The sequence below is a fragment of the Copadichromis virginalis genome, linkage group LG19 (genome assembly GCF_057382275.1).
Source record: "Copadichromis virginalis isolate Kocher_CV1m ecotype Utaka linkage group LG19, C_Virginalis_male_GT1.1, whole genome shotgun sequence".
NCBI classification, from domain to species: Eukaryota; Metazoa; Chordata; class Actinopteri; order Cichliformes; family Cichlidae; genus Copadichromis; species Copadichromis virginalis.
Window position 1 is genome coordinate 18,206,305 of NC_140636.1, and position 288,358 is coordinate 18,494,662.

General features: G+C 40.7%; 4 protein-coding genes and 1 pseudogene across 6 annotated transcripts; 3 read left to right on the forward strand and 2 right to left on the reverse strand.

Annotated features, from left to right (window-relative positions):
- Nucleotides 1-12,773: 12,773 nt before the first annotated feature.
- LOC146685914 (zinc finger BED domain-containing protein 5-like) lies at nt 12,774-14,165 on the forward strand. The gene has a single exon (XM_085442452.1). The coding sequence runs from the start codon at nt 12,774-12,776 to the stop codon at nt 14,163-14,165; it is 1,392 nt and encodes a 463-aa protein (XP_085298578.1).
- Nucleotides 14,166-19,435: 5,270 nt separating this feature from the next.
- LOC146685915 (uncharacterized) lies at nt 19,436-22,275 on the reverse strand. Its single transcript, XM_085442453.1, has 3 exons — nt 22,104-22,275; nt 19,847-21,494; nt 19,436-19,772 (listed from the first exon to the last, which is right to left on the reverse strand). The coding sequence occupies exons 1-3, from the start codon at nt 22,171-22,173 to the stop codon at nt 19,436-19,438; spliced, it is 2,055 nt and encodes a 684-aa protein (XP_085298579.1). The 5' UTR covers nt 22,174-22,275.
- Nucleotides 22,276-52,256: 29,981 nt separating this feature from the next.
- LOC146685916 (general transcription factor II-I repeat domain-containing protein 2A-like) lies at nt 52,257-53,285 on the forward strand (annotated as a pseudogene).
- Nucleotides 53,286-67,849: 14,564 nt separating this feature from the next.
- LOC146685917 (leucine-rich repeat and fibronectin type-III domain-containing protein 5-like) lies at nt 67,850-205,580 on the reverse strand. The gene is made up of 10 exons (XM_085441055.1): nt 204,589-205,580; nt 128,052-128,168; nt 95,943-96,167; nt 95,581-95,709; nt 95,315-95,495; nt 93,540-93,695; nt 92,419-92,675; nt 90,325-90,792; nt 70,428-70,701; nt 67,850-69,847 (listed from the first exon to the last, which is right to left on the reverse strand). The coding sequence occupies exons 3-10, from the start codon at nt 96,137-96,139 to the stop codon at nt 68,897-68,899; spliced, it is 2,613 nt and encodes an 870-aa protein (XP_085297181.1). The 5' UTR covers nt 96,140-96,167; nt 128,052-128,168; nt 204,589-205,580; the 3' UTR covers nt 67,850-68,896.
- A 24,343-nt stretch (nt 205,581-229,923) lies between these two features.
- On the forward strand, nt 229,924-235,295 carry LOC146685918 (uncharacterized). Of its 3 annotated transcripts, none has more exons than XM_085442020.1 (3): nt 229,924-230,557; nt 231,140-231,334; nt 235,104-235,295. In XM_085442020.1, the coding sequence occupies exons 1-3, from the start codon at nt 230,428-230,430 to the stop codon at nt 235,208-235,210; spliced, it is 432 nt and encodes a 143-aa protein (XP_085298146.1). In that variant the 5' UTR covers nt 229,924-230,427; the 3' UTR covers nt 235,211-235,295. The 3 variants fall into 3 exon arrangements, with proteins under 3 accessions (XP_085298146.1, XP_085298145.1, XP_085298144.1); XM_085442019.1 differs by having other exon boundaries at nt 229,924-230,136; nt 230,214-231,334; XM_085442018.1 differs by having other exon boundaries at nt 229,924-231,334.
- The last annotated feature ends 53,063 nt before the right edge of the window (nt 235,296-288,358 follow it).

The window sequence follows — 288,358 nt, forward strand, 5'->3', positions numbered from 1 at the left end:
GCAGCTCCAGGTCCGGACGGCATACCGAAACTTTAACGGAGACGTGTCCAGGGTTACAGTATCTGTTGTTAACGTAGACAATGAGTCCCCCACCTCTGCTTTTTCCGCTGGCCTGCGTGTCCCTATCGGCTCTCACACCAGTGTGTGAATGTGAGAGTGAATGAATAGTGGCATTGTAAAGCGCTTTGGGTGCCTTGAAAAGCGCTATATAAATCCAATCCATTATTATTATTATTATTATTAAATATTCGATATACAAAATTGCTTTATCTTTGAGACACATGAAACAAACAGATTGTCCTGGCATTTCCTATGTCTAGTTATTGATGAGTCCATGCTAAGATATAACTAAGATTTTAAAGTGCAGTTTAAAATAATCTCGTTTTGTCACAACAGGTCTAGGATTTCTCGTTTGTGTTTTGCTCGACCAGATTAGCTGATTGTTGTGTGAGTGGTGTTCCAAACATTTGTCAACACCTGAGAAGTTGAAGAGTGCCCTCTGTTGGACAGTCTATGTAACATCAACACTCGTAACTCGATTGAAAGGTGATTCTCCTGGTTTTTTGTTATAAAATTTTCATTTATCACTCATTATAAACGCTGATAGTATTATATTGGCATATAGGAGCACAACAACAAGTTTGAGGTGTTGATTGGCAACCAAATTTCTCCAAATTCTCATCATCTGTGGGATGTGCTGGACAAAGCAAGTCTGACCAATGGAGGCCCCACCTCACAACTTGCATAACTAACGGATCAAACGGACTAGCGGAACAATGTTGTCACACTTTACAACATAAATTTGTTTAAGCTTTTTTACTGTTTCTTCTCCTACTGCAGTCACATGATTTTCCAGATGCTCTGCAACAGAGCAGTCTGTCACTCCACAACAGCTGAATTGGATAAGCAGGAAAAAAATGTATAATAATAAATACAGTAATAATAAAAACGGCAATTTCAAAAAAATGGGAGATGCACGTTTTTCCAGATATACCAACAAAAAAAATCACAAATCTTATGTCTAAATGTCAGAACATGTTTAGTGTGTATATATACACATATATACATATATATATATACATATATATATATACATATATATATACATATATATATATATACACATATATATATATACACATATATATATATATATACATATATACATATACACATATATATATATATATATACATATATATATATATATATATATACATATATACATATATATATATATACATATACATATATATACACACACACATATATATATATATATATATATATATATATATATATATATACATATTTCTTCTCCGCCATGGCGTCGTACACCTGCACCCTCAGCTCGTCTCTGGTCTTTTCGTCTACATTGTCTGTGCTCTCAACATTGGAGCTGGATAGCGTAGTGGTTAAACTACACGCCTTTGGAACAGAGGATCGCAAGTTCGATTCCTGCCTGGGGCGTCTGTATCCAGTAAGGGTCCTAAGGCTAGACCCCCTATGCTAAGCAAGCCTACCGCAGACATGAGCGAGACAGATAAATATGAAGGCATGCCGGCTCGGACGTCGCCCGGATCAACAAGGTCCGCGTCAGGTGTTGAGGAACCAGGGCACCCTGATGAAAAGTGGGCTACTGGAACAAGAAGGCATCGGTGGGCAAGGGACGAAAACAGGGCGTTGTTGGAATGCTACTACGCAAGTAACCCTGGCGGAAGGGGCTACATGAATAGGATGAGGGACCTATGGATTCTTCGATACCCAACATCCACAATGACGGCGAAACAACTAGTAGCTCAGTGTTCCAACATTCGAAAGAAGGGACTGCTCTCACAGCTAGAGATTGACGAGGTACAACACAAATGCTACGGCAAGGAGGAGTCAGGACGCCAGGTCAGGGGGGAGATATCATCACCCCCACCCGAGATTGGGTACATAGCCCCAAGTGCGATAGGAGAAGGATCGTTGAGTGCGAGAGGAACTGACCTGAAAAATAGGATCATGGCCAAGCTTGAAACCTGGATCCCGCGTAGCCGGTTACCAAGATTACGTGAAGTACCCTCAGAAGGTCTGCTAGATGATGTTAATGCAGCACTACGGGCAATACCTACAACCACGATTACCGACACTAACAAGCTGATCTACAATACGGCAGCAGTGATCAGTGAGATGCTTGGCTACAAGTTGAACAGCCACAAGGGGCAGTACCCTCCATGGAGAAGGAGGCTAGAGGGCAAGATCAAAGTAGCACGGAGGGAGGTTAGCCAACTAACAGAGTTGCAGAAAGGTGCGACAAATAAGGTGCCTAAGAAATACAGCAAGCTGTCCATACCTGAGGCCTTGGAAACTGCCAAGCAAAGACTCACAGCCTTGGCCAGCCGCTTGAGGAGGTACACCAGAGAGATAGAAGGCAGGAGAATAAACCAGCTGTTCTCCACAGAACCAGCAAAGGTGTACTCTCAGTGGCAAGGGAACAATAAGAGAACAGCACCACCAAGGCTGGAGACGGAGCAATACTGGAAGAGCATATGGGAGAAGGATGCAACCCATAACGGCAATGCTCAGTGGCTAGTGGATCTGAGGGCAGACCACAGCGACCTCCCTAAACAGGGTCCAGTAACCATCACAGTGGCAGATATCCAAGAAAGGGTCTCCAGTATGAAGAGTTGGACAGCACCAGGGCCCGACATGGTTCACGCCTACTGGCTGAAGAAGCTGACTGCACTCCACGAGCGTCTGGCAGCACAAATGAACCAGCTGCTAGTTAACGAGAGACACCCGGAATGGCTAACTGAAGGCCGGACGATCCTGATCCCCAAGGACCCCAAGAAGGGACCGGTCCCCTCCAACTACCGACCAATAACCTGCCTCAGTACTACATGGAAGCTCCTGTCAGGCATCATATCGGCTAAGATGAACAGGCACATGGGTCAATACATGAGCGGGACACAGAAAGGAATTGGCAAGAATACCAGAGGCGCAAAACACCAGCTACTGGTAGACAGAACAATCAGCCGAGACTGCAAGACCAGACTGACCAACCTGTGCACTGCCTGGATTGATTACAAGAAGGCCTATGACTCAATGCCCCACAGCTGGATACTGGAATGCCTAGAATTGTACAAGATCAATGGGACCCTAAGAGCCTTCATCAGGAACTCAATGGGGATGTGGCGTACAACACTAGAGGCCAACTCCAAGCCCATAGCACAAGTTACCATCAAGTGCGGGATCTACCAAGGAGATGCTCTGTCCCCACTGCTGTTCTGCATAGGCCTGAACCCCCTCAGTGAGATCATTAACAAGACTGGCTACGGATACCGACTACGGAACGGAGCAGTTGTCAGCCACCTCCTGTACATGGATGACATCAAGCTGTATGCCAAGAGTGAACGAGACATCGATTCACTGATCCACACTACCAGGCTATACAGCAATGACATTGGAATGTCGTTCGGACTGGAGAAGTGTAGTCGGATGGTAACAAAGAGAGGGAAGGTAGTCAGAACTGAGGGGATTGAACTACCAGAAGGCAACATTGCAGACATAGAGGACAGTTACAAGTACCTGGGGATCCCGCAGGCAAATGGGAACCATGAAGAGGCCGCTAGAAAGGCTGCAACCACCAAGTACCTGCAGAGGGTCAGGCAAGTCCTGAGGAGTCAGCTGAATGGTAAGAACAAGATCCGGGCCATCAACACATACGCCCTGCCCGTGATCAGGTACCCTGCTGGGGTAATAGGCTGGCCAAAGGAGGAGATAGAAGCCACTGACATAAAGACAAGAAAGCTCCTGACCATGCATGGAGGGTTTCACCCCAAGTCCAGCACCCTGAGGCTGTACGCTAAGCGGAAGGAAGGGGGCCGGGGACTGGTGAGTGTCAGCACCACAGTCCAGGATGAGACAAGGAACATCCAAGAATACATTGGGAAGATGGCCCCAACTGACCGAGTGCTCAGTGAATACCTCAGGCAGCAGAAACCCAAGAAAGAGGAGGGAGACGAGGAACCATCATGGAAGGACAGGCCCCTGCACGGTATGTACCACCGGCAGATAGAGGAGGTGGCTGATATCCAGAAATCCTACCAGTGGCTGGACAAAGCTGGACTGAAAGACAGCACAGAGGCACTAATCATGGCAGCACAAGAACAAGCTCTGAGTACAAGATCCATAGAGGCTGGGGTCTATCACACCAGGCAAGACCCCAGGTGCAGGCTGTGTAAAGATGCCCCAGAGACAATCCAGCACATAACAGCAGGGTGCAAGATGCTAGCAGGCAAGGCATACATGGAACGCCATAACCAAGTGGCCGGCATAGTGTACAGGAACATCTGTGCCGAGTATAACCTAGAAGTCCCGAGGTCAAAATGGGAGATGCCCCCAAGGGTGGTGGAGAATGACCGAGCTAAGATCCTGTGGGACTTCCAGATACAGACGGACAAAATGGTGGTGGCTAACCAACCGGACATAGTGGTGGTAGACAAACAGAAGAAGACGGCCGTAGTGATCGATGTAGCGGTTCCGAATGACAGCAATATCAGGAAGAAGGAACACGAGAAGCTGGAGAAATACCAAGGGCTCAGAGAAGAGCTCGAGAGGATGTGGAGGGTGAAGGTAACGGTGGTCCCCGTGGTAATCGGAGCACTAGGTGCGGTGACTCCCAAGCTAGGCGAGTGGCTCCAGCAGATCCCGGGAATAACATCGGAGATCTCTGTCCAGAAGAGCGCAGTCCTGGGAACAGCTAAGATACTGCGCAGGACCCTCAAGCTCCCAGGCCTCTGGTAGAGGACCCGAGCTTGAAGGATAAACCGCCCGCAGGGGCGTGCTGGGTGTTATATATATATATATATATATATATATATATATATATATGAGACACACACACACACGTTTAGCAAAAGCAGGCAGCATGCCACAGAACTTTCCATAAGTCATCTATTTCTGCCTAGAATTGTAAGCTTTTTTTTTTTTTTAATCAGTTTTTATCATTTTTATCAGTATTTTACAGGTTAGTAATTACATTTATTTTGTTTGATCTGTCAGGCTGTTTATGCAAATGAGCCCAACAGGCAAATGGTTTTATTAGACGAAGCATTTGGCCTGGTAGCCTGTCTGCCCCTGGGTGGGTCCGGGATGGGAGTGAGGTTCTGGGGGAGCTCCGTCTCTGGGCTGGGGCCCTGGCCGGGCCTCGGGGCCTTGGGACCTGGTTTGTGTGTTGCCGGGGTTGTGGGCGGGTGGGTGCATGGGGGCCCATCCCTGGTGCAGGGTGCCGCCGGTGCATCGAGCCACCTGGGGGGCTCTTCAACTGGTGGGGGAGATTGTCACACCTTGCAGGAGCTTTCCTCTCCTCAGGAACTCTCTGCAGGAGGGAGAGATACAGGAGAGGTGGAGGAAGATCTCAGCCTGGGCGTCTATTGTCTCATGTAGTCTGGAAGATGAGTGGATGGTGGGGTGGGTGCAATTTTCTCTGTGGTGGGGTTGGGTGGACTGTCCCGGGCTCTGTGGGGCCGGGGGGCGCTGCTGCGCTGGGCCCCGGTCTGGATGGGCCTGGGCCCCCTTTCCCTGGCAGGTCGTGGAGTATGGGAGTGCCTACTGGGGTCAGCGGGGGAGCTGGCCCCAGGGAGGGGTCACCTGCCCCTCCCTTCCTTCCCTCCCCATCTCCAGCTGCCTCCCTCTTCCCGCTCCACCACAACCACCCACACATGCAGGGCCTTGGAGTAGGGGTATGTCTGGCTGCCTCTGCCTCAATTTTATCCCACAACTTAGACATTCACATTACTCACACTCTCATTACACATACATATAGGATCTTGGGGGTGGGCACGATACACGGAGTCCAAATTACCATCAGGGTGTACACCTCACCCCTGGCGTCGTTGCCCACCTCTCAATTTTGAATACACGTAGACATTGAGGGCTAGCAGGAGGGACCATGCGCTTACCTGCTGCTCCTTGGCAGGTAGCTCCATGCCCTCCTGGGTTTTAAATGCACCTTAGAACACACATGCATCAACACTACAATGAGCGGGTGGAGGGAGGTTTGGAGTCTTCTCTCACCTCCGTTCTCTGCGGCCTGCTGGAGCGGGGGGGCTAGGAGGAGGAGTTGGCCGTCCGACTGCGGTCTGGAGTGTGGGGCCTCCCTGCTGCTGCGGGGTCGGGGCGGTCTGCCTCTCCCCACCGCAGGGAAAAGGGTAACACCACCTGGGTCTGGGTGCAGTTCCCCCCTCCAGGGGCAAGGGTACCTAGACCCGGTTCGTAGAGTACGCTTGGGGAGTGTGATCGTGTGTACAGCGTCTCTTTATGTCTGTCTCCATGTTGGTTGAGTGTGGAGTAAGTGCATATGAGAGCATGAGGGTGGGAATGGATGTTTGTGTCTGTGTGTGCCTGTATGTCTGTGTCTATATGTCAGGTTGGGTATCAGACGCCACCTTCTCTGGGGACATCTCAGGCCCTCCAAGGTTTGGAGGCCTATCTCCACCCACCACCACTTCCCCTGCCAGTGGCGGACTCCCTCAGGCGTCAGTGCGTTGGTGGTTCTTTGTGTCTGGGGGTGGGCGTCCGGGTACACACCGGCTCACTCCTTGGCGGCCGCTTATCGGGGCCTGGAGCCTGGGGCTCGCTCGGGCCACTTCGGAGGTGGGGTGCCCCTGGCCTCTCGGCCTGGGGCTCGGTCACTCAGGCACAGCTGGCTGCCGGCGGAGCTCACGGGCGCGTCACTGCAACTCCCCCTGGCTTCTGCTCCGCGGCTGCTGAGTGAGCCCTCATCTGGGACTCTCCTCAGCTCTCACTGGAACAGTGGCGCGGCTGCCCCTCTGTTAGTCTTCCTTGGTCTCTTGTGTTCTGGGGGCCTCTGGATGTCTGGAGTTTTGATCTCCTCCATACCTGCTTCATACCCTGGAGGACGGGGCTGTGGCTCCCCACACCCTCTAGCAGATCGTTACATGGAGAAACCTTTGGAATGCAAGCATGCTGATCCACACAGGTATGCACACAGGTGTACACACGAGTATTCACAGACGCGGACTACAGCTTTCTTGGCTGCTGCCTCAAAGCACATTGTGCGCTGTCTATCTTGCGTGCTGCACAATATCGTTTATTATTTAGTATCTACTGATATCTACTGCTAGCTAGTTTATTGTGATGGTGCTGTTTTTTTTATTATGTTTCTCTTTGTTGTTTGCTTTCTCTTCTGTTTTTTTTCTCCATACAGGTGACCCAGGTGTTTGTTTGTTTTTTCTTTCTTCCCCCCCTTCTCACCATCTCTTCTCCCCTTTGGTTTTCTTTCTCTCCCTCTCTTTCTTTCTCCCTGTCCTATCCCCCAGTCATGTCTGTCCCGTTTGTAGCAACTGAAAATACAGTGGGGCAAAAAAGTATTTAGTCAGCCACCGATTGTGCAAGTTCCCCCACTTAAAATGATGACAGAGGTCAGTAATTTGCACCAGAGGTACACTTCAACTGTGAGAGACAGAATGTGAAAAAAAAATCCATGAATTCACATGGTAGGATTTGTAAAGAATTTATTCGTAAATTAGGGTGGAAAATAAGTATTTGGTCACCTCAAACAAGGAAAATCTCTGACTCTCACAGACCTGTAACGTCTTCTGTAAGAAGCTTTTCTGTCCCCCACTCATTACCTGTATGAATGGCACCTGTTTGAACTCATCATCTGTATAAAAGACACCTGTCCACAGCCTCAAACAGTCAGGCTCCAAACTCCGCCATGGCCAAGACCAAAGAGCTTTCGAAGGACACCAGGAAAAGTATTGTAGACCTGCACCAGACTGGGACGAGTGAATCTACAATAGGCAAGCAGCTTGGTGTGAAAAAAACAACTGTGGGAGCAATCATCAGAAAATGGAAGACATACAAGACTACTGATAATCTCCTTCGATCTGGGGGCTCCACGCAAGATCTCATCCCGTGGGGTCAAAATGATCATGAGAACGGTGAGCAAAGATCCCAGAACCACACGGGGGGACCTGGTGAATGACCTGCAGAGAGCTGGGACCAAAGTAACAAAGGTCACCATCAGTAACACACTACAACGGCAGGGAATCAAATCCCGCAGTGCCAGACGTGTTCCGCTGCTGAAGCCAGTGCATGTCCAGGCCCGTCTGAAGTGTGCCAGAGAGCACATGGATGATACAGCAGAGGATTGGGAGAATGTCATGTGGTCAGATGAAACCAAAGTAGAACTTTTTGGTATAAACTCAACTGGTCGTGTTTGGAGGAAGAAGAATACTGAGTTGCATCCCAAGAACACCATACCTACTGTGAAGCATGGGGGTGGAAACATCATGCTATGGGGCTGTTTTTCTGCCAAGGGGACAGGACGACTGATCCGTGTTAAGGACAGAATGAATGGGGCCATGTATCGTGAGATTTTGAGCCAAAACCTCCTTCCATCAGTGAGAACTTTGAAGATGAAACGAGGCTGGGTCTTCCAACATGACAATGATCCAAAACACACCGCCCGGGCAACAAAGGAGTGGCTCCGTAAGAAGCATTTGAAAGTCCTGGAGTGGCCTAGCCAGTCTCCAGACCTCAACCCCATAGAAAATCTGTGGCGGGAGTTGAAAGTCCGTGTTGCTCGGCGACAGCCCCAAAACATCACTGCTCTCGAGAAGATCTGCATGGAGGAATGGGCCAGAATACCAGCTACTGTGTGTGCAAACCTGGTAAAGACCTATAGTAAACGTTTGACCTCTGTTATTGCCAACAAAGGTTATGTTACAAAGTATTGAGTTGTATTTTTGTAATTGACCAAATACTTATTTTCCACCCTGATTTACGAATAAATTCTTTACAAATCCTACCATGTGAATTCATGGATTTTTTTTTTCACATTCTGTCTCTCACAGTTGAAGTGTACCTCTGGTGCAAATTACTGACCTCTGTCATCATTTTAGGTGGGGGAACTTGCACAATCGGTGGCTGACTAAATACTTTTTTGCCCCACTGTAAAATAAATTCATAATTATAATAAAGGTCAATCAAATGGACCAATATGGCAAGGCCATGATGATCCACTTGGTAAAATAAATCCGCTTGGCATCTTTCTTGGCCTTAAGACAACAATTCTGATGGCTAAAGATCCAAACGGGACACAAAAAAAGAAAAAAAAAAAGACGAAGCATTTGGCAAATTGTGGAACATTCAGTCTGCCCTCTGACTGTGACTCGTTGAGTAAAAAAATATTTACCTACTTTCAGTACTTGGCAGTTATTCATTTAGATTCCACCATGTCCGTGATGTCTGCATAATTGTGTAACTCACAAATGAATAATTTCGGTAAGCAGCTGGAAGATCACAGCCTACAAGCCTTCAGCCTGACAAGATGGAGAGTTTGTCTTCAGGCCAGAAAGGTATTTGACAGATAAGAGTTCAGCTCATCAGCCAGCAAAACTCAACAAGACACTCTTTACATTCTGCTAGATGAAACAATAATTTCTCACTTATATACAAATATACAAACAGATATTTAATACTTGACAATACATCTATTAAAGCTGCTACTACTACCACTGTTACAGTTAATACAATAACTGCTAATGCACAGAAGTGGAAACATTTGAGCCCTGTACAAAACAAAGTACCAGATCAGCAGTAGTAGTTTTCCTGCTGCAGGAATTTTATGTGGAAAGCTTCATAGACATAGACAGGAATCCAGACCAGTATGAAGACGAATGTATTGCCTTCAGTATGTAAACTATAACTGTGTCATCGCTGGACTTTCTAAAAGGACGATAATCTCAAACATATATCAAAAATCAATATCTTGATTTTGAATCCAATTTGATTAAAAAGTAGTGACACCATGGAAACCAGAGAATATTAATAGGCTAAATGCTTTTTATTCATAAGAGATGGACAAGAATTTCAAATAAATTAAAGTTTGGGAGAAAATACCAAAAAGATTTATTTTAGGTCATAAAGACAGAACTATGCTCCACAAAACATTGATTTTCGGGTTGAATTCTTTTTACTGCCTTTCTTTTGGGAGAAAACTGGGTTTATTTTTATTGCTTTTAAAAAGCCCAATATTATGGTCTCAAAGTTCTCTCTATAGAGCTATACACAACCTTATCTTTTATCTCTTTAGCTGAAGTGATTTCTCACAATATTTTGCCTTTTGAGGGGTTTAAATATTTTTGAATGCAGTTCATTGTTGGTGTATAGTATAAGCTGTGTATTTATGAAATTACTCAAAGTTATTGAAGCAAATATAAAGAACTGCAGAATATCCACACGCAGTATATACCTTTGCACGTTTGCACTATGTTTTGTGCAAGTTTGTTATTGATTATGCTGCAGGATGGACATGAGACATTTTATTAAATGTTTCATTGTGATCTGTGAACCTTGGTGACCTTTGCAATGCAGCTGAATCTTTTTGTAACATATTGCAAAGCTTACAACCTGCATTATGATCTAATATAAAGTGCTTTAGAGTTTTCCCTCTGAAATACATCCAAAACATAAAAGATGTGCTACTATAATTATGTTTGTAATAACATTTTAACCTTAATCCACAGTAATGCATGTCTCAGCCTGTCTTTCATTTTCCCAAATGCTTTTTGTTTATGAGTCATTAAAATCTTAATAAAACTGAGTTTTACAGACAATAGATAAGAAGCCTAAAAGCTATAAAATACAAGTTTATATTAGAATTCAGACAGTAAGTAAAAGCATCATAAAAACTTGTGTTACAATTCTTAAAACAAGAACTGTCTTTTGTTTAGTTTAAGTTGCTAAATTTGGTGTATTTTTGATTTCCTTGTGGAGCTGATTACAGCAGATTACCAGAAGACTGCTGAAAGGCATTTCCACATGCCTGGTTTGATCTCTGGGCAACACTGACTGAGCAGTCTCTGCAGATCTGAGGTATCTAGCACGCTTGCACTATACAAAGAAATCGCTGGCATGTTTTGGACCCAGATCTTTGAGACAATAAGAAGGGCCTTAAATTCACTTCTTTATTTGACTGGAAGCTACTGCAAGGATCTAATAAATGGGCTGCTTGTTTGTTTCACACACACAGCTGTCAAACCATTTACATGGGAATAACTGATTACTGAAAGGAATGCTCAAACTGAGCCTTAAGCTCAGCATATAAAATGCTAATATCCACACAAGGCTCCCAAAAATTCCAGACCTGAAATATTACCCATACCCTTAGTTACCTGGATGAGCACTGTGGGTCTATAACTGCAGAATCTGTTAAAAGCACTACAGAGAGCAAAACAGAATCTCAGATGGTGAAGAAAGGAGCAAGTGGGAACAAAGGTGGGTAGGAAAAGATAATGGAGAAAGATGTATGGACTTGAAACAGAGGAAAAGCAAAGGTAGGAAGTGTGAAGGGCAACACGGGTTGCTTCAGGTAAATGTGAATATTGATTTAATTAACACTTAACTGTGTTGACTCTTGCTCACACACACATACACACCCTCTCCATCTCCCGAAACCCTCTCTCTGGTAGAAATTTATCATCAGTGTCTTGTTTTGGGAAGGTGGTTATTTTGCTCGGAGGAGAAATTACAATGGATTCCCAAATCCATTTTCTCCTATCAATTATTCAGATGTGACCCAGGCTCATTATGCATGGAAATGTACTCAGTGCATTGAGGGGGAGACTGTGTAAGAGTTTAACACCACGTGATCACAGTCGACCGTGTGGGAGTGTATATGTGCACATGCAGATTTTATGTCAAAGATTGTATGTCTTCCAGCAACTGTGCACCTGTGAAGAGTATTAAGTCTCACGTGCATTCATTGAGGAACAGCTGTTGTTGCATGTTTATGTATTTGTATTCAGCTGCCTCTTACAATACCTTCTAGAGCAGTAGTTCCCAAACTACCGTACGCGTACCCTCGGGGGTACGCAAGTGGCTGTAGGGGGTACGCGTGGGTTGGGGTTGGAGTGGGGATCAAAAGTTTTAAAAGCCGAAATTTGCGCTAATGCAGTTTTTTTTGCCTGTCAAATACATGACTATATACCACCCTCTGGTGTTCAGCAAAAAAATAGCTCTGACAAAATACATGGGCGTGATTTGCCCAAATGACTGACACCTAACAGTTGAAGTTGCCTCCAAGCATTCAGTGCAGCGCGAAAATGGACAAGTGGTTAACAAGAAAAAAAGGCCCTACCACAGAGACACCGGCCACAACAACCAATAAGCTCATATCTGAAGATGCATTTTCCAGTGACCGCACAGGTGATTGTTCAACAACAATGTGTTCGTCAGATTTGGATGCTAGCAGTGCTAGCAGGGATGTATCTGTGGTTACTAGCCAAGTGGCTAGCATAGCTGGAGCCAGCCATGTGGAAAGTGATGAAGTGTCTGATGCGGAGCGTCAAAGTGGGAGAAAGCATGACAGCACGGACTGTAACACAACCTCATCAAAGAAGCGCAAATATGATGACAATTATATTTCGCTGGGGTTTACGTGTATAAATATTGGTGGATTTCCCCGGCCACAGTGTGTTATTTGTGCAAAAGTATTGTCTCAGAACTCAATGAAACCTTCACTTTTGCGCAGACATTTAGAGACAAATCATCCCCATTTGAAAAATAAACCAAGGGAATATTTTGAGCGACAGCTAAAATCACTTTCAACAAGTAAAACCTGCATTCAGGTGCCAGATCTTATGAATAAAAACAGACTACAAGCATCTTACATGGTCAGTTACAGAGTGGCTAAAAGCAACAAACCCCACACTATTGTGGAGGACCTCATTCTCCCTGCTGCTTTAGATATGGTAGGGACAATGTTGGGGGAAAAGGCAAAAAAGACGATACAGTCCATTCCATCATCAAACAATACTGTCTTACGGCGCATCAATGCAATGTCAGAAAATGTTTTACAGCAGCTACTTCTGCGCATACGCCACAGTGAATGTTATGCAATACAGCTAGATGAGTCCACGGATGTGGCTGGCCTGGTGCATCTTCTCGTATATGTGCGCTACATTCATGAAGGAACCATCAAGGAGGACATGCTGTTCTGTAAACCGCTGGAACAAAGGACAACTGCCGCAGATATTTTTCAAAAGCTGGACACATTCATGAACACACATGGACTCGTGTGGGACAGATGTGTTGGCATCTGTACTGATGGCGCACGGGCCATGACTGGGAGACACGGAGGTGTGGTTTCGCGTGTGCAAGCAGTCGCGCCAGATGCCTCCTGGGTACACTGCAGCATCCACCGAGAGGCTCTTGCTGCAAAGGGAATACCTGTCCGTTTGAAACATGTTTTGGACACGAGTGTAAAAATGGTTAACTTTGTGAAAGCCAGGCCGCTGAACTCCCGCTTATTTGCTGCGTTGTGCAATGAGATGGGCAGCGAGCATGAGACATTATTACTCCACACAGAGGTTCGCTGGCTATCTAGAGGGAAAGTGCTGACCCGTTTCTTTGAGTTGAGGGATGAACTTAAAGTTTTCTTCAGTAACCATCCCTTTGAGCTGTCTGAACATTTGCATGATGAAGAGTACCTTACCTGCCTGGCTTATCTGTGTGATATATTTTCTCGTCTGAACGAGCTCAATCTCGGATTACAAGGCGTTTCTGCAACTATATTCAATGTTCAAGATAAAGTTGAGGCCATGATAAAGAAGTTAAACCTTTGGAAGAACTGCTTGGATACAAACAACACTGAAGTCTTTCCTGTGCTGCATGATTTTCTGTGCTCTAATGATCTCACACTATCTAAAAGTGTAAAGCGCGAATGTAACGTGCACCTTGAGGAGCTGGCGGTGCAGTTACGCCGATACTTCCCAGAGACGGACGGCTCAAATGATTGGATACGTCACCCGTTCACCGCCGTGCCTACTTCGTTATCACCGTCTGACCAGGAGAGCCTAATTGAAATCGCCACAGATGGATCTCTAAAAGTTGAACACGCTCAAAAGAACCTGGCGGATTTCTGGATAGGGCTGCGCACTGAACAGCCCGCGCTGGCTAAGCGCGCTGTCAAGACTCTGATGCCTTTCGCCACCACATACTTATGCGAAAAGGGATTTTCTGCTTTAACAAACATGAAAACAAAATACAGAGCAAGACTTTGTGTGGAAAACGATTTAAGACTCAGCCTTTCCCAAATTGAGCCAAACATTGAAGAGCTGTGTGCCTCTGCTCAAGCACATCCATCACATTAAATAAAGTTCTGTTTAATGAAAGTTCATGGCCTTTATGCTCTCGACAAAAAAGTGAATTCTAATAAATCCTTTGATACACTGCTAGTATTAAGTAGTAAAGTTTGTTATTAAAACTCTGTCATTACTAAAAAATATTGATAAATTCATTTGGTGGTGAGAAATAATCGACTGTGCAGTATTTATCTTTATGCATGCGATATTGCAATGTATTTATAGACACTAATTAAGAGTCGTTCGTAGTAGGGGGTATGCGGCTGAGGGTGACATGTCTCAAGGGGTACGTGGCTGGAAAAAGTTTGGGAAGCACTGTTCTAGAGCAACATGTCCTGTTTAATAAGATGCCAGTGACTGATAACGGGAGCAGGTTAAATAATCGGTCAATTACTAATTAATGATTGCCACTTTTTCATAAATTATTACTCTTACAGTGTTCCTTATTGGCATCATATTTTATAACTTCAACGCTTAAAGATGCTAACACAAACCTTTTAAAGCAAATGTTTCTAAACTCAAACTGCTATTTAAAGCACACAAAAAAAAATCCTGTTGTTATGTCCCCTTCCACTTGGAATCCAGCATTCATCTAAAATGCATGCTGGATCCCACCCAGTGTCTCAAAACAGCAGTTAGTTTAATTGGGTTTTCATTTTTGGTAAGTGGACAAAAATCACAGGAGCCAGGTGGTGAGCAAAGATTATGCTGGTGTGGCCAAAACCTCACGGTAGACAATTTACTGCATTCTCGTGGTCTCACTGTGGATTCTTTGACAGAATACTGCTCAGCTGTAGAAATAAGGTTTCATTAACATGTTGATGTTCTAGGTCCAAACTGAAACTGCAAAGCACAGCACGCAAGTAAGACTTTATCAGTCTAAACTGCAAATTTAATAAATTCCCAAAATAAAATTTTAGGCTAGCATACAACAACTGATTTTCTTTTTCTTTTTCTATGAATTACTTACTTATATTTTAATCTATTTCCATCATTACTAAGTTAATAGTTTATCCTCAGTTGTAGCAAGTTTGTAAATTCATATATTTCTGTGAATAACACCACAAGGTTTACAAGACACCATACACCCTACAGTAGGCATGTGAGGCTATATTAAGCTGCCTTCCCCTAATAACCACAAGGTTTGTTGAAAAGCACCCAGAGCCAGATATTGTTTCCATTTGCAGTTCACTTCTTATAACTTTGAGTATGTAGCTAATAAACATATACTGTGTAGCTTGTAGAATGTTCCTCATCAAACGAGAAGCACAATGTTGTTAGTCTGTAAATTAGCACTGATTAGCCACTATGTGTGTCTGTAGTTTGTGTCTGTACTAGAGATGGACCGATCTGATATTACGTATCGGTATCGGTCCGATACTGACCTAAATTACTGGATCGGATATCGGAGAAAAATAAAAAATGTAATCCGATCCATTAAATATCACGAAAGCACCTCACAAAACTTGCAACACGCCGTAACTCACCTCAGAACGTTAGCACGTCGGAGCAGTATGCATCACGTCGGCTGTGGCATGCGGGACCTGCATGCGTCTGGAGAGCATTTGGAGCTTAGCTAACAACCCAGCATTTCATCTCCGACAAAGTTATCCCGAGAGAAGTAAAGCAAGTGTGTAAGTCCATCTCTGAATTTTTGTAAAGCATTCCTGTGTTAAGCTTAACAAGCGACTGCCTCTTCTTGCTGCTACTTCAATCATGAAACTGCTTAATGATCAGCTGATCGGCTTTTCTGTCTCGAGTCGTCTCTCTTCTTTGCTTTTGGCCCACTTTGCACCAGAAAGAGGAAACCAGCGGCTGAACAACAGCAGCACGTTTAAGCTTGATCAGCTGTTGTTAGAATTTATTTATTATTACTTTCTACTCGAGGATCTTTTTCTATGTAGCTGACAGCTGGTAACTGTGCAGGGGCGGATCTAGCAAAGTTTAGCCAGGGGGGCCGATAGGGCATTAACAGGGAAAAGGGGGCACAAAGACATACTTTTCTTTCTTATTCTCATTTAAAATGTCTAGCTTTTAATAAATAATTATCTGACACCCAAAGTTTTAATTTGATGTAAAATGAATAGAAGTCAATTACTGTATATAGTAACTATTAAGTCTAATATACCCTAGTAAGCTATAGTACTTTTTCCTTTGGGAAGGTACCATCTGTGCAGTCTGCAATTTTGTTGAAGAAAGATGTTGAATCTATTTAATATTTCTTGAAAAATAATTGATTTCTGTGCATTTTTTTTTTCACACTGCATCAAATTGAGGTTGATTACGTCGATTAAGCATCATGAGGTGGAGCGTGAGGGGTGGTTCCCTATTTTTTATTTATTTATTTTTGTTGTTGCTGGGAGTTGGAACCCTATTAGTTAGGTTGCTTAATATTTACGCTACTCTTTAAAATACCAGAATAGGGAGGATGGTGTAGGTTTAAGTTTATTAGATTGATCAGTATTGCTGAACTATGAAATTTTTTTTTGCATATAGGTATAACAGAATAGCTTTAGTGTAGTTGTTGTTTTAAACTTGAGTATGAACTTATACAAAATGCAGCAAGATATTTAACCCTTTAAGACCTACCATAGAACCAAGTCCGCCAGAGCTTATATTATATTTTTACATGCTGTGGAGCCATTTTTGGGAGCATTTCAAGTTGCTATACATCAATACAACCATTATAGCCCAAACTTTAATAATATGTCTGCATTAGGTGCATAGTAATTACATAAATTGCAAAAAAGTGCAATAAACTACAAAAAAATTGAAAATCATTTTTGTTTTTTTAACATATATTTCTAGTTAGAGAAATTTAAGAGGCTCATTCCTCAAAACTGTAAATACAAAAAAGTTGCACAAACTAGTTTCCCACCACAGGAAATTTATTTTGAGTGTCTTCATAGTTTTATTTTTGAAATACACCAATTTTTATACACTGCAGGAAAAACGAAAATAAATATTATAGTGCAAATTTGCAAAATAACAGCATATGCATCAAAATAAACTATTTCCAGCAGTGCAATATGAGTCCTAAGCATCCCAGAAACGACACAGAAAGTCATAAACTCAAACATAACTTTTTAAAACACAAGTATAGGCTCATAAGGCCCCGATCGTAAAAAAACTACATTTCCGCAAAATGACGTCACTTCCGGTTTCGGGCAGGTCATGCGGTCATGTGATAGTTCGCGCTGATGGACGTAGGAAGTGTTACAAACAGCTGATCGGATCGGCGAAGCGTGTTTCTGGAATATCATGTTTTTGTTGCTGCAAGTGATTTTTATGCAGTTTTTGCAAAGCTATATGTGGAAGGAAACTGTGACCTAGGACAAGCTGATGGCATAAGATGTAAGTACAACTCCTCTGGTTTCATATGCAAAAAAAATTATTGCGCTAGCTTACGTGGTTGCAGAGCTACCGGGATTTAAAAATAGTTACGCAAAATGGAGCGTGCCCGCTCCGATCGGCTGTAAAGGGTTAAAAAACAGTTTTGTTGATTAAAAAATACACTATATCGGATTCATATCGGTATCGGCAGATATCCAAATTTATGATATCGGTATCGGACATAAAAAAGTGGTATCGTGCCATCTCTAGTCTGTACAGTTTATGAATGCAACTTGCATTAACTAGCACTAGCTAATTACGTCACTCCAAACATCCAACTATAGAAACCATTAGGTGGCATCTAATTGGCCATATCCATCCTTAATATACATTGTTTACACATAATTCTACTTATGTTTGAATTTGTGCACTTACATTTTATGTGCTGCTTTTTTAGTAATGCAGTGAGCTCAAAGGAAAGACACCACACAAATCCATGGATTACAGTATGCATGGCGCTCACAGTTAATTTTGTCCTTGCTTTCTGTATATAATTTAGTTATGATAGATTTTGCAGAAAAGCTTTCAGAGCTGTTATTTCCTTCTTGCTGTGATTTGAAAAAAGAAAAAAAGAAAAACAAAATAATATTATGAGGGTCATCTCAAATGTTCTTCTTGTATTTCCATTTAAGACTTCCCAGATTAATTCAGCCCGTCAGGGGTTTTCATTAATATGCTTGAGCCTAGCTGATATGAAAGAAGAAATATTCTTTAGCAGAAAAGCTTGCCCAAAGACATTCAGTCAAAACCCCTAATGCTTTTGAACAGTATCCAAAAGAAGGTCTTAGGTAGCTTAACTTCACAAGTTCAGACATTTTCTCAACCATTACAAGTGTGGATGTAAGTTAAAAACATTTCTGAGGTCAAATGTGCAAAGCGAGACATTTATAAAAATGAATGAAAATGCTTGAAGCTTGATGTTTAAATCCACATGCTCACACAACCAAGGTGTCCATTTACATGATGGCATGTTGGAACATGAGAATCTTTCAATACTTAGTAAGAGGAACAAAGGTCAGTAAAAAGCATGGATTGCATAGTCAAGATGTAATTTGTTCTGCCACAAGAATTTCCCTGTTGTCTTTTCCTTACACTTGTTCAGTTATTCTGTATCTAAACCTTCTATATGCATGAGTACAGAACTTGTTCTTCTAATAGATGGAAACTGATTTAATTGCCATAAAATGGATATGCCTAGTGGAAATTAGAAAAGAAAATACTATAGGAAAAGTCTCATACTGTGATTTTTATTTGGTAGCTTGATGCAAACTTAGACATTTTCATAAATCGTTAGCTTGATAGCATAATTACCTAAGTCATTTTTTTGTGTTTTCGGAAAACAAGAAAAAACTAATTTTCTAAATATCACATGCATATTTTTAATTGATATTTTCACAGAACATTTAAGTATATGTGAGGAAAAGTATGGAAAAAGAACAAAACCCAACATCATTTCTTTTGTCTAATAAAAGTGACTTAGGCAGATTATGCCTATGACTTAGGCAGTTTTTCTTCAAACTATAAGATGAACATGACATACTATAATGTAACCATAACACACTGTAACTTTTCAATTTTAATCACAAAATGGCAGCTAGAGTAAGGAGACTTACTCACTTCACCTCACCCACCCATTAATTTGCAGAGGAGGCCTGTAGGCTCATAAAAGAGGTGTGCGTGTGTCTATGTGTGTTTGTATCTGTCTGTGTGTGTTTGTCTCTCTCTTCTCTCTCTTTCTCTTCGTGTGCGGGTGTGTGTGTGTGTGCGTGTGTGTGTGTGTGTGTGTGTGTGTGTGTGTGTGTGTGTGTGTGTGTGTGTGTGTGTGCGCGTGCGTGCGTGCGTGCGTGCGTGTGTGTGTGTGTGTACTATTTGGTAGGCTATGTATACTACTGATGAGGAAGATCATCATAGTACTTGTGGGCCACTCTTGGTAGTACATTTTTCATTGACTGTAAGTCACTGTATTTCCTCAGGGTGATGGGCAACTGAGCAGGAAAGAGTGGGATCCACTTGAATGGCTTGTTGTCGGGTATGCTGATGCGCCGAGGCAGGTCTTCCCAGTCAGATTCAAAATCCAGCTTGTACCTGATCCGTCCATCAGTCAAGTACTGCAAAGCCCGGAGGTCATGGACTGTGGGGTCCCCAACTTTTTTGCCGGGTCGAATATTGGTGACATAGGTGCCAGATAACTTCATGAAGTCATTGTGGTATAGTTGAGTCACCCTGTATGGGGATGGATTAATGCGTGCAGCCTCAAAGATGACAACGTAATCTCGTGGAGTGTAAACGTCTTGCACAATGCGCCGTTCATGGAGTCACACTCCATCTGTGTGTGGCCTGCAACTAGAAATTTCTGCTCAATGCTGACACCATGCTTCATGGCCAGGTAAAGGTAGGCGTTGCTGATGGTAGCACACCGGTTCTGATACCCGCAGCCATCACTCCAGACAATGACTTTCTCAATGTTTCTGTTGGCCTGTAGGACAGACTCAAAGTGGTTGGACTGCAGATGTGCAAAAACCTCACTGCTGAGGGAGCCTTCATGTTCTTCCCAAGCATAACAGTACCTATCTCTGTTGTTCATGTTGAAGCAGGTAAAGTTGTGCATCTGTAATTTAGTTTTGTAGTACATTGTACTTGCTTTTGTCTGGGGGCAAAGAAGAACGCGTTGAAGGTCCATTGTCCACACTGAAAGTGTGTCACTGGATTCATTTTTGTCTGCAGCCTTTTCAGCTTGAGCCTGACTCTTCAATCTCAAGTGTGTAGCAAGAGCATCCTCATCTGTATTTCCTACCTTGGCGCTTACACAGATGTCACATTGGTCTTTTTTTGGAATGAACACAGAGTAATCCTGCTCTCCAAAAACCTTCCGAAAGTATGTCTCACTCACAGCACGCTTTCCATTCTCATTGGCAGCATTCTGGTATTCCTTGTGAAGCTCTCTCAAAACTGTTCCTGGCTCCAGGAACTTCTTGTTCTGATAAGAGGGAACCTGGCGGCAGTAATGGGATGGGACTGTAGGTATTCCAGAGAGCCACTCTTTCAGGAAGGCCTGGTCTCCATCTGATATTGGCATATGAGGACCAGTCTTGTTGATCTTGGGGTTGGGCTGGGTATGAGTGTTGGGTTTCATGCCTGCAGTTAACCATGATCCAATGGTTCTCAGGGCAATACCAAGTGTGGAACAGAAAAGATTTTTGCACACAGGTATTTTGCATCTATCTGAGAGTTGCAGGTGGTATAGCAGAGATGTTGTTCTCCTTGAATCAACACCACCTTTCTTCTGTTTTATGGGCACATTTTCAACAACAGTCTGGATATACACCTTGCGTGTCTCCCAGGAAGGCATGGACCAGAAATTGTTGAAGATTCCTCTTCTCTCAACTTCAGTCAGTAGCTCACAACTTCTTTTCGTTGACTTGAAGCAGTGCTGTGATGTGCATGGTGGGCCCATGGCCTTTGGTGGTCTCTCCTGTCCCATTGTATTCTTGTAATTCTCTCCCTTCAGACGCTTTTCTTTGATGACATTTTTCTTCCACGTATGGGGCAGTGGACGCTTGTGACGAACAGCAGAAGTGCTGGGGGTTGGACTGGCTTCCTCTTCCTCTGCTTCCACCTCCCCTCCTTCCTCTTCCTCCCCTTCATCTTCGTCTCCTTCCCCTTTCTTTTCCTCTCCTTCATCTTCCTCTCCTTCTCCTTCCTTTTCCTCTCCTTCCCCTTCCTTTTCTTCTCCTTCATCTTTGTCTCCTTCCCCTTCCTTTCCCTCTCCTTCCCCTTCCTTTTCTTCTCCTTCATCTTCCTCTCCTTCCCCTTTCTTTTCCTCTCCTTCATCTTCCTCTCCTTCCTCTGGCTGCTTATCAGTCTGTTGCCCCATATCAACATAATTTCCTCCTTCTCCCTCATCTATATCCACCAACTCCTCTAAGTTCACATCAACTTCCTTTCCTGATGATACAACAGAAAATAAAATGCTGTTGGAGTATCTTAAAATGGTAAATCAAGATGACATCTAAATCTACTTGTGTAGTCAAAATGTCTGCTATGTAAAAAAAAAAAAAAAAAAAATCAATTTGTACTATTAATATCAAATCAAATCAATTTATTTTTGTATAGCCCAAAAATCACAACAACAGTCGCCTCAAAGGGCTACATGAATATTACTGGCAATAGAGTTCAACCAGTATCAGTCATTTGAACACAGTCAATATAAAGTCCAATTTAACAATTAACAATGAACCCAGGGCGTCCCCCGTCCTTAGACTCTCCTCCTAATAAAAAGCAAATGTTTGAAACATAATATAATTTGCAAACTTGCTGAAAATGCTCAAATTGCCTTTGAAATTGCCAAAGATTTACTCTGGTAGCATGCTGCTGTTAGCTAGCTGCTAGCTTGTACTACATTACTATGCTAATGCTACACTACTAACGCTAATGTTAGCTAGCCATCATACTTTGTTTGCAACAAAAAAGTAATCTTTTAACATGGTCATAACCTCTTTGATTGAATGAAAATACATTTAGTGACCAAAAAACTAAAAAAATATGAACTTTTACCAGATGTAAATGAATCAAAAAGAAGAGCAAGGGCTTCACTTGCGGTCAACCTCTTCTTCTTATCAGCCATTTTGCATACATCAAAACTGCCTAAGTCAAATTGATTGTAGCAAAACTGCCTAAGTCCAATGGTAAAACTGCCTAAGTCAAATGAATGACTTAGGCAAGTATGTTTTTTGACTCTTATGCGTGTTGTGATTGGCCAATGACATAGGCAGACGGACAGGATGATGCAGCAGTGGTAGGGGAGTAAAGTTAGGCAAAAATCTCAATTTGACCAAAAAATGACTTAGGCACTTATGCTATGAAGCTAACGAAATGCTTAATTAAATTTTTACATATTTGCATACATCAACAAAAGGAGTGTTGAGAGAACCTAGTGTTGCCGGTGCAGAATAATAAAGATAGAGCAAGTCACAAATACACTTGCCAGACCTGATAGGTTGCTCTGAGTGTGTGCCTGTCTCCATGCTCCAATTATTTCTGTGATGCTAATCAGGCAGCAGCAGCCTGATTAGTATGGTTGTCATGGTAGCACTCCTGGGATCTGACAAGAGTTTCTGGGATGGATTGACAGCATGGCCCTTACTCTGAATGACAATAGCACCAACAACCTCAATGGTGTATTTAAAAGGAGTATGTAGTATAAACATGCTCAAAGTGTAATAAATATGGATAATAAGTTACAGTCATAAAAAAATATAATATTGCATGTAAGTCCTGAAACTGATGTTTTTTGCAACATCATGATTTTTTTTTTTTTTAAAAGCTCTTTCTTAGTAATTTTTGAATATCTATTTCTGAAAAAATGACCAAGACATGCATGAATCATATGCCCTTTTTGATTTTTTCATGGCAAATAACGTGCGTTTTATCAACATGGCATGCCTAACAGTCACAGCTGTAGGAGAGTTCACAGCTCAGACGCAGAATGAATATGTATAATATGCGTGAAGCTATGATAGGTTGCTGTTTAAGAAAAAAAGCTTCAGTAGAGGATAAAAAACCCCACTTATCTGCAATCAGATAAGTGCAGATACCCTATATTCATATTCATATAGTCACAAAATACAGTGAGAGATGAATCACGTTGTCAGGCACGAGCTGTTTATTGACTAACAGTACTGAACACTAAAGTCAACCATTGCCAGCCTTCAGTTAAATTCTTATCAACTGTCAAAAGCTATAGTGAGTAAAATAAGAAGCTTTTCACCTAGAGAGGATGTATATGTTACTGCTTCCTTCCACTGATAGAAGTAGTCAAATTAAGTAGTCTGACATGTAGTGAGACTGCACGCTGTAGACATGTTGTGTCAGGCAACATATTATCTTACCTTGTGCATTTTCCCTCTGAAGACTGAATTGTTTGACTGCTTATGGGAAAAAGACTTTCCTAGAAAATTGCACGCATGCTTGTTGCCTAAAACAAGGTCAGGAGCATATAAAATAGTAAATGAAAGCCATGTCACAAACGTGCAATAAAATACAATGAACCTAAAAATGTGACTTTGTTTCACGGGTACTGAGCCTAAAAATGGTCTTTGTAAGTATTTCAGTGCTCTTTGTAATCAAAGGATGTTAGGCCACAAACATGGTGATGGAAATATAACTGCTACATTTATTATCTTCAATGGCAACATTATGTTGAGTGAAGAAGAAAATGATGTGTGCTGAATGCATTTGTAATTCGGTGAAGATATTGGGGTGGATTTTAGGCTTTTCAGAATATTAAACCCACTGAGACTTTGGTCCTGAATTAGGTGGTGTTTAGGGGCCACGAGGATCCTGTTCTTCACATATCAATAAAAAGACGCAATTATGGTTTGGTTTTATGGCACAGTTGGATAACACAGATACTACTTTTTCATTTGAAAGATGATCTGTCAGGAAGCAGCTGTGTGTAGGCAGGCGAGGACCCAAACGTGCGACTCACAACACATAGGGATAAACTCAAAAGGCACGGCTTTATATAACAGGAACACACGGAGCGATACAAAACTACACTGGGAGACATTAAAGCTGAGGCACAGGGAAGACACGAGGAAATGCACACAAACATAAGGGACCACACAACACCGACACAGAGAAACACAGGGCTTAAATGCACTGGGGCATAACGAGGGGAATGAGACACAGGAGGAGAAGCTGGTTGTAGCTGGGAGTAATTAGACTGGACGAGACAAGGGAAGCAAAACTAGAAGCAATGACACGAGACACAGACCTTCAAAGTAAAACAGGAAATGCACTGACTGAACCCAAGACATGTAAACTTAACAGACTGGGAAGAAAGAACATAGGGACCTGAAACATGGGACAGAAAGGCACAGTAGACACAACACGGAAAATAGGGAAGCCATCACACAAAACATAGAACTAAACCCTTGACAACCATAACTGAAACCTAGAGAAATGACAATAATCAAAACAGTACAACCAAGGACTTAGAACATAAACCATAATATAAAATACAAGACCTCAAAATGCTGGGTCACAAAGACCCAGAACCGTGACATGATCTTTTATGATTTATGCTGATTTATATTTATATGCGGAGATAAAATGAGTCAACTTTCTATGAGGCGCTTTGGTTGGCTGTTGCATCTTACACTAAATAGGTCATTTAAATGTGGAGACATGCAGAAACATGTCTGATATTGTGTAGAAAAAGTCTGTGTGTATAATTTGGTTTAAAAATAACAGTAAGTTCCACTGTATGCATTCATTCACTCTTAGATTTCTTTTCTTTAGATTTTAATACATTGCACTACTGCATTAAATATAATGAAATTTAATTTCTGAGTCTCCCAGTGCTTGAAAATCACACCTTGCTGGGATCTTCTTTAATTGGTTCCAATGATTGAGTTTAATGTGTTATTTTGAAATTAACTACAAAACTAACTAACTTAGTTGGACTCAACTACCAGGTTGGTGTTCCAGCTCCCCACTTCATCAAAGTGCCAGTGTGTTTAAACTGATCTGTGTATTGTCACAGTCAATGAATCTGGTCAGCCGGTCTGCAGCTCTTCGGTTAGCTGATTAGTGTGGTTCAGGATAAATCACTGTCATTGTTGGGAGTCTGCTGGCATTGTAGATGACACATTAATAGAATTAAAGAGTCACACATGCAGAGGCAATAATTCACAGCTTCACTGGATCACTGTTGTATCGATACAGAAGGGTATGGTCCTGGTGTTTTCTAATTTGTGTCTGTGCTTATTAACTGAACATACTCTGGGTGGACATTTCAGTGTTGTTTTACTTAATCATGGGGAAAGAATGCACGCAGCATTGAGCTGTGGAAGAATTATACTTCAATAAGATTGATTTAGGTTTTGAAAATGTGTGCAACAATCTGGAAAAAGTGCAAATATTCCTACTGGCAAAACTACTGTTGATTTGGAGGCTCAGTTTTTCATGCCAGTTTTTGCAAAATTTAACAGAAAAATGGTGGAACAAGTAGGAGAACCAGAGAGGATGCCACAGTCCTTCTGTCCATTTACATTTAGGCTGCCTCAGTGTTAGTATTTAAGACTGACTCCATGATGTCATCATCAGGTCTGTGTGGGAGGACTGGTTAACGCCCAAGTAAAAAAGCAGTACATCAAAATATCAAGAGTACATTAGTATATAGATTTCTAGGTTGGTGCAACCAAAATCAAAAATACCTTTAAGTCCACTGTATGTGAGTATCTCACTACCATGCACACACATAAATATTCAAAATCAATCAGGATTTTGGTATTTCATATAATCCCAGATCGACATGGTAGACCGTATTATTACATCTACTTTCTATGAAAAAGTGAGCAGAATTGTGTTAATGTATTCATTTTAAAATCTATCCTGGAAGAAAGAAATGGGCTTATAGTAACTGGCTGGAAAGCCGGAACGTCTTCTTTCCTCATTTATCAAAGCTGATAAAACTTACAGCACTGCTGCTGGACACTATGAACTGCCAGAAATCTTCAGTATATCTGTGATGGTGCTTATAAGTCCAAAGGATCATGAAAACATATTAAATCTAAAGTTAAGAAAGTGCTCTTGCATAATGAAATCATTTTTTTCTCACCAGAGTGCACTGCCTCCTACCAACTCTGATATCACATCCAATTTATCCCAAGATAATTGGTATAAAGTCAAAAAGCATCTTAGGATTAAGTATAAAGAGCTCTTCAGGCCAGTTTTGCTATTCATGCTAACCCATTTTGGCCATTTACAGCATTGAATGTGATGCAGATTGGTTAGGGTTAAGGTACAATATCATTCAAGAAATGACACTAAAACCAAATATGCGTAGTGATAAGATGCAACATGCCTGTTAATCATGTGCAATTTCGTAACGCGAGGCTTGAAGCAGTGAAGAAAAGGCCTTGCTTTTTCTAATTTTCTAACTATTACAGCCTTTTAGCTGTGTACTGAAGACATAGTTAGCAAATAGCTATTCAAACTTCCTGTTCTTGAGCAACAGAAGTGGCACCCTGTGTGGTCTTCTGCAGCTGTAGCCCATCTGCTGCCTTCCTAACAGCAGTCTGGCTATTCTTCTCTGGCCTATGGCTTCTCACAGGCATTTTCACCAACATAACTGGTGCTCAGAAGATATTTTATCTTTTTCAGATCATTTTCTGCAAATCAAAGTGGTGATTTTGTTTCTGAAATGCCCAGACTAGTCATTGAAGTCATTTAAATCACCTTTACTCCCAATCCTGATTATATTTTTGAACTTTAACAGGTTGTTTTAACCATGTTCAGATCCTAATTGCACTGAGTTGCAACCATGTGATTGGCTGATTAGATATTTGAGACAAATAGCAGTTGTGACCAGTCAATATATACTAATGCTAGTTACCAGAATAATAATCAGAGTCAGAAGAATATAAATAAGGAAACATCTCACTGCATAAATATTTAGGAGCAGGCTGCATATATTGTTTTCTAAGCTCATATTCATTACCTTAAATAAATGATAAGTTTTTTTTTATGGGTTTCCGTGTGTTATTATTTGTAATTTTTTAATAATATTAAGGGGTTTTGTTCTTACAGTTTAATTGTATGCTTTTATTATTATATTTTTGTTTGACTTGGAAGACACATCACACCTTATCACTATTTTATACACCCGTGAGAGTTCATGTCATGTAAGAACTCCGCCATTGACCAATCAGAGTTAATCTTGCTTGCACCTAAAGACCAATAAGAGGCCCTGGCGGGAAGGATGAGGGGGCAAGTCATGGGGTGGTGAAATGTGACATGGCTGCCAGAGCAACATGTAACAGACAAAAGGACTCTATGATGATGATGATGATGATGATCACCAAAGAGCACTATGGCTGGAAGAGATTACAGTGGTCCTATCTATTCGGACGGTGAGATGCAAACCACAGTTGTCAAGCAGAGAACAGCAATGAGCAGAGTTAATAGCTCTGCCCATCTGAGTTGGCGCAGGAGTGAAGGAGTGGAGAGGAGGACGTGTGAGGATGCTGCCCTGCCTGAGAATTTTAATGGACTTTTATTGGACATTTAGTGGTTTTAATTGATTGGCTGTCATTGCTGGAATTTTTTTATAGGTTTTTTTTTTTTAAATTTAAATTCTTCTTGTCCCTGCCTTGGCTCTTCTTCTCTACTGCCTTGGCTCCCCCACTGCTCTTCCTATTTTAGAAAGCTTTTCCCTTCTGATCAAACCACGTTGCATAAAGACCCAAGAATTTCTTAAGGTAACGAAAAGGAAGACAAAATCGAAGGCAAGCATACTCACAAATATGTAACCCTACTGCAAAGCATCACGAGGGAGGAAGCTGCATTTGATAAAAATTGATGGGTTCTAGACTTCAGTCATTTATTGCAAAGGGTTCAAGTATTACAGTTCATTGTTACATTGTATAAGCCATTTAAAAAGTATCGAAAATGACTAATACTTTCATTTAAACTTTGAATAAGAGCTCAAAATCAGCATTTCAGTCAGACCTTTTATTCCTTGGATTAATTGTATATAGCAGTGTAGTCAAGAATATCTCCATCGTTCTATTCACACATATAAGACAGATTAAATATCAAAATAAAAGATCTAGCCACACTGTTACTGCATTGACATGTTGAGTACAAAAAAGCTAACTATTATAATTGGATTTCTGTTGAATTCAAAAAATAAAATAACCAATTGCCTCTTGTTTTAATGTGCACTTGTGAGAGAAAAATTTAATGACTACTTCGGTTTTGAGTCTTTTAAAAGAAATCTTTTTGGAATAAAATGCAGCGAACCCATCAATATGTCACATCGTCTACTATTGCTGGAACTGTCCAGCAGGTTTAAAGCAAAAGCTAAAAAACATTCATGAATTTAAGCTCATTTTAGGCACTTGAGACAGCAAGGGTAGACTTTTCTCTCGCTCACAGCTTCTTCAAATATGCTTTTTCATACATGAAGTAGAGCTGCATAATGTATTTCATGGGTTCAGTAGAAAAGGAAAAGAATGTCACATTGCTTTTAACTGTGATTCACACAGACTAAAAGTGAGTTTTCTGCTGGGGACAAAAAAGTTATACTTAACTTTATTAGATTGATGTTATTTGGTGCAGTCTAAATGTTAATACATTTCCTTGACTGGTGAGTCATATGTCTGCTTTGAAAAGGAATCTATTTATATGTAATGAATCATTTCTTACACTTAAAAAGAAATTCTCATACATGTAAAGTGAACAGTCAAGTAGATTGTTTTTCTAAACTTCAGTAGTTTACCACCTGTAAAGGTATCTGCATCTCAGAAAAGGAGCCCACCTCTCACATGAAATAAGTGCAGCATATATGTCAGTTTCATCCCGTTTTTCTTTGTCACCTTCCATCTGTGTCTGTGCTGCCATGTCTTGTCCTTGTTAAGATTCCTAACAGGCACCCGGGAGGCGTCAGGAAACAACGAGTCACTAAACGAACAGACAGATTGTTAATTTCCCTCCTCTAGGCACAGACTGCACAGGGTTGAAGTCCAATCCTGTTTGCAGACTGAGCAAAATACTGTCACTTTTATTAGCTTCCTGACCACATCAATCTGTCTCTGTGTTTGTGCCCTGTCTTTCCACCCTCGACTTCCTTCTTACCACTGACATATTTTTCACTCCCTCTATCCCTCTTCTCCTTCACTGATCTTCTGTCTCTGTCTCCCTACTGGGCAAAGTAAGCTAAAAATAAAAAGTGACACATTGTATATTAATAATATATTGAATATGAATTAGACAGGAGGGTTGAGTCACGCTGAGGGATTTTTGAGACTGAAGAAATAGCCAACTAAGAGTTCGTTAAAACACACCCAACCTTTGACCAGAAAACCCAGACCGTGTTGGTAATAGATCAATCATTCCAGCTCTTTGGGAGAACAAACCAATAAACAGTAGATGAAGGAATTGCCTTCATCCACCTTTATCATGATGCAAGACAGCAACTCTAAACAAACTGCTCAGAGACCTGAGGTCTTGCATTGATCTCAAATTCCAAATGGAAGCACAAAAACATGATTTTTTTCCCCTCGACTATTTACATACTTTTTGAGGGCAGTGTACATCTGCTGCAGTGAGGCTTGTATTAACAAGAGCCACTAGCTCCATCAGCAACAGATGGTATGGGGGCTTTGTGTTTAGCCTCTCTTGTTTACATTCTGAAACAGTGGAGAAAAAAAAACCTGTGGTTTACTTGAAAAAAAGCTCACTGGACAATAGATGACTGTAGTTGTATATATGAGCAAAACTCAAGTAGTTCTTGCATTTTGAACATTTGAAGTGGAATATAAGTTGAGTACACATTCTACTACCTTTGTATCTTCTACATTATGTCTTTGAAGATGATGCAGACTTATAGCAGCAGTCAAAGGTGACTTGTTTTTGAAGTATGCAACTATTATTTCATAATGTTTTTAATTGCTCAGCAGACAGTAGGAATATTCTAACTTTATACATCAGAGGAGAGAGTCTTTTCCCCCCTCACACTGTCGGTTTTCGTTCCTGTTTGACAAACACTGGGCAGGCTGCCTTTTTATTTCTGGTGGATGGACACTCTACTTAAAGGTCAGACTGATGAAGTGCTGCTGAATTCCCATCTCTGCTGAGGACTTCTGAAAACCCCTTAGAGTACTGTTGGATTCTTGGTCAGATCCTCCACAGAGGCTTTTTGTTCTCAGTTACTCAGTGCAGCTAACTCTGGGAAGAGCGCTAGTGTTTCCAAACTTTTTCCACTTTACTGAGGCCACTATGTCCTTAGAAAATTCCTAAAATTTAGGCTACAGTTGTACTGCAGACTTCTACAAAGAATATTTTGCTATGAAAGTGAGACCTTAAACAAAGGTGTGTTTCCAACACATTAATTATTCACAACACTTAATTTAGGAGAATAACCCGAAAAGTTTAGCAGTCTGCATATCTCATATCTGCATCTGTGGTCATTTTAGGTAAAGCAGATGCATTACAACTAAATATACAACAGGTCAGGTAAATGTTATTCATCTTCAATTCCTATAACAGACATATCTATGAAGGCTTTATGAATATTTAGAAAATGTCATCTACTGTGTGCAACAGGCAGGAATGGTGCACCAGAAGTGCAGACTCAAGGAGGGGAAAGTGCATTCAAAACAGCTTTATTGCTGTACAAAAAAATAAAAAAATAAAATAACTAAACTGAAAATACAAAATAACTTGATAGGCAGGGCAGGCGAACAGAACACACAGCATGGGATGAGAGAGATCGCCACACAGACCAACAGAAATACAGGGCTTGAATACACAGAGGGAGCAATCAGGGAATGGGAGACAGAAGGGAAGCACAGCTGGGAAAAATCAGACCTAACTAGGCAAGGAAAGCAAAACTAGAAACACTGACATGAGACACTGACTTTCAAAGTAAAACAGGAAACAAAACAGAGACGCTGACTTTACAAGAGGATACAGCTGACAGGGGAGACAGAAAAAACATGCAACACACAGAGATAAACCAGAAGATTAAGAACTCTAACATAGAAACCAAAAGACTAGAATTTATAAATAATAACAACAAAGTTCAATAATATAGCAAAACTCCAAACACTAGGTCAATGACCCAGGTACTCTAACAGAAAACTTGTTTGGCCTGATGAACATCATTAAAACTTTCCAGTTGCTGTTCCTCTTTTATAGTTGTTCTTGCTGCTGCTCTGTAGCTTATCGACAGAAAAGGCAATATAAAGCACTCTTACTTCTGCATGTAGATGTCAGTTATTGTGATGTCAACCACCACATGGCAACGGTGATGCTACCTCATTTGGGTTGAGAAGAGACAGTGATTGATGGCCAGGTGTCACGCAGCAAATTGTCCATTTCCACTCACACAGAGATATGCATAAATGCTTGCATGCACCAGTACACACAGAGTAAATGCCCACCCGCATACTTACTCAGCCACGCAAACACTTATTTATCACACACACACACACACACACACACACACACACACACACCCTAAACTAAATGAAAAGTACTGTGGCAGTCGTTCTCTGTATATTGCTTCCCATCAGTCACAATGTTACAAGTGGTACAGCTACCTGTAAGACCACACTAGGATATACACATACATTACCTTGCATCAGGTAAACTATAATAAAATGAGCTTGGGAGAAGCAGTGAGAAGATGCTTCAATGTGAGTTTATTCTGATAAGGTATAATTGCTGGTTACATTCTGTAAATTGGGCCAGGAGATGAGCATGGTAATCAATATATATTTAGATCTTAAAGAGGTAGCTCCACCACTGCCTTTTTAAGAAAGAATTTAAAACATGTAAGCAAAGCCTAGATTCTGAATTAAATAAAAACAAAACACACTGCTCAGGGGGCTGGACAACATAGGTGTTCCTTAACAGCTCAGTACTCGGACCACAAACTAAGCCCAAAATGACACTGATGCTCACCTCAGTACTAAGGCTGGCCCACTGAGAGAAAGAAGCGCTTCTCCCCAGTTTTTATACTGCAAGGGTGAGTGATTGCTGAGTGGAGCCAGCTGTGCACTGGTTCTACAGGAGAAAGTGGTTGGCACTGGAGTACAGAGAGAGGAAAACAGGACACACCCAGACAGCAGCAATGCTACTGTAGCTTCGTAACACTGTTGTTATAGAGATTTCCAACCTGGTTGGTCTTTATTCGCTTTAATATTTGTTAACTAGTTAGACTAGCAATATGAATTCTAGTGGTTCCTGTAGTCACATGTTTTTGTAACACTTAGTTCTCAGTTGCCAGTCACCCCTGCATGCCTCCCCTATCGCTCTTAACATTTGCCAAATGGTTTTATTCCTGTAGATGATTTTAGCATTTCATTGTGTTTTCTAGTTTTATCTTGCATGAAAATAATTAGCCCCATTTTTTCCAAAAAATTATTTTGAGTAAGTCTTTTTTTTCTGTGGCATTTTATCTATTTTTTCCTTAAATGTTTATTTTCATATTGTTCCTTTAGCTGATTTGACTCATTCATTTGCTCAAACTGTAACATGCAAAGCAGTGGTCTTGCACAAGAAGGTAAACCATGAAACAAAGCACAGAGTGATTTCAAAACATTCAATCTTGACATGTGTATATAGATAGGATGTAGATATAGGCATGGTCATCTGTTTTAGCTTGTGGTAGACAGTAGCAGGGTTATAGCAGGGTACTTTACTGAAAGGTGTGAAGAGCCCACAGCATTTTTGCCAGTTATGTGTGGTCATGTATCTGATTAATCACATCATCTATTCTAAATAAATTTCTCCAGTGCTCTTTGCTGTACGTAACCACATCATATTAAACAGAAATGGTCTACAGGAAGGATGTGACTTCTTTCAGTCTTCAAGGACTTTGAATAAAATGTATTATTTTCTAGATCTTACCTTTTATCAATCAGTAGTTAATAAGGGACTTTTTCATTTCTCTTGGATTGAAATCCCGCTTTACTGACAGTGTACTGTTCAGGTTTCTTTGAATATACGTCAGTTGTGATGTTTACCTTTGTAGATCAAAGCACCTTTGATTCAAATCTCTTTTGAAATCACACCAGTCAGCAAGAGTTAGAGGAACTGGCCTTTCTCATCTCCTTATCTCATCTGCTGTTTTGTGTTTGATTTGCCCATATGCCTTTCTAGCTCTGTTCTTTTTTCCTATCACCTTTAAATAATCCAGTGACCTGTTAATATCACCTGGCAGAGTGAAAATATCATGGCTAATGCGGAGAGCAATAGCAGCTTTAGATTGAGGAGTCCACTTCAGCGCTAATCCAGTCACAAGGGATGGAAAGGGAGAATAGAGAGGGAGACTTAATTTACACCTAGTATGGAAATGTGATTTCAGTCTAGATATGCACTTAGTCTACACTGTAGGTGCAACTCAGTTTTTTCAGACTTGCTTGACAGATTGCCTTTTCACTTTCAAAAATAACTTTTTCTTTTGTATATGAAGGGTACACTTGTGTATGCATACATACTTACAGCAGCTGTTAAGGCGCTGTCCCGTAATCAAGCATTAAAGCATCATGAGATTTTATTTAAATGTTTGTTATAAGTGTGATTTCATTGCAGTTCTTAGACAGTACAAATATGTGGGAAAGAACAAAACAGTTTTGGAAAGTCTTGTGTACCTAGGATCAGATATGCTTAAATTTGTTCCTTAAACTTGACTTAGATTCCTCTCAATTAGGACTCAGAGCTACAAAAATCTGTACTCTTCCGGATGTGAACATACCCATTTCAACATTATGCACTCCACACTGTATATAAATGCCACTTGTTTTGCACATATTCAACTCTGTATATTTTATATATTTTATTATTATTATTATTATTATTATTATTATTATTATTATTATTATTATTTTATTTTTTTACTATTTAATTTGTAAAAATGTGTACACACACACACACACACACACACACACACACACACACACACACACACACACACACACACACACACACACACACACACACACACGTAGGAAAATATTTAGTATACACATCCAGAAATGCATACACTATTATATATTGTACATATATTTATTAGTTTCAGGTTGGCCATTCTTGTATTTTGCTCGTTTGTGTTGTTGTGTTTGCACATCTCTGTTGCTTGTGGGGCTCGCACACAAGAATTTCACTCGCATGTGCTGTGCCAGTGTGCCTGCACATGTGATGTGACAATAAAAAGTGATTTGATTTGATTTGATTTGACCCCCCAGTTGTCTCTAAATCTTAAGTTGCATTTTTGGCAAAGGCAGATGCAATTTTTCACTAGGAACTACTAAATTAAAAACATATTGTTGTTTATGATGCACACGATTTTCATTTTAAAGGGATATATGGTTTGTTGTTAATATAAAATATGCAGACTATTAAGTGTTTTTATAAAACTTGTTATTGATTAGTACCTTAAAATGGTTACTAAGGACCCCAAAGCGCTTTACACACTCAGTCATCCACCCATTCACACACTGGCTACATTGTAGCCACAGCCACCCTGGGGCGCACTGACAGAGGCGAGGCTGCCGAACACTGGCGCCACCGGGCCCTCTGACCACCACCTGTAGGGAATGGGTGAAGTGTCTTGCCCAAGGACACAACGAGCGAGACTGTCCAAGCCGGGGCTCGAACCGGCAACCTTCTGATTACAAGGCGAACTCCCAACTCTTGAGCCACGATCGCCCCTTAAAATCAATGAATAGATTCAGATAGTAACAAAGATTAGTTAATGACAAGTAGATAGGTGAAAGCGTATAGGCTGGTAAGTATGAGAAGCTATGTGCCAACGACGAAAACTATACCAGCATTAATGCTGTTTTTAGACTATGTGGATTATATTTGTGCCTGCCATAAAATCGCTGCCTCTGATAGTATATCGCCTCAGGAGATGGCATTTTTCTAATGCAAACACATCATACTCGACTGACTCACTCAGCTTCAGGCTTCCAGCATTGCATCCGCAGACTGTGTATCTGAAACCTGTATTTTTTTTTTTTAATGGTGAGCATTGGGCAATGACTCTGGTTAAAAGATGTCTGAATTTAGATGTCTGGTACTCACTTGATCTCATGAACTCAGTAAGCATCTTGTGGTCAGATTATAATTTCATGTCTAACTGGACACGTATTATTTTGACTTCTTAGTAACAGTGTGGGTCTACTGTGACTGAGAAGTGGGTTTCGCTTTTCCAGTTAGTTCCACCCCTCGCTCGCCACAACACCAAGATGACGATGGAAGGAAATGCTCATTTTGAGAACATTGAGACATGACTCATATCATGGTGGTTACATCTGTCTTCTTTATGCAGTCGATCATCACCGATCATCTGATATCTAATATTTACCCATATGCAGGTAAGGAGAAGGAAAATGAAAACAACAGGTGTGGAAGAGAAGTGATTTCTCTTTAACATAAATGTTCTTTTATTATTATCTTTTTGCCTATTTCCATTCTTCACAGTCTTAAGATTTTTTTGGTTTTGTTTTCTCAAATTTCAGCACAGCACAGTGAGTGGGATCAGCACACTGCCAGACTGATAGAGGACCTTGTCAGTTGTGGTCAGTGGACTGGAATACTGGAACAGTCTTTTTTTCTTTTTATTTGTCCCTCTTGTATCTTACCTTGTGCTTGGAAGCATGATACTGTATATGCAATAACACTGCTTTCACAGAAAAACATTACTTTTCTTCTTTTTTTTCTCTGCTTCAAGGAACATCATGGGCTTTATTTATAAACTGAGAACACATTAGTCTCTCAAGTCTTTTGTTATCTCTTCTCTCCTGTTTTCATGATTCACAGCGTTGAATTCCAGTTTGTTAGTTTCACGTCTCTCAGTCCAGCTCTTTTGTTGGTGAAGCACACAGTGATCTCAACTGGTACTTTTCAGATTTACTTTCAGCTTTTTTCCTTTTCTGCATTTGTCAAAATGGATTTTTATTTCAGAGGTTTTTAAAAATTATTTCTGTTTTTTTCTCACTTCTCAAATTAATTTTACTAAGTACAGTTCTGAGGTACTCTTGTGCACATATTTCCATTTCTAACTGCTTTGTGACACATAAAGAACAAGGCTTCCTGTAAGGTAATCCTATCTCACAGATGGTCTGCAGACCAGGCAAGCTTTCCATAGCGGCACATAAACAGTTTTCTGCTTGCTGTAGGTTCTGATTAGAAGGTTTCTAGAGTAGCTCAAGAACTGTCTTTGCTAACAGCAGTCCAAGATGTTGTAGTGAGAATTATTTAACAGAGGTATGATAGACACACTGGACAGCAGCCAATTCATACCCAGAAGCACTACAACACAAACCTGACCAGCATGCTAGCTAGCTTGCTAGAAACCAAGAGCACTGAAAAGCTGAGGCTGGTAAACTAGCACACTGATTGAGTATGACGTCATTCTGTCATCGTGTGGTTGTGGATCCATTACTTTGGTGAAATTTCAGAGAGAGATAGCTTTACCTCAAATGTAATCTAATCTAATGTCTCAATGGGAAGGAATATTCATATAGTGCTTTTGCAGTGGCAAATGGAATAGAAGCCAGAAGCTAGAAGCAGAAAAGATTACCTTTGTAGGCAATTTTAAAACATTTACTTGAAAGAGACATTTGCTCTTGGCATGGTAAGTTCTTTTTAGTTTTGTTTTAGTTTACTGGGCTGAGATTTCAAAATCTCACACAGTCTGTTTTGCTAAATATAAAATCTGTTGTTTTGTGTGCAATCCTTTTTTCTGTAGACGTTTGGACTGAATGAGGTACTTGAATTTGCAGTAGTTTGCATCTATCAGACCTGGTCAAACAAAAATTTTATTCATGAAAAAAAATGTTCATTGCAGATTTAAAACTACAACAATGACAAATAACAAGGACATAATGAATTTGTACCTTTCATTCCAGGAAACTGAGATAGTAATTTTCTTCAGTTATAAATGTACCAGTATGTGAAAATATGTCTTCCATGTATCTTCCAGTTTCCACTAGTATAAAAATGTACAAATATTGATTTCAGACTAGTAATTGTATCTTAGAGGCACTTTTTCTAAACCAATTTAAGGGTAACTTATAATCAGTTTAAAGAAGCCATTTAAATAATATCAAGGTGTGAACTGTAGGAATTTAATGTATTTACTAGTCAAGGAAAAATGCTTTAGTGCTAAAAATCTAACCTAGAGATTAATTAATATTTGAACAGAAATGTAAAAATGAAGTAAATGCACAGTTACGTTAACAGATATTCTTTGGGGGAGAAAATGGCAGGTGATATTTTGTCTCTGTGTCACACACTTCATCATAATCTTTCCTAAAAATAGAAACTCTACAATGATGGTGCGGCTTTAAGTTCTGCAGTACACAGCTTCATCTGGTGTATTGATTTTTGTTTTGCTGAGTTTTCAAACTCAGTTTAGGGCTTTGGTGTAGAGCTAGTGAGTCATCACACAGCAGAAAGACACAGGAAAATTACCAATTACATACACTGTTATTGTTCTTTGGTTTATAAGAGAAACACAATTGTCTTCAAAGGCAACGAGATCCAGTAAATATAGCCCAAACACTGGCAGTAAGGATTAGAAATCAACATGAGTTTAAGAGTTGATGAGTTGCAACACCAGCTTAATACAGTCTAGAGTCTGCAGGTTCTGCTGTGGCACAGCCATGAGTCACTTATCAAGTGTGCTTCAGTCTGCAGAGAGAAAACATTTGAGGTTCGGGCGGCTGCATCCTGTACCTCAAAGGACCAAGTGACAGGATGATGAAGGGTTTTATCCTGTGTGTGTTTACCCTACACAGCCCAGTTCACAGGAGCCTTCATTGGTACAAAGTCATGAACTGTGAGCATGAAAAGGCAGTAGCAAAGCATCACTTTTGAATGCCAGATATATAACCTCTTACCTACCACCAGGTGCCTGTTGACTCACTGGGGTTGAATTTTGCTTTGTCCACATGTTACATTTACAGAAGACACATTTTCAGAAAACTAGAAGATGTAATGTTTCAGATAAAGTCGAGGTGTTTCAAGCAGAGGTGGAAGATAACTCAACCCTAACCCTAAATATGTTTCCAGTAACTGTTAAATGGGGTGTAATGGGAGCTTAGGTTAAAATGTGAAATCAAACTAACAAACCAAGCATAAACAATGACTTGTGTGTGCTGTATGCATTGTATAAACAGAAAGGATGCTGCCACTTGCCTGCACCAAGTTACCTATTACATTATGCAACACATTAGGAGGAAATAAAGAAAAATACATGTCATTTTAACAAAACAGCACCATATTATCATGCCCTTTAATTATTTTAATAAAGTATTCCACTAACCTGGGCCTATTCACATAATTAAAATCACATTGATTTGAATGAGGTGACAAAATGTCTCATGCACCTCTTCATATATAAGTTATATTATATCTACATTTATGTCAGCTTTACAGTTTTCCAGTCTATGACTCTGCACTTTCAAAAGACTCTGCAAGGGAAAAAATGCTTAGCTTTTCTTGCAGATTACAACCTAACATGACATAATGATGCAGGCTGTTACACATTGCACTGCAATAATAATGGATTCATCTTGGTGTATTATAGGACCAACAATAGCTCTAGTCATTTACCAGCGGGTTATTTTGGCCCAGTCCACGTCTTATTTCTAAATTACTTATGGTCTGGATACAAAAGGATCTCAGAAATATATTTTGTTGTTTGCTGAATGCTGATTTTGACATGACTGCATGATATTTCTTTCAGATTTGGCAGACTTGTCATCATATTTTTATTTACCATTCTGACCACTGAAAAAACAGACTTTTGGGAAACGGGGGGATTTCTTTAAAATCCTTGATCCAACCTTCTTTATTCCATGTAACAAAAGTAGTTACTGTACAAGCTGAGGAATAACTTTAATAACTGGGTTATTTAATGTCATGTTAGATAGTCATGTCTTTGTGTAGCTTTGGCTTGTAAGCAAAAAAATTAAACAGAATAACGGTGTTCATCGTTTGTGATCAAATCTTAATCAAGTAATCATGTCTGCCGTGAAAAAGACACTACACCGTAGATTCATTACACACTTAAATCTTATCAATGTCATAAACACTGACATTGATAAGATTGGAAGAAAAGAGAGAGATATTATCAAGGAAAACTGACATGAATAAGAGGTAAGACAGAAAGAAAGTAAAGGACACTCAAACATAAAAAAGCTGAAAAAAAACATTTGCTATCTAATCAACGTTTCCTCCAATAAAAGCAGAACTACCACTTCCATCCTCAAATGCTTATTTATGCAGCACACTCTAATTGCTATGTTTTTGGATTCATGCTACATTTCATAGATCTGGCATTTCAGGCTTCCACTTCAGATTACAGCTGTGAACAGTACCCTGTATTTATGTCAGACAAAATATGCAGAGAGAAAGTGAAAACTTTCAACTCTCAGCAGGTTAGTTGTTTAGCTGTGGAGCTGATTTGATAAAACGAAAGAAAAATCACTAAAATAAGACAAACTGGGAATAAAAGGAGAGCTCTGACAAAACAGTAATTAGAGAAAGCTAGTCTAGACAGAAAGTTATAGCAGACAGAAAATTACACTATTATTGTTATTGAAGGATAGTCGCTGGTTTAAAAACCTCAGAAAGGTCATTCTATCAAATGACAGAAGGCCAGACTGTATTCAACTGTGTGTTCAAGTTTTGTTCACTTTAGGCTTAAAAGCATTGTTGGAAACGTCTTTGTATATATAGTAGTGGGCATTAAAATGACAACTTTTCGATGTCTTTAACCAGCCAGTATTGCAGTAAACACATGTTTTATATATTTGCAACATGGTAATGGGTCTGGCTGAATTTCTATAGAACTTAAGTAAATGTCAGACAGTTCAGATTCAGTGACAGTAAGTGATAGGCTATTCAGGTGTTTCTGCATTATCCTTTTTCATTTATAATATCCTGCACTTTTCCAAAAAGGACTGTTCTCTGTGACCATCTTCAACAAGTAGCATCAAATAGTTTACATGCTACAAAAATGTTGTATGTAATCCAAAATCATGCCCCTAGTTTTTCCTAGTGCAAATGTCACATGGTGCTCTGAATCTTTCCAGTCCTTTAGGCCCTACCATGGCTACACCAACCAATATCACTCATCTCAGAAAATAATCCTAGTCCTACACAGGAGGCACGACTTTAACATCTGCATAGCTGTTGATAATTTAGGCTTGAGTTTACATTGTGCTGACCCACTTATTAAGTAAAGTAAAATTTTATTTATATAGCACCTTTCAAGATAAAATCACAAAGTGCTTTACAGAGGCAGAAAACAGACATTAAAATCTAAAACAAAACAAAATCAACCAAAAGCGAGTTTAAACAGAGGTTTTTAACTGCTTTTTAAAAGACATGACTGAGTCCACAGATCTCAAACTCAAATGGAGTGAGTTCCAGAGTCTGGGAGCCACTGATACAAACGCTCTGTCACCTTTTGTTTTTAATCTTGTATGTGGGACAACCAGCAACCCCTGGTCACAAGACCTCAGGGACCTGCTGGGGTGATAAGAAAGAAGAAGATCACTTAAGTAAGTTGGAGCTACACCGTGCAGGGCCCTATAAGTCATGATTATGATCTTAAATTGGACCCTGAACTTGACAGGGAGCCAATGCAGTTGAATCAGCAGGGGAGTGGCATGGGAGTATTTGTGAGGCTTTGTCAGAAGCCTAGCAGCAGCATTCTGAACACCTTGCAGTCGTTCCAGGGAGGCATTACGTAAGCAAGTAAACAAGGAATTACAATAGTCTAAGCGAGATGAAACAAAAGCATGAATAATCATTGCCAATTCGGAATGTGACACAATGGGACTCAGCTTAGCGATATTTCTTAAATGGTAAAAACAAGAGCGAACCAAAGATTTGACGTGTGTGTGCAGCGTCAGAGCTGGTTCAAATGTAACACCAAAGTTCCTAATGGAGGGTTTAATATAAGAAGCAAGAGGGCCTAGATTTTTAACCACAAGGGGAACAAATTTCTCAGGAGCAAAGACAATGACTTCCGTTTTATCAGCATTTAGTTGAAGGTAATTACCAGCCAGCCAATCTCTAACGGAATCTAAGCAGGACTGCAGGATTTGGAGCTTAGAAACATCAGGTGGCCTAAAAGAGATATATAGCTGAATATCATCTGCATAACAATGATATGAAATATCAGAGTAAGAGCTAAGAAGTTGCAGAAGAGGGAGTAAATACAACAAAAACAATACTGGTCCCAAGACAGAGCCCTGAGGCACCCCATAGGCAAGAGAGGATCTGAACTTAGAGGTAGCCACAGAGAAAGATTGATTTGACAAATAGGATTTAAACCATTCCAATGCGATACCCGATACACCCACCCAGTGGTTTAATCTATCTAACAAAATAAGATGATCAACAGTATTGTGCCTTTCTCCCATGCTGTGACTATAGGTTCTTCATTTTGGCCTCAACTACTAAGCTAATTTACAAAACATCAATACACAGGCGTAGACATTAAAGAAGTCTTAAGGGCCTGGTCATCTACTCACTTTGCCCATACAGTAATCCATCTATTGTGATACCACAGGCTACTGAGGAATAAACCTTGGTGGCCCTAAATAGTCAAATGTAGTTCTGTGGTTCTTGCATTATAATGGCTACTACAGCAGTCCAACAGTGCTATTTGCTCTGCAGGAACACAAAGATATCTCAACAATTCACTTTTGACAAGGCTTACTGGTGCTTTTTCTTATTTCTACAGTTCCTGCATGTGTTCTGGATAATCTGTTATTGTTGTATATTACACTTTCCTTGACAAACCATCAGTTTGCTTCTTTATCAGCTATCAAACACAAAGTTTACACTATGTTATGGATAGTCATTAAACCGCCAGTGTAAGTGTGCACCCGGATCAAACTATAAATGTACAGCTGAATCTGGACTCCACAGGCGGGTGACATTTGTAACATGCAGAAGTTTATCAGTCTTATGTTTATTTTTTCAAATGTTGCATAAAAATAAAGTAGGCCTTGAGGTATTTCGCTGTGATAGATTGTAAAATCTGCATCTTCTCTTTGATTCTGTAGAAGGGGAAAGATTGTGATCCCAATAATAGTTACCATAGAAAATCTTGGCAGGTGGTACAAAGGTGACAAGGACAAGTACAGGTGAAGAACAGCGAAAGGAAGCAAAGGAGGCCATCAAAAGTATGAAAAATTGTTCAGACAGCCTCGAGTCAAAGGTCCCTTCTTAACATAAGATGAAGATGTGAATTTTCTCATCTGGCAATAGGACATATATACGCACATACTTCTTCCTGGAAGCTGATTTGCTATTGCTGCCTCTCCAGGGTCACTGCTAGTGTCTGTTTCGGTGCTACACCATAATTTAAAGGAAGTGCAATGTTGCTATGCCAACACCAGTCAAGGCCAGAGATAGAGAGGAGGGAGAAGAGACTGATGTGTGATGAATATTGATTCTTTCAGTGTACCATTTGGCCAGTCACTGTTTTCTGATTAAGGGTGATGAAGCACTAAGAACTGAGCAACATGCAGAAACACATTCATCAGTCAGTGTGCACTAGCCTTTTTCATGAAAACCATTTAAATCATTCCAGAATTTTCCAGAAATTTTTAGTATTCTTTATTTAATTTAATCTTACCTAGCATTGCCTCATATCGCTACCTTGTTAAGTTACCATCATCAGTGGGATTTATCTGAGAGGTATACTATATGTAAGATTAATGTGTTAGCAGGTTATATTGAGCCTGTAGCAAGGTTTATGTAACTTATTCTGAACACATAACTTGATCTGGAGATCTGTTCGGTTCACTTGTTCTTTTCTCTCTGGACTGGTCCAGATATGCTGCCAAATCTGTTTTACACAGCTTTATTTATTTATGAATTCACAAGACTGACAGCTTTCTGTAGCACAGATCTCTTGTTTTAGCTGCAGTACCTGCCTTCTGTTTTGCAGTTTTGTTATGTTCTTCATAACTATCAATGACATTTTCCTCCTGACTGAAGTGTTCCACTCATGTGCAATAGACAAGTTAAACCATAAACTGAGCCTGAAACAGAAAGTCTGTGAGTACAAAGAAACTTGATTGTCACTGCCATGATATCCCCAGTCACTGACTGGGTTTTTAAGTTTTCTAGAGCCAGCTAATTCAAATAGAATCTAACTATATGGAATTTGCTTTGTGGTGCACTCCACAAGTTAAACAAAGTTTGAATACAGATTGCAACAAAACTAAATAAGGTTGTTTTAAGCTTTATATAACCTGCTACATGTTACTGCACATTGCAATAAAATGGGTTTTGCTACTGATGACTTACTGACTAATTCAGTGCCTACTGCTACTGCAACAATAAGCAGCAAGCACACAGGTAAGACACACAGGTAAGGCAGCAGCTAATCAGAAAGGTATCAGCAGCCGTAAAACCACTAAGTTCTTGATCCACACCCGTCAGAGCTATATTTTCTTTTTACATTTTTATGCTGTAGATCACACTATTTAACAGACAAGTCTACATTTTTGGCTGTCTAATCTTGAGAGGTGTTTATCTGATATTCTTCACACTGAAAACTATATTGTAGGGGAATCTAGGAAGTACAGACACATTTGAGGGTTTCTGGAGGGTTGCTGGCCGTTTTTAGCATCTTTACAGCATTTTCCTTGATTTATTACCTCACAATTATGTCTTGGCCCTCTGGGACCTGATAATAATTTTCACAGTTCATATAACCTGGTTTATAATTAACCCTCTAAAAGCAAATATCGTCATCTTTTGTCCCAGATTTAAGAGATCAGAACTTAAAGATTGATTTGGTGACCACACGTAGGTGGCAGTCAGGCAATAGGGTACATTAGCCCCTGTGTCCTGTTATCAGTGGTAAACCCGTCTGCCCCAGGTGAATACAAATACATCAAGGCTGCAAAAACATGATTTCCTTTGGGAAATTCCTGACGGACCCCTCATATCGTTGCAGAGAGTGAGGTGTGAGGGAGGTTTCATGCACTTGCTCTGGTTTGATCTGACCTTGTGTCTGTGAGGAAAATGAGGTCTTCATTTAATAAAGGGACTCTCACTGTCTTGGGTTCTAACACCTACCACTTTAAGCTTCACCGCAGTATCTAAGTGGGTGTACTTTATTGTAGTGCAAGTCAAAGCCTGAGTCATTTCCCCCCTAGAAGCATGGAGTTAAGAGATACAAGATTGTCAGTGTTGATTGAAAAGACCGATCTAACAAAAAGCCTTGGCTGTGGACACAACAATAGACACTACAAGCATTTACAGTCTGCAAAATACTAATGTTTTTGCTATTTATAAGCCTACCTTAGATTTTATACAGAATGTGCATTTTATTTAAGATAGCTGAGCACTCATAAAAAAAAATTAACCCCAGATTAAACTGGTGCAATATGGCCAAGTTTACCCGAGAATACAAACATTAATTGGATGGAAAGGCAAGAAGGACACAATTTTTCAAACCTCAGTTATATAGCAGTTCAGTAGACATAACCCTGCCTTCTGTCCAAATTCTGTTTTATGGAATCATTACAAGTACATTTGTAGCCAAATATTTTATTTATATATATATTTTTTATTTTGTTTATATCATTTGATATTGGATACAGGTGTTGTTGTTTTTTTTTGATAATCCAGGTAATAATCAGAATTACTGTCGTCCTTTATTTTTAATCCTATAATCCTGAAGCCTGCTCACTCAGTCATCCCTGAGGCTGCCTGAAAAGCAAAATTGTGTGACTGAGGACACGCTCCACACACAAACACGCAGGACAAGAATTATGTTTACAGCACTCAAAGCAAATTGAGGGAAACAGGAGGGTAAAAAGAAAATGTCACACACACTTACATGTGCTGGCAAGCATGTCCCTCTAACTGTGTGGGGAGAGTTTGCAAATGGCTTGACACCTACATAAAACACATCAGGACACAAGCATGGGTAACCATGAGCATGTACCACACCCACACATAAAGATGCCTGCACTTAACTTTCTATTCCATAGCTTCAAATAAGAAAATGTGCAAATGTGCACATGACATTTACTCTTTCAGCCAACAAACTCTTTCAACAAATTCAAAATTCCTCTAACACTATTTTTTTATGGATGTTGTAGTTCTACTTCTCCCCCTCTGCTGACTGACAGGACCTTTAAAGCAATGACAGTACTGCCAAGTGTTGCTCTACAGTTACGTTTCCCTTAGTTAAGAAAGGGGTTTGGCGGTCGAAAGCATGACATGACAGGAGAGTACAAAGGTGCTATATATGCTTCTTCATCTGGGTACAGCAGGTTTCTGTTAGCCGTCTCCCTCCCCCAACTCCATCTTATTAATCAGTGGTCCTCATAATCTCAAAAGCTCAAATATTACTATTTAAGCCAGAAACCATATATTTATTTCTAAAGCAAATCACAAGATTAACAGGTTGTGTTTTTGTGTGTATTTGTCTTCTCTTTACAAATTTATAATACTATGGATTTTACAAATTCAGCCAGTGCCTGTGCTATGGGGCATCCAGTCATCCTAAATGCTAACAGCATTTCACTTGACAGCATTTGACCTATGCTAGGAAAAATGCTGATAGGTTAAAACATTGGCCTAAAATGTAGTGACAGTGGAGTTTACACCAAAAAGAGAATGCAAAAAAAAAAAAAAAGGAAAAGGCAAACATCAAAACTATAAATCAACTCAGAAATTTCATTAGGTGAATTTATTATGAAATACTGAGATAACAGACCTCCCCTACGAATGAAACTGATAGTTTCAATTGCTTTTGAAACTGTCAAAATGTCATGGCTGTTTGAAGGCATGCAGGAATGGTGGACCCAACAGCAGGACTCACAGAGGCAAACGTAAACTCAAAAACACTCAGCTTTATTGCTGGGTTGCAGAAAAAAAAACCCCAGAAAAATAACTAAAACTGATCATACAAATAAACTAAACAGGCAGGCAAGCTGGCAGACGGAGCACGCAGTGTAGAATAAGGCAGCGGTCCCCAACCTTTTTTGCGCCATGGACCGGTTCATGCCCGACAATATTTTCACGGACCGTCCTTTAAGGTGTCGCGGATAAATACAACAAAATAAAACTAGTACCGGTACCAAAAAAAAGAAGATTTATTCATAAGTCACATGAAAAGACCCAGGAAAACAGAGTAAACGATAAAAACTATAACAAAATAACGCTGAAAACCGATAAAAACCCTGAAAACCATACATTTCACACCTGAGCCTCTACTCTCGTGGCCCGGAACCAAACGACTCACGGACCAGTACCGGTCCGAGGCCCGGGGTTGGGGACCGCTGGAATAAGGGACGACAAAACGATAGCAGGGTAAGGTACAGACACTAAATACAAGAGGTGAACAATACCATAAGAAAACAGCTGGGAGACACGGCTGACACTGATTAAACAAACGAGACGGGAGAGCATGCAAAACTGACACTGACATAAGACAAAGACCTTCAAAGTAAAACAGGAAACTCAACACACATGTAGAGACACAGGCTTTACACAGAGACCTGACTGAACTGGAACAGTGGGAGTACTGAATCAAAACCTACCTACTAGCAAATCTTAACAGAATACATAACCAGAATAAAACAAGAACATAAGATAATATTAATAAACACAAAAAACTGAGTCATCAGACCATGTCTCCAGGACCATGACACGAAATGTGGCACTATGTATAAAACAGCATTTCTTTCTTAAACCAGAAAATATGCATTTTACTTTGCTTCTATTTTGATTGTTTCATTTAAAATCTACTGTGCTGGTGCGCAAAAAGGAATTTACAAGAATTCTATCTCTAACTACAGAAATGTTAGTTTCTACAGTTTCCAAAAGGGGAGGGGGTGGGGTCAGACAACAAAAAGACTTGCAAAGTAAACAATCTGTTCTAATCATTCTATTTTCAGAAGTCTAGATTAAGTGGGAGTGAAGAGTTGGGCTGCACATGGACAAGGGGGGCATCGCATCAGCAGCAGGTTCAGTATTGGGTCAGTCACTTTAGAATAGGAAGTCCAGAGTGTTTGCTGAGTGTTGGTGATGGTGTCTCTGCCAAGATGGGATTTTTCTGTCTTGTGCCTTCTTCTCTTTGCTATGTTCTGTCTCCCTCTGTTCATTTGCCAATAGTAGTAATTACATTACTATCACTACACTCATGCACACAAAATCACACAGACAAGTACACAAAGCCACTGAAAAGATAGCCTGGTTTAAAGCATCATGCTGGTGTACCTTTCTTTTTTATACAGCTAATAAAGCCTGTAAGGAGTCTAAAGTTGCATTTACCACAAAGCATCAGCTGTCTGCTGGCGGAGGATTAACTTACCTCAGAGGCGTCACAGGCGCCTATTATTTTCAGAAATGCCTAAAAACATCTCAGACACAGTGCTGCACTGAGCTATTACAGCAAAACATGCTGGACAGCATGTGAAATGCAACTTTTACTTACTTTCCCTCACTTATAGTTTTTGCTTTGAGGAAAACTCTTTTTAGGTTTGCCTCATTAGGCGTGCAAAACGGTGACAATGCAAACAGAGCCGAGAATAATGACTGATAGAGATTTAGTGAGTTTCTCTTTCATTTTGGGTAAAAACATAATTCTGGTAGTGTGATCATGGCATTCAGAAGTGATATCAGAAGAACTGCATTTGTTAGAGGAGCAGCGCAGCATGCCTCTGGGTTGCTTTAAATGGATGCATGCATGTTAATGGCAGCAAAAAAACAAAACAAAAAAAAAACGTAACTCTGGTGATAGCCTTTAAAGATGTAAACACATTCTGTCATAAAACCATTTAGCAAGTAAGTTTGGCAGTTAGCAAAGACCAACACATTTTCCTTTTTCCAAACAAACACATTAATTTCTGATCTCCCCCCCCCCCCCCACACACACACACACACACACATACACTAACTGCCCTGCTTTGATCCCATAAATCGCCTCTTTCTCTTCTCTCCCCCCTGTGCTCCAATGCTCACTTCTCCATGTACCAGGAAATATTGGATTGATAAAATATACAGCCAACTCAACTTACTTTGATCTTTGCAGCTACTCTACTCCTTTTGCCTTCCTACTTTCTTTCTCTGATGCAAATCTTGCTCTTGTTCACCTCCACATGTCAGATTTGCTCTCCCAGCATGCTCTCCCATGCCTTTTTCTTATCCTTCCTTGACCTCAAGTGTATTTTCCAGATGTATCTCTCTCATGTCTACATTGCTGCCTACCACAGCTCCTCAAGAAGTCATTTACTTCTTTCCATGCCTTATCATCTCTTCAGAGAGAAAAGATGACAAACTAACACCTACAGCTAGTGATGGGGTTTTTTTTTTCTGTATTGTACTGTAAAAGACCACGGCGCAAATTCATGCTTTGCAGCATACTTTGACTCACACGGTTGCTGTTCACAGAGCTGCAGCTCTCCCGCTGCCCGCTCAACATTATCACAACAACAACAACGCCAACCACAGGACCCAGTACAATATTTAATTCGGCGGGGCATGATTGCGGATGCCGCGCCGGTGCGTCCGCTTCCTCTGCATGGCCACGCCCCGCCACATGTACATAATGGACAACTTAGCTTTGAGGGTTGTCTGTGAAGGTTCTCAGTCATCCAGGTCATCGTAGTCAAAGGAGCTTGCAAAGAAAAGCATCTAGACTCCTTTAAGTTACTTGAAGATGTTTCACCTCTCATCAGAGAAGCTTCTTCAGTTCTAAGGTCAAATGGTGGAGAGTCCCAGATATAAACCTAGTGGGAGTAACCCCCCACAGAGGGACAAAAGGAGGGTTGAGGTTTACTTTTGCTCCATCTTGCACAACTTGGTAGTGAGGCTGATAAATGCTTGCCATTGAAGCCAAAGCATGTAACATTATGATTTACTAACTGAAAAATTGCATATTGTAGAGCATCAATTCTGCATCAATGCCTCAATTGTTTTAACAAAATCCAAACCAAACCAGTCTGAAAGAAATTTGTAGATCCAACAACAATTCTGTCCCCTTTTCATTTTTGAAATCTGGTATTATTTTGCGTGCTAGGTGTTCTGTGTTATGCTCAGTCAGTGAACCACAGGGTGGTCATTGAATTCAGCATCCAATGTCAAAGCTAATCAAATGCAAAGTGTCCTTTGGCTTTGATGCCTTGACACACTTGGCACAGCAATTTTGGTTGCCAGGAGATAAATATTAAGAGGTTTACATAAAAATCACCATGAATGTCAAGGTAATTTGGGGCTTTTTGCACTATTCCTTTTTCAGGTTTGCACAGAATACATTATACAGCAAACAAGAAGTGTTTGAATTTATTTTGGCTTTTCTCTAATCCACTGTGGATCAAAATCTCAGAAGTTGTACCTCAAGCATACCACTTTTGGTTACCATCAACAAGCTTTTGGCACATTTGTGGCTGGATATCTGACTGTTTTTCTTGGGAGAAATAGAGTTCATTTCAACTGGTTGGTTTCCTGGCACCGACCCAGCTTTTAAACACAGTCCACACATTTCCACAGGGTTGAGTGTGGGGCTTTGGAAAGGCTATTTGAGAAGCTTAATGTTATCTTGTTGTATCCATTCAATACCAGTTTTGATTTGTTTGGGATCACTGTCCTGTAAGAAACCCAAGTTTCAGCTATCTAGCTGTTGAGGTGAAAGTGAAGAATATGGAGGTAGTCCTCCTCCATTATTCCATCCACCTTTTGCAATGTATCAGCACTACTGCAAAACAGCCCGAGAGCATGATTCTACCACCACTGTGCTACACAGCTAGTACAGTGATCTGAAGTTTGACTCCACCCAGCCTTTTCTCCAAAAAGGTATTCGGCACACCCATGTAGGCACCTCCACATGTCAATTACACTTAAAGGGGTTAACTTTGAAGCACGGGTTTCTCTCTTAGCCAGAAACCTCTGAGTCCAATGCCAATGTAAAATGGCTCCACAGTGGACTAAAAACTCAGAGAACTGAAAAATAATAGCAACAAACAACCAAATAGAAAACAACTTGCTTGCTTAGAAATCAAAATTTGCTTCACAGGCCATAGCACAACCAATATTACTTGAGAGAATCTCACAGTTTAGACAAGGTTTTGCAAACAAGGCTCATAGACAGAAGCATGCAGTGCAGACTGCACACTCAACACAAAGCAGCAGCCCCTGGATGAATGTTCTTCAGCCTTTTAAAGACGCAGGTGTGCCCAATCAGTTGCTGATTGGTCTGGCATCCCTCAGCTGGTCCCATAGACTTTCCCTGGAGGTGCAAACCACAGGTTCCCAGGCAGCCAATTGTCTGTGTGGGTTGCCACACTCGAATTTGCATGCAGGAAGGCTGGCTCGCTTCTTCCAAGGCCAGGGGCTGTAACATGTATGTTGAATAATCATTTTATTTGGGAAACAGAAACATTCAAAGAAATCATTAAAAGCATCAAATTGACATGATATCCATGCCCATAATGAGTGAATGAAAACTCCTGATTACAACTGTAAGTTAACTGTTTTGAAAAGCAATAAAGCCCACATTAGGATGCTAGCGTGGTGGCGGTGGAAAAAGCCAGGAAATAGCAGTTTATATCTCATTTGGGACATTTGTGTTTTGAAGTTTTTGGGGTTTTTTTGTTTTTTACTCACTGGTTAGTGATCAGGTTTATCCACTAAAATTTACTTTTAAGATAAGCATATTTATTATAGAACACCAGTCTGTCATTAATAAGTGTCTGAATGTGAGAAGCTAAGTGTGAGAGATCTTGCAATATTGCTAACAACATTTTGTGTCATGGCACTTGTGCCAGATTCACATCCTGTGTACTCTAAAATCTAAGTCTTAACTTCACTTGCCTGAATTCAGAAGCTAAAGTTGGCTTCAAATGCAATGTTGGATGAATATCTTCATGGGCCATGGGGTTGCTGGAGCCTATCCAAGCTATCATAGAGAAAGATGCAGGGTATATGTCTGCAAGAAGCAATTTCTAAAGTAAAAGCATAGACATAATTCTGCTTTCTTGGTCGAAATCTTGCCATGGACTATAAGATACACGAATTAAGCCTTGTAGTGTTTGAGTAGTCGTACTCCATTTTTGTATGTGTACAAAAAGATTTTTAAAAGCTGCATAGATTCTGATGTTTTTATGTGACACATTATCTAATGCCCCTGAGCAACTTCTCTTTGTCAACACATTTCAAAAAAAAAAAAAAAATGTGTATTCCTTCTTTCATCCTCTCTACTCAAGATCTCACTTAAAAACAAAAAAAAACAACATGCATTCATGGATCTTTTCCTCCTTCTCTGTCAGTCTACAACAGGCATGGGCAAACTACGGCCCGGGGGCCACATGCGGCCCGTTAAACATTTTGATCCGGCCCGCCAAACTTGAAAAAAAATTAATAAATTAACCTTGTTAATGTTTTATTTCCCCTGCAATTCTGATGTTTCCTCACTAGATGGCGCACTCTAGATATATTGCCTTTTTTGAGGTGAAGCGTAGGCCTATTACTCCACGTTTGCACTTTACCCTGTGACCCACCGCCCCTCTATGAAGATGAGCGGACCCAAGAAAATGAAAGTGGACAGAGAATGTCGAGTGTTCAAAAAGGAGTGGACAGCTAAATATTTTTTCACTGAATATCGATCATCTGCTGTTTGCTTGATATGCCAAGAAACTGTGGCGGTTTTTAAAGAGTATAATATTAGCTGTCACTTTGCCACAAAGCACGCTAATTATGCTAGCAAGCTCTCAACAAAAGAACGGGAAGCTGCTGCTGAGAAGTTGGCAGCTAATTTGAAGGCTCAGCAAAGTTTTTTTCACCGTCAAACTGCCATTCAAGAGTCAAGTACCAAGGCCAGTTTTATGCTTTCATTCAAAATAGCAAAGGCCAGCAAACCACTGTCAGAGGGCGAGTTTTTAAAAGAATGTATGGTAGAGACAGGAGGTATTTTGTGCCCGGAGACCAAAGACAAATTTGAGAAAATCAGTTTATCACGGTGGACAGTGACTTGCCAAACTAATAGATGAAGATATCACCAGCATATTAAACAAAAAGTCATTCACTTTTTATTCTTTAGCACTGGATGAAAGCAACGATGTCAAAGACACTACTCAGCTCCTTATTTTTATCCGAGGAATCAACGAAACCTTTGAAATAACGGAGGAGTTTTTGACAATGGAGTCTCTGAAAGGACAAACACGGGGAGAGGACTTGTTTGAACGAGTGTCTGCTGCCATCGAAAATATGAAGCTTCCCTGGAGTAAGCTTGTTAACGTCACCATAGATGGATCTCCGAATTTAACGGGAAAAAACGTTGGCCTGCTGAGGAGAATCCAGAATAAAGTCAAAGATGAAAACCCTGACCAGGATGTCATTTTCCTCCACTGCATCCTCCACCAGGAATCTCTATGTAAATCGGTGTTACAGCTGAATCATGTTGTGAATCCTGTGGTGAAACTTGTCAACTTCATACGCGCAGGGGGACTTCAGCACCGTCAGTTCATTGCATTCCTGGAGGAAACTGATGCGGATCACCAGGACCTGCTTTATCACTCCCGTGTCCGCTGGTTGAGTTTGGGCAAAGTGTTTCAACGAATGTGGGAGCTCAAAGAGGAGATTGGCGTGGTTTTTGGAGCAGCAGGGGAAGACTGAGGAATTTCCTGAGCTGAGCAACAAGAGCTGGATGTGTGACTTTGCGTTTGCTACGGACGTATTTTCACACTTGAATGAGCTCAACGTGAAACTGCAGGGGAAGGAGCGGTTTGTGCATGACATGCACACAAACGTGAAAGCCTTCAAATCCAAGCTGGCTTTATTCTCCAGGCAGATTTTGAACAAGTCATTCACTCATTTTCCTACACTAGCCATGCTGAAAGAGGCCGGAGCAAAAGTAAAGAAATACAGTGAGTCACTGGATGCACTGCACGGAGAATTCTGCCGTCGGTTTTTGGATTTCGATAAAATTGACAAGTCACTGGCCTTTCCTCTGTTACAAGACCCCGAAACAGCTCCAGAGGAGCTTCAGCTCGAACTCATCGACCCTGCCTTAAAAGAGAAGTTCAGCTCTCTGAAACTAAATGACTTCTATGCTTCACTCAATGATGCCGCGTTTCCAAATCTAAGGCGAAAAGCGCAGATGATGTTGGCTTTACATTCAGCGTCATGAACATCAACAAAGCCAGCCACAGATCCAAGTTAACAGACCTACACCTCAGATCCATCCTTAGAATCGCCACAACAAAACTAACTCCAGACTTTGATGCGCTGGCTAAAAAAGGAGACCAACAACACTGCTCCCATTAAAATGTGTGTCTCCGTGATACGCACGTTGTTAAAATGAACAGTGAGCGCAGATCAAATATAACGCTTCACAGACTGACTTGCTGCAACTGTTTTGTTCTTGCACTGGTCGTTGTTGACTTTTGGCACCGGGTAAACAAATTGAATAAAAGGAACAGGACAAGTACATCTGCATCTCCTACCGTTTTTGGGGAAAAAAAAAAAAAAAGAGTCAGGAGGAGAGTGATGTGATATCCTGAAGGATAACAGAACTTTCAGTGCTTTAAAATAAAATGTTCATTTATTTGATTTTCAGTCTTTAAAGACTCATTTCGAAGTCAGAGATTTTATTGTAATGCTTTTCTTCATTTTCATTGGAAATTAAAGCACATGTTTTCTCCATATCCCAAGATGTGTATTTTTCCCCCAATGAGGTGATGTTTTCAAAGCATGCCATCTATCTGCTCCGGTTCCGGCCCCTTTGTCAAATGTTAGAACTCAATGTGGCCCACGAATCAAAAAGTTTGCCCACCCCTGGTCTACAAGAACATTCAACATATTCATCCAAAACATATTTCCAGTTAGCAGTTATTCATCCATCTGCAGAGAGAGATAGAAACATGTGCTCACAGTGCAGAGTGGAGTAAATTGGTAAACCATGTCTGCCCTTTTGGGATGGAGGGAACGGGTGAGGAGGAGGACTGAGAGAGGACAAAAAGGAAAATGAAAGCAGAATGGTGAGCTTTGGATTGGACTGGAAGTGGTTTCTTATCTACCCAATGATTTTTGTTCACAACATATTTATCCCACAGTAAAGTATGTTTAACCATGTTTGCTCTCATTTCATCACACAATCATTTTCATCTGTCAAACGCACCCTTCTATTAATTCAGTGTGAAGTTTGAATATAAATTTTGTACCTCAGTTTCTGCTGAGTGCTCACTGAGGGCTGCATGGTTTCAGTCAGCAAGTAGAGGCTAGTTGCTTTTCCTTTCTCATTTTACTTCCAGAGCTAAATGTAATTGCATTGTGTACCTAAATTAGTACCACATATTCCCAGCAAGAAAGCACTTTAGCTTACTCCCCAAGTTCTTGAATTGTCTGACTTTGAATTTCCCGTTGTGTCTTTTTCTGAAATGAAAAGAGAATTTGTGTCTCCATATGGGGCCTACTGTGGATTGAAGTCTTTAGGAGGTATTTAGATTTCTGCACTTACACTGTGCTGTAGCTTCTCAACTCAAGATGTAGAGTGGCATGCTGTGCTTTGTTTGTATGCAGTTGTTATGCTGCAGCTTTAACACATGCTGCTTTGACAACACTATGCTTACATGTCAGAAATTATACCTTTTCAGCAGTGCAGCCTGTCTTCTCAACAATTCATCCTCACAGTTAATAAACATGGATTCAAACCTCCTTACATTCTCCCTTCTTCCTCTCACACCTCACTTATCCTTGTACCCTGATGCCATTTCTCCTTTTCAGCGCAGCCCGCCACCCCATACTCCAACCTCTTGGCTTTTTCATCTATGCCTCTTAAAAAAAAAAAAAAAAGGAGAGGGGCATCACATGAAAAGGCAGACAGCATGGGATATTCAAATTAGTCTGCCCCCCTTAGGAGAGTGCTGCAGGAGAGTGCACACTTAAGGTGCTTTAGGATGGAAGGGTGGCAAAAATGGATGAAAAAGTAGTGTGAAGGTTGTACAATCACTGCCCTCATCCCTTCATCTGTCTTTCCAGTCCCTTACCACACAAAGCCTTTCATGTGTACTTGGCGCTCAGCTCTGTGTTTGTTGGTGTTTGTTCTCTTACTTCAGCTATTCCTGTTCAGTTTAAAGCTCAGCTGTGTGACTAATTGGTTGGCAAGTCAAATTCATGAAGTAAAAGCAACACAGCGCAAAATGATTGTTTTTGCTTGTTTGTTTTCCCGGACAGGAGAACTTCCACAGCGCACAATCTGGAACTAAAACAGCCTTTTGACTGCAGTGTCATCACTCTCGCAGAGCTTTTTAGGAAGACGTTTTAAGAGTCAGAGGAAAAAAGTTAGGAAGAGCCACTCATGCTACCACTAGAGTGAAATCACCACCAGCATTCAAAAGTAACCAAAACTTTAGCCAGAAAGCATAGGTACTGAGAAGCAGAACCACTCCTTTATTGGGCATGTCGCGCTAATTGCCTATAATTTCCACCTGTTGTCTATTCCATTTGCCCAACAGCATGTGAAATTGATTGTCAATCAGTGTTGCTTCCTAAGTGGACAGTTTGATTTCACAGAAGTGTGACTTACTTGGAGTTACATTGTGTTGTTTAAGTGTTCCCTTTATTTTTTGAGCTGTGTATAATAAAAAAAGTAATTTAGATTCAGGATCACTTACAGCCAACTTGGCTGTAGTTTGTAATTTTTATTGTTTATGCTTGCCGGCTAGTATTGTGCCACTATGATGGTTAAGAGGTGCCTATATTCTGAGGAATTTATGACTGAATTATATCAAGTTTCATTTGAGAGAAGGATACACATTTGTGGATATATATGTGAGTTTATTCCATACAATCCAGAGAAAGTATGCTATCGACGAAACCATACTGTTTCTATTTGAGGGATAACAAAAAAGAAAATCCATAAATGCAGTTGGTACTCAAAAATACAGCCTTGTCTTCTTCAACCACCCCACCTATTCATGTACGTGTGGGCTCAGATACAAGTGAGAAAATGAGCTCAAACAAACATAATCACACGAAAAAACAAACCCAGCGCCCCAGGGGCTGAACTTAAAATTATGTGCCTCTTTCTCCCATGCTGCATGAAATTGGATCTGATTCATAGCACTAACTCTTCCCTTTTTCAGAATATCAGCAACTTTCAAACGTGACAACTTCCACAACACTAACAGTCTTGCTCTTTCCTATCTCTGTTGGCGTGCTTTTACTTTTCTTGGCAAACAACCACCCACATCCAGAGGAACCGCATAAAAGACAGAGGAAGAACTTCAGCGAAGCAATTACTGAAGTGAAGTGCCGCATGGCCAGCTTTTGGTCAGTGTAATTAATTAAATGTTTCTTTTTTTCTTGGTTCATGTTGGTTCAGTTCAGAATGATGTCGTTATATTTGTTCAGTAAATGTAATAAATGAATGAGCATAGACAATAAACTACAGTGCAGCAATGCATTGTTTTTATCTTTGTTTACAAGTAATCCAAAATAGAGGTGTGAATAAAACCTACAATCACACAGTAGTAGCTCAATTGGATGCCAAGATGTATTTTAAGGAAGTGGCAAAATTAGACTGTGACTAGTCATGAGAAAGAAAACACTTCTAATTTGTATGCAACATGTATCTGTGGTTGAAGTAGCATCATTTGTGACACTAAATGAATTCAGACAGGAACCTAAATTGATCTGATATTTAACTGAATTCCTTGAAGACGTGACAGAAATTGTAATTAATGCATGTACCCATACCTGGCTTTTAATGTTATGAAGGAGATAGCAGCGCTCAACCTCCAGCAGTGTAACGTTCAACAACCACAGAAAAAGAGGGGACATTTAAGATCGTGCATGTAAGAGTAGCAGCCAATCTTGAGACAGATGAAAACAATGGAAATATTAATATTAATGTTGAGTGTATGTTTTGGATTGTTGCTTTTTGCTTATTGGTCCATGCATGGCTGTCGATGTCACTTTTTCACCTGATTCATTGAGATGAAACTTGCATGCTTGTTATATTTCTACTCATTTATGTTGCAATTTATTTCTTGAGAGTGAATGAGATAAATGGGAGGACAGATTGATGGATGGATTGATTAATTATTTAATTATTGTGATTGATAGCAAATAACGTAAAGTCGCCATGGTGATGTGTTGTAGAAAATATCAAGTGTTAAAAAAATGCTCTGGGAAAAAATGCCTGGTTAATGTTAGCGGTCAGACAACAGGTCAGGCAGCACTAACTTAAACAACCATTCATTACAACCAAGGTTTGCAGAGGAGAGTCTCTTGATACACATCATGGTTAACCTTAATGCAGATAGGCAAGAGTAGCAAAGGACCACTCCTGTTAACTAAAAAGTGAGGTTGCACTTTGCACAGGTTCGCCAAAACTGGAAAGCAGAAGACTGGATAAACTTTGCCTGGTCTGATGAGTCTCGATTTTTCCTTTGATATTCAGAGGACAGAATTTGATTTAAACAACATGCAAGCATGGCTCCATCCTGCCTTGTATAAATGGTTCAGACTGCTTCTCGTGGTGTCAAGGTACGGGGGATATTTTCTTGGCAAACTGTCGGGCCCCTTGGTACAAACTGAGCATTTTAAATACCACAGCCTACCTGAGTATCATTGCTGACCATATCTATCTCTTAATGACCACGGTTTAACCATCTTCTGAAGGTTCGGTGATTGCAGATGGGTCATCTGATGCCATTCACCTTGGCTGTCTCCCAATTCAGGGTCTGCAGCCTTAAAGTACGCAGCCTCAACGATCCTCAAGGGCCGCGTACTCAAAGACCGCTAAGGCCGGAAGTGCGAGGCTTGTGAAATGGGACGGTCTAGCCTCCGTTGCGCTGCCCAGGTTGCCTAGCAACCATGATACTAACAGCTGGAAACGTGTCATACAGCTTTGTTTGACAGAAATGAAGGAGAAAATCTTTTGTTCATTTGTTTGTTTGTTTCTACATGAGCTTTGATCATTCTCTGTAAGATTAAGCTCAGCTATTGAACGGCGTATATATTAAAGTAAAGGCTTTAAAACCAAGTTCGTACAAACGTCACTAATGTCACATAACTTTGCAGACATGTAGCCAACAGTAATGTTTTAATGTTCTTCGTTATTAAACATTTGCACATAAATAAGTGACATAATATTCAGTACTTAAAGTGTACTCTTCGGCCGCCCCTCATCCGCCGTTTTTTTCTGCAAATTTATCCACACCCATCGCCGCGCTATGCATTCTGGGATATGTTGGGCCACGAAGTCTACACTGCCACAGCCTTAAAATTCAGGGAAATGAAGGACGCATTTCAGGGCCGCATTTCGAGCAACCTTTGAATTGGGACAGCATTTGGCGCGCCGCTGTGACGTAATTGGCCTTGAAGTCCGTACTTTAAGGCTGCAGACCCTGAATTGGAAGACAGCCCTTGATTCTACATCACATCTGTTGTACAGAGCTTAGATATGTTTTTGGCATGCTGTGCTCTTGAAAAAATATATAATGACAGTCCCACAAACTCAAATATTGGGACAGACAGGTTGGTTAAGTGATGTGTTGAATTTTCAACAACAGGCCACAATTTTATAAGGAAATCTACACCCTAAAGTTGCCCTGAGTTTTTCACATGAGAAAAATATAAATGACAATTCAGTGTCTTGCATTGTTTGAATATTCAAGGTCACCTTGTCTTGAGTCAGATGGGATATTGCTTAACCTTTTGATTATTGTCTTCTTTCCTTGAAAAGATTTTTTTCACCCGCTTCATTTTCTTCTTCACATCAATCTTCTTTTCACCTGTGTCCACGTTGTTAAACAAAATATTTGATGGCTTTGCTTATATTATGCAGAAATACCTCAGAACTGCACATGGCCACACAGTCTCTGCAGTAAATGATGTCGTATCCACTTGCACAACCATTTACGTAAGCTGCGTCATCTCAAGGACCCTTTGTCTATTCTGAAGTGTATCTTTTTCTTGTGTCTTCAAATGTATTCAAGAACAAGTGAATATAAAAGCACTGAAACTATGTCATTAAAAATAAATAAATAAATAAATAAATAATGTAAAAAAATGGACGTAATGTCTTGGCAGATGTCTAAAATATTTTTGAAACTGCAACATGTTATAACTAGTGTTCATTTAGAGAACTCATCTTTCTGAAGAATTTGAACATCATGCCCTTAATAACTCTCATGTCTCTGTTCAAAGCAGTACTTAGAGGAGACATCTGTTCTCAGCACAGTGTTAATAGTTTGAAGGAGACAAAAAAATTCAATATTTTTGGAATAAGTTTCTACTAAATATAAAAAAATAAATGAATATCAAGTCAGGGTTAAACTAAGCCCTTATTTTTTTAGATTTTACATCATGGGCCACACTTTGACCTTAAATGGGCTGGACTAACGTGCATGACAAATCTGTTGGAGAAAAAGTCTCTGGCTTGAAAACTTTAGATCACATATGAGAAATGCCAAAACTACATGACCTATATAATTACACTGTGCTAAACAATATTTTTATTGCTTTTTGCAACAGCATACAAAGGTTTGTTTTCCCAGTAATATGTTTCAGTAATAGGAACCCCACCCCACCTCCCACCCCATCAAATAAAAAACACATAAAATATGTACCGTATACGTTCGTACAATATGTGACATTTAAACATATTAAAGGAAACAAAAAAGAAAGAGAAAAAAATACACAACAGAAATAGCTACTAAACAATTTTCCCCTCATCCACACTCCTGCAGTTGTCCAATGTTTACTTCTTTAATAAAGTTTTTAAATGGCTTCCAAATCTCATCAAAATATGTTAACTTGTCTTTGAGAAAATACATTATCCTTTCCATTGCCATACACTGTGCCAAAGAATTTATCCAAGCACAAATAGCAGGAGGATCTGATTTTTTCCAATTTAATGCAATCATACGTTTTGCCTGTAATGTACAATAATCCATAAACTCAATTTGATGGGCTCCTAGTTTAAGATTTTTAGAATACACATGTAATAGCAACATTTATACATCTAAAGCAATCTTTGTATTCAAAATTTGGTTTATTTTGTTCATCACTTCCTGCCAAAATGCACGGACAATTCTGCATTCCCATATACAGTGGAAAAATGTTCCACGGGCTTCTCCACATTTAAAACATGTATCTGGAATTCTGCTATTATATTTGTTCAATTTCACCGGTGTTGCATATGTTTGGATGATCCAATTGTATTGTAATAACTTTAGGTTACTATTAATTGATTGTTTTTGTGATTTTAAGCAAATTGACTTCCATGTCTCCTCAGAAATATTAATATTTAGGTCTTTTCTCCAAGCTTCTAACTTAGAAACAGGCAGAGACAATCCAGTTATAGAATGTTAAAATTAAGCCTTTGTTACCACATTTTTTCACCATTAACTCCTCTAACTTACTTAACTGGGTAATGTTGAGAGACTGATTTTGCATGGAAGAAATGAAGCTTCTAATCTGTAAATACTTAAAGAAGTGTTTTTGGGGGATTTTAAATTTTGGAACTAAATCCTCAAATGAAACCATTATTGTCACGGACTGCCGGGGCAGACCGTGTGGAGTGAGTAGAGGACCCAAGAGCAGACAGAGGCCAGGACACAAAACTGGACTTAACAAAAAGCGAGCCTTTATTTAGGGCCGAAAGCTCACGGAAAAAACAACAACAAAGTAACTGAGGGAAAACCTGAACATAGACTGGGATTTAGACTATGACTAAACAACATACAAACTGTGACAAGGGATAGGGGAGATAACACAGACAACGCAACACTGAACACAGCAAGACTGAGGACTAAATACACACATGAGGTGATCAGAGGAAGTGGAGACACATGAGGACACAGCTGACACACATAACCTAATGACAGGACAGGGGAAGTGAAACTAAATGCAATGAACAAAGAACAGAGGACTGTTTCAAAATAAAACAGGAAACATGAGACAGACCAAACAACATGGGCTTGACAACATGAGACGTGGAACACAAAGGGCAAATGAGACTAAGATCCAGGGGAAATGAGGAGATCCAATAAACAGAACTAAGGCTGAACAACTTAGGGGTTTAATTAAGAGAGATGGATGAGCTTAACCCAAACAATAAATGACAAAACACAAAGACTCAAGTTCTAACTAATGCAAAAACAACAACTTAACATATCCCCATACTAAAAACAGAAATACACAATATATAATGAACACAAAATGCTGGGTCACAGACCCAGCCATGACAATTATTCCATCACAGAAAAGATCACCCACTTTCCTAACACATTTTTCTGCCCAACCCTGGAACCCTGCGTCCAAATTTCCTGGTACAAATAAGGCATTTCCCCAAATAGGACTAAACTGAGAGAGATTATTCTTAATATTCATCATTTCTTTTATTGTAAACCAAACTTTAATCATATTTCGGACAATGGGATTATTTGTTTCTTTCTTTAATTGTTTTGGCTGCGCAGAGTATAAGTACAAGTTTAATGGCATTTTAAGAGAATTTGCTTCCATCCCCACCCAAGATGGGGTATTTTGGGATGGAAAATAAAACATTATTGTCCTTAGTTGAACAGCCAGATAGTACCAGTAAAAATTGGGGCATTTCAACCCCCCTGCATCAAAGGGAAGATACAACAAAGACAAGCGAATGTGGGGATGCTTCTTGTTCCAAATAAACTCTCTGACTAATGACGCTAGTTTTGTAAACAATCCAGTAGGAGGAGCCAGTGGGACATTCTGAAACATATGCAAGAGTTTAGGTAATACATTAATTTTAAGAACATTAATCCTTCCAATAATAGATAGTGGTAAACTTGTCCAACGCTCCAAATCTTTGGAAATTTTCTGTAGAATTGTATTATAGTTAAGTACCACCACATCTTTTAGTGAAGGAACTATTTTAATGCCTAGATAAGTGTGTTCAGAATTAACAGTAAAGCCAGATATATTCTGACTTACGTTTTGATTATACCCTTGTTTAAGTAACATTAATGATGATTTTGTTACATTTACTTTATACCCTGAGAAGGCCCCAAACTGATCTATTAAATCCTTTATAGCAGGCACAGAAGTTTTTAGTTGCTTTAAAAATAGCATGATATCATCAGCAAATAAAGCAATTCTATGCTCCTTTCTACCAATCCTAACACCTTGTATTTGTCCACTGGTTCTAACAGCTATTGCCAGAGGTTCAATAGCTAAAAGGAATAAACGTGGAGATAATGGTGAACCCTCCTTTAATGTCAAATGGTACAAAAATTACCTCATTTGTCTTAACCTGAGCCACAGAGTGACAATGTAATAGCTTGATCCAATGCAGAAATAAATTACCAAACCCAAATCTAACAATGACATCAAAGAAATATGGCCATTCGATTCTATCAAAAGCCTTCTCCGCGGCGAGCGAAAGAATGACTGTATCTTCCTGTTCACTTTGATTATGAAGAATGTTGAGGACTCGTCTTACATTATGAAAACCCTGCCTATGTTTAACAAATCCATTTTGATCATCTCCTATAATAACTGGAAGAGCACTTTCTAATCTTTTGGCGAGAATTATACAGATAATTTAGTGTCTGTGTTAATTAAGCTTATAGGACGCATGTTTTCACACTTGTTATTTAGTTTTCCAGGTTTAGGAAGGAATATTATCAGGGACTCCCTCAATGAAGCAGTAAGATTACCAGTATTAAAACATTCTATATACATATCTAAGAGGGGCTGTGCTAATTTATCTTTAAAGTATTTATAAAGGTCGATTGGAAATCCGTCTGGGCCAGCTGTTTTACCAGCATTTAGAGAGTTTATAGCATCAATAATTTCATGCATACTAATTTGCCTGTCAACATTTTCTTTGTCCTCGTCTGAAATTTTTGGTATACCAGTTTTATCTAGAAATAAAGATTGTATTCGAGTTGCATTGTTGAATTCAGAATTATATAATGTTTCATAAAACACTTTAAATGCATTGTTTATCTCTAATGGGTCTACTATGATATTTCCATTTAAAGTTTCAAGTTTTGTAATTGCCTTTTCAGATTCCTGCTGTTTTATACGCCAAGCCAGGAATTTGCTGGGTTTTTCATTTTGGACATAGAATTGTTGCTTTAATCTCAATAAATTTACAGCTGCTTTTTCGCTTGTCATTTCGTTATATTGCGTTCTCAATAGTAATAATTCTTTTACATTGTCCTCATTATTTTGGCCTGATTGAAAGCTTGTCTCTCCTAACATTTTAATTTTTTCTTCCAGATATTTTATCCTTTGGTTTCTTTCTCTTGTTTTCTTACTAGAATAGCTTATGATTAGCCCTCTTAAGTATGCCTTGAAGGCTTCCCAACTCACACTTGCCGATGTTTGATCTGAATTGCGCTCAAAGTATTCATTAATTTGCTTGCCTAAAAACTCAAGAAACTGTACACTGTCAAACTGGATGTGTGGAAGGAGCAAAAGATGAATAGCAATCGTGTGCCAAAGATCGTGGCACAAACTCCAAAATAAAAAAATCTAACCAAAAAGAAAATAATGGCTCATTGTCACAAAGCTGGTTCGTCATATGTAGGATGAGATTATTATTAAAGATAGAGACTAAAAACACATGTTAAAAGCCAACTGTTTTTTTTACCCGCATCAAGTTTTTCTTCCATTATCTTGAATAACACAATATGTTAGGCATGAATGATTTCACCACAAGAAACATTTTAGCTGCAGTTTCCAGAGGGACTTCTGTTCAAGTCTATGCAACAATCCCCTGTACCCCGTGTGTTTGATGCCAAGACCACCCTGACTGGTCCTTTACTTTGCAACATGGCCTGTTTTTCACCATTAGATGTCAGGCTTTATACATAGACTAAGAATTTGGGATATTGTCCTTCTTTTAGAAGGAAAGCAACTGGATCTTGTACTATGGTGTCCAACAGATGTTCATATTTTTCTAATTAACTCACCTTTTTCCACAGTTTCACTGTTATGTCTCCAAGGCACACTTCTAGCCAACCCCTTATTCCTCCAGATGACTCACACTTCAGCTGGTGCTTGATCAGATGGTCTCCATTAGACTGCTCTTCCATATCCTGTTCCCCAGCTATGGATCACTCTTCACCACAGTTATTTATTCATTTAGCATCTTACTCAGAATATTAACAGAAATATACTGCAAATTCCTCAGATTATTACTTTAATCTTCTTCTCTGTTAAAAAAAACCCGATCATTCACTGTATAAAATCTGCTCTTAAATCCCCAAAATATAAAATCAGAAATGAAAGAACCACAGTGGGAGGGTGGAAAGGGAAAGAGAGCTGGGCTTAAAGGGAAAGAAATTGAGGAAGAAGGATACAGGGAGGGATATTCTCCTCCAAAGCCTCTTACCATTAAGCATTCACAGCTTAAGGCAGGCATTTGAAGGTCAATTGAGGAGGTGTGAACCAGGAGATATGCTTTTAAAGTGAGGAAGCTTATGAATGTGTTCCCTGTGTTGGTGGGGTGAGCTCTTCGATTGGCTGCCGATGGGAGAAGTTGGGCTCGATGGGACAGCTCAGGTGAGGTGAGTGACACACCTGCTCTGCAGATTCTAATCAGTCCCTCTCCATATTTCAGTACTGCCTCCTCTGCCGGGCCTCCAGAGGTGGTGCACGTAGCTAGCAAGGAAAAGAGGACTGTTAAGAAAGCTTGTGCAGAGTTGGGCTTGTAATAAAGAAGCTCTGTTAATGTGTTTCTCATGTTTTCTGAAAGTGTTTGTGAGAAACCCTAGAACTGGGTTGGCATTCTTTGCTGGCGGTAAACCTACGAATGAGTGAGCTTCGTGTCATATTCCCATTTGTGAATGAACAGGACAGCTGTCCACCAGTAACCGTGGACTTTTTACACAAATTAATCAAGGAGAGTTGTAGGAAGGGGTTTTGTTTCCCCTCTCATCTTCTCCTGTAACTCTCCAGTGGCTCGAGTTCCTGTTTAAACATTTACTCCATGTCTGCTTGCCTCATCAGCTGCTGTAATTTAACACCAGGGAGTGATATGGTGATGGGGGGGAGGGTTTTGGTTTTGAAGACTCTCACTCTAATTAAATTGTGTTATCAGAATAAAACACATAATTTTCATTGATATTAATATTAATATATTAACCTAAATGCCACCCAAAGCGGGAAGAAGAACCACAATAAACACTCAAATTGCTTGTAAAGGTCAGCAATGACTCACCATTAGTTCTGTCAATTCAATTTACTTAATTAAAACAACAGTGTCTGTTAATTGAAGTGAGAACATCAATTGGAAATTGGCTGTCAGAACAGTTTCATGTCAAACAATTTTTTGGTAATTTAATTTAAAAGTGAATCAATTTCCTGCATTGATGTTAACTAATATCGACTTCACCCATACTGAGTGTGGCCCACAGCCTTGTTACTCTTTGTGTTTGTTGATGTGGAAATTCTATTTGGAAATTCTTTGTGTTCTTATTTTGCGTGAGTATATGGCACATTCTGATTGTGGAGTTTACAGGCTACATTATGGAGGTTTTTGTCCGTTTGAAATATTTCTAAAATCGACAAATCTACTAGCACAAAATTGCACAACAGAATGTTTGAGAAAAATCAGCTTTTAGTGTCGAGGTAACACCAGGACTGCCAAGAGATATAATCTCTCCAGTGTGTCCTGCATGGGTCTACCCAAGGCCTCCTCCCAGTGGGAGCCCTTTGTTGTGCTATGGGAGTTAGCCCTTCAAGCAGGATGTCAAAATGCCAATTTGCCGACTTTCATTTTTGAGCAGCGTAGTCTCATGTTTGATGTTAAAATACACAACCCAGTAAATGTTGGGGAAAAAATAACTACTGTGCACTGGTCTCATTTGAAGCGCTGCCTTATGGTTCCACAGCTGTGGACTGTTCAACTGAAAATTGTCTGGTTGTAGCTGTAGCCCAACCTCTCATCAGCAGTGATGATTCTTAAATTTGGGTCAGTATGAAAAAGACGTTGATGTTTGATGTCTGGTTTGTCAGCTGTAGTGGGAAACAACACCCAGGCTCCTCTCTAATTTTCTTGCTCTCGTTTTGATCTCCAGTTTTGTAATCAAGTTCTTCTCGTGCCCTAGATTTCCTTTGTGTGCCAGCAAGACAGGCATCTGTTAATTCTACTCACCACCAAATCAACCTCATGCTTGCAAATATAGCAAGCATGACTGCCACTGTTCACCGGCTTCTCTGGCATCAGCGACATATGTCATCACAACCCCATTCACCTGGAATCATCAGCCCTTCAACTCTACTGTCTCTTTTGAGGAAATAATCTGGGTTTAAACGTTTTGTTGTAACACAGAGTCCTGCAAAGTCCACCAGTTTTAGTTCAGAAATATACCCAGTATATGATAATTCAGTAATAATGCTTTTATTACACCTAGGCTGGACTATTGTAATTCATTATTCTCAATTTGCTCGAAAAGCTGCATAAAAAGCCTTCAGTTGATTCAGGATGCTGCAGCAACACTACTGACAGTGAATAGAAAGAAAGGATATTTCTCCCACATCGGCTTCTCTTCATCAGCTGCCTGTTAAATTTATTTAAAATCCTGCTCCTCACTTAGTTCTTGAATAATCGGACGCAGTCTTATCCTAAAGACCTTATAGTACCATATAACTCCAACAGAGCTTTGCTCTCAGACAGCTGGCTTACTCATGGTTCCTAGGGTATTTAAAAGTAGAATGGGAGGCAGAACCTTCAGCTTCCAGGTCCTCTTCTATGGAACCAGTTTGGATTTGGGAGACAGACACCCTCACTATTTATAAGATTAGGTCTAAAACATTCCCTTTTGATTAAGGTTATAGTTAGGGATATATTAGGTGACCTTGAACCCTCCCTTAGTTATGCTGTATTAGGCCTAAAATAGAACAGAATAGAATAGAACTGAACTGTAGCCTTCACTGCAACCTTCTGAATCCACGTAATATTAACCCTCCTGTCTTCTGTACACAAGTGAAGATTTTTATGGTTCTTGCCTGTAAGTCAACAAAAATCATTTTCTTTGGCAACTTTGCTGTGCTTCTGTGTGTCCTTGTTACCACATTCAGATTTTGGATGTAGATTTTGTTGAATATCATTCTGGTCCACACATAAGACCTTTTAAAAACTCACCACAGACAGAGATACAACAGAAGGTTTCCTTTGAGTGGGGAGGATAGAAGCTCTTCTGTTATAAGAAGTGCCTGTTACTTTAGAAGAGTGCTCTATATGAGAATCATAAAGCACTGTATGGAGCTGAATTATTGCTCCCTCTCTTATTTCTCACGTGCTACACAACAGTCTGTTTTTCATGTGAGCGCTATGATTGTTTTGTAAGCACTTAAAAACAGGTCACGTGAGCCTTACTCATTGGCACATTGGCAAACTGTCAAAGCCTCACAGGGAGCACTTTTTCCTAAATTGCTTCCCTCTAATAAATGCAGTCAGTGAGAGGTGGGAGGTATGGAAATCAGATTCTGTGCTGTGAATAAACCTCCAGACTACGTCTGTGTGTGTGTGTGTGTGTGTGTGTGTGTGTGTGTGTGTGTGTGTGTGTGTGTGTGTGTGTGTGTGTGTGTGTAACTATGCCTGAGGTTTTAAGGTAAACATCGATACATCGAATTATCAAAATATGAATGAAAAGCCGCATCATTCAAACAATTTTCCAATTGAAAAGATAATATAATATATAATAATGATATGAAAAACTGGAGCGATATGCCAGCACAGTATATTTTTTGACATGCTGTATATTTGCTGTAAAGCACACCCATAACATTCCCATTTTCATTTTATCCCTTTTTTATTTTACACAACATAACAACAGTACATGTTGTCTTTTTCTGTACAGAAGCTTTCCGTGAGCTTGTGACCAACACAGGCTGTATTATACCAGTGTCAGTGAAAAGCTCACAAGGTTCTCACGTTGCTTTTTTTCTTTGCTTTTTTTTTTTAATACTTCGCTTTAAAAAATATCAATTTCATAAGAGGTTCATTAAAGTCTTCATCTGTCTGCAACATTTTGTCTTTATGTGTCCAGAAAAGGTCTGTACTCCGCAGTAGGTAAGAAAGGCTATGTGTGAAATCTCTCTTCCTTAATCCGTCCCCTCATTCGTGGAGCCATGGTGGAGTCCTAAATCCGGTTAAAGTATCTGTTAGTGAGGGTCTGTTAGTGCAAAAGAAGGCACCGACTGCTATTCTCTTGCCACATTATGGATGCACATCTCTGTGAGCGTGTGAACATTAAGAATGGTGTGCTTTTCCCGTTTTTGTATTTTTTTATTCCTCTTATTTCCTGTATTAATTCCCTTTTTGTGGTATTTTTCAGATAAGGTGATAGTGAATCGGGAAATGACGTGGCGAGTCCATTGTCTTGTTTTTCTTTTGTGCTATAAAGTGGAACCAACGAGACAACTCGAGGACGCTACGAGACAAGGCAAGTTATCCACTCGCTGAATGATTGACTGCAAAATGGATACTGTTGAAGTGGAAACAAACGCAAAAAACAAAACTGTAAACTGTAAATCAAGTACAAATAACTGTGGAGAAAAGTTATGAAAAGACTGATTATTTTTTTAAAAAGCGCGCACACACACACACACACACACGTTTACCAGAAACACAGTCAACCTCTCACACGTTTAGAAAGAAAATTCAAACAGGAAAACACACAGTAACAACACGCAAAGTTTTTCGTGACACAAGCAGGCTTTTCACACATACGCCTATAAACAAAACTTTGATTCACACTGCACGCATCCACTCACACAAAGGACAAACAATGAATAAACCAAAGTTAATTTTATGGTCGCTGGCTCATTCCAGTTCAAACTGTGCTTTCTAAGATCCAGTCAGAGTCACACCGCCCTTTGTCCGACTCTTCGTCCCCATCTTTTGGGAGTAGCATACCGCTCATTGATTGGCTCCTTTTGTTCCGTATTACGCGCCCTATTTTGGGTGCTCCTCCTCCTCCCTGATGGGCGGAGTGAGTTTTTGAGCCTCCTTCACTGAGTGAGTACCTCCTCCTAGCTCTGCTCCTTCCTCCCTCCTCCACAGGAAGAGTCTGATATCTGGCAGAAGAGGCGGCGGTGCGAGGAGCCCGGCGCAGGATGGGCGTCTCTCTGAATCGCACAGATGGGACTGGGCTCGGTGTGGCGATGGGGCTGAAGAAAGGGGAAGAGGCAAAGGGAGGTGGTGGGGTCTGAGAGAGAGCGGTGGAGTTATTTCGGTTGGTGTTGAGGTTCTCCAGGGCACCGGGGGATGAGGAATGAAGGAGGGCAGAGGAGGCGGTGGAAGTAGAGGAAGGTGGTCGTGTCGAGGAGGCAGTTGGGAGGTTCTCGATCATCCCCTGGCCACTGGAGCAAGCAGAGCCAGGCTTAGTTGGGGCGGGCTTTCGCTTTGGCTTGTGTAGGGAGCCTGTGGTGGTGGTGGGTGATGCAATGCCGGCTTGAGCTCTCTCTTCAACTGTTTTCTCTCGTTCCTCGGCTCCAGCTGTTGGGCTTCTGGCCGACCAAGCCTGGCTGAGAACTGATGTGGCTGTGGAGCAGTCAGGCAGGGAAGACTCAGAGGCCTGAGCTATTGTATCCTTTCTCCCACCTCCCGCTGCTGCAGCACCACTCCTCTTTGTGCCTCCTGAGAGGTCGTCTAATCCGATTGAGCCGTGTTTAGAGGAGCTTGGAGTCACGGTGCAACCCTGAGATTGCTGCCCATTGGTCTGTGAGTGAACGTTGGTCATTGACATTGAAATGCCTTTGCCACCCTCACTAGGGTTGCACACCTGAGGAAAAAGCATAGGGAAAAGGGAAAATTAGATCCGATTTTTCTCATCTTGAGTGTCTCCCTTTGAACCCTTTCAAGTAACAAGAAAAACACTTTTTGAGTTATACTTTTATGCATTTTAAGGCACACGTTTAGTCCTTTATGTCTTCACCTGGTTCTTCCCTTTTAAAATTCACGTTGAGTCCAACCTGTTGGTCCCTGTATCAGGACTAAGTTGCTGTTGTAAATAAAACAAAATATGCTATGATATTTAAAAATTTACAGGAGACCTAATACCACTATGACTATAACAGATGTAGCTTTTGCATCAGTTAAGGATACTTTAAAATGCTTCAAAATATCAGTTTATGTAGACAAATCATTTTAATGCTTTTATTTAAGCTCTAATTTACAGTTTTGATTAGAAAGATACAAAGAAGACCAAAAGATTAAAAAAAAAAAATCACTAGATCACTTTGTGACTTTTTCTTGTTACATGATCACCATAACGACAATCATTCAGCTAAATGAAAAGCTCTCTTGCCTCATTCCTGCTGCCTTATGGCTAGACTGGACAAGAGCGACAGAGATAGACCCACCTTATATCGTATCATCAGGATGATAATAAAAACTAGAACCGAGGCCACTATTATCCCTCCGATGATAATGATCATGGTCCCACCCAGGAACTGAGACTGCATAAAATGACATCTCATGTACTCTGACTCGGTGGTGAACTGCACGCAGCCGACCACTCGCGTCGCTGTCAGAGAGGTGATAACGTCATCGTAGATGGCCAGGACACAGAGGTCGTACTGGGTGCCTGCTGCCAGGTTGTTGACTAGGAAGTTCTTGCTTGATGGAGGGATCATTCTGTGGCAGGAAGACAGGGAAGGCAAAATGACAGTTCAACATGTGTGTCAGCAGTTTCTTGGCTTCAAGCTTCTTGAAGCCTTTTTGAGATGGCTAATATAGTCTACCTTAGTGGAAAACAGTAGCCTTCATAGAGAAACAAATAAACTAGTAATTATATTTGACTCAACATCTATTATTTGGATTTCATAACTAATGCTGTGTTTGCCTGCCTAAGGAGTGCAGATAGAAAGTCAATACTAGTTAAATGCTTCTATGCATGGTTCCCGACAAATAAAGAACTAAAACAGTAGCAATAGTGCCTAAGAGGCAGAATAGCAAGAATCATGAGCAGTTACATACAGCGTTAATTAGCCTAGTCTATTCCCTTTCTGTGGCTGTTTTGGAGATTCAACATTTGTAAGTTGAAGGAAATTAAAATAATTAGCACTTTAAGAGATAGTTTAGGTGCAGTATCACAATTGCAACAAAATGCAACAAGGCTGAGTGGCCTCGCTATATTCAGTTGTTCTATTCTGTCCATGAAATGTTAAAAATAAAGTCGAACTAAACAGGGAGGTTTTCATAAAAATATGAAAAGTACATGAAATAATTGCTGTGGGAGGACATTACTCTTTTTTTTTTTTAATTTCAAATGAACCATCATTCATAACCTTAAACAAATTTCTAACATCAGGTGAACTTCTGTCAGTTCTCTTGTGTACGACTGTAAGAAGATAGGCTCCTCATGTCATCATAGTGAAAACACTGTGCAGAAAATATGCACAATCTAAATAATGAATATACCCACTGCTTTGTTTCTACAAACATGTGACACTATCCTCCAGAGTAATAAAACAGTACAGTGCATTTTTAAAAGAAGACAGGAATGCAGAAAAAAAAATCAAGAGTGACGAAAAGTGAAGTGAATGAAATGACACAGAGTAAACACACTCCGCTCCTTTGGATGCTGAATCCTCAAATAAAGGATAATTAAATGACTTATTATGGCACAGAAGGTTTGAGCCGACAACCTTTGACAGCATGGACCTGCGACGATGCACAAGTATACTTAAACCGTTCAGTCTTTCCTCGTCAGTTCTGACAATAAGGATGAATAAAGAATGAATCATTTTGGATATTCTCTTGGACACTCGGACATTTTGAGTCCAATTTGTTGCTCTTTACTGGACACTTGTCACATTGAGTAGAGGTTTTGCATATTTGCCCTTCAGTTTCTCTAAAATAAAGTCTTGTCAGCGGTCCTGGAATTTGTCATTAAAATGCTAATGAAATTCCTCATTAAATCCAAAGAGGGCAGCTAGTTCAGAAGCCCGTGGTCGAGCGTGCACTGAGAGCAGCAGAGGGCTACTTTGGCCAGGTTAAAGCATCTGGTTTTGAGTTCGAGTTAAGCGAAGGTTAGAAGACTTGTTAAGGTTTAATGGTTAGTATTAAGAGCTCGGGGATGAATTTAATGGCAGGTCATGACTATACCCTCTATGGAATAACAGCACAAGGCTTTAAGTGAATGTGAGTGCATGTGAGGAAGGGTATTCATACAACCCTATGAATACTAATAGGATCATCTGAACAGTGGATGACCATGAGAATTCTACCCTTTGCTTCTCTTAATGGTTTTATCACAATAGTGGTGAACCTTGACTACACGTAAACACACATCCTGAAAATGCCATTAGTTCTATGGTGGGACACATACAAGGATACTGAAGATAGCAGGTTAATGACAGGAATGAAAGTCACTGGTACCTACAAGCTCAAACACAAGCAGCTGCATTTGGATACACATGCATCCACAGACAGGGATTAATTTCTCTATTAACTGCTGTGCTTGCTTTGGGCTTCGTTTGTGTGCAAGAATGTATGTGTGGCTGTGTTTAAAGCAGTAATATCTTTCTATAAAAAGCGTTTGTTTTCATAACTCCTGGTAGGTCTCTGCATTTTAACTTAAACTATAGGCATTTATTGATTATCTTTTGACAGCTCATACCAGCATTTCTTCTTTTAAAAAGTCAAAAATTTGGACAAACCCTCTCATTTAATGGCTTTTATTTATTTTTACTACTTCCTAAATTGTAGATACATAATGAAGAAATCAAATATATGAAGCAAGATACATGATGACACCCAGCTCTACATTTCTTCTAAACCCAATTTATCCCTCTCACCTACCTACAATCATGGTTCTCCTCCAATTTTCTTAAACTAAACAGTAATAAAACAGAAGTTTTAGTTGTTGGTACAGCCTCTATCTTATCCAAATCCCACAGTTTTTCCATTAACACTGAAAGTTCTCCCACCCTCCCCTCAGGTTAAGAGTTTGGGTGTCATACTTGATAATACTCTCTCATTCCAGTCCCACATTAATTACATACTTCCACTTAGGTAATATTAACCGACTCCATCCCTTCCTTACTCCCCATGCTGCTGCCATCCGTGTCCATAGTCGTATTACATCCCGCATTGATTACTGCAATTACCTCTTATTTGGTCTCCCTAAAAGGTCCCTTCATAAACTCCAACTTCTTCAAAATTCTGCAGCTCGGGTCACAACTCGTACTCTGTCAAGGGCTCATATTACGCCAGTTCTTCAGCAGCTTCACTGGTTGCCCATAGAAGCCAGGATAAATTTTAAACTCTTACTTCTCACGTACAAGTGTGTCCATAAATCTGCTCCTTCCTATTTGTGTGACCTGCTCCATATCACCACTGTTTCCCGATCCTCATCTGCTATTCATCTTACCAAGGTTATTATCGTTAACGAAAACTAACGAAATAACGAAAACTAGAAGTGAAAAAACATTTTCGTTAACGGAAATAAAAATAAAAAGAGGAAAACTAACTAAAACTGTAATGAGTGTTCACAAAACTAACTAAAATTAACTGAATTTATAGCAAAAATGTGTTTAGTTTTCGTAGATGTGTGTGTGTCATACAATAGTCAAGGGTGAAAATGAAGTTTAGTTTCCAGATTTTTTTCTTGCTGTCTCATTATGCCAGCAGGTGGCCAGTACGTTAGTCGAGTCGTCTGTGTTGCTGCGTCCACGCGCAGAATCATGTCATGAAAAGTCAGGAGAAAGCGCCAGAGTCCAATTTGGGATTACTTTGAATATGATTGTGTTTTGGATAAAGCAAGTGTCTTGTAGTGGAAAGAGACAAATTATGAGGGACATTTCTAAAGGGGAAAAAAAATCCCACAAACCTTAAAGTGCACTTGAAAAGCTCACACAAGAAGGCTAACCTAGCTTACCTTGAAAAGGTAAGGGAGCACACTCAACCCTCATCCCCAGAAACAGAAGCTAACCCCAGGCAAGGCAGCGTGATGCATCCCGAGACAACAGGACGGGCACATCTACATAACTGTGTGAGTCAATTGCCTTCAAAAAAATGTATCAATTCACTTGAACCAAAATTACGAACACCCGGTGCTGCAAGAGTTAATAGTCTCATTGGGGCCAAGATATACATTTTATAGTTGCCTGGTATCAATGGTTGTTCATCTGCCTTTATTTATTTATTTATTTATTTATTTAAAGAACCCATAGGTGGGAATGTGAGTTGTCTGTCTCTGCGTGTTAGCCCTGCGACAGACAGGCGACCTGTCCAGGGTGCAGGGTATGGTAGCTGGAATAGCAACATACCCAAGGATAAGCAGAAGAGCATGACTGATATGATGAAACTGGGATTTTGTTGCACTTAATTATTGCAAACACAACTAAAACTATAACTGACACTAATCAAAACTAAACTGAAACTAAGGATTTTCCAAAAAATAAAAACTAAACTAAACTAGCAAACAATTGGTAAAAACTAATTAAAACTGATATAAAATTGAAAATCTGAAGTCAAAACTAAATAAAAATAAAAACTAATGAAAATTGCAAAACTATTAAAACTATTACTGTTCCGTCCGCACGTCTTACCACTATGGGGAACAGAGCCTTCAGTCGTTCTGCTCTTCCAGCCACTCTCTTCCTCCAGCCATAAGAAATATGACTCTCTTCCCGCATTTAAGTCACAGCTCAAAACACATCTGTTCAAACGTATTCGCTTTAGTGCTGATTTTATCTGTTGTCAAGTTCTGCTTTGCAATTATTTATTTAATCACTTATTTTTATGTATTTTATGACTATTGCTTTTATTAATTTTGTTCTTTTGTAAGGTGACCTTGGGTTTTTGAAAGGCGCCCTCAAATAAAATCTATTATTATTATTATTATGTAATTATGTAGCAAAGACAAAATTGATAAATAACTTGTCTTATATTTTATATTTTAGACTCCTCAAAGTAGCCACCCTTTGCTTTTTGACAGCACTGCAAATCCTTGGCCTTCTCTCAGTGCGCTTCAAGATGTAGTCAACTGAAATGGTTTCCATTTCACAGGTGTGCTTTGTCAGGGTTCATTTGTGGAATTTCTTGACTTCTTAATGGGGTTGGGACCATCAGTTGTGTTGTGCAGAAGTCAGGTTGGTACACAGCTGACAGCTGTTAGAATTATATTATGGCAAGAACCAATCAGTTAAGTAAAGAGAAATGGCAGTCCATCATTACTTTAAGAACTCAAGGTAGTCAGTCCAGAAAATAGCTAAAATTTGGAATGAGTTTCCAAGTGAAGTTGCAAAAACCAGCAACTGCTATGACGAAACTGGATTGCTGAGCCAGATATCCTGGCCTCCACAGTCACCTGACCTAAACCCAGTCAAGACGGTTTGGGATGAGATGGACCGCAGAGTGAAGGCAAAAGGGCCAACAAGTGCTCGGCATCTCTGGGAACTCCTTCAAGACTGTTGGAAAACCATTTCAGGTGACGACCTCATAAAGCTCATCGAGAGAATGCCAAGAGTGTGCAAAGCAGTAATCAAAGCAAAGGGTGAGTATTTTGAAGAATCTAAAATATGTTTTGAGTTATGAAAATAAATGTCATGAAAATAAAGAAAAGCCATTAAATGTGAAGGTGTGTCCAAACCTTTGACTGGTAGTGTATATTGCTTTTCAAGGTTATGCGGGTTTAAAAGTCATCAACTTTCAATGCAAAGTAGGAAATTGTGTTTCTAGTTTTATACTATAGAATCTTTCAAAAGTTTCTAGCCCCCATTTATTTGCTTTCAAATAGTCAGACTTCCTTGTAGTATTATTATTTTTATTATTATTTATTTATTATAATGGTTTTGAGGAATATTTCTTCAGGCCTTCTGATGTCTTTCAAAGTTTTGCTTTGGACATTGTTTTTGCTCCAGTCATTTTCAGTCCAGTTCTTGGATCACAAAATCTAGGCTGTTTAAATATAGTTTAAGCATATTTATCATAATCATCAACAGTTTTTGTCCACCTTTGTCTGTTAGAAAAGTAACTTAAAATAGGAAAATAAAATATTGCAGGGGAAATGCTGTTCTTCCTAAACAGTCTGGTGTTTTGTTGCTCCAAAGATGGAAATGTACATTTTCCGCTTTTACAATGGAGGCAGAAAAAATATGATTTTAAATAGTAAAAAAGCATTTTCTACTGTCAAAAACAAACCGGGAAAAGAATAGGGAGGAATAATGCACTGGGCTCGAGGGCTTGTTTGCTTCTTTGCCATACATGAATCTTTCCAAGAAACCATTAGCTGCACGAACCCTCCTTTTTACAGGTACTAAATCAGAATGTTTCTTCATTAAAATATCAGCATTTTCTGGCCAATGAAATAAGGAAAAACTTTTTCATTTTCAGTGTGCAAGCAAAGCTATCACCATTTATAATTTATGTATACAATCAACAATCAAGATGTTGAAAATCTGTTTGAGCTTTACTCAGCACACAAAAGTACATTTTTTTCACATTTTTATGTGTTTTTTTTTCTTCTTTTTTCTGTTTTTCCCTTACATTCCTTCTTGAGCTGTTAGCAGTGTGAACTCATCCAAAGTGACTCATTCATTGTGGTTAATTTCTTTGTGTCTGAGCTGGATCTTGCTGCCAGTCTTTGAAGCCCTACAGTGGGCAGATGATTGCCTTGGCCGAGACTATTACACTAATCTATCTACTCTGCTCTGCCAAGCCCTCAGCCCAGGGCGCCTCTGTGTGAGTGTGTGTGTGTTTCAGGGTTTCATTACACTTTCATTACACAAGAGAAAATGTCAGCTTGGATGTTTCTCTATGAGTATCCATTTATGTACTTATATGTGTCTGTACATGTATGTAATTATGTGTGTGAGTTCCATTACAGTAATATTCTTTACCACTGCAAGTCTACTATTCCTGCCGTTTGTCACCATACCTGGACTCCTGGACTTCATCACTGAAATGACTATATGATTGTAAACAGAAGCCTGCATGTGCACGGTTGTGGCTTCTGCGTTGTATTAGAGTGCATGTTAATCGAGTTTCACTTCTCTCGCCCCGGTCCAGGTCAAAGCAAGCATCTCAATTTGTTGCTTCCTGCTTTCTGTCTCATGACAAATGCTTCCATCCATGAATGGAACAGTGAACTCTGATACCAGATTGTTCTGTTTCAGACATTTTCACTTGATTAAACATTGGAGAAAGCCTAAAGGCCACAGATATGCAGTCTTTCAGGAGGTTTGAAGGCATGCATGGCAGTGGTGCAACACACAAAACCAGGACCTTCAGGTCAAGCTGGAGTTTTGCAATATGGGCCGAGGACTTCTAATAACTCAGCTGTAGTCTTTGCCCCCAGCAGCACGGTCCAGTTAGATCATATGTGACACCGTGGGTGAACAACACACAATTATTTTCACTGCTTTGTCTAGCTCATTAGTCGTTTTAGATATCTGCAGGGAAATCATTTTCTTTTCCATTTCAGAGAAGAGAGAGTTTTCTAGTTTTGCACTTAGTTAGGTATGTGGCATTGCTGGCCATTGAAACAAAAATGAAGTGAAAGCCATAGCACTATATGAGCGAGCCACAGTGGAAATGTCCCTTTAAGACCTCCCTGTTTCTGACCTGCAAAATCCTGCCTTTTTATTTATTTTTTTCCAACTTCAGAGTTTGAGGGTTTTTTTTTAAGTCTGCAAGTGAATGCAAGCTGAGCAACTCTGGCAACAACAAAACAGGCACTGTTTGAGGTCATGCATGGATGATCTGATGTCAGTTTGATGTGAGAAGAGGGGACAACATTGGGCCTGAAGCCTGGATTTTGTGATTTACTTCCTTACATACTTTATTTACTTGTGATTACTTTAAGTTTGAGAGTGACCATGCAAAAAAGTACATTTGAGACAACAAAACAGTGTTTGCACATAAATGACCACCCATGACACCCCAACCACCAAGAGGGAAAATTAATAGAACTGGTCATCTCATTAACAATACTGATGGAGTTCATGTGATATGACGCACTACAACTGAATTCTATTTTAATTTTTCATTATTTGACCTGCTGTATTTAACCACTATCTTCTTTCCTTTCCACAGTAAAACTGCACAGCTGTGTTACTCAAACAGAGAAAGGACCAAAATGTGGGTCACAGATATCTAAGAGTAGGTTGTCCAATTATTTCAGAAAATTGTATGCAGTGCTTCTGGCTAGAGCTTTCCATGTTACTGCAATGGAAGCTAGTCTAGATTAAATAGACCGAAACATAGAAAACTTTGTCAGATAAGCTCAGAAAAATAGCCTGCAAAAGCAGTTATAGGTTTTAAAAAACTTTTCTTTGCATAGCACTTTTTAAACATGCCTTAGCTTAATTTTATTACATACTTTTTTTGGTTTTGTGCAGTAAAAACGGTTCGCATTGCACAGCAATCACTCACATTAGTCATTACTTTCACAGGCTACTGAAAATAACTTTCTTCAATTTAATTTTCTAAACAATTGAGCAAACAATCTGACAACACAAATACAATCAAACCAGTTACGTATAACAGGTTTATATACACAAAGTGAAGAAGATTAATGGTAGCTCCACATCTGCTCCATTACTGCTAACCTCAAAGCTAATGTAGCTTACACAGCAGATGGCACCATGCCATGCTAATAGGTCCAAGTCTCTCGGGCAGACAGAAAACATTGCAGTAGTGAGCTTTATATCTCTGTGTTACCGTGCATAGTGCCCCTGACACCAGAACTAATGGTTAACAAGCACCTACGCAGCTTGTAGTCATAGGTGGGACAAGGACAGGTGGGCACTCCTAACAACTTGTGCATTTCTTTCCCATTTAACCCTGTATGCATTCAGATTGTCGGCAGCAAAGGAATAAAACAAAAGCTTTGAAAACCATTTCTACAAACAGTGTTAAGAAATTACTTTAATTACAGTCATAATATCACAGTTCCCAAGAAAACACACTGCCACCTCATTTAAATGTCAGAGTGTATCAGCATTATCTAAAAACTATAATTATCCCAACCCTTCAAATTGCTTTCCAGATAATCATCCTTACACACTAAATTAGTGAAAAATGAACGTAGCTTACAGTGTTCGTTCTCACTTGGCTGTAAAAATTTCAATCTGTTCAAAGACGACATTTTAGGGGTCTTGAGAAATCATAATGTGAATTACTGCTTGCAGTGAGAATCAATAAAAGATTTCACGAGTGAAGGAAGTTTAGTTCTAAAATTAGTTTTATGAATATTAAAAACACTCTTAGGGGTAACGTAACAGAGCGGACCAAACTGAGTTTATTTGTGATCAGAAGTTCCTAATTCAAAAACTGCTCTAGTCGAGATGTTTATAGTAACAGTACATTAAAATATTTCAAATGTGAAAAGGTTCTGCCTACAGTGTCAAACTAACAGAAAACTCTTAATAAACTGTGCAGCTTTTCATTTGCTTATTATTAGAGATGGACCGATCCGATATTACGTATCGGTATCGGTCCGATACTGACCTAAATTACTGGATCGGATATCGGAGAAAAATAAAAAATGTAATCCGATCCATTAAATATCACGAAAGCACCTCACAAAACTTGCAACACGCCGTAACTCACCTCAGAAGTTAGCACGTCGGAGCAGTATGCATCACGTGATAGAGCGGCTGTGGCATGCAGGACCTGTCAGTGGTCTGGATAGCATTTGGAGCTTCGCTAGCAACCCGGCATTTCATCTCCGACAAAGTTATCCCCGAGAGAAGTAAAGCAAGTGTGTAAGTCCATCTCTGAATGTTTGTAAAGCATTCCTGCGTTAAGCTTAACAAGCGACTGCCTCTCCTGCTGCTACTTCAATCATGAAACTGCTTAAATGATCAGCTGATCGGCTTTTCTGTCGCGAGTCCGTGTCTCTAGTTTGCTTTTGGCCCACTTTGCACCAGAAAGAGGAAACCAGCGGCTGAACAACAGCAGCACGTTTAAGCTTGATCAGCTGTTGTTAGAATTTATTTAATATTACTTTCTACTCGAGGATCTTTTTCTACGTAGCTGACGCTGGTAACTGTGCAGGGGCGGATCTAGCAAAGTTTAGCCAGGGGGGCCGATAGGGCATTAACAGGGAAAAGGGGGCACAAAGACATACTTTTCTTTCTTATTCTCATTTAAAATGTCTAGCTTTTAATAAATAATTATCTGACACCCAAAGTTTTAATTTGATGTAAAATGAATAGAAGTCAATTACTGTATATAGTAACTATTACGTCTAATATATATACCCTAGTAAGCTATAGTACTTTTTCCTTTGGGAAGGTACCATCTGTGCAGTCTGCAATTTTGTTGAAGAAAGATGTTGAATCTATTTAATATTTCTTGAAAAATAATTGATTTCTGTGCATTTTTTTTCACACTGCATCAAATTAAGGTTGATTACGTCGATTAAGCATCATGAGGTGGAGCGTGAGGGGTGGTTCCCTATTTTTTATTTATTTATTTTTGTTGTTGCTGGGAGTTGGAACCCTATTAGTTAGGTTGCTTAATATTTATGCTAAGTACTCTTTAAAATACCAGAATAGGGAGGATGGTGTAGGTTTAAGTTTATTAGATTGATCAGTATTGCTGAACTATGAAATATTTTTTTTTGCATACAGGTATAACAGAATAGCTTTAGTGTAGTTGTTGTTTTAAACTTGAGTATGAACTTGTACAAAATGCAGCAAGATATTTAAAAAAAACAGTTTTGTTGATTAAAAAACACTATATCGGATTCATATCGGTATCGGCAGATATCCAAATTTATGATATCGGTATCGGTATCGGACATAAAAAAGTGGTATCGTGCCATCTCTACTTATTATAGTTTTGGCATTTTTACAACACATTCCACTATGAGCTAGACTTACCCACTTATGCACATTTCATACAGCACTAATTGTACTCATGCAGTGCTGCAATGTGTATGAGTGATAACATGGCCTCACATATGGATCAGGGTAATTTGGAGATGGAAGCTTGCCAAAAACAAAGGACTTGAGAAGGAACATGCGGACTGAAGAATGGCCTGCTCTAGCTCCTGTGCCGCAGTCACCTGCTACACTTTAATACTGTATTTTGGATGATTTCTCTCATCATCATAATTTCCAAAGAAATTAACGTATAAACAGCCCAGATGAAACAACCGCAAATTACCAAAGAGCATCCAAAGATAGCCTCTAAAACACACCGTAAATCTTTGTGTGACGTCAGTGGGAAGCAAAACATTCACGTTTCTTTGCAAGCTCCTTTGACCAGAAATATGATGGTGAATGAAACCTAAGACTGCTCGACTTCTAAACCAAATGAGGCAGTAGAGCAGGATCGGGTAACACAAGAGTGAATAAATTCATTTATATAAGTAAAGTATACAAAACCACTGACTTCATTTAAAATATGTAGAGTGAGGAAAACAAAATTAGTAACTTATATAAGATAAACAACCTGCAGTGAGACTAAACAATTATTAAATAAATAATGTAAAAAAGTCTTAGCTGAATCTCATTATAGTTATGACTAGATGTCAACGTGTCATGCAGCTAAAGCTGTCCCAGATGTTCAAAAGATGTTTCAGCATTATCTGCTGCAAGCCGTAGACCTCCATCTGCCCAGCTCAGCTCCATTCTTCCAGCTTCGCTGAGTCATCTGCATCTCCTTAATGCTGTGGCTGGCTGCTTCTATATATCCTTCCTGCATAATGTTACTTCTTGAATCTGTTGTTTTGATCTCCCATTAGCTTTTTCATGTTTTTTCTGTTCCTTTCCTTATGCCTCCTTTCCTTCCTCCATCTTTGCCATTTACTTTCTTGCTTTTCATCTCTGCTGCCTTCTTTTTTCAGCCTCTTTCTCCCTTTCCTAAATCATTCCTTTTCTGAACAACTTCAGTGTGGTTATTCTTCCAGCTGCCCTCACATTCCCTCCCCTTCTCACACCCCCTTTATTACCACATACCTCCATGTTTATTTTATCATTTTACCCTCTTTTTATCATCCTTTTCTCCCTCCTTCTCTTTTCCCAACTGTTCCACATTTTCAGCCTTTCTCTGCTGCACCAAGGCATATAAATCATTATGTTCCCTTTGTCTACCCCTTGTTTCACTTTTATCATGACTTCTTTCCTTTAGACTCATCCTCACTGCTGTGGTACTTTCCTTGTACTTCTTATGTTAGCTTAAAACCCAATAGACTACTTACAGCAATAAAAGTGTTATGTTAGTCCTGCTATATGTTTATGGCACTATAAAATCAGAACTGGAACATTACGGCAGGATAAAGGCGGATGCTTTTTCATGTCTTAAGCGCAGTTGAGCTAGGTGTTACTGTATACTTGGGCCACAGGGACCACTGGCAAGGGTAAACTACTGTACTTCCTGTTACAGAAAGAGGAGAGAGAGAAACAGAGGGAGTGAATGTAAGCTTGGATTCATCCCCCGCCCCCTGTTGTGTGGTCTCATAAAAAAGCTTTCCACACAACTTGCTTGATGTGTAGTTTTTCTGGCAAATGGCAACCAGCCCCTGTAGCTCGATGGATCTGCTGGACTGGAAAACAACAGCTGAAAAAAAATATCAAAGAACAAATGGCAGCACAGTTCACAATAGAGGTTGTGTGCATTTCTATATTACTTAGAGAGTGTCAACGCTGAGTTAATGTCTTTTGATACGCCATAGCCTCAGATTTGCCCTCCAAGGTGCTCAGGAACTTTTACTCGTGCACCATAGAGAGCATCCTGGCGGGAAACATCTTAACCTGGTTCGGGAACAGCACCATGCAGGACAGACGAGCTCTACAGAGGGTTGTGCGGTCAGCTGAGCGCACCATCCGCTCCGAGCTCCCTGACCTGCACTCAATCTACAGCAGGCGGTGCTGGACCAAGGCCAGGAAGATCGTGAAGGACCTCAGCCATCCCAACAACGGACTGTTCTCTCTGTTGAGGTCAGGAAAGCGATTCCGCTCCCTGAAGACCAACACAGAGAGACTGAGGAGGAGCTTCTTCCCGCAGGCGATACGGTCTCTCAATCACACCACCACACAGTACTGACCCACACATATGGTTCTTACACACACACTGGACTTTCTGGACTTTGGTTTTGCACAACACTGGTCACTATATTCTTCATTTCCGGTTAATACTTGTACAGCTGCTGTTATTGTGTATATATTTATTTATATTTAGATTTCTTCATACATTCTTATATAGTTCTATATTGTGTATTTTGTTGTACAGTTATTTTATTTTCAACTTTAATTTATATATTTATCTTTATCTTATTCTTCCCAGTTAAATTTACCCTTCATTCTAATTTGTGTTGTACAGTTATTTCATTTTTAACCTTAATTTATATTTTATTCCCTCCTAGTTTAAATCTACCCTTTTTAATTTTTCATATTTATTTCCTATCTTATTCATAGCCTTTTCCTTTTTTGTTTTCTTTAGGTCACGAGCAGTTGTCCAAGCATTTCACTACATATCGTACTGTGTATGACTGTGTACGTGACAAATAAAATTTGAATTTGAATTTGATTTGATTTGGCAGATATTTTGAAGTCTTTATGTCACTGGACCTGTTGTAGCTTTAAATAAATTGCTACTCCAGGGCTTGAGTTTATGGGTGTATACAGTACAGCACAAGTTCTTTTATTTAGTCATTTTCAAAAGTCAGTTTGGTTTCGCTCTTAGCTATGATGTCAATTTTCTCTGTCTCTCTCTCCCTCTCTATAGACAAGTAAATTTCTGTTTTTTCTGCTCTGAGGAACCAAGACTTAACTGGATATACTCACACATAGTTGTTATCTGAGTGGATATTAATGGAGCACTGTGCACGTCGTTTCAAACGATCTAAGTTGTTGTTCTAAACTGTTTTTTAATTAATGGATGTGACTATGTTCAAGTGTCTCTGGAATTTTTTGAAAATGTTTTTTTTTCATAAAGTTTCAAACATCATGTATGCACATCAGGTTCAGTTAGGTTTTACACAAGACTGCTGTGATCGAGTCTAACGTTTTAAAATCGGGAAGACCTTTAATGCAAAATTCATTATCTTTATTTTTGCTTTTGCTCCACTTCACTGGAAAACAGCATTCATCAACATTTCTTTCTATGTTCAGCGCACACGTCTTTAAGAGGCCTTTTACCATCACCATTATAAAATGCTGCTCATTGACTAAACAAGACACCTATTCATCTTATAATTTGCAAATTGATTTTTTTCTCTGATCCAATAATAGATTGTATTCATCCAAACCTTTAATTAAATACAGAAATTGGTTCTTCACTGTGATAAGAATGTGTTACACTTTGTGGCCATTTTGCAGTCGCCTGTATCGACGCTCACTGTGAGCTTCAGCATCATCATCGACGTGGCTCTGACCTCCACGATGAAACCAGTGAGGTGTTAAGGCCAGGGACTACATGTGCTGCTTCTGCTCTAGTCATGAGTAAAAGGTCATCACATTATTTACTCACTACCACTCTTTACTTGACATGACCCTGAAATATCAGGCTGAAATTTGGAAATGAGCTGTGTTGTTGACTCAATTTACTTCCTCTGGCAGTTATTTATACAAATCCAAGTTTAGAGTTATAGAGACCATGACAAGAGATGATGATGAAACTTAACAGCTGCTAAACAATTTAACTACAAATATTTTTTACTGAATCCACAGTTGGTTCTGCATTATAAAGTGGCTTGAATTAAATGGTGTGGCGCTCTTGGTACGCTCGATTAAGACCTTGAGTACCTTGTAAAATAAGGTTGATTCATTTTGCTTTCAGACAAAACAGCTCTCTTAAAAGTTCCCTGAAAAAATGTACCAAATTTATTTTTGGTCACTGTGGTTGATGAACAATGAAGTTTATGGAGGACAATTTGGCATTGATAAAGCTTTGGAAAAAATCACTACAAACTGGGGTCATAGCCAGTAGGAATATCTTGGTTTATGCTTTAATCTTAATTCTGTGATATAAGATATTTGCCAGTATCGGGTATGATGTGATTCTATTTACATACATGCTGATTAAATATCAGACACACTGTAAATACCTAATTAACATGACACACCTTAACTTGCCGCTAACTACTTAATCAAAATTTTGATGAGTACTAGACTAGAAATTCTGCAGCATGAGTTCACAGTGACGCTTCTGTCACCACCTAAACAATAATTAACATTAATTAGCAAAGCTGACCTTGCTTGTTGTTGGCACCATTTATCATGTTACTTAGTAAAAGTGACAGTGAGCGCCAGCAAAAAAACATCCAAGATACTTCTGCCTGAATGTAAGTTATATGTGAAGAATCCAATTTAACAGCAATCTATACCCCGCGAAATAGAGCAGGCCTTTAATTGTGGAAAGCAGCTCAGGCAGATAAAATAGTACAGAAAGGATCAGAATTTGATCAGCTTTATTTCATTGGACACTGGTCCAAATGGACTGAGAAGTGATTAATAATCACAACTCGAGACTTCAAATGTTCTGTAGAACAAGAATTGTCAGATCTTCGACCGATAATTTAGTCATATTTTAAAGACAAACCAAAATGTTATCTTGTTTAATATTTTAATATGCAAAGATTTGCAAGATTTCTTTGAGTTAAAGGAAACTGATATGTATTTTTTCTTTGCAGTTAATTCTTTGCAGTTCTTTGTCCATTAATCAGGACAATAGGTCATTAATCAAATGTTTTTTAGATTGACATATAATGTCAAATTATATTTTGTTGCAGTCCAACTGCCATTTTTGGGATTCCCAATATTCAATGTAACTAAAATGGCTATGGAATAAATCCAGATTATTTTCTTACTCATCTCCAACAAAGCGATGTACCTTCCTGTGAAGAGATACCTTGAGGACAACATTTAGACAATAATGTAGGTGAATATGTTTTATAGAAAATATCCTTAAACAAATAAGCTAACATGCATGTGTTTGAACACAAGCACAGAAGGGGCCTACACACAAATCCCCAGCAGGACACAACTTTAGAAACACTGCTAACCACTCACCATAATGCTACCCACCCTAAATAAAACTAATCATGGTGCACTTCCTTTTCTTCATTATTCCCTTTAGAGGTCACCACAGTGGATTACCTCCCTCCATCTCACCCTATTCCCAGAATCAACATTCTTCACACCAACCCTCTTCTCTTTTCCTCCTGCCTGTAAGCTGCATGTTCACCATCCTTGGTCCTATATATTTACCATCCCTCCTCCACATATGTCTAAACGATTCTCAGCTTTACCTCTGTAACTTTGTCTCCAAATGATACATTATAAACTGTTCCTTTCACTCTTGCTCCTGTCTTTCTGTCACCACTCATCTTCACCCACTCCATGCTATCTCTCTTGTGCACCGTCCGTTGCTTTGGATGGTTGTCTCTAGGTATTTAAACTCAGCTACCTTGACTACCTCTACTCTTTCCAGCATCTTTCCACCTGTCTCATTCACACACATGTATTCTGTTTACTTCTACTGACTTTCATTTATTTTAAGACGACAGTTTGAGAGATGCATGTTCCAGATTCTAATCTACGTCCCCATATGAAAAAAAAGAGACATACTGTCTATAATCAGACAAACGTGTGGCTATTCATTAGGGCTGGGCCATATTATACCGTTCACGGTAATACCGGTATAATGTTAGGCAACGATAGGAAAATGAAATATCGCGATAGAATGGGAGTAAAACGCGCATGCGCAGTGCCTTTGTTTTCATACGCACATGGCCGATTGTTGAGTGAAACAGATGAACCAGAATTGGTTTGTAAAAATGGTGCAACTTCAGTGATGTGGAACTGGTTTGGTGTTTGTCCGTCAGATACACAACAAAGCACATTTTTTTGCAGAACATGCAAGCAGCCGTTGTTATTGTCATATTTGTCGGACTAAGATGCTCTTAAATCTGGGAGTAATCTGGGTCCTATAAACTCCGTATGCTTCAGGTCAAACAACACTGCAGCATCACTTAGAGTTAAAAATTGTCTAAATTCTTTCATCTTTAATAAAACGATCAGCATTGCTGCTTTACCAGGTGTAACTATAAAGTTTAACTTCCAGGCATCCATGAAAACAAAAGTTATTACATTTAACGGAGTTAGAAGTTAGCAGGAAGCTAGCGGAAGTTAGCTCGCTAGTTTCGATAGTTACCTAAGCATGATATAGCATGTTCTGACGGAGAGATTTCTGAAAAAAATCAAACGTACAGCTCTGCTATCACTTCCAACATAAATGAAGACAGGAAACTAAACAGCAGTGACGTTTGTAGGGTTACTGAAGTTGGGCTAGCTGGTATATAATGATGTGCTACGTGATCGCTAGCGACACAGCTATGTTAGCATAACATAAACAGTGAAGCTGGAGGACGAACACTAACACTTTTCCACTTATAAAAGTTAATGTGAAGGTTCTTCATGGTTAGAGACAAATGCAATCGCATGGCAGGATGCTGTAAACGGACCAAACTTCAGTCAGGAGAACAACTGAGATAATCCATCCACAATACGAGGTTAGTCATTAATATACTGCAACAACATGGGAATAGAGCAGCTGCCAGAGAATTCAACATTAATGAATCAATGGTACAGAAGTGGAGGAAGCAAGAAGAATGAGTTTAATAAAGTTTGATTTATCTGACTGCTTTGTTTCGCTTAATGTGCTTTATAATCCCGTGCACCTTATGGTCCGAAAAATGCGTACTGCACACTGCAGTTTAATGTTGCAAAGCACCTCTTTTTAACTTCAGTGGATATTATACATGGTTATGCTCAGGATATGTCAGCCCATTTCTACTGGAAATGCCTTTTGGTTAAACTTTCAGCAAGGAATTTGCATTTGCACTGTTACATTTTTATAAAGCTTTAATGTACATAAAAACCAGCTTCTTGTTTAAGTGAAAATAAATGGAAGGTTGTCTTTTTGCGCTAGTAATGTTGTGGAGTTGTATTTTGTCTCGCATCAATTATATCGTCGGTTATATCGTTATCGCAAATTTTCAAATATATATCGTGATAAATATTTTTGGCCATATCGCCCTGCTCTACTATTCATCTTTATTTTTTCTCTCTTAAAGCCATGCAGTTTGCTGGGCTGTCTCTCTAACATTAAAGACAAAGAAATTACTCATGTTAATAAAAACTAGAATGCCAGTGAGATTGCTTCTCTGAAGAGAGGTTTACTATGGACTAGACCGGACTCCGCAATAGAAATACAATCCTTAAGCAGCAGGACTGGTGTTAAAACAGCAGTACTGTATCAGTGAACATCTGCCGGTCTCTCAAGTGTCCTTGAGCAAGGCACCAAATCCCTGTGAGCTCCAGGGGTTCTGTTCTGCAGCTGACCCCAATCTCCCTCAGGAAGAAGTAGTGGGTTTAGGTTTCCCTGCACAAATCGATACAGAATCAAGTATTATAACTCTTACTTTTCAGTTTTGCAGCAACTAGCAGGGTCATATGGTTAACATAAATGAAAGGGTACACTTGTGAAGATTTAAACCGTCACTCACTGCATTCGACTCACTGGGGAGTAAAGCACAGAAATGTCTATTGTGGCATTGAACCTGAAAAGTAAGAGCCCCACCTGACAGTGACAGTGGGGCCATGTTACCTGTGTCTATCATTCTCTTTCCTGCCTACATTCACAATTTTTTTCCTGCCATCTCCCTTCGTGTTCCATTCATCCTTCTCTTTTCTCCCTCTTTTACTATTCTTTTTTTACCACTCTGTCCCTCCTCTCTGTCTTTGATGTGCAGGTAATGAAAAAGCAGAATCAATTGGCTGCTGCTTTGTGCAAGCAGAGGTGTTGAATGGAAATCAATCCGTTACCTAAAGACAAGGGAACTGCAAAATAACACAGACACACCCAAAACTTCCTACTGAAAAAAGGGAGAGTAAGGGGAAGTGGGGAATATGAAAGGACAGGACGAAAGAATAAGCGATCTAACGAAGAGAGGAATGATCAGCGTGGGTCATGATAGGCTGTCTAATAACTTCCCCTCTGTGGCCCCACAGAAAGCTGCTTGTTTGTAGTACTTAATGTAGTATTTTGAAGTCTCAAGGTGAAAGTCTAAATGCACAGACTCTGTGCTGTGAATCTAAGCGAGAGCAACAGAACAGCTGTAATGTTATCTTAAAAAGACGGACAGCTATAAACCCTACTTGTCCCGTCTCTGTATGTTACACTTTCTAAACGGGGTTTAGCGACAAAGAATTATGAAGAAAGAAGATTTTCCTGGAAACCAAGGTCACGGTCATGATGACCCAATTGGTCATTCCCGGTGTTCCCGTTGACCATTATGCATATTGATGTACGTGTAGGGATTAGTAGCGATAGGAAAGAGATTTCCCTATGGAAGCTTGAGGTGTTTGCTAATTCCCTCCCCCCCCTAATTTACTGGAGTAAATATTTGGCTCAAATAACAATCATTCCCTGTGAGACTGATCTAATCTGTGTAATCCTGTGCAAACAACAAAAGTCAAGAAAGGCCAGCAGAGCCCTCGCCGTCAAGGCCATCCTGTTTGAGTCAGCAGGCTGGACTGTTTTGTGTTAGTTTGCGAGATTGTCAAACACTCTCATGTTTCTTTGCTTTCCATCCTCGTCTCATATCCTTGTTAGTCTAACTTGCCCCGATATGAACTTTTTGTCTGTCCTGTAAGGGAGTAAATAAAGACGGATTATCTGTGCATATGCTCTGATAAAAAACAAGCTTATTGTCTTCCACTTTAGGATTAATTATGCAAATTTCAGACAAGGAAGTGTGTAGGTTGAAAAAAAAAAAATCCCAGTGAATACATAATCATTTTCATGATCAAACAGAATTGGCAAATACACATTTTTTGTTTGTTTTTTAGGGTATTTTAACCTAGAATTTCCATGGTCATGGCCTCGGTTTGCCCATGTGCATAAATCTCACTTACCTTCAAGCTCATGCAGAGACTTCATAGTGACCTTACAACTCCCACATGTATCCCTTTCACGGCCAGCATTCTTTCTTCGTAGTGCCCCAGTAGCCCACTTGGAGTGGCCTAATAACTCCCTTATAGTCACCTTGCAGTGCCAATATATCAGCCTTGTAGGTATGCCAGTGCCCAGATGCCTTACATTCTCACTTCTCTCCAGCTGTTCCACTTGTATTTCGAGTGAAAACATTTTCCAAGAGGATTATTAAAGTTAGATCTATTCTGATGTAATTTGATCTATGCTGCTCAAGCTTGGCTCATTCTCTCAGTAGGCCACATCATATTCAATTTCTCACTCTGTGTAATGAATGTTATGCAGTGATGCTGTCAAGATTACCTGTAAACCAGTGAGTCATCCTGGCTTCCGTTATACTGTATCTGGAACATCCGAATTCCTGGTATATTCCTCTGGAAGTTGAACTTGATCAGTGCAGTTGATGACGTGGCCTCAGCTGTCACCACCCTCTTATCCACACCACTCTTCACATCACCAGTCACGTTGCTCCCGTTGGCGCCGCCTCGGGTTGACGTGGAAATGTCCGACGATCGCGTGTCAGACTCCTGGATGTTGTTTGTGTTGTTGGAAATGTGCGGGAGTTTGATAATAACCAAATCCACTGTTTGGTGAGCCTCGCCGGCGGGGTTGGAGGAGATACAGGTGAACGAGCCAGTGTCTTGCACCTTACTGATGACAATGTCCAGAGTCCCGTTAGCGTAGACAAGTGTTCTGGAGGAATTAGAGACCAGTTTACCCTCAGGAGAGATCCAGTGAATGGCTGGCTCTGGGTCACCTCTTGCCTTACACCTTAAAAGACAGAAAACCAGTGAATTGAAACTTGAAACAAGACAGCACAGGGACAACAGTACAGTAGAAGCAAATCTTAATGCTTAATGGTTTCTGGAATCCTGCTACTTTTCCTCTGAGACTTGGGTGAAAAGTAAGAGGCTGAAACTTATCTACTATGTTGACAGAGCACATTTGAATTAGAGTACAAATGATAGCCTTTGTACTACAGTTGGTTAGCTAATAATGGAGTAGTATTAGGTTGTAGTAGTATTACTTCTATATTAAAAGGTTTCTGGGTCAATAAAATTATTATAACTCAATGCTGACATTTAAAAATTCCTTGTCTTGGTGTAAAATTAGTAAGTTAAGATACTAAAAAAGTAGTTATTAATTTTTTGTGTGTTATAGTTCATAGCTCTTTTGAGACAGAGATCCAAATAAACAGCCAGAAATGGTATCAACCAGTCAAATTTTATAGCTTAATTCATGTCTCACATGCTATAAACCAAAAAAGAAGAGTCAGAAAAAAACAATGTTCATAATATTCTATTTCATCAAACAAAAAATGGTTTCGCAACAAAGCAGACTCAATTTGAAGGATTCAAATTAGAAACAATCAAAGTGAGGAGCATGTTTGTCAGGGTAATTTAGCTTTCCCCTTTTCTGCAGATAATTACAATTACTGTGAAGTGCTTCAAAAGTTATAGAATAAGAGCTAACAAAAATCACATTTTTAGCTGGAGTCACACTACACATTCTCCACACATGGTTGTTAATGTTAGAAATGAACTAAAAAGGGCTCCTGGGATGTGAAGTTCATTTGAAGTGAAAAAGCGAGAAATGAAAGTGACACAAACACATACATTTAAGCTGTTTCAACCCTAACCCCAGACTTTTTAAAGGGTAAAGATATGCAAATTGCACTGTGTGTGCATTTCTTCAAATTTAATTACTAAAGATTTGTGTTCATTTGTTGACATTTTCTACCAAAGGTTTTTAAAGTTAATTGGTAATTATGTGACAGCGCACCTCAGATGTTGCAGAGGAAAACTTGAGTGGTGAAAAGTGTGTAAAATAATTCCCCCATTTTTTAAAAGCAACAAATAATGGTCACTCTTTTGAGTAACAATATTACTATGATAAAGTAAGTGCTGGGTATAAAAATGTGTTGTCAACACCTAATTACCTAACCATACACTTTCTCCACTTTTTCAATTTCATGAAATAAATTTGTATTGCACAAGATTGTTAGTAGAGAGTATTTCCTTCCCATATGATTGCTGGGTTTTCTCTGAATCTATTATTGTACGATCTACTGTACAATATAAAGCGCCTTGAAGCGACTGTTGTTGTGATTTGGCGCTATATTATATAAATATAACTGAATCGAATTGAATAGAAAAGCTGTTGTTGTCTTGATTTAGTTTTGTCCTGTAAAGTCTTTGGTAATATTTGTGTCTGTCGCTGATGTTTTATGTGTCAGTAAGCAGTGAGGCTTTTCATATTCTTGCATGTTTGTGCAAGTCAAGTGGTTACAGGATGATGGCAAAACTGCACCACATAATAAAAACTTTACTCCCTGATTATTATTGATTTCATAACCACCATATTATGTTTAGATGCAATTCTAGCAAGAACTGATACCTGAGAGCAACTCTCTGGCCTTCAAGGACCCTCATCTCGTGAGAGTATCTGGTGATGAGTGGAGGCTCGCAGAGAAACTCCTCTTCAGGGATGGACCAAAAGTATCGGCCAGACAGGTGCTGGGGTGTGGCACACGTCTCCAGGTCATCCTCCCTGCTCAGCCTTCGCAGCCAAAGTAACTCACAGTTGCAGTGGAGAGGGTTGCCACCGAATGACAGTGCAAAAGAAGAGAGGTGCATCCCTGACGTTGCTAGAACCTGGGAGTGCATTAAAAAAATGTAATAATTAGAACAGCAACATTTTTATAGACAATTCCACTACGTTCGGTCGACTTTGGTCAGTTGAATGTGTGGTTCCTTGCTCCATCATAAACATAAACTACTTAATAATGAGAATTAAGAGAGCTGGAGACTTGTCCTTACATTTGACTCTAGAATACTTTGGTATACAAAGGAGCATGGTCAACTCAATGATTGCAAGGTGCCCAGGACCTGAGGCTGCAAAACAAGTCCAAATAATGGGCTCTCGATTCTATGCATGACAGTTGGTATGGGGTGTCTGTGCAGATAGGCTGTGACTGGTGATCACCAAATGTGGCACTGTGCTTTATGGCCATCAATACTTCTACTCTGGACTCTTCTTTTTAGATAAGAAAGGTTTCCTTCTTTCAAATCTTCCAAACAAACCATACTTTTCACTTTCCTTGTATTTGTACTACTGCAATTTTAACATTTAACATGCTAAATAAGGGCTGCAGAGTCTGAGATGCAGCTGCTGGATCTTTGCAGTTTGTCTGAGCATTGCATGGTCTGATCTTTTGCTGAGATATTCAGTGTGCTCGAGCCCAGCAAAATGCACATACTAACAGTTTTTAGAGGTGGTCACACCTACTTTGATTGCATTTGATTTGCAGCTTTTTTACATTACAGTAAAATAAATTGATTTAATAATTGCACTGAAAAATAGATAAACAGCTTTAGCCTGCTGATTTACAACCTGTTTTTATTTTATTTTGCGTGAATTCCCCAAGGACTTAATTGCCTAAATACGGTGGTATTGTGTGGTAGGCTGTGTTTAATGTTTTTGATTGAATGTGGTGGGAAAGAAAATTCTAAGAATACCTGTGCTCGTTGAAAAAGTGGGTCAGGTGGTAGCTTTTGGAGTTTATTAGAGGTGACATCCAGCCGGTTTAGTTTCTGTAAAAGGGAAAAGGTTCCCTCTGGAATGTATTCCAACATGTTGTGGTCTAAACTCAGCGTGTGGAGGCTTGTCATTCGCTGGATAAATAACAGAATAAAAGAGACATTTATTATTGTTTCTTTCAATGTGGTTAATTTTTCACACATTCGATAATGATAAGGGGAACAGAGCAAGGAAACAAAATGTGTGGTGAAAAAAACCTCTTTTAAAGTTTTAAAGTTGACTATACTTAGTTACCAAGCATTACAGTACTGACATTACCTACTAACACAGGGGTCAGCAACCTTTAACACCCAAAGAGTCATTTGGACCCGATTTCCACGCAAAAGAAAACACTGGGAGCCGCAAATACTTTTTGACATCTAAAATGTACCCAATGCACCCAATATCCTTCGGGGTCAACCTTCAGGATCAATAAAGTTTTATTGAATTGAATTGAATTGAAAAATGAAGATAACACTGTATATATTGTTTTTTACCTTCATGTATGTGTTGCTTATGAAATCCATGAAGTGCTACAGAGAAAGTTACATTTTATTTATGTAATTAACACATTTTGAACTCTTAAAGAAATAAAACAAAAGGAAAGACACCCAGCTGAACTAAAATGATCCATGCAGCAAACAAAAACTGTTGTGAGCCGCCGCCCTTATATCGCCTTTGGGCTTTTGGAGCCTTGACCTGACTTTTAAAAAATAATTTGAAAAAAAGCACTATGCTGCAAAAAAATGAAAAATAGATATTTGCAAAATTCTGCCTAGTATGTATTTTACCTGGTGTGTGGCGGGACGTGGTCTGCAGCGCCGCTGCAGGGGAGGCGAACGCAATCACGCCTTGCCGTCTTTACGTCTGTGCTATCTATGCTGTTGTGTTGGTGTGTGTCAGGCTGTGAGCTGCAAAGCTACAGCCGGCTGTATGCGTACAGCAACCGTGTGTGAAAAGTGGTCAATAAAGAGATGCTGAAAAGCATGTTCATGCAAACATCGTCGGGTCTGCTGTGATGTGTTTACAATGGAATTTCTGGTCCTGAACCTCTGTGCACAGCGTCTGCAAATCGGGGCTGTATGAAGTCACTTTCATCTTTACGCAGGACTGTAAGCTGTCATCTGTGAGGGGTGAGCGGTGTTTGTCTTTAACATTGTTCACGGTGGAGAACAGCTGCTGACATAATGTGGATCCGAAGATCCATAATTGGCCTACCTGGGGTTGAAAGTCTCAATAAATGCACGGTGTATCGGCGGGTATACCGGCTTCCGCGAGTGTGACGCTTATTTTGAGCGATGAAAAAATAATAGAATATAATTTTATTTTTATATTTCAATATCACAATAATCTTCCAATTTAGAACTACAAGTTAAAAAAGAACTAACATAAATAAAATATGCTTCAGCTAAATACTTCTATTTTATTTTCCCAAACCACGCGGAGCCGCACTATAAGGACTAAAGAGCCGCATGTGACTCCGGAGCCACAGGTTGCCGACCCCAGATCTAACACATCTTGGCTATCAGTGAAACTGCATATACAGTTATTGAACTGTCAACATAATGACCTCTGCTTAGTCCCAAAGCTCATTTAAGTCTAAAATAAATGCACCCACATTTTTTAAGGACTTTGCCTCGGGATGCTTTTTTTTCCCAATGCCCTCCAGCCAAACAAGCTTCAAAGTAGTGTTGCATGTTAAAGAGGTTCTAACCTGGATGGCCTCCCATGGAATAGTGTCGAGGTTATTGTAACTAAGATCCAATTCTTCTAGTGCCAGCAGGTCATTGAATGCTCCCTGGTGAATCATGACCAGTTGGTTGTTGTTCAGAATCAGGTGATGAAGCTTGGACATCCCACTGAATGTATCATTGCCTATCCTCGTCAGTCGGTTGCTGTGGGAAATTGAAGAGAAATAAAACTTCAGAGAAAACGTATAAATAAGATTTCATATTGTAAGACATTATTTTTAGTTCATACCTGTTGAGGTGCAGGGCTCTGAGGTTTTCCAGATCAGCAAAGGCATGAGGTGTGATGTAGGAGATGGTGTTTCTGGATAATGTCAGGTCCACCAAACGTGTCATGTTTGCAAAATCTTTTCTTTTCACACTTTGGGCAAAGATGAGACAAAAATAAAATATCGTTAAAATGAGGTAACTGCCATACTAGTGACCCACATTACACTTATAAAATACAGTCTAGCGAGAGTGGCAACTCATATAACATCATGTACTGCAGTAATGCAGACGTTCTACCAATAGAGTTTCAACAACAGCTATCGAAGGGTTTTAATGTAAATGGTTTAGTCTCATGAGTATCGTTATTATTGATGTGACGATCACCTTGTGACAAAATTGTCAGCCAGTCGTAGCTCCACTGTATGTCTGTCAATGTTGGGTGGGACAAATAGTAGACCTTTCTTGGCACAGAGGGTTGCCAGGTTGGGTGACAGTATTTGACATACGCAGCGTTTTGGGCATATCTGTGCCCGCACAGCCATAGCGACGGCCAGCATTACACACAGTACCAGCCTTTCCATGGTTACCCCCCGTACCTGGAAACAACACCTAAAATAAATGGAAACAAGACAGACCAAGAGAGAGAAAAAGAGATGTTAATGACATTTGAAATGAGATGCATATAACTAAGTGAACTGGTCCCATCAATTGGCCCCAAACTCCTGGTTTGCAGTCACATACACTTGTTACTGCCATCTGGAGGCCATTTGGATCTGTTTGATATTTAGTAGGAAAGAAGGAAAAACTTATGGCAAAAGTAAAATGTTAAAAACAAATGGAACGTGACAAAGAAACTGAGATAAAACATGCTTCCCCATTCAAAAGTCTTTTTAAAAGGAGAAGGATGTACTTCCTCAAGCTTCTCTGTAATAATACATTATCTATCACCAACTGCACATCCTTTGATATCAACTCAAATAACTGAATGCAAAGATGTATATTAAAAGTCAAGTGTAGATATGATGATGAGTGCAGTACGGAGACAGGTGGCTGGGCCTCTAAAAATCATCTGTGGTGGATTTTTTGTGCATGTTAAAGAATAAAGTGATCAGTCATGGTGATCAGAAAAAAAACAAACTTTATAACCAAACATGACTATGACCACCAAACAAGAAGAGGGTTTTATTAGTCTCATTTATTGCTCAGCAGTGTTATTGTGCATGAACATGAGTGAAAAGGCACACATACTCAGTCATCATTAACAAGCCGCAGTGCTTGTAGTTAATTAGAGTGTTAGTGCGAGAGTGCAGGGTGGTCAGGGAGAGAGAGAAAATCCTCATTAATGGCAACCTTGATTTCAGGTTTGAAGGACATGGGAGAATCACCATTAAATAGATCACAGTACAAACAAGCATGCACACGCAAACATCTACGCATTCACAGAAGAACACAACACAGACATAATGAGGGTGAAACAGAAGTTGAGGATTTGTCTCTGTGAACTTTTCTCACACTTTTTATTTGAACACAAATGCAGCAAAACAATAGAAACAACTTGTATGCTGTGTGTTCCATAATAGGTTTGTTAAGACGTTTTAAAGTTACAACTGGGAATGCTCACTCTCTCATAAGATAACCTATTATAAATAACACACCATGGCATATGTATAGGTAAACTGTTTTATTCATGGCCTGCTACTGCTTTATAAATCAAATCCAAACCAAAAAGGGAAAAATATCCCACAAAACAGATTTTTACACTCTTAGAATCCAAGAAGGGTAAAAACATAAACCTCAACCTCAACAATAACGTCTTAGTTTGGTCTGCTTTGAGAGAATTGCCCATAATATGTCATTACTTTGAAGACTGATTTGTTCCAATCAGTGTCTTTGCAGAGAAGCAGCCAGTTAGTGGAAAGGACATGAGTGCAGAATGAAACAGCAGCAGCATTTGGAGCCATTTCAACAAAAAAATGAATTTTAAGCCAGTGTATTTGCAAAGAAAGCACATGGTACGGCCGGTTCATCTAACCAACTTGCGTAGCTGGTGTTCATACCATTACCCGAGTCCCTGTGTAATAAAGGAGCCGCGCAACCGAATGTCTTGTAGAAAGCAACACGTCTCATCAGTCCTTGGATGTAATTCCCATCACTAACAAGCACACAGTGAAGGTGTTAAAATCAAAATGCTTTTTTGTTCAATTTTGCCTCCATCTGTGGTGTGAATTCATCACTGTGGTGTTCCTGCACTGCACTTCCCAGACATAGACTGTTAGTACAACCAACAATGCTCATGCTAACCTCATAGTTCTCTTGTTTATTCCAAACTGGAACCACATTTTGTTTTTGTCAGATGTATTTTTCCTGGAGAAGAATTACAAGATCCTACCACTTCCAGTCTCTCTGTGGTGGCTTTGTTTTTGTGTATCACTGTTTTTTATTCCATTGTTATCATTTTGTTGTCATACTTAGCCTCTTCATGGTTGTTTTGCAGCTCTTATCTTATCTTATCACATCACTTTGAGGATATTTTATTGCTTTTTCCTTTGTTTTTCTTATGTGTGTTACTTAGGTTGTTCTGCATCCCTTCCTCTCTTGTCTTTTGACTGGAAAAGACAAATCTGAGCCAGGTCTTCTTGACCCTTGCCTGGGTCTGTGTCCATGTTCAGTTCAGTAATCCTTCCATGGCCATTTAATGTTGGGGTGAGTGTCAGGCTCCTGGGCTTTGGAGCACTGGCCACTACATAACCTACCTGGAGATCAAAAGTATTTTTTGTATCCTACTATTTGCTACTTTTAGATTTTCAAACTACTGTAAATGGCACCTGTATGTTAAGACCAGAGTTTAATAAATTATATAGAGTCGTGTAATATTAACACACTACCCAGGACTGATTACAAAACCATTCACCAATCTGTAGTCTAGTTGTGAGGTCCTCTCTCTGTACTTCTTACATCTGTGTGAAATCACTGACATGAAATTTGCTACGATGTCAGAGGTCGTACAAGTCCAGTTTTTCTTTTCCTCTCTGTTTGAGTGCAGCGAAAGAAGACCAGAAAGATGGAGCAGCAGCTAAATAGATCACCGGATGACTCATATGCTCTGGTGCTACAGAAAGAGCAAGAGAGCGAGCGAGAGACAGCTCTTGACCTTTCTGACATGAAAGCAGATATCACCTCATTAATTACTCTGAGAAATGACTGTAATGAGAATGTACGAGTGAGACAGAGAAATGGAAAGGAAACGGGGAGAATTATCAGAGAGAGTGAGGAGGAAAAAAAGAGCGATCAGAGAGCCAGCTAATTAAAATGAGTGCTGAGGTGTGAAAGAAAAAGGGGGAGAGGGACGAATTTCATTTAGAGAGAGGAGACGAGGCAGGATAGATGAAGAGGACGTTGTTCTGTCACGCTTTGTATGCGATATGCAAACCGTAAAGCCATCCGCTACACAGGAGGGATAAGGTTATATGTCACACACATATAAAAGTGAGCATTTCACCAGCACTGAACTTAATTTTCACACAAACTCTTCTTCACTCGCAACCTGATGTAGCTTGAGGTGACATGTAGGACCACTGGGATCAAATGGAATGGTGAATTAACCAAAGGGATTATGGGTAAGGAAGACAAATTAAGCTCTGTTTGCAGCGATGTGTAAAATACGATTCTGTTTCACACATGTGTGTGCTGCTTTATCCACTTCTTTGAAATCCATCCACCCTGTTCCCCCGAAGGTCTCCCATAAAGCCAGTTTCACCCCTGGCTTGCTCACTGATGAACAACCGGCTTCCCCGGACAGCTCAAATGGATTCTCCACACGCTCCATATACTGAAACTGATCTCGGGCTGCATTCAAATCTCACAGGGATAACCAGAGGCACAACTTGGCAGTTAAGAGTGGTGGCTTGGAAGTATTCGCACATTCAAACTTCTTTGAAGCTGCGGAGAAGCCACCATTGAAGACTTTTTGAGTGTTTTTTTTCCTCCTGATGAGCTTTTCACACATCCAATAAGCGAGTGATACAAATGTGATCATGCACTTTATGGTAAACCATTTAAATGACACTTTAGCAAATTCTATTCTCAACAAACTAATTCAACTCCCCCAACGCTTTACCACGACCACACAGTTATTAATACGCAATATAATAATAATAGCAATTAGCACAAGCATACATGCTGACAACAATTTCAACCGCTTGTATAGGTTATGTCATAGGGTCAAACAAAGGTTCAACAAAGTTTCCCCGCAGAAATCTAAATCAGACCTTAGACTGCCCATCATTTGAAGCTTGCACGTAAAGTAGGAACTAAGCGCCTAGTCTATTTCTCCAGTGACTTACCACAAAACCTGGCTAAATTTGCAAAAGTGATGCACAAAAGATGAAAGTTAAAAACTACCTGCGATTATTTAAAGTGACTCATTAAATAAAACAGCACCTGTTCCGCTGGTATTCATCTCTGAGTGACTGTTGTAAGTCGAGAGCTCGTAGCAACAATCTTTACCACGTGACGTGGATGTAGCATCAGAAGTAGGAAACTACTCTGACAATCCTAAAGTGTCATCCAGTGGTTTTGCAGGGCTCTTTACTGAGGAGTGTAAGGTAGTTTACTACAGCACTTGTTGTGTTGAAATAGATTATTTATGTCAGTGTTAGGAAAACCCTTCACGCGTTTAAGGGTCCTCCCACAGTCTGAGAGGACTGGGCTCTTGTTGGTGAGAGTGACATTTGTTTACTGCGAAGTATTCTTCCTGACAGGAAAAAATACACTGAAGCTTACAACCTCCAGATATTAAAGTGATATAGAAAATTAGATTACCGCAGGGACTACATTTAAGAACATTAAGCATTAGTTCAGGTGCATCTCAATCACCTATTAGGGAAAATAACATGCAAAGCTCAAGCTAATCTATGACATTACAATAAAGCTGTTGATTTTGTATCATTTGCAGGTAATGAGTCTCGCATTTTAGTTATCTGTGGCTTATAACTCACCTCATAGTTCTTCAAAAAAGTAAGTGCAAGATGTTATATCACAGGCCTTTCCTGAATGTTTTCGTTCATTTGGAATATCCCTGAGTTATTATACAGTGGGGCAAAAAAGTATTTAGTCAGCCACCGATTGTGCAAGTTCCCCCACCTAAAATGATGACAGAGGTCAGTAATTTGCACCAGAGGTACACTTCAACTGTGAGAGACAGAATGTGAAAAAAAAATCCATGAATCCACATGGTAGGATTTGTAAAGAATTTATTGGTAAATCAGGGTGGAAAATAAGTATTTGGTCAATAACAAAAATACAACTCAATACTTTGTAACATAACCTTTGTTGGCAATAACAGAGGTCAAACGTTTACTATAGGTCTTCACCAGGTTTGCACACACAGTAGCTGGTATTTTGGCCCATTCCTCCATGCAGATCTTCTCGAGAGCAGTGATGTTTTGGGGCTGTCGCCGAGCAACACGGACTTTCAACTCCCGTCACAGATTTTCTATGGGGTTGAGGTCTGGAGACTGGCTAGGCCACTCCAGGACTTTCAAATGCTTCTTACGGAGCCACTCCTTTGTTGCCCGGGCGGTGTGTTTTGGATCATTGTCATGTTGGAAGACCCAGCCTCGTTTCATCTTCAAAGTTCTCACTGATGGAAGGAGGTTTTGGCTCAAAATCTCACGATACATGGCCCCATTCATTCTGTCCTTAACACGGATCAGTCGTCCTGTCCCCTTGGCAGAAAAACAGCCCCATAGCATGATGTTTCCACCCCCATGCTTCACAGTAGATATGGTGTTCTTGGGATGCAACTCAGTATTCTTCTTCCTCCAAACACGACGAGTTGAGTTTATACCAAAAAGTTCTACTTTGGTTTCATCTGACCACATGACATTCTCCCAATCCTCTGCTGTATCATCCATGTGCTCTCTGGCAAACTTCAGACGGGCCTGGACATGCACTGGCTTCAGCAGCGGAACACTTCTGGCACTGCGGGATTTGATTCCCTGCCGTTGTAGTGTGTTACTGATGGTGACCTTTGTTACTTTGGTCCCAGCTCTCTGCAGGTCATTCACCAGGTCCCCCCGTGTGGTTCTGGGATCTTTGCTCACCGTTCTCATGATCATTTTGACCCCATGGGATGAGATCTTGCGTGGAGCCCCAGATTGAGGGAGATTATCAGTGGTCTTGTATGTCTTCCATTTTCTGATGATTGCTCCCACAGTTGATTTTTTCACACCAAGCTGCTTGCCTATTGTAGATTCACTCTTCCCAGTCTGGTGCAGGTCTACAATACTTTTCCTGGTGTCCTTCGAAAGCTCTTTGGTCTTGGCCATGGCGGAGTTTGGAGTCTGACTGTTTGAGGCTGTGGACAGGTGTCTTTTATACAGATGATGAGTTCAAACAGGTGCCATTCATACAGGTAACGAGTGGGGGACAGAAAAGCTTCTTACAGAAGACGTTACAGGTCTGTGAGAGCCAGAGATTTTCCATGTTTGAGGTGACCAAATACTTATTTTCCATCCTGATTTACGAATAAATTCTTTACAAATCCTACCATGTGGATTCATGGATTTTTTTTCACATTCTGTCTCTCACAGTTGAAGTGTACCTCTGGTGCAAATTACTGACCTCTGTCATCATTTTAAGTGGGGGAACTTGCACAATCGGTGGCTGACTAAATACTTTTTTGCCCCACTGTAACTGAAGTATCTTATGATGTACCCCAGTTTTAAAAGTTTCCCTTATGGTGTAAGATCAACATCAGATATTATAATGAAATCCTTTCAGTGAATTTGTTGCTGTTACATGTGTTAGTTATCGTAAATCCACTTTATACAACTCGCCTCGTTCCCCCATTCATACAAGCACTTTTTCTATGTTTTTTTCCTTTCTATTAAAGTGCTTTTATCTAACTTTCATACACATTCACACTCTGATGGATGCATCAGTGAGCGACTTGGGTTTAATATTTTGCCCAATATTTGGAGCAGCCAGACATCAAACCACCAACCTTCCAGATTAGTCGATGACCTGCACCACCTCAGACAGCCACCAGGTAAGAACAAGCAAGCATTTTTTCTTTGATCTGGATGAATTCACGTTTTTAATCATTTAAAGTTTTCAAGCTGACTCGAGGATGACAAAAAAGAGAGGTTGACTTCAGAGTTGTTCTGTAGCTTTTAACCACATTGCATCAGATTATTGACACAGAAATGATCACATTTAATTTTCTGTTTTTTCAGCACATTAAAGAGAATATAGCCCAGCAGATTCTACCCTACTTTTGAAGTTTCCGACTAAAGTAACAGCCCCAAAATCCAGCAAGACATGTCTTCAGAATGTAATTCAAAATAATAACCTTGAACTCTGTGGATAAAAAACGTGTGAGAATTTTTGTCCTAAACACTAAACGAGAAGGATTTTTCTTTTTTAAAGGTTTTATTTTAGCCTCTTCCAAACTGCAATTCAGCTGCAACCCTACCGAATGGGATGCAACAGAAATAAAGCAAAGCATTGTATCCACTTTAATATTTACTGATGGGCCATGCTTGGAAACTTTCTAAAAGTGGCAGCGGGTCAATAACATAACCTTGTACAGGAATCACCAGGGTGGAAAGGGTTAAAGTGCTCGTAGATATTGCCACTGGGAGCTCATGTGACATGATTGAGAGCTCCAGAGCAGTTAATATGTGGACCCTGTGTTTTCTTTAGCTCGGCACGAGACATGAGCCATACACACTAAATGACAATAAATGCAACTTATTTGTGGTTATTCACGTTAATAATGATGTCAGATCGAATCAAAAAAGATTTGTTGTGTTTCATGTGTTCTTTTTTGACTTGGAAAAGCATGTTGGAAAAAAGCTCCCACTTCCCTGTTAATTTCACTCATTAATGCAACTAAGCACTTGCAGGAAATGCACCCACCTATTAAAGAAGGATCTGGGTCAATCGAAACAAAATTTAAGCTAAATGCAACAACATCCAGCGCTAGTGTTTGCATGCTCACAGACTTTAAGAGAATTAAAGCTTGTAGGTTATACTTGTTGTTGCTGGAAATACCTTTCAGCTTCTGTTTTTCATTTTGTCAATCAAATTAATAGCTTACATGGTCTTCTGTGGCTACAAGCCTGCACCTTTCATGGCTTATACCAGCATCTAATGCATAACAAAATGCACCAATGCCCAGACCACTTAAAGCAAGGGTGTCCAAACTTTTTTCACTGCGGGTCACATACATAAAAATATAGGAGGGGCTGGGCCACCTACTAGAAATTAGGTATATAACCTTAACTTTAGTGTATTAAAGTTAGAAAAATCACTTAAAAGTGATCGAATATGTTATATTGTTGAATATAATTAAAGACAAAACTGCCTTCATCACAGCTTTCCATAAGCACAGCTTCATCAGACAGTTGCAGTTTAATGTTGGCTGACAAGTCTTCAGTGCGTCGCACAACTGTATCTCTGGACATGCTGACGTTGTTGAAGTCCTGCACTTTTTCCGGGCACATTATTTCGGTGACTTTAACGAGGCCGTGTTTTATGAGGTCTCCATCTGAAACAGGCTTGCCATGTCTTGCGATGAGTTGGGCGACCTCATAGCTGGCTATTGGAGCCTTTTCCTGGACAATTTGAGCACGAAAAAAATACTGTTGCTGGCCCCGCAGGAGAGCTACCATTTGCTTTAATTTCTGCTCTCGCTCAGCACCAGTGTAGGATGCATAGGCCTGATGTTTGGTTTCATAATGAGGTCGTACATTATACTCTTTCATAACTGCCACAGTTTCAGTGCAGATCAAACAGACACACTTCCCCTTGAATTCTTTGAAGAAATATTCACTCTCCCACCGTGTCTGAAATTCTCTGCATTCACTTTCTACCTTTCGCTTCTTTGGTTCTGCCATGTTTAGTAACTTGGGGTACATTTCTTCTGTGATTGTCCTTTTAGGTGGAGCAACTGCCTTGATCAACAGCAGCTCCCCATGATGTTAAAACTAAGAAGTGCAATACACTCAAGCAAAAGTTGATGTGCGGCCATATTCTATTCTATTTATAAAATTACTTGTGGGCCAATTAAAAATGGCCCGCGGGTCACAGTTGGCCCGCGGGCCGGAGTTTGGACACCCCTGACTTAACGTAACCTGCTGGCTTTGTGTTCTCTCTCCTGCACCGTTTGCTTTGTTTTTCTGTGCGTCCACTGAAGTAAACCTTATGCTTAAGCTAATGGTTTACTCACTTGAACAACAGGGGTCAGCAGCTGCCTAAATACATCACAATTACTCTTTATTCAATTAGTGCACTGTGAGAACGTAGCGCCGAGTAGGCCTAAACACACACACACAGGAAAATGAATCCCAGCCGCACCAAGACTTAAGTCTAATCTGTATGCATGCTTTGCATTTAAAACAGATACTCGATACCTTCTGTGTACATACAGACACACATTAATTATAATAGTGATAGATTTGCTAAAGATTCCACTTAATAATTTTAAAAAATATCAACCTAACCTAAAAATGTGTTAAAACATTCTTCAATTAACCTTTTCATCTCAGTGGTCAATGTGCAAAAAACAGGCTTTATCAATCACTAAAATACAAACTACCACTACTTGTGGTGATGCATTTATCTGAGAAGCCTGTTGGTACTAGTATGAGATGAGCAGTGAAGCAGGTTTAACACCATAGTTCCCACAAACACTATCCTGAAAATACTGTTAGAATGCATAACTTGAACAAAGAAAGGCTGTAATATAAATAATTTTTATATACTGTAAAGAAAAAAAAACAATAAGACCAACTTATATCAGGATTGAATGGAGTGCCACCTTTGCAGGTAATATTCAGGTTGACCATTTTAATCCATAATTGTATAGTTAAGCTTAATATTTTGGTATTGGGATAAGGACTAATCTGTGTAACAACAGTCATGGAAACTAGAGTATAAATGTTCATAAATAATATGGAGCAGGTACAGTTTTCAACTGCGAGTACCTAAAATTACCTAAAAAACAAAAAAACAAATGCCGCTGGATACTCGTTACTACTGCAACAGTGTTCAAGAAAGGGATGTATGCTTCTGTTTGCAGCAGGTGAACACATTGTGCAATCCATTTTTTATACTTCTGGTCTTTGTGGCATTTAAAAAACGTGAGTTTTGTATATAAATATCTCTCATTCCCAGCTATATGTATTACCAGAACAACTGCTGGTTAGGAAAGGGGTTTACTGAACAGTCTATTTCAGTCTCTCCACCTGACTTTATACTGAATTCATTCTGCACATGCATGTTTTCATTGCATTAAGGATGAAAAATCCTCCTTAAGCCTGCCTCCTGTCCTGCATCACAATCTCCGCTTCATGACAGAATTGGATTTAATGGTTCAAATCAAACCAATCAAAGGCAGATACAGCCAGCTGGATAATTTATAGGAGTACACGAGCTGCCTGAAATTCAAGATGATCACCGCCAAGGTCATTTTGGTAGGAGTGGAACGTGAGAACACACACATGCCCAAAAGCCATAGGCGACACACTGATGTGGAAGCATGTTTAATGCATGCACACAGAAATGTATACTAGATGTACTATCCTGAGACATGTATTGATTTTAGATTCAGTTATAAATGCACTGGCTTCTGTTTTTGTATGACTGAGAACAGAAGAGAAGCAGTAAAAGGAAGAAAGCAGTGAGACAGTAAGATTTGTAACATGAGATCTTGGCGGTTTGGTGCTTTAAGTGCCTGATTCATGGAGAAGCTGTGTAATATCTGGTCTACAATTCTATTTCTGCAACATTGCATCACACCACTATTTTTCAAGAGACAGCAAAGTATCACTGAATGGATGCACCCTCATGTTCACAATACACTTTCTATGCTATAAAATCTGTCAAAATGCACACAGATGCATATATCAAAGCGGCTGAAGACACTGTGTAAAACTGTCTCAGCTCATTATTTTATGAGGTATCAATGACGTTTGGTGACTGTGGTTTAGATTAGAATGCATTCTGTATTAAGATAAAATCTTGAATGAGGCTAACTGGAAACTAACTGGAAAGCTAATTGGATTGTTATATTCAGAACAAAATACTTCAGAAATTGATCCCAGAAGATGAATCCCACTCACATTGGTGATGTCCTGAATTTTTCGAATCTGATATGTTAAACCATCGTTTTACTCATTTATTTCACATGCAGATTAAGATTTTGCATTTGAAATGATAAAGCATCCCATGGATTGCCTTGATGTTCACTGTAGTATACTTAGGTGATCCTTGGATTTAGATGTAGCATCAGGATTGGGCCAAGTATGTACAACATTTTAAAACATAAAAACATCCATAAAAGAAATGAGACTGTCAAAATCCTCAGTTGTACTTTTTGTTGGCAATGTCTGCAATTTAACATTTTGTGATTTAGCACAGTGATTTATTTTTGGGTGTTTTTGTTTTGTCATCCTAACAAAAAATGTTTTTATTCCATCAATTCGCAGGAAACACTTTAAAACCTCTAACATGTGTTAAAATAGTCGTGCATGTTCAAAACAAACAATTTATTTTGAGTACACCCAGTAAAAATCTAGGCTTTCACAATATGAAAACAATAATGGTTCCTAAATGCCCAGAGCTACTGTATGTGTAATGCAGGGTTGGTAAATAATAATTGCTATTTATGGCTGTGAGTATAGCTCGAAGGCCTTTTGGTGATCTTCTGCAAAGCTCTCTTAAGATTAACAAGCTTTGTTTCTGCTGGGCATCATTTTTTCTGAGTGCATGCAACAGGTGAATAAAAGAAGCATTTATGACTCATAGTCACAGGATGAAAAGTGACTGAGTCTCCTTTGAAAAGCATTCCCTTGATTTTGAATAAAGGCAGTTTGGAGACCGTTATGAAGAATTTTCTCGAAAAATATTCTCTGTACTAGTGCAGCACACAGATGAGGGTGCTTTTAGATTAAAATTGTGAATACATATGATAACAGAACGATGTGGATTGAAGCAAAGAAGGGCTCACTTCAATTTCATCAATTCATATTTAATACCTGCTTTCCTGCTCATGGCCATGAGGTCTAGCTCAATTGGAAATTCTTAACCTTGAGAACAAAATTCCTGGTTGTTTAATTTTAACTGAAAAAAACAATGAACAATCCTTCCAAAAATGTAAGGCTTAAAAGACTCATTAATAGCTTCTGCCTAATCAAAACTGCAACAGTGCATAAATAACAGCCTTAGATTAAGGTGTTTACTTTTACGCTGAAATAAAGAGTACCATTTATCTCACTGTCATCTAAATTTTTATATCACATACCACACGCATCCCATACTTGAAGCACAGGTATGTATGTTTCTTTCATTCTATTAATCTATACCACCTTTACAGATGCACCTCATTTTCATATACTCGTACATGTATATATGAGAAGAAATTAGAAGGACACACCTAACATATCTAAACTCTCTTATGTATGTCCCTTTACAGTGACAAGTCCCACCCAATATAGTTAAAATGAGAGCCATTACCAACTTTTGGAAGATTGGCAAACCAAGAGAAGGGAAGCATCTGCTGCCTACAACTATGACTTTCTGTTACATTCAAGCAAGCACACGTTAAAAAAATTAAGGATATTTTAACCTACAAAATGGCACAAAAGAAATATAGACAAAAAAGTGTCGACAATATTGGAGGGAGAGTGGATATTTGAGGATTCAAGAACAAGGGTGATGTGCAGAGCTGTAGTAACTACAGAGGGATAAAGCAGATGAGCCATGACGCGAGGCAAGAGAGGTGACAACAGTGAGCAGCAGCATGGCTTCATGTCGAGAAAGAGCACTACAAATGTGATGTTTGCTTTGAGAGTGTTGTCGGAGAAGTGTAGAGAAGGTCAGAATGAGCTGCACTGTGTCTTTGTAAATGTAGAGAAATCACATGATAGGGTCCCAAAAGACGAACTGTTGCACTGTCATGAGTGGCAGATAAATTGGTGAGGGTTGTGTAGGACTTGTATGAGGATAGTGAGACAGTGATGAGACTTGAAGAGGTGGAGATATGATTTGGAGAGAAGAGGAATGAGTTCAAATACCTGGGGTCAACAATACAACGCAATCAACTATGCGAAGAGACGCAAAGAAGAGAGCGCCCTCCATCCACTCCCCCCACTTAGGAAACCTGCTATGATTTATGGTTTGCAGAAAGTGGCATTAACACAAAGGAAACAGGCAGAGATGGAGATGGAGAGTTAGAAAGGAGTATATCACAGGGACAACTCACGTTGAGCAGTTTGCATATCCTGAACAAAGGGCGGTGAAAATGGAGCTCCCAGGCAGGAGAAAAAAACCCTCAGAGGAGGTTTACAAATGTAATGATAGAGGATAGAGAAGACTGGAGTGACAAAGGTGGATGCTTTGGACTAAAATGGAAGCGAGATTAATTCAAATTAAAACCATGTAGGTTGTTATGGTGTAACATTTATTTCAATATACAAAAACATTTTTAAAAATGTGTCTTTCTCAATATTAATACTGATACATGCTTAATTAGAAAATAGTCGCGTGTCAGTAATACACTTTTATTGCTAAAAAAAATTATGTACTGTAAATGTCTTAACCCTGTTTAGACGGTTGGAAGTCAACATGGCAGCAAAGTGAGTGCACACTTACAAGCAAACTGAGCAAAACCAGAAGGAATGATAAACTTAACCAGCAGGGTTATTTTACAAGCAAAATGTTGCGTTGTTTCTGACATAAATAAATGCAAAACAAGTGAATCGACCCCTTCTGCAAAAGGAAGTGGGATTACTGAGATGAATTTGAAGAAGAGGGGGAACGATACACAGAAAGGGTTTATTTTCATAATTAGGTCTCTAGGGTGAAAAAAGTATTAATGGTGAATTGGAAAGGGGCAATGAATATTTTATTTAAGCACTATAAATTGGGTCAGCCTGCTTTATATTAGAATAAATGAAAGATAGAAACTGGCAGTAATTGATTCAAATACAGTACTATGGTAAGTAGGATAACATAAAATGAAGAGAGAAAGACAAAAAAAAGAAAGGGACAGTCTTTTTATTTAAGACATCAAAATGGCTTTAATATAGCTAATAAAAATGCATCCCAGCAAAAATTAAATAACTAGAAAAAAGTACTTAATTATGGGCTGATTTATCATTAGATTTATCTAGAAATTACAAAATATTTCTGACTAATATTCACATATTCTTTAGTATTGATGTAGAATGACTTTATTTTATGGGTTGTTTTGGGGGTATTAAAACTAATCATGAACGCACCACCTACAGGATTTCAGAAAGTTAATAATTAATAAGCAAAATGCAACACAATCATCAGAAACAGAGCAACATTAACATTTGTTTGGAGTTGTATTTCTGGCCTAATCTCTGTTTTGGTCTCCACCATTGGGTGACTGTTTAAGGAGTGAGCTCTTTTTTTCTTTGATCAAGTGCTCTGACACTATAAAAGGAAAATAATTTACTTCCAGATACATATTCACATAACCTAGCCACAAATATATACAAAGTGACATGGTGAATTGGAGTTAGTAGCAAAGTCATATTGTAGCAGTCTTTTGTAGTGTCTGAGAGCACCGTGTGCACAACTAGCGTTTTTAGTTTAGAGAAAATCACAGTCAAAGTTTTGCTCAGTTTTCTTTCTCCATATATTTTTATATAGATAGCTTAAAATGCACAGCAACGCTAACAAAACTGTTTTATTGATCACAGGAATCTTTTCAAGCTTAACACAATGAACACATTTACCCGACTAGCTGCGAACACCATCTTAGTGTTACGTGTTGGGTTCCCAACAATATGCCCCATAAAACAGTCTGCTTCATAGAAGAATAAAACACTTTGTTTTACGGTGTTTAATTTTTGAATTTCTTCTAATGTTTTAAACCGTCCAGCTTCACCTCCTGGTCAGCTGGTCCGGTAGCTGACATGGAATCACTCACAAGTGTCTGCACCAGCTGCAGAGTCTCCTGTCAAAGATGCCTAATGGACACACTTAGTTGAGAAAGCTTTATTGAACGGGACTATTTCCTCTTCCGTTACTCTAGCAACTGAAAGCATTGCAATATGAGGCATAATTTTAAATGAATGCATGGGTGTTATCTGACAGCAGCGTAGGAAACTGATCATTTCATAAGGAATAATAAAATGCAATAAAGCTGCATTTTTCATTACTAAAATGCATTGAAAGGCTGCCTAGAACACTCACACATACGTTGAACCATTCACTCACTTTTAGCAGTCACTTTTTCTCCATCATTATGTGCGTTCAGATTTCATAATTAAGTGGCTATTTGCGTATGTCGGCACTCTAATGCTAGTCTGGAAATGCCTTTTTTTGTGCCAATAAAGTACCTTTGATTTGAATGGATGAAGACAGAGCAGGGAGAGAGAGAGAAAGACAGAAAAAGGTGGGAGGATGACAAACAGTTTCCATCATCATCCTCCAGGCAAGAGGAGGCTGCACGCTTATATAAGAATACACATGCAAAACACGCACACATGCATTTGAATGCGCACAACAACATTGTTTTTGTTTGTTTATATGTAGATCAGTAAATGGGGCTGGCCTACAGAGCAAAATGTTGTGGGAGGGCATGGCAAACATATTATGGCATTAGCTTGTAATGACACTTTGTCGGTCTGTGTGTGTGTGGTATCTGAAAATAGCCTGCATGAGAGCACAACGTGGAATGTGGAAGCATTACACTCTGGTCTCACATATCGCATGTGCCTGTCTGTCTCTCATCTTATTTTCTACTGCACTGCACTAGTGCATTTGACAGATAAGATTGCAGAAAATGTGCATGTGTGTATTTCCCTGTGCACATGTGTGCATGTGTGTAAGGCACTTGAAAATGATAATCGAGAAGCAGTCAACTTTAGTCTTCCAAGGAATTAAAGATAAAACAGCAATATTCTTGCTGGAAAACCACAGCTTGCAAATCTAACAGAAAGGATATTTCCTAGAGGAGTAGAAGCTTCTTCTTCCCAAATTCTCCTCCGTCCCAGCACTAGGCCCTCACATCTCAACTATTGACTTTTCTCTGTGTTGGTGCAGAAGCAATCAAACAGCTACAGCCTTTAACAATCCCCAAACCAACAGCGTCTGCAGTTCTGAATGTAACCTTGAACGTCAATTGCTTCATTTAAAAAAAAAAAAAGAATTTCATCTTAAAAGAAGATAATCAGGTTTCAGCTTATTATATTGCAAATATGGATGTGTCTCCATCCTTTAATCACATAGGGAACGAATAATAATAAATATCCAAAGCTACACCACAAAATATGTAATTGGCCAAAAAGTGATTTTATTTCACCCAAGCAGTTCAGATACAGTTAATTGGTTTATGTTGATGAATAATACTTAGTATAATATGTAACTTTATTCTTTTTTTAAGCTTTATTCCATAACAAAATTCCAAAATGGCATCTTACATGTGCAACTCTTAGTATCATATAGTATGCATGTTTCCAAGACTTTGTCAGATCTAGCAAATGAAGCTTTGAGCAAAGCTGCGATTTGGTTTTTAAATAACATCTGTGCAATGATTCGGTGTTATTTGGCAGCATAAACAAGAAAATGTTTAACCACGACTGCAAGCATATTCTACAAATGCTTAAGTGAGTTACACATTCAAGAAAGCAAATCCTCACGCTTGTATGCCTACTGTCAGAACTGTTTGTTTTGTGATTCGGTCATAGTGTGTGGTGTTTTATACTACTTTTTACCTACATGACAAAGTGGGGTAATTAGTAATGGTTACTAATACTATTATTATTATTTTTTTTAGTTTGACAACACAAAATAAAAATAATCATAATTTAAGTGTTTACTGAATGTCTTATTTGTATTATTTGTGTATAACCCAGTAATTACCAACATTATGTTTTCATTTATAGACATTAGTTACCTTACATCCCTGAGGGAATCAATAATACAATACTGGGATCTCTGTCAATAGTCAAACCAGCTATTGTCAGTCATCAGTGTGAAAGCTGATTGCAAATTATATCTGTCTAAATACCTCAGATTTAGTCACTGAGTTTCAGTTCTCATCTATACTTCTATGTTACCCCTATTATTTAGGCAACATTTAAATAGATAAATAATGCCCTGCCTATATATTTTATACTTATTAGGTTGTTGTCATAGTGACACACCTCGTTTTTTTTTTTAAATTTGATTTCTGTAGCCACACTTTGCTTTCCTGTCATCTTCATGCTGGTCTTATCTTTCACCTTATAACACATTTCTTTCTTTGACATTTTCATGACGTTCTCTTTTGCACATTTTCTGGCATGTAATCCTCGTACAGTAGAAGGTTAATACAAAAAGAATTAAGGGCAACATCCATCACACTAATTTATTCAGTCACTGCCTGATTTTAGGATTTACTTAAGAGTTAAATAGGACTGCACCTTTTGTGCTTTACTTTCTTAAAGGTTCTGCCGTTTAGTCATTTGAATAATGATTTTTTAAGGAAAGCTGAAAGCTGACAATTTAAGTTTTGTTTATGCGCAGTACCTCAGCACAAGCTATTTGGGAAAAAATGCACAAAGTAGAGTTACTTGGTTCGCTAAAAGGTATATAAAATATAAATGAAAATACAGAGCTAAAATACTTCACAGTGAGAGGTTATATAACCAATGGACTACCTAGTTTATCCTGCATCTTGGTGTTATCCAAGTTACTAAATAAAGAATGTTCATATCTCTTTCCCCCCCTGTGAGTGCAGCTGGAGGATGTACCAAAGACACAGTTTAAGTTTGAAAAAGACTATGCTAAATACTGGTCTCCAGCCAGGCCACTGAGATGTTTACTTCATGGAAAAAAGCTCTCTCGCTCTTGTAATTTTTAACTAACATTCTCAATAAGAAATGAGATACAGAGAGCAAAAGAGGAGGGACGGATAGACACAAACAGGTAGGACTGTAGCGTGCAAGCAGTCTGTCGCAGTGGATATTGTATTTGTCTGTGTGGGGGCTGAGGGTGGGATAAATAATTTATAGTCATCCAAACATGAGCACACTCTTACATTATTTATATGCAGTACATTTAACACCCAATCACACAGAAACGCTAAATTTAATGTGCTCTGCATTGGGAAAAAAAGTGAAAGAGATGAAATATTAACAAATGCACGGTAAGTGTACAGCAACAAAGAGAAAGGCACAAGAAGGAAAAACGAAAGGAAGAAAGAAAGATTAAAGGTGAATCTCAGTAAAGACATGGCCAGAGGAAATCCGCCATGTGAGGAAAATATTAAACTTGCACAGACCTTTGTCTCAGTGTTTACCTTGCTCCTTGGTGTCCCATCGTGTCATAGTAATAAAAATAGTAGTAGAGTACTTCAAAGTGAACAGGGGGTGAGAGTACTGTGGTCAGGTCATCTGTGGTTTTTCACTGCTTCTTTTTCCCCAAAGCTGATAGTACACAAGCAACAATTTTTAAATATAATTCCAGAATTGACTTAGCCATACAGAGACCAGCATTAAACAGGCCAGTGGTTAAATCCAGAACAATGTGGTTGTACCAGCCATTTCCCAGGTGTCAGTGTGTGTAAATGTAAAGTAGGTTTTTTAGCTGAAGGGAAAATAAATACACTCTTTGCTCTGAAAATAGCTATCTGCTGTTTGTTGCATTTCCCAAAACCACTTCATTTAATTTCATTAAATTTAAAGATTAAAATGGTCTTAATGATGTTACAATTAATATTAAGAGTTATTCATATAGGACTTCTTTGTAACAGTTACAGAAATTACCTATGATTGATAATGCCTTATCTATATCCACCACATTTCATTATACTTTTTATAGATTTTATATTTAGATAATGGATCCCTTTAAATGATATTGGTTGATTAACATTGATATTGCCATAATTTTCTGACGTGCTCTATTTTACTTTTGGACTAAGATGCAAAAGTTGCACGGAAAAATATGAAAAGTGAGTTACAAACATCTTGCAACAAGGCCTCAAGTCATAGTCGATATGCATGTATGTATGTGTGTGTGAGAGTGGATGTGCTATGTTGCCTTTAATGTGTGACAGACTTATCAAGAGCCACTGGCTAATCACTTCAGTATCTAGGTTAAATACAGATCAATGGTGTATGTGTGAGTCTCAGTGTGTCTGTTTTCATGTGTGTACATATAAAAATATGCACAAACAATCAACAATTAGACTAAATACAGCTTGTGTTTGTGCGTATGCGTGCTTACATTAGCTGTGGCATAAAAATACATGCACGCCTATTTTTATACCAGGATTTATACACACTTCACAGCATCTGAGAGTGTGACTAATCTAAATTTATCCATCAAAAGCTACTTGTCAGCTCACAGTCATAGAATGATTCAGTGACTGAGGTGAAAGATGATGATGATGTTTGTGTGTGCAAAAAAGACTAAGCTTAAAAATCTCACATCTTTTAGAATATATGTCAGAGACAGCCCCATAATAACTGGAGTTAACTGTTTTGTACTGTTTTTTTTATGAAGCAATCTCTCGTTACGTTTTGCCCACATTAATTAATAAAAAGAAAAATAAGTTGCTTTACCAAGTAGTTATACTTTTATATAAATTGATATAGATCAATTATATGGCCATATGCAATGGCACATACAGCTAAACAGGTTTACTGACCAAAAATAAATCTTTAAAAAATGTTTAAATAAGCATTTTCAGAAGGTTGGTCATGTGTTGTTTTGGGGTTTTTTTTGTCTAAGCATATTTGTTTAGATCTGATTCAACAACATCTGTGTTTACTCACTGCATCTAGCAGCTTTGATTAAGGTGAAGCAAAAAAAAATATATATCATGATTTTCCTGTGGTTTTCTGAATGTCATTCTGGGCAAGAAAAAGTAGATTTGTTATATCTGAAAATTCTCCCAAGCAACTCTTATTCATAGAGCCTAAGGTTATTAATTTTGGACTGACAGTTGGTGAGGTATTACCTATACATCTATATGCCCACAGCAACCCTTATCCATCATTAAGTTGCAATAGCATAAGGTTGACATGAGCTATGTAAGGTACGGTAAGCGATACCATTTGAGAAGTCATAATTTAACTTTTGTCAGCAAATGTATATTTTAGAAGCAGGTATTAAGCATTCTTCCTTCTTTTCATTAACTCAAACTTAGAAAATCTTCCTAGAAAGTCTTTATCTGTAGCTAATCCTGGGCTCGCATGCACACGAGGCAAGCTAAGCAAATCGGTTAGGTCGTTCCTGTCACAAACAGCCTTTTACAGGTTCTTTTGAGGGATTTCAAGCCACTCTCAGGCCACATGAGGGCTAAATGTTCTTAAATTTCTGATCTCTGACCAAATGTCTGAACATCTTACTTTCCCCTTTAGTATGAGTCCTGCCACACAAAGGAGGAGGCTTGGTTTGATCCCCATCCGATTCTTTCAGTCACTAGCAACTGCAAGTGAGTGTTGAAATGAGCCCCTAATGTTCCCTCAATGGTCCAGTAGATCCTCTGCATTACTGTTGATATCACTCCATTTCTTTTTGACTTTTGCTTGAGAATAAGAAACCAAGATACTTGAAGCAGTAAAACTGGTCTGAAAGGCTAGGCAGTGATGATTTATGTAGTGCAGCGAAGAAGGTTAAACATAGGTTCAGCATGTTTTATTTTTTTAACTTCTCCCAAAGGAAGAGCTTGGATTTATGCTTGTGGTCTAGCATAGTGTCTTTGGAGGCTGTGGCACTCAGCGGCTCCACAGTGTGGTTCTACACTGATGCTTCACCTCTGAGACTTCTCAGAAATGCAGATTATTGGCTAAGTGGCCGATTCCAAGACTTCCAAGGCTGTAGATACTCACACAGAAGTTGCATATGCCACTTAGCAACACACTCTCACCATTCAAGCTAGAGAGGTGTGGAGGTGGTGGGCTGGAAGGTCATGATAGCAAGCAGATTATGTTTCTCTCTCCTAGGCCTTGTGGTTTTACAAGTCCATACAGTAAAAGCAGATCCATTGCAAATGTGCCCAATGAAGTTGTGCCTCTCAGATCTGGAGTTCAGCTCAAGGAGTTCCCTACAGAAAATGGTGGTTGCCTCCAGGCAGCTATGGTTAGCCTTATGCTGGTTGGAAAGCAAAGAGAAATTCAGCAGTGAAAGTGAAGCGAAGCAAGTGATGCGTCTCCAATTGGTGGTGACAGATACATCCTTGGACAGTGTGAAAGACGTACTGAATCAGTGTCCTAAAGCTACGGGAAATGCTTTATCCTTTCTGTCACTTCTGTCCATATATTTAATACATCAAGGTATTGCTAGTATGTACAGAATACAAAAGTATGAGAGTGGGCCGTATAGTTGAAGCATCTCACATCGACATCCTTTATTCTCTAAGCTGTTCGCGTTCCAGCCTGGTGAATGGACACTACTAAAATGTTCACTACTAATGCTCATCGTCAGCATTTTTATCAGCACAGCAGCAGAAGACAGCATCATATTTTTATGACACTGAAAGCTGTTTTTGTCCAGTGTGCATCCTGCCTTTTGCCTTTCTGTCATTTTAGCTCTGGCAAACCCCAAATCCCTTAACCCTGACTAGATGATCATTACATAAACAGATTAAAGAATGCAGCAAAGCAAAATAAAAAGTTAAATTAGGTATTTTTAGCTCATTCCCATCCCTTATTCCTTTTGATTCTTTGGCTGTCTTTCTTCTTCAACCATCTGCCCCATGATAGCTTTGTTAATTGCTGATGTATGTGGAAAATTTAGACAGGAGATGCTCTGCTGCTGCACATGTATGGGTGTAGATGACTTTATTCTTTAGAGAAATGTATTGTGAACTCCCTGAACGGAAAATACACTTCCTACACTTTCTTAATGAAGGAACTGTGTGTGTGTGTGCGTTTGTGTGCTGTAAAACCATGCATATGACAGCAAAAGCTATCAAGTACATCTTGACAGTTAAGTCTACATAGTTTGATGAATGTCAGAGTAAAAAAACAAATCATATAATAACATGAAGCTAATTAAATATGAGACTTCACGCATAATTCACCAAAGCAGAACTGAAAAGCTTCATACGATCTTGCTACTTTCTATATGCATCTAAACGGGCCTTTAAATTCCAGTAGCACTGCCTCCGATCTGTTTACAGTTTGACAATCTGTTGTAGCAGGCATGAGAAATCTGGCCAAGGGGGCTACAGAAAACACAAAAACCAGAACACAAATCAACATAATAAGTAAAGGCAGAATTACAACTGATATTCAGTACAGGCAAGAGACCAAAGAAACCTGAATAACAGATCATTAAAAGAGCAACATCAAAAACAGTCATATTGACCAAGAGAACCTTGTCAGTATGACTGTTTCTGCCCTTTGAGTGCTGTTGAACCTATGAATTTTAGATGACGACTCTTTGGGAAACATATAAACTTGGATTTAACATCAACTTAAGTTGTGTTAAATGGGACTGAAGCACAGAGAGTTTGTACAACTTAACAAACAGACAGACATGTTCATTAATGCAGTTGAGAATGTTCCCCATTTCAGTTAAAGTACGTAAATCTTTTCCAACAAGAGCTGGAATCTCATTTGTGGTTGCATCCGAGTAAGAAGGATTTCTTATTTAAGTGGTTTTTGAAAGGTAGGACCTTTTTAAGGTTGAACGACTTATGAGCTGGCTTCTTCAGGGCAGAAAATTTACATTCTTTACTAACAGATAGTGGCACAGCATTTGTTTTTTTGTATGCAAATTCCAATACCACCACCTTTTTCTGAGGTGGTCACAGTGAAACAGACTGAATCTGTAATTCAATGATTCTGTAAATTAATGCAAAGTCTGTAATTAGGTTTCTAAGCCAAGCTTCAAACAAGAATATCATTAGCTGATGATTTCACTCAAATCTTAACCAAACTGAGTTTAGGAAGAGGACTTTGACATTTAGATGAGCAATACAAAGTTCAGATCTGGTTTAAAATCACAAGGAGTACTCAAAGATTTTTAATCTGGACCAGAGATGGGCTCTACGTATCCAGAGAAAAGCAGCAAGAAAAACAATGAAGCATTTTCTTTTCACTGATTTTAGTAGTAATACAAAAAGATTCCGCCATAGCCCGAAACCCTTACTGTGATCAACCAGTCATTGGAAAAAGGAAGGTCAATAAAATCAGGTAACATGAGATCTCCACTGATGTGTGATCAAGTTTGAAGAGCTTCTGAAAGATTTAAAATTCCAGGTTGTGTGCTTTGAAAGGAAAAAAAAAAAGGTTCATTTTGTTTTCCAGGCTGTTCCCGCACTTCACATGGACGGAGAACAGTCAATAAAAGAAAGGAACCATACAGAAATACAAACAGGGAAAGACTGAGAGAGGTAACCTCCAGCCAATGTTAAAGTAGCCAAAACACCTAAGTGCATTTTGCTTTAGGAAGTTTGTAAAGTTTGTTGTTAGACAGTCTGGGGAGAAATCCAAAAATTTTCCAGCTGCTGTATGGAGAAGAGCTTTGGTGAACTATTGTTTGTGTTGTCTCCTCTCAGATTTTTTATGCCATCCATAAGTGATAATGATCTTCTGATTGCTAGCCTCTGGATATTGTTACAGATACAAACCTGAGTATTGTATACCAAACTCAGGCTTGTTTTTTCACAAATCAGTACCACAGAAATGTCTTTTTAACTAGTTTTGGGGATTGTCAGTGCACACCAAAATGCAGACCAGAGTAAAAATGGATAAACACATCATTATGCAGTATGCAAAAGTAAGTTGCAGCTTTAAGTGGAGCACAGGGAAAAAATGGACCTGCTGAAACACCAAAGTTATCCTTAAATCTCCACAAGAGAACGTGCTTTCATCAATGCAAAATCATGCACTAAGCACTCTTTATATGAAGAATTCAGCATGTTCTTGAATGTATTTCTACATCTAGAGAGAGAGTGAGGTGAAGGATTACTCAAAGAGGCAGAAACAGAGAAAGAGATTTCTAACAAAAAGAAATAGTGAAATAAACAGAAAAAGAAATAGAAAGAAAGACGATGAGAGAAAGACAAAAGAAACCTTGTAATCTCTGGGTGCTCAGCTGAATAAGAAATAAGGGAGAGCGAATGGGACTTAAAGACAATGAAAAGAGATAGGATGCACCAAGCAGGAACAGGAAGGAGAAATATGAGAGGAGAAAAAAAAAAGAGAGTACACATCAGAGGCCGAAGCTGTAACACAGAGCCAGATATGTTGGTAGAGGCACATTTAGCTCAAGGGAAGGTAGGATTGCTGTCTGCCTGAACACATTGGTTTTAAAAGTAAATGGGGCGTCTGAGTGAAACAGAAATGTGGAGTTTGATGTGCAGAAAGGAAACAGCAAATTTTAAAAGTACACTGGGGAATATAACCAACACTAAGCGTTGTTCTTGTGATGAGAGCATATCCACCCAACAAATTCACAAAGTCAAGTCAAAAATATGCAGTTTTAAAACCTAAGAATCAAGTACTGTGGCCACCATTTTACAAAGGTTTTTGTTGTTGTTGTTTAAAGATTCAGTTAATTATTTAATAATTCTGTTAATTATAATATAATTAATATAATATATTAAAGTATATTATATCCAGTTCAAGGTCAAAGAAGCCTACCCCAACTCTCAGTGTTTTCTGTCCTGGACTGTAGTACCAAGTACAGAAAATCCCCACTTTGGATTTAAAGACCTTTTTGCTGTCAGGGAAAAATTGCTAACCACCAACCTGGAGCTGGATAACCCCACACACCAATAAAAGACTCTTCCGTTTGTTTGATATGTTAGTCCACACCTCTAAGGTGTAGATTAACCAGTGTTGGTCAAATTACTTGAAAATAGTAATTAGTTACTAATTACTTCTCCAGGAAGGTAATCCCATTGCTTTACTGATTACTTATTTTCAAAAGTAATTAGTTACTTTATTACTTAGTTCCATTTAAAAACATGATGCACAGCCTGAATACGTAATAAAGCAACAGACCTTTTAGCCCAATTCTGTTTTTTCTGCATAATCCATCATGTAAAAGTGAATCAAATGGAAAAGTCTCGTTTAAAAATTTTTTTTAAATTAGTTTTAATCTTTTAATTTTATGCACATTGCATCAAGCAAAAATTAAATTATATGCAATATATAATTAATATATAATTAAATTGACATTTAAACCTATTTTCTGCATATTCCAGCATATAAAATAAAATAATTTTTAGTTTTTACACTCACTCTTTCAAATAGATGCAAGTAAAACACAGCAAAAAATAAATATAATGAAAGATTCAGCAGCACTAAGCCCTGTCTCTCTTAAATCTCTTTTCATCTGTTTAGCAGGAGTGGGGCAGGTGAAGGTTTGCCCAGTGCTGCAGCAGTCATGTCAGTGTGGGGATCCGGGGGTTTCTCTGTGAATTTCACATTCCTGTGGGGCGTGCTAGGTGCTTGCTCAATGAAATTAAATTTTTCACTGTAGAAAGAAGTTTTCTTCCCACACAGAGTGTACAGCGGACGCTAATGTTTTTGTCACTTCTTTACTGAATCAAACACAAAGGTCAGTATTTCCACGCTTTAAATGCTGTATGGTCGTACTCTCTCCTGCACTCCATATTATCCATTGTTGATCATACGTCATTGTCATGAGGCACTTTTACAAACAAAATCACGGTTTAGTAATGCAGCGTGCTTATGCAAAAGCAACAGTAATGTATTTACTTTTTTGCAATAGTAATCCGTTACTTTACTCATTACTTGATAAAAAGTAATCGTACTACAGACGTTACGTGTAACGCACTCTGAGATTAACTTATACATTTTTATAGTTATTTTTACTTTGTAAAAAATAACCAGGATGAGGACCAGTGTCTGTCCCTAACCTCACTGTCTCTGTCCATCGTTGTCATCCATCATTGGTTTCTAGCCAGCCTGTGGGCTTTCCGTTTAAAATAAATAAGTATGGCTACCCTCACGTCTAGTTTCACATATTCCATTTCCTGCTTCTGCCTACGGTGAACAAGAACAACAGAGAGACAGAGACTTTTAGAAAAGAAGTCAGAAATAATACGAGCGTGTGCGATGTGACGAGGTAGCAATAGAGACAGGAATTCACTTCCTGTACGAAAGATAACAAATCCTGACAGGCATTCTTTGTGAAGAACGGCATTTCTAAATCTCATAAACAAAAAGAAATGGCCTTAATAAAGCAGATACAAAGAGGAAATGAGAAGCTTTTTCTGTTTGATATACATCCTTTAATCTTCGGTATGCAGCCAAACAAACATGTTCCACTTTTAAACATCCAGAAATCACTCCCAAATTAACTCAGTGAACAATATAGGCAGCGTGACTGCTGGCACCTGTCGTGGCAGCTTTATCTTCTTTACGCTTCAAAAAATAAACTCTCTAACATCCAGGTTTCACCTTCCATCGTCCATAAAGAAGCTTTAAGGTGATTAAAGTCATCTTATTCCACATAGTCTAACAGTAAGTGCCTGTTCCAGTCCTTCATTACATCCATATGATTTATTTTTTTGTTTTTTTAATATAGAGATAGCCTTTTTCTTTTGATAACTGATTCATTTAGAACAAAGCACACACTTTAACATGTGTCACAGCTGAGATTTCTTTGATTTTGTTTTCAATTTGCTTGTGTACCTTCAATAAATCATTCCCTTGGTTGGCTATAATGGACATATTCACAAGCTTTTACTGCTTTACGATGTATTGGGAAGATAAATCTTTTCAGTTGTAAAGCTGCATACACAGTGAAAAGGATTTGTTTGTCATGAAGCTGCCTGCTGGTCGCTGTGGACATGCCTTGCTCGGGTCACCTGGGTGACCCTCTAAAGCGTTTACTAGCAGGTCATATGTCAAACGTATTCTTCACTCTTATTGGTAGTCTCTTCAGTCGCTTGCCAGAAAGCTTATCAGGGGTCCGAGTGGCAATTTACTGATCTGCCATTTGACTAGCTGGCAGAATTGGTAGTCTGGTTGTTTGCAGTAACAGGATGGTGGGTGAACAGGTGAAATGAGTCATAGATTAAATAACTGTTTTAATCCAACCTTGATCAGATCCTTATTTTAGACACATACATAAAATCTCAAACTATGTTACATCTATTCACAGTTTATAATTTTCATTTATCTTGTGCAGGAAATGTTCTTGCAATCTCTTTTTTCATTCATTTAAAAGAAAATTACACAGAAACCAGTTTGGAAGTATTCAGCATGACTAACAGCTGCACACAAAACAAAGAGACAGAAATAGGGATTTGTAAACATGACTAATTACCTTAGAGTGTGCGTCCTATGTACCTGCGTCTCCTCTCATGTGTGAATTATACTCCTCCTGTTGTTTTTTTCCTCTTTTATCTCTTCTCCCTGTCCTCTCCCTTTCCCTCCTCACACCTATTATCCCACAGGACCAGAGGCAAGGAAGGCAGGAATAGGTTAGTTGGGTGACCCAGACTATGCCTGGCCCTCAGCTGTTCTCGGCTGCCAAATGTCCCCCTGGGATGAGGGCAGTCCTTCAACTCTCTACTAGAGAGAAGACACATATGCTAAAAGGCCATCACACAGAAAGGTAAGGAGGAGGTTAACAGTAGGAATGCAGTATGATTACACAAAAAGAAAGTGAGGGAAAAATGGAAACATGTGCTGAAGACTTGAAGTGTCAAATGAGAGAAGGAAAAAAGCAAAAGAAAAAAGTAAAAGCATCACATAAAGAGAGCAGAAAGATGTCCATTACAGAAAAAACAAGTGAGGGGGAGAAACGAGAACATGTGACTAAAAGTGTGCCTTACAGGAACATCATTGAAGAAGGTGATGGAAAGGTGAAACCCATCTATCCTTCCAACCTGTCACTTCATTCAGAGCTTCTTATACTTCAGTCATATATTCATTCCCCATTTTATTCCTCCTTCCTCCCCATCCCTCCATCAAGCCAGGTCTCCATTCATCAAAGTGAGCAGGGGACAGGCAGACTCGACTTTGACTTTGATCTGTTTTGCTAAGAAGTCGAGGGCTTCAGTGCAAATGGATACACACACACACACACACACACACACACACACACAAGGGTGATCCATCTCTAAGGAAAGCATTCGTTCAAGTCGCTCACAAGAGTCTGCACGGTTGCAGGTTGAATTCCCCAGCTGGCATACAGGCCTCTGAGTGAACTCTAAAGAACTGAAACTGTCACGGCCAGGCGGATCAGCTGCACGCTGATCAGCCCTCTCTGTTTCTCTCTCTCTCTTCCTCTTCTCTCTCGCCGGGGCGGAACTCGCTGTGGGTTCACGCCCTCGGCCCACGCCCTTGGGAGATGAGACACCTGGGTCTCATTAAGGGGAGCAGCATTTAAGCCAGGAGGTGACTGCTGTTCGTCGCTGGATCGTTGTCTACCACGCGTTAGTGAAGTCAAGCTACAGCAAGTTTAGTTAAGAGTGTTTTCCTCTGTGCGTCGTTCTTAACCCTGTCTCCCTGTCTACAGAGCTTCCTGGATTTTTCCAGTGCGATTCCCGTGTGGCAGTGTCGGAGTGTGAACCTGTGATCGTGTCAGTGGATATTCTGAAGAACGCGTGCTTTCCCTTGGACTTCACTGGAGGCCCCTTCTCCCCCCACTCAGCTGTATATAACACCCCCCCCCCCTGCACATTCTTGTATATACACCTGGTGACTTGTAAATAAACCCTTCTTGTGAGCATCAGAACCGGAGTCCTGCGCTTGAGTCCTCCAAACCGTAACAATAACGATCCAGCCATCATGGACTCAGCAGACTCAAATCCCACCCAGCAACCCGTCCTCAACTCTCCAGGCAATTCTGGAACGCCACGAACACATGCTTCGGCACATAAATCAACAACTGGCCGCACTCACGCAAGCCCTTGCTCAACGTCTACCGTCGGTAAGCCCACCCTCACCCCCTCCGTCTGTTTCTCCTCAGCTATCGGCTCCAAATCCATCTGCAGCCGCTCCGCCTGTTTCCCCCACGCCGGCTTCCACAGAACCTCCAGAGCGATCGTTACCAGCGCCGGAGCCTTTCTCGGGTGAGTTCGATAAATGTGGTGGATTTTTGACTCAGATCACACTACAATTCTGTCAGTTACGAAGAACATATGAGACAGATGGGGCCAAAATCGCCTTTATGGTTCAACTGTTACGTGGGCAGGCATTAAACTGGGCGCAAGCTGTGTTAAGAACAGCCCCAGACATTTCTTACGAGGACTTCCTCACCAAATTTAAAAGTGTTTTTGAAAGAGGCACTGGAGCGGAGGGGGCTGCCCACAGACTGTTAAATTTGAAGCAGGGGAGGCGGAGCATGGCGGATTTTTCGGTCGAATTCTGGACCTTGGCCGAAGAAACTGGCTGGGGGCAGTCGGCATTGATAAGTACTCTCTTGAATAATATTTGTGATGAGTTAAAGAGAGAACTGATGATGAGAGATGTTCCTAAGACCCTGTCTGATGTGATTACACTATGTGTGAAGATGGATGAGCACCTACGGGCGCGTCGGGGAACCGGAAACTACATTTCCCAGAGGCCCCCGGGGCGCATGGAGACGGCAGGTGGGGGCGCGCCTAGCGGCAGTCACTCATCGGACAGCATGGAAGAAAGTGAACAGCCCATGCAACTGGGCCGCTCCAGACTGTCGCCCAAGGAGCGGTATCGTCGCTGGAGAGCCGGTGAGTGCTTTTATTGTGGCCGCAAGGGCCATATTGCCATGGATTGCCAGGCGCGGCCAAAAGACAGCGCCCGCCAGTAGTGAGGAGTGTACGGGTGGGCGAGGTCACCTGTTCACAGTCTCCTTCTCGTCTCATGATTGCGGCTAAGCTAACGATTCGTCTCAAGACTCATTCTCTCGACGCTCTGATCGATTCCGGGGCAGAACAGAATTTTATTGATGCCTCGCTGGCGCTAAAATTAGGTTTTAGCACGGAGCCTCTGTCTCATTCACTCAAAGTCACAGCCCTTAGTGGCCAGCGTCTTCCAGACATTACTCATATCACGGAACCGATTTCCCTGACTCTTTCTGGTAATCATGTTGAAACCATACAGTTGTACGTCTTTAAAGCCCCGCTCACACCACTAGTCTTGGGCTATCCCTGGCTATGTCAACATAACCCTGTGATTGATTGGAGGAAGGAAAGTATTTCGGGGTGGGGGGAGGAGTGTCACATGTCCTGTTTAAAAGCCGCCACCCCCGCCATGAGCCTACCACCCAATAAAACTATTTCAGAACCGCCTGATCTGTCCTCCATACCGTCTGTTTATCACGACCTGGCACAAGTGTTTTGTAAAGATAAGGCACGCTCCCTTCCCCCTCACCGGCCGTACGATTGTGGGATTGACCTCCTCCCAGGCGCGCCGCTCCCGACCAGTAGGTTGTATAGCCTGTCTCGACCGGAGCGGGAAAGCATGGAAAACTACATCAATGAGTCACTTGCCGCTGGTCTCATTCGCCCCTCGTCATCGCCTGTTGCCGCTGGTTTCTTTTTTGTCACCAAGAAAGATAAAAGTTTACGCCCTGTATTGACTATCGCGGCCTCAACGCCATCACAGTTAAAAACAAGTATCCCCTCCCTCTGCTGAATTCCGCGTTCGAGCTTCTCCAGGGTGCCACCGTCTTCACAAGTTGGACCTGCGCAACGCCTACTATCTGGTCAGGATTAGGGAGGGAGACGAGTGGAAGACGGCTTTCAATACTCACCTGGGCCATTTCGAATATCTTGTGATGCCTTTCGGTCTCACCAATGCTCCAGCTGTGTTTCAGGCTCTCGTGAATGACGTGCTTCGAGATTTCATCGACCATTTCGTTTTCATTTACTTGGATGACATCCTCATCTTCTCCCGATCTGTCGCCGACCACCAACGCCATGTCAGGCAAGTCCTTCAGCGTCTCCTTGAAAATCGTCTCTTTGTTAAAGGGGAGAAGTGTGAGTTTCATGTCTCCACTGTTTCCTTCCTGGGCCACGTCATCGATCGGGGTGACCTCAAGACTGATCCCGCAAAAGTTCAAGCTGTTGTTGCCTGGCCGACCCCTTCTAACCGGAGACAGCTTCAAAGCTTTCTGGGGTTCGCGAACTTTTATCGGCGCTTTGTTCGCGACTACAGTAAACTTGCCCTGCCCCTGACCCGTCTTACTTCTCCCAAGGTTCCCTTCTGCTGGGATGAGCTGGCTCAACGAGCATTTGCCCATCTGAAGGACCGCTTTGTCTCAGCGCCCATTCTCGTCCAACCCGATCTCGACTGGCAGTTCATTGTGGAGGTGGACGCCTCGGATGCTGGAGTGGGGGCGGTGCTTTCCCAGCAGCAAGGAGGTAAGCTGCATCCCTGTGCCTACTTTTCACGCCGTCTCACCTCCGCAGAGAGCAACTATGATGTGGGAGATCGAGAGCTACTAGCCATCAAGCTAGCCCCGGAGGAGTGGCGCCATTGGCTAGAGGGCGCTGCCCAGCCATTTGTGGTCTGGACCGATCGCAAGAACCTGGAGTACATTCGATCGGCAAAACGCCACAACGCCAGGCAAGCCAGGTGGGCCCTGTTTTTTACTAGATTCCAGTTCACGATCACTTACAGACCCGGTTCCCGTAATGTCAAGCCAGACGCCCTCTCACGCCAATTCGCCGCCTCCGAAGACAATAAATGACATGACAATAAAGTTTACTTTGACTTCAGCAGCAAGCAGGCGCACCGAGGGCTCTCGCGCTCACTTTTCGCGTATAGAATTTCGAAAAAAACATCGGTGCAAATGATAAGACTGTATCATGATGTCTGGTGTTTTCGTGTTTGTTGGTTTGTTTTTATTTTCTTTTATTTTGCGAGTCGGTTATTAGATGCTGCTCCAGCCAGCCAGAGAATCGCCCCCCACCCCGCCCTCTCCTCCCTGTGCCGCAAGCAGCAGGCGCACCTCGCAAACGGAGGGCGCCCTTACTCCCAGCAAATGGGCGATAGAAAACCGATCAGTGCCTGTACCATTCCCAATATGCGCTGGCATGATGTCGGGGCAGCATGAGTACGAGCAATTTTTTTTTCTGCCGATGCCCGTGATGCCGCCCCCCACCATGATGCCGCCCTGGGCAACCGCCCATGTCGCCCGTATCAAAAATCACTACTGGTTGTAGCAAACAAAACTAAGAGGATTTTTGTCCCCATTCTAAAATTCATTTTTTGGGGAATTTTACTTTTTGCTGACACGTGAAATATTTATACCATTAGAATGTGTCCAACAGGATATATTAACCATACAAAGGACATATTTTTATATCAACTAATTGTGGTTATATAATGGCTATCAATCTAGAACTGTCGGCACAGCATTTTCCTATTAAACTGTTCCTGTACATCTGATAAAATTTTGGCAAGACAACTGTTTCTTTTTGTTCGGGCTTTATGATAGGCCAAATTACTGGCCTTTCAGTTTATATGAGAATGCCAGCAATTTCAAGCTCATGGCAAGAAAAAACATAATATGTATTTTTTTTTAAATTACAAAAATACTTCTTACCTTTAGAGATGTAAATGCTGATGAAACGCCGCAGGATTCACATGTTACCACGGCTACCACAGCTACAGCATCATGGATGAAGGTACAGGTCCAAAATTTTCTGCTGGGTTTTTCTCACTATAGAGGTAAAAAAAAAAAAAGACATCATTACTGGACTTGAAAAATAGTGAATATAAATAGAATTGAGGGTTTCCATGCCATATTTTGCCTTTAAGATCTTTAGTGGCTTTTTTAAGTGTTTTGGCCTACAGTGTAGCTGTGGTGTACAGAGTTCCACACCAATGATTGGCTTCCAAAACAGTCTAATTTTATATAAATTGCTTGGCTGGCCTTTAACTGAGAACTAAAGAGCTGCAATTGTGCACCACTGAACCAGGAGGAAGTGTGCTAAGGTGAGTGCCCGTGTCGCATAGACTGATCCTACCACAAAGGAAATGTGCTCTCATACGCTGCTGTGACTGGATATCAATGACTTGAACAACCCAGACCATTGATCCAGAGATATCTCTCTCTCTCTCTCTCTCTCCCTTCCTTCCTTGCTTGCTTTATCCCCTCCCAGTTTCTCTTTAAATTCCTCTCCTCTGTCTTTTATCCTGCTTTTCCATATGGATTTTTTTCCTTTTTTGCCCCTTGCTTCACTCCTTTCCTCTATCCTCCCCCTCCCTCTGTGGCTCTTGCTTTTCAGCTTTCCTCCTTCAAAGGACAGAGGACACAGCTGAAACAAAGGCTGCCTGTATACCAGCTGAGCCAGCAGGATGGAGGGAAGGAGGGAAGGATGGAAGGATGAAGGGATGAAAGTGAGGCAAGCAGGAAAGAATGAGGGCAAAGAGTAAGGTGGAAGAAGGTGGAAGGGAGGGGTGTAGGACAGGGCTAAGAAAACGAAGGCACAAGTGTGTGTGTGTGTGTGTGTGTGTGTGTGTGTGTGTGTGTGTGTGTGTTGGGGGAGGGGTGCAGGCTGTGCCAAGAGACAGAGTGATGAAGCAGGGATGGAGGTTTTAAAAAAAAAGGGGGGCAAAAGGTATGTGAAAGAGAAAAGATGAAGGATAGGCGAAGACAGAGACTGATGGAGAGAGATTGCTCTCACATCAAAAGTGTGTATCAGTCTGTATCAGCAATATCTCTCTCACACACACACACAAACACACTCACACACAAATCTGCCACAAGCGCAAACACATGTACTTCATTTTATCTACCCTTCTCAAATCAACCCATTGGATTGCTATCACAGGTTTCAACACAATTTATTTATTTATCATTGTTGTCTCATTGACATAAATGTTTACTGTACAGATACACCGAAGACAAATATATATTTTTTATTCACAGTTCTTAAGATGACCTTGGAAAGGAAAAGGAAACTTCTGTAGAGAGATAAAGTCTCTTTGTCAGCAAATCTGCCACTGGCAGCAAAAGTGATTGACTTGTGTTAACATGCACAATCGCACAATCCAATGCATGCAAGGCAATGAGCCCTATCTAGTGGGCTCATGGGGAAGGAAAAAAAACGCATGTTTTAGTAAGCACACAGTATCATCTATCTCTGATCCTTTTTTTATACTGTATGTTTTGTTGCTGAATAAAACAAATTACTGAATGATTGATTCAGTGTGTTACTCATCGTCTGTTTCCTCCCCGAAATATTCATTTATTAATCAACTTCTGAATTCTGCTACCCTGAAAATGACCCTGAGGGAGGCACAACTACGAATACAGAGTGGAAAGTGTTCCAATTAATTTGCTTGTGCAGCAGAATCTCATCCAAGGCTCTTATGTAACTTCATACTAAACTTATTAGCGCAGCTACTTACAGACACAAACAGACAAATAAAAGTCATCTATGGAGTCAGGACTTTCTCACCTTACTTTAACCCTTTCCTTACTGACCATCCCAGTCCCCAGCCAATTTAACAGAGAATAATTTAACCCCACTCATGATTATAAACCTGTCATTACGATTTGATTTACAGTTTCAAATGGGTGCAGTTTAAAATTAAAAGTGTAAATAGTGATCGGTATCAAATTCTGCAAAAAAAACAAACAAAAAAACCCCCAAACAAACAAAAAAAAGGTTCCTTCAAAAGGATAGTTTGATATGCAGTTACGACTAACTTCAAAATTCTCTCACTCACCTTTAAAAATTCCAGTGAACAGCATTATACAAACTGTGAATCAATACATTTACTTTAGATTCCAAGCTTGACAAGACAACCAGTCCAGCTCATTGAGCCAGCATCCTGGTGAGACTACATTAACTCCACCTTAGTCTGGAGTTTGCATGGGTGCATTTATCTTTAATGAGGCCTGGATACCCAGGGTGAAGTGCCATAGCAACTTTGTTCAACATGGGTTCCCCATGATGTTAAAAGCTTTGAATGATCCCAAGGTGAAAAGAAGAATTCCAATTTGTCAAGAGAAAAAGGGATCCTAAAAATATTTGCTTTTAATTATTCAATATCTTATGTAACTCCAAACCAGGAAATGCCATAACTAGGCTGAACAGCCACAGGATGTCTTCGGAGTTACAGTTTGTTTATTCTGTATTTTAGAGTTCACAGTATGGGCAGCATAGTGAGATACCACAGACATCAAAGATTTCTTGTAGTCAAAGCCAGGAGGTGTGTACCAGCAAATCACTGCAATATGATGTCATGATGTCATTCACAGTGGAAAAAATGTTAGAAAACGTCTTTATGGTTTCATAGTTGACAACCGTACAGCTTTAAGTATTCATTTGCATATTAGTTTACTTGATTCAGACGTACATCTTTTAGTTACCAGCATGACTCTCATAATTGGATCTTGTTCGTTAAACAATATTATTTCCTGTTATGTTCTGAAATGGGACCGATGATGTTATTTTTCCAACTCCCTTTCTCCTAGAGTAGCTTTGCATGATTCACGGTTCAGAATTCTTCTTTTGTCCTTTACATCAGTCCTTGGTGCAGCCCCTCAGTTCATCCACTATCTTAAAGAAGTTTTAGTTCCTTTCCTAGCCTGCCTTCAAGCAGCTGATTGTTGCAAATAAAAGGTTTGAACAGCTGGATTTCTTTGCTCACTGACATCATACAAACCTACAAGTAGAAAAAATAAAGACTGAGCATTTAGAGCACTCTGTAGCCTGAGCTGTCGGCTCAAAGGAATTAAATGTAAATACCCTGATCTTATTATTGGTAACTGTTTGAATCACTGTATCGTCATCATTGAATCAGTATATAGAATAAATAAAGACGGGCATAATGTTTGTTCAAATAATGTGTTTCGTCATTTAAACACTAACTCCAGCTACACCTGCAACTCCACACTCCACTTACCCATTATGGATGATGTGTGGTAGATGTTTTGGGTCGGATAGACTTCTGTATGCACAGACAGGTTGTGGTCAAATCTTTAAAGTTTGCTTCCAGTGAGTATAACTGTGGAAGCAAAAGTGCCAAGCATAATAAAGCCCTGTTTATGCAAGTTTACTTGTGTGCGTGAGTCTGTGTGTGTGTGTAACGCTTGACTGAGTCCATGGATAGAACCCATTGCCAGCCAAGCCAGCAAGTCACTCTTCTGAATTATTGAAACAGGTCAGTAGGCAAGAGGACAACAGCGTCTGTACGTCTGTGTTTGTGATCGTCTGTCTGTGCACAGCAGTGCACTGCAAATTCAGAGCTTATGCTTTGTGCTGTCTTCTATAGAGGGAATTAATGGCTGTGCCTTCTATTCACTAAGATTATAAATAGAAAACAAGTCAACATTTTAACAAATGCAAAATGCTGCAAACAGAGGATTAGGTATGTTGAAAATAGTTATACGCCTTGAATACAGAGCTCTATCGGAAAACACTTACCTGGAAAGTAAAAACACCTGGGATGACCTAAAAAGTGCTGATATTTCTCAGTCACATTAAATTCACGAGAAGAAGCTTCAGAGCAGCTGTGCTCTTTTCTGTTCTTGCTGTTGTCCTGTGCTGTTTTTCTGTCCAACCAAACAGCAGCCAAAATAAATAGTGCAGCAGTATAAATACCAAGGGTAACCAATGTTCCTAGATGAGATAAATATAAAGAAGCCAGACAGCACTTCTGATCTGTGCTGCTGTGATACTTAACGCACCAATGGAACAGATGCACAAACAAGTTGTTGGACTTTGTTTTTGGCTTTTTTTGTCCTGGAAAAAAGGAAAGGAAAAACATTACTTTTCTTTTAATAAAATGTGCTCTCATTGGTTTGGGTTTTAGTTAAAACATAGTAAAGGATTGGATTTAAGTAAAAGAAAAAACAAACAAACAAACAATGATCAACACATCGCATGAACCTGATATTTTAACAGAATCTGGTGTGCCTGCTGCTGTTTACTTTGGCAAGAAAATACTAAATGTAAATAGATCTAGATAGATAGACAGTAATACACAAATAAAACCATCGAAGTGCAGCTGCTTTGTTCAGAGTTCAGGGATATCAGTACTTCTTACTATTCTTGCCCTGGAAGCTCTTGTTTTATTATTACAATACAGATGCTTTTTGTTTGTTGTTTCTTTGCGTGTATTTATATGCTTTCCTTTCTTCTTTTATTCTCCAATTTACATCTGTATTCTTTGTTGCTGCACACCCCCATGCCCCCTAGGAGACTATAAAGACCATCCTGACTCAGCTTATCTTACAAATGCACCATGTTATCTTTGCACAAGTGCATACTGTGAACTGGAAAATGAGTAAGTCTAATTAGCGCAGTGTTATCTTCGAGTCCAACCCACTCAGTAGTAATAGAGCGCAGTATTGATGCTCCCACACATTTATACGCATTAACTCATCCAGTCACTGTAAAAGCTGGTAGTGTACTACAGAGAGCAGTTGTATAACTGAGGTGTGGTCAGTCACTTGCGGTTACACAACTCAGCAATGATGAGTGTATTTTAGCAAGCAAGCGTATGTGCAGCATGTCTCACTACTGTGATGCTACTTTCACCAGCTGTGAAACTGTGCAAATAAACCACACACCTGTAGAACAAGCACTCAGCCACAGTTGGGAATTGTTTGTCTTCATTGCTGCTTTTGTGTGTTTCATGTCTGTCTCCAAGTTCAAATGAAGCCAGTGAGCAATTAAGATTTGTATATTCTCAGAGAATATCTCTGGGTTTTAAAAACAGGTAGCTGTTTTGGACTTGACCTGTACAGATGATAATATCTCTAATATCTGCCCAGACTGCAATGGCTTCTTTATATCAACACATTCAACCACTATGGTCACCCCCGAACAATCATAGTAATCATGTTTTGCATGAACTTTGAGATTTAACAACATTTTTCATATTTTCTCAACATTAATGTTGTTGATAAAATCCGGCGTCCTAATTATGATGTCAGAAGACAAATATCACTATCATCCATCCATTTATCCAACTCAGGGTTGTGATTGGGCTGTAAGCTATCCCAGCTGTACTACTACCATTAGGAAAATAAACAATATTAAATTGAGTAATATGGACAATGTGACTGTTGACAAAGATCTGTGAATGTATGGCTGTTGTTACAAATGTCAACCATTTCATTGTGTTTTTGCTTTTTGCGACAATGAGCATATGTGCGCCCAGCTATTGTAATTTGTTATGTGTTGTGTATTCGTTATGTGAAGCCTGTGAAGCCAGCAGGTCCTGCATCTGTGTTTTTATATGTGCAGTAACTGAGTGCAGCAGTAAATGTCTATATAATTTCTGTAGCTCTGGGCCTCTTAAAATGGGGTGTGGCTTCACTTAAGTTTCTGGTTTTCTTTTTCACTGCTAAATTTGAAATCTGATGAATATTCAGAACACCACTCGAAAACAAAACCACAGCTCAGTGTAAAATCGTGGACCCAACATGAGAGGATCTTGTGCATGTGTGGGGAGGTGTGTTTTGTGAGGGGGTTGGGGGTGGGGTGTGGTGCTTTCAGCTGACCAATCTTTCATCCTTGCACCTGTCATTCTTTACCACCTCATCCCTTCATCTCAGTGACTGCTATCCACTCCGCCCTCTGTAACTCTGCCTCTCTCTGTCGATCTGTATATCCATCCATCTCTGCCCACCCAAGTCCCTTGTCCTACCCATCATCCCTTAGTACAGCAGCGTGTACTGAGGGATGATGGTCTACCCTTCGCTGTTCTGTCATGGTGGAAAATGTGTTTTCAGCTAAGTAAGATCAAGACTGTGTTTGGATTTCACTGTTTGTGTCAACATTTAAAACTAATTCTGGTCAATGCATGTTATGCCACCTTTCCCTAATGGTATGAGAGTTATGCCATTTCACTAGCTGTTACAGTTGCAAATGCATCCATCAGTTATTTCTAGCAAAACACAATGTATAAGGTACTGAAAAAAAATAATGTGGAAAAAGAGGAAAGAAAAAATCATAAAAGACACATTTTGATACATAACAGAAATTGCGCACACTATCCCCCCCTCCATTATTTTTAAACCACAGACAGGCACCAGTCTGTCTTGGGCCCTACAAAGAAATGTCAAGAACCTTTTAGTTTGCACACATAACTGTCGACACAGTTCTCAGCAGGGTCAAAACTGGAGCCTTTTTTTGTTGTGAGGGGTAATTTGTAACCAGTGCACCGCCACACCACCATGGGCGATTTCAAATTTGCCAAGACCATGAACAAAAGTAATAACAGAGCAGAGGTGGGCCACCAGCATTGCAATCAACAAGGCAGAAAGCTCTTTAAAAGACACACAGGGCTGTAACAGTGTGTTGACAACTACTGCAGTGAACCCATGGCTGGGAGTGACCTGGGTGGAACCTCTTGGCTCTGATATAGAAGTGAGAAATCAACTGGAAGCCTTGAAGAGAGAGGGTGTGATCTGGCCAGACAGTGCTGTGAATAAGGATCCAAACACTGCTCAGGCTGGGTGCCACCTGCCACTTTAAGATGGCTGGAAGTGACATCACTGATGAGCTTAAACTTGAGCATGTTACTGTAACTGGAAATTAACCATTGCTGTTGAGTAGGGATAAAAACCTCATCTAGGTACTGTAAAGCAGTGCATTAACTATGTGTGTAGATGATAATGAATGTCATCAGAAGTTTGCTCCAATAACTATTAGAGAAACCATCTATGTATTACCAAAGCACATCATTATGTTTTGGTGAAGAAGAATTACAGAATAGTTAGTAATGATATCTAATAAGTGAAGAGTGAACAGCCCATGATATATGGACCATACCTGCTTATAGTTTGTTTAACACAACATGCACACATATCTCATATTCCACCAGTGGCTCCATAAAAAGACAAACTTACAGGCTGATAATGAAAGAACAGAAGCAGGACAAAGAAAGTGGGCACTCTTTTTACACCTTCAGCATCACTCCTACACAGATGCACATTCAGCACCAATACACACACACACACATGCAAAAAAGTAGCTCTGAATGCAAGCAGGGTTTCCTAGAAAATCCCATTGCTAGTGACTTATCTCCACTTAAGCTCTTTTCACACTAACACCTGCAGCAAAAAAGACACGCTGCAAAAGGCCACCTTCCTGGTTATAGTGCTTTTCAGCGTCCTCGGAGCACAGCAAAGTGCTGTTACATCTTTTTGTTAAGAAAACTGGAATTTGAAGTGTGTAAGTCTGGACTCCATTTTGGTGTTTTTACTTTGCATACCTTTTTTTTTTTGCACTGAACAGAACATGTTGGTCAAAGGTTTTGTCGTTAAGGTGTCATTATGAGAAGTTAAGACTGCATGGTTAATGCAGGTTGCTTTTCAAAGAGTCCGTTTTGAGCAAATAATGGATATTGAAGCCTTTTCAGTATGCTTTAGCATCCCACCTGCTTATCTTCATATCATGTCATTATATGTTAGCCGTTACCCTGAATTAGAAAGAGATCACACGCCAGATCACTATCCAAGTTTGATGATTACAGGTGATGAAAGGAAGGTATATTTAGACCTTGGAGTTGTGGAGCTAACTTGTATGTTCTTCAGTATTTTACTGCAAACTATGTACAAGGTTCAAGGTTCTTTATTTGTCACATGCATAGTTATACAAGTATAACACACAGTGAAATGTAGCCTGACACGCTCCTTGACATGTGCAAAAAAATTGGGGGGGGGGGGGTGTAGAGGAAGAACATTATATATATATATATATATATATATATATATATATATATATATATATATATATATATATATATATATATATATTAGGGGTGCAACGATATTCGTATCGATATTGAACCGTTCGATACAGTGCTTTCGGTTCGGTACGCATATGTATCGAACAATACAACATTTGTAATTTATTTTATCAATTTTCCTTCTGACGATGCTGTCTGTGTTGAGCGCTCAGTGAATCTGTGTTCGACTACTCCGCCTAGGCTGCACTGTCCAGCGCAGATCCACTGAGCGCTCAACACAGACAGCATAGTCAGAAGGAAGAGCGCAGGGCATCTCCCCCACCCTCATTCAGATCTGGCGTTTGGAATTATTTTGGTTTTCATGTGACGTATGACCCTGAAGGTAAGCGAGTCATGGACTAAAGTAAAACAGTATGTTGGATGTGCCATGCAATGCTCAATTACATGGGTGTGAACTAGTGTGTTAGCGCAGTTAGCTCGTTAACGTGTTGGCCGTCTAGCCCCATGCACAGAGCGATCGGCGGTAGCTCGTTAACGGAGATTTGCCGTGTTGTGGCGTTAAGGTCATTTCAACGAGATTAACCTGAAAGCACTAGTGGGAACACAACGAATATGACTGCACATTTACGCCGACATCATCCTAGTGCAAAGACAAGTGGAAGCAGACAAAAAAAAGCAAGCATGCTACTAACTTTAGCCGAGTCATTTAGACAGCTGTTAGCACATGATTCTCCTTATGCTGCTGAGAATATAGCCCAGAAGAAGCGGATAGTATAGCTTTTATTTTGGAAAGAGCCATTTCTCTGTAATAAACTCTCTTTTCCAAAGATGAGTGATTCCTCAATCAGATACAGGGCTCGCAATATCGCTAGCCCGACGTCCCGGAGCTAGCGATTTTTTCAGTCGGGCTACCAAAATCTATCTCTGCCCTGCCCGTCGGGCTATTGTAGGAAAAATATATGTCAATGCTTTTGCATTCTTTCAGAAATGTAGCTGGGTAATTATGTCATTGGCATCGGTGAGCCACTGTCAATATGTGACATATTGAAGTCGCGTTTGAATTTGCACTTGTTTTTTTGCTTTCACTTTGCAATCGTGCGAACTGTGTATAGAGAGCGACAGCACTGATCTGTGAGTGATGATAATTTGTGCACCAATTCCTCTGACATCGTCTTATTAATCGTTAGCTTACTATGCAAACATGACAAGTGAAATCTCCCGCAGCAAGCTAAAACATGTGAGAGGTTGATCGCGCAGAGAATCGCTGAGCTTATGTGAGTGAGCGTGTAAAAGCATTTCAGTTCTGCTGAGCCAAATAAGACAGGTCAGGGTGAAGAAGTGACAGCCAAAGAAAAGCTTACCACAAAACGGAGAAGTTATGACAAATCAGACTATAAGGCAAAAAGAAAGTGCAGCTTTATGGTTTCATGGACAAAATCATTTCTGTGGCTGCAATATGACGAGCTAAATAACCAGGGCTGCACATAAGTGGTCCGCAGGTGCGCATTCGCTGTCAAAATAAAAAACACGCACAAGGGTTAGGGTTAAATTTAAAAACTGTACTTTTGAGTTAAAATATATATTTATAATTTTAATAAATGACAAATTAAAAATGCATGAACATTTTTTTGTATCGAAAAAATATCGAACCGTGACACCAAAGTATCGAACCGAACCGAACCGTGAATTTTGTGTATCGTTGCACCCCTAATATATATATATATATATATATATATATATATATATATATATATATATATATGTAGATCAAAGTAGCACGGAGGGAGGTTAGCCAACTAACGGAGTTGCAGAAAGGTGCGACAAATAAGGTGCCTAAGAAATACAGCAAGCTGTCCATACCTGAGGCCTTGGAAACTGCCAAGCAAAGACTCACAGCCTTGGCCAGCCGCCTGAGGAGGTACACCAGAGAGATAGAAGGCAGGAGAATAAACCAGCTGTTCTCCACAGAACCAGCAAAGGTGTACTCTCAGTGGCAAGGGAACAATAAGAGAACAGCACCACCAAGGCTGGAGACGGAGCAATACTGGAAGAGCATATGGGAGAAGGACGCAACCCATAACGGCAATGCTCAGTGGCTAGTGGATCTGAGGGCAGACCACAGCGACCTCCCTGAACAGGGTCCAGTAACCATCACAGTGGCAGATATCCAAGAAAGGGTCTCCAGTATGAAGAGTTGGACAGCACCAGGGCCCGACATGGTTCACGCCTACTGGCTAAAGAAGCTGACTGCACTCCACGAGCGTCTGGCAGCACAAATGAACCAACTGCTAGTTAACGAGAGACACCCGGAATGGCTAACCGAAGGTCGGACGGTCCTGATCCCCAAGGACCCCAAGAAGGGACCGGTCCCCTCCAACTACCGACCAATAACCTGCCTCAGTACTACATGGAAGCTCCTGTCAGGCATCATATCGGCTAAGATGAACAGGCACATGGGTCAATACATGAGCGGGACACAGAAAGGGATTGGCAAGAATACCAGAGGCGCAAAACACCAGCTACTGGTAGACAGAACAGTCAGCCGAGACTGCAAGACCAGACTGACCAACCTGTGCACTGCCTGGATTGATTACAAGAAGGCCTATGACTCAATGCCCCACAGCTGGATACTGGAATGCCTAGAATTGTACAAGATCAATGGGACCCTAAGAGCCTTCATCAGGAACTCAATGGGGATGTGGCGTACAACACTAGAGGCCAACTCCAAGTCCATAGCACAAGTCACCATCAAGTGCGGGATCTACCAAGGAGATGCTCTGTCCCCACTGCTGTTCTGCATAGGCCTGAACCCCCTCAGTGAGATCATTAACAAGACTGGCTACGGATACTGGCTACGGATACCGACTACGGAACGAAGCAGTTGTCAGCCACCTCCTGTACATGGATGACATCAAGCTGTATGCCAAGAGTGAACGAGACATCGATTCACTGATCCACACCACCAGGCTATACAGCAATGACATTGGAATGTCATTCGGACTGGAGAAGTGTAGTCGGATAGTAACAAAGAGAGGGAAGGTAGTCAGAACTGAGGGGATTGAACTACCAGAAGGCAACATTGCAGACATAGAGGACAGTTACAAGTACCTGGGGATCCCGCAGGCAAATGGGAACCATGAAGAGGCCGCTAGAAAAGCTGCAACCACCAAGTACCTGCAGAGGGTCAGGCAAGTCCTGAGGAGTCAGCTGAATGGTAAGAACAAGCTCCGGGCCATCAACACGTACGCCCTGCCCGTGATCAGGTACCCTGCTGGGATAATAGGCTGGCCAAAGGAGGAGATAGAAGCCACTGACATAAAGACAAGAAAGCTCCTTACCATGCATGGAGGGTTTCACCCCAAGTCCAGCACCCTGAGGCTGTACGCTAAGCGGAAGGAAGGGGGCCGGGGACTGGTGAGTGTCAGCACCACAGTCCAGGATGAGACAACGAACATCCAAGAATACATTGGGAAGATGGCCCCAACTGACCGAGTGCTCAGTGAATACCTCAGGCAGCAGAAACCCAAGAAAGAGGAGGGAGACGAGGAACCATCATGGAAGGACAGGCCCCTGCATGGTATGTACCACCGGCAGATAGAGGAGGTGGCTGATATCCAGAAATCCTACCAGTGGCTGGACAAAGCTGGACTGAAAGACAGCACAGAGGCACTAATCATGGCAGCACAAGAACAAGCTCTGAGCACAAGATCCATAGAGGCTGGGGTCTATCACACCAGGCAAGACCCCAGGTGCAGGCTGTGTAAAGATGCCCCAGAGACAATCCAGCACATAACAGCAGGGTGCAAGATGCTAGCAGGCAAGGCATACATGGAACGCCATAACCAAGTGGCCGGCATAGTGTACAGGAACATCTGTGCCGAGTATAATCTGGAAGACCCGAGGTCAAAATGGGAGATGCCCCCAAGGGTGGTGGAGAATGACCGAGCTAAGATCCTGTGGGACTTCCAGATACAGACGGACAAAATGGTGGTGGCTAACCAACCGGACATAGTGGTGGTAGACAAACAGAAGAAGACGGCCGTAGTGATCGATGTAGCGGTTCCGAATGACAGCAATATCAGGAAGAAGGAACACGAGAAGCTGGAGAAATACCAAGGGCTCAGAGAAGAGCTCGAGAGGATGTGGAGGGTGAAGGTAACGGTGGTCCCCGTGGTAATCGGAGCACTCGGTGCGGTGACTCCCAAGCTAGGCGAGTGGCTCCAGCAGATCCCGAGAATAACATCGGAGATCTCTGTCCAGAAGAGCGCAGTCCTGGGAACAGCTAAGATACTGCGCAGGACCCTCAAGCTCCCAGGCCTCTGGTAGAGGACCCGAGCTTGAAGGATAAACCACCCGCAGGGGCGTGCTGGGTGTTTTATATATAGTATATGCATTGGGTGAATGTGCAGTAGTAGCAGCAAGCAGGTGAATTCTGTACATTAATATGAATAGACATCTGACTATTTTACAGGATGGACAATATAAACATATTTAAAATTAAAGGAATTGAAATGTACATTGTGCCTTGGTTTAGTGTCTGGAAGAGTCCTGTCTCAGTCAATTATAGATGATGTGAGCGGGCGGGTGTGTGTGTTTAGGGCACGGATGGCTTGGGGATAGAAGCTCCTCTTGAGTCTCTCTGTCCTTGCCCGGAAGATGCGGAACCTTCTACCAGATTGCAGAAGTTGGAACAGTTTGTTGCCAGGATGGGACGGGTCCTTCAGTATCTGCGCTGCTCTAGTCCGGCATCTCCTGGTGTAGGTGTCCTGAAGCGGGGGGAGAGCAATCCTGCAGCAGCTTTCTGCTGTACGGATCACTCTCTGGAGAGCTTTTTGGTCCTTCACACAGCTGTTCCCAAACCACGATGTCATGTTCTGTGTGAGGATGCTCTCCACAGCGCCTGTATAGAAAATCCTGAGGATCTTTGGAGAGACCCTGAACTTCCTCAGTTGTCGTAGGTGATACAGGCGCTACCTAGCCTTTTTGGTCTGGACCTGAATGTGGGCAGCCCATGTCAGGTCTGAGGAGATGTGGACACCAAGATACTTGAAGGACTGCACCCTCTCCACTGGAGCTCCATTGATGATAATGGGCTTGTAGTCTCTGTGCTGACCCTTTCTGAAGTCCACCACCAGCTCCTTGGTCTTGCTGACGTTCAGCTGGAGGTGGTTGTCCTGGCACCACGATGCCAGATTCTTCACTTCATCCATGTAGGCCGTCTCATCGTTGTTGGAGATGGCACCCAACACCACTGTGTCGTCAGCAAACTTCACAATGGTGTTGGAGCCATGGGTGGCCACACAGTCTGAAGTGTAGAGGGAGTAGAGCAGTGGCGAGAGGACACATCCCTGAGGTGCTCCTGTGTTGATGGTGATGCTGTTGGAGAAGCACCTGCCCACCCTCACCACCTGAGTTCTGCCAGTGAGGAAGTCCAACACCCATGCACACAGACGGCTGTTAAGTCCTAGATCCCTCAGCTTTGTGAACAGTCTGCAGGGCACTATTGTGTTAAACGCTGAACTGTAATCAACAAACAGCATTCGCACATAGTTACCCTGTTTCTTGTCCACATGGCTGAGAGTGGTGTGTAGGACGTGGGCGATGGCATCCTCTGTGGATCTGTTGGATCTGTAGGCGAACTGCAGCGGATCTGTGGTGTCTGGGATGGAGGAGGAGATGATGTTCTTCAGCAGCCTCTCAAACACCTTCATTACTGTTAAGTCTAATTGTTGAATGTTGCCATTGTGTTTCTTAAATTTGTACAGTCTTAGTTTAAGCAGTAGGATCAAAGCCATTCCTTTGATTCTGACCACCTCTCCAGCCACTCTGTGCTGGGGGAGGTTTTATTGTAGATACATCCTATCTGAAAGATCTGTTTCTTTTGATGTAAGCTTCCTGGGTTTATGACCCTTTGGTCAGCAGGAGGTCTCACACACACACACACACACACACACACACACACACACACACACACACACTGTATACATTTACATACAGTGCCTTGTCTTTGTAACCAAAGGGGGGTTGCAAGGGGAGGTGCTTTGTAAACTATTGTTTGAAGTTTGTCAATAAAAGGCAGCGAGAGGAGGCCACCTTTTTGGGGTTCTTTGTCGTGCTGGACACAGACGAGGCCTCCCTTGTGCAAGTAATGGATCGATCGACTGTCTTGTTTTCTTCATGATGAATAAGTCTCTAGAATTAGCGGGGTTTGTGGAAACACAGACCCAACAATTACTACCGAGGTCAGTGCAACTGGCCGGTAATCGTTCAGGGATGAGGGTTTGCTGTTCTTGGGCACAGGGATGATGGTGGATCTTTTGAAGCATGTGGGGACCACAGACTTCGCCAGGGACTCGTTGAAGATGTAAGTGAACACACCTGCTAGCTGGTCAGCACAGCAGCGCAGCAGACGGCCGGTGATGCCGTCTGGCCCCACTGCTTTCCTTGTGTTCACTCTCCTCAGTGCCGCTCGGACGTCATGCTCCGCGATGCTGGTCACCGGTCTCTCGCTGATGACGTCACTGTCCTCGGTAGTCAGGCGGTAGATAGCATTAGCCGCCTGGCTAACCTCGAAACGGGCGTAGAACTGATTCAGCTCGTTGGTGAATGCAGAGTCAGCGTTGATCAGCGCAGTGTCCCTGGCTTTGTAGTCCGTAATGGTGCGTAGTCCGTGCCACATACTCCGTGTGTCGCCCTGGTGGAAGTGGGACTCCACACGTTCCCGGTACCGGCGTTTGGCATCTCTCACCGCGCGCCGCACGCCGTATGAGGCCGCTTTGTAGGCGCTCATATCGCCAGTGGCGAGACCCGCGTTGTAGGAGGCGGTCCTGGCGTTTACTGCAGTGCGGATCGATCTGTCCATCCACGGTTTCTGGTTTGGGAATGTGGTGACTCTCGCAGTGGGGATAATCTCCTCCGCTAGCATATTGACGAAGCATACTGCTACTTCCGTAAACTCGTTGATGTCGACTGCGCATGCTCTGAACATGTCCCAGTCGACGTCGTTGAGTGCGTCCTGTAGCGTAGCTTCTGATTGGGCAGTCCACCGTTTTACCTCCCTCGTGGTCACGTCTTCCCTCCGTATGCTTTGTTTATACCGGGGAATGAGGAAGATGGCGTTGTGGTCAGACTTCCCAAAAGTCTGTGAGACAGCTTTGTAGCCCTGATCCAAAATTCGATCCCTCTCGTTGGACACGAGACATGCTGGTAAAAGTTTGGCATGACTTGTCTGAGGTTCGCTTTGTTAAAGTCTCCTGCTACAATGAGGGCTGCGCCCGGGTCCTTGTTTTGAAGCGAGCTCAGCACATCATATAATTCGGACAAAGCCATACCTGTGTCCGCTTGGGGTGGGATGTAGACCGCCGTGGCGATGACCGAGGTGAACTCACGGGCAGATAGAAAGGGCGGCACTTAATGCTCAGGAACTCCAGATGTGGCGAGCAGCCGCTGGAGAGAGTAGAAATGCTCCTGGCATCACACCACTTTCTGTTTACCATGAAACACACTCCTCCACCTTTGGTTTTGTTCGACTCTGCCGTTCTGTCCGCGCGGAGCACAAAGAATGAATCCGACGGAGTTACGGCCTGGTCCGGCACGATGGGGGTCAGCCATGTCTCCGTGAAGCACAGAATGTTGCAGTCCCTCATGTACAAACAAAGGAAACAAGTAACATTGACTCATTTCTCATTGACAGCAGCTGTTGTTTACAAGAAGACTACTTCCTGAGTTAAGAGCTTCAAGAATTATGTTTATACAGCTTAGCGAACAGTTCAGTCTTAAATATTTGGTGGCAGGATTCTATTAACACAACCCGCAAATATTGGAGAGTAACTGATAAATCACTAGCAGACATCTCTATCAATGTCTCATGATCCAAAACTCCATGAAATTATTGCATGTGGTACATCACTAGTGGATGCACAGAGATGCACTGTACTGCACTCAAAGAGGCTACACAGCACACAATAATCTGTGGGAGGTGTAAGGTTGATCAATAAGAGTGACTCAACAATTTCTAGGCCAAATGCTGAGACGTCAGCTTTTAGAAACTCATTATCTGAGACGTATTCAGCGTGTTGGAACAATAAACTCTCACCGATGAGAATGAAAAGAAATTCCAAATCCCTGATATTCTTCTCCAATAAGCTACCTCAGTTTAAACAATTGGACACTGGGCTCAATATCTGGATGGATTATTTGCACAAATGTTGATTTCATAGAGGCTGTGGTTTTCCATGCTTTTGCAGAAAGAAGAGATTAGTCAGTTAAATCTCTTGGATTAAAGGTCCTGATTAAAAAGCCTTGCCAATTATTTAAACTATTTATATCAAAATAATAAGTAACTCTAGTCTCTTTATCCCAGTAATCTGCTCTGTGGTAGGCATCAAATCAACTACAAAATCAGACTTGGTAAGGGTTGCTTTTTAAATAATATTGTCCCTACAATTATCAGTTATTTTTCTCACATTTAACTGAATTTCCTGATCTGCTGTTACAGGACGTTTTGCACTGCACTTTTACCCCACGACTGGCTGGATGCATTAATAAGCTGGTGTTCCAAATAAAGAAACTGAATATTTTTGATGTTCAGTTTTTTGATTTTGTTTAAAACAAAGCAAAACAAGACAAATTGGAAGTTTTTAATTTTAATGGAAGATTTTTGTTTGTTTGTCCTATGTTTTGGTACTTAGATAAAAGTCTCAGTGAACTAACTGATAATAAATCAATCCTCCAAGTTGTTGTGATGACTAGCATTCATTCAGGATTTAGCTTGAATTTGAAATCTGGCATGTTCAAATAGAAGTGGAGGGTATCACATCTGTATCAGATACCCGTTTTTGAGTAATTTGTGAATGCTGGTTGCATGCAAATTGTAGGTGGTAACAAATTGTTTAGAAATTTGTCTTACAAACCTCCTGCATAAGTTACCATAATGAATAACAGGAAATCATCTTATACAGTATTTCAAAGTATTTGGCATTTAAATTCACGTCATCCTCTTCACTAAAACAAAAGCAGTTTAAATGAGCCTAGCGGGCTAATTTTCCTGCAGACTGGGAACTTGACCACATGGCCTCTTATATCTCTTTCAGAGAGTGACTTATCTTTGCTCTTCAAACTGAAACAGACTCATTTGAAGCATGGATGAATCAGAAAAGCCCTTGCAGTCAACAAATTTAGTGCAGTCACAACCACATTTCTTTTACCAGGTAGGTTGGGAATTTACCAGTAAATAAGGTTGTGCTGTCAGGAACATTCCCTATGTTAAAACAGTAACGCCAGAAAGCCAACCTGCGAACCCGCCAGCAAGACAAACAGCTGTTGAGTATTTTCATTTCATTCTCTAAGTCAACACAGGCTTAATCTCCCACGGTGAAACAAAGTTTTATTTATTTATTTGATTCAAATTTATTTATTTCATTGGGGATTTATGCCATTTTGATTTCACGAAACAGGTGGTCCAGGCATGTTTAAGAGTAATCCACTCAGAATAATACTGTTATTTGTTCCAGGCCGTTAAGTCCATTGAGCTGCATTTCAGTGATATTTCAGGCTGAATACATTTTCACAGCCCACCAAACAGATGGTTTGTCCACACAAAACAGAGAAACGAGAAAAAGAAAAAAAAAACACGGAGCCGAGTGGCATTGTAAACCATAAATGTAGAACATTTTTAAGGCATTCCACAGATGTTTGCATACAGAAAATCAGTGATTAAGTTTTGTTACCTTGAGTCAAATTTTGTGGGTAAAAATAGAGTAACAATAATTTTTCCAAATTAGATTATGAAAATGTTCGATTTGTTAAGAGTTTATTGCAGGAACATGGGAATCAAGAGAAATGTGCAGGGCTGATTTAAGTCACCAGACACATTACAGTTTCTACAATTAGTTTTCCCTGTATGCACATTATTATTAGGCTATGCTGTTGTTAGAAATATTACTAGAAAAATATTACTCTTGACTGCATATGTTAAGATGTACAACAAACAACAATAAGAAAAATGTACACAGCAAAATCCCGAGTGTTAAATTAACACTGGAGAGTGTCTATATGGGTCCACACCTCTGAGTGTTAAATACAACACTGTTGAGTGTTAAATTAACACTTTTGACAGTGTTATATGTTTAAAAGTAACCTAGTCAGTTTTGAAGATTAACAATGGCTAACACTGAGCAGTGCTGATTTTCTAACACTGGAAAATAACTCAAAATGTTAGAAATATTCCAGTGTTAGAAAATCAGCATGGCTTGTTTCATCTGCATGGAGAGCTTCTTTAACTGCATGTTGTCTGTTCACAGCAAAATCTTCCAAATGCAAGTACCACACCTCAGATCAACTCCATGCCTTTTATCTGCTTAATTGATAATGACAAAATCAAGGAATTGCCCATCCTGCCCATGAAATAGCTTTATCAATGAGTCAATTACTTTTGGTTGGTCCCTTTGAAAAAATAAATAAATAAATAAATAAATAAAAGAGTGTGGTGTGTATATATATATATATATATATATATATATATATATATTAGGGGTGCAAGGATATTCGTATCGATATTGAACCGTTCGATACAGTGCTTTCGGTTCGGTACGCATATGTATCGAACAATACAAAATTTGTAATTTATTTTATCAACTTTCCTTCTGACGATGCTGTCTGTGTTGAGCGCTCAGTGAATCTGCGTTCGACTACTCCGCCTAGGCTCGACAGTGCAGCCTAGGCGGAGTAGTCGAATGCAGATTCACTGAGCGCTCAACACAGACAGCATCGTCAGAAGGAAGAGCGCAGGGCAAGCTAGCGAGACAGAAGTTAAGCTCTCCTTGCAACATGAACCTCCTCCACCCTCATTCAGATCTGGCGTTTGGAATTATTTTGGTTTTCATGTGACGTATGACCCTGAAGGTAAGCGAGTCATGGACTAAAGTAAAACAGTATGTTGGATGTGCCATGCAATGCTCAATTACATGGGTGGGAACTAGTGTGTTAGCGCAGTTAGCTCGTTAACGTGTTGGCCGTCTAGCCCCATGCACGGGGCGATTGGCGGTAGCTCGTTAACGGAGATTTGCCGTGTTGTGGCTTTAAGGTCATTTCAACGAGATTAACCTGAAAGCACTAGTGGGAACACAACGAATATGACTGCACATTTACGCCGACATCATCCTAGTGCAAAGACAAGTGGAAGCAGAAAAAAAACAAGCAAGCATGCTACTAACTTTAGCCGAGTCATTTAGACAGCTGTTAGCACCTGATTCTCCTTATATGTTTAATATGCTGCTGAGAATATAGCCCAGAAGAAGCGGATAGTATAGCTTTTATTTTGGAAAGAGACATTTCTCTGTAATAAACTCTCTTTTCCAAAGATGAGTAATTCCTCAATCAGATACAGGGCTCGCAATATCGCTAGCCCGACATCCCGGGGCTAGCGATTTTTTCAGTCGGGCTACCAAAATCTCTCTCTGCCCTGCCCGTCCGGCTATTGTAGGAAGGAAAAATATGTGTCAATGCTTTTGCATTCTTTCAGAAATGTAGCTGGGTAATTATGTCATTGGCATCGGTGAGTCACTGTCAATATGTGACATATTGAAATCGCGTTTGAATTTGCGCTTGTTTTTTTGCTTTCACTTTGCAATCGTGCGAACTGTGTATAGAGAGCGACAGTACTGATCTGTGAGTGATGATAATTTGTGCACCAATTCCTCTGACATCGTCTTATTAATTGTTAGCTTACTATGCAAACATGACAAGTGAAATCTCCCGCAGCAAGCTTAAACATGTGAGAGGTTGATCGCGCAGAGAATCGCTGAGCTTATGTGAGTGCGTGTGTAAAAGCAGCAGGATATATATTTGACTACGATGACCTGGATGACTGAGAACCTTCACAGACAGATATATATTTTAGTTCTGCTGAGCCAAATAAGACAGGTCAGGGTGAAGAAGTGACAGCCAAAGAAAAGCTTACCACAAAACGGAGAAGTTATGACAAATCAGACTATAAGGCAAAAAGAAAGTGCAGCTTTATGGTTTCATGGACAAAAGAATTTCTGTGGCTGCAATATGACGAGCTAAATAACCAGGGCTGCACATAAGTGGTCCGCAGGTGCGCATTCGCTGTCAAAATAAAAAACACGCACAAGGGTTAGGGTTAAATTTAAAAACTGTACTTTTGAGTTAAAATATATATTTATAATTTTAATAAATGACAAATTAAAAAGGCATGAACATTTTTTTTGTATCGAAAAAATATCGAACCGTGACACCAAAGTATCGAACCGAACCGTGAATTTTGTGTATCGTTGCACCCCTAATATATCTATATATATATATATATATATATATATATATATATATATATATATATACTGCAAATAGTTGGAGAGGAAACAGGGAGAAGACAGTTCACCACAGAGACACAAATGCCTTTGATCTGTAGCCCCATGAAACTGGCCAGCCTATCTTACACCCTTGCAGTGCATGGGTGCATATATGTGTGTGTGTGCTTGTGTTATGCATAATTATGTATCCCTCTCTGCAAAATGTCAGTGGACTTCAAAGGACATCAGACAAGTACACAGAACACACACATTGCATATCCCATTATTTTGTGAAATAGCCCAGAATATATTCTTCTGGTGTGTGATGTGAGTGTGTTTCCGTGTGTATCTAGGACAGAATTAGTGTCTGTATTCCAGTTATGTTTCCATCTTTTACCAAAGAGAAAAAAAGTCATTTTCAAGAATGGAAAGTTGGTGCAATGACATACACAGATTCATTACCCCAGGTTTTACATGCTGATGTCATAGTACAAGTTCTATAGGGTATGTCATTTATAATTTGACTAAAGTGGATCAGAATTAACAAACCACGAAATTCTTCCAACTTGCACAGCTTGTCAGGAAGTAGCACACAATCAACAACCAAGCAAAGAAAGAGAGTAGAATGCACATTTGGCAATAGATACAATATATTTGAAGCCGGTTGCTAGGCAGCAAGTCAAGTCCCATGAGAATCACTGAATTCTTTATGTCTCAAAACAGAAATAGACAAAACTGTGAGAAGCAGTCTATAAATCAACAAGAACAATTGCAAAAAAAAGTTATAATTGGATGAGCTGATGTGTGTCAGAAAGGAGGGGCCATAAGCTCTATCCATCCATAGAAAACGGTGAGCACCCACTGAGAGTCATACAGAAAGATTGCCACCAATCTTGTTAATCAAACAATGTTTTTTTGCTGTAATGCAAAGTGTCATTTGTCAGTTTATGAAAGAAAACCACCTTGTGATAGTGTTAAGAGAGGCCATGTTAAACCATGAACATTCATTTTTTTGGAAAAATGGAGTGTTAATTGAACCTTCTGAAACTAAATAAATAAATATTGATTTGCATCTATGAGTTTTATATTTCATATTTGTGACAACATTTTTTAAAATATTTTTTCCTTAAAAATCATCAGTATGATGCCCTGAAAAACCAAAATAAAAATCACACTGATGATGTAGAAATCTCAAAAATTCACAAAAACTTATGTATCTAATATGATAAACTCTAGAGGCTTTAAAGGGTTAAAACAACCGTAAACGTGCCATTTACACAATCAATAGCTTCCTCCTGTTCATAAATGAGTTTATTGGAAATTTGGGCAACAGATGAAAAAATCTACAGTTGTCAGGCAATTCTAAAGCTGAACTGAGCCTTTAACAGGGATAGACAGTAAACTATCTATTGTTATCTCTACCTGTGGTGTAAAACATAGGGATCCAAATCCAGCCAAACAGTCCAAGCTAGACTACTAGATGGCTTTGTAAGTGTAAAAATTGCAGGGATGTCTTAAATTTTTCAATAAAATACACTCGCCATTCTGGTGAGGTGATGCCAGTGTTTCTTCACTTGAGTGAAAATGTACAGAAAGTATTCATGAATCTTGACAAACTTTTGGAATTATAAAAAATAAAAACTCATTATTAAAACTGTACTCATTAAAAATACATATATTTCAGTATGTTCCTCATCTGTTTTATATAAGGATCTTTCATTAAATTAAATGTAAATTGTACTTCTTTACATTAAACGAAATCTTGGTTATCATGCGATATTATATTCCAGGCTGGGTGTTTGGCACCTCTGACATACATTGTTTCATCACTCTGGTTCTTTGATTGTTGATTACTTACACTTTTGTGATCATGAGCTAAATGACATTGCAATTTGAATAAACATAGGGAATAATGTAAGAGATAGTTACAGACAACATAATAACAATATCAAGTCTACAACCCACTTACATTACTAAACATTTAGAATTTATTCATTTTTTTCTAGCCCTTCGAAGTACCTGCCTGCACCTTTGAAGTCAGCAGGGGCTCAGTGTTTTTAGCCTTCTTTTCCGCATTTAAAACACTCAATAGGGATTACATATGATGACTGATTTGGCCAGTCTAATATCTTCCAGTTTGTATCACAGAAGTCTCAGCTGGCAGACTGTGTCTTTGGGCTCATTGTCTTGTTGTACGATGAAGGCCTGGCCAATGAGACTGAAGGATTTGCCAGACAAAATGTGTCAGTACACCTCTGAAATCATCCAACTGCTGCTGCCATCATCAATGAAGACACTGAGCCAGTTGCCAGAGACAGCCACACATGCCAAGGCCATGCCTTCTCCAAGTTTCACTGATGAGTTTGAATTGTTTGGATTCCTATCTTTCTCCACACTTTGGACTTTCTGTTGATTTTGGTCTCATCTGTCAAGAAAACTGGTTCAGAACCCTTCTGGTTTGTCTATATTTTTTGGGAAATTCCAATCAAGCCTTTGGATTTTTTGCTGATGGGAATTTTTCATATTAGAGAAGCATCTGCAGTTACGCCTAAATTATACTTCTGCAATTATATATGTGGAGCTTCAAAAACAGCCTATGCAAGTGTACAACAACATTTTATAATTGCCACATAATTTCCTTGGGGATTATTAAAGTATTCTGATTCTAATGATTCTGATTTTCACCTTTCTTGATTAACTTAACTTAGTAAACCTAGTTGAAGACTTTGAACGCATGGCCCCTGCTTGTTCTATATTCCTAACAAATGCACAGACAACATGAAGCAACAGCCCAATGAAAACAATTTCTATGCATAATGTGCTTTTGATTGCAAATGTGATCCAACAACTGATAGTCTATTTCTCACATACTGACTCATTACTTCAATCTTAACTCAATTCTGTAACTCACAAGCAACAGACCAAATCTCTGAGTTATTGCATATTAGTTTAGAAAAAAACATTTCCTAAACCAAGACCATTGGAAAATGCTTAACTTTAGAGCCAGAAATCCATTCCAAACATTCCAATACTCACAAGTCTCATTAGTAGTTAAAGTGCTTCTGACTGCTTTTCCACTTGCATTTGCATCTCGTTTATAAACCAGCAGGCCCATACATATTAAAATACTCAGAGGGGAAAAATACACCACAGAATTTGCCCATTTAGTCATTATCAACTCTGCACAATTACATTGAGATTTGTGAGCATTTATGAGAAGACATTGCTTTGTTTATGTTCACAAACTGAAAAAAAACAACTGCCTCATGAGCTGCTATATGGCGTGAAATCAGTTGCATGCTAAATCTGAGTGAGCATCTAGCAAACAAGTTAACTTCCATATGCAACTAACATTGTTAGTTTTTTTTTTTTCATGGCACCATGGGAAAAATAATATAGCTTTGAATTTGTTCTGAGTCAGTGCATCTCTGTAAAAGTGCTTGAATGGGGAACAAAATGAAACAAATGCATGACAATGACTCATTACATATGAATGACCACACAGAATTATGTTTATTTCATGATAAATGATGCTATTATGCTATAAAAACTGTTATAATTACTGTAAACTGGGGCTTTTTGTTCAGGACTGGAAAGGTTCACTGGGTACTGTACATAATTTCAGTATGGTTCAAGTTCAGTATGGAGTTATTTACACATCACACACACATACAATTCAGCAAAGATCATCATCATGATAACGTGTAAATTCCTGCTGTAGATAATGTGGCCTCATGCTAGCACCTAGCAGCTCAATGTCCTTACTGTGGACCTCTCTTTGATAGTTAAGTGCCCAGTATTACACTATCTGTCATTCACAAACACAGCCAGACCCACTCCTCCTGTTTACTGCTCATCTTGGTTCCATCAGCACAGAGTAATGTGTGTGTCCAGAGTTAGCCACATTAGGGGGCAATTAACCTAAATTGGAATTTGACCTTCAAAAACGTGTCAGCTACACCTCGTGCTCTTTATTTAGTGGAAAACTGTCATGTTACTGGGTCGTGTGACCCAGTGTTTGAGTTTTTATGTATCTTTTGTATTCATTTGTGTTCTAGTTTAGCTCATCTAGTACATTTCTAGGTTGCAGTTTAGTCCTTTGTTTCTTAGTTGTTTCTATCATCTCCCCCTGTACTGTCTCCCTGGTCCATGCATCTACCTGCCATGCTTCATGTCTGTGTGGTCCTTGTTGTTAAGTTTGTGTCATGTCTATGTCTCCATGTTTCCTGTTTTATTTTGAAAGAGCTTGGTGTTCTTTGTTCATTGTATTTAGTTTCACTTCCCCTGTCCTGTCATTAGGGTCATGTGTGTCAGCTGTTCTTCCTCATGTGTTTCCACTTCCCCTGATCATCCCTGTGCGTATTTAGTCTGTGTTTCATTCAGTCTGTGTCGTGTCGTCTGTTACCATTCCTGTCACTCTAGCTACACGTCATGATTCATAGTTTTTCAGACTCTGTTACTGGTCATGTTCATAGTAATCTGCTCCTGTCATGTTTTCATAGTCTTTCATGTACCAGTCCAGAATTCTGTTCTTAGCTTTTTCATGTTGTGTTCATAGCTCATAGTTACAAGTTCAAGTCAGTCTTAGTTTGTCTTAGCCTAAATGGTTTCCTAGTTTAGGCTCTTTGTTTAGGTCATTGCCTTAGTTTATGTTTGGCTATTTTTGCTTTACTGTTTACCGGCCCTAATAAAGGCTTGCTTTGAGTTTAGTAAAACTCTTTCCTCCTTCGTCTGTCCGCACCTGGGTCCTCGAAACACCCTCCACACGGTCCGCCCCCGCTGACCGTGACAGAAAACTGTATGATATCAACTTCTTTGCTAATCTTTAGTGAACTTTATCGTCTTGCCTCTAACGTAAATGAAGAATGCTGCGTCACTAATTTTAAGTTTTAATAGCTAACACTAACCGCTAATATGTCTGTTTTGCCAGTGGCCTACTTTCAGGCTTCCACCGTCATGGTTTTCATAAACCTACAACAAATTCTGTGACAGATGACTCTTTAATCCATGCACTAATGTTGCACAATAATACAGGCCAACAGTACCTACATTACATAAGATCATGACGGAAATACCAACCATCTGGTTACAATGACGTTAGTAACTAATAGTCAACTTGTTTCTTACTCCAGCTATTGAATCCAACACAGTATCCCATCTTTCACTATCTTCAGTTGAATTCAATTCAATCCAGATTTATTTATATAGTGCCCAATGGCAATAATAGTTGCCTCAAGACGCTTTATATTTTAAGTTAGAGACCCTACAATAAAAGAATAAGCAAAAGCAATCCAGATATCACAGTATCACATGTCTTAGTGATTTGCAAATGTGAAACCCACATTTACTGGAGAATGTGTAATTATTTTGATGATGCAACAAACTATATATTGATATACAAGGGCATGCGCATGCTGAAGATATTGTGGTTGCAAAGTTGTAGAAAAATATAGTAAATTGACTAAAAGCTGACATCTTCAAACTGAAAATTGCATCATCGCAAATGTAACTAAATGGGTTTACTTGTACTATAAATGTGAAATGCACATTTCCTAGAAAAACCCCCATTTAGTTTTAGGCAACTTATGGATCTCAGATAGCCAGGGAGCTCAGTTTCCATCACTGTTGAGATGATTCACAAAAAGAGGAGTATTACCTTCTATTAATCAAAGATACATGATGGATATGTTAAATAAATTGATGTTTCTTTTTAGAAGGTCCACCATTACTTTTTCCCAAAGCCCCCAAGTCTGTTGTATATTCCTGTGGCCGCACACATGATGTGGGGAAAAAAAATATAAGGATGGCAGATGACCAGAGAAGGAAGCAGAAACCTTCCTGAACCAGTGTTGGTATTGAACTGCAGTGCTGTGATTTCCACTTTTTGTCTTCCCAGTGTTTCTCTAACAAAACTTTACTTTGACCATGCTGGTTCTGTTTTATTGGATTAGGCAGAGCTGGGCTGTCTGCCAGAGACTGATGTAATTACATTGTTAACAGTCATTGTGTCAGGTACTGTGAGCTATACACAGGTTGTAGCCTTTACCTCTTTCACTTTCAGAGATGACATTACACTCGCTCTACCTAGCTCTTACTCTTGTCCTCTCTCAGTCTCGCTCTGTCATGAAGGCAGACACTGAAGTCTTGCCAGGGTGACAGTGACTGTGTCTGTTTTAAGGGAATTGACTTGTAACTTTTTACTTTTTTTTTTTTTTTTTTTTTAAATTTGTGCATCTCTTTGTCCCAGTGACATTAAATTTGCCTTCAACTTTTGCCACTGCTGTCAGCTTGTATTCCATCTTGCTATTACACAACACTTCTCTAACATTTCTTTTCATTTTTTCAGTGGTGTAATAATATTAGTCTGTTACTCTCCAATGGACGATGACCAATTTATGTTTATATTTACTCTGTTACTAACAATGAAAACATTGCAGCTGTTACTGCAGTCATTATTCAACTACAGGGTGGGCCATTTATATGGATACACCGTAATAAAATGGGAATGGTTGGTGATATTAAAGTCCTGTTTGTAGCACATTAGTATATGTGAGTTGGCAAACTCCTCAAGATGGGTGGTGACCATGGCGGCCATTTAGAAGTCGGCCATCTTGGATACAACTTTTGTTTTTTCAATAGGAAGAGGGCCATGTGACACATCAAACTTATTGGTAATGTCACAAGAAAAACAATGGTGTGCTTGGTTTCAACGTAACTTTATTCTTTCATGAGTTATTTACAAGTTTCTCTTTGTTCACAGCCATTGACATGTCGAAGAGGTTAACACGTGAGGAGCGAATCGAAACTGTGTTGATATCTGGTGAACGCAGTAACCGGGTCATTGCAGCAGATTTCAATGCAAGACACCCTACGAGACCACCCATCTCCCATGCTACAGTTAGCAAACTGCTTGCTAAGTTTCTTGAAACTGGTTCAGTGTTGGATTTGCCAAAATGTGGACGCAAGAAAACTGTCACTAATGAAGAAACATCAGTGGCTGTCCTAGCTTCATTCAGCAAGAGCCCACAGCGTAGCACTCGCCGCATGTCACTGGAGAGTAGCATTAGTCGAAAATCCGTTCAGCGGATATTAGCTACTCACAAATGGCACCCTTACAAACTCCAGCTACTGCAGCATCTCAACAAGGATGACCCAGATCGGTGCACAGAATTTGCAGAATGGGCAAAACAAAAATTGGAACAGGACCCTCAGTTCACGCAGAAGATTTTGTTCAGTGATGAGGCAAACTTTTATGTGAATGGTGAAGTTAACAAACAAAACCACTGCTATTGGTCTGACACTAAGCCACATTGGATGGATCCCTCCAAGACTGTTGGACCAACAAAAGTGATGGTTTGGTGTGGTATATGGGGTACAACGGTAGTGAGTCCATTCTTCATCAATGGAAACCTCAAGGACACTGGATATTTGAAATTGCTACATGATGTGTTTCCCTCTTTATGCACTGAAGCTGACACGTTCCCTGAGTTTTTCCAGCAAGATGGTGCACCACCACATTATGGGTGCCAGGTCCGAGCATTCCTAGATGAACAGTTTCCTGGAAGGTGGATTGGTCGTCGTGGGCCAGTTGAATGGCCCCCAAGGTCTCCCGATCTGACCCCATTAGACTTTTATCTTTGGGGTCATCTGAAGGCAATTGTCTATGGTGTGAAGATACGAGATGTGCAGCACCTGAAACTACGGATACTGGATGCCTGTGCTGGCATTTCTCCTGCGGTGTTGCTATCAGTGTGTGAAGAGTGGGAGAAGAGGGTTGCACTGACAATCCAACACAATGGGCAGCACATTGAACACATTTTATAAGTGGTCAAAAACTTGTAAATAACTGTATCACATGGCCCTCTTCCTATTAAAAAAAACAAAAGTTGTATCCAAGATGGCCGACTTCTAAATGGCCACCATGGTCACCACCCATCTTGAGGAGTTTGCCCCCTCACATATACTAATGTGCCACAAACAGGACTTTAATATCACCAACCATTCCCATTCTATTATGGTGTATCCATATAAATGGCCCACCCTGTAGATTATATCTGAAATCTTAAAAGAGATATGTTGCTACCAAGGAATCCCTGAATATCAAACTTCAACTATAGAATGTGGCTGTTTGACTGATTAACAGAATTCTCTTCCATCATTGCTGTTATAGTCTGAATTTACTTTGAATACAGTTGTTTGTTCTCCACGGGCTAACAGAGGTCATCCAAGTGACTCTGCTATACTGAATCCTGACTATCCTCAGCACCATTTACTTAACAGGCAGTGGGAGATTCTGTTTTAGCTCCACTGCCACAAGAATAGATCGTTATCATTTCATGCCACAATACATCACTACACCACTTTGCTTTTAATCATTAGTTATTATAAATCTCCAGATCTCTTTCACAGTGTGACTTTTGCCCTGTCTTCTTTCACTCACCCCCAACCGATTGTAGGTTTCTTCCTGTTAAAACTGATTTTTTTTTCTTCCCATTCTTGCGCTTGGCAGCAGTGAGAAGTGCTTGGGTCATCTGTTTGTTGTGGTTTTCTCTGTATTATTGTCAGTTCTGTACCTTACAAAATAAAACACCTTGAGGCAACTGCTGTTGTGATTTGACATGATATAAATAAAAAGGACCTGAATTGAACAATACCAGGATTTATGTGTTAGATTTAAATTATGAAGCTCCTTATTATATTATTTAGATTTAGATTTATTGAACACTTCACTTGTTTGTGCTATTTTTGTGTAATGTTTTTACATTTTGTATCTGTTATGTATTGTGTTGCATATAGCATATTTATTAAACTCAAAATATAAGTACATATAGGGGTCTATAAATACAAATGTAGAAAAACATACAAAAAGACTATTTATTGGTGTTGAACATAATATATATTATTATACATATATTGTATATTATATAATCAATAATATATAGTGACACCCCTACATGACTTTCAATAGAAGTCTTTTGTAAACATTTGTAACTTACACTTGTAAGTATTTATCCATTTACTCTAGTCCTTTGTCAGTAGTTACAGATATAAGTTTTAAAAGCTTTGGAAAGCAGGATTTTGCTGGCTTATCCCATTATTTGTGACAGAATCTCTGAAGCTCTATGAGATCTTTCCATCTTCTGGTCACTCCATAGATCTGCTACAGACCTTAAGCCTAGGATTTTGCCACACAATCCAAGGATAGTCGGAGACTTGCCCTGAAGTCATTCCAGCTTTGCGTCGGAGGTCATTGTAGGATTAAAGGTAATCTGTTGTCTCAGTCAGTAAGTTCTAGAGAAGGTTTTCTTCGCGGGCCTTGCTCTATTTTCATCATTGCCCTCAGTTATAATATTTATATATTTTTGCTGCACAGATGAATCTCAATGGCATGATGCTGCTACCACCATGTTTCAAAGCATGTTTCAATGGATTAGTTAAATCATGAGCAATGCTGCAGTCTGCCAAACATCATACTGAAAATTCTGCCTGAATGGTTTTGTTTTAGACCCATCAAACTGGATAATTATTTTGCTTTTGCTCTAAAAGTTCCCTAAAAACAAAATTTTAAGTCAGAGATTTCAGCAATTTAGAAAAAGAAAAAACATCAAAACATGCTTTTGCAAGTATTATGGGTTGATGTTTGTAAAATTAATGGGGGGGTTTTCAATTCAAATAAAAAAATAAAAAAAACGTTTTACAGTAATGTGTGTAAATACATTTGTAAAATGTACTAACAACACTGCATACTTATCTTTGACTCCTGTAGTGTGAAAATGTTTCTGGAAAAAGAACAGCAAACCGTGTCTCTGTTGTGTCACCCCTGCAGAGCAGCAAGCCATTGGCCATTTAAATTCTCAGTTTGTTGTTCTGTTATTATTGCCTAGTATACATCACTATGTCAATGAAAACTGCCTCCTTGTCTTTAGCACAGAAAAAACAAACAGATTGTGGTGTTCTTTACTTTTCTGCCGAGCTTCAGATTTTCAGTGTGACCCTCTTTAGTAGGATTGAGCACTTATTGTTCCACTGACCTTTCTGCTTCGTACCACGCTTTCATACTCATTCTAAACATAATACAACCAGAAGCCGATTTTCCTTAAGCTGAAACTAAGGTACAAGATAAGTACACTGCTTATGAGAGTAATATACATCAGTAATATGTCATTACTGATGTTTTCCCACAGAATGTTCAGTAGGCACAGATTTGCAGGGAAAAATATGCATGCATACACAGCAGGATGCAAATATAATGTCACCTTCTCATGTACTCAGAGGTAAAAATGACTGGACCACAACCTTGAATTACATTATTCGTCTGTGTGAACATATTATGTTCATATGTGTGTGCGTATAGGTGATTAATCAGAGAAGTTTGTCAGCCCACAGATGATATATGAGCCCTACAAACATGAACACACAAACGAGAGCAGACGTACACAGTTTACATAAACACACACACACACACACACAAACACACACTGTACACAGCTGTCGTAAATTTCAGAGTAGTAGTTTATGCTGCGCGAATATCTCCTCTTTTGTGCTTTTTCGCTATTTCTACAGCTTTCTACAATACAGAACAACACTGAAGACGTGTGAACTATTAATGATGTAGTACAGACAAAAGTTCCTCAAAGCGCCACCAGTTTACCTTGATATCAAGTTTAACTGAGGACCGAAAAGAAAAAACTCACTAGACCCAAGAAACAAAAGGAATGAAAATTTGACAAGTGGAAATGTTTATCTAAGCCCAGTCGAGGTGGCTTAGGATGAGTTGGATCGTAAAATGAATGAAAAGCAGCATATGCAGGAGCTCTTCAATACATGATGACTGCCGCAGGAAGCCAACAGTGAAAATGGGAAGAGTATGCAAATCTGTTATCAAAGCAAAGCAGATGGCTACTTTGAAAAATCAAAGAATGAAAACATATTTGGCTCACTATATACTCCCGCATGTGTTGCTGTGTAATTTTCATGTTTTCCTTATTGTTTTACAGCAGAAAAATAAAGGTGTGTTGAAACATTTTGTGTACATCCACAACTAACAGGATTTAATTCGTGACACACACTCACACAATTAACCCATTCAGAAAAAGAAAATACACTAGTTAGTATCTGAGTTAGGGCTGCTCAATTAATCAAATTTTAATCTCGATTACGATCTGGGCTGTCAACGATCATTAAAAATGACTGAGCCGATTATTAGCCCCTCCCTCATGCTTTACTCTCGCGCTGCTCCGTGTGGAAAATCGAGTGCACCTCTCTGCATTTCGAACACGCGTCACAACAATTAAGAGGACCCGAGGGAAGCTCGGAAAGCTAAGCAGAAGTTATTTGGAGAGGAGAGTGACTGCCGTCGGTTGAAAAGAGAGGTAAAAAAACTTCAGTGGTGTGGAAACATTATGGGTTCGCGGAGTCAGACGTGGATCAAGTAGACATAATGGGTAAACTTTGCTACAGTGTCATTGCTGCACCACAGAACAACACTAAAGTTCACTAAACATAGATGTTTACATTTTTCATTTATTTTTTATATTGCAAACATTTGCACTGTTATCAGTATTTGCACACTATTTCATATTATTTTTTAAAGTCATTATTCAATACATTGTTATTGTTAACCCTTTAAATACCTGTAGAACCTGAACCATGTAAGCTAGCGCAATCATTTTTTTTTGCATATGAAACTTACATCTTATGCCATCAGCTTGTCCTCAGTCACGGTTTCCTTCCACATAAAGCTCTGCAAAAATTGCATAAAAAGCGCTTGCAGGAACAAAAACATAATATTCCAGAAACACGCTTTGCCGATCCGATCAGCTGTTTGTAACACTTCCCACATTGAAAAAGACGTCAACGCGAACTATCGCATGTCCGCCATTTCCCGTCCGAAACCGGAAGTAATGTCATTTTCGCAGAAAATGTAGTTTTTTACTTGTAGGCCTTAAAAGCCTAAACTGGTGTTTTTTATAAGTCATGTTTGACTCTATACTTTTCTGAATAGTTTCTGGGATGCTTAGAACTCGAACTGCACTGCTGGAAATAGTTTATTTTGATGCACATGCTGTTTTCTTTGCAAATTTGCATCATAGGATTGTTTTTTGTTTTTCCTGCAGTGTATATATAAAAATTGCTGTATCTCCAAAATAAAACTATGAAGACACTCAAAATAAATTTCCTGTGGTGGGAAACTATTTTTTGCAACTTTTTTGTATTTAAAGTTTTGAGGGATAAGCCTCTTAAATTTCCCCAAGTAGAAATATATATAAAAAAACAAAAACGATTTTCTATTTTTTTTGTAGTTTATTGCACTTTATTGCAATTAATGTAATTACTATGGACTTAATGCATACATATTTTTAAAATATGGGCTATAACAGTTGTATTGATGTATAACAACTTGACATGCTCCCAAAAATGGCACTACAGCATGTAAAAAAAACAATAATATAAGCTCTGGCGGACTTGGTTCTATGGTAGGTCTTAAAGGGTTAAATAAAGATCGTCAAATAATCGAGATCTCAATTTCAGTGAAAATAATCGTGATTATCATTTTTGCCATAATCGAGCAGCCCTAATCTGAGTTGTAATTAAGTCTCCTTTGTTGGCTTGAGTAATGAGCGATTTAATCCACAGACTGGTGTGATTTTACTATAGCTGGTGTACTTATGCACAATCCACACAATGACTTCAGTCCACTCTGAGCTGTAAATCTCCACACTAAAAGAATTTCCTTGCTACAGTCCCAAAACAGATCACTGTGCATAACTTTTAAAGTGCATCTTAATAAGAGAATGTGACCGTCAATGAAAATAAGCAATCCCCGGCTAAATCTCTTTCTGCCACACCATGTCTTTCTACTAACTGGTTTACCCATGTTACCATTTCTCCTGCGGCAGTTAAACACAGTTGTGCTCTTCCCAGGATTTATCTTTGGAAGATCAAAAGGATTTTCCTCACCTCAAGAAAGTAACAGACAGCCATCTTTCACTCTTATAACAAACCTGCAGTGCTGTAGGAGATAAGTCCTGTTCAGCCCAGTGTAGGAATGTTTAGCTGATTTAGAGTTTAGAAATGTGTTAACATACAATGTAGAATTATGTGTAGCCTGTTTTAGAGTTGAGAAATGTGTTAACATAGAATCTAGAATTATTATAGAGACACTGACACTGCCCTCAATGTAATAAAGGCCTGATTGTGTCATGAACTTAGGAGTAGAGTATAGGAGACCCTCCCCAGTTGAACTGTGAAAGTAAAACAGAGAGGAGTTAATGCTGAGTGGAAATTCCCCAGAGGATGTTTGGGTGGGGGTCTCAACATTTGTAACTGGATAACTGTGGTCTGGAAGGGAGATGGGTTTTTATGACCTCTAGGGAGTCACCTACCCCCACAGTGTTTAAACTGACACGCACACTCACTGATGTGCATTCACACATACACACAGGTATGCATACACAGTCACACACGAGCACTCACATAGACACGCGGGAACGCGCACATGTAGGAATTCACAGGCTCGCACACACACAAGTGAAAGTATGTAAACATAGTACTTAGTTTTATGACACCTTGTAGAGGGTTTAGAAGGGGGGTCACTGATACAAAACTGCATGTAACAGACAAAGGATTTGAGATCTGCAGAGGGGTCCTGTACATCTCCCGTCTAGAAGGTATAATCAATAAGTGTGATCAATGAGTGTGGATTAATAAAAGTGTTGTGAATTGACTACTGAGTCCCCGGTGTTCTTTCTGGAGGCCTGAGGAATCTACGAACCGGGCAAAACTGTTTAGAGGTAACAGTCAGCCTCCATTGGATTTCTTGTTACCTTTTTTTAGCCGTCGTCAAAAACTCAATATTCAGATACTAATCAGATACGGGGCGACCGTGGCTCAGGGGGTTGGGAAGCGTATCTGTAACCGGAAGGTCGCCGGTTACTGGGCTCTCTGTCCTGGTCGTTGTGTCCTTGGGCAAGACACTTTACCCTACCGCCTACTGGTGTTGGCCAGAGGGGCCGATGGCGCGAAATGGCAGCCTCGCTTCTGTCAGTCTGCCCCAGGGCAGCTGTGGCTACAACCGTAGCTTGCCTCCACCAGTGTATGAATGCTAGAGTGAATGAATAGTGGCATTGTAAAGCGCTTTGGGTACCTTGAAAAGCGCTATATAAATCCAATCCATTATTATTATTATTATTAATGCTGGTTTTTTTTTTTTTTTATGGGATTTGATCCTCATTTTCAAAAGTGTTGATGCCAACAGTGCCATCTTCACACAGCACCACTGCAGACAGGCAGCCAAGCCACCCAAGCAATTCTTTAGGAAGTAAGGCTCCCATTTCAACATTTAAGTTTTAAAGTTATCATAAATGTCAGCCTGGCCGGTGCATGTTACAATTAACAGTTCAACTATCACCAACTACTCAAAAGCCACATTAGCTGTCTGTTATCATGAAGGTAGCAGCTAGAGGCTATGGCTGGAAATAAAATCATAATATGGGAATTAGGTAGCAAATATTATCAGCCCTGCCCATCTGTTATGTTAATAGACAATTTTAGAGTAACAGGATAACACAATTATTTGTGTCTAAAAAGTGTTATGTTTATCTTAAAGTCCCAGATTGAAGCTGAGAAAGATCTTCCAGCTATTAGGCAGAAACTGTGTCAGGCTGCTGTAGCAACTATTTGATCAGAACAAAATATGATGCAAAGTTACCAAAAGCACAACATTACCTCAAACAACCTTAAAATCTTTTTTGTTTTTTGGTATTATCAAAGAGAATTAAAAAGAGAATTAAAAGCTCTTATACTGTATTTGTTCACTACATCAGGCAAATGAAAAATAGTGTTGTAATCATTGTTAGTATCATTCCAATCTTCATGAAAATATATATAATATATGGACCAACAACAGCTGTGGGCAGAGGACAAACTTGGTCAAAGCCCACTAGAACACAGCTCAGTTTGCTGATGGAAAAGTCTAAACTGCTGGAGCTCACTGCCTCCTTCAGTATCAGCTCTACCAACTCATTTACAAATCTCAAATCTGCTTTTTCACACTTTTGATGTGCTAATATATACAGCTCAGAAAAATCAAGGAAAGACTTGAATCACACATTGGCTCTTGATGAATGAAATATGCAAGATGAAAATCTTTCTTAATATACCGGGGACAATTTATACTTCAGCTGGAATTCTACATTGTAGGTATGAACCAACCTCAAAAACTGTCCAATGTGTAACCTCATGTGCACTTCCCTGGAAATGTAACCACACAGTCTACTGCGATCGGCATGTTCAGTATCACTGGGTCCTGCTATGCACTTCTGACTACTTCATTTTTGAATTAATCAGTGAACAAATAATAATCATTACTTCAGTTTAAGCCATAATAATCTTTTTAAAAGATTACCATAGCAAAGAGTGGGGGCCAAGTAGAGGCAAGAAAATCCCAGGACTTTATTTGTTTCTATTGTGCCAGGCAGCAGATCATTTGGCTTTAGTTGTGAAATTTTACTGACGTTAGAGATTTTTCTTTTTTTCCCTATTAAAATAGCAGAGACTTTAAAGCAGGGGTCCCCAATCCCAGTCCGCGAGGGCCGGTGTCCCTGCAGGTTTTAGATGTCACCCTGGGTCAACACACCTGAATCACATGATTAGTTCATTACCAGGCCTCTGAAGAACTTCAAGACATGTTGAGAAGGTAATTTATCCATTTAAAACAGCTGTAATGGATCAAGGACACATCTAAAACCTGCATGGTTTATCTATTATCATGGTTAATAACACTAAACCATAAGGGTTGTTGCCATTGCACATTGCACTTTATGATGAAAAACCTAGGTTGTTTTATCAGGCTTATATTATATTATCTTGGTGAGTGTATGTGATGTGTTGGTTGTCTGTTTGCTTGTTTGTACGGACACACTGCAAATCAATTTCCCGTTAGTGACAATAAAGTTACCATTGACCATTGACCATTGCAGGGACACCGGAAGGGACTTAAAAAGTCAGAAACCAGCATTTGCAAGCATAGCACAATATATAAAAGAAGTCCCTAATTAATGCTTCAGTCTTATTTATGATCAACCTATCGCTAATAATCGGCTATGTACCACAGGCCTTCAAGCTGGCAGATGCTATGCAGATGACACCCAGCTCTATCTATCCATGAAGCCAGATAACACACACCAATTAGTTAAACTGCAGGAATGTCTTAAAGACATGAAGACCTGGATGGCAGCTAACTTTCTGCTTCTTAATTCAGATAAAACTGAGGTTAATGTACTCGGCCCTGAAAATCTTAGAAATATGGTATCTAACCAGATTCTTACTCTGGATGGCATTACCTTGGCCTCCAGTAACTCTGTGAGGAACCTTGGAGTCATTTTTGACCAGGATATGTCCTTCAATGCACATATTAAACAAATATGTAAGACTGCTTTCTTTCATTTGCGCAACATCTCTAAAGTTAGAAATATCCTGTCTCTCCTGGTTGGTGTGTTGCCGGGGTTGTGGGTGGGTGGGTGCATGGGGGCCCAGCCCTGGAGCAGGGTGCCGCCGGTGCATCGAGCCACCTGGGGGGCTCTTCAACTGGTGGGGGAGATTGTCACATCTTGCAGGAACTTTCCTCTCTTCAGGAACTCTCTCTGCAGGAGGGGGAGAGGTGGAGGAAGATCTCAGCCTAGGTGTTTATTGTCTTATGTAGTCTGGAAGATGAGTGGATGGTGGGGTGGGTGCAGTTTTCTCTGTGGTGGGGTTGGGTGGACTGTCCCGGGCTCTGTGGGGCCGGGGGGCGCTGCTGCACTGGGCCCCGGTCTGGATGGGCCTGGGCCCCCTTTCCCTGGCGGGTCGCGGAGTATGGGGGTGCCTACTGGGGTCAGCGGGGGAGCTGGCCCCAGGGAGGGGTCACTTGCCCCTCCCTTCCTTCCCTCCCCCCCCCATCTCCAGCTGCCTCCCCCTTCCCGCTCCACCACAACCACCCACACATGCAGGACCTTGGAGTAGGGGTATGTCACCAGGGTGCAGAGGAGGCTACCCCCCCCCCCCCCCCCGTCCCCTTCTGGCTGCCTCTTCCTCAATTTTATCCCACAACTTAGACATTCACATCACTCACAGTCTCATTACACATACGTATAGGATCTTGGGGGTGGGCACGATACACGGAATCCAAATTACCATCAGGGTGTACACCTCACCCCTGGCGTCGTTGCCCACCTCTCAATTTTAAATACACGTAGACATTGAGGGCTAGCAGGAGGGACCATGCGCTTACCTGCTGCTCTCTGGCAGGTAGCTCCATGCCCTCCTGGGTTTTAAATGCACCTTAGAACACACATGCATCAACACAACAATGAGCGGGTGGAGGGAGGTTTGGAGTCTTCTCTCACCCCCATTCTCTGCAGCCTGCTGGAGCGGGGGGGCTAGGAGGAGGAGGAGTTGGCCGTCATTTATGTTGGAAGTGATAGCAGAGCTGTACGTTTGATTTTTTTCAGAAATCTCTCAGTCAGAACATGCAATATCATGCTTAGGTAACTAGCAAAACTAGCGAGCTAACTTCCGCTAGCTTCCTGCTAACTTCTAACTCCGTTAAATGTAATAACTTTTGTTTTCATGGATGCCTGGAAGTTAAACTTTATAGTTACACCTGGTAAAGCAGCAATGCTGATCGTTTTATTAAAGATGAAAGAATTTAGACAGTTTTTAACGCTCAGTGATGCTGCAGTGTTTTTTGACCTGAAGCATACGGAGTTTAGGACCCAGATTACTCCCAGATTTAAGAGCATCTTAGTCCGACAAATACGACAATAACGACGGCCGCTTGCATGTTCTGCAAAAAAATGTGCTTTGTCGTGTATCTGACGGACAAACACCAAATAAGTTCCACATCACTGAAGTTGCACCATTTTTACAAACCAATTCTGGTTCATCTGTTTCACTCAACAATCGGCCATGTGCGTATGAAAACAAAGGCACTGCGCATGCGCGTTTTACTCCCATTCTATCGCGATATTTCATTTTCCTATCGTTGCCTAACATTATACCGGTATTACCGTGAACGGTATAATATGGCCCAGCCCTACCTGTATGTCTGTGTCTATATGTCAGGTTGGGTGTCAGACGCCACCTCTCTGGGGACATCTCAGGCCCTCCAAGGTTTGGAGGCCTATCTCCCCCTACCACCACTTCCCCTGCCAGTGGCGGACTCCCTCAGACATCGGTGCGTTGGTGGTTCTTTGTGTCCGGGGATGGGCGTCCGCTTATCGGGGCCTGGAGCCTGGGGCTCGCTCGGGCCACGGAGGTGGGGTGCCCCCAGCCTCTCGGCCTGGGGCTCGGTCACTCAGGCATGGCTGGCTGCCGGCGGAGCTCACGGGTGCATCACTGCAACTCCCCCTGGCTTTTACTCCGCGGCTGCTGAGTGAGCCCTCATCTGGGACTCTCCTCAGCTCTTTCTGGGACAGTGGCGCAGCTGCCCCTCTGTTGGTCTTCCTTGGTCTCTTGTGTTCTGGGGGCCTCTGGATGTCTGGAGTTTTGATCTCCTCCATACCTGCTTCATGCCCTGGAGGACGGGGCTGTGGCCCCCCCACACCCTCTAGAAGATCATTACATGAAGGAACCTTTTAAAAAAAACAAGAGCGTCCATGCTCACAGGTGTACACACGGGTGATCACACCCACAAACTACACCCTTTTTGGCTCCTACCTCAAAGCACACTGTGTTCTGTTGATCTTATGTGCTGCACAATAATGTTTAATATTTAGTATTTACTGTCATATTCCCATATATCATTGTGATGTTGTTTATTCTATTACTCTTGTTCTCTTCTGCTTGTTTTCTTTTTTCTTTCTCAGCAGGTGATCCAGGTGATTGATATATGCATTTTTTTTCCTTTTTTTTTTTCTTTTTTTCTGCCCGTTCTGTTGGTTTGTGTTTTTTGCCCTTCTCCCCCGTCCCTCTTCTCAGCTGTTTCTCTTTCCCTCTTTCTTTCTCCCCTTCTTCCCCCAGTCAAGTCTGTCCCGTATTCAGTAAGTGAAAATAAAATAAACAATAAAAGGTGAATCAAATGGACCATTACGGCAAGGCTGGGATGGTCAATTTGGTAAAGTAAATCCGTTGGGCATCTTTCTTTGCCTTTAGACAACAATTCTGATGGCAAAAGAGCCAAACGGGACAGGCAAAAAAAAAAAAAAAAAAAAAAAAAAATATCCTGTCTCAGAGTGACGCTGAAAAACTAGTTCATGCATTTATTACTTCCAGGCTGGACTACTGCAATTCATTATTATCAGGAAGTCCTAAAAACTCCCTGAAAAGCCTGCAGTTAATCCAAAATGCTGCACCAAGTGTCCTGACAGGGACTCGAAAAAGAGAGCATATTTCTGCTGTTGTCATGGTCTCCGCTCCTCGTCAGCTGACAGCCGTCAGGTGCTTTGTTTTTGTTTACCTTTCTCTCTCACCTCTGCTCTCTCTTTCTCTCTCGCCCTCTCCCATTCTCTTTCTCCTGCCGGGGCGGAGCTCAGTATGGGCTCCTGCCCCTGGCCTACACACCTGGAGGTGATCAGCACACCTGTCGGTGATCATGAGAGATTGGAACCCTTCTTAAGAGGGCGAGTCTGCTCTACTCGTCGCTGGATCGTTGAGCCTTCAGCGTCAGTCGTCCTGTATTTTATAAAGTCAGTTTGTGAGCATGTCTGAACCAGGAGACTAATGGTTTTTTTCTGCCTGTGCATAGATTGCCTCTGGACTTGTTCTTCCCCGTGCCTGGCGACTGAACGGGAGCAAGAGAGATAGAGGAAAGGAGAGGAGATGTGTTAGGACTGAATGGAAACCTTCCCTTCCTGGACTCCTGTTTCTTTCATTCCTGGACCCTGGAACCCCGACCCCTTTTTTCCTTTGGCACCATTATGTGTATATATGAATTTCACTGTAGGAAACACTGTAAATAAATGCACCTTTTGAAGATACTAGTGGTCTGCGCGTGAGTCCGATCTACGAAACCTGACAGAACGATCCAGCCACAACATGGACTCAGCAGATCAGAATACCATCGGTCAGGCACTGGCTGCCCAAGAAGCGGCGCTGACTCGCCACGAACAAATGTTACATCAGCTGCGAGGTGAGATCGCTGCACTAACTCAAGCTGTTTCCGGTTTGACTACGCCAGGGGGAGTACAGCCAGGGACCTCCCAGCCGGCTCGCCCTGCCTCGCAGGAGACACTCGCGGCGGCTGCGGCCGGTCCCTCATCGGCAGTCACCCCATCCTCTGACGGTCCTCTGCCTTCGCCTGAGCCCTTTTCGGGGGAGACAGAGAAGTGCCCTGGCTTTCTGGCCCAGTGTTCATTGATTTTCCGCGAACAGCGGCGTTTTCATAACAATGACGGGGCGAAGATTGCGTTTTTGGTACAGATGCTTCGTGACCGGGCTTTGAAATGGGCCCAGGTCGTGTTAAACTCCAACCCGGAGATCTCTTTTGAGAGGTTTGTGATTAACTTTAAGACTGTGTTTAATCAGGGCTCTGGAGTCGAGGCTGCGGCGCTCCGCCTCCTTAACTTTAAGCAAGGTAAACGGAGTATGGCAGATTACTCAATCGACTTTTGGATTTTGGCAGAAGAAACTGGCTGGGGTCCGGATGCGCTCAGGAGCACATTGTTAAATAACATCCGGGAAGATCTGAAAGATGAATTGATTATGCGGGACCTACCCACTGCTTTTAATGAATTGATGTCTTTATGTATTAAGGTGGATGAGCGACTACGAGCTCGTCGGCAAGCACGGAACTCCAGTTCCCAGGAGGCCGCAGGGCCGCGAGGGGCGGAGGCTTCGGCCGATTACCGGTCCTCCCGGACATCAGGGGGCGCCGACGAAGAGGTACAGCCCATGCAAATCGGCAGCTCTCACCTAACCGCTGCAGAACGTCAGCGACGCATCACGGCCGGTGAGTGTTTGTATTGTGGTAATAAGGGACACATGATTGCCTCCTGTCCGTCGCGAGCAAAAGGCCGCGCCCGCCAGTGATGGTAGGAGTACTGGTGGGCGGTTTGAATCAGGATAAATCTCCTCCACGTTTAGCCCTGCCGGCTAAGCTGCTGGTCCACTCCGAGTGTCATTCACTTTCTGTGCTTATTGATTCTGGAGCAGAACAAAATTTCATTGACTCTGAACTAGCTAAACGACTCTGTGTGACTGTGGAGTCACTACCCCACGCCTTACGCGTCACGGCTTTATCAGGGCAGCGCCTCCCCGACATCACACACATCACTGAACCGCTCACCCTCACACTGTCTGGCAATCATTCGGAGGAGATTAGTTTTTTTGTTTTTCACTCCACTCAGACGCCGTTAGTTCTTGGTCATCCCTGGCTCCAGCAACATAATCCCACGATTAATTGGCAGAAAGGAAGCATTACGGGCTGGGGAGAGGAGTGTCATATGACCTGTCTTACGGCGGCCGTACCGCCTAACCAATCGGTCATCTGTCCAGAGCCACTGCGGTCTTCCAACTTAACAAGTGTGCCGTCTGTTTACCACGATCTCGCTGAAGTGTTTCGGAAGGACCGAGCCCAGTCGCTGCCCCCCCATCGGCCTTACGACTGCGCCATAGACCTACTGCCGGGAGCTCCCTTACCGGCCAGCCGCCTCTATAGCCTCTCATTGCCGGAACGGGAGGCTATGGAGAAGTATATCACGGAATCTCTTGCTGCCGGCATCATCCGGGCCTCTTCCTCACCCGTCGCAGCAGGTTTCTTCTTTGTGGAGAAGAAGGATAAGACCCTCCGACCCTGTATTGACTTTCGGGGACTCAATAACATTACGGTCAAAAATAAGTATCCACTGCCTCTACTCACCTCTGCTTTCGAACTTCTCCAGGGCGCCGTCATATTCAGTAAGCTGGACTTGAGAAATGCTTACCATCTGGTTCGGATCCGAGACGGTGATGAATGGAAGACGGCGTTCAATACCCATCTTGGACATTTTGAGTATCTGGTCATGCCGTTTGGCCTTACCAACGCACCTGCAGTGTTCCAGGCTCTGGTCAATGATGTTCTGAGAGACTATATTAACCGATTTGTGTTTGTCTATCTAGACGACATTTTGATCTTCTCTTCCTCCCAGGCTGAACACGAGACCCAGGTCCGGCTGGTACTGCAACGCCTTCTGGAGAACCGGCTGTTCGTTAAAAGTGAGAAATGTGAGTTTCATGTGCCCACGGTTGCCTTCCTAGGGTACATAATTGAGCGTGGAGATCTTCGACCCGATCCTGTGAAAGTTAAGACTGTTGTGGACTGGCCTGAACCAACTAACCGTCGCCAGTTGCAACGCTTTCTTGGTTTTGCTAACTTTTACAGGAGGTTTATACGGGACTTCAGTAGGATTGTTCTACCATTGACCCAGTTGACCTCTCCCAAGCTTGTTTTTCAGTGGAGCGACGCCGCCCGGTCTGCCTTTCAGGAGCTCAAGAAACGGTTTGTCTCGGCGCCCATCCTGGTCCAACCTGACACCACCCTTCAGTTCGTGGTAGAGGTCGACGCATCCGACTCAGGGGTGGGGGCCATCCTTTCCCAACGGAGGGAGGGTAAGATGCACCCTTGTGCCTATTTTTCCCGTCGTCTCACCCCTGCAGAACGAAACTACGATGTGGGCGATCGGGAGTTGTTGGCGATTAAGCTCGCCTTGGAAGAATGGCGGAATTGGCTGGAAGGCACAACTCAACCCTTTGTGGTCTGGACCGACCACAAGAACCTGTCCTACCTTCAAACGGCAAAGCGTCTCAACGCTCGACAGGCCAGATGGGCCCTGTTTTTTACCCGTTTCCATTTCTCAATCACGTACAGACCCGGTTCCCGGAACGTCAAGCCGGATGCTCTCTCCCGTCAGTTCGCTGTTACTGACGAAAAGCCGGACCCTGATTCCATCCTGCCAGCAACCTGTACTATTGGGGCCATCACCTGGGAGATTGAGGCGGCCATCCGGGCGGCTCAGGTAGCCGAACCGGATCCGGGAGGGGGGCCTGCCCACCGACTCTATGTTCCGCGCGCTGTCAGGTCCCTGGTTCTGCAATGGGCTCACACGGCCCGGTTCTTATGCCACCCAGGGATACATCGCACCGTCAAGTTTCTCCAGCGGTACTTCTGGTGGCCTTCACTTGCCCAAGATACTCGGGAATATGTCACGGCCTGTACGGTCTGTGCCCGAAACAAACCCTCGAACCAACTTCCGGCGGGTCAGCTCCATCCGTTATCCACTCCTTCCAGGCCATGGTCTCATATTGCACTGGATTTCATTACCGGGCTACCTCCTTCGGCAGGTAACACTGTCATTCTGACCATCATTGATCGTTTCTCTAAAACGGCTCATTTCATTGCTTTGCCTAAGCTTCCTACAGTGCTGGAGACCGCACGTCTACTTGCCACTCACGTCTTCCGCTTGCATGGAATTCCGGAAGACATAGTGTCTGATCGGGGTCCTCAATTCACCTCCCGGGTCTGGAAAGAGTTCTGCGACTCCCTGGGCGCTAAGGTCAGTCTATCCTCAGGCTATCATCCTCAGAGCAATGGCCAGTCCGGGCGGGCCAACCAAGAACTGGAGACTGCCCTGCGCTGCGTCGCCTCCACCAATCAAACCATCTGGAGTGCGGAGTTGCCGTGGATTGAGTATGCCCATAACAGCTTGACTGCCTCAGCTACCGGCCGGTCGCCCTTCGAGGCTTCCTTGGGATATCAGCCTCCTCTTTTCCCTGCTGTGGAAGGTGAGCACTCTGTACCCTCCGTTCAGGCTCATCTGCGCAGGTGCCGCAGAGTTTGGCGGGCGACTCGAGCGGCGTTACTACGCACGAAGGAGACCAATAAACGTATCGCAGACCGGCACCGGACTCCAGCACCCGACTACTCTGTTGGCCAGAAGGTATGGCTTTCTACCCGTTTTGTTCCGGTTCGGACTGAGTCGAAGAAGCTTACGCCCACCTTCATTGGTCCTTTTGAGATCTCTGCTTTGGTCAATCCCGTCTCTGTGAGGTTGATGCTCCCTCGTAATATGAGGATCCATGATGTTTTTCATGTTTCTCAACTCAAACCTGTCCGGTCCAGTCCTCTGTGCCCTCCTTCCAGGCCCCCTCCTCCCGCCCGGCTTGTGGATGGCTTGCCGGCCTACTCCATCACTCGCATCATGGACTCTCGGCGCCGTGGGCGTGGCTGTCAGTATCTGGTTGACTGGGAGGGTTATGGCGTGGAGGAGCACTCCTGGGTCCCTCGGGCGGCCGTTCTGGATGTGCCCATGCTCCGGGAGTTTCACCGCCTGCATCCGGACAAGCCTGGTGGGTCGCCGGGTGGCTCCCGTTGAGGGGGGGGTACTGTCATGGTCTCCGCTCCTCGTCAGCTGACAGCCGTCAGGTGCTTTGTTTTTGTTTACCTTTCTCTCTCACCTCTGCTCTCTCTTTCTCTCTCGCCCTCTCCCATTCTCTTTCTCCTGCCGGGGCGGAGCTCAGTATGGGCTCCTGCCCCTGGCCTACACACCTGGAGGTGATCAGCACACCTGTCGGTGATCATGAGAGATTGGAACCCTTCTTAAGAGGGCGAGTCTGCTCTACTCGTCGCTGGATCGTTGAGCCTTCAGCGTCAGTCGTCCTGTATTTTATAAAGTCAGTTTGTGAGCATGTCTGAACCAGGAGACTAATGGTTTTTTTCTGCCTGTGCATAGATTGCCTCTGGACTTGTTCTTCCCCGTGCCTGGCGACTGAACGGGAGCAAGAGAGATAGAGGAAAGGAGAGGAGATGTGTTAGGACTGAATGGAAACCTTCCCTTCCTGGACTCCTGCCTCTTTCATTCCTGGACCCTGGAACCCCGACCCCTTTTTTCCTTTGGCACCATTATGTGTATATATGAATTTCACTGTAGGAAACACTGTAAATAAATGCACCTTTTGAAGATACTAGTGGTCTGCGCGTGAGTCCGATCTATGAAACCTGACAGCTGTATTGGCTTCCCTTCATTGGCTTCCTGTTAAATCCAGAATTAAATTCAAAATCCTGCTCCTCACATACAAGGTCTTAAATAACCAGGCCCCATCTTATCTTAATGACCTTGTAGTACCATATCACCCCATTAGAGCACTTTGCTCTCGCACTGCAGGCTTGTTGTTCCTAGAGTATTTAAAAAGTAGAATGGGAGGCAGAGCCTTCAGTTTTCAGGCCCCTCTTCCAGTTTGGATTCGGGAGACAGACACTATCTCTACTTTTAAGATTAGGCTTAAAACGTTCCTTTTTGCTAAAGCATATAGTTAGGGCTGGACCAGGTGACCCTGAATCCTCCCTTAGTTATGCTGCAATAGGCATAGGCTGCTGGGGGATTCCCATGATGCATTGAGTTTTTCCTTTCCAGTCACATTTTCCACGCATTATGCATTAATAGACCTCTCTGCATTGAATCATACCTGTTATTAATCTCTGTCTCTCTTCCACAGCATGTCTTCTATCCTGTCTTCCTTCTCTCACCCCAACTGGTCGCAGCAGATGGCCCCGCCTCTCCCTGAGCCTGGTTCTGCCGGAGATTTCTTCCTGTTAAAAGGGAGTTTTTCCTTCCCGCTGTCGCCAAAGTGCTTGCTCATAGGGGGTCATATGATTGTTGGGTTTTTCTCTGTATGTATTATTGTAGGGTCTTACAATATAAAGCGCCTTGAGGCGACTGTTGTAGTGATTTGGCGCTATATAAATAAAACTGAATTGAATATCTCTGAGCTAAATGAAAGCAGTATGCCTTGATCTGTTAAAACCAATCTGTCAATTAACATTTAGGATGGTTCAGTATGGGATTCAAAATCATTTATGTTGATAAACATATGGAAGTAGTTTCAGATTTGGCAAAATGTTGTCTGACTGTCTTCAGTTGTAGCAGCTTTGTTCCACAGCAAATTCACTTTAAATTGCTGGAAGAACATGAGCGCCTTCTTATTTTGAGGAAACACTTCTGTCACTCTGTTCTGAATGCAGCTGAGGTACTGAACCCAAAAGTCGATTTGAACATAAATACATTTTCTGACTCCAACTCCATTTCTGTTCCCACCACACACAGTACGTGTGTGTGGCTATGCAGTTTTTTTTCCATGTGTCTTTTCAAAGTCAAAAGCAAGATTGCTTTGCTAAGAAGTGCTAAAAGCTCTTAATGCAATGCTGGCAGGTTGTTCGCTGCACTTGTGTGCGTCCAACTTCCTAGCAACTTACTGTCACGCTGCTGCCCACCAAGCATGCCACATGTCACAACCACTTTCCCCTTGAGTCATCAGGCATAGACTTGAACATGCACTTTCAAGCAGTCACTTCCACACTCACACGAAGCTCAAAATCGCCAAATAGTGTTCTGCACTTATTTTATGTCATGCATAGACAGCCGTGCACGCAGGGAGGGATCGTGCGTACTGACTGATTGCTGCAATGTCAAGGAGGAGAGGTGAAGAGATGTAGAGAGACAGAAAAGGACAAAGGTTAGTGTTTTCTTCACATCCTTTTCACTGTGTCATTACTGGGTAATTATGGTGCTAATGACCCTGTAACTCTAACACCTGTCAACTTCACAAACACTCTGTCATATACTCCCCCTTTCCTCCACTGAACTCATCCTTTTCTGTACACAGTGGCGCCTAAATCAGCAAGACTGAAAATACGGGTTAGAGAATGATTTCACGCTCACCAGTTTTAAACAGCTCTACAGTTTAATACCTAGTAAGTAACCTTACGGATCTATCGTGGGTCTACTTGGGGAATAAAAAAACATGATTAAAATTCTCCTAATGTAGACTACAAAAGTGTCATATTTGATATGGAAGAAAATAAATACTGTTAAGAATCCACGGAGCAAGGTACTTAACAGTGTTTGGATACCATTCTCCCAGCAGAATAGTGTAAAAGTTGTTTTAGTGCTATGAATGAATGAAAGTCACAACATTTGCTGGAAAAGAACACCATGGCTCAGCAAAATAACACTTTCCCTGAAAAAAATTATAATAAACATGACAGCACAGGTTGTAGTTGTTGTGAGAAGTAAAGGCTGGGAAAGATGTGTTAGCATTCAGGGAACACAGAGTCCAGTCTGGGGTTCAGGGGTGTCTAGCAACTGAAATCTGAAAACAGGCTAGAAGTATAACAGAAGGAAATACGATGATTTTGAAATAATTCGAGGCTGGTAACTAAAATAAAACTTATCTGTAACAGTGGGTGTTGCCATGATACTGGTCACAACAGTACCTAAATAATGCCAATTGCTGAATAACATGGACACAAGACAACTGGAGGGAAGCAATTTGACGACAGGGCAAGTTTCACCTGTTAATCTGGGAATATCTTAACATACTTCATATGGGATATGTTTAGATATTGCCAGCAGTGTGCAACGCTGAGGACTTTAAACAATAAAACATTTATTTGTTTTGTTTTGAAACTATTATTTTTGTTTCTTCGTGTATAGTTCTACAAAATAGAAAGTAGTAAACATAAAGAAGGAAAATCTTTGAATTTATGTGTGCCCAAATGTTTGATTGTAAGGACCTATGTTATATTAATGCAGCAATAATATTCATAAATAAGCCAAAGCTCTCTGTTCAGCAATAGACCAAAAATGTGATTATTTAATAACATCTGGCATCTGATAAGATATTTAGCAAATATTTGATTTTTCGAGTCAACTCTCAACATTGTTGTGGCCAGACGTCTGGTCAAGAGCAACTGCAAGGCTTGCGGGATGCTCCTGTGACCCAAATCTACAATAATCAAAAGAAACTGTTATTGTTCATCTATGTCTGAGAACTGCAGAACATTGCTTCTACTTTCTTCATAACCACAAAAGAGAGATGAAGGAAAGTGAAGAAGCCTGAAGCTAGCCTAAAATAATTGACTTCAGTGCAACTGGGTGACACAAAGACATTAAAAGAATTGTAAATTATTAAAGTTATTACTTGGAAACATGACTTCAGGAGACAGACATGGACAAAATAGGAATTCTAACACTGCTAGTGCATTTGATCTTGGTAATTCATGTTTCTAGAAAATGTTCTTTTGTTTTCAGTTTGAGTTCAATATTTATAAATGTGGTTTTTGCAATATTTCCACATCTAACCACATTAAATGTAGTTGTTTGATAAGAATGGCAAGAATGAAGTCTTGTTTGGCAAGTTTAGGTTCCACAGGTTTTAAACTTTAATCATGCATAGGGCTAAAAACTAAATAGCTAATAGAAATATGTTGGCACAGTGCTAAATTACTAAAGCACACCTTTTTAGGATAGAAAAGGATTAGTGTCATGGTCAAATACATTGCTGTAAAGGTAAGATTAATGCTAGGAAAGTTAAGGTGGGTTAGAAAATGACTGAATTATAATTGCAGTCATATGACACACATAAAACTCAGAGGCGCTAAGGACCAATCCATCATGATGACCTCCACTAGCTTACTTTACATCTCAACATAAAGTGAGTATAAAAAAGAACAGTTGGCATAAATTGCGAGGTGCAATGTGATTTATAGGCTACTGAGCTCTAAGGGGCATAGTAGCTGAAAAGACAAACAAAACAAGCTTTGATGTATCTGTTAAATGTTAGAAAAGCACTCTGTATTTTGTAAGAGCATTAAGTACTGAGAAATAGAGAACATACACACAATCCACTTAACATTTTCCCATGGTTATAATCACTAAAAGCCTTTATAAATTAAGCTCCCATCTCTTTATTGAAGAGACTAATGGTTGGGCTAATATAGCTTTGTTTTGTGTGTATGCTGTGTGTCTACGAGTATGATTTGTTTGCCTGAATTTGCATACATACCACCATGCACTGATTCTCCCTATCTCACGTTGAAACATCTCAATTATGGCTCCTTAGTTGTGTGTTGTCCCCTGAGTGTGAGTGCTGGTGTTACACCAGATCTATTATGGCCCCGGTTTGTCAAGGAACACAGAGGCAGGGCTCAGTGCCAAGACTGAGACCTATCAAATGCATCCATGTGTGTGGGTGTTTTTGCTTCACTCAAAGGAAAATTTATTCAGACTAAAACACGGGAATAGTAGGAAGACAATTTGTTGTTTTCTGTCACATTTTCCCCTAAATCACGATGAAATTAACTGCCGGGGCTCAATTAATAATTTATGCAAACGAGGGAGGTAACAAATCGACTTTTGTGTCTATTTAAGTATTTTTGCACGCATGTATGTGTATGCTGAAACGTTGAATGAAAGCAGAGTTACTTCACAGTCTTCATCACTCTGCTTTCTCTTACATGTCTGATGCTTTCTCACTCCGACCAGCTAAAAGTTTGGTAAGGATAACGGCAGGAACACAATTAAACATTTTCTCAATTGAGTCATTACAACCCAAATGAAGAGACTGGTGGCAAAGTTAACCCACAGCCATATTCCCATTAGCAAACAGTCTCTCTCACACACACACACACACACACACACACACACACACACACACACACACACACACACACACACACACAGTAGGAGCATTTAGAGAATTGGCTGTGAGGCTGCTCCCAGCTTGCCCACTGTGAGCCGAATTGAGCTGTACAAACAGCGTTTAGATGGTTATACCCGCGTGAGCATGTGCGTGTGATTGGGGATATGTGTGTTCATTATGTCTTTGGAAGTGAGACAAATATGATGTGCAGTGTTGAGTGTTTAAGCACCAAGAATGAAGAAGGAATGGGTGAACATAATTATTTAAGATGGAAAAACGAGGAAGGAGGAAAAAGAAGGCAGGGGAAGATACTTTACTTCAGCCACTTGCCCCACTAGTTGGTTAAAAAAATATATATATAATTATACGTGACACTGCCCTCAATAAAATAATGGTTAATTCATTGTGAAATGCCCAATAAAAAAGAGGTGGGTTCCTGGGTTTGAATCTGACGGCCAGCTGGAACCTTTTTTTCCCTCAGGTAGTCCAGCTTCCTCTCACAGTCCAAAGACTCTAAACTGGAGCTAGGTCTAGTTGCCTGTCCCTCTGTGTTAGCCCTCTAATAGATTGCCGACCTGTCCAGGGTGTATCCCACCATTCGCCCAGTGACAGCTATGATGGGCTGTAGCCCCCCCGAGACCCTGACTTGGATAGAAAACTGATGGATGTTCTGTGACAATGGCATCCTTCAAGAGCCAAGTACAGACAACAGGTATGGCATTTCATTAAGTTAAGATTGATAATGCAACTTCATTCATTCATTTGACATTCAGCAAAATTAGGAATGGAATTGTAGAAAGTAATATAGTAACTCTTAAATGAACCCCCTACTAGTCATCATAAATAAAGCAAAATCATAAATCAAACAAGTAGATCTACTGAACAAATACAAACCTGTACATCAGTATGCATTTTTTTGTCTCTGCGGTCTCTACCCTTTTCCTGTCTTCTTTTTCCCCTTAACATCCCTGCATGTTCTTATTTGGCAAATTTTAAAAATCACTTTTGAAAATATATATTTAACATTAATTAGCTACTCCTCACAACTTACTGTGCTTTCTGTCATCCTGCAGTCCCCCTGTCACCTTTGTATTCACCTACTCCTCCTCATGGGTGATGCAGTATGATGCATACTGTTCTAATTTGACCCCTGGAGCTCCTGTTCCGAAGTCTCTCTCTCCATCTGACTGTGCCACCCCATGTGACTTTCCTCCTCTCCTGTGTCACTCAGTCCCTTTTCATCCTTTCACACTTCTCAAATATGACTATCTTGTGTTTCCTGTTTCCTTTTCTCTTGACATTCGCACCTTCCTCCTCAGGGCTTAACGAGCACTGCTCTCTCTCTTTCGCACTTTCTTTTCTCTCATTTCCCCTTGTTGCTCCTTTTGTCCTTCCATTCATCCTCTCAATTACCTTGTCTGGGCAGCATCTGGCAGCCTGACCCAGTATGTGGGTATGTGTGTGTTTGGAGCTGTTGTGGACCATGTGCCTTGTCTGTGTTCCACTGGATTCTTGTCATTCTGAACTGAACAGCTGCTAACGGAAAACAAGTAGTTGGCTTCCCCGTAGATTTGGAGACAGATTACTGTAGGAACGCAGTCACATTATTCAGTCAGGACCTTTCCTGTGTCACCCGGGGCCTCAGATGAAACAATTGGCCGCATGTTGGTGAATTATCACAATCGTATCCAATCAGCAACTCTAAAAACTGCAGACGTGTGGATCATGAAACAGACAGCCAAAAATGAAGAAGTCCTACTGATTTTGCATCAGATTTATTAAAGCCCCGTGAGTTATGATTATATTATTATTGTGGATATAATTATGTATCCTTTTCCATTAACTAAATCTCCAGCTGTTCATTCACACATCCAATCTATTTAATCTAAAGCAAGTTTGGCTTGAGCTTACACTTGCTCAGAAAGACTTTTATGTTCCCAATGGAGTGACGTGGATTTGTATCTGTATGTCCTTTTACATAATTTCTCTACTTTTGTCCTACAGATACCTTTGAATCCCGACTGACACAGTATAACTGTGCCACACAGCTAAACTCGATGGATTGTAGCTTTCTGACCAAAACTGCTTCATTCAGTTTCCATTTAAAAACTTGCAACGTGAGTCACTTCCACATATACGTCGTATTTTTAAACTGTAAACTACCACAATATGATTTTCATGTCTGCGTGTGACAGGTGAGAGGGGTGCAGTTAAACTGCATTAACAGAATTTAAAGGGGAGAGATGTGGTGTCCTGTGCCACCTAACATCATAATCCTCTGACATTGCCTCATCCTGCAGCAATGAAAGTGCACCCTGTTTACCATTAACATGATTACCTGTTTGTAGTAGTGTAAGATCTGCCGTCCTCTCTCTGCCAGCTATGGGGCTGATGGATGAAATGGAGAAAGACGATTAGGAAACCTGATATTAAACTTCTTACAGGGTCTCTTAAAACCTCTTAGGCTCTTTCACTCTCTTTTTCTGAATCACTCTCACTTTACCGTCCTGGCTTTCTCTCTCATTCTCCGGGACTATTGAATAAATCATGAAATTCAATCTGACTCTGCAATCACTCCAGTCTGTTGGTTCTCTTTCTTTTTCGCTCTGTGCTACTGCCTCTCATCCTAATTCCAGCAATTGAATAAAGTATGAGATTTTGAAGTCTTTCATGCAATTGTTTATCCTACAATCCTCTCTTATTTCAATCTTTTTTATCTCTCCTCCTTGTGGTAATTACTACAAGAGTACTACAGGACTACTAGTGGTTCTCTTCTAAAACAAAAGGGGAAATAAACCTCATTACTGTCATGTGTTACTCATTATGATGTGTGAATGTTTGCAACCAGCTATATAAGTTGTAATAGGCCAATGGCCCATTAGCAGTCATGACTGTAGGGGTTTGAGCTGTATCAGTATTCACCTGTCATAATGCATGCCCTGTGGTGAATATGGAAATCTCACTACTAACTTTGTGTAGCCATACTGCTGCTGATGTGGACAAAGCCAGATTGGGGGAAGTGCTGCATGAAGCATAAAGACAAAGAGAAACACACACTTTGCCTGTGGAAATGTACGAATCACAGTTAACTTCATTCACATGTCGATGAATGACTAGGCAGGGGAAATGATGTCAGCTAAATGAAGAAAGTTGAAATAGCGTTCAGTCGCATGTGAGCTTTTTTAACTTTTTGTCTAACTTTTACTGTTTTATCCTATTAAATGCTTGTATATTGACCTATATATGTATCTACACAGGCCAGTATAATTATTTGGCAATGAATCTTGTATTTATGTTTTATAAGCGCAAATGTAACACTGGGCTAACAACCAAGAATATTACACAACAATTAATATTATGTAAAAACAGACTGTAACCTAATTAAATATGTATTTACTCTCCAGCACATAAAATAGGCCAAGTCAGCTGCACCAGAAAAACCACCACAGCACTAAAATACAGGCAACAACTGTGCTAAGCTGATAAGGCAGCTACACTTTGTTGTCACTAGTTTCATTATATTAGATAGAATACCTGAATTGTCTGCTGCTACTGAAGTTACTACAGCCTCACTGCATTAGCAGTAGAACACAAAAGAAGCACCATATTAGATCTGATAAAGCATATCTGGCTGAAAAGCAGCAAAGATTCTACAGCTAAGCTGTTGCTGCCTGTGGATTTACACTGGATAAACTTTTTCCTTAAAGTAAACACCTCACTGATAAGAAAAAGACCCAGATTTCCAAAGCATCTGGCTTTTACTGATAAGTACTGCAATGTACCTCAAGAAGGAGTTATTCTATTTATTTAGTTAAAGCCATTTATTAGTTTTACACCTTGTGGTTTTTTGGGAGCAGTTTAGAGGATGATAGCAAGCCGTGTTGTTTAATTTCAAATCTCCTTAGGGCCTTCTTGTCATTACTGGTAATACAGCATAAAATCCTACTGTCCTTGTCAATCCATCAGTCTGTCTCTTTCTTTGTATCACCCACACTCCATCTCCATTTCTCTCTCTATGTCTCTCTCTCATTCTCTCTTTTGTCCTCTTATCTGATTGAGTGAATAATTCATGTCTATTCTTCAAGAAGGCTCTTTGTTCTCCCTCCTGGTGTGTTCTTTTAAAGCATTTGGGAAAGTGTATGTGTGCAGCATTTGTGTGGTTGAACAAAGCTAAACTCTGAGTTTTCCCTTTTATTCACATACATGCATGCTCACACACACAAACACAGAAAACAAACCAAGTCATATTTCCGAAAACATTTTTTTTTTGTCAAACAAGAAAGAAATATCAAATGTGAATTCTATATGCTGGTAAATGTGTGGGTGTGCCTTAGTGATGTGCTTGCCGGTGTTGTTCTCTTGCAAATATGGGTATGCACTGCGAGCGTGAAAGCACATAAAAGTGTGAATTTTACTATTATGTCTTCTATAAAGCATGCCTAAGTGAGTGTGTTGTGTATCTGAGTAAACGAGTATTTCTCTCCAAATGGGAGAAACCATCTTAAAATATGGTTTTTATCAGTATTCACCTCAGCATTAGAAAACAATGCCGTTTGGTTATGGAAATGCATTGCAGAACCTGAGAGATCGTTTTAGTTCATCCCTATCTAAACCCTCTGTCCTGCATACTGATGTATGTACTTAAACACACTCAGAGACACTTTTACATTTAAATCATCAGCTGAACTGAGGACAAGAGCCTCACTGCAGTAAATGAATGCATTAAAATTCCTATAACAGTGTTTTTACCTTACAGTGTATGCATGTGTTAGATGTTTAACTTTACAATAACAGCTCATAACCAGTAGTCCGTGGTTGTTGTACTGTCCAAAAAAGGCATTATATAAAAATATTACGCCATTAAATAGCTACATCTAGTTATTCCCTCATTCCACTTGTAGTTGATATAGAAAACCTTTGATTCAGTTTATTAGCATATTTTAAAATGGCAGCATCCAAGTCAGAAACAAGTAAACATGTGCTAAAGTTAACCACAATTTGAAATTATTTAAACCTTTCAATCACATTTTATAAAAGCAATGCAACATAGTGTTAAGACTCCTTTCAGCTACCATGTTAGAAATATGAGGTGTAATCAAAACTCAAAAATCAAACACCTGACCTAATTTAAAACTGGCCATTCTCACATTCAAGATGATCTTGTTGTGCATGTCTAGACAGATCCCATTGAGGCTACTATTTATAGATTGCCCTGGGTGCTTTGCAATGCCACTGTGGACCTCAAACTTGTGCGGTGAACAAACATCAACTTCTGTTTCAAACTGGCCTGAATTTTATTTGAAGTAATCATCACTGCCAATGGACGCTGGATTTCCAGCTACCAGCAAGCACTTTTCAGTCCAACAGTTTCCAAGCCCCAAGGCATTTTTTTCCAGGTGCTGAGCAAAGCACGGACTATAATTGTTTTCTTTAACATTCCAGGGGTTCTGAACCCTCAATTTGTCCCCCAGGCTGGACTGTAATTTCAAAATTCTCCTAAATGTCCTGAGGCATCTGAGAAAGAACACTTGATGGAAACACCCTTCGGTGTGTGCCAGCTTGTGCCAGCACAGAGTGTGTTGACAACACAATCTTAGCTCACCACCTTTTCCACTCTCCAGATTTGCTCCCAGCAACTTGGTCCACACTTTGCAGAAATAAAAATTAAGTTCAAGGATGATCATTTTGACACACTGGAAAGGATTTAGCACACATACACTGATATTATTTAGAACCATTCCCAAAACTTTATGGTCGTACGTTACAGTTGCCTATGCATTTATATCAGGTAAATTAAAGCGCATGTCAGTAAAAATGTAAGTATTTTTCAGTTATAACTGTACCAATACAAATTTACTGGTTTAAACATTCGGCAGATGGCCGCCCCTCCCTGAGCCCGGTTCTGCTCGAAGATTCTTCCTGTTAAAAGGGAGCTTTTCCTTCCCACTGTCACCAAAGTGCTTGCTCATAAGGGGTCATATGATCGTTGGGGTTTTCTCTGGTTTTTTTGTATTATTGTAGGGTCTCTACCTTATAATATAAAGCGCCTTGAAACAATTATCATTGTGATTTGGTGCTATATAAATAAAACTGAATTGAATTGAACTAAGAGGAGACACAAATACCTGTTGGGTTGGGTCAGGAAGGGCATCCAGTGTAAACATCTACTAAATTTAAAGAAAAAAAACAAAAGAACACCACATGGAGCTACCCAGTCTGGTGAACCATTGTGAATAAAGGAACAGCTGAAAGCTTTCGGTACATGCCTGGGCCAGCTCTTGCATTACAAATTTCCTCTAGGGCATACAAATTCCTTTTGCAACCCAAAACGTATCAAGTTTTGGGTTGCAGGTAGGTTGGAGCCTGTCCCAACGTTTTTTTTTTTCAGGGCTAATACACAGACAGACTCTTCCGCCTACCATAGGGCGAGCAGTGGTTCTCTGGAAGCTATTTGCGCTACTCTTGAACTAATCATTGTAATTCTGTGTAAACGTTGTGGTTATAACAGAATATATGGCAGTTAATTTAGTATAAGTGATTCTTCTCAATCCTACAGATTCTAACTTGAGTGTTGCATTGTTGCTTGATTGAAAGGCACATTATCAACGTTGGCTTTGGGTTATTCTTAGCATTGTGTCACTCGGGTTCTCTTTCTTTGATCAGTTTTGTCTTAACCTTTAAAATGTATTTAATTATAATATAATTTATTCCTTCAAACAGGGTCTAAGGCTCTTTTTGATATTGTGCTTTGCTGAATGTGTAGTCCTGTGAGAGAATATGTCTCCTGGGGTTTATACTTCAGGGTCAAAGTTTGGGCAGCTTCAAAGTGATACAGCCCTGCTTTTGGTTATCGCAGTCATACACTTGTTTTTATTGCTAATTAATCACACATTTCTTGGTGATATCTACTCATCCAACATTGCTTGTTGCTATTTTCACACACATTTATCATCATTGGGTTTGTCAGTTTTTCCTCCAACACAAAGGCAGAAGTGAGGATCCAAAGTTGTGAGAGAAGAGTACATCAAAGACAGAAACACGTCAGGCACATTGGATGAAAATCAAGTAACATTAAATATAGAAACAAATTTTCCTTTGATACTGCCACAGCGAACAGAGATGTCAAGGTCCAAATCGCAGGCTTTAGCAAGAGGAATAGAGGAAAACATCAGCTCTGGATGCCCTTCGGCTTATATAAACCAACTGAAATTTATTTTTTTGTCATCTATACAATAGTCCACAAGTGCGGTAGATGTGTATCCCCTCAAACAGTAAGTAAACAGTCTACTAATTAATGAATGCGGTTGTGAAGTGTTTATGTGTGAATGCCAGCGTGACTGGTTGTCTGTCTGTATGCATCAACCCTGCGAAAGAGTGGCGACCTGTTCAGGGTGTACCCTTCCTCTCACTCCATAACAGCTGGGACAGGCTCCAGCGTACCTGCAACCCAAAACTGGATAAATGGAGGTGGACTTTGCTTTAACTCTGCCCAGCAGCTTCCATACCCTTTCATGGGAAGGATATGTCTCTTTAAATGTTTGTGTCATAACATGAGGTTGTTTTGTTTCTGCTTTCAACTTCTCCTGTATCAAAGACACTGTTTGCCAATGGCCGCCACATGACTTAAATAAATGCAATAGCCCGCATACACGCGACGCTCACCAGGCATACCAACAGGCCCATGGCAATCATCAAGTGTTCTTGTCCACCACACAAAAGGTTGAGTTAATTTCTTTTCTGCTGATTGGAATCACACCCACTCCACCCGTCTACAGCCCGAAGACAAAATGAATATTCATGCCAGTTTAGACCCTGGTCATGAATATGTATAACAGTTAACACCAGATATGCAAACAAGCCAGCCAACCCAGATGGCTTGAGATCACGACATAATGATCACACACATTCACACTGAAAGAAGGGAAAAACATAAAAGCATTAAAAAAAACCATCAAAAAGAAGAAAGGGGAAGAGGATTACAAATGCATGAAAAACCTGATTTTGACATCTAGAGGATGTACCACCAAGACTGGGTTAGCATAGCAAACATGTTAGGAACCATGTAAGGAAATGGGTTGGCATTTATAGTTAAGCCCATGCAAGTTTCAAATGACATTGCTACTGGCAATGCTGTCATAGTGATGTTAAATGGGTATATGGTTTAAAGTATTTGCCAACTTACTTTAATATAAGTCAAAGGTAAATCTTTAATTAAAACTTGCTTTTAAGCTGACATCAGACATACTTTTTCACTCCTTTTCATGTGATGACTGTGATCGTATAGGCTGCTTCCTACTGCCACTCATGCAAGGAAATAAAACCTGCCTAGATACTGTTGGCACAATAAGATATTTCCTTTGAGCCAAAGCCTTGCTAACAAGCTTATCTCATCATGCACGCTATGAACATGTGTATGTGCATATGCGTGTGGTCTTGTGAGCACTGGTTACCCGCTACTGTATGTATGACACATCTAATGCTACCACACACACATGCAGGGTAGGATTAAGGCCAACTAGCCTGTTCTCTGTTAGCTCAACATCACCTGAGATCACACACACACACACACACACACACACACACACACACACACACACACACACACTTCACTTTTTCCACATAACCCATATGGAAAAGAAATAGAAACAACTTATAAAAGACTTGCATCAGCTTTAGCTTGCTTCATATAATAAATCATTTAAGGCTTATATGATTTACTCATGAAAGTGGCCACTTTCTCATTACTTTCATATATTGTTTTAGGAAGTATCCAAAACATACAAGTTTCATTTATGTAATTTTTCAAGGGATCTTATATCTGTTTTCACTCTTGTATGTTTTTCATACAAATTTCACAGAAGACAGATACAAGCTTTATAAGATTTATATATATATATATATTATATATATATATATATATATATATCTTTTCCATATGGGAATACATGAGCCGTATATTCAGTTTGAAAAATCGGGCAGTTTGTTTTAACACCAGAAATGACTGAATGCATTTATGGCTTTGCTTGAAAGCAGGAGTGACATTTTTACATAGCACATTAAAGATCTGTGAAATTAGGCACAACTCATTTGAAAAGCTCAGGTAACTTCTTAGCTTTCTCCAGATTGTGTTACGGCCAAATCAAACAGCTGCAGTAGCATCAGATTTGTTTTACTGTGCAGTCAGAATGAGGTCATGCTGAGCAACAAAGCTCAACTGGGTCACAGGCTGTGACTCACTGTATGTTGCAATATACCTGGACTCATTAAAACTAACCCAGCAAAGTGGCGTCAGCACAGAGCTCTCTCTGACTTCCACTGCTATGCAATTATTACTGTCAAACATTTTGGTTTACTCGGTATATGGAGCAATGAAAGTTTGCAGTTAGTCTTTAACTTAACGGCTTATCCAAATGTAGGCTTATTTGTGAGCGATTTGTGATTCCAGATGAGTATGTTGTGTTTATTACAATAGTTAAAACTGAAACTTCATTGATGCCCTTTAAAAGCTCACTGACAGCCATCTGTAGTGTATAACGTAAATACATTATAAAAGAACCATCCTGGTAGCAGTGAGAAGCCTGTTTTGTTATATTTTCTTTTTTCTGGATTGAGGAAGGTAAGATGTTTTCTTTTCTTTTCATTTCATGAAACCTGAGTTAGTTTTATTTGTTTTGGTCGATCCTCACACTAACAATTAAATCAAATCTCTGTGGACTGCAGCTCTGTCTTGCCACTTGTTATCTTTGGGAGCAAGAAGAGGAGATGTAAATTGTTGTGTTATGCTGAGGTTCTCCCTCAGCAAACCCTAACAAAGGTCAGTATTGCAATGTAGCCATTAGTCAATGTAGGACGGTGCAGACCACGATGTATACTATAACTTTCTTAACTTATTTTCCACAAAAAGATAAATGTGCATAAAGCTAAGGAAAAAGTAGCATTCCAAAACTAAAGGTCAGAGCATGAACATTGAATCTGCAACCATGAGCTGCATTTTTCAATGGGATCGGGCCAAAATGGTGTAAGTGTAGAAAATAGGCTTTATCAAAAGTGGTGTGTGTGAAAACACTGTAACATAAAAGCTTGCTTGGCAGGCATGCTAACAATCTACATTCCTTGCATATAAATCAGAAGGAATAAACAACATTGTTGGTACATAGAAGCTTTCTGGTTTCAATTTATAGTCCAAGTAGTACTAATCACGTATATTTGACCTTGCAAGTTGTATGCAAAACCCTTTGTGGGGAACAAAGAAGGACAGTGTTGACACCATGGGCTAAATTGTATGCCAACCATTTAATTTTTACAAGCTTTTATAATTCATGTGAGTCATGAATTATAAGTCATGTAAATAGAGACTGGAAGACAGAACAGAAGGTCTTGGCCTGGATATCACTGACTGCACAGAAGCCTAAAAAGTAGTGAGCACTGCCGTTAGAGCGGAGGTCAAGAGAGTAGTAGATGGGTTTCAGACTGTGGCAACATAACTGTATGTTTGGATTTTCAAGACAGACACACTCTCTGCTTTTAAGATTAGGCTCAAAGCTTTGCTTTTTGATAAAGCTCATAGTTACGGCTTGTCCAGGTGATCCTGAACCATCCTTTAGTTATGCTGCAATAGGCTCAGGCTGCTGGGGGCTTCCCTGGGGGTGCACTGAGCATTTCTTTTTCCCTCCCTGTGTGTTTATACACCACAACTATATTCAATCACTAGTTACTATCAATAGAAGTTAATAGTAAACTATTCATTTTATAGGGTCTTTACCTTAGAATATAAATGATTTTTCACTATATAAATAAAACTGAATTGAAATTGAATTGAACTTAAAGCAGATTACGTTTTGATACATTTTGTTTGGGCTGAATGCAGCCCTGAAGAACTGTGAAGGGGAGAGAATGCTGTTTTGTAAAGCATTTACTTAAAACTACCAAAAAATTAAATTGTAATCTGACACCTTGAGAGTTCGATCAAAATCATCACATAAGGAATTAGACTGCCGGTTGAGATTTTTTTTTCATGAAGGAAAAAGAAAAGCTTAACATTGCTAAACCTTAAGCTTCAGGAATTTTAATTTCCACCTGAAAAACATTTCAACATTCAATCAGTGATCACAATTGTGAGGCCAAAATGAAACCTCGGCGTGCAAAAATTCTCAATTCAACACCTCATTTATTATCAGCCAGATTAGTTGATGCTACCACGCACTGAATGCAGCAGAAATAAAGAACTGGATGTTATACTCACTTTAGTTTGTTTAAGCATAGAAATCATCTAACAATGGTGTTGGGTTACATTTTATTGAGAGACACAGGCCTGGTCTCAGTAAAAGGACCTCCAGGGTAGATAGACCAATGTGAAAATCAGTATTTTACTGTTTTCCACAGTTGAAAATGTCACGTAGCAACTTTATCACCACAGTGCTACAGATGGGAAAGGATAAACCACCAGAGGTCAACCAGAACAAGATTTTCACTTTCTTGCATTTCCAGCAAACACACGACCCTTCCACAACTTTGAATCATTAGATGTTATTCTGGTCTACTACAATAACCACACCCAGTTGTAATCAAGACTGAGATCAAAACCTACCAAGAATTACTCTTAACTCATTCACTGCCAGCCATTGGCAGTGAATGAGTTAATGTATGCAAAAAAGTGTGCCCAGTCCATATCTTGTAAATGTGCTGAGTCATTGTGTGGTGATGGTAAATGGCTGTATCAAGCCTCCACTTTAGTTCCCAGAGGACAGCTGCAGCAATGTGGTACATCCTTTTATCAGCCTACTTGCTATGTTTGTGCGTGTGCAAATAGTTGCCTACATAAGTAGATGCTTTGTGTGTGTGTGTGTGTGTGTGTGTGTGTGTGTGTGTGTGTGTGTGTGTGTGTGTGTGTGTGTGTGTACACACACTTGCAGGAAAGAATGTGTGTTTGTGCTTCATGAATCCACACTCTGCTACTCCCTGCATCTTCTCCATTAATCATGCTTTTTTCAGCCCTTCCTGCACAACAGACACTCCTGATACAGATTGCAAGTCATGATATCAATCTTACAAGGCCTCTCCATCAATTTTAAACTAGCACCTTACTGATTTAATCTGGAAAAAAAGCGAAAATCTATTTTGGGCATTGTGATACAAGTCTGCACATAAGTTAATGTTTGCAAACTATAGTAGTGGATGCTCATACAAACCACAATGTTGCAGTTCCCTAACATGAATTCCTTTATAATAACATATTTGTTTTAATGTACAAACAGGGCTCTAGAGTGCGACCAATAGTGCGACTAAAAGAAAACTTGTGTGACCAACTGTTCGAGTAAAAAAAAAAAAAAAGTCTCTGCAACTCTGAACGTCTCTGTGTGGTCAACAACAGACACATGCCCCTATTGTGGTCTAAACCAATCAGAGATAGTCAGGGGCAGGACCTCTCTGATTGGTCGGGTTCCAGATATTCATGTAGTCCGTCTGTATGTTTTAAAGTGCCGGTGGATAGAGAGAGGTGAGTAGCTTGAATAAAGTGATATCGATTCATTAAATCGTGAATTGACTTTTGAATATAAATGTATTTTGCCAAAAACGCCAGAATCTCAGGTTAAAGCTCACGAAACTATTTCAACAACCACCAAACAGCAAATGAGAGCAGATAAACGGATTCCACACAAAGACGTAGACACAGAGCGCCGACCCGACGCATCAGAATCAGCTTTCTCTTTCTCGGCTTTCTCACCCGACGGCACGTACACGGACACGCCATTGGGGCTGAAAGTCAACAGCTCACTGATTCTGATGCGTCGGGTGAGAGCTGTGTTTGCGTCTTTTTTTGCGCTAGATTCTGAGCTGCAGGTTTTATCTCTCTCCAACCAAAATTCACTTAACCAGCAGCAAAAGAAGCAGCAAACTACGCTTCACATTTGATAAACTTTGTCATGAATTCCCTCTTACTTTTGCTGTCTTGCTTCCACCACTCTTTCTCTGTGTGTACTTCAAGAACAGTTTCCCATCTCAAATCTCTGTTTTCTACATTATTCATTCGCTTATTACCCACCAGTCTAACATTATTTACAGCGCTGTCGACCGCTATCTTTTTTTTACTTAAATGACCTCAGAAAGCCTAATTTCTGCTGTTCAATACTGAAGAAATTTATACTTTCTTTATATTGCAGAATATTTTTAAGGTTACCTGCTATAAAAAGCCAGGCCAGGAAAATCTCCTTCCTGTGGGTAATGAGAAAAGTTGAAAAGAACGATTGATAACTTTTTTGTTAAGGCCTAATACGTCTGAAATTCATAGCCAGTGCTCTGACACGGTGCCATCAATCTTTGAACGCTGAAAAAGCACAGTGTATCCAGAAAACACATTATCTGCTGCGATAAATGCACTGCCCAAGTGTCCCCTCTCCCCACTGCCTTTCAGCGGCAGGCAGCAGCAACCAGGTCATCAGAGGAGGCCGAGATTATGATTAGGTTTGGCACTCTTTGGCAATATTGTAGGCAATATTAAAGCACTTTAAGCCCAAGATTGTTACTTAATCATTTACAAATCAATTTTGTCTGCATGGACAGCATTCCCCCCCCCAAAAAAGTGCACATGTAAAACTGCAATGTTAAGCGATGCGGTTGAAAAATTTGGGTACGCCTAACAAAAAAAATTTAGGTGCACCAGTGCAACCGTGGCAAAAACTTAGTCTAGAGCCCTGACAAATGTTCTTACATACAAAGTGTCTCATCAAGCATTGTGCCACATGTGACATAACTTTATTGGCATAATGAGAAAAAAGATTAAGTACACTTACATTTAAATATCATGTATGGCAAAATATAAAAGGCAGAGCGGTCTACCATTTTCAAGGAGTGGAGATTATTAGCAGTTTTTTAAGTCTGCTGCATTAATGGAAAAAAAATTTGTGTTTATTCATATGTAAGCTTTAATGTTACAGTATTAACTGCCAACTAATAAATCACTATAATTCCCATCTGTTATTCCACAAAATGTTATGCAACAGATACAAAGCATGAGAATAGTAAACCCATTCTTAATACCACACAGCTTCCTCATTCTGGAAGCTGTCTAGCCACACTCTACGCCCTTTGGCAACTGTTGTGTCTTAATAACAGGTTAGTGTTTTTAAAATACGTTTGGACATGGTTCACATCTGTTACTCTGCAAGATTAGAATATTCATTGGCCCTCAAAGCTTATGTAACCATAAAACATCTAAATACTGATCCCACTGCTCCTCAGGTCCAAATAATTAAGACCAAGAGCAAAATGCGAAACTTCAGCCACGGCTCCCTGTGTGTAAATTGTCTGTTTTGTACTAAGAGCACAAGTGCAGATAAGGCTATAAAGATAGAAGTATGTTAAAACAACTCTTTTTTTCTGTTTCTGTTTGTGCTTATGTTTGTGAGAAAGCAGAGTGGTAGATAGATCAAGCCATTCTGACTGACGCGCATGAAGGATCTACAGACAGTCTACAGTATGAGGTTCATTATCAGCCAAAGTTTTGACAGCTCTGACACAGTCAGCTTTGTTAGAAAATAATAAGGCTGAGAAACACTTTTTATCAATACTAAATTACACACACACACACACACACACACACACACACACACACACAGAGGCGGGGGGAGAGACCATAAAGAGTATCTGCTGATCTATGGATTCATTTGATCTAACCACCAAAAAGAGCAGCTGTAATAGTTTGTTGTCAACAAAAAATCATGGCATTTTAAAATATTTAAGTATTTTGTCTCGGCTCTCTATTTGCTTATTTACATATTCTGTTGAACTGCAGGAGCCCTGCTCCTGTGGTGTTATTTTCATTCTGTAATTTGACTGGCTAGCAGCAGCTGCCCAAAAAAACGTCAACTTTGAGTGCAAGCAGAGCATGCAAGACAAAGTCTTGGATCCATGATTCATTTCAACAACACACAACATCACCTTGTTCAAACTAAGTGAGAGCAAAGACGCATTAAACTGCGTGAATCCTGCCTTACTGTCTTCTACACTAACAACACAAGGTTAAAGAAATATGTATTTTTGAAGATTGCAAAATGGTCAAGTGAACTGCGCAGGGCTAATATGCTTAATCACATTCCTTGAAGGAGATTTAAATCCTACAAAATACTTGCAAAAATGCTTCCACAACTTCAACCTCTATATGTACAGTTTTTTCTAATCTAATGCAAACACACAGCTCAGTCGCTGTCCAAGCAATCTGTTTTAGACTTGCTACACTGTGCCCCAGCTGTTTTTTTTCCCCCCAAAATAATTAACTGCTCAGCATCCTCAAAGTTTTTGGAAAATGCCTCTAACCATATCAATATCCCTTAGCCACACATATCAAGTCATCAGATTTTGAAGTGTTTGTTGCTGGGATGCAGCTTGCTGAGCTCAGGTTACTGCCAAGCAGAAAGAGTAAAGAAATAAATAAAGATATAGCCAGCAACTAGGATTAGCTGGGTGCTATTTATAGTATTTGGTGTAAAAGCTAGCTAAGTGGGATGCAGTGATTTGGAGGTCGTTATTGCTTATAAAGCAGATGGATAAAACCTCAAGTGAAAGCAAAAGCACCCTAAAACATACTATTATGTGCAGGCTTCACATAAGAGTAAAAGAAAACAAATCAGCATGGAACCCTAAACAACAACCAGCACATATGGATGCAAATGAGATTTAACTGTGCATTGAATATAATATTTTCAGCTCTGCACTTTCACAAGAAGCATTTATTTTATTAACTTGGAGTTGGGGAGTTTAATGAGACACAATGTCATAGCTCAAAAGGAAAAAACAACACAATCATGACCTCCATTGTATTGTATTAATAATTACAACTTAAAAAGATGACCTTTTAGTACACTTAACCCAAAGACTTCCCAAGGAATTCAAGTCTGCTAAACAGCAACCTATACTCTGTCGCACTGCAAAATGCACCTATTGCTACGGGCCGGCCTGCTGTGTAGCGTTAATTTGCGTGTGAACAGATGGCATGCACTAACAAGCTAGGCTAAATGTAGCTATAGTTGGCAAGAACCAACACTGATCTCTGACTTCCTGATCCCAAGCCTCTTAATTAAATGCACCATTTAATCTACTCGGTTTTCAGCCCTGCGTCAAAAGAGAGAGAGAGAGAGAGAGCGAGAGAGAGAGAGAGAGAGAGAGAGAGAGAAGCATAAACAAACAAACAAAAACATCAGTTGACCATCACTGAACTCTTTAAAGCCTTTACAACCTGTTTGTAGCCTCAAACAGTCAAACTACTGGAGCACACTGAGCTGTCCGTGGTGCTGAAATGACTACTTGCTTCATGTTAACGTCCATTGTCCTGAAAGGTGTAGCTCCATAATATAGCTTTAAATGTTGTGTAGCACAAGCCATAAAGAAGGCAAGGCATTATTGCATTGTCTTTTGACTGTGCTGTTTTAAGCCATCCACCTTTCTGTACAGTGTAGAAATTGTAGCCCTTTATAGCCCTTGGTATACATGTGAAGAGCAACAAACTATACTTGTTGGCTTCAGTACTTTTACACAAAGTTGTTTAATTTTTTTTTATAATCTAGTTTTAAAAGAAGTGACAGTCAAGTAGTCAATATCTTCTTTGGATGTATTTGTTGTTTCTTCTGTAATTAAGCTTATGAAACTAGTTTTAGCCAGTAGCGAGGAGACTCGCCTAGCTCTAACTGCCTACCCTGCTTCAGAACAATAGAAGCAGATGGCCTAGTCTGATAAATCACATTTTCTTTTCCATCACGAGTAGGGATGGGTACCGGTGTCCGGTGCCATGATGGCACCGGTTCTGACATAAACGGTAGTAACCAGACCGAAAAGCAGCGCACATTTCGGTGCTTTATTTCGGTGCTTTTTTTTCCTGAGCTGTGATACACTTCTAGCCAATCATTTTACGTTTCCGAGGATAGTAGGCGGGGCCAGGTACGTACGTTCTGTTAGAGCAGAGCTACAGATTAAAAATGCCCAAGGCGAAGCGGTCGAAAGTCTGGCTGTACTTCACAGCAAAATATGCAAACTCAGCAGCCTGCAACAAGTGCTTTAAGCTGATACTGTGATACTGTCAAAGGAGGTAACACCAAGAATCCGATTAAACAGCTGGCGACGCATAGCGTTTTTTTAAAAAGCCGAGAAATGCGCCGTATTTGATAGCTTGCTGCGAGACCTCACACCGTGTACGTTGGGTGGGTTGCCAGTTATCGGACCCGGAGGAACATCCCCCAAAAACCCGAAGAATAGAGTCCTGCCCCCTAGCCCTGCCAGTGTAGCAGAAATGATGATGGCAGCAGCAGCCGTTCTTCTCTGCATGAGTAGCTTCATGTTGTTCGTGTGTAATTTACGTTGAGTAGGCTAACCACGTTATTACATTAATGCAGGTAAGGTGAACTAGCAAACATCGTCATAGCTACATGCGGCTGTCTTCTTGTTTGATGGCAGATGCTCCCTTCACCCTGGCCAAAAAGGCTAAAATGACCAAAGAAAAAGTGGAAAACAGTTTTTGGACAAAGTTTGTGTTTTTCCCATTGATTAAGCACTGCTTCCAGCCAAGAGTGATACCATATATGCCACATAGCTGCAGAAAAGGCACACATTGTTATCTTTTTACAAAAAAAACCAGCTGAACATGAGAGGTTTTTGGACAAAGTTTGTGTTCTCCATTCTTTAAGCACCGGTTCGAGCACCGTTTAAGCACCGGCACCGTTTCAAAAGTACCGATTTGGCACCGGTATCGGATAAAACCTAAACGATACCCATCCCTAATCACGAGGATGGCTGTGTGCATGTGCGTTGCTTACCTGGGGAACACCTGGCGCAAGAATACCCTATGGAAAGAACGCAAAGTGGTAGAGGCAGTGTGATGCTCTGAGCAAAGTTCTGCTGGGAAACCTTGGGTCCTGCCATCCATGTGCATTTTACTTTGATATCTAATTCAACTGAATTCAATTCAATTCTATTCTATTCTATTCTATTTATATAGCGCCAAATCAAAACAACAGTCGCCTGAAGGCGCTTTATACTGTAAGATAAAGACTCAATACAAAGAAAACAGAGAAAACCCCAACAATCATATGACCCCCTATGAGCAAACATTTTGGCAACAGTGGGAAGGAAAAACTCCCTTTCACCAGGAATAAACATCCACCAGAACCAGGTTCAGGGAGGGGCAGCCATCTGGGGGCGGTTGGGGGTGAGCGGATGAAGACGGGACAAAGACACGTACCACCTACCTAAGCATTGTTGCAGACCATGTACACCATTTCATGGAAAGATTACACCCTGGTGGCTGTGGTCTCATTCAGAAGGATAAAGAGCCCACTCACAAAGTAAAAATGGCTGAGAAATGGAGCACAGCAAAGAGTTTGTGGTGTTGACTCCAAACTACTCAGCTCTCAATCTAATCGAGCATCTGTGGGATGTGCTGGACAAACAAGTCCAATCCATGGAAGTCCCAGGGTCTGTTGCTAACATGTTGGTGCCAGATATGACTGCACATGTTCAGGGGTCTAGTGAAGGAGTGCTCCTGACAGGGCAGGGATGCTTTGGCACATAACGTGTTGTTCCCCAACACATGGGAGACCAACAGAATATTAGGTAGGTAGCCATAGCATTATGCCTGATCGGTCTATGTAAACCAGTGGAAATATAGCATATATCTGATCTTCAAGGTCCAATACAGCATATAGCATTTTATTCATTTTCTGAAATCTCCAACTTTCACAACCAGCTTTGTGAAAAGGGAGGAATATTCATAGTGGTTTTAACTTCCATCTTACTTGATAAGGTAACTGTGAAAGCACTCTTTTAGGGGAATGGCCTAGCAGAGACTTTTCCAACAAGTTTAAAAAAAAATACACCTAAAGTTAGGCCAGCAATGCAGTATTGTATACTGCAAAAGCTGATATTTAGGAATCCACCTTGATGAAAGCATTTACACAGAAAGGGGGATGAGGCTGTGGAGTAATTAACCACTTTAAACACTATTCTTTCAACACAGTGTGAGTAAGTGCTCTCAAATGTTGTCTTTGGCAATGGATTGTGGTCCCTGTTTAAATGCCAAGTGTTTGGTGTTGTTTGTTCACCTTTTGGCTACTCGTTTCATAATTCTATATCAAACCAGTGTATACTTTTTTCAGGTAAGTGTGTTTTTGGATAACTTAAAAAAAAAAAACACAGTCTGCTGGGGAACTACACATGCTTCTAATTAAACAAAATATAGCATCACCATTTTCTGTGTTTCTGATGTGTATTCTATTGTGAAAAAAGTGGTACTGTCATGAAAGAAACTTTTCATACAAGAAGTTTTTTTTTAATGTAAAACACTGAAGTGACACTCCTGCATGGTACACAAGACATGACAGTTGGGGAGAACATACAAATACAAATTTGTAAAACAGGATTAGCAAAACAAACCATGCACACATTGTCTCAATGCTTTGTTATCGGAGGCTGAGGACTCACAGCCATCTAGAGTTGCACAAACTCAATTCTGTCAGCCGTTCTGTAGGCAGAGGATGGTGAGGTTGGAAATGGCTAATGCTCCATGGGAAATCATTAAGTCCAGGTAATATCTTACTGAACTGACATTAAAAATTACTTCCAAGGTGCTATAGGTCAGAAGATGTTATCAAATATCTGTGTCTCAGTCTTATCCTCTCGTCAATGTCTGGAGAAGAAATTTCATAATATTTTGAAAGGAAAATGCTACAAAGCATCCTGATTTATAAAATGTTCCACACACTTCACTATTGGGACTGGTTCAGAAAGCTACTATACCATAGGACTGTGCATAGGACTGTGTTAAGCTAATGCAGTGTTTTGCAGCGTGTGGTCCAGTTTCACAGATGGAGTGCATGTCTGCTGAAGTGTCCTGATAAAAACAGTTCTGCAATATTTGTAATTAGTCTTGTGTTGACAGTAAAAACAGTTATGCATATGCTAAAATGCTTGTGCTGCAACTTGGCAATTCTTTCACTGTATTCAAATTACTGAAAATGAGATTGCATGTGCTGGTTATTTAATTTATGTACTCTATTAGTTTACATAATTAGATGCATTTACTCCGGATAATGAACTTTATCACTAACTTTGTCATGTACATCAGGTTGATGGAGGCAAAATGCTGAAAATGCAGTTTCTAATTTTGAAAATACTCAGTAACAGAATCCACAAGGGTAAACTTAGTTCAGGAGTAAGAGCTTAGGGCTCACAATATCTAATCATCACAGGACCACAAAGGATGCTCTTTAACTTAGGAAGCAGAAAGTCATTTAAAATGAAGATTTAAAAATGCCCACTTAGTGAAGACACACACATTTCTCCAGACAGAAATGCTTTTGGAATTTTGGTTTTCACAGTTTTAAATTGCAGAGACATATCTTTGATAGGTGTCAGCAGAAGCCTGGAGCTGGGGGATTGGTCGTTCAACCAGAAATGACAGACTCAAGAGATTGTAAGCTGATTAAAGGTGATCAGCACATTGGGAAATAAAACATTAGGGGTTTGTTATTAATCAATTTTTCCTGCGTGATTTCAAATTTGTCTGTTTAATGTTTACAGCGTGTTAATGTTAATGTGTAACAGCCTGGTAATATTTAAGCCTACAAGAATGAATTAATGGTGCTCCTCCTTGGTAGCTAATCGTTTAAAGCTTTTAATTGTAGGATTTATTACATATGCATTCAACGAGAAATAACGAATTGTGCTTTCAGTATACAAAATTTTAGAAGAAGAGCGTTTAAATGAATCTCACAAGCGTGATTTACTAAATTCATGGCTCAGTATTTACTGTGTTGAATCTTTTTTTAAAAACAAGTCTTGTTTTTGCACTTGCTGGTGTTTTCAAAGATGGGGAACAATTGCTGGATAGATGCATAATCAGCACATATGGATGGCTTGAAGCTGTGAGCAAAGTGGCAAAACTTTACTTTTGTTCTGCAGCTCTTCACTAAATCATCGCCCTCATCACCCAAGTACATGAATGTGATTCACAGATTTACAATAACAGTAATTGGATTAATAAATGGATGGGTCAGAATCTGATTGTACTGTAATTGACGCCCTCCTATGGCTAAGTCCTGAGTTCCTCTGGAGCAGACAGATTTACCCAAAGAGCACAAACACTTAACACACAACCTCAAGCAATTTTTAACAGTTTACATTTAAATTCAAAAACAAATCAATTCTTCTTTAGCTGCCCCCTGGTCTTGGTTGAATGCTGGCTATTACATTACTTGCTTATAAATTAGCACATTTTAAGTAGATCACAACTTTGCATTCCCATGTGAGTGGAATCACATTTTTCCAATGCTTCCCACTTAACAAATCTGGCCCATAGGTTAATGTGAATGTCTACTTAATCAGCCTGTACCTAATGCATATGTGTCATTCACAGTAGTAGACTGACAGATACACACACAGACACGGTAACAGTGCTGTAGGCACTGAGCCAGAAATCTGTATTGTGTCACATTCAGTTATCTGTGCTGCACACAGCTCATTATTGCCCAACATGCCTCACATCTGTCATGTCACACAGTCTTCATGCTCACACCATCATACACGCACAGCCAAACGTACACCCAAACACCCTCCCCACCGGCTTCCTAAAGCAGGATGCAGTGTCAGACACATCACAGGTGATTGTGAAGCAGCAGGTGTGTGGAAAAAGGTAGCATGGGGAGGGGTGGGGTGGCTAATGTGGGTGTGAACATTATGTAACTTACGTAAGAAAGAAAGAGACCATATGAGAAGAAAAATAGTACATATCTACTACAAACAAAGACTGTGTGTTGAAGCTGCACTTAAGAAGCTGATGAGATAACTTTACAAATCTATACAAATCTATTCAACAATAATTACAGACCTTGTAATGAGTTTCAATCAGGATCTTAACTAGAGCTACCAATCAGCCAAAGACTAATCCTGCCTTACAGAGAAAGACTATTAATTAAGTAACTTAGTAGCTAACTAGTTAACTGGTAAATTCTATATAGTTATTATTTATGGATTTGCTTTTGTTTCTAAGCAAATGGAGCAGTGAATTTTATAGTTAAGATCTGAAATGCTAAATTTCTAAACTCAAACAGAAACCACTGAATTGGGTTAACATTCAGGAATTATGTATAATATTCTTCAAACAAACGATTGATGCATTGTAGGCAAATTTGTGGTTAATGTCAGAGTGAAAAAAAACAACAATATTTTGGTGAAATAAAAAAACAAAACAAAACAAAAAAAACATGGAAATATATGATATGGGAGGCACAGTTCCAACCCACACTCCCTCTGGCTTCCTCCAGCTGCTGTGTTATTTGTATATCAGCCGCTTTCCATAATAATTCACTTAATGGAAGCATATACACAAGAAATGAGGACCCAAATCAAATCGTGAGGCACATCATCGCTGATTGCAGATACATAGCTGAATGCACCTAATTAAACTTGACATGTTCTACTAAAATAAAGAGAACACCGACAGTCTCTGAGAAAAATGCTTAATTATGGGGCATATTAAGGGGCAATAAGACAGACACACTTCAGCGATAAGGTATTATCAGTAGGGGTGGGTTTTTATAATCGATTTATCGATTAAAATCGATTCTAGCTTGGATAACGTAAAATCGATTCATTAAAATCCTGAATCGATTTTTTAATATTAATTTATTTTGCCCGAAATGCCAGAATCTCAGGTGAAAGATCACAAAATTTCAACAACCACCAAACAGCTAAGACAGTAAATGAGAGCAGGTGCACGGCTTCTGCACAAAGACGTAAACACACAGCGCGGATCCGCGGATCAGAATCAGTGAGATGTCGCCTTTCTCAGCTGACGGTCGGGGCTGAAAGCCGACAGCTCGCTGATTCTGATCCGCGGGTCCGCGCTGTGTGTTTACGCCCTTTTTGCGCTGATCATATGGCTGTTAGTTTTATCTCTCTCCAAACAATATTGACCGAACCAGCAGCAAAAGAAGATCCAAACCACGCTTCACATAAACATCGTCATGAATTCACTCTGACTTTTGCTGACTTTTCAGGATAAAAATCACACTTCATGCACAGCTCTCTCTCTCTCTCTCTCTCTCTCTCTCTCTTTTCTGCATTATTCGCTTGCTTGTTACACACAAGTCTACCGTTGTTTACAGCGCTGTCGGCCGACGTTTTTTTTTCCCTTTTACTTACTTCCGAAAAGTAAACCTAATTTCTGCCGTTCAATATTGAACAAATTTAAACTTTTTAAAATTAAGCAAAATGCAAAACGCTTAGCCGTGTCTCTAATAAAACCGCTGTAACTTCAGAGGTAATGTTCATATGTTGATTAATGGTTTTCTTTCGTTTTTGATGTACTGCAGAATATTTTTATAAAATCCCAGGCCAGGAAAATCACCTTCATGTTTTTCTGTGTTTTATCTTCAGCTACTTTGACACAAAGGCATCTGCTGTGATGCTCACACCTTTGATAAAGTCTTGCGTGTGTCAGCTTCCTTTTAATAGATACAAAAATATGTAAATGTACTGATCTGAATTATAATATTTCTGACTGTCAAAATTTCCCAGAATCGAATCGAATCAAATCGAATTAAATCGAATCGTGGATCGAATCGATTCGGGACCTTGTGAATCGGAATTGAATCGATTCTAGAAATCAGTGACGATACCCAGCCCTAATTATCAGCGAAGATTAATGCAAACAAATGCCACGTGAGACTCCAATACCAATCAGAAAGAATAGCTCTAATTACATAATGAGAAACATCTCAACCAGTTAGGAAACAGTGACTCTGACACAGTCATACTGGCTTTTTAAGAGCTACTTTAAGATCTAATAAAAAGTCTTGACTGGGGGTTTACTTACTTCTGTGGTTTATGACAGAAAAGTCATTTAATAGATTATTTTCCACGCAGTATTTTTGACAACATACTGTAAGATAACAGGATCTCAGCTGCTTGTTTTTTACTGGAAGAAACGAGCTCAGTGAATGTCACCGGTCACTTTGTCTGACAGCTCTGAGCTGTCACTCATGCGTGCCTCAGCTGATAGTTTAGTGAACAACAGACAGAAGAATAGGGTTTTTTTTTTTGTTTGGTCCTCCAGACTCTGATGGCATTTTAAGGACATGTTGTTTCACTCGATAATGACCACACACTCATGCACACATAATTTCAGACAGCTGCAGAAGCATTCCAGATGTCACATCGTCAGGCCAGCTCCCTATAAGGCCTCCCTCTCCTCTGCTAATAGGAAATGTTCCCTAACATCTGTGGTCTCCATCCCTCTCCCTCTTTCTCTCACTATCTCCCCTGCTCTCTCTGTCTGTCTCTGAGCAGTAGAATAAATTGAATTAGAGCTCCACCACCCACTCTGCAGGATCCTGCAGCCCTCTGTCAGATAGCTAAACAGAGAGAGGAAAGAGAGAGGGAAAAAGTTGGAGACAGATAAACAGAGGGAAAAAAGATGGCCTTAATAAAGAATAAATAACAGCCTCACCACCTCGCTTTGGGGTTGTGGTAATGCAAGGTAAAGAATAATGCTTCTGAATCACACCTACGCCTGAGAGAAATGTCATAGACATCACCACACACAAAAGCATAAACCAAGCCTTACAAGCCCATCAGATGCTCATCAAATGCTATAAATTTTACACTGATGTAACCCAGGTAAATCAAACCTCAGCAACTATTCTGAAGTAGCTTTAATAGAAACTCATTCCAAGTCTTTCAAAATGAAAACTCAGTTTGTAACACACATGCAGTGTCATTTATCCAAAACCTAATGGCATGGTAAACCACTCCTTTCAGGCATAAAGAGGAGGCTAAACACAACTAAAATGGACCAAAAATCACCAGTTTCTCTCCTCGCTCATTCACCCACACTCTTTTTCTAGAGCAGGGGATGCATTTGCATAATGCCTCCATATCCACGGGCCATTAGCACCAGCACGAGTGGCTCGTGTGCATAAATTTATTGCCTTGATCAATCAATGCAAGCTACTGTACTGTACTAGTACAAACTGACGAAACTCCAATCCAGCAAAATGCAGAACCGTGGGAAAGACAAAAGAAGAAACCCCACAGACAGGGTAATGATGACATGGGAACAAATTTGGTTAGATTAGTAAAATTTTCTATGACAGGCATAATTAATTAAAAAAAAAATACACATAATTGGTGAATAATTTTCATTCTGCTTTAAATGAACCCCCTGAAAGGACATCTGTGGACAGGATTTTTTTTTTTTTGGAATGACAGCAACAAACAACAGCATATCCCATCATAAACGTTATTTTATTATTAGAGCCACTTTCATTGCAGCCATTTTGTGTGTGTTTTTTCTGTGTTTCATACATTATAATGCAGGAATGAGTCTCAGCCAAGGGATGGAGCACAATGCCAGCTCAAAACTGCTTTCATTTCTTTATACAAATACTTCCTGTGGGCTGGAGGGATATTCAACCTTCCAGCTACACACTGTCAAAAATGATACGTAAAACAAACATTAAACTTAACTGATGGTTTTTGAACTGCAGGCATGGATGACCATGTTTACATGGAGCGCCAGTGGACCACACTCCAGAGCTGAGCAAATATGTGTAAGGCTTGTGGTTTTGGCAGTTTGCTTCTGTTGTGTAAGCATATCTACTATCACCCTGTAGACTTTATATCTTTGTGGATGCCACATTTACAGCAGCCGAGCAGCTTTTGATGGGCCAGCACAGAATCTGCTCTGATGCAGAGTCAAGATCAGCGCAATGGGTTGAAAATGCAAGAAACCTTGAAATTAATCAATAAATGGATACAATTTCTTGTTATTTAGATATTGTACTTTTTATGTTGTGCACACAAACTATACTGGCCTATGCTATTCAGCGGTAGCGCCCCCCCTTTCGCTGTCTCACGCGTGCCAGCGCACGCAAACATACACAAAACATCCCTGTCATTATTTGAAACTGACAGACGGTGGATACTAAAGCTAAATCGTTGTGGTGTTCTAGTTACATTGTGTGTGGGTTTAATTGCTTTACGCACGCGCACAAACACTGATGCATGATTTAATTTTATTTATTTTCAGGTATCAGGTAAAGGTGTGGCGCGTACTGCACAAAAAGGCGTGCTGAAGTGCAGATACCTGCGCGCTTTAATAACCGCTGCATGGACATTTTAGTGGGTTTTCTTCTCGCTGGAGACGCACGTTGCGCGCACGCTCAAGTTGTTCATTCTTTCTGGTTGAGCTCGCGGGCTCGAACGCCCGCGTGCACACACACACACACACACACACACACACACGGAGAGAGCTGCTCAAAATGTAGGCTTTACCTCCACAGACTCACACAGAGCCTTTGTAACTTACGCCAGGTTTAATTTTGACCTTGCAATGTTCTCAGTGGTGGTTTTCTTTAATGCACTAGCCCCTTCTCTGTGCCCTCCAGCCACCTACCCAATGCTATCAAACTACACCCCCTCTGCCTCCTTCCCGCAGCATATCAGCATCCAGACTAAATGTCAGCGCACGGGAGTCTAGAAATAACTCTTTTACCCCTCAACAGACGACCATTCCCCGGCTCCAGCAGACCCAGGCACAGAGAAGGAAGAGTTGGAGGCATAGGTGGATAGATAGAGAGGGCAAGAGAAAGCCGAGCCTTCATTTTGTGCGTTAAACAAGAAATAAAAGAGTTTAAACTTTACCTCTTTCAAGGATAGGTTTTCTTCGTTCACCGGCTGTCAGCGCGCAATTATTTCTCCAAATCCCATTATTGCGAAGATAGTGGCAATTATAGTTGTAATTCCACACAAATATGCTCCAAATACGAAAATATGCCCCATATACGTATATATCGAAGTAAATGTGCGTAATATCCTTTGGTTGTCTGTAAATTCCGTTTAGGTTTATAGTTCAATCCGATCTTCCGGAGGGGTGCGTCCGTTTTGCATTCTCACAGCGCCCGACGACTACATCCTCCTCTTGTTCTCGCTCCTCTCTCTTTCACACTCTCCCCCGTCTTCTTCTCTCCCGGTTTCATCCCTCCATCCGCTTGGTAAGGGTAGAATCCGATCCGAGAGAAAACTGGAGTGATTCTCTCAGCCCTCCGCCCGTCTCATTCCTCTTCTCTGTCTTCCTTCTTTTTGTCTTCTATTTCTCGCCTGTTCTTCCGCTCCTTCTCCTCCCTCTTTCACCTAGGGCAGGTGAAACAGGGAGAATTCCGCTGCAAGGCAGAAAATATCCCAGGTAGGAAAAAAGGGGTGGAAAACTCAAATTAATCCAGAAAAATTCCGCGGGTTAGGGAGAGTTTGTTGGTTATTAAGCACTTAAAATCCAAACCAGTACATTTCCTGGCTTGTTCGACAAGCTTTTAATATCGAATTTGGGATTTTCTTTTTCACCCACTCCCTCCCGTTCTCTTTCTTGCTGTCCTCTCTCTCTCTCGCTCTCTCTCTCTTTCTGTCTCTGAGTCTCTCTTCCCGTCGCTCACCCTCTCTCAACTCTGTGGGTCTCTGCTGCAGTCAGGAGTTAAAGAGAAGAGGAAAATGTATAAAAGGGCAGAAAATGAAGCAGAATAAAAAGAGCAGTAACGTCCCGGCCAAGCTGCCGCCCGGTTACTCGCTCACTGAAAGCTTAACCTGCTTCGCGATCCTCTTTGCAGGTCGCTGCTCTGTTACCGTTAATCCCCGGAGCGTGTCAGGTCCGACAAGTGCCATGTTTCATCTGAGAGGAGAACATCGCTTCCTCATACAGATTTCAAAATAAAAGCAGCGAGTGGCGCTTTTCAAGTACTTTTTTAACCACATGGAACTGGTTTTTAGGATAAGGACAGAATCTGACAGTGTGACTGGATATAGGAACATTTATAAAATTGCACCACTGGTGTTACAGTGGCAGATGGCTGGAATACCATTTGAGGAATCTATCCGCCCATGCAAGTCTGCATGTCATTCAAAATGCATTCCAAAATTTCCCAAATTCCTAAAAGTCTTCACTTTTGAATGGTAATAGAATCCCCACCCCCCACCCCAGGCACCCTCCATACCATGAATGTGAAGTTTAATTTACATCCGCTCTTGATAAAGTAGTCATATAAAAATGTCTGAGGCTGCCCTTAAGTGTCTGATTGTCATTGTCTGCCCATAGAGGATCCCTTTGCTTCCACGATGTTCCTATGTAAACATGAATTCTGCTACCAATCACTTAATGAATCTTCCCAAGGGTTTACACCAGGGGTGTTAAAACTTTTTTCACTGAGGGCCACATACATAAAAATATAGGAGGGGCCGGGTCACTTACTAGAAATTAGGTATATAACCTTAACTTTAGTGTATTAAAGTTAGAAAAATCACTTAAAAGTGATCGAATATGTTATATTGTTGAATATAATTAAAGACAAAACTGCCTTCATCACAGCTTTCCATAAATGGAAATAGAAATTTATTGATTTATCCAGAAAAAGCTTTGGTAGCTCATTCTCAGAACAGCAGCCTCAGATTTCTTCTTAGAAGATTTACAGCACAGAGAAAAAACAATAAAGGGGAAAATGGGACGGGTACATTTCAAGCTTGTTATTTAAGTTATTAGGCTTAGCAACACACCTATTAACGTTCGTTTGAAACGGTTATCAACATTAACAGACTGAACTGGACTTAATAACAGGAGTGTATATAATTTTAGTAAATTATTCTGGTGAGTATCAGCTGTGCTGGGTATGTAAATCGGGCCATCCAGCTGCGGTGCTGATCGTACGCCACTCGTGCCAAAAATCCGGACAAATGTTACTTGATCAAGGAGCAGATCTGCATCAGATGAGAACAGCTGACTACGTGTGCGTGCGCTGTGCATATAAGAAAGTTGTGCGCAAAAGCAGGGTAGTGACAGAATTGATGCGCATTATTGATATTTGAAGCATGTGTACCTGCACATTAACACACGGGTACTGTGGAATATATTTTTTACTCACCTAAAGCGCTCATGCTCTCGTCCACTCCCCGCAAAAGAATTAGCAGCTGTGCGGTGTCTGTGGCATTGGTGCTCTCATCGCATGCGATGGAGTAAAAATCAAAAGCACAGCTTCATCAGACAGTTGCAGTTTAATGTTGGCTGACAAGTCTTCAGTGCGTCGCACAACTGTATCTCTGGACACGCTGACGTTGTTGAAGTCCTGCACTTTTTCCGGGCACATTATTTCGGTGTTTTATGAGGTCTCCATCTGAAACAGGCTTGCCATGTCTTGCGATGAGTTGGGCGACCTCATAGCTGGCTATTGGAGCCTTTTCCTGGACAATTTGAGCACGAAAAAAATACTGTTGCTGACCCCGCAGGAGAGCTACCATTTGCTTTAATTTCTGCTCTCGCTCAGCACCAGTGTAGGATGCATAGGCCTGATGTTTGGTTTCATAATGAGGTCGTACATTATACTCTTTCATAACTGCCACAGTTTCAGTGCAGATCAAACAGACACACTTCCCCTTGAATTCTTTGAAGAAATATTCACTCTCCCACCGTGTCTGAAATTTTCTGCATTCACTTTCTACCTTTCGCTTCTTTGGTTCTGCCATGTTTAGTAACTTGGGGTACATTTCTTCTGTGATTGTCCTTTTTGGTGGAGCAACTGCCTTGATCAACAGTAGTTTCCCCTGGTGTTAAAACTAAGAAGTGCAATACTCTAGTAAAAGTTGAAGTGCGGGCCATATTCTATTCTATTTATAAAATTACTTGTGGGCCAATTAAAAATGGACCGCGGGCCGGAGTAAGTTGTTTGGACACCCCTGGTTTACACAATAAACCAGGCTGTTGTGGAGAACTGCGCCAACAAGCTTATAAAGACATAAATAGATACTGAACAGAACTGAGTTCTGTCCCATTTTCAAATGTTACCCTTGGGAAAATTCATTGCCCACCCTGCTTTAAGGGGACTGCAGACTATGCAATGCAGAGAACTGAGGGTTATCTTTAGCCAACGTGGGCCAATTAACAAACGCATTAAGTCAATTAAACTAAAATAATCTGTTTAATATGGTAAATTAATTTTAACTTGTATTTAAACAAAATGCTATCAATTTAAGAGAGAGCAAAAGAGAGCCTGGTAGGTGTGATTGTTAGTTTCTAACCATAATATTCAACAACGTTAACGCTGATGACCAGAGTACCAGAATACGTTGTGTATGAAATTGTTGCGCTTTTATTCTGAAATAAAACGACTATACTTCCGGAATACTCACCGATAACCCTGTGGTATTTTACAATGCTCAGAACAGGTGCGTGGAAGTTCTTATTTGAAACATTTTTATTCCATGTGTGGAGCGCACGAACATATATTTTTCTCCTCTTTATCAAAATTATTTTTCTTGTCTATGCCTCCCTCTCCCGTGCCAGTTAGTCTTGACGGTGGTCGTCAATCTGTTCTGGCTCAAATATGCATCACCTGTCATGTTGTCATTCAACTCACTTTCTCCTTGTTCCTATGTCTCTATGTGACAGATGGTTGTGGCTTAAAGAAAAGAAAGAAGTGAGTAATCAAGTGACCCCTCTCTGGGTTGATAAGCAGAACACTGAGAAAATAAGGACATGGAGGGGAGAGGTGAAGCTGCTGACAGAGATTAGAGAATTTATACAGTTTGAAGTGGATCTTCTCTGATTTTTATGTACCCACTTCACAGTCGACATGATGTTCTGAGACAAGTGGATATGTAGTCTGAGAACATGATCCAGACTGCAAAGCGTCACATACCTTAAATATATTAAAGCTGTTAAGGCTAGGTTGCAGGGATATCAGATTCAGTGGTTCACAGGGGATCCGCTCAGATGTATGGGGTCTTATCAGCTCTCCATTCCACAAAAGCCAAAATTTAAGATATGGCTTTTCTGCAGGACACTGATAAGAAATGGTGGTGGTCCATGGAATCAGAGACTGGGTGGTCTATGGTTAGGATTGCTGGAGCAGAAAGGAAATAATAAAAAAATAAATAAAAAGCAGTGAGCACTTTCAGTTTTCTGTGTAGCTTTGCCATACAGTCAAGATGTCATTACTGACTAATGGATTCTCTCATTTTGTAATCATTAATGTTTAATTAATCAGTGGGCTAGTCTTTCCAAATCATCAACAGGGTTGCTGGGTTAGGTGCCTTGAAGGCTAATGAGTTTTCATTTAACCTGGCATGTTCCATAATAATTTGTCTACTTAGTCTCTATTGGCCATGCTAAATTTGCATGGTGAATGAGCGATAACCCAAAATGTTGTGCAAATGTATCTTTTTCTATGTGATTTACTTGTTAAAGAGTTGTAAAGCTGTTATGAGTGAACACTGCTGTAGTCTATTAAAAAATGCTGAATTGGAATGTCCTGTTGGACGGAAGTCATATCTGAGGGATTAAATAAGGTCATTTTCCTGTTATGACTCAAATAGCACTTAAGAACTGCTGATGTCAGCTACACTAACTACTTTACATCCCCACAGAATGTCAGCTTAATAGAGCTGAATGTTTACCGTTACATGTATGACCTCAGTGCCACAAACTGACTGGCCGTGACAATAAATGGACAAAGTCTAACCTTCAGGCTACTGCTGCTGCCAATCAGTTTATTGATTAGCTCTTAACATATGTTAAAATCGATTAACCATTTGAAACCTAATCAGACTCATCTACTACGGCATTTTTAAAATTCATGATAATCTATGCAGTGATGGCATAGATCCCGAAGTGTCACTTTGTTGTGGTTAGGTTAACTTTATGAGTATAATCAAATGAATGCTAACACCTTCAGATAAAATTCCCACTTAGTTTTGTACAAGGATAATATATACACATTTATGGTCCTGACAAACACATCATCGTGACTTTAATCCTTTGGCTGTCCCTCTAGATGGTGGTGATGTTGTTATTTTCATTAATCACCATGGGACATGGCTTATGAGTGAATTTGGATAAAGTAGGACAAATTTTGACAAATGTCCTGTCAAATTATAGACAGTACTTCTTTTCTTTTTTTTAATCTTCTGTCATTTTTATTTGAAACTAAAATCAGTCCTACCTGCAGTTTCATATATAATAAGGAAAGTCACTGACCGATCCTCTTGACACTCTGAGCCAGAAAAGCAGAGACTTCCAGTAGTGCCGATCAGTGCATTGATTGTATGATCATCCGGGGACCATGTTGGAAACAGTGGTAAGACGGAAATAATTGGATGGCTAGATAAAAATCCGCTCACTGAGACTTGGATCAGTGATCACAGAGGTAGACATCCAGTAACCAATTGAAGATAAGGTCTGATGTGGTGTGAGGCAGTGTAAAGCAGCTGTAGTTCAGTGATATTTGTATTATCAGAATCAGAATACTTTATTGATCCCTGGGGGATCAATAAAGTATTCTGATTCTGATTCTGATTATTCTGTATCACCTCAGAACATTTACTTTACAGATATAGCCTTTTAGAACAGTCCAAGCTGTTGTAGCTGTCAGCGTAGACTCTTGAGATAATCTCTTAAATTCTCTTCATTTACCAGAATGTGACTTGGTCACACATTATTTTCATAGAACTGGCTGTAACTGAAGCTACAAAAATCCCCAGGACAAGTACTGTTTGTGTCATCCTCGATCCACTGGAGCAAAACCTGGTGATGGGAGCACAAAAGCACTGTAAGTATCAACATAAGCTGCCGAAGCTTTAGCCTTCTGTCACTATGGATCAAGCTATTGATTAGCTGTTATGGCTTTTGCAGATGGCAGCAGGTAATACTGACTGCAATCCGTTTGCACACAGATGAGATGAGTGGTCAAGGGTGTAGGCCTACCTACTCACGAATGACCCAATCTAGGATTTTTTTCTTTTAATCTTTTATATATTTATTTATTTATTAAAAATAAAATAAAAACAATTAGAGCATGCATAATGATCTCACTAGATGCCCTGCTCAAGGCAACAGGAAAAAGGACTTGTACTAATGTACACCAATGGACAAAACTAATCAAACTAAAACTTTCCAATCATTACAACGTATGTACTATACAACATGAATATTAAGCATTTTAACAAAAAGCTACTGTACTGTATATGTTAGCTTTAGTAAAAAAGCAAAACAAAACAAAAAAAAAACAATAGATCACAAACTGCATGTCTAATTGCACACGGGGAAACACATTTTGTATCTCGGCAGCTTTCAGCTTACTGCTGTTTACGGCTTTTTATAAGACAGAAAACTTTGATCAGTTTAGTTGCTCTTGCAGGAAGTTATTTCCTTCCTGCACATAAAATACTTAAAAGCAGTGGTGGTGTGAGTTTTGTGAGTATGCTTTTCATCCATTGTAAATGACATTCTGTAGGCATACAATGTGCAACACCCAATAAAAGAAAATTTTGGGAGAGTGGTATTTCATCGAGAAAGGATGATTACAGTAGCAGGAAATGGGAGCTGAGGATCACGAGGGGAGAAACTGGCAGATGAATCAAATGAAAGTGTAATGTTCCCGCTTCCTGCAGGTTTGGTATCATCTCTAAGCGCATCTTAAGCTATAGTGGTGCAGGGAAATGGTTCTTAAGCTTAGGAGGACTGATAACACAGATTTTTTGATCGTCTCAGCCCTGGGATGCTTTTGGAATCAGACCGCTGAAATTTTCAGTAATTTGAAAACTTAAACAGTATTTTATCCCTATTATAATTATATAGGTGAATATAGGATATCCTACTATAAAGAAAATAGGATTAGATCCTGTGTTTCTGATCAGTCTTGTAAAGTTACTTATTACCAGGTTATAGCTATGATTGAATCTTGTTTGTAAATGATAAAAGTGCAGCATAACCTTCACATAATACAGTTGATCCAGTGAACATAAATTCACCGTACTGCAGGGGATTTATGTGAAAATTTCAAGCTGGTTGGTATCATGTAATTGGATCATTGTGTGCCAAATTTAGAAAGCGAACACAACCAAAAGCTGGAAGTGTTCCTGTTAAACACCAGAGTTAATTGACACAATGACGCCTGGATTATACAGGTGAGTGTGTCCACATATTCACTCTATTATACATATCAGGAATATACGTTACAAGGATAGAATTTTAAACAAATGTTACACTTAAGGATTCATTTTGAAATTCCTCTGCAGGGTCCTGTTGACCACATTGCTTCATTCAGTTCCGAAGCCATAATGCTTTGATGGTAGTACATAACACTACTAAGAAATAATGTAATTATTTGTGACATTATTAAATGTTCTGATAATTAACTGCAACTTGCAAGAACAAAAAAGAAATATACTTTGACGACTTCAGGCTGCATATTATTAATACAGAAAGCAGACTAATGAGTAATCCCCTGCCTGCCCTTTTTTTATTCTGTTGTGGAACTTGAATTAATGAGAGTTCACCCTCATTAAATTCAGTATAGCTGCTAAAACTGGAGGTAATTTAAGCATCTTGTACAATATGCCAGCGCAGACAGACAGCCCTGCTGTGCAAAGAAGTTAGCAGTCAAAAAAAAAAGGCAGCAGAGCCATTTCAGGCTGTTAGATCAGAGCTTTTCAATACAGTGGATAGTGCTAGAGTCACAACAAGACTGCATTGATGCTCTTATTAAGTGAACGACACCAGTACTTGCCTGAATTTTATTACTTATAATGAGATCAAAAGTAAGTTGTTTTGATATTTACTACATTTTTAAACAAGCCAGAGAGCTTTGATCAAAGAGCTCAACTATTTCAGCACAATGCAGGGACTCAGTCAGCTGGTTCTGCAGTCTTAGATGCCTCAGCATTAGTGAAACAGTGAACCGAACCCCACAAGTAAAAAAAACAAACAAAAAAACAACAACCCTATTTTATACAGTTAACATTACTGTGTCCACAGTATGTGGTTTCTTTTTGGTCTATACTTTCACTGACAGTATATTCCAATATACTATGTTATTGCTATTAATTGAAAGGGGATCGTGGCTCAAGAGTTGGGAGTTCGCCTTGTAATCGGAAGGTTGCCGGTTCGAGCCCCAGCTTGGACAGCCTCGGTCGTTGTGTCCTTGGGCAAGACACTTCACCCGTTGCCTACTGGCGGTGGTCAGAGGGCCCGGTGGCGCCAGTGTCCGGCAGCCTCGCCTCTGTCAGTGCGCCCCAGGGTGGCTGTGGCTACAATGTAGCTTGCCATCACCAGTGTGTGAATGTGTGCGTGAATGGGTGGATGACTGGATATGTAAAGCGCTTTGGGGTCCTTAGGGACTAGTAAAGCGCTATATAAATACAGACCATTTACCATTTACCATATAAAAGAATAATTTAAAAAGGAAAACAATTTAGCGTATGTGAGCACAGACCAACCTGCTTAAAAACATGGTGGAAGACAGGTTAATGGGAACTATAAAATACAATTAAATAAAACTATTACATGGTTACAAAGAGCACAGTATAGACAGTGCCCTATACAAACAATCTGGAAACATAAATACACACACGTGTATATATGCACACGCATATATACATATACACACATACATATTATATATATGCACACACACATATCTATCCATGTATCTATCTATATATATATATAGGTGTGTGTGTGTGTGTGTGTGTGTAACTAGATTTGATGTATATTATGTAAAATATTATGTGGCTATACAAATATATGTACAACTCTGTGTATATAAGTTTATGGACAGGCATGCAATGTAGTGACAAGGATTGACAAGAGCTAATATTGCATATGAGAAATATTGCACATAGAAACTACCATGGTGTATTGTACGCTGCAGGTAAGGAAGGAAAGTAGCTTTGCAGGTAAGGAAAGACCTGAATCTCTCTGTTAGGGTCGGGGGAATTTCCGCAGGGCTAGTAAATCTAGTAGTAGGGACTTGCACTAGGGAAAAAAAAGGCTCAGTAATTCTAGTGTTAAGCCTGAAAAAAAATTTCTATGGGTAAGACACTAAGGCAGTAAAGTAGGCTTTTTATACTGTTGAGTCATCTATAGCGCATGGATCTACAGACAGTCTACAGTATGAGGTTCATTATCAGCCAAAGTTTTGACAGCTCTGACACAGTCAGCTTTGTTAGAAAATAATAAGGCTGAGAAACACTTTTTATCCATACTAAATTACACACACACACACACACACACACACACACACACACACACACACACACACACACACACACACACACACACACACACACTCTTAAGGAAGCAGACTCTTAGAGTTACCTTATAACCAAAAAATAACCAAATTCCCTAACATACTAAAATTGAGCAGTCCAACTGCTTTCCACGGTCCAACCGTATTAAATCCTTTTAGCGGTCCAACTGCATTCAATCATTTTCAGCAGTCCAACTGCTTTAAATCCTCAGTACTGTCATGAGATTCTCATCAAAATCAAAGCAGACATTTACCGGCAACTTTTACTGAATAGACATTTAATTTTATCATCCAATTCAGCACACTTCGGATAAAATCAACAGGCCTGTGCCTACCTCTTTTATAAAGGCGCCTGTCCCCTCAGTTTGGTTGCCAGGTCACGCCTGCCTGTCTGACCACAACGGACCACCGAATTTCACCGTCTACACCTCCAATTCTCTCCCTCCTCAACCACCGGACGAAGCTCCCAAATGTTAAGGTTCAAATATTGAGGAAGGAGAGTACAAACAACCATTGGTCCAGAAGATCTTGGTCAAACAATTGATTTTAATGAATACACGCGTGGGAAGACCACTCTGTATGCAGATAGGGATTGATCTTCAACTTAATCAAAGCATACACAGATTTTTATAGCATCAGGGTTTGAATTAATGATGCCCCTTCATACGTCACAGACAGAATATACATACGTCAAATCAAAACCACAATGACTTTTAACACGGTTTTTAAAAGAACATTGTCTTCTATCTCGTCTGGAACACGAGCCCCACATCCTGCCAGACGCTGTTCCTCTTTCCAGAGACAAACATGACCAACTTCTCACCTATAAATGAGTCTAACTAATGTGTGTGTGTGTATGTGTTGACCTTACATGCTCTCTCATCTCACCCGTTGCACTTCTGACCTTTTACCAGAACCGAGGCTCATCCTTAGATACAATAACCTAACTGAAACTATATGTACTATATTGAATAAATGTTCTAATCGAGAACCTCTACTAAAAACTTAATGAAAGAATATAAAAGTATAACAGACAATTTGAATAACCTAGTAATTCAAATAGCCTCGTCTAGCCTGCTCCTCGGAATAACTTAGACTCTGCTTTCACTTCTGCAAACTCTCTGCAACTTCCTGTCAGCCTGCAACTTAGTCTTTCTGAAAGACACACACACTGTTTAAACCTCTGAATACAATATCAATACTGTAAATTATATTATTAATGCAATAGTAATGATGATGATTATTTACCAATAGCAGTAAAATAATTTCCCTGATCCACACTTTGCACTACTGCAATAAAGCTAGATGCTAACATTACTCTTAACAACACGATAAGAGATGTTGAAAAGTTAAGGAGAACTGCCTGAATGTGTTATTTTATGGAACAGTCCTGAACATTTTGTCCTAACATGACACCATGAAACACTGGAATGTGCGTCTGTGTGCATGTGTCTGTGTGCGCGCATGTGTGTATGCTCCCATCGCGCATGTGTGTATGCTCCCATGTACATGTTCTTTTCATGGTGAAATCTGTGCCATACACTGCCTCGCAATGTTATCTACACAGTTTTAGAAGCCTTATCTGAGTTAGGATAGATGTGTGTTTGTGCACATGTGAGTGAGAAAAGAGTGTGTGTGTGCGCTGGCAAACAGATAAGCCTTCCCTGCAAGCCTCTTATTCATGCTGTACCTAACAATACAAGGCCACAATCACTCTGAAACCATCTTTTACTTGTTTACACTTCACCATGACCAAAGGGAGCTGTGTGTCTGCATGTTTAGAGTGCCTTTGTCTTTACATGCCATACATTACATATGCCAACAGTTGTGTTACTATCTGTGCTTACATGCATGCTCCTTTGACTTTTTTGAGCCTCTGCCGACATATTTGCCTTTTTGTATTGACTTTGTGTTTGCGTACGGGGCTATGTGTCTGTTGCTGCGTGTGCACCCTGACAGATAAGCCTCCCCTGCAAGCCTCTTATTCGTTCAGCACTGAACAACAGCAAGGCTGGCATTACTAATAAACTCTATGCTCTGATATGACCAACGAATTTAGAGTTTCTCAAAGAGGCGCATACGGGCATGGCTGACACATTGTAAGCTCCAAAACATTGGCATGAGAGACATAAGCATGAGAGAGACTAAGTAAAGGGAAGAAAATGTCAGAGAATTAGTCTGAGTCTTTACACCCTCAAGAAAATAATATTATTGTGGAAATAATTTCCTATACAGCATAAAGTGAAAACAGGCCATTGATTTCCATTTCTGTCAGAGGCTGCACATGGAAACAATAAAAGAATCCATGACTACTGTGTCCATTTCTGGGGTAATTACCTTGTAAAAGCACTTTAAACAGCAACTTCATATTTCATTAAAAACTGACATAATAATGTTTCGTGACACAATGAATGACACCAAAATGTTCATTTGCCAAAAATGGGGTTGATAATTACAAGAGATAATCAGGAGCTGGTTCTTATTTAGAATAATTTCAAATTGTGTCATTCCTGAGAGTAATTCAGCTTTAATAATTGCTGACTAAATGCCTGAATGTGAAAGCACTACTAATTGTGGAAAGGGATTTTATAAAGTGTTTTTGCATGTTTTCCTAAATCGCAGTGTTTTGAACGCTCATGGCCACTGAAGTAACCAATTTGTATCAATCAAGCAGTAAAAACAGTATATTGTCCAGCCTATGTTTAAGTAAAGCTGGAGAATATCTAGGCTTGGGACTAAATTTTCAGGATGTTTCCTACATATTGCACAGTAACGCCATACAAGCAGGGCTACAAAACTGTCTCACACCCGGCTTTTGGGAAGTCTGACCACAATGCCTCATTCCTCAGTATAAACAAAACATACAGAGGGAAGAAGTAACCATGAGGGAGGTGAAACACTGGTCTGCCCAATCTGAAGCTAAGCTACAAGACGTCCCAGTCTACATCGTTGAGTGCATGTTCAGAGCATGCGCAGTCGACATCAACGAGTTTAGGGGAGTAGCAGTAAGCTTTGTCAACATGCTAGCGGGGAGATCATCCCCACTGCGAGAGTCACCACATTCCCAAACCAGAAAACATGGGTGGACAGATCGATCCGCGTTGCAGTGAACGCCAGGACCGCCACCTACAAAGCGGGTCTCGCCACTGGCGATATGAGCGCCTACAAAGCGGCCTCATTAAGTGCGCGGCGCGTAGTGAGAGATGCCAAATGCTGGTGGTGAAAGCGCGTGGAGTCTCACTTCCACCAGGGTGATACACGAAGCATGTGGCAGGGACTACGCACCATTACGCATTACAAAACCAGGGACACTGCGCCAATCAACGCAGACTGTGCATTCACCAATGACCTGAACCAATTCTACGCCCATTTCGAGATTAGCCAGGCGGCTAATGGTAACTACCGCCTGACAACTGAGGACAGTGACATCATAAGCGAGAGAACCGTGATCAGCATCGCGGAGCACGATGCCCGAGCGGCTCTGAGGAGAGTGAACACAAGGAAAGCGGCGGGTCCAGATGGCAACACCGGCCGTCTGCTGCACTAACCAGCTAGCAGGTGTGTTCACTTCCATCCTCAATGAGTCCCTGGCAAACTCTGTGGTCCCCACATGCTTCAAGAGATCCACCATCATCCCTGTGACCAAGAACAACAAGCCCTCATGCCTGAATGACTACCGGCCAGTTGCACGGACCTCGGTAGTAATGAAGGTGATTAGCTTCCCAAACAGCACAGATCTGCTGCAGTTCGCCTACCAAGCCAACAGATCCACAGAGGAAGCCATCGCCCATGCCCTGCACACCACCCTTAGCCACGTGGACAAGAAACAGGGTAACTATGTGAGACTGCTGTTTGTTGATTAGAGTTCAGCGTTTAACACAGTAGTGCCCGGTAAACTGTTCACAAAGCTGAGGGATCTAGGAACAGCTGTCTGTGTGGATGGGTGTTGGACTTCTTTACTGGCAGAACTCAGGTGGTGAGGGTGGGTAGATGCGTCTCTAACAGCATCACCATCAACACGGGAGCACCACAGGGGTGTGTACTCTTGCCACTGCTCTACTCCCTCTATACTTCAGACTGTGTGGCCACCCATGGCTCCAACACCATTGTGGTGTTGGGGGCCATCTCCAACATCGATGAGGCGGCCTACATTGATGAAGTGAAGAATCTGGCATCATTGTGTCCAGGATAACCACCTCCAGCCGAACGTCGGCAAGACCAAGGAGCTAGTGGTGGATTTCAGAAGGAGTCAGCACAGGGACTACAAGCTCATTATTATCAATGGAGCTCCAATGGAGAGGGTGCAGTCCTTCAAGTATCTCAGTGTCCACATCTCCTCAGACCTGACATGGTCTGCCCACATTAAGATACAGTCCAAAAAAGCTAGGCAGCTCCTGTACCACCTCTGACAACTGAGGAAGTTCAGGGTCTTGCCACTGATCCTCAGGACTTTCTATGCAGGCGCTGTGGAGAGGATCCTCACACAGAACATCCATTACTGGTTTGGGAACAGCTGTGTTAAGGACCAAAAGGCTCTTCAGAGAGCGATCCAGACAGCAGAACACTGCTGCAGGACTGCTCTCCCCCTTCAGGACATCTACACCAGGAGATGCTGGACTAGAGCAGCTCAGATACTAAAGGACTCATCCCATCCTGGCAACAAACTGTTCCGACTTTTGTTCCACACAATGCCACTTACTGCACATAATGCCCCCCCAAATATATATTCACTGAATGTACATAATTTTCTGCTTTCCCCTTTTGCACAGTTATGGAGTGTATCAGGATACATTTCACTCCGTGTTGTACTTGTATAACTACAGGGAGTGCAGAATTATTAGGCAAGTTGTATTTTTGAGGAATAATTTTATTATTGAACAACAACCATGTTCTCAATGAACCCAAAAAACTTATTAATATCAAAGCTGAATGTTTTTGGAAGTAGTTTGTAGTTTGTTTTTAGTTTTAGCTATTTTAGGGGGATATCTGTGTGTGCAGGTGACTATTACTGTGCATAATTATTAGGCAACTTAACAAAAAACAAATATATACCCATTTCAATTATTTATTTTTACCAGTGAAACCAATATAACATCTCCACATTCACAAATATACATTTCTGACATTCAAAAACAAAACAAAAACAAATCAGCGACCAATATAGCCACCTTTCTTTGCAAGGACACTCAAAAGCCTGCCATCCATGGATTCTGTCAGTGTTTTGATCTGTTCACCATCAACATTGCGTGCAGCAGCAACCACAGCCTCCCAGACACTGTTCAGAGAGGTGTACTGTTTTCCCTCCTTGTAAATCTCACATTTGATGATGGACCACAGGTTCTCAATGGGGTTCAGATCAGGTGAACAAGGTGGCCATGTCATTAGTTTTTCTTCTTTTATACCCTTTCTTGCCAGCCACGCTGTGGAGTACTTGGACGTGTGTGATGGAGCATTGTCCTGCATGAAAATCATGTTTTTCTTGAAGGATGCAGACTTCTTCCTGTACCACCGCTTGAAGAAGGTGTCTTCCAGAAACTGGCAGTAGGACTGGGAGTTGAGCTTGACTCCATCCTCAACCCGAAAAGGCCCCACAAGCTCATCTTTGATGATACCAGCCCAAACCAGTACTCCACCTCCACCTTGCTGGCGTCTGAGTCGGACTGGAGCTCTCTGCCCTTTACCAATCCAGCCACGGCCCATCCATCTGGCCCATCAAGACTCACTCTCATTTCATCAGTCCATAAAACCTTAGAAAAATCCGTCATGAGATATTTCTTGGCCCAGTCTTGACGTTTCAGCTTGTGTGTCTTGTTCAGTGGTGGTCGTCTTTCAGCCTTTCTTACCTTGGCCATGTCTCTGAGTATTGCACACCTTGTGCTTTTGGGCACTCCAGTGATGTTGCAGCTCTGAAATATGGCCAAACTGGTGGCAAGTGGCATCTTGGCAGCTGCACGCTTGACTTTTCTCAGTTCATGGGCAGTTATTTTGCGCCTTGGTTTTTCCACACGCTTCTTGCGACCCTGTTGACTATTTTGAATGAAACGCTTGATTGTTCGATGATCACGCTTCAGAAGCTTTGCAATTTTGAGACTGCTGCATCCCTCTGCAAGATATCTCACTATTTTTGACTTTTCTGAGCCTGTCAAGTCCTTCTTTTGACCCATTTTGCCAAAGGAAAGGACGTTGCCTAATAATTATGCACACCTAATATAGGGTGTTGATGTCATTAGACCACACCCCTTCTCATTACAGAGATGCACATCACCTAATATGCTTAATTGGTAGTAGGCTTTCGAGCCTATACAGCTTGGAGTAAGACAACATGCATGAAGAGGATGATGTGGACAAAATACTCATTTGCCTAATAATTCTGCACTCCCTGTATGCATGTGACAAATAAAGAATCTTGAATTTGCTAATTCATGTTCTGCAATGTGGTGAGACTATTTCTATCGTTTCATGTGACTTACCTTTGTAAAATTGCATCCAGACAAACCATTAGACTTCTGGAACAATTCCCCTTTGGTCAAACAAGACCAGTGTGGAGATTTTAGCCATAATACACAGCACCACGGTAGCCAGAACTGAAACACCATACCACCACAATCACTTCATACCAACTGTGAAGTACGGTGCTGGAGGGGTGCTGCTGTGGATTTGTATTTCAGCCATAGCACCTGGGCACTTTACATTCATCGTGTTGACTACCAACTCCTCTATACCAAAGTACTCTGGAGTCAAACATGGGCCCATCTGTCCAACAGCTAAAGCTAGGACAAAACTGAGTCATGAAACCGAACAATGATCCCAAGTACAATCCACTATAGAACAGAATGGCCACAAAGGAAAAGAGTCACAGTGGTGCAAATCTCAGCTTACCAGAAATAATGTGGTGGGAACTAAAGAAAGCTGTGAATAAATCAATGCCTGAAAACCGAAATGAACTAAAGCAGCATTTTAAGGAAGAGTGAGCTAAAATTCCTTCAGAAGAATGTGAGTGACTGATAAAGTCATGCAGAAAACATTTACTTCAAGTTGCTTCAAATTATTGGCGATAAAATCTTTTTTACGGGCTAGTGAATCATGGAGTGTATGTAATTATCACACACTGCTTCTGCACTTTGGTTTATATTATATATTTCTTAAATAAATAAATAAATAACGAAAGTGTAATATGTCATTTGTTGCGTATACATTATGTTAAGACATCATCATGTTTACTGCGTCCACACAAGCTTAGAATTAGCAGAGGTTATAGATCATTTTTCCTATTTTTTGATTCGATCCTGTATATCCAGATTAAAACATATGTAATCTATCTCAAACTCAGTACACTCACACAAAAGAGGCACTTGAGCATGACCACGATGCCACAGAATGCTTTCTACATCTTCACTAGACACTGAACAGAAACTCTGAACTATAGAAGAGGCAGTGAGTGGGAGAAGGGGAAAACAGGAGTGGGTGAGTCAGCTGTTGGAGCAAACTATTCAGAACCAAGACATACTAAACAAAATTGTGCAGCCTCTTTACTACATGAATGTCATATATCATTTCTCATTCATGACGGTTCCATGCATCACTATGTTTCTATTTGTTGATCACTGTAAACTGCCTAAGCCTATGTAACACAGAGAAATTTATTCAATAAAATGTATATCCTAATTCTCGATCATTTATTGATATAAAAAAAGAAAAAAAAACTGCTATGCATACCTGATTTCACTATCCAGTTCTTACATGGCAGATGAAAAGTCCAAGGATTGGCAAAATAACTGAAATGCAAACCCTGTATTACCAGATTTCATAGTAATCTTCACGATGACTCAAAACACATCATTAAATATACCCTGAGAACAATGAATGTCATAATAAAATACATATACAATATCCAAGTTAATCCGTGTGTCCGCCTGCCCGACCATCTGTTTGTCTGTCTACCCATTCATCTATCCCTTACTGTAGATGTTAAATCATGAAAAACTTCTGACCTATAAATTATCATGCTGCATTCTCTAGCAGCCCTTGGTGAATATAAACTTCTTGGTGACACTTTAGGAGTAAAAGGAAGTCCAAAGCATAGATGAAGGCTTAAACCTCTGGCTAGAGCTGGAGTTTGTAAAGCAATAGATGGTTATCTTACGTATATTTTAATCCATTGTGCATGAGCTGACAAACCAACATTGCGTTTTCAGAATGACAACACTATAGTGGTAAAGAAAAAAAACAACAAAAAAAAACACCCAGTAGTGCAGTATTCAAATAAAACTAATGTAAGCAGGCAGACTTTCCCGAGCTTATGAACTCAATCCACTTGGCCCTCGGTTACTGCACTGTTCTTTTGAAACCATTTAAATTCAGCACAATTTGAACTATTTCTTTGTGAAGCAAACAGGAGCAGCAAATGCCAACACCGCCATTTTTGTGTGCCAAATAAAATATTTTGAACAGCATTTCCTTTTTCTCCCATTTTCCATTTACTTTTGTCATGTGCCTGCATCAGTATGAGCAACTGTTTACATTGGTAATGCAGTGCTGTCAATGTGGCTGCCTGCAAGTGTGTCTTAAGAAAGGGATAGTCTGATGTTATAAAAAGTATATGGTTTATTTTTCATTACATGTTTGTCACTGTGGCTGCTGAGATATGTTTTTGAGTTTATTCATTATTCTTCATAAAATGATGTATTCATATGATGCACATCTGTTCTGTTGCGGGTGTTGATCAATCATTTCAGGGTTCCTTGAAATAAAAAGAAATAAAAATAATCTCCCTCTCTCTCTTTCTGTTCCAGCAACATTCCAGTAGCTAGCACAAAATCGAATGTGGCGTAGAGGAAGCTAATATCAAAGCACAGCGTTTTGCTAATTCACTGAAGCTTATTTGTATGTTTTCAGCAGTTTTAGTCAAGTGAGTTCACACTGTGGAAAAACAGGGACGTCTATCTCACTTCATTCATGTGCAGTAACATTATGTGTTTTCACCAGCTCCATTAATATTTCACTTCATCTCTTATCGGTTCAGCTTTACGTAATGTGACCGTAAACAGCAGCATGATGTAGCCTATGACACTGAGCTTAAGTGAGACTAGTGCACATAAATTAGGTAAATAACTTGAATATGAGCTTTTATTTTTATCCATTTTTGTTCTGTTGTCATTTGGTCTGTTACTAATTTATACCAATTCAGTAAATGTATCCTCTTGGTTGCATTTAATCGCTGCAAGGTTTGAGAAGCAATGTTCAAGTTAAGGTTGCCTTAAAGACAAATGAATAATTCCCAGGCTGCTCCTCACAGAGGGAGCTCATTGATTTATCACTGGTATTGGATCAGCACACAAAACGAGTAGAAGCCCTATGCCAAGGTATCTGTTAGGTATAAACTGGTATAAACCGATTACCTCATTATAACACAATTGACAGCTGGACTTGCCACAGCATCACGCTTTACAGGTACAAACGTTCTGCTGCTAACCACAGTCAAAACAAGTGTACTGTGAAGTAAATGTAATGTATGAATGAACATTTTGGGTAAAGCTTCTCGCGTAAGCTTCTGCCCTGCGACTGTTATCACTGCACTCAGCGGATGAACATTATCTGCAGTGGGATACACAAGGCAGTGATTAAAGGTCTGTCTATATTCATAGCTGAAGTCACAGCAGAAAGAGAGCCAGCGGGGTCATTACAGGATAAAGGCAGATAGTAAATTAAACCTGGAGAACTTCTCTTCTAATCTCTTTCTTGTTCACCATTGCTTTTCTCAACTTGTCCCTCTGACACCTCTGACAGGGATCTTTGTAGCCTCCCCATCTCACTTCTTGTTTATTTCTTTTCTTACACTAAATTTAGGAATTTAGGAAATGTTACTCTTATTAACTTTTAAATGAAAACAAAAAGAAAGTAAACATTTGCACACAAAAGTATGAGAAAATTATAGTGAGTAATTTCTCTCTGTTAGCATTCTTGTATCACAATTTTAAGCTAATGTAGAGATACAGAGATAACTATTAAATGAAATTTGTGGATCCAATGTAAAACAGAGGAATAGTAAAAACATTTTTTAACAGCTGGCCCCTGCATAAATGCCTAAAATCCTAAAATCTTTCCCAAAAATGGATTTAAATTCTTAAATAGATAATTTACATTTGAGTGTACTGTAAAAGAAAATAACACCATGTCCTCTAAGCTGTAACTGTTGGGTTAAATGAAAGGTTCATTTATCCTAATTATTGTTTGAAGTTTGAATTCCTTATAGGGCTTGGAAATTATGGTTTATGGATTTATGATTTCAGAAGCTTCCGTCAAGGTTCACAATTTGTTTACATTGATCTAAACTAAAAGAGTCTAAACTAAAACTTTAATTTCTTCCATGATATGATGATTATTTTGATGGTTCTGACTGAAGAAGGCTCTCTGTGTTTGAGTGCAGAATTACAGTAAACTTCAGTTTACTCTAATCATACATCAGTGTTGCTGTTATGAAGTGATGCACCAGACAATAAGCACCACACAATACCAGCTAAAGGTGCTAAAAGGTGTTACCTAAATGTTTTTTTTTTGTTTTTTTTTTACACTGAGCGTTACTAATAAGGGTGTCAGAACTCATGAGACAGTTCTATAATTGGATCTAAAATATGACTTAGACACAGTATATATTTATACGTTGTTATAATTCATTAGATTGTGATAGACAGGACTGAAGATGAAGAACAGCTAATGATCCACGACCTCACTAACAGTGAGCTTTAAATACAGGGAGATTTAAATTACACTCAGTCACTGCGGTTCATTTCAACAACTACCAGGTTGCAAATGAGACAGTCATTGCAAGTGAGTGCAATAATTACCAAAAATAAAAGATGCCAAAAAAGGGGGTTGTCTTATTCTTTACTATCCTTGTTAAATCTGTAACACACAAGCTGCAGACTGTGTCAGTTAGGATTCTTTGTCTTTGTATCAGCACATATAAAAACAGCTATGACCCCAATCAAAAGTCACAACATTAAAAGGAGATTGATAAAAACAAGGATTTTAGTTAAATGAATATATGTCCTAGTTTAAACGTCTGAGGATCTGTAATCAGTACTTTGTTGCTGGCCATCTAATAGACAAAAGAAAATGAGATTCATCCTCTAGGGATTGGCGATTCCACATTAATCCAATATCTATTAAGATAGTCAGTCTGGATCAAAATGGTAGACTGGCCTACCGACAGCTAACTGATTCACTAACCTTAAAGCTACGCTATGAGAATAGATTAAAAATAGTTCATCCGCAGCCTCAGTCACACGGACCTAGAGACGGGTCGGTGACCCCGAGAAATATCTAGTCGGTAGGGAAAAATGTGTATTTATTCATTCAGCAGAGTGGTACTGATACTTAAAAATATGGAATATTAGAACGTTAACTGGAAACAGAATGTTTAACTTTACAGTATAAGTTCTGCTGTAATGCTAAATCCAACACATTTCAAAAGCAGCAACTTTGACTTTGAAGACAAACGGTGGCTGTTTCCGGTTTGTGTTTCACTCTGTTCGTGATTTCATTTCTGTAGTTTGCATGGATCTCAGGTAACCTGCTAGCAATAATAACACAGGATTTAAGTGAAGACTTTGCAGCACATAATATATGAATGATAATGTTTCCTAAATACTGTATATGTAAGTATTTGTAAATACTTTGTGAACAATAAATAAGTATTCGTGTGGCCCTTAATGTTAAATTATTGTCTGAGTGTACAGAGACAGACAGAAAACACTACTGCCCTCCCAAATAGTGCTCTCTGAGCAAAGCAGATCAATACAATGGAGTTTACTCAGATTAATGGCACCTCCTGACTATGCATTCTGGACTAGGTAAACTTATTGGAAACTGGCCACATCCATCACTATGTATGAGGGTATTTAGGGAGGACAGTGACCTGACAATGTGGAGATTCATTGAATGACAAGCAATGGTATAATGGGCACGATGAACCTAAACCTGAACTAATTTTCACTCAAATCTCCACATCATAGTCTCTATGTGAATCGTTATAAAACACAATATCTCCTCAGGAGGCATATTTATGCACTCATATGGTTTAAAGCCCCTGCGTGACTTTTCACAGGAGGGGGATGGACTCCTGCTCACAGACTTGACTTTAGGGACGAATCCTTAACTTGGAGATGCAACTCACAGAGGTAATAAGAACCATTTATCCTCATTGCCAGCACATCATTGAATCTCTTGCCTAAGGCATTTTGATGACTTGATGCATCTGCACACCAAATTACAGATCTATGCCCTCTGCCAGTGGATGCTGTAGAAGGTGCAAGTCCAAATGCCTCTGTATTATTTATAAGTAAACAGGACTCATGAAAATGATAAAACAAATCCAGAAGACTTTATTTGTAACACAAATAAAAGTTTAACTTTACTTTTTCAGACATATATTTTTGGAATATAGTTTGGGTTAGTGTATTTTTTGAGTATTAATACCAGGCAATCCACAGGAAAACATTGCTCTGGACTTCAATGTGCAGATAGCGATCTGGTCAATTTGATGGCAGATAAAGAACTATGTTTAAAGATGACCTAATCACTAGCACAACACTGATAAAAGGCAGAGATCAGACAGGCCATAGATCTGAACAAAACATACATATAGAACATAATATTCATGCAATTTCAAAAAAATCAATAAAGGTATTGAAAAACTCCACAGACCTGTACCTGCTTCAATTCTCTCTGAAGGTTTGTTGCACTTCCTACTTTCTTTAAGCCAATAATAATGATGTCATACTGAAAGAGATGTCAGATTACCATCCACAATGATGCCTGACATCTTTACATTGCATCACTGGCCTGCAAGGGACACAAGAGCATTCTAATAAAGGTCATTAGCAACTTAAGCCAAACCCTGTGCATTAAAGCTGGGTTTTTCTGTGTCTTGTAAAGACCCATGTGGACAGCTGTGAACACCGTGGATGAAAAGTTGTTCTAATTATACCAGTTTCCCAGTCTGCTTTAAGTAAACATGCATAGTAGTGCCCCTGTAATGGTCGTTTGGTCTCTAATAACAAACATTAAATTCTACTTCAGGTAAAATGTGCAAAAACAAAAAAGCAAAAAAAAAAAAAAAAAAGAAGCATGGCATGACAAAAGCTGAAAGGACTTTTTGTCAGGATTCAATCGACTCTGAGCCAACATCTCAAGACTAAACTCTAGTGGTAATACATTTAGTATTACATACATGCTTTATGGCCTTCACAGACCACTAAGGAGCTTCAAGGGTTGCCATTCATGTACTAGAGTTAGTACAGTTATTTGTTTGCATGCAGAAACATTTCCTGGCTGTGCACAGACTTTGTCAAGCCTTGGTGATGCAGGCAGACTACAGCTTAATATTTTCTGGATGATGAAGCGTGTTGTTTTATTTTTATGTGGCCTACCTGCCTCAGTAGAGGTAAAGTAATACTTGAAGTTCTTGGCACTTTATTAAATAACTGTGCTATAGCAAAATATTCATGCATGCTGCTGGACTTGAACTCTTTCACCAGCAGTTCTCAGAATGTGGATACTGAACAGCAGACTATATAAAAGACTTGTAAATAACTGACTGATGATGACTAGCTCTTCATCGATGATGGTCACGAATCATGACAGCAAAGCCTTTCAACTGCAAAGAGAGCACAGCTTCAGTGACAGTTGTCAGTCATGTGACACACAAAGACAAGTGATCCCTTGATGCAGCCATGCTGTCATTTTTTTCTGTCATACAGCACCCAGTAGATATCTATGCCTCGGACACTGTACTGTACATGTGCTCCGACTGACATGCAAATACGGCCAAAGAAACAAAACTTTACCACTTTTAGATTTCTGTAATCACAGTTAGATTTAGATTTTAGTTAGATTTTTTTCTAGTGCTGTCAGCGTTAATCTCTTTAATACGACATTAACGCCATAACCGATTTAAGGCGGCAAATCCCTGTTAGCGAGTTAACGTGGATCGCCCCGTGCGAGGGCTGCACGGCGTCAACGCGTAAGGGCTGTTAGCTCGTTAATGTGTTACTATTTTTTTTGTAGATTTTCTTTATTTTTTTAATCTCACTACAGAACATCCCTAATGGGGTTTATGCATTTTTGGTTTGGTTTTATGATTTTATAAATAAATATTTATTATAACTCCATTTCCAAAAAGTGCTGTGTAAAATGTAAATAAAATCTGAATGCATGTAATGATTTGTAAATCTCAAAAACATATTTTATTCGCAATAAAACATTAATACATTTCAGATGTTTAAACTGAGCTAATACGCAAAAAAGAATTTAATTTGATAGCACATCATAAAAGTTGGGACTGCACCCACATATCATCAGAGATGCAGGTATTTCAACAGAATGCTGATAACAAACTGAGTAGTTTCTCTCCTCTTTAAAACAGAGGATGCAGCATCAAAGTTTTCCAAAAAGAATTGAAAATTTCAACTACACTGACCACAAGTGTCCATTTGCCTCAGTCAGTTTTTACTGAACTGTGGTCCAGAAAAGACAGCTGCGATCCTGTTAACATCTCACTTATTCTTTGCATGACACCGTTTTAACCTGTATTTCTGGATGGCACATTTGTTTTAAACCTCTGAAAAAAACCAACAAAAAAAAAAACACATTAGGTATACAAGAAACTCTTCTTAAAGATCAAAAACTAGATTTACAACAAAGGCATCAATAAGGGTGGAGGTTCTGCTGACTGACTGGGAGTCACACCTCCAGGCTTGTTTGGCTGTGCTGATCTGGGGTTTTCACCTCACAGCTGAGAGGTTTGCCGGAGGAGGATTTGGGACAAATTATTACATTGTTTATTTGCAGTTTATACATCAGAACAGAAACTGTCCAATAAACTGCAATTTTGGACGTAGCTTTGAGAGATTCTGCAAACAGTGACGATAACAAGCATTTACAAAATTGGAAAATCTAGTTGTTCATGATTGCATTCAATGCTTGATTGTTTTTGTGTGCACAGATTTTCTGATTCTCAGTCTGCATCTTTAGCCGGCTTTAACGTACTCCATCACAAACATGAAAGAGTCACTTGTCAACTAATCATTCAGTCCTGATAGCTGTAGTAGTGGTGGGTCCAATAAATACAGACAGGCACACAGTTTGGCTCTTTAACTTATTATTTATTTATTTTTCACATTGTATTTGATTTAAGACAAGTTTCCAAAGCTAGACTGTACTTTTGCTGAATTCATATTATTAATCTAAAGTATTTAATTCAGTCATTTTTCATTAGTGTTAAATGAAGTACCTCTGTTTCTTTATTGCTTATTTAGAGTGAAAGTGTCACGGTCGGACGGCCCTTTCCGGACGACCCTGCTTGTGTTTATGTTTTCTGTATATGTGTTTGCTTCTCCCTCCCTGGCCCTCGGGGTTGTTTACGGAAGTGCGCGCCGTGGGAGAGGCGTGTCCTGGCGACTGTCGTCATCGGTGTTGTGCCAAAAAGTGATTGTCTGCCAAAAACTGATTTCCAATGTTTCTGTGTATTTTTTATGTGTAATATCTTTACGTATGTTCGTAAATAGACTTCGGTGAACAGGGTTTACAAAGGGGTTATATAGAGAATTAAAACAATATCTGTTTTTCAAGTATCTTTACAACTCTCTGCTATTGTACTTACATTATAACCAATCCGGTCCTTTATCCCCACTTAAAATATTTTTACAGAAATATTGTAATATTTGCTGCCATTTCTGCTGTCCTCTTGGCCAACTTACTCTTACAAAAGACATTTTTAATGTTAATGAGATTTTTTTTAACTGGATAAATAAAGGTTATATAAAAGTCACTGCCAAAAACTGATTGTTTGTGGCTCAAGATGACTTTATGTCATCCATGAGGGATGCATTTGACATATGTTTCACCTATTATAGCCCAACAAGTTACTTATAGCAGTTTAAATACGAGCAATCAGTTTTTGGCAAATACCGGAAATCAGTTTTTGGCAGACAATCACTTTTTGGCACAACACCGGCCCACCTGCAGCTGATTACCTGACCAGTGGTTGGTAATCATTCCTCCAGGCTAGAAAGGGGTATTTAACCTGGACTCACGGCGACAGTCGACGTGGGATTATTACTCCGAACTGGTACAGTCTGTGCGAGCAGTGTGAGTGTGTTATTCGGCTAGCGTGTGGCTAACGCTGGATTTTCCTTCTTCCTCCAGGAGGGGCGAGCGGAGAAGCGAGTTGGGGAGCACACACACGAAGGGAGTTACTACACGGAACGCACTGGGAGCAAGGGACGAGCACGATTGGAAAATTGCACTTTTGAATGGATTGTTGGACTTGTCTGTTTCACTGTAAATAAACGCACTGTGTTTCTGTGAGCAAGAACCGCGCCTGGGTCCCTCTTTTCCGTGACAGAATAATCCCACCACCATGGACCCAGCGGATTCTGCTTCACGCCAGCTGTCTATCCAAGCGGAGGTTTTGGAGCGACACGAGGAAATGCTGAAGCACGTTTCAAAGGAACAAACCGCGCTTCTGCAAGCCATGACAGAGCTTAAAGGTATGTTGATTTCCTCACCTAATACGGCTCCAACGCAGCCCGCCCCTTCGCTGGAAGCCGCGGCAGCCTGTCCGCTTCCTCCTTCACCTCCACCGCGGCAGCGGGAGTACTCACTCCCCGCACCCGAAAAATTTGATGGCGAGTTGGGGAGGAGCCGGGGTTTTTTGACGCAATGCTCTCTTGTGTTTAGACAGCAACCTTGTGCCTTTGCCTCTGATTCTACTAAAATCGCTTATTTGGTGCAACTTATGACTGGGCGGGCGCTTCAATGGGCTCAGGCAGTTTTAAATACCCAGCCCTCTGTGTCATATGACGTCTTTCTCAGCAAGTTTCGCTGTGTGTTTGATAAAGGCGCTAGCTCGGATGCTGCAGGTCATCGCATGTTTTCTCTGAAGCAAGGTAGGAGGAGTGTTGCTGACTTTTCCGTGGAGTTCTGGATCCTGGCGGAGGAGTCGGGCTGGGAGGAGAAAGCACTGCGTGGAGCCTTCCTCAACAGCCTTAATGAGAATATTAAGCGTGAGTTAGCAACCAAGGAACTGCCTAAAGCTTTGTCTGCTCTAATCAATATGTGTATTAACTTAGACGACCACATGCGGGAGTTCGGCAGAAGAGCCGGGGATGGTCGGCGGCCTGCTGGGGGCACGGGTACATCTAGGGACCTTCCTACTCTGATGTGGAGAAGTGAGGAGGAGGAGCAACACGGGGATGAAGAGCAACCCATGCAGCTCGGCGGAGCCAAGCTTTCCTCCTCTAGACTGGGGCGCAAACAACGGACTGGTGAGTGCTTTCTTTGTGGAAAAAGAGGACATTTTGTTGACTCCTGCCCAGACCGAGTAAAAGAGTCGGCCCGTCAGTAATTGTGGGGATACTGGCGGGCGCCACAACAAAAGTGTTCCCTCACCTCAGCTGCCCTGCTAAATTAATGTCTCACTCCCTCACTCACTCCTGCTGCGCACTCATTGACTCTGGTTCTGAACAAAATTTCCTAGACGAGGAGTTAGCCAACATCTTAGGCCTGCCCCTACTTCCCCTTCCAGAGGTCCTGAAGGTCTCAGCCTTAAATGGCGGCCATCTAGCCTCCGTCACACATCGCACTCAGGAGATTACACTCATTATTTCGGGAAATCACTCTGAGAAAATCAGTTTGTTGGTATTCAAAGCCCCCCACACCCCACTGGTACTGGGATTTCCTTGGCTCCAACATCACAACCCCCAAATCGACTGGGCCAAAGGGTGTGTAACTGGCTGGAGCATGCGGTGTCATGAACAATGTTTACTTGCCGCTGTCCCGGACAATCCTGGGACCGCCTCTGCGAAAAGCTCCTCACCCCCCGACCTTTCCTTGGTGCCCGCCGACTACCACGACCTCGGCCAGGTATTCAGCAAAAGTAAGGCGTTGTCTATGCCTCCACATCGGCCTTACGACTGTGGAATCGACCTACTCCCAGGCGCTCCCCTGCCAGCAAGTCGGCTCTACAGTCTGTCTAAACCGGAACGCGAGGCCATGGAATGCTACATAACGGAGTCTCTGGTCGCAGGTATTATTCGCCCATCTACTTCGCCTTTAGCAGCAGGATTCTTCTTTGTAAAGAAGAAAGATAAGAGCCTGCGTCCCTGCATTGACTTTCGAGGGTTGAACAAGATCACTGTTAGGAATAAATATCCACTCCCCCTGCTGGCCTCGGTATTCGAACTATTACAGGGGGCAGTCCTGTTCACCAAACTGGATCTTCGGAGTGCCTATCATCTGGTTCGCATCCGCAAGGGTGACGAGTGGAAGACGGCTTTCAACACCCACCTGGGGCACTTCGAATACTTAGTGATGCCCTTCGGTCTCACTAACGCCCCCGCGGTCTTCCAGGCCCTGATTAATGATGTGCTCAGGGACTTTATTAACCATTTTGTCTTCGTGTATCTGGATGACATTCTGATTTTTTCCAGGTCGCAGACTGAGCACATCAACCATGTACGTCTGGTTCTACGGCGCCTATTGGAGAACCGCCTTTTTGTGAAAGCGGAGAAATGTGAGTTCCATGTGGAAACTGTTTCTTTTCTGGGTTTCATTGTGGAACAGGGGCATTTGCGAGCTGACCCGGCCAAAGTCAAAGCCGTAGTGGAATGGCCTATTCCCAAGACCCGCAAGGAGGTGCAGAGGTTCCTGGGCTTCGCCAATTTCTACCGCCGCTTTATCAGGGATTTCAGCAAGGTAGCCCTTCCTCTAACCAACCTAACTTCTCCTAAGTTGTCTTTCCAGTGGGCCTCCGCAGCCCAGCAAGCGTTTGATCGGCTCAAGCACCTGTTTTCCTCGGCTCCGGTCCTCGTCCAGGCGGACCTCGGCCGGCCTTTCGTCGTCGAAGTGGACGCGTCCGATTCGGGCGTGGGGGCGGTTCTCTCCCAACGGATCGACGGCAAGTTGCATCCCTGTGCGTTCTTCTCCCGCAGGTTGTCTCAGGCCGAGAGAAATTACGACGTGGGCGACCGGGAGTTGCTCGCCATCAAGTGGGCCCTTGAAGAATGGCGACATTGGCTGGAGGGCACTGAGCAGCCTTTCGTGGTGTGGACGGACCACAAAAATCTGGCGTATCTCCAGGCAGCCAAGCGCCTCAACGCCCGACAAGCCAGGTGGGCCTTATTTTTTACTCGTTTTCACTTCTCCATTACTTACAGGCCCGGTTCTAGGAACACTAAGCCAGACGCGTTGTCGCGCCAGTTCGCACCCGTGACCGATGAGGACGAGAAGGAAAAACCCATCCTGCCCCCCACCTGCATTGTGGGTGCACTAACATGGGAGATTGAAAAGGTGGTCAGGGACGCCCAGCGACAGGAGCCCGACCCTGGCACGGGCCCGAAAGGGAGACTATATGTTCCGGCCACAGCGCGTAGTCAGGTCATTCACTGGGCACATACTGCCAAGTTTTCGTGCCACCCAGGTAAAAATCGCACGGTCTCCTTTCTACGACGTTTGTTTTGGTGGCCCTCTCTTGTTCTCGATGTCCAGAACTATGTTGCGGCATGCCCGGTGTGCGCACGGAACAAAACCACCAACTCGCCTGCTTCTGGCCTCCTGCGACCGTTACCCACTCCAAAACGCCCATGGTCGCACATCGCCCTGGACTTCGTCACCGGCTTGCCTCCCTCTGCAGGTAACACCTCCATTCTAACCATTATTGACCGTTTTTCCAAGGCTGCCCACTTCATTGCTCTGCCCAAGCTCCCTTCTGCCTTGGAGACGGCCCAGTTACTGACGCAGCATGTGTTTCGGCTCCACGGCATACCCCAGGACATCGTTTCCGACCGTGGCCCTCAGTTCACCTCGCGGGTTTGGAAGGAGTTCTGTGCAGAATTGGGAGCTCAGGTCAGTTTGTCCTCCGGGTTCCACCCCCAAACTAATGGTCAGACCGAAAGGGCCAATCAGGAGCTGGAGGCCATGTTGCGTTGCGTCGCATCATCGAACCAAGCGACCTGGAGCGAGCAGTTGGCCTGGGTGGAGTATGCCCACAACGCCAGCACGTCATCAGCGACTGGACTCTCGCCCTTCGAGGCGTCGCTGGGGTATCAACCCCCTCTCCTCTCCATCTCTGAGGGAGAGCTGGCGGTTCCCTCGGTCCAGCACCACCTTAGGCGCTGTCGTCGGGTCTGGCGGGCCACGCGCGCAGCACTCCTGAGAACGGCCGAGCGGAACAAGGCATTGGCGGATCGCCGTCGCACTCCTGCTCCGGATTATCAGGTCGGCCAGCGGGTGTGGCTCTCCAGCAAGCACATCCCTCTTCGGACTGAGTCCAAGAAACTGGCCCCCCGGTCTCTTGGCCCCTTTGCCATCCAGGAGGTCCTGAACCCGGTGACGGTCCGGCTGGCCCTTCCGCCTGCTATGAAGGTACATAACGTCTTCCATGTTTCTCAGGTTAGGCCCGTCCGGACCAGCCCTTTGTGCCCGCCCCCTGGGCCCCCGCCACCCGCCCGGATTATCGACGGCGCCCCGGCGTATTCCATTACTCGCATAATGGATGCCCGGCGCCGCGGTAGGGGCTTTCAGTTTTTGGTGGATTGGGAGGGGTACGGTCCGGAAGAACGTTCTTGGGTGCCGCGGTCTGCCATTCTCGATCATCGCATGGTGAGAGAATTCCGCCGCCGGCATCCGGACAAGTTTGCCAGGTCGCCCGGAGGCTCCCATTAGAGGGGGGGTACTGTCACGGTCGGACGGCCCTTTCCGGACGACCCTGCTTGTGTTTATGTTTTCTGTATATGTGTTTGCTTCTCCCTCCCTGGCCCTCGGGGTTGTTTACGGAAGTGCGCGCCGTGGGAGAGGCGTGTCCTGGCGACTGTCGTCATTGGGAGTCCCCCTTTGCTGTTGCCGGCCCACCTGCAGCTGATTACCTGACCAGTGGTTGGTAATCATTCCTCCAGGCTAGAAAGGGGTATTTAACCTGGACTCACGGCGACAGTCGACGTGGGATTATTACTCCGAACTGGTACAGTCTGTGCGAGCAGTGTGAGTGTGTTATTCGGCTAGCGTGTGGCTAACGCTGGATTTTCCTTCTTCCTCCAGGAGGGGCGAGCGGAGAAGCGAGTTGGGGAGCACACACACGAAGGGAGTTACTACACGGAACGCACTGGGAGCAAGGGACGAGCACGATTGGAAAATTGCACTTTTGAATGGATTGTTGGACTTGTCTGTTTCACTGTAAATAAACGCACTGTGTTTCTGTGAGCAAGAACCGCGCCTGGGTCCCTCTTTTCCGTGACAGAAAGACACGAATAAATCCTTTGTAACTTTAGCTTTTGTGGCATACTGATCGGCAGCATGTTTATCCATTATTATTGTTTATTTAGGAGAGAATTTATGCTATTTTTAAGACATGATCTGCTATTGACATGTGTACCTTAGTACCTCAACACCTTGATAGTTTTGACTGAACATCATATTATAGATGTCTAATAATAAAAGGCAATTTTTCAAACAATTCTCTTAGACGACACAGTTTCTCTTTGTGCCATTCTAGTTTTCTTTCAATGTATTCAGACTTATTTAATCTTACAAACCTGACATCAGTTTGTTTTCATCCTTTTCTCTCCTGTGAGATAGCACATGCTGTCGAGGTGCCATTTTTCCAATGACTCACAAAATCCCTCCTGACCTTAAATATCTCTGTTCTAATGTTCCAAAGGTCAAAAATTATAAGTTTTTAAAGGGCATAACTTGTACATAATGATTTGTACTGGCATGATGTAACTGGGCAATCTTGTTGTTATATAAGGTTGCATTCAAACTTTGTATTATCACCTAAGTGAAGTTTTACAAGTTTTGTTTGGGTAAGAAAAAAAAAAAAGGTAGTTTATTTTTTTAACTACACAGTCTACACCACTGAGCTGCTTTGCCCAGATATCAGGGTTATTCTCCCATTTTATTTCTCACCCCGTCTTTCTTGCTTACTGACAGTAAATGGATTCAGAGCTACAATTAGCATCAATCTGCCATACAGCTCAAATAAATGACTCCTAATAGACTCCACTGCAAGATGCTGCAACAGACTCCACAATGAGATACACCGATAGAGCCAGCAACCCCCCTGCACACCATGTGCTGCTTGAATTTCAATTATCTTTTACCCATACAGCATTTTGATAGTGTTTTGTTACATAAGTAATACAACACATAAAATCAACACAAAAGCAACACCATTGTTATCATGATGGAGTAATGCTGAGATGAGAAAGAAGGCCATATGACAAAAAAAGCAGACTTAATGTCTTTGCAAGTGTTTGCATTATCTGTATCAAGTTACACATTTCTCTTGAGGACTAAAAATATGATAATACAGAAAAACATGTAGGAGTAGGAAAATAACATTAGCAGCAGTGTTAGCTCTGGCTTACAGTATATTTGTGTGAAGGTTGATGAATGGCCCACTCAACATAAAAAAAAAAAAAAAAATCTGTTCTTTACAACCTTCAAAAAATACAAGTGTTTTTTTATGAGGTGCCGTAAGGGACATTATTACTGAAACGCTCTCACACACACTACTGAAATTTTAGCTCTCACACACACAACTGAAACGCTCTCACACACACACTACTGAAATTTTAGCTCTCACACACACCACTGAAACGCTCTCACACACACTACTGAAACGCTCTCACACACACACAACTGAAACGCTCTCACACACACTACTGAAACGCTCTCACACACACAACTGAAATGCTCTCACACACACTACTGAAATTTTAGCTCTCACACACACCACTGAAACGCTCTCACACACACTACTGAAATTTTAGCTCTCACACACACCACTGAAACGCTCTCACACACACTACTGAAATTTTAGCTCTCACACACACCACTGAAACGCTCTCACACACACTACTGAAACACTCTCACACACACTACTGAAACGCTCTCACACACACTACTGAAATTTTAGCTCTCACACACACCACTGAAACGCTCTCACACACACTACTGAAACGCTCTCACACACACTAATGAAACGCTCTCACACACACTACTGAAATTTTAGCTCTCACACACACCACTGAAACGCTCTCACACACACTACTGAAATTTTAGCTCTCACACACACTACTGAAACGCTCTCACACACACTACTGAAATTTTAGCTCTCACACACACCACTGAAACGCTCTCACACACACTACTGAAACGCTCTCACACACACTACTGAAATTTTAGCTCTCACACACACCACTGAAACGCTCTCACACACACTACTGAAACGCTCTCACACACACTACTGAAACGCTCTCACACACACACACAACTGAAACGCTCTCACACACACAACTGAAACGCTCTCACACACACTACTGAAACGCTCTCACACACACTACTGAAACGCTCTCACACACACACTACTGAAACACTCTCACACACACTACTGAAACGCTCTCACACACACACTACTGAAACACTCTCACACACACACTACTGAAACACTCTCACACACACAACTGAAACGCTCTCACAACACTACTGAAACACTCTCACACACACACTACTGAAACACTCTCACACACACACTACTGAAACACTCTCACACACACTACTGAAACGCTCTCACACACACACTACTGAAACGCTCTCACACACACTACTGAAACGCTCTCACACACACTACTGAAACGCTCTCACACACACACTACTGAAACACTCTCACACACACTACTGAAATTTTAGCTCTCACACACACTACTGAAACGCTCTCACACACACACTACTGAAACGCTCTCACACACACTACTGAAACGCTCTCACACACACTACCGAAACGCTCTCACACACACTACTGAAACGCTCTCACACACACAACTGAAACGCTCTCACACACACTACTGAAATTTTAGCTCTCACACACACTACTGAAACGCTCTCACACACACTACTGAAATTTTAGCTCTCACACACACTACCGAAACGCTCTCACACACACTACTGAAACGCTCTCACACACACAACTGAAACGCTCTCACACACACTACTGAAACGCTCTCACACACACACAACTGAAACGCTCTCACACACACTACTGAAACGCTCTCACACACACCACTGAAACCAGAGGCATTTCTGCTGAACAGGAAGTTGTTTCCTGACAAGGAAACTGATGGAAAAAGTGGTATATTTCAAAACACTACAAGGATTTCTACTCAGCAACCTGCTAGTACAGCAGTCCCCAACCTTTTTTGCGCCACGTAAACAATATAAAAAATAAAAAAACGATAAATACCATGAAAACCATAAATAGAAATGTGTTCGAATTTTTGTGGAGGAATAAAACCCATTACATAGAAAGATCTCAGCTTGTGAAGGGATACAATAAAGGTGGTATCAAAACTCCAGAATTGGAATTTATGGTTGGCACCCTTAGAATTAAATGGTTAAAATCTTGTCTGTCACAGCCAGACTCTACTTAGCTCCACATCCCATGATTCTTGTTTAATAAAATAGTATACAGGATTAGACTTTATTTTGAAATGTGATTTTGCGGCAAATAAAATCCCCATAAAGATATCAAACTTTCCAAAACAGACGTTGCATTTTTGGGAAAATGAGATTTTCAACTTCTCCCCATAATTCAACCTTATGGAATAATAGGGTAATAACACTTAATCAAAAATCAATTTTCAAGAGTGACTGGTTTGAACAAAAATATTATATTCATAACAGATTTGTTGGATGATAACGGTGTCATTCTAAGTTACACAGACTTTTCAGAAAAATATTGTCTAAACTGTTCTCAAAGAGAATATAACAAATTTTGTGAACTGGTCCCACTGCCTCTGCTTCATTTGATTCAAATTTTTATGATATACAATAATTTCTCATCAGTGCTCCCAAATTTATTGCTAGGGCAATGTCAGCTGTTTGATAAAAATGCAATAAGAAATTTGTTAGTAGTTTCTTCAAAGACAAAATATTTCATAGTTACAAAAGAATGGTTACATGGCATGGTTCTAATTTAGTTATTTCATATACACTGGATAAAGCATACTAAAAATTTATGAAATAGCCTATTCTACCTAAAGTTAAAGAAACACACTTTAAACAAAACTAATACTGTGGCAGAATTTCTAAAAAAAGAGATTTGGCTTTGAGGTGGATCAGTGTTCTTTTTGTACTGATGAAAATGAAACCCTAGAACATCTTTTTTTTCCCCTATGCCCTATCACACAATGTATTTGGTGCAACTTAAAAAATTGGATTTCCCTAAATATTAATGATGTGCCACTGTTTGAATTACATCATAATTTTTTTTATATGGATCATCTAGCATTGGATGTCTCAGACATTATTAACATCATCATACTTGTTGAGTATTGCAGCATCGACAGCGATCAACTCGAAGGAAAATGACGACGGAGGCAAAAATGTCCTTAATATTTTTGGGAACTTTATTCCTCATCAACATGCGGCAAAACTTTTCTCATGGGTGCCATTTTCGTTGTGGTATACTTTTTTTTTTCCTTAGGGGCGTGATGACCAGCATCCGTGCTCTTACAATGAAACAGTGCCTCCTTGTGGTGGCAACTAAAATACTGTCTCTGTTAAACCACAGTAACCATAATGCAGTTAAACACTGTACAACATGAGTACACACAATGAATATCTTAACAATACTTTTGAGTAAATATCATATCCATTGTGCTAAATGGAGGAACGCTAAGCCTTCTCTCCCTGGTTTTATTGATGATTTTAAGATATTTTTCTTTGCTAAAAAAAGACAAAAAGCACATATGCCAAAAAAATAACCAGGATAATGCACGTCTCCCGCTATTCTAAATTTTGACTTATGCTGAGGCTAATATATTGTTAAGTAATGCAGCTGTCTCACTAAGGTCCAGAATCGATTTGTTCCATGATTCGATTCAATTCAATTCGATTTGATTATGGGGAATTTTGACAGTCAGAAATATTATAATTCAGATCAGTACATTTACATATTTTTGTATTTAAAAAAAGGAAGCTGACACACGCAAGACTTTATCAAAGGTGTGAGCATCACAGCAGATGCCTTTGTGTCAAAGTAGCTGAAGATAAAACACATAAAAACATGAAGGTGGTTTTCCTGGCCTGGGATTTTATAAAAAATATTCTGCAGTGCATCAAAAACGAAAGAAAACCATTAACATATGAACGTTACCTCTGACGTTACAGCGGTTTTATTAGAGACACGGCTAACGTTTTGCATTTTGCATAATTTTAAAAAGTTTAAATTTATTCAGTATTGAACGGCAGAAATTAGGTTTTCTTTTCGGAAGTATGTAAAATGAAAAAAAAAAAACAGCGGCCGACTGCGCTGTAAACAACAGTAGACTTGTGCATAACAAGCAAGCGAATAATACAGAAAACAGATTTTTAGACGGGAAACTGTTCTTGAAGTACAGAGAGAGAGAAAGAGAGAGAGAGGGCTGTGCATGACGTGTGATTTTATCGTGGTGGAAGCAAAACAGTTAGGGAATTCATGACAATGTTTATGTGAAGCGCAGTTTGGATCTTCTTTTGCTGCTGGTTCAGTCAATATTGTTTGGAGAGAGATAAAACTAACAGCTTTAGAATCGGCGCAAAAACGGGGTGAAAACAAAGCGCGGACCTGCCGACAGATCAGAGTCAGCGAGCTGTCGGCTTTCAGCCCCGACCGTGTCCGTGCTGTCGGGTGAGAAAGGCGACATCTCACTGATTCTGATCCGCGGATCCGCGCTGTGCGTTTACGTCTTTGTGCAGAAGCCGTACCTGCTCTCATTTACTGTCTTAGCTGTTTGGTGGTTGTTGAAATTTTGTGAGGTTTCACCAGAGATTCTGGGATTTCGGGTAAAATAAATTTATATTAAAAAATCGATTCAGGATTTTAATGAATCGATTTCACGTTATCCAAGCCAGAATCGATTTTAATCAATAAATCGATTATAAAAACCCACCTCTAACTAACAGGTTGCTGAGTAGACATCTGTGTAGTGGTTTGTTTGAAATCTAACACTTTTTCCTTCAGTTTCCTTGTCAAGAATTAACTTCCTGTTTAACTGAAATGCCTTCCTGTTCAACTGAAATGCCTTCCTGTTCGACTGAAACACCTTCCTGTTCAACTGAAATGCCTTCCTGTTCAACTGAAATGCCTTCCTGTTCAACTGAAACGCCTTCCTGTTTAACTGAAACGCCTTCCTGTTTAACTGAAATGCCTTCCTGTTCAACTGAAATGCCTTGGTTTTTCAGTAGTGTGTGTGAGAGCGTTTCAGTTGTGTGTGTGAGAGCGTTTCAGTTGTGTGTGTGAGAGCGTTTCAGTTGTGTGTGTGAGAACTAAAATTTCAGTAGTGTGTGAGAGAGCGTTTCAGTAGTGTGTGTGAGAGCGTTTCAGTAGTGTGTGTGAGAGCGTTTCAGTAGTGTGTGTGAGAGCTAAAATTTCAGTAGTGTGTGAGAGAGCGTTTCAGTAGTGTGTGTGAGAGCGTTTCAGTAGTGTGTGTGAGAGCTAAAATTTCAGTAGTGTGTGAGAGAGCGTTTCAGTAGTGTGTGTGAGAGCGTTTCAGTAGTGTGTGTGAGAGTGTTTCAGTAGTGTGTGTGAGAGCTAAAATTTCAGTAGTGTGTGTGAGAGCGTTTCAGTTGTGTGTGTGAGAGCGTTTCAGTTGTGTGTGAGAGCGTTTCAGTAGTGTGTGTGAGAGCGTTTCAGTTGTGTGTGTGAGAGCGTTTCAGTAGTGTGTGTGAGAGCGTTTCAGTTGTGTGTGAGAGCGTTTCAGTAGTGTGTGTGAGAGCGTTTCAGTTGTGTGTGTGAGAGCGTTTCAGTTGTGTGTGTGAGAGGGTTTCAGTAGTGTGTGTGAGAGCGTTTCAGTTGTGTGTGTGAGAGCGTTTCAGTAGTGTGTGTGAGAGCGTTTCAGTAGTGTGTGTGAGAGCTAAAATTTCAGTAGTGTGTGTGAGAGCGTTTCAGTAGTGTGTGTGAGAGCTAAAATTTCAGTAGTGTGTGTGAGAGCGTTTCAGTAGTGTGTGTGAGAGCGTTTCAGTAGTGTGTGTGAGAGCGTTTCAGTTGTGTGTGTGAGAGCTAAAATTTCAGTAGTGTGTGTGAGAGCGTTTCAGTAGTGTGTGTGAGAGCGTTTCAGTAGTGTGTGTGAGAGCGTTTCAGTAGTGTGTGTGAGAGCGTTTCAGTAGTGTGTGTGAGAGCGTTTCAGTTGTGTGTGTGAGAGCGTTTCAGTAGTGTGTGTGAGAGCTAAAATTTCAGTAGTGTGTGTGAGAGCATTTCAGTTGTGTGTGTGAGAGCATTTCAGTTGTGTGTGTGAGAGCGTTTCAGTTGTGTGTGTGAGAGCTAAAATTTCAGTAGTGTGTGTGAGAGCGTTTCAGTTGTGTGTGAGAGAGCTAAAATTTCAGTAGTGTGTGTGAGAGCGTTTCAGTAGTGTGTGTGAGAGCGTTTCAGTAGTGTGTGTGAGAGCTAAAATTTCAGTAGTGTGTGTGAGAGCGTTTCAGTAGTGTGTGTGAGAGCTAAAATTTCAGTAGTGTGTGTGAGAGCGTTTCAGTAGTGTGTGTGAGAGCGTTTCAGTAGTGTGTGTGAGAGCGTTTCAGTTGTGTGTGTGAGAGCTAAAATTTCAGCAGTGTGTGTGAGAGCGTTTCAGTAGTGTGTGTGAGAGCGTTTCAGTAGTGTGTGTGAGAGCTAAAATTTCAGTAGTGTGTGTGAGAGCGTTTCAGTAGTGTGTGTGAGAGCTAAAATTTCAGTAGTGTGTGTGAGAGCGTTTCAGTAGTGTGTGTGAGAGCGTTTCAGTAATAATGTCCCTTACGGCACCTCATATTTTTTTGATTGAGAATGACAAGCATGTTCTTGTAAGCAATTATCCTTTACTTGGAAAGCAATGAAGTATTATGTTTATGTCCTTGTCTGACGGCTAAGAGTGCACGCCACTGTTTTATCCTGATATTGGCAATGCTCTGCTTCATTAAATCTACAAAAGTGCTGCTGCAAAGGTCACTTGCATATGCCACACGGTCAACCACATTACAGTGTGACAAATGTGTCGAGCAGTTTTCTAAGAATCCACTGAGTGACACAAGTGAAGTAGCATTCAAAAGACAACCATCATTCAGTAGATTCTGCCAAACTAAACTGTGAAGAGGACAGTAGGGGTCAAGTACACATAGCACAGATAGGAAGCAAACAAACACGTGCGTATTTTTGCTTACTCCTCCATGAGCAAGTTTACTCCTAAAGGTTTTAGAGAAACTAGAAACAAGTGTGCTTTGTTTGTCTTAAAAGCAAGAAATAAAGACTAAATAAATAGTGCTGAAATCCAGCATATACAGCATAAACATCAACCTGACTTTTTTGTGTGGGTTTGTGCGCTTGCCTTCTTCTCAGAGAACCTGAACCAGGCTGTATGATTATGCGTGGGCAAATGATAGATATTGTAAAGTGTTTTTCCTGCTTGGAGTTTATAAAGAATCAGCTCACAGAATTGTGCAGTCCATAACAGCAAGTCTAAATGAAAGCAACAAGACGCTTGGCTTAGAATTTGTAGTATTCTATACATCACATTCAAGTAATTTGCATTTGAAGCGCCGTTTTGTTTTTTGGCTTTCTTTTGAAGTTACCTCTCACTTTATGTCCAGTTTGCAGCAGCAGCAGTTGAAACTGCTCCTGGTAAAACATTGTGGGGTTTTTTTTTACATTTTGTTTTTTTGAATTGCTGGCCTATTTCCTTTAAAGAGCTTTTTTGAATGAAATGTTTAATCTGCATCATTTTATAAAACAGCTTCATTTGAGCTTACTGCATAATCCAGAGCAGAATTACATTAACACAAAAAAGTGAAGCTTTCATGTGGTTATTAAGATTTCTATTAAAGAAAAAGTTAGAGAGAAAAGTTCTTAAAAGTTGCTAAATGAACAAGAGTACATGGTGACAGAAAATCTGCACCCCACAGCAAAGCACTTAAAACTCACAGCTCATTAAATCAGTCAAATTGAACCTAGTACCAAACTTTATTAAGAAGCCTATAACTATTTCTGTCAGAGAAGGAAGGGAAAGCCACTGGAGATTTTCAAGCTACAAACCTGAAAAATGGACTACTTTAACTCTAAGTTTTGTATGTTGGGCTTGTATTTGTTTTTCACGAAAATCTATATTATTAACCATAAAGAAAATATTGTTTCATAGAGAAAATGAAAGTAACATACAGAAGTGTAGAGCTGCCTCACAGGCAAAAGAAAAATAAAGCTACATGTAGCAAATGTGTTACTTATTTGCGAATGCAGGCGCACGACACACACAGCTCAGACCTTTATTTCTGTGTTGCAGATGTACAGTAAAGAGCCAAAGACCCACTGGTGTCTCCTGACTCTTACTTTCATAGAACACAACGCATAGACAGGCGTAACACATGAACGGGTTATATCACATTATAACGTGAAAACAACAACAATATAACAATATACTTTTCAGGTTTGAACAACATAATATCACTTTATTACAATATACATAATTATCACATTATAACAAAAACATTTTACGTTCTTACAATATAAATATTATATTGTACGAACGTGATAATTATGTATATTGTAATAATGTGAGATTATGTTGTTCTAACATGAAAAGGATATTGTTAGAACAATAACGCTTTCATGTTATAATGTGATATAGCTCTATTTTTCTTTTGTCTGCGTGGCAGCTCTCTGCTTCCATAGTAAGATCTCAAATGAATGCTTTAAAAGTTTTTCATTAAATTCACTCCTTAGATATATACATGTTGTTTTTTGCTTTGAAGTTACATCTACTGTCATCATCAGAAGGTAATCTTTGGTCTTAACTGACCTAAAGCTGAAGAAATTATATGAGGAAAGACTGGATTATAAAAGTATTGACAGCACGTATAATAATGTTGCAGTCTGTCTCTGTGAGCTGAATGAAGAACTCAGAGTTTTGATAAAGACAGCGTCAGTGTGGAAGTTGCATTGGTAGAATTGGTTTTCATATTTGATTCAGGGTCTGCCTGCTGTATAAGCTTGCTCCATGTAGTAACAGCCCATCACAAACTCTGCATGGGGCACATTTCAAGACAATGGCTGATTCTTCATCTCCCCATTCCCTCTTTCTCTTTCTTCTTTCATCTCCTTGAAAGGAGTCATCCCCCCTCACTCCTTCACCCCCTCCCACACACACACACACACACACGCACGCACACACACCAATTTCCTTTTTTCTGTTGCTGATTAGACTCTCTATTGAGTTGTAACTCTCTCAGCTTTCCACAGGAGGCCTTTATTTTTAATTTAAGATTGACATTACTTTTGGATATGCTGCAGAAAGGAATTTATTACTGCAAAATCAAAAAACGGAAAATCCCTTGAAATTATATTTCGCAAAGGGAATTGACCAGTATATGACATAAAATTAATTCTTATCCACAGAGCTGCGTGAATCTGTTGAACCACACACACACAAAAAAAAAAAATCACAAAAACAAAACAAAGCTTCTCAGCTGTCTTTGTGTGAAGTGAATTTTGTTGCCAGACCTGGTTTAGCCTAGATGAGTCAAAGTAATTTCCCTTCATAGTATAATAATTATGAACGCAATAATACTTGAGTTTTTTTTTTATTCTGATTTGAACTAAATGCCTCATAGATGTGCAACATTGAGTTTCTCTAACAGCTAGAGAGAATGGACCAGTGAAATGTAAGTGGAAATGGCCATTCAGTATCATGTTATGTACATCTATCCGCTCCTGTAGGATGGTGTTTAAGCAGTTTGTATGAATCCACATCATTTAGAGTTATGAAGCACTTTCCTAAAGATGCGAAAATGGACAGAAGGAAATACTCACACTCGACACAGTGTCAAGCATTATTGACGGTATTATGTTGTGTATAAAATTTCTTTTGAACATTCTGTGTCATGTGCATTGTGGACCTTTTTTTGCATTTTCACACAATTTGAATAAAACAAGCCCGTTATAGGTAACTGGGTCAAGCAAGGTCAACATTCTGAGGTCATCAGTACAAATCAATCTTCTATCATTACGCCTGTTGCTCTTTTTTCACCTTTCTCATTGATATCAACTGACAAGTGCCAGCGATGCTTTTGTGGAAACTACATAAAGAATAGCAATCACATCTCCGTGAATGACTGTCCTACTTTGGTAATGCTTAATGACCTCCAAATTAAACTTCACTCCAATTATTGAGGACATTGATGAAGTGTCTGATACAATTATTACAACCAAACTTTTCGCTGCTCTACTTTTTCAGACAAGGATAACGCTGCTTCATTTAGTGAGCTCCAGAGTGAAGAAATAAATATAACTTTTCATGTTCCTTTGGATGACTAAATGATAGGAAGTCACTTGTGTTCCTTTTCTTTCCCAATTCTAAATTTACACTGCTTCTTCCCTAACTGAGCCTCAATTACCACTGAACTGAGCAATTCCATAATCCACAACAGCAACATAAGAAAAAGGATGTTTATATTTTAAGGAGACACGGGAAAATTGATATTTCAGTTTCTTCCCCAATACATTCTCACTATGGTTTGATTAATTATCACATAATTAAGTCAGCTGTTATATTTATACAATTAATTATAGGATATTGTCGTATCTGACTTGAAATATCTGATTCTGAAACAAACAAAAAAAAAAGCAGGAAAAAAGAAGGAGGTCATTAAAACTAAAGAATGTGCTGCAGATTTTTAAAAACATCTAAAGCAAGTTTTGGTGCTTAGGAGAATATAAAGAGAAAGTCGGACCACATGGGATTAAATTTTAAATGATCGATAATATTGACTGAAAAATCAATAATGCAAGAACAGCAATATCTCACGAGTTGACCCAATGTTCTGAATACAAATCTGTGCGTTGACAGTTTGGTACTTGTGTCTATGTCCATTTACTTCATGCTTGATTAAAGGTTGCTGCATACTGCTATGCCGTACATACAGAATAAGCAAAAGCCACAGGTACTCTTCATCTATACTTTTGAGTGTGTAGTTGGTGATTGCTATGCTTAATGGTCTGTCTGTGCGGCATTGATGAAAATACTTTATTTTGCACAAGCTAGATTATTTTTGCAAGAAATGTATGATTGCAGTGTAATTTAACCCAGGTGATAAGGGCTCAATTAATTGTATTATTCATCATCTACTGATTTGTATGTTTGCACAAATAAATCTAAACTGTTTTTAGCAGCTTATAAATATGTCTGCGACCCTGTCAAGAGAATGTCACAGCTTTCTCACTCCAGCATGAGCTTTCTTCCGTAGTGACAGTGAGCAGGAAGGAGCTGGTAAGGAAAATTAATAAAAAGATATTCATTTTAGAAGTAAGGGGCTCTTCTGGGACTAATTTTGAACAGTGACATGATATGATATAATGATTCAAAACAGAAGCAGAAATATGCGGCAACTACAACTACGACAACTGGCATTGGCTTATATCGTTATAGACTTCACTCATAGACTCACAGACTTCACAAGATTTTGCAACAGAAGAGATAAAGAAAGAGAGGTTGAGGGAACTTTACTCTTTAACTCCCTCTGTTTCCTTGTTTCGCTTAGACCCAAAGCAAATCTAAGCCAGGAGACCTCTTGTATTCTGGCCAAGAATAGAAAAGGAAAGAGTGATGAACAGAAGAAAATGTGTGTAGAGCTCATAAATCTGATCAAGATGTTGTTTCCATTTGTTACGACCCGGCTCAAAAGCCACAACATAAAAAAAGGAGATGAATACCAGAGTATGGGTGAGAAGAGGTTTTATTAGTGATGGCCCGCTTGAAGCTGACGCTCCGGAGCGTGTGTCGAAAAAAACAACACACTGGTTCAGAAGCACTGTGTCGAGGCTTGCTTCGTTTGGCAAAAGTCACGTGACCAGTGACGTCCGAAGCTTCATTACGCACGTAACTGCTTCGGTACCTGATTCAAACGGATATAAGGAAGTGAATCATCCACGGGATTCGTGGAGTGTGTTGATGGTGACAGATAGCGACGAGGTGATCATTCCACTGACAGATATGGAGCCAGCGAGGAAGAGAGGACGTTCTGGCGTGTGGGAATATTTTGAGTTGATTTTGCTCAATTCATTTTATCTGCCGAAGTGAAAAACTTGAAATGTCCAAAATCATGTTTTCATAATGTAAATATCATTACAGCATATGACTTTAGGAACACTTCCATGTGAATTAAAGCTAATGAAGACTACAAAAATGTATTTGACACTATACGTACATTACATTGCTACACAGTTTAGAAAATCATTTTGTTTATTGTTTTTAGGTGATAGTCTGCAGGACCCAGGAATACCTGCATATCTACCAGCTTGCAGTGTAGTTCCTGCACTCCACAGCCTCTTCTGTTCCATGCAAGTGGATTTTCTCCAGGGCAGGAGAAACTATTTCTAAGAAAAGAAACAGACTCAGCCAGCGCACAGTAACACTAATCCTCTTTTTAAATGTAAATAACAAAAGGGCTACCTTACATAGATCATGTTTTTACTTTGCAAGTTCTTGATTAGGGGTGGGTTTTGATTATCGCTTTTCTGATTACAATCCATGCTAAATTGAATAAAGTGATATTGATTCATTAAAATCCCGTGTCGATTTGTAAATTAACGTTATTATGCCTGAAACGCCAGCATCTCAGGTTAAACCTCACAACATGTCGTCAAACACCATACAGCTAAAACAGTAACTGGGAGCAGGTTTACGGATTCTGCATACAAACGTGAACACAGAGCGCGGACCCGACGCGTCAGAATCAGATTTTGGTGTGTCGTCAGGTCCGCGCTGTGTTTGCCTCTTTTTTTTTCGCTGGCTTCTGCAGCTGCAGGTTTCATAACTCTCTGTTTACATCTCTAATTAAGTCTCACATGTGTCAGCTTTCTTTTAATAGATACGAAATTATGGATATATACTGTTAAATGATCAGAATTGTAATATTTCTGACTGAGGCAAAACTTTCCAGATTCCAATCAAATTGAATCGGATCCTGTATCGAATCAAAATGATTCTACAAATCAGTGACGATGCAGCCATACTCAGCTTCCTAAGCATTTTCCCTTTCCAGTTCACAATCAATCCCACCCCTAGGTCAAAAATATGTATAGGACAATTGGCCTAATCTAATATTTTGTATGAACCTGTCCAGCTGTCCAGTGATTAAACGACAAGTAGATGGAGGCAGGACTTCACAGCAGGGGCATACTCCATAATGTGCTGTGCATTATCATATGTATATTATATATATTGCTCACTTATTGTATTTACCAACATCAAGGAGTTATGAGCAAAGAAAGGCCACACCATAGTGCATGTTTAAATAGGGAAAGTTTATTGATCAAAATGTATTACGCAAATACGCATTACATTTTTTTCAGCCCCCCAATCGAGAAAACAAAACCAATTACATGTTCAAAGCAACGGAACGGTGGCCCAATATCAGAGAGAACTCCACTCTTGAGTGAGCAGTGATAATTGAGCAGTCCGTTTTATTTTGCAGATTCAAGCTGCTCTTCAAAATTTTCACCACCAGATGTCACCGGAGAGGACTGTGTTGAAAAGCTTCGAGTAATGAACCGTTTTTCAATACAAGCTTCAGTGCTTCGGAAAGCTTCATTTGGCCATCACTAGGTTTTATCTTAAAATGGAATAGCAGGTTGGCTCAAATGGCTGATGCCACCAAGGCAAAGACAAGTGAGCTCCCCGGACGCTTGCCTCAGGTATGCTTTTATCCACACTTGACTAGGTGTGGCCAATTAGCACCAGCTGAACACACCGAGCAGATTAGAGGCTGCAGAGGGACGTAACACCTCCTCCCTTAAAAGGGTTCCTCTAGGACCCCTAAATTTATTAAAAGCCCCTCTGAAGCCTTCAGGTCCTTGACCCACAAACCTGGAATAAAAGTTAAAGCTAACAGAAGCACAGTGTTCACGTTATAGTTGGCATCTCTAAGCATGGATGGGCATGAGGATTTGAAGTTGCCACACTGAACACACAAAAAGTAACATGTGACCAACACAAAGGAGCACAACAGTCAAAAACCCAAAATGATTACCTGGGCCCTGTTTCAGGAAGCCGGTTTAGAAAACTCAGAGTGAAAAACGATACTCAGGGTTGAGTAACCCCGAACTGTCCAACTCGGAATATTCGGTTTCAGAAAGGCTGATAACAATCAGTTCAATCAACGCGGAGTTGCGTCAACCCCAAGTTAAGCGAGCGCACGAGGATACATAAAGCCCTGATCAGTGGAGCACAGATCAAGCGAGTCACCATGGAGACGGAGGGAAAGAAGGTGCGGTCGACGTATTTCACAGCGCTTGAGGCCGAAACCCTGATGGCAGCATATGCCGACAACATGCACATCTTGCAGAAAAAAAGTAACACAGCCACAGCTGCAAAAGAAAGGGAGCATGCATGGCAAAACATAGCCGACAGAGTCAATGCGTGAGTGCAAATGTAAACATTGATCTAGGGATCTCCACCCATTTAACACGGTAATGTACTATATCCTATCTATTATCATTGTATACATTTAATGTTGTGATGTGATGTGAGCGCAGGTGCAACCCAACAGGCCCCAAACGTTCCTGGCAGCAAGTAAAAATGAAATACAAAAATATAGTCCAAACAGGTGAGGTGTAATTGTATTACGAGCCATGGTGCTTGGTCTGTTTGTCCCATGCAAATCAATTGCAGTTAGAGGCTACATTCATTGTCTTTCTGTAAGCACTCATTGAAATTATCTGAGCACATTACAAGTACATATTTGCTTACTCTGTATGCTCAAATGTGAGCCGTTATAGCCAACAGAAAAAAAGCGGATGCCCGAAAAACAGGTGGGGGTCCTCCACCACCACCACTCACAGAGGCTGAGCAGTTGGCCCTCAGCCAAAACAGTGGGCGCCCAGTGGCTGAAGGCATCTCTGCGTGGACATCCTCTGAGGCAATAACCCCGCAAGACACAAGTGCCTACATAAGAGGTAAATCCAAAACAATACATGATGTGCATACATCCTTTCTTCACAGTCACCTTTGCAGTGCGACACATTCATTTGATGAACTCCTTACCAAAATGAACTATGTTGTAGTGAAGTTATTGTCCTACTGATTTTGCCTTCCCTCAGTGTCGGTTGTCTTTGAGAGCATAATGACAATGAGGTGTACGGTGATTGGTATGTCTGTTAATTGCCAGTTAGGCCCTAGTAAGTTATGAGTGACCTGTATGAACCCCATATTCTTTCAGTTGATGGTGATGGTGTACTGCAGGGGTGCTCAATCCCAGTCCTCGAGAGCTACTGTCCTGCAGCTTTTAGATGCATCCCTACTCCAACACAGCTGAATCAAATGTTTGATCACCTCTTCAGCATGCCATCAAGTTTGGAGAAGGCCTGATAACAAGCCATTCATTTGATTCAGCTGTGTCGGAACAAGGATGCATCTAAAAGCTGCAGGACAGTAGCTCTCGAGGACTGGGATTGAGCACCCCTGGTGTACTGCATCTGGTGCAGCCCCCTGTTGAGCCAGACCAACATGCAGTTGTGAGTACTCGTAATACTCCACAGACTACATGTGTCAACAGTAGAACAGCAATGTTGTTAATGTCTCCACTACAGGCAAATGATGACGAAACAGTGACAACTGTTACAGAGGAGGACGCAACAGAGATACACCATGAGGTTTACATCTTACAGTGGAAAATATAACAACTGAATACAATGTGGTACTATGATAACACCATGGACTTACTATGTCCCTGACAGAGTGATGATGGAAATGAAGAGGAAGAGGGTCCAGCCACTCCTCCAACAAACCTTTCCACAGTAGGATGTTCAGCACTGAGTCACAACCAACCTAAGTAGGCATGTACTATGGATGTCAATGCTATGTCCTGTGTTGCAATAGCTCCCTGTAAAGCAGCTGTACAAGACATATTTGGTCAAGAAAATACAGAAGTGCGACATGGAAATGGTACACCTCAAGCAGCAGATCCAAAAGTCCAAGTTGGAGATTTTACTGCTGGAACAACAGTTAAGGGTGGGTGAAGTGGTCAGAGATGGACGAATTATGTCAGTGTTTGTACAACATACTAATATACCTATTTATACCTTGTGTACAGGACATACAGGGCGACCAATAAAGCCAGTTGACCAAAGAATCTGTGTATTCGTCTTGTAACATGTTGAGGTGACGGGTCACAGGAAATGATTGTGACATACAGTGGGGCAAAAAAGTATTTAGTCAGCCACCGATTGTGCAAGTTCCCCCACCTAAAATGATGACAGAGGTCAGTAATTTGCACCAGAGGTACACTTCAACTGTGAGAGACAGAATGTGAAAAAAAAAAAATCCATGAATCCACATGGTAGGATTTGTAAAGAATTTATTTGTAAATCAGGGTGGAAAATAAGTATTTGGTCAATAACAAAAATACAACTCAATACTTTGTAACATAACCTTTGTTGGCAATAACAGAGGTCAAACGTTTACTATAGGTCTTTACCAGGTTTGCACACACAGTAGCTGGTATTTTGGCCCATTCCTCCATGCAGATCTTCTCGAGAGCAGTGATGTTTTGGGGCTGTCGCCGAGCAACACGGACTTTCAACTCCTGCCACAGATTTTCTATGGGGTTGAGGTCTGGAGACTGGCTAGGCCACTCCAGGACTTTCAAATGCTTCTTACGGAGCCACTCCTTTGTTGCCCGGGCGGTGTGTTTTGGATCATTGTCATTTTGGAAGACCCAGCCTCGTTTCATCTTCAAAGTTCTCACTGATGGAAGGAGGTTTTGGCTCAAAATCTCACGATACATGGCCCCATTCATTCTGTCCTTAACACGGATCAGTCGTCCTGTCCCCTTGGCAGAAAAACAGCCCCATAGCATGATGTTTCCACCCCCCATGCTTCACAGTAGGTATGGTGTTCTTGGGATGCAACTCAGTATTCTTCTTCCTCCAAACACGACGAGTTCAGTTTATACCAAAAAGTTCTGACCACATGACATTCTCCCAATCCTCTGCTGTATCATCCATGTGCTCTCTGGCAAACTTCAGACGGGCCTGGACATGCACTGGCTTCAGCAGCGGAACACGTCTGGCACTGCGGGATTTGATTCCCTGCCGTTGTAGTGTGTTACTGATGGTGACCTTTGTTACTTTGGTCCCAGCTCTCTGCAGGTCATTCACCAGGTCCCCCCGTGTGGTTCTGGGATCTTTGCTCACCGTTCTCATGATCATTTTGACCCCACGGAATGAGATCTTGCATGGAGCCCCAGATCGAGGGAGATTATCAGTGGTGTTGTATGTCTTCCATTTTCTGATGATTGCTCCCACAGTTGATTTTTTCACACCCAGCTGCTTGCCTATTGTAGATTCACTCTTCCCAGTCTGGTGCAGGTCTACAATACTTTTCCTGGTGTCCTTCGAAAGCTCTTTGGTCTTGGCCATGGCGGAGTTTGGAGTCTGACTGTTTGAGGCTGTGGACAGGTGTCTTTTATACAGATGATGAGTTCAAACAGGTGCCATTCATACAGGTAACGAGTGGGGGACAGAAAAGCTTCTTACAGAAGACGTTACAGGTCTGTGAGAGCCAGAGATTTTCCTTGTTTGAGGTGACCAAATACTTATTTTCCACCCTAATTTACGAATAAATTCTTTACAAATCCTACCATGTGAATTCATGGATTTTTTTTTCACATTCTGTCTCTCACAGTTGAAGTGTACCTCTGGTGCAAATTACTGACCTCTGTCATCATTTTAAGCGGGGGAACTTGCACAATCGGTGGCTGACTAAATACTTTTTTGCCCCACTGTATGGTGTCTCTGACTACTCTTCCATCCTGTATGTTCGTGGGTGGGTCAGGATGTACATCGTGTGGATCACTGCTGATGTCTGGTTCAGATGGACAGTGTTCTCCTCTAATTGTGGCAATGTTGTGAAGAATCACACATGCCACAATAATGTCACATGCCCTTTCTGGGGCGACCCTGAGTCTTTGCAGGCACTGGAACTGGGCCTTGAGCATTCCGATGGTCATTTCAACTCTGGCCCGTGTCCTGCAATGGGCCAGATTATATCGCTGCTGTGGGCCCGGTTCAGGGTCAGGGTAAGGGGTACGCAAATAGGGTAAACATGGATACCCCCTATCACCAAGCAAGTAGCCAGTGACCTCTCCTAGGACAGAAGGATACACGTCAGTGCAAACGTCCCTGTAGCAATTGGTCTCTGTATATTTCAAAGTATTTTCGATCCACCATGTCCAAATTTGGTGCTCAGTGTACATTCACGGAAAATTCGTGAGTCATGAACAGAGCCTGGCCACTTGGCTTCCACATTTGTGATGATGTTGGCAGCATCACATATGATCTTCACAGTGCAGAGAACACAAATTAGCATCCATTACTATAATGACATCACTTGTTAGTGTGAAATACTACAGGGAACTATGTACCTGTACATTAATGCTGTGGAAAGACTTCCTGTTCACATAGTCTCCTTCATTTACTGAAGGAGCAATGATTGGAATGTGAGTGCCATCTATCCAGCCAATCACGCCTGGGAACCCTGAAAATAGCTGCAACATGTAAGTAGTAGTTCATGTATCACCACATCATGGATTAGGTTTTGTTCATCCTGATACCTGCAATTTTGTGGAATCCCTCTTTGATGAATCTTGTGGGTCTGTGACCGGGGAACACCACAAACGAGTGCAGGAGACGTTTCAGTGCAACTGTAACATTGCTGACTGCCCAACAGACGGTAGCCTTGGAAACGTGCTCAGCATCACCAATATTGTACAGAAAGCTCCCGTTTGCAAAAAAAAACAAACAAAAAAAACCAAAAAAAAAAAACGGAGTGCAGTACAAATAATATGTAATGAACTGAAAGCATGTCCGCGATGTGTCACATGGGCAATATTAGGCCTGAGGATGTTATCCAAATAAATTATGGATTGTGCTGAAAAACGGTAACGTTCACACAGGAAATCATCAGGGAATGATAATATGTCCAAACGCGCTCTAACCACTCTCTCCCGGCGGAGAGCTCTGCGGAGAATTTGGGCTCCAACATCTACTGGCTCTTCAAGGAAGGGGCACGCCATGTCTGACACTTCCTACAGTCAGGTTTCCGACAAAGAGGCGGAGAAAGTCAGGGTTAGTTGCAGTAAACCTGCTAGGGGGCAGGTTAGCTTCATGGAGTGTGTCGTCATGGTGACTCACTCAGGCTTCATCTGAACTCGCTTTGTGAAACCGAAGACCCAGAGTTTTCGTTCACTCGGGGTATACTTACTCAGAGTTTGCACTAAACCGGCTTCCTGAAATAGGGCCCTGATCTGCTACAACACAAAACCAAAAGTAGCAACAAATAATCACAACTAAGTGATCTGTTGTCTCCACCACACAAACAGTCACATACAATTGGCCCTATACCACAACAAGTTACTTTAATCCAAAAAGTTCAGTAAATCAAGCATACTAGTGACCAACCACAAAATGGAGAGCTATGGCCACACAATGATCACATCAAGGGTGGCTCAGCACCCCACAGTGTTATTGCCATCACCTGGCCAACAACACTCACAAGTGATCCAACAAAATAGCCATATTCCCCACAACACTAAAGGTCACATCACAAAACACTCACCTCACAAGGATCTCATTAGCATCCATCAACACTGACATATGCACACACATGGTGTACACACAATGCCAACTTAAAAACAGCCTACCTGCCTCAGCTACAGACCATAATCATGAATAGTCTCAAACCTCCTACCAAGTTTGGTGCCACTGATTTACTATGTGCAACTCCCATCCTAAAATGCTAAAAAACAATAAAACTTTACCTGTCTAGTCTTCAGTGGTGTACCGGGCTCGAGGCACCTTTAAACGCAAACTCAAGGATAGGCAGCAGACCGGGGTACAGTCTCCCACCAAACCCTGAAGCGTACCCCCACCCAGGATAACCACCAAACACAATAAACTAAAACAAAAAAGCAAAACAACAAACAAGTGCTTCGATGGAAGGGCAGCACAGCCACCCAGCTGAAACACACTTACTAAAGGGAGTTTGCGCAATTACAGTGACCACCATCACTCACCCACTTAAAAGCAAAACAAAAAACTGATATTCAATCTCCACTAAAATGTCCAAATATCCAGGACGAGCTGCCACTTATGTTACGACCCAGCTCAAAAGACGCAATATAAAAAAGGAGACGAATACCAGAGCATGGGTGAGAAGAGGTTTTATCTTAAAATGGAATAGCAGGTTGGCTCAAATGACTGCTGCCACCAAGGCAAAGACAAGTCAGCTCCCCAGACGCTTGCCTCAGGTATGCTTTTATCCACACCTGACTAGGTGTGGCCAATTAGCACCAGCTGAACACACTGAGCAGATTAGAGGCTGCAGAGGGACGTAACACATTGTTATTCATATAATTGTGTATTAGCACCAGATGGCTTATGTGGCATTGTTACGTTCCCTTGAGGGGTCTAGGCGGTGAGGGGGAAGTAACAAAATGTGTCCGGGTCAGAAAAAGGAGACAGAGTTTTATTAAAGTTTCTATTAATATTCAACTAAAAGAGACGGACAAGCCGCTATTACCATTTAAGGAAACAAACAAAACTCAAGCGTTGGTCAATAAAGTAAAACGTAAGTCAAAAAGAGAGAGCAGCTCACTAGCTGCAAACACACAGCTTGCAAGCTGCAACAGAACACCCACAGCTCACTAGCAGCAACCATCAAACACACAGCTCACTCGCTGTAACCATTCACATGGCACTCTGCCCCAGAGCTCACCTTTCCCTGGGCTTAAATACTTAATTACTGATGGGAGTCAGCTGTGTAAAAGAGAAAGGGTGGCACCTCAGACAGAAGAGATTGAAGGACACGCCCACACAGGCACCTTCAGGGGGAGGCCCTGCTAGGGCCGTAACAGGCAGTGTGTGTGTGTGTGTGTGTGTGTGTGTGTGTGTGTGTGTGTGTGTGTGTGTGTGTGTGTGTGTGTGTGTGTGTGTGTGTGTGTGTGTGTGTTTTGTGAATGGAGATTAGAAGCTGTGGGTGCTTTTGCACAGGAAGGAAAAAAAAAACACAACTGGAGTAGGTTATTCATGCTTGTATAACTACCCAGGCTTCATTTACAACTTCCAGTGGATGAAAAAATTGAGTTAAGAAAAACAGAAACAAAGGATGAGGAAAAAAAAATTAAATGAGAAATAGAAGTGCAGAGGAAATGTGGGGGAGTACCTGGATGGAAAGAGAATGAGGAAATACCAGCTAGTGACACAGGGAAATACATGGCACCTGTTCCTTCCTAGTGCCTAAAGAAAACTCTTTTGGCACACAAGATGTGAGGTTTTTTGGCTTCCCTGCTGTTTGGAAACAAGGTAATGAATGATACAAGCATGCAGTGTGGTGCTGTGAGCTAAATGCTATAAACAGTGTGACCTAATGACTGAGCCACATACACACTTTGTTCAGCTTAATCTTGTATTACCAAAGTGTCCCCTCAAGACAAAGCACATACAAGACTGGGTGCAAAAACGTTAGTGGAAATCATCTGGAAATGCAACATTTACAAAAAGCACATGCTACAAATTTTCAAAGTGGTAAATGGCCTGTATTTGTATAGCGCTTTTACTAGTCCCCCCTAGGGACCCCAAAGCGCTTTACACACCCAGTCATCCACCCATTCACACACACAAGTGCAATTTACAACTGTTTTTTTCATTCATGTAATGTTTTTACTTAAATTATGGTTTATACACTTAGTGCAAATCATGTAGAAATCATTTAGCTCTAAACTTTAAGAATAAGGCATACTGTGAAAAAAAAAAACTCACAGTGGAACACAAGTCAGTAGAATTCATTCAGTTGAAGACAATGAAGGTTAGCAAAAACAAATTCCAATTCATCTAAAAGTTGTTTGGTGGAACAAAGTGGTGCCAAACAATGTCCGCAATAGAAACATGCACAAACAGTGAGTTTACAAAAACAACAACAAAAAAACAAAAAAAAAACAACCAAATACCAGTCAGTTGCACAAAAGACTAACTTGAATAGATCTCAAAGCAAATGCTTTTTCATTTCATTTTTAGTTTTAGGAAAACAACAACAACCTAGCAAAGGGGACACAAGGCAGTGTGCTCCTCATGTCTGTCTATGAGGACAGCAACAGTGGTAAGGTGCAAAATGGACAGATGTAGAAATGAATACATCAGAGGGACAGCTCAGGTTGGGCAGTGTGGAGACAAAGTTAGAGAGGCAGGGCTGACATGGTCTGGATATGTGCAGTGGATGTATTGGGAAAAGGGTGTTGAATATGGAGCTGCCAAGCTGGAGGAAAAGACCATAGAGAAGATTCATAGATGCAGTTAAGGAGGACAAGCAGAGGGTTGGTGTGACAGAAGAGGGTGCTAGGGCTAGGGTGAGATGGACGCAGATCTGCTATGGTGACTCCTAAAGGGACCGGCTAAAAAGAGAAGAAGAAGAATGCTTTTAGTGTAGTACCTTCTGCCATCATAAATGCTCTTTATGCTAAAATATTTTCATAGCACCATGAAGAATTCATTTACAGTGCAAAGAACCATCTTGCAGTGCACGCATCAAAAACCATACATTAGGATCATTATTGGTACGTTGGCTAAAAGCATCCAGTAAATTATATGTTTGGCGGAGCAATCACTCTCCTTCACTCTGCATAATATCAGCATAGCAATGAGCAGGTGAATTACATGAGCATCTTTTCTTTCTGCAGTATAAGTAGCAGCGGCGCATTGCAAATTACGCCTATGAAAGAAAAATATGCTGTAATGGGAATATTTAAGTCTCCCTATGGATAACATGGAATACCAGATAGCCACATGATGGTAATTCACTTTGCTTGGATGAGTGTGCTTTGACATCGTTGTCAGGTACCAAGCTATTTTGCCCTCAGGACATGGTAAGATGTTTACATGATACTCACAGACACGAGTCTCATTGACATGCTTCCGTCTCAACACGCGAGTAGATGCTATGCAGTAAATAAATTTGCATCTAGGAAAGAAAAGATTAGCTAGTTTTCCCTGCTCAAATTCAAATCCTGTTGACATACATGTATAAACCTACTCTTCCATACACAGCCTTTCATTACCGCCGGGCAGACAGAAAAACGTTTTAGATTATCAGCTTCATTATTTTGAACACACGAAAGGCAATGTGTGCTGAATAACCTGACTCTAAATTATTCCCTCAGGCCCTTAAGTCAAATTAAACCTGGTCCGATGCATTTGTATGTGGAGCAGTGCAACCGACTCGGTCGGTGTTTGCTTGCTGATTTTAAAATGTAATTAAAACCATTTTAACCTCTGTAAGGTAAATTGTTCCTGATAATCGGGAGAGAAATCCTTGCAGGTTACGTTTGTCAAAACACAACCATGCTGCATGTTAGCATCTAACCACAGGATTGATCAGAATTCACTCTGTATGATGTTTTTTCCCCTAGAATTAGATTAGCCACGAGTTCTGATGCTGCCAATCACACCAAAATCATAAGTCAGAGTATTCGTGAAAAGTACAAGCTTCTTGAAAAAAAGAAAAGAATAAAATAAAGCACATCTGTGACATTTATCCATCAATTTTATCTTGTCATTTTCTGACAAATTACACTTTGATTAGATTTCTGTTGCAATCACAGTATCAAAAATGCTTCTTCAACTTTCCAAAGAAGAAATTTGAAATGCTGAAAATTAGCTTTTAGCAATTTATGCACAGAATGTTTGGCCCAAGTTAGGTGTGTCCTTAAAGCACAACAGACAAAATGTCTGGTAGTTTCCTGATTTATTATTTTTCTACGAGTGATCTGCAGGGCCCATTTTCACGTGTAATAGGCCACAGTTTGTTTTCTTTCAGAAAATAAATAAGAAATCTTGATGTTGTGTCTATGCATTGAAAATTGAATTTGTGGTTGGACAAAATCAGTCTAGTGACCAGCTAGAAAAAGCTAGTATTTGGGTGTCAAGATGGCATTTGATTGACGTTCAAAGTTTCTCTTTAATGTGCACGCAGCATGTGTGTAAAAGTTGCATATTTGTATTCATCCCATAGATGGCGCTACTCAGAGGAAATGTTTGATTATTTGAAATAAACATAATAATGTTAAGTTGAAGTATTAATTAGATGTTTGTACACAATTTTACTGGCTAATATCACATCATGTGGTAGAATTATGTCTTTTTTATGAAGATGCTACCAGTTGCATGTATTATGCATTTAAATCTTTTCATCTTCAAAAAACACTTGATAGATCAATATGCACCAATCTCACGCTGTCATTTCTAATTATATGTGGTAAATTTACAGTACTAATCATTTTTCCCAGACTGCAAGAATTAAAATACAAAATAATATTAAGTGCTATGCTACTGTATTTTATTTTATTTATTTTTTATTTCCATATCTGGTACAAAATCACATATTTTATAGTCAGTTTCTCAGTCAGTTATTTAAATATATCATTTTTGCATGCGATAACATCCCGATTCGACATGCAGATGTTAATTATTAATTCTAATTGTTAAACATTAACATTTAAATGCAGTTATATTATGATTAACATATGCATTTTAATTATAGTCTCAATCCTACATTTTAAACATGTCATTTAAGATCAAGAATTGATTAATCACTTCGTGGCCAATCACTCATGTGAGAGTCAGAGGATGCACTCTGCAGGTGTGTTTGAGAATGGGTGTGCTGCAGTGTTTGTATGCTTTCAATGTATAGTTGAATTGCTAATTTGAGCAGATGCTGCGTGTGTGCACACATATAGCCAGAGAGGCGAGTGTACTGGCATGCAAGAATTTTGAAACAAGACAAACACACGCAGATGGAGAAAGAAGCAGGAAGATACAGATAATTACACATGCTTGTCATGGAGTTTTAACTGTTTATTATCCAGCCTACACCAAACTGAGAGCTACCACACACCTACAAGTCAAGTAGATTCTGTTTGTTTAGTGTAGCTGTGAATCAGAACAGAGTGTAAAGTGTAAAGTCAAATCTTGGATCATTGTGACATCATCAGAGAAATGTTGAAGTTGTTAAAGACTGGCAAGCAGGTCGATTGCTCAAAAACTTTGTTTATATCTAAAATGTTAAAACAGGCTTTAGTCATAGTTCTCATTTGTTTTTCTTCTGTGTTTATATACTACAAAATAGAGGAAAATATGGTGACAGTGGGAGTTTCAGACGAGTGAGAGAATGAGACTCGCTGTTTGCGATAATTAATGCGGTAATTTGCAAATCATGCCGTAAAACTATTGCCGCAAAAGGCAGCAGTACCACAAAATTATTCCACCAGGTGAAAAGTCATCCATTGCAAAATTAAGAGTGTTTTAAACTTCATGTGAACGTCTCCCACACACCAAAGAAAACTAAATAAACCAGCTATGTTACGAGTTTCAGCAAGAGAAACGGCACGGGAGGTTTGAGTCCATGTTATTGTTTATCGAACATGAAGTATATTTGTGGTCTTCTTTTGCCGTTGGTTCAGTGAATTTTGGTCGTGACGTGATGAAACTTAGAGTTTTGGAATCTGTGAGATCTCTGCTTTTAGACAATGTGTCGTTTGCTTGGTTACATAAAGATAAGTGAGTTTGTGGCGTCACTGTGTTTAGGCACATTTTGCAAAATTTTGTAACTGCCATTGTAATTGTTTGTTGCTTTCGCGATGTTTGGTGGTTGTAGAAATTGTTTATATCATCTTTTAGCTGAGATTTTGAGGTTTCTGTGGATACCACACATATTTACATTAAAACAAAAAACAAAAAAAAAAACACTCAACTTCACTGAGGCTTAAACTGCAGCTCACCCCCTTTGCCCCCAGTACCAGGGGCGCTGGGACTCAAGACATATCGTGATTTAGTCAAACAAACAAAAACAAAAAACAGCAGCTGGTGTATCCTAAACAAGATTTACTTCTTGCTGTTCTCAGTAAGAATGGAATATGTCCAAATTATAATGGATATATACTCTTAGGCTGTTACATAGCCCTTTACAACCAAACAATCTATCTTGATCAGCAGTGTTGGGGAGTAACGGAATACATGTACTGTTACGTATTTAAAATACAAAATATGAGTAACTGTATTCCGTTACAGTTACAGTTTAAAAAGGTGGTTATCAGAATACAGTTACTTTGTAATGAAGGGATTATACGGCTGTCTTTTCCTGTTTCATATGTTATGCTATGCCCTCTCTGTTGTTGGTAATTCCACGCCGTTGGAAACCCGAACAAAACACGCATTAAGAGGCTCTCATGCCTGTGTCTCAATCTCGCGGCCCACGTCACCTCTACTTGCATAATGATGTGACGAAATATTGTTTGAAATTACTATTCAAATACTTATTAAATATGAAGGCAATAGGCAGAGTGTTACAGGCATAGCCTTAAAGAATGTAGCCTTATGGGCAGTGTAGCCCAGTTGTAAGTAAGCTCTTAAGACTCGACTGTTTACTTTGTTCGTGTTTTCCTCCGAAACAATAAGTTCCGTTGGAGCAGCCTTTCAATGCCCCGCTCTGTCTCTTGCTAGCAAAGTTGACCCAGACAACAAAGTAAAGCTAGTTTTCGGCTACGAGCCCGACACGGAACCTGACGTATTAGCCAGAGGTCCCTTTACTACAGTCCAGAGCCACGGACCTGTTCTATATACGCACAGAATAGTTTTCTATACGAGATCTCTGCAAAAAGTGCAGCCTTACCTAATGTCCACCCTACTGTTACTCATTTAATTTTAAGATTTAAAAATCTAGTTGTGTTGGTATGGCGAGTATCCTTCAGTAATAGTAATAAATCACACAGCAATAGTACATTCATGTAGTTGTAAAAAGCATGACAATATATCAAGGAATCCAAAGTATTCAGAATGCGTTACTCTCATTGAGTAATGGAATGGAATACGTTACAAACTACATTTTGGGGCATGTATTCTGTAATCTGTAGTGGAATACATTTTAAAAGTAACCTTCCCAACACTGTCGATTAGTGGCCTGGATGTTAGTGTTCATGCGGGGAAAGAACTAGTGGAAGTCTGATCTGAACCTCCAGCTCCTCTGCAGTCTCCAATGTTGCTATCGGGCACAACCTCAGGGATCTGCCACCACCTTCAGCTGAATCAGCTTCTGCCATAGGGAGTTGTTGTGACCAGACAATCAGCTAATAACCCTGTCAAGCATGCCATAACTATTGCCATGGTGGCCAACTCAGTCCTGCAAGGTCCATTAACCCCCTCCTCCACAAGTATTCTCCCTTCTGCTTCCAAAGTAGTGCAGAGATCAGATGCAGTTTAAAGGGTCCTTTGGTTTAGCAATGTGAAAAGCTCTGGTGTAAAGGGCAACGGTCTGGTTTAACTCATGAAGCTGAAGCCTCCACCTGACCTGCTGTTACCACTGCTTCATAAGTAGTAACAGTGACAGGTCCAGGTGAACTGAACAATGGAATCAAGAAAGAAATGCACAAATCAATTTCTCCTTAAGTGAAATAACGAGTGTAAAGATGAACTAAAATAAAAATAAAAATGTAGCAGAGTTATTTTCTGTGCATTCATCTAGGAAGACTGAGTTGTGTTTTTTTAAGCATATAAAATATACAGTGTAGTACTGTTAACATTATGGTTCAATTCAACAGTATTAATCAGATGACCCAATGATATGTACAGGACATTTATTAGGCTTTAATGAGCAGGAAATAACCTCTTTCTAACCTTTTGCCAACCACTGTATCTGGGGGCAGGTGTAGTGTAACAAGTATTTAGTGTAATTGTTGTGAGTTATAATAAATTACCATTTTTCTTCGACAGACATACAAAACAGTAAGAACTGAGGGAAATGTGAGCTGATGGAAAGCAGATTTCATTTTGTCTTCAATCTGACAGACAATACCTAAGCTGTCACAGTGGAAATCTGCATATCATATTCACATTAATATAGCTCTTTAATCGGAAGTATCACAGGGAATTCTGACAATGCCTTTCATTTTATAAAACTGATATGTCATCCCTGAAATCAGTTTTGTTTATGTGTCGATGTGACTCAATAGGCCAGAATAAGCAAATGAGACAATGGAAACAGGAGAAACTGAAAAAAAGGTTACAAGGTTTTGTATCCCTCCCCCATATTGGTTCTCTTTAGGTCAGACCATGAAAATTAAAATAAGATTTGAATGCAAAAACTGGTTGTATATACAATTAAAGGTCAAGGCACTCCTGTCCTTTTATAGCCTCAAACAACCACAACTGCACACTTCAAAAAATCAAAGAAATGCTGTAATGTTCTGATGGAATGCAGTCTGGTATTCCAGTTATCTGTTGGTCGATGATAGTACCTTAGAAGTACTTTAGATTCCTGATCAACAATACGTGGTAATGTTAAATTTGGAGTTAAATTCTTGGTCTATTTATTTCATGGTCTGCAACAATCTCAAAAAGTCGTCTACTTCTCATTAAAGCAGCAACAGAATGTTTTCGATTACATAAGATGTTACGTTTCTCTTTTCACTTTTCTCAATTTTTTTCATCAAATACATATTTAATTATCAATTCTTAAAACTTATATAAACCTAAAGAACATCAACTTTTAAAACAATATTTACATATACATCATTACATAGAGGACAATATAAAATAAAGTGCAATCCCCTCTGCACATCAGTTACCTTTCAATATTTATAGATTCCTCCTTACTCCATAATCGTTCCTTTTGAATATGTAGTTGTAATATGTCACATTCAAATTGTGGACACTGACTTTAAAACAGATTATATTTGGTATATATATTTTACATCATGTCGCATTGGACAGTTACACCTCCACTGTCTTGGACTACATCTGTTTCTGTGTGGACAATGTAACAACTTGGAAACGATTCCGTGTGTTCCCTAATAATCCACCCTGGATGACACACGGAGTTCAACAACTTATTCGAACAAGGAACAACGCTTTCAAATCCGGGGACCAGGAGGCATACAGTGCTGCCAGGGCCAACCTGAGAAGAGGCATCAAGACTGCCAAGCAGCAGCACAGGAGGCGTATCGAGGCCAGGTTTGAGAACAACACAAACCCAAGGCAGGTCTGGGAGGGCATCAGGGCTATCACGGACTACAAAAGAAGAACACCATCACCCTCAGCCGACAGTTCTACTCTGGCTGAGGATCTAAATCTCTTTTATGCCCGTTTTGACAGGGAGAACACCGACCCTGTCCTGTCCCCTCTCCCCTCAACCGACCCTGCTCCGGTCCTGAGCACTCATGAGCTGAGGCGTGTGTTCCGGAGCATTAACACCAGGAAGGCGGCCGGGCCGGATGGAGTGCTGGGCCGGGTGCTAAAAGACTGTGCTGCGGACCTGGCGGACGTCTTCACCTCTATATATAACACCTCGTTGTCCTGTTCACTGGTACCATCCTGTTTCAAAGCAGCAACCATCGTTCCCATCCCAAAACAGTCAAATGTCACATGTCTGAACGATTTCAGACCTGTGGCACTCACCCCCATTCCCGCCAAATGCCTGGAGAGACTGGTCATTAAACACATCAGAGCTGCTTTTCCACCATCCCTGGACTCGCACCAGTTTGCATACAGGGAGAACCGGTCAACCGAGGATGCGATCGCCACAGTGCTGCACACATTACTGAAGCACTTGGAACACAGGAACACCTATGCACGGCTCCTCTTTGTAGACTACAGCTCGGCTTTTAATACCATCCGGCCATACAAACTCCGTCCCAAACTCCACCAACTGGGACTTAACTCCTCTCTGTGCAACTGGATTGTGGACTTCCTCACTAACCGTAGACAGAGTGTCAGAGTGGGTAAGAACACCCTTGTGGTCAACACCGGTGCCCCTCAGGGGTGTGTTCTGAGCCCTCTGCTATACACTCTCTTCACCCATGACTGTATTTCCTCCTGCGCGTCCAATCTCATTGTTAAGTTTGCAGATGACACTACAGTGCTCGGACTTATATCCAACAATGATGAGACAAACTATAGGACAGAGGTGCAACAACTAGAGTCATGGTGCCACGACAAGAACTTGGTCTTAAACACCAAAAAGACCAAGGAGATCATTGTAGATTTCCGGAAGAGGGGCCATAACAACCATCTGCCTCTCTTCATTGGCAGTGAGGCGGTGGAGAGGGTGAGCAGTTTTAAATTCTTGGGGGTAACTGTGACCGAGGACCTGTCCTGGGGCAACCATATCACCTCAGTTGTACGGAAGGCCCAACAGCGCCTCTACTACCTGAGGAGACTGCGGAGCGCACACATTCCCAGATCTCTGATGTTGAACTTCTACAACTGTGCCATCAGCAGCGTTCTGACGTATGGATTTCTAGTGTGGTTCCCCAGCTGCACCAAGGCCGATCAGCAAGCACTCCAGCGGGTGGTGAAAGAAGCTGGCAGAATTATTGGAACAAGTCTGCCAGAGATCAGTAATATCTTCCCCACTCGCTGTCTGAGGAGGGTGCACAGTATCCTGCGGGACCAACATCACCCTGCGCGCCACCTTTTCCATCTGCTGCCCTCAGGGAGAAGGTACAGGTCTATACAGGCCAGAACATCCAGACTGGCCAACAGCCTGTATCCACAGGCTGTGAGGCTCCTGAACTCTCTGCCCCCCTCTCACGGACAATAACCATATCCAACTTCTTAATAGCAATGAACTGGTCTGCATTGGTGCATCATATCTTTATTCTCTTCCCCCTCCTGCCCCCCCCCCCTCTTTCTTAAATAGATAACTATCATATCTGATATCATATCTCACAGTACAATAATATTGAATGGGTTGCATTGTTGTATTTTGTCATGTTTCTCAGGTCTTTGTCTGAATTTCTACGAACATTATTGCTAAGGATTGTCTTATTGCATTGGAGTCACACTGGGTTAAATATGTACACTTGGGTTTTAAGGGGTATTTATTATTTTCTTCTTTTTTTTGGGTTGTATGGAAGCCCCAAACGCAATTTCATTGTTCTTGACAATGACAATAAATAAATAAATACTAAATACTAAATCATTCATCTTTTTTGGCTTTTGCCAGACTTTGTATGCATGATGACACTCTGCTCAGACAAGTCTGCAGGCTCTGTTGACATGAGCCTCAGGGTTCTCACAGCTTGTGCCCCCCAGCAAGTGAAGCATTTGATCACATCTTTAGGATGAGCCTGAATTTGCATGGTTTGGAAGAGGTCATGCCCGTTTTGAAGAAATCACATCCTAGTGGCGCTAAGGACTATGCATCCATGGGACTTACATCACACATCATGAAGACCCTGGATAAACTCATTCTGGACAAGCTCCAGGCCACAGTGACAGACCCTCTCCAGTTTGCCTACCAATAATATAGATTCAATAAACTGATCTGCAAGTCCAATTGACTTTATATTCTTGGTATACTCTTATATTTTTCTGCTATTTGTACCTGAGCTGTGGTAACGCACAAATTTCCCCGGCGTGGGATGATTAAAGTCTTATCTTATCTCATCTTCTAATGCTGTGGGTTTGGTGTGAGAAGTTGACACTGAGTTTTTAAAATGGAGGATTCTGTCCAATGTTTGGATCGTATCAGACAATTGTTCATACCCTCTCCATCTCATGTTGGACAGCCATAGGAGTATATTCAACAAAACAGTCACTCCACCATATACAGTGGGGCAAAAAAGTATTTAGTCAGCCACCGATTGTGCAAGTTCCCCCACCTAAAATGATGACAGAGGTCAGTAATTTGCACCAGAGGTACACTTCAACTGTGAGAGACAGAATGTGAAAAAAAAAAATCCATGAATCCACATGGTAGGATTTGTAAAGAATTTATTCGTAAATCAGGGTGGAAAATATTTGGTCAATAACAAAAATACAACTCAATACTTTGTAACATAACCTTTGTTGGCAATAACAGAGGTCAAACGTTTACTATAGGTCTTTACCAGGTTTGCACACACAGTAGCTGGTATTTTGGCCCATTCCTCCATGCAGATCTTCTCGAGAGCAGTGATGTTTTGGGGCTGTCGCCGAGCAAAACGGACTTTCAACTCCCGCCACAGATTTTCTATGGGGTTGAGGTCTGGAGACTGGCTAGGCCACTCCAGGACTTTCAAATGCTTCTTACGGAGCCACTCCTTTGTTGCCCGGGCGGTGTGTTTTGGATCATTGTCATGTTGGAAGACCCAGCCTCGTTTCATCTTCAAAGTTCTCACTGATGGAAGGAGGTTTTGGCTCAAAATCTCACGATACATGGCCCCATTCATTCTGTCCTTAACACGGATCAGTCGTCCTGTCCCGTTGGCAGAAAAACAGCCCCATAGCATGATGTTTCCACCCCCATGCTTCACAGCAGGTATGGTGTTCTTGGGATGCAACTCAGTATTCTTCTTCCTCCAAACACGACGAGTTGAGTTTATACCAAAAAGTTCTACTTTGGTTTCATCTGACCACATGACATTCTCCCAATCCTCTGCTGTATCATCCATGTGCTCTCTGGCAAACTTCAGACGGGCCTGGACATGCACTGGCTTCAGCAGCGGAACACGTCTGGCACTGCGGGATTTGATTCCCTGCCGTTGTAGTGTGTTACTGATGGTGACCTTTGTTACTTTGGTCCCAGCTCTCTGCAGGTCATTCACCAGGTCCCCCCGTGTGGTTCTGGGATCTTTGCTGACCGTTCTCATGATCATTTTGACCCCACGGGATGAGATCTTGCGTGGAGCCCCAGATCGAGGGAGATTATCAGTGGTCTTGTATGTCTTCCATTTTCTGATGATTGCTCCCACAGTTGATTTTTTCACACCAAGCTGCTTGCCTATTGTAGATTCACTCTTCCCAGTCTGGTGCAGGTCTACAATACTTTTCCTGGTGTCCTTCGAAAGCTCTTTGGTCTTGGCCATGGCGGCGTTTGGAGTCTGACTGTTTGAGGCTGTGGACAGGTGTCTTTTATACAGATGATGAGTTCAAACAGGTGCCATTCATACAGGTAACGAGTGGGGGACAGAAAAGCTTCTTACAGAAGACGTTACAGGTCTGTGAGAGCCAGAGATTTTCCTTGTTTGAGGTGACCAAATACTTATTTTCCACCCTAATTTACGAATAAATTCTTTACAAATCCTACCATGTGAATTCATGGATTTTTTTTTTTCACATTCTGTCTCTCACAGTTGAAGTGTACCTCTGGTGCAAATTACTGACCTCTGTCATCATTTTAAGTGGGGGAACTTGCACAATCGGTGGCTGACTAAATACTTTTTTGCCCCACTGTATCTCCTAAGGTTAGTTAACTACAAAGTCACAATATAATAATCATATTATGGGAAAATGACTGAATGAATCACAGATACCGTGTCGAAATAAAAACATTTACTGTATTTGCAACACCAGAAATTCAATTCATATAATATAAAACTACACATGCGTTCTTACTATATATGGTAGCAAAGTACATGATATCTCACTAGTTACTGCAGTTATCATTTGCCCCACTGTAACACCATAAGAAATCTTTTCTGTTTGGGTATTAAGTCATTCGAGAGTCAAATGAGAGAGTCATTTGAGAGCTCTCTATGACACCATGGCTATTTTCACTTGTCACTTGTGCACCTTAGTTCCACTTAGCTCTATATTTTAAAAATATATATTACATTTTCTACCTTTTGTATTTATTTTTAATTTGAGGATCTGTAACAAAACAATCAAAACAATCAAAAAATTTACTATAAAAAACACAACCTAAAAGAAATGAAGATATCCAATTGGAGATAAAATAGCGACTGATTACATTAAATTGAAGCTTACAGGGGACCAATGTAATGATGATATTTTCTAATGTGAAGTTAAAGTGATAATCTATGTATTCACTTTACCGATGAGTGTATTTTTATCTTTAGTTTTTTTTAAACAAATTTTGTTACAGCAGCTCATGAAAATAAATTAATCTAATTAAGGTGGATTAGACATTGATGAGATGCAAGTAGAGATTTATCAAATCATTGTACTAAATAGAGTGAACAAAAAGGCTATTTCCACATTTTCTCAGGCTAACAAATGGATGAGTAGTTATCCAATTTATTGACTTCAGGCAAGCGCGCGCGCACACACACACACACACACACACACACACACACACACACACACACACACACACACACACACACACACTTCCCTAAAGCATGAGCATTTCTTTAGAGCTTAATATGATCAAGCAAAACCAGTGAGCCAGTGATGCATTTGATCTGTTGATCAGCAGTCTTTCAAAAGAAAAATATGTGAGGGACTTTCTCTCTCTGTGAAATACAGCATGGTTAAGCTGTTCAGAACATTTCTCAGGTAAAATTGACCAGAGTCTGTTCTTCATAATATCATCAAGAGATATGTCTATATGTAAGAGGGCACCGTGTAGTCCAGTGAATCAGCATTTCAAACATTTTTTTTAATTTTAAATCACGGATAAATGTGCTTAAAGCTAAGCAGGAGAGGGACCATTAGGGATGGGTATCGAAACCCGGTTCTTGTTGAGAACCGGTTCCCACTGTTTCAATTCCTTGGAATTGTTTGCCATTTTTGCAAACGATTCCCTTATCAATTCCAGTCGCCCCGAATGACGTCACCACGTTGCGGAGCGTCATTTACCTGGCAGGAAACACGGCACCTAAGTGGCTCAAACGCTCAAAAGTTTGATTATAATTTATAAGAATGGATGACCACAGGGCAACTTGCAATACTTGCAAAGTAGATATTTCATTTAAGGGAGGAAACACTACGAATATGCAAAAGCATTTGCTCACAAAATACACAATAACCTTAAATGAATGTCGTGTTTTAAATTCCAGTTAATGCGGCAGGTAAATAATCAACTAACGGTGCATATTATGTTAACGCAATCTGCCTTATTACAAAACCTGCCATTACTGTGCGCTGCATTTAGGTGACCATGATGAGACAGACAGAGTCTGGCTGGCGCTCGCTGGCAGTTCTTGCTGCAGTCTACCGGTAGCGTCTCCTTTCAGGCCAGGATAGACGAATGTCACCGAGCAGTGACTAAGTTTGTGGTAAAAGGCTTGCACCCATTTGCCACAGCAGATGCCCCCGATTTTAGGTAAGTGAATGTGTTTAATTGTAGGCAGGGACATTACTGGATATTCTTGTGTAATTGTTACAGAATAATTTATGTTATACTTTGTTATTGCTACACAAGAATATTTATTTTATTATTTTACATTTACAATTTTTTTTCCTGGGGACCCTGTGACACCCCATTCAAGAGCCATAGGCTGTGGATCTCTTAAGATCTCACTGTTGGGTTTGTAAGGCCATGTTACTCCTAAATTTCTACCTTGTTCAAAGAGAAGATATAAAACAAAGTTCTGAGCTAATCTACCTTAGTTTTCTCCTTTTTTAAAAAGAATTGATAAAGAATCGAATCGTTAAACAGAATCGAAAATGGAATCGGAATTGCAAAAATCTTATCAATACCCATCCCTAGGGACCATGGTGCTTAAAAATCACTGCACAGTTTAAAAAACATAATCTATGATGAAAAATATATCTATAAAGTTTTTAGATACAGTATTAAAATGAAAATATAGCATAGCAATGAAAATATAGTAATCACACTTGTCAAGATAAACATCACAAAGTGCTTCATCAGTGCATAAAAAACTGTCTAAAAAGTGAAAAAAAAGAAGACTTGTTTTTATGTTTTTTTTAAAAGAGGCCATAAAGTCTGCAGATCTCAAGCTCAGCGGGAGAGAGTTCCAAAGTTCAACTGCTGCAAGAGCTCTGTCTCCTTCAGTTTTTAGCCTCATGTGACGCACAGCCAATAGGCTCTGATCACATGACTTCAGGGACATGCTGGGGACGTATGGATGTAAAAGTTCACTGATGTAAGATGTTGCTTGTCCATGCAGAGTTCTAAAGGTCAAAACCAGAATCTTAAAATGGACTCCGAATTCAGTGGGGATCCAGTGCAGCTGGGTCAGCAACAGTGTAATATCAGAGTATTTGGAAGACTTTGTCAGAATACTAGCAGCAGTGTTTGGAAAAACTGCAGGCGTTCCAAGTAGTTTTTATTGGACAAGCAAATATTGAATTACAGTAGTCTAAATGAGATTAAATAAATGCATGAATAACTATTTAAATGTCACAGCCTTAAACAATAGGACTTATAATGGGGCAATATTTCTTAATGGATAAAAAAAACAAGGGTGAACTAGAGATTTGATACATGATTTTGCACATCTAGCCAGGGGACCAAGAGTTTCCCTTGCCTCTGAAAAGGTGCAAAAACGAGGATTTGAGTTTTTTCTAAATTACATTGAACAAGTTGTCCACCATCCAACTTTTAATAGTCTAAGCACCAATTAAGGATCAGCAGCTTAGAAACATCCGGGGGCTTAAAAGAGATATATTGATGAAAGTCATATGCATAGCAGCAATAACAAATGCCACATATAACAGAAATAATAAGGCCCCTAAAACAGAATCCTGTAGCACACCATGAGTAATAGAAGTGAAACATGCAATCCATCTCTTAAAGATTTTCACGATGCAGGTGTTTAATTTCACTCTCCTGTCTGCATGTTTCTCCTGTCTGGCCTCTTATTTCTCGTATGTCAATACCTCTCATTTATTCATGTCTTTGTTTTTGCCACTCACCCTGCTTTTCTCTTTGTTTCCCATGGTCGTTTCCCTCTTGTTTTCCAGAAGGACTCTTAGTGAGTATATGGATGACATCTGAAACACTTTATCTTCTCTTTCTTGATATTTTATGCCATCGCAAGATAAGCCAACCACTGTTCTTTTTACGATATTCACAAATAGTTCCAAGCTTGTTCACACAGAATAGATTGCTTAAAGCTTTGTGTTATAAATCAATTTATTAACAAGGCTGAGAATCCTTTCTTTTTTTCATTGTGGAATTTTAAAAACTGTTACTGGAATATTTACTTCCTCAAATCAAAATAAACTTAATTTAAAGAATATTAAAAATGCTGCAGCAAACATCTGAAAGTTCTGACTTCAGCTCTTCAGTATTCTGTCAAAGCTTAGCTGAGGATGAAACACTGGTCTATCAATAACAACAAACAAATCTAAGATTACAGCTTGAATAGACTCAGTACATAGATCACGATATACATCAATCATGCTGCTTAATAATCTGATTCAAATCCAACACCCCCAAAGAGATAATAAGAAAAAAGATGAAATTTAGATTTGCGTTGACTGAATTAATGCAAGAAATAAAAACAAATGTCTTATTTAAGATGTTTCCCACTTTGGTATGTATTGTTGGAGGGTTTATTGCTGTTTTTTTATTAAGTAGTTTCCATTCTTTTGGCCAGTTGTGTATCTTAAAGATTTGGGTCCTAATATTCACAGTATTGGATAGAATCATGCAAATTTGCTCTTTTGCTAAACTTCTGGGAATTTGTGAAAAGTGGTTGTAAACCAACTTAGATCGCATTTATCATGAAAAATCTTTCTAGCAACTAACACTGTCCCACCTCACATTGCATGACTGACATTTTGGTTTAAAAAGGTGGGTATTTCTTATTTTACATTCTACAAATGTTCTACAAATAGTTTTTCTGTTTCCGGATAATCATACAAACAGTCCTTGAAGAAAGCAGTAACACATATCAGGTATTATGGTTTTATCTAAATGTTCAGTGATTTCCTGAAGCTAGTGGTAATCTGTCATTTTTCATGCATTAAAACAAGTTATGATGAAATTCCTTATAAAATAAATGAATAAAAAAAACAGCCTTATTTTATTGTGGGTATCAAAGTGACTGTGATGTTTTGGATTAATTTCAAATCCCCATGTATTATTCTTTAACATCAAGTTCAAAGCCAGTATGTGTCAAGATTGCAAAGGCTTTAACTGCTAATAAGCTCATTGAGTGTTTAAGGAATGATTACAGGATTGTCCAGCAGGTATCATGCTTCCAGTAATGGGTTTAACTGGACAGTGTGCATGCTCTTGCAGTGTGTTATCTCACTGTGAAACTAATGTGTAATAAATAACAGATCACAGTAAAAACAACAATAATATGTGACTCAGCTACCACGTTGAATACAAACCCCAATAAAATGTTGAGATAACAGTGTTTTTGCCAACTGAGCCACATAGGTGTTTCCCCCAGGGGCATGTTATCCCTTCTGCTGTCATCACTGACTGACTGACAGCAGCAGACTTTAACTCTGTGGTTTTCTAAGAGGTGATCGAAGTACCTTTCTGTTGTATTTTCACTCAGCTCACGGTGATGTACTTAGCATTTGCTGCCCTATGGTCAAGAATTTAAAGGCAGTTGATGCAATCATTGCTTAACACATTTGGTTGTGCTTTAATTTGGGAAATCACATTATATCTTCATTGTTCTGGCTATTATGTTTCTTGGGAATTATCTTTTTCCATTTATTGGGAAAGGAAAAAACATCTTTATTTTAGTTGTGTTTCACTGCCATTTCACAAAATGTACATAATGTTATGAAGCAGTTTGTTTATAGAGAATTATTTTTTGCTGCAAACACATTTTTTTTTTTTGCAAAACAAAACAAAACAAAAAAAAGGACTCTACTTTGCTGACAAAAAAAAATTTTTTTTGACTCATTTCATTATTTGAGTACAAGACATCTGGGTAAAAATACATAGCTAATCTATGCAAAAACTGAAGCATGGTTGGAAAAATATCCACTGTGGTTCAGATCTCTGAATAACATGGTAACACTGCTGATTTGATGGATGATTTCAGCAAGAGAAATATTGAAATGTGCTGCAGATTTTTACATCATTATCAGGCACCATCTGAGCGGGATGGACATGCACAACTCAGTCCTTTAGTATTGTGGAGGTTTATTTGAATGACATTTATGTCCATTAACTGAAGCACCTGATGTTCCAAAACATGCTCATTTTACTAAAATGTGTTCACTTTTTAAATTATGTTTCACTAAACAACATTAATCTATTATCTTAAGGTTCTTTAAACTTGTTAGGTTTACACAGGGTGCAATCTTTGAATAATTCAATAAAAAAACAGAAATGTTGATTGTGTTCTGAGCTTAAACTTTGCACGCTAATGTGAAAACATGATCCTAATCACTCCAAACTTAAGGCATTCAAATTAATGTCCTATAACACTATGTGTAAGAGAACGCTAATGTTTCTCATGTCACTATTTAAAACATACCGACAGACAGACATAGAGTCAATTACATTAGAGTATCAACATTACCTCAATCAGTGAACTCATTTGCAGGGAACTCAGTTCTCAATCTGTTAGTACAAACATTTGATAGATAAACACTGTTGTCAGCAATAGCGCAACACTGTCAATGTGAAATTACATCCTGCTATTGGGGAGGAGTACACCTCACGGTGAGGTGAAGCAAAGAGTTGGGCAAGAGAAAGGTGGTGGCTTGGGAAGTGTGGCTCCGACAAGGCAATTAAACGCACCTTGGGCTTGATGGATTTCTAATTGGAGGCTGATCACATCGGAGGTGTGCTGGATTATAGTGTCTGTAATGAATGGGAGAGACAGAGCGTGACAGATTAGTGCTGTTACGCCTCTCCCTGAATTGTGGGGAGAGTGTATATAAAAGGCAGTCAGTGTGTGTCTGTGTCTGTATGACAGCATTTGCGTGTGTTTGTGTCCGGATATAAGAAGAGACAGGTGTGTGTATGTGTGTGCAGCATGTGTGCATTATTTTTGCTTGTTTATTTATTCCGTATTTCTTTCAGGGACTAGTTACAAATGCATTAATCACACAAAAGAGAAAAAGATGTTTTGTACCAGTTTTGGCTAGTAGCTAATTTCCATCTGGAGTCCCTGGATGGATAAAACACTATAAACTGTGGTTAAAATGGGCTGCAGATAGCCCTACGAGAATGTTAGTGTATACTGTATCAGTGTAAAATGTTGTGTATGTGTGTGCGAGTGCATATATCACTAAAATGTTACAACCCCAATTACAAAAATGTTGTGATGCTGCCTGAAATACAAACTAGATTCAATGATTTGCAAATCTCATAGACCCATGTTTTATTCACAAAACATCATAGACGCCACATTAACTGTTTGAGCTGGGAAAGTTTGTTATTTTAAGAAAACATTAGCTCATTTTCAATTCGATGGCAGCAATACTTAAAAAAAAAAATAATTTAAAAAAAAAACTTGGAGCACAACCATGTTTACCACTTTGGAGCAGCTCATCTTCTTTTATCAACAGCCTGTAAATGTTTGGGGGTAGCACTTTATAATAATGTCACACTCATACTAATAAACATTAGTAAGGTGCAAGTGCTGAATTCATCATTTAGTAATGATAAAAACAAAGTGGAGGAAATGCAAAAGAACAAAAAAAGACTTTTAGAGATGGGAGGATGTGGTCAAATAAGCTCTCTCTCTCTCTCTCTCTCTCTCTCTCTCTCTCTCTCTCTCTCTCTCTCTCTCTCTCTCTCATGTTTCATGCTAATCATCCTGTCCATCACCATTACATCCGCAGTGATGATGGACAGGCTGACAGATGGTGTCAGGCAGGAGTCTCTATGGACTATGATGTTTGCAGGCAACATTGTGACCTCTAGTGAGAGTAGGGAGCAGGTGGAAAAGAGAAGTGGAGGTATGCTCTGGAGAATAGGGGAATGGAAGTCAGCGGAAACAAGATAGAATACATGTGTCCGTCAACGAGAGGGAGAAAGATATAGCCCGGCTGCAACAAAAAAAAGAAGAGGACAGAAAAGATTAATAAATGCTCTGAAGGGGGACATGCAGAGTTTTGGTATAACAGAAGAGGGTATTAGGACAGGATTGAGGTGGAGGATCCACCTACCCTTAAAAGGAAAAGCCAAAAGAAGAAGGAAAAGGGAACAACTGTGCAACTGCACAATCCAAGAAGTACAGAAAATAAAATAAATTTGAATCAGTGACTCCATAAGTCGAGTACAAAAGAGAATGACAGGTATATTTTTGTATTTCTGTGTGATGTGTAACAACAGTGGTTGAGTGTGCTTCTGTACAATTTACAGTGTCATCCGCCTGTTGTGCATCAAAAAGAGCATCAGCCAGTTGTTACTAACATGACTGAAGATAACCAAGGGTGCAACAATAGGGATGAACTGGGAAGCGTGCTATGAAGGCGATGATGGAGGTAAAGACAAAAAAAAGAGAGAAAAGGGGCTCAGAGGGAGTAGTCAGCTTCGACTGTTTTGAACAAGCAGACGGAGAGGCGGAGAGGAGGTGGAGAGAAAGAGGGGAGGATGAAAAGGAGACCGAATGAAGTGAGAAAACAGAGGGGGAGACGAGAGACAGTTGGTGTGTATGTGTGTATGTCTGTAAAGTGAAGGGGAAAAAAACAGGAAGAAAGAACAGGCGAGGAACTTTTAATGGCCCTGCTGTTGTCTTTATCAGCACACTGTGACAGCCAGAATCAATTATTAAACAAGACCACGAGCCTTTGGAGGAGAAAAAGAAGACACTATAGTGGCGAGGTGATGAGAGCAGGGCAGAGGGGTGGAGGAAAGATTAGAGCAGAGCGTTGATGTAAAGGGGATGAGGAAAGGAGAACAATGTATGGAAAGGACAGATGAAGGTAAATTAGGAGATCGAGCAAAAGGAGAGGATGAAGGGGAAAAAACAAAGCTAAGGAGAGAAAAAAAGTCAAGAGCAAGATGAGACTTATTTTTTTGTTTTTTGCAGAGAAGCAACTATAATTGAGTGATAGAAGAGTGGATTAAATGAGATGCAAGAGCCGTTGTGCCTTCTTTCATGTTGTAGTCCTTCAGGTCATGCTGTGTGTGTTTCATTGTTTTATAACCAAGCAAAGGAGAACTTGAGCCTCTGGGAATGTTGGTATGGAGGAGCTGGGTTAGTGTTGCACCATGCAACAGAAAATGAGGTTTGTGAGTGTTGTTTTTGAAGGGTGGCAACACAATACACAAAAAACAAAAATATATGCCAAGATTATGGAATTTTGTGTTCTGCGTTATAGAGAATGGAAAGCAAAATTTAGAAAAATTAAGTACGCCTCTAACGATTTCATTGCTTGTATAACCACTTCTATTAACAACTTGAAATAACGCTTTTCTGTGTTGTGCCATCCATTTAGCCAGAGGTTGTTTGGTTTCCCCGATGTATATATCACATCCATCCTCCTGCACTTAACAGCATGCACTAAATTACTCTGTTCTGATGAACCCGATCCTCGGGGTGGACCTGTTTGTGGAGTAGTGTGTTTTGAGGTTTGAAAGCTCCAGAAACAGGTGTTTTGAGAAAATGTAGCTCAACTGTTCCCTTACCTGACAGATTAGGGATCATTAACGATTTTTGTTTAGGTAACAGTTAACAGTCTTTCTTTTACCCCGGGCCTTTTTGATATGATTTTCTTCTGCTTCAGAAGACCTGCCTCTTCTGAATGTTGTGAAAACCTGCAGGCCAGGACTCCACAGTCTAATTACACCTACAGGGCAGTGACCACTTGTTCAATGATGAGAGCGTAGGGTACACATCCTGGATGGGGAGGAATGCTGTTTGAAAGAGGAGTCAGAAAGACCATCTCTGAAACCAGGAGGGGGCCTATCTTAGATGCTACAGCTTTCACCATCTTACAGTGCTGTGATTACAGCCATTCCCCAACTCTATGTGAATGGTACTCATGGCTATTGAACATTTCTCTCACTGAAAATGCAACATCAGTAATATTTTCTTACCTGGATGATCTAGCATGCATCAAGACATAAGAGTCAGTCTTATTTTGAACTAGTGACCTTAGCATCGAGGATGTGATGCTATTTGTTTATATATCAAGCTTTGTTTTTGTAGAAACCAGACACTACTGATTCCTTGCTAAACAAATCAACAAACACAAGCAACAGCTCAAGAACTAATAAGTACTCCTTCATATTATTTACTTATTTGATGCCTTACTTATATGCAGTAAAGGTACAGCCATCAACAAAAAGCCTCTCATGATACAGAGTTTAAGGGATGTTGAAATAATAATAAAAAAAAATCTAAAGAATCATTATCAATGAATTTAAAGGTCACTGCTGGGGGATTATTAGATTCCTGAGACAAGCGTGTCAGAGCAAAGCAAAAAATGAAACAATCTCCGCACACAAAGAGGTCACAGATTGTGGCTGACCCAGCTTGAGAAGAGTGGAAGAACAAACAAAATAAGAGAGAGGCAATTCATTTCATCTCATTACGGTTATTTAGCCAGAAAATGTTTTTTAGGACACACTGAATGTTGCAAGAGTGGTTCTACAGTGTATTACATACCAGATATAATGGATAGCTGAAGTGTCCCTATTCGTTGTGTAGTTGTTATTCCTTAAACCCTACAGCAGTACAGTACAGTACAGCAGCTGGACCTTTTGCTCTGTTGTTGTCAGTTTTATATAATGACCAGAAAACGACTTCTTCCTGATAGTCATGCGAAAACCAGCCCACCATGGCTACACATAAGTCTTAGCTGGTTTATACTTTCAGGAAATACAAGTGCATACACTAATCCTCAAGCGATCGTCCAGATTTTTAAATTAGTCCTTGTTTGTCATCTTGTCAAATTGTAGCAGCTATCATAATGGTCATAACTTAGTATTTAGTATTTATTTATTTATTGTCATTGTCAAGAACAATGAAATTGCGTTTGGGGCTTCCATACAACCCCAAAAAAAGAAGAAAATAATAAATACCCCTTAAAACCCAAGTGTACATATTTAACCCAGTGTGACTCCAATGCAATAAGACAATCCTTAGCAATAATGTTCGTAGAAATTCAGACAAAGACCTGAGAAACATGACAAAATACAACAATGCAACCCATTCAATATTATTGTACTGTGAGATATGATATCAGATATGATAGTTATCTATTTAAGAAAGGGGGGGGGGGCAGGAGGGGGAAGAGAATAAAGATATGATGCACCAATGCAGACCAGTTCATTGCTATTAAGAAGTTGGATATGGTTATTGTCCACTTACCTTACCTTAATATATTAAATAATTTATAGTAAAGTGTTATTTTTCTATGTGGTACAGCACTGCCAACATATCCACAAAGTTTGTGCTTCATTTAGTGAGAGAAATTTGGAGTTTGTTAATCTGTTAGCTCGCTTCCCAGCCATGCTAGGTTGACTGATAATTTTGCACTGAAGTCTCGTTCTCCAGACTCACTGACTTCACATTTACTTCAGCTGCAGATCCCAGAAAATAACTGGACATATAAAGGTTGAATACTGCAAGAGTCCAGTTTGACCAAAGGGCACTGAAAGATCCACTTAAAACAGATGTGACTAGACCAGCTTCAAAGGGATGGAGAATGCACAGTTTAAAGAAAAAAATCTTCAAATGAACCACGGCAGAACGGCAGAGTCGAACAAAACCAAAGGTGGAGGAGTGTGTTTCATGGTAAACAGAAAGTGGTGTGATGCCAGGAGCATTTCTACTCTCTCCAGTGGCTGCTCGCCACATCTGGAGTTCCTGAGCATTAAGTGCCGCCCTTTCTATCTGCCCCGTGAGTTCACCTCGGTCATCGCCACGGCGGTCTACATCCCACCCCAAGCGGACACAGGTATGGCTTTGTCCGAATTACATGATGTGCTGAACTCGCTTCAAAACAAGGACCCGGGTGCAGCCCTCATTGTAGCAGGAGACTTTAACAAAGCGAACCTCAGACAAGTCATGCCAAACTTTTACCAGCATGTCTCGTGTCCAACGAGAGGGATCGAATTTTGGATCACTGCTACACGCCATACAAGCAGGGCTACAAAGCTGTCTCACACCCGGCTTTTGGGAAGTCTGACCACAACGCCATCTTCCTCATTCCCCGGTATAAACAAAGCATACGGAGGGAAGACGTGACCACGAGGGAGGTAAAACGGTGGACTGCCCAATCAGAAGCTACGCTACAGGACGCACTCAACGACGTCAACTGGGACATGTTCAGAGCATGCGCAGTCGACATCAACGAGTTTACGGAAGTAGCAGTATGCTTCGTCAATATGCTAGCGGAGGAGATTATCCCCACTGCGAGAGTCACCACATTCCCAAACCAGAGAACATGGGTGGACAGATCGATCCGCACTGCAGTGAACGCTAGGACCGCCACCTACAAAGCGGGTCTCGCCACTGGCGATATGAGCGCCTACAAAGCGGCCTCATACGGCGTGCGGCGCGCGGTGAGAGATGCCAAACGCCGGTACCGGGAACGTGTGGAGTCCCGCTTCCACCAGGGCGACACACGGAGTATGTGGCACGGACTACGCACCATTACGGACTACAAAGCCAGGGACACTGCGCTGATCAACGCTGACTCTGCATTCACCAACGAGCTGAATCAGTTCTACGCCCGTTTCGAGGTCAGCCAGGCGGCTAATGCTATCTACCGCCTGACTACCAAGGACAGTGACGTCATCAGCGTGAGACCGGTGACCAGCATCGCGGAGCATGACGTCCGAGCGGCATTGAGGAGAGTGAACACAAGGAAAGCGGCGGGGCCAGACGGCAACACCGGCCGTCTGCTGCGCTGCTGTGCTGACCAGCTAGCAGGTGTGTTCACTTACATCTTCAACGAGTCCCTGGCGAAGTCTGTGGTCCCCACATGCTTCAAAAGATCCACCATCATCCCTATGCCCAAGAACAGCAAACCCTCATCCCTGAACGATTACCGGCCAGTTGCACTGACCTCGGTAGTAATGAAGGTGTTTGAGAGGCTGCTGAAGAACATCATCTCCTCCTCCATCCTAGACACCACAGATCCACTGCAGTTCGCCTACAGATCCAACAGATCCACAGAGGATGCCATCGCCCACGTCCTACACACCACTCTCAGCCACGTGGACAAGAAACAGGGTAACTATGTGCAAATGCTGTTTGTTGATTACAGTTCAGCGTTTAACACAATAGTGCCCTGCAGACTGTTCACAAAGCTCAGGGATCTGGGACTTAACAGCCGTCTGTGTGCATGGGTGTTGGACTTCCTCACTGGCAGAAATCAGGTGGTGAGGGTGGGCAGGTGCTTCTCCAACAGCATCACCATCAACACAGGAGCACCTCAGGGATGTGTCCTCTCGCCACTGCTCTACTCCCTCTACACTTCAGACTGTGTGGCCACCCATGGCTCCAACACCATTGTGAAGTTTGCTGACGACACAGTGGTGTTGGGTGCCATCTCCAACAACGATGAGGCGGCCTACATGGATGAAGTGAAGAATCTGGCATCATGGTGCCAGGACAACCACCTCCAGCTGAACGTCGGCAAGACCAAGGAGCTGGTAGTGGACTTCAGAAGGGGTCAGCACAGAGACTACAAGCCCATTATCATCAATGGAGCTCCAGTGGAGAGGGTGCAGTCCTTCAAGTATCTTGGTGTTCACATCTCCTCAGACCTGACATGGGCTGCCCACATTCAGGCCCAGACCAAAAAGGCTAGGCAGCGCCTGTATCACCTACGACAACTGAGGAAGTTCAGGGTCTCTCCAAAGATCCTCAGGATTTTCTATACAGGCGCTGTGGAGAGCATCCTCACACAGAACATGACATCGTGGTTTGGGAACAGCTGTGTGAAGGACCAAAAAGCTCTCCAGAGAGTGAGCCTTACAGCAGAACGCTGCTGCAGGATTGCTCTCCCCCTGCTTCAGGACACCTACACCAGGAGATGCCGGACTAGAGCAGCACAGATACTGAAGGACCCGTCCCATCCTGGCAACAAACTGTTCCAACTTCTGCAATCTGGTAGAAGGTTCCGCATCTTCCGGGCAAGGACAGAGAGACTCAAGAGGAGCTTCTATCCCCAAGCCATCCGGGCCATAAACACACACACCCGCCTGCTCACATCATCTCACATCATCTATAATTGACTGAGACAGGACTCTCTTCCAGACACTAAACCAAGGAACAATGTACATTTCAAATTCCTTTAATTTTAAATATGTTTATATTGTCTATCCTGTAAAATAGTCAGATGTCTATTCTTATTAATGTACAGAATTCACCTGCTTGCTGCTACTACTGCACATTCACCCAATGTGTGTGTGTGTGTGTGTGTGTGTGTGTGTGTGTGTGTGTGTGTGTGTGTGTGTGTGTGTATATATATATATATATATATATATACACTGAACAAAAATATAAACGCAACACTTTTGTTTTTGCTCCCATTCCCCATGGGATGGACGTAGAGACCTAAAATTCATTCCAGATACACAATATAACCATCCCTCCCAAACAGTGGTCACAAATCAGTCCAAATGTGTGGTAGTGGGCACATCTGCCATATTGAAATAATCCATTCCACCTCACAGGTGTGCCACATCAGGATGCTGATCTGACATCATGAGTAGTGCACAGGTGTACCTCAGACTGCCCACAACAAAAGGCCACCCTGGAATGTGCAGTTTTTTGCGCTATTGGGGGTCTGGGGACCCAGAACCGGTCAGTATCTGGTGTGACCACCATTTGCCTCATGCAGTGCAACACATCGTCGCATGGAGTCTATCAGATTGTCAATTGTGGCCTGTGGAATGTTGGTCCACTCCACTTCAATGGCTGTGCGAGGTTGTTGGATATTCGTGGGAACTGGTACACGCTGTCGTATACGCCGGTCAAGCACATCCCGAACATGCTCAATGGGTGACATGTCCGGTGAGTATGCTGGCCATGCAAGAACTGGGACATTCTCAGCTGCCATCTGCCCTGAACAATGTGAACCATGATTCATCCGTGAAGCGCACACCTCTCCAACGTGCCAGACGCCATCGAATGTGAGCATTTGCCCACACAAGTCTGTTACGGCGACGAGCTGGAGTCAGGTCAAGACCCCGATGAGGACGACGGGCATGCAGTTGAGCGTCCCTGAGACGGTTTCTGACAGTTTGTGCAGAAATTGTTTGGTTGTGCAAACCAATTGTTCCAGCAGCTGTCTGGGTGGCTGGTCTCAGACGATCTTGGAGGTGAACCTGCTGGATGTGGAGGTCCTGGGCTGGTGTGGTTACACCAGGTCTGCGGTTGTGAGGCCGGTTGGATGTGCTGCCATATTCTCTGGAACGCCTGTGGAGACGGCTTATGGTTGAGAAATGAACATTCAATGCACGGGCGACAGATCTGGTTGACATTCCTGCTGTCAGCATGCCAATTGCACGCTCCCTCATTGCTTGTGGCATCTGTGGCATTTTGCTGTGAGACAAAACTGCACATTCCAGGGTGGCCTTTTGTTGTGGGCAGTCTGAGGTACACCTGTGCACTACTCATGATGTCAGATCAGCATCCTGATGTGGCACACCTGTGAGGTGGGATGGATTATCTCAATATAGCAGATGTGCCCACTACCACACATTTGGACTGATTTGTGACCACTGTTTGGGAGGGATGGTTATATTGTGTATCTGGAATGAATTTTAGGTCTCTACGTCCATCCCATGGGGAATGGGAGCAAAAACAAAAGTGTTGCGTTTATATTTTTGTTCAGTGTATATTAGGGGTGCAATGATACACAAAATTCACGGTTCGGTTCGATACTTTGGTGTCACGGTTCGATATTTTTTCGATACAAAATAAAATGTTCACGCCTTTTTAATTTGTCATTTATTAAAATTATAAATATAGATTTTAACTCAAAAGTACAGTTTTTAAATTTAACCCTAACTCTTGTGCGTGTTTTTTATTTTGACAGCGAATGCGCACCTGCGGACCACTTATGTGCAGCCATGGTTATTTAGCTCGTCATATTGCAGCCACAGAAATGATTTTGTCCATGAAACCATAAAGCTGCACTTTCTTTTTGCCTTATAGTCTGATTTGTCATAACTTCTCCGTTTTGTGGTAAGCTTTTCTTTGGCTGTCACTTCTTCACCCTGACCTGTCTTATTTGGCTCAGCAGAACTAAAATATATATACTGCTGCTTTTACACACGCACTCACATAAGCTCAGCGATTCTCTGCGCGATCAACCTCTCACATGTTTAAGCTGCGGGAGATTTCACTTGTCATGTTTGCATAGTAAGCTAACGATTAATAAGACGATGTCAGAGGAATTGGTGCACAAATTATCATCGTCGCTCTCTATACACAGTTCGCACGATTGCAAAGTGAAAGCAAAAAAACAAGCGCAAATTCAAACGCGATTTCAATATGTCACATATTGACAGTGGCTCACCGATGCCAATGACATAATTACCCAGCTACATTTCTGAAAGAATGCAAAAGCATTGACATATATTTTTCCTTCCTACAATAGCCCGACGGGCAGGGAAGAGATAGATTGTGGTAGCCCGACTGAAAAAATCGCTAGCCCCAGGACGTCGGGCTAGCGATATTGCAAGCCCTGTATCTGATTGAGGAATCACTCATCTTTGGAAAAGAGAGTTTATTACAGAGAAATGTCTCTTTCCAAAATAAAAGCTATACTATCCGCTTCTTCTGGGCTATATTCTCAGCAGCATAAGGAGAATCATGTGCTAACAGCTGTCTAAATGACTCGGCTAAAGTTAGTAGCATGCTTGTTGTTTTTGTCTTTGCACTAGGATGATGTCGGCGTAAATGTGCAGTCATATTCGTTGTGTTCCCACTAGTGCTTTCAGGTTAATCTCGTTGAAATGACCTTAACGCCACAACACGGCAAATCTCCGTTAACGAGCTACCACCGATCGCCCCGTGCATGGGGCTAGACGGCCAACACGTTAACGAGCTAACTGCGCTAACACACTAGCTCCCACCCATGTAATTGAGCATTGCATGGCACATCCAACATACTGTTTTACTTTAGTCCATGACTCGCTTACCTTCAGGGTCATACGTCACATGAAAACCAAAATAATTCCAAACGCCAGATCTGAATGAGGGTGGGGGAGGTCCATGTTGCAAGAAGAGCTTAACTTCTGTCTTGCTAGCTTGCCCTGCGCTCTTCCTTCTGACTATGCTGTCTGTGTTGAGCGCTCAGTGGATCTGTGCTCGACAGTGCAGCCTAGGCGGAGTAGTCGAACGCAGATTCACTGAGCGCTCAACACAGACAGCATCGTCAGAAGGAAAGTTGATAAAATAAATTACAAATGTTGTATTGTTCGATACATATGCGTACCGAACCGAAAGCACTGTATCGAACGGTTCAATATCGATACGAATATCGTTGCACCCCTAATATATATATATATATATATATATAAATAAATATAATGTTCTTCCTCTACAGCCCCCCCTATTTTTGCACATGTCGAGGAGCGTGTCAGGCTACATTTCACTGTGTGTTATACTTGTATAACTATGCATGTGACAAATAAAGAACCTTGAACCTTGAACCATTGTAATGGTTCATTTTTTTCTTTTGTATACAAAAAGAAGTGACAAAAGCCGGAGAACAACACAGAGTTTCCAGTGGATGAGACATTAGCAAAACAGTTATGAGCTAAAATAAATGACTGAGGAAACCATTTTTGGATCATGCATACAGAATATTGTTATTATATGATCTGTATTGTATTATTATAATCCCTTCCATCTTGGATGGGCAGTTAATTTTCAATAGCATTAACAGACATCATTTAAGCCTGTTATTTTAAAATGCCCTTAACCTTTCCTACTGAAATGTACTATTTTCAACTGAGGTTTTGAAGCACAATTATTCCTTAATGCCATGAGAATAACAATGGACACTGTAAATTACCTTTTGTTTGTAATGGTAACTGTATTCTAAAGAAACAGTGTCTAATTTCACAATGACACAAAGCCATCACAAAGTACTTTCATCATAGGGATGGGGTTTTTTTCCCTCTCAGACAATACTTTTAAAACATACATTTTTGTAAGACAGGACAAACTAATAATTTACTAATACAAACTTAATACTGATAAGCTGGTGTATGGAATAGCTCCAATGAGAGCTTAACTATGAAAAAGCAAAAAATTAATTTGGTGTGCCTTCATTTCTAGCTGGAATAGCTGTTCAGCTCCTACTTAAATCACGTCACATTTACAAATGATATTTTTGATGAATGTTTAAATTATGCAAATATAGGTTTTACTTGCTGAGGCGTGTTTTTTGTATTTATAATCACTTAATATTATTATTATATTTTTAATTCAGTCGTCTTGCTTTAACAAGGTATTAAATAGCTTGTGATTATCATCTGGCATTATCTACTTAGAATAATTTAATCACATTATATAGTGGTAATCTGCCACCAGTCCATCTTAAAAATACTTAAGGTGTTACATTTGTCATGTTTTTTTCTTATGCTGCAAGTGATGTAATTATGATACATTTCTGCCATTTTTAATAATCCAGGAAAGTGCAGGTGCAGAAGACTCTTTGCCTCATTAAACCAATCTGCTTCCAGGTTCTATGATATTCTGACATATAACCAGGGTTAGATTTTCAGCAAAACTCCAATTTTTTTTTCCTTCCAAGTTCAATCTATTTTTGCAACAGCAAGTAAGTGAAGGCTCAGTTGTGGTTTGGTCTTATCAAAAGTGATGGAATTATGAATGTAGAAAAAAAAAAAGTCAAATTTTTACCATCTAGAAAGGCTATAAAATATTTAATGTTCAATCTTTGTTTTTTCTTCAGATTAAGCATGCATAAATTCAATAAGTAAGACCTGCATTTTTCTATCTGCCTGCATTAATTGACTATTTGAAAGGACATTTAACTGGTTGACCTGTTTAATAATTACCATTTAGAGTCTGTCAGTAGTTTAGTGGTCATGTGTTTCCTTGAAAAAGTATCTATGATGAAATAACTAAAGCCAAGATGTTTGGGCTGGACCAACCCAAATTATTTTGAAGAGGGAATTACTTCACATGGTAGCATTTAGCCAACAGGCAAACTTCACACTCCAGGCATGACAGAAAAGTTGGAAACATAAAACTGTCCAAAAACGTTTTGGTGTACTGAAGCATGAAGACTTCCTTTCACTAAGGGGCCGAGTATACCTCTTAAAAACAGCTTTCATCTCCACCAAACTTCACACTTGGCACAATGCAGTCAGACAAGTACCGTAATCCTGGCAACCGCCAAACATAGACTCATCCATCTGATTTCCAGATGGAGAAGGGTAATTCACCACTCAAAAACAAATCTCCACTGCTCTATAGTCCAGTTGTGGTGTGCTTTACAGCTCTGCGTCCAATGATTTGCAGTGTGCTTGGATGCAGCGGTTTGGCTCTGAATGGACTGTTCTTGAGCCAATCTGAAGCCCACATGAAGTTTGGAGGTCTGAGGTGATTGACTCTGAGAAACTTGGTGACTCTGTAATTTTTGTGTGACCTGCCACCCCTTGACTAAGTTGCTGTCATTCTCAGTCGTTTCCTCTTTGTTA

Excerpts from the sequence above, each read along its gene's own strand:
- LOC146685915 (XM_085442453.1), bottom strand. The coding sequence starts at position 22,173 with ATGGCTGATAAGAAGAAGAGGTTGACCGCAAGTGAAGCCCTTGCTCTT. Across the intron at positions 21,495-22,103 it reads TTTTGATTCATTTACATCTG|GAAAGGAAGTTGATGTGAAC; the intron begins GTAAAAGTTCAT and ends TTGTATCATCAG. Across the intron at positions 19,773-19,846 it reads GACTCCATGAACGGCGCATT|GGTGACTCAACTATACCACA; the intron begins GTGCAAGACGTT and ends ATCCCCATACAG.
- LOC146685917 (XM_085441055.1), bottom strand. The coding sequence starts at position 96,139 with ATGGAAAGGCTGGTACTGTGTGTAATGCTGGCCGTCGCTATGGCTGTG. Across the intron at positions 70,702-90,324 it reads GATGACTCACTGGTTTACAG|AATGATCCCTCCATCAAGCA; the intron begins GTAATCTTGACA and ends TTCCTGCCACAG. Across the intron at positions 69,848-70,427 it reads TCCTGATGATACGATATAAG|GTGTGCAACCCTAGTGAGGG; the intron begins GTGGGTCTATCT and ends CTTTTTCCTCAG.
- LOC146685918 (XM_085442018.1), top strand. The coding sequence starts at position 230,428 with ATGGACCCAGCGGATTCTGCTTCACGCCAGCTGTCTATCCAAGCGGAG. Across the intron at positions 231,335-235,103 it reads GGGGCGCAAACAACGGACTG|GAGGGGCGAGCGGAGAAGCG; the intron begins GTGAGTGCTTTC and ends TTCTTCCTCCAG.
- LOC146685914 (XM_085442452.1), top strand. The coding sequence starts at position 12,774 with ATGTTGGGGGAAAAGGCAAAAAAGACGATACAGTCCATTCCATCATCA.